This window comes from Perognathus longimembris, chromosome 4, assembly GCF_023159225.1.
Source record: "Perognathus longimembris pacificus isolate PPM17 chromosome 4, ASM2315922v1, whole genome shotgun sequence".
Classification (NCBI taxonomy): Eukaryota; Metazoa; Chordata; class Mammalia; order Rodentia; family Heteromyidae; genus Perognathus; species Perognathus longimembris.
The window spans coordinates 56644204-56932561 of NC_063164.1; the positions used below are offsets into that span (position 1 = coordinate 56644204).

At 38.1% G+C, this 288358-nt stretch overlaps 1 protein-coding gene and 1 pseudogene across 1 annotated transcript; one reads left to right on the forward strand and one right to left on the reverse strand.

The window, feature by feature from the left end:
* Nucleotides 1-33811: 33811 nt before the first annotated feature.
* Nucleotides 33812-191450, reverse strand: Csrnp3 (cysteine and serine rich nuclear protein 3). Its single transcript, XM_048345306.1, has 5 exons — nt 191355-191450; nt 111224-111394; nt 60162-60421; nt 40658-40954; nt 33812-38066 (listed from the first exon to the last, which is right to left on the reverse strand). Exons 2-5 carry the CDS (start codon nt 111369-111371, stop codon nt 37005-37007), a joined length of 1767 nt encoding a protein of 588 aa, XP_048201263.1. The 5' UTR covers nt 111372-111394; nt 191355-191450; the 3' UTR covers nt 33812-37004.
* Nucleotides 191451-259170: 67720 nt separating this feature from the next.
* LOC125350974 lies at nt 259171-259303 on the forward strand (annotated as a pseudogene).
* The last annotated feature ends 29055 nt before the right edge of the window (nt 259304-288358 follow it).

Sequence of the window (288358 nt, forward strand, 5' to 3'; positions counted from 1 at the left end):
AAGCTACATCTACTTAAAGAGATCTATAACAAGTAATGAGATTAAAACAGAAAGAGTCTCTCAATGAAGAAAAGCCCGGGAACAGATGGATTCACTACTAAATTCTGTCAGAACTTTATAAAACATAAATACAAAGAATGACACAAGAGTAACACAGGAGACGGAGGACAGGAGTCATTGGAAGAGCAGTGAAAGAAAAGTGGGGTGAGGGATGTATATGATCAAAGTGTTTCTTCCATATGTATAACATTGAATAACAAAACCTACTAAAGGGCCTGGGGTGTAAATATGAGTTTTAGAGATGATGAAAGAGCCTGAGGTGTAAGTATGAGTATTAGAGATGATGACTTTGATCAGCATACATTGTATGCATGTATGGAAATAACATAATAAAACCCCTTTGTTCAAATAATCACACTAATTTAAAAGAACAATTTAGCCTTTCCTAACAAATTTAGATGATTCAAAAGACATATTTTATTTTGTGATTTTTGAATCTTTAATTTCATATTACTGAGCCTTGTGTATATATAGGAATTTCAAAGGTATTTAATGACTTATTAAAATGAGTTAGATATATTACCAGGCTCTGATGGCTCACACCTGTAATCCTAGCTATTCAGAAGGCTGAGATCTGAGGATCAAGGCTCAAAGCCAGGCTGTGCAGGAAAGTCTTGTCCAGGATTCTTAATCTCTAATTAACTACCAAAAATGCAGAAGTAGAGCTGTGGCTCAGGTGATAGAATGCTAGCCTTAAACGAGAATGCTCAGGGACAGTTCCTAAGCCCTGAGCTCAAGCCCCAGGATCAGCACACACAGACATATACAAAAAGATGTCATCTATTTCATCAGGGCCACATAGCTCAATAAAAGAAAGAGACAGCTGAAGGTATGATTTAGTAGATGAAAAGCTGTGAAAGAAGTGAGCACAAGGCACAAAGGAAGGCAAGAGTTAACTGTGGTCATAATATTGGATATGTGGGTATCAGAGAAGACAATCCTGAGGGGGGCACTATCACTCTGAGGCACAATAACACTGCAGGCTTTGTGTTTGTTTGTTTGTTTTCCCTGGTGGTTAATTGGAGATAAGCATCTCACAAACTTTTCTACCTAGGCTGACTTCCAATTGCAATCCTCAACTCTCAGCCTCCAGAGTAGCAAGGATTACAGGTATGAGTGACCAGCACCTGGCCCCTGTTTATTTTTTTAATTTATTGTCAAAGTGATGTACAGAGAGGTTATAATTTCATATGTTAGGCATTGGATACATTTCTTGTATTGTTTGTTACCTACTCCCTCTTTCCCCTTTCCCCCCTCCTGTCCAGAGCTGAGCTAGCAGCTAAGCTCATCCTGACCTCTGGCTGTGCCTATGTCGCCAGAATGTTGGGAGCCAAACTTGCAGCTAAATTCATTCTCACCTCTGGCTGGGCTGTTACCTCCAGGATATGCTACATGCAAGGACATTTGTTCACAGCCACTATCCGGAATTGCTTTGCTATGTCCACACCTTGCTATGTCCACTGGAGTAGATTCCTATGTTAATCAACCTTGTCCTGTGTTTACTGTAATCAAATGTTGTAAACTTCAAAGCCTCTTTGTGTTCTTAAATTTTAACAACCCTATGCTATTCCCTGGTTCCAAAACTGCATATAAGCTGGGAGTTAAGAATAAACTTGGCTGCAGTCTTGAGTTTCAATCTCGAGATGCAGACCTCCCATACCCCATCTTTGCCTCTTGTCCTTTTTCTCTTGTCTTGTATTTTTCCTTTTCCTTAATCCTCACTGCCCTCAGTCAGGATTCCCATTCACTGCCGGCTGGCTCGGAAGGCCCCCCCCCTTTCCCTCTCCCCCCATGAGTTGTTCAGTTGGATTACAACAGTTTTGCAAGTATTGCTTTTGGAGTCGTTTGTCTTTTTATCCTGTGTCTCTCGATTTTGGTATTCCCTTTCACTTTCCTAGTTCTAATACCAGTATATACAGTTTCCAATGTACTCAGATAAGATACAGTGATAGTGCAGGTACAACCACAGGAAGGGGATTCAAGAAGATCATCAACAATAGAAGCTACGGTTACACATGGCATGTTGAAAGTAATTACAACAGTGATATAACACTCATTTCCATAACATGGAGTTCATTTCACTTAGCATTATCTTATGCATTCATAAGGGCAGAGCGATTAGGCTCTTGTGATCCTCTGCTGTGACTGGCCTAAACCTGTGATAATTATTCCCTATGAGGGACACCACAGAGTCCATGTTTCTTTGGGTCTGGCTCACTTCACTCAGTATAATTTTTTCCAAGTCCTTCCACTTTCTTATGAATGAGGCAATGTCATTCTTTCTAATAGAGGCATAAAATTCCATTGTGTATATGTACCACATTTTCTTGATCCATTAATCTACTGAGGGGCATCTGGGTTGGTTCCAGATTCTAGCTATGACAAATTGTGCTGCGATGAACATTGTTGTGCCAGTGGCTTTGGTGTGTTGTTGTTTGGGGTCTTTTGGGTAGATGCCCAAAAGTGGGGCTGCTGAGTCGTAGGGGAGCTCTATGTTTAGCCTTCTGAGAACTCTCCATACCGCTTTCCAGAGTGGCTGAACCAGTTTACATTCCCACCAACAATGAAGTAGGGTTCCCTTTTGTCCACAGCCCCTCCAACATTTATTATTGTTAGTTTTCTTGATATAGGACATTCTTACTGGGCTGAGATGGAATCTCAATGTTGTTTTGATTTGCATTTCTTTTATGGCCAGTGATGTAGAGCACTTTTTCATATGTTTCCTGGCCATTCTCATTTCCTGATCAGAGAAGTCTCTTTTTAAGTCTAGAGCCCACTTGTTGAGGGGGCTGTTGGTTCTTTGTGGTTTTGTTTTGGAGGAATTTAATTTTTTTATTTCTGCATATATTTTACATATGAGGCCTTTGTCTGATGTATGGCCGGTAAAGATCTTTTCCCAATCTGTGGACTTTCTGTTTATCTTGCGAACTATGTCCTTTGCCTTGTAGAAGCTCTGCGGTTTGATGCAGTCCCATTTGTCCATCCTTTCTTTGGTTTGTAGCATTTCTGGGTCTTTGTTAAGAAAGTTCCATCCTGTGCCAAGGAGCCCAAGTGTTTCTCCTACTCCTTCTTTTAGTGCTTTCAGGGTATCTGTTTTAATTTCGAGGTCTTAGATCATTTGGAATTGATTTTGGTGTAGGGTGATATATAAGGATCTAATTTTAGTTTGTTGCATGTGTTGAACCAGTTTTCCAGCACCATTTGTTAAAGAGGCTATCTTTCTTCCATCCTATTTTTTTTAGCTCCTTTATCAAAGATTAAGAGGGCATAGTTCCGTGGATTCATTTCTGGGTCTTCAATTCTGTTCCATTGGTCTTCAGGCCTATTCCGGTACCAATACCAAGCTGTTTTTATTACTATAGCTTTATAATACAGTTTGAAGTTGGGTATTGTAATTCCTCCAGCACTGTTGTTTCTGCTTAGGATTGTTTTTGCAATTCAGGGTATTTTATTTTTCCATATGAATTTCTGGATTGCTTCCTCTATTTCATTAAAAAATGGTGATGGGATATTAATGGGTATTGTATTGAATTTGTAGATAGCCTTTGACAATATTGCCATTTTGATTATATTAATCCTCCCAATCCAGGAGCATGGGAGGTTTTTCCATTTCCTTAGTTCTGCCTTAATTTCATTTTTCATGTTTTTAAAGTTCTCATCATAGAGGTCTTTCACTTCTTTGGTTAAGGTTATTCCTAGGTATTTTATTGTTTTTTTTAAATTTAATTCATTTATTAATTGAACACAATTTTTTTGACAAGGTGTTATGCAAAAAGGGTACAGTTACATAGTAGGGCAGTGTGTACATTTCTTGTGATATCTTACGCCCTGTTTTTCTTTCCCTTCTCTAGGTCAGGTAGACATATACAATATACAATGTATCAAGAACATATACAATAGCCACGTGGCCAGACCCAAGAAAATTCGCCTAGGGCTTTAAATGTAATGTCGATATTGGACAATATGTGGACAGTAGTCTTATATGAACGTACATACATAGCTTTTGAGCTATTGTATTCCACGGAGAGGTCAATTTTTGACCTTTATATGTTGAGTAGCTGTTTGGTTTTAGTTACATACTGTTGGGTCGCTGCCCCAATCCTGTGGGAAATACTATTGGACAAGCAGCTTTTGGTTTTGCAGACCTGGTCTCTACTGTCTCTCCATCTCCCTTTCTTAACAGTCATGTATCAGGGAGATCATGCCCCTTTGTTTTCTGTGTTCTAGGCTTGTCTCGCTCAACATTATTTGTTCAAGTTGTGACCATTTCCCTGTGAATAACAATATTTCACCATTCCTAATTGCTATGTAGTATTCCATTGTGTATAGGTACCACATTTTTTGGATCCATTCATCTGTGGAGGGGCATCTGGGTTGTTTCCATATTTTGGCTATTGTGAATTGTGACGCGATAAACATGGAAATACACATGTCTTTCTGATATCTTGGGACTTGCTGTTTAGGATAGATGCCTAGGAGTGGTAAGGCTGGGTCATAGGGTAGGTCTATATTGAGCTTTTTGAGAAACCTCCATACTGTTCTCCAAAGTGGTTGTACTAATTTGCACTCCCACCAACAATGGAGAAGGGTTCCTCTTTCCCCGCACCCCCTCCAGCATTTGTTGTTGCCTGAGTTCAGAGTATAGGCCATTCTAACTAGGGTGAGGTGGTATCTCAGGGTTGTTTTTATTTGCATTTCCCTTACTACCAGGGATGTTGAACATTTCCTCATATGTTTCTTTGCCATTTTTATTTCTTCTCTTGTGAAGTCTCTCTTTAGCTCCTTTGCCCATTTCCTAATTGGTTTATTGGACTTGGAGGGGCTTAGTTTTTTGAGTTCTCTCTAGATGACAGATATTAGGCCTTTGTCTGCTGCTGTACTGGTAAAGATCCTTTCCCATATGTTTGGCTGTCTTACTGTTTTGGTGGCTATGTCCTTAGCTGTGCAGAAGCTTTTTAATTTGTAGTAGTCCCATTTGTTCAGTCTTTCCCCTATTTGTTGTGCCCCTGGGACTATATTCAGGAAGTTCTTCCTGTGCCTATAAGTTCTAGCGTCTTTCCTACTCTGTCCTTCAGTAGTTTCAAGGATTCAGGTCTGATATTGAGGTCCTTGATCCATTTTGAGTTGAGCTTGGTGCATGGTGATAGGCTTGGGTCTACTTTGAGTTTTCTGCTTATGGCTGCCCAGTTCTCCCAGCACCAGTAGTTGAAGAGGCTATGTTTATTCCATTGCATGTCTTTAGCTCCTTTGTCAAATATCAGCTGACTGCAAGAGTGCAGTTTTATTTCTGGATCTTCAATTCTAATCCATTGGTCTTCCAATCTGTTTCTATACCAATAGCAGGCTGTTTTTGTTATGATGGCCCTGTAGTAGAGCTTGAAATCTGGTATTGTAATACCTCCTGCACTGCTTTTTCTGCCTAGAATTGCTTTGGCTATTCTAGGTCTTTTGCTGTTCCATATGAATTTATGGATTGCTTTCTCTGTTTCAGTGAAGAATGTCACTGGGATTTTGATAGGGATTGCATTGAATTTGTATAACAATTTGGGCAATATGGCCATTTTCACTATATTGATTCTGCCTACCCATGAGCATGGGATGTCTTTCCATCTCCTTATGTCTTCTTTTATTTCCCTTATTAGATTTTTATAGTTCTCATTAAATAGGTCCGTCACGTCCTGGGTTAGGTTGATCCCTAGGTACTTTATTTATTTTTTTTCGCTACTGTAAATGGAATTGTTTCCATAATTTCCTTTTCTGCTTGTACATTGCTGGTGTACAGAAAAGCTGCTGACTTTTGTGGATTCATTTTGTATCCTGCTATTTTGCCAAAATGGTTTATTAGGTGTAGGAGTTTGGAGACTGAGTCTTTTGGGTCCTTCAGATATAAGATCATGTCATCTGCCAATAAGGATAGCTTGATTTCTTCCTTGCCGATGTGGATCCCTTTGATGTCCTCCTCTTGCCTTATTGCTATGGCTAGGGATTCCAGCACTATGTTGAAAAGAAGTGGGGAGAATGGGCATCCTTGTCTTGTTCTTGAGTTTAGGGGGAATGATTTAAGTTTCTCTCCATTTAATATGATGTTAGCAGTTGGTCTGTTGTATATGGCTTTTATTGTTTTGAGGAATGTTCCATCTATTCCTGTTCTCTCCAAAGCTTTTAATATGTATGGATGTTGCATTTCATCAAAGGCTTTATGGGCATCGACTGAGATAACAATGTGATTCTTGATTTTAGTTCTGTTTATGTGGTGAATTACGTTGATTGATTTACGGATGTTGAACCATCCTTGTGACTGTGGAATGAAGCCTACTTGGTCATGATGCATAATTTTCTTGATCAGTTTCTGGATCCTGTTAGCTAATATTTTATTGAGGAGCTTTGTGTCTGTGTTCATTAGTGATATTGGTCTGTAGTTCTCTTTTTTTGTTGGGGCTTTGCCTGGTTTGGGAATGAGTATGATATTAGCTTCATAGAATAAGTTTGGGATTTCTCCCTCTGTTTCTATTTCGTGGAAGAGTTTGAGGAGTATTGGTATTAGCTCCTCACTAAAGGTTTTGTAGAATTCGTTGGTGAATCCATCTGGGCCTGGGCTTTTCTTTGTTGGGAGGTTCTTGATTACCTCCTGTATCTCACTGTAAGTTATTGGTTTATTTAGTTGATTTATTTCTTCTTGGTTCAGTTTGGGCAGTTTATACTTCTCTAAGAATTGATCCATTTCTGTAAAATTATTGTTTTTTACTGAATAGAGGTTCTGGAAATAGCTCCTTATGATTGTTTGAATATCGTGTGTACTTGTTGTAATTTTTCCGGTAGAGTCCCTGATTTTACGTATATGAGTCTCTTCTCTTCTTTTTTTTTTTTTTTGTAAGTCTTGTGAGTGGTCTGTCAATTTTATTGATTTTCTTGAAGAACCAGCTTTTAGTCTTATTTATTTGTTGAATGGTCTTTCTATTTTCAATCAGATTTATCTCTTCTTTAATCTTTGTGATCTCTCTCCTCTTAGTCATTTTAGATTCCGTCATTTCTTGTTTCTCCAGTTGTTTTAGTTTCATCGTGAAGTTATTCACCTGCTCTGCTTCCATTCTTTTAATGTGAGTGCTGAGAGCAATGATCTTGCCCCTCAGTACTGCCTTAGCTGTGTCCCATAGGTTTCTTTGTGATGTATTTTCATTGTCATTGTGGCTTATGAATTCGCTGATTTCATCTTTAATTTGGTCTGTGGCCCAAGTGTTGGATATCATTGTGGGGTTTATCCTCCAAGAATGTGTATAGCCTCTGTGGTAACCGTTGTTATTGAGGGTTACCTTTAATCCACTGTGATCAGATATAATACATGGGATGACGTCAATACTTTTGTATTTGCTGAGGTTCTTTGTGTGGGCTATGACATGGTCTATTTTGGAGTATGATCCATGGGCTGCTGAGTAGGTGTATTGGGTCTCTGTAGGGTGGAAAATTCTGTATAGATCTGTCAGATCCATTTGGGATATGGTGTTACTTAGGTCCTCAGCTCCCTTGCTGATCCTCTGGGTGTTGGATCTGTCTCTTGGAGAGAGTGGGGTATTAAAGTCACCCACTATGATTGTGTCTGGATCTATCTTGTTCTGTAATACTGTGAGAATTTGCTTGACATATGTAGGGCCTCTTTTCTTCGGTGAGTATACATTTTTCACCGTGATGTCTTGATTTTGGATTTTTTCTTGTATTAAAATGTAGTGTCCTTCTTTGCCTTTTTGAGTTGATTTTAATGAAAAGTCCAGGTTGTCTGAGATCAGGCTGGCTATACTTGCTGTTTTGGTAGGTGGGTTTGCTTGGAAGATCTTGCTCCATCCTTTCATTCGGAGCCTGTTTTTGTCCCTTGCTGTAAGGTGGGTCTCTTGTAGACAACAGATGGCAACTTTTTGTTTGCAGATCCATTCTGCCAGTCTGCTCCTCTTTATCGGAGCAGATTCAAAGAGATCAAGGATAAGAGTGTTTTTTCTCCTTCTATTTTCTTGTTGGGCTGTTTTTTCCTCTGTTTTTTTTCCTGTCTTTATTGAGTTTCTCTTTCTGTTGGGCTCTGGCTATTGTAGTTTCCATCTGTTTCTGCCTGTATGTCTTGTAAGATCTCTGTTGGGTGGGATTATCCTCTTAGAATTCGCTGTAGGGCTGGCTTTTTATTCACATACTCCTTTAGATCCTCTTTGCTATGGAAAGATCTGGTTTTCCCTTCGAATGTGAACTCCAGTTTTGCTGGATATTTAATCCTGGGTTGGATATTGTTTGCCTGTAGTACTTGGATGGTGTTCTTCCACTCACTTTGTGCTTGGTAGGTTTGTGTGGAGAGGTCTGCTGTTATTCGGATCCTCTTCCCATTGTAGAAAATTTCTTTCTTCGCTTTGGCTGCATTTAGAATTTGCTCTTTATTCGTGAGATCTGAAGTCTTGAATATTATGTGCCTTGGGGTGGGTTTTCTGGGGTCTGGCCTGCCAGGTGTCCTATAGACTTTGCTTACCTGGATGGGGTCCCTTGTGAGATTGGGGAAGATTTCTGCAATAACTTTATTGAAAATATGATGAAGCCCTCTGCTCTGGTATTCGCCTCCTTCTTCTATTCCAATTATGCGCAGATTATATCTCTTGTCTTTGTCCATTAGTTCCTGGATTAGTCTGCCCTGAAGCTTCACCGTTTCTTGGAGTGTGGTAATTTTCTGGTTGTTGTCGGCTGCTTCATCGTCCAAGAGAGAGATTCTGGATTCCATATGGTCAATTCTTTGTGCTGTGGATTCAATTGCGGAGTTTATGGGTGACAGAGAGCTATTTATGGTTATCAGATCAGCTCTGATCGTGGATATTTCTTGCTTTAAAGAGTTGTATTTTCGGGGCTGGGGATATGGCCTAGTGGCAAGAGTGCTTGCCTCGTATACATGAGGCCCTGGGTTCGATTCCCCAGCACCACATATACAGAAAATGGCCAGAAGTGGCTCTGTGGCTCAAGTGGCAAAGTGCTAGCCTTGAGCAAAAAAGAAGCCAGGGACAGTGCTCAGGCCCTGAGTCCAAGGCCCAGGACTGGCAAAAAAAAAAAAAAAAAAGAGTTGTATTTTAAATCTATTTTTTCATGCATTTCACTTCTCAGGATGTTAAGGTCTTCTTTAACAGAGGTTTGCATTATATCCATTTTGCTTCCATTTCTTTCTTGGCTTCCTGGATGTCCCTCAAGACTTCCACTCTAAACTCCTGGAATTGTTTTCTGATTTCGTTTCTGACGCATTCCATCATTTCTGTTAACATGGCTTCATTTGTTTTTTTGTTCTCCATCTCCTCTTCAGTTGTGCTGCTTTTTGGAGCTGGCGAGTTGGCTTGCCCTCTGATGAACTGTATTATATTTCTTTGTGATTTTTGCATCTGGAGATCTGTGGGTGGCTTCCCTGGTTTGGTTTTTGTGCTGGTCCGTCAGTGCACTGTGCGCCCACTACAACAGGTGCTGCTGCTGTGGCCCCGTCCACCTGAGCGGGGTACCCCTACGAGAGTGAGCCCCGGGTTGTTGGGTTGTGCTTGTGCCCTCCCGCGAGTCCACTATGGGGGGCAGTATGTGTGGGGCCCAGTGGGATCAACTGTCCCGGCATGGGTTAGCGCCCTCATACTGCTCCTCTGCTGCAAGGGGGGCGCGTGATCAGGCCCAGATGTCCCTGCTGTGCTGGTCTTGCCCACCAGCGCCTTTGATTTTAGTTGTAAAAGTCCGCAAGGTCCAGGCGCCTTGGGTGGGGCTTGCACTGCCGGCCGTCCCCCAGCCCCTGTTGGGAAGGGTGCAGGGCTCATTCGGCCAGTTCAGGCTCCTGGGTGGCCTTGGGGCTGCTCCGCTCTTCCCCTGCTAAAGTCCTGTGACTTCCCAGCGCCTGATGGGAGCTTCCCGCCTGATTTGGGGGTTCTTTGTTCCCTCGGGGTGGGGAGGGGGTGGGAGGGAGATTTAGCTTCTTTGTAGGGTTTGGGTCTCTGATAGCTGGTCTCCCGTTGGGGCAGGGGGTAATGGGGGACTCACTGGTCCTGGAGTGTGTGTGTGTCCCGTGCCACCGTTGGTCCTTCGGATGTGGCGAAAGGTTGTGGTGGCATCTCCAGCTCTCCCCTTCTGCACCGCTGGGTTCCCCAGCCGCTTAAGTCCGTTTCCGGTGTGTTCCCGAACTTCCCGTCACTGCCGTGTGTCTTGGTCCACACTCTCCCTAGTGTCTGTGGAGTCCCATTGTCTGGACTCTGTGCTCCCGGCAGTCGGTCTGCCGATCTCCGGGTTCCCTTTCCCTGCCTGGCCCTGTTCGGGCCAGGGTCAGCTGGTGGGGGGAGGGAGCCCCATAGATCCTCAGGCTCCGTGTAGGTTTTCGGCTCTTCTTTTTGTTCCTTTTTGTTTTCCTGCGTTTCTCCACTGCTTCTGGCTGCGGTTTTGCTGGGTTCTTGATGGGATGTTGGGTGCTGGAGTTCCCAGCTTGCTATTCAGTTGGAGCGAGTTGGGGTGCCTCCCTACTGTGGAGGCACCATCTTCCTCCTCCTATTTTATAGTTTTTGAGGCTATTGCAAAAGGAGTTGCTTTCCTGATTTCAGCCTTTGGGTCATTAGCATATAGAAAGGCCGTTGATTTTTGAGGGTTTATTTTATATCCTGCAACTTTGCCAAAGTTTTGGGTCAGTTCTAGTAGCCTGGGAGTAGAGTCTATGGGATTCTTTAGGTATAGGATCATGTCATCTGCGAAGAGAGAAAGTTTAACTTCATCTTTTCCTATTTGGATCCCCTTCATGTTTTCTTCTTGCCTAATTGCTCTGGCTAGGAATTCTAGTACTATGTTGAACAGGAGGGGAGAGAGTGGACAACCCTGTCTTGCTCCTGATTTTAAAGGGAATGGCTTTAGCTTTTCAACGTTTAGAATTATGCTTGCTGTTGGTTTGTCATAAACTCCTTTATTATATTCATGAGTGTTCCCTGGAATCCCAGTTTTTCCAGGGCTTTTAGCATAAATGGGTGCTGGATTTTATCAAACGCCTTTCCCGCATCCAGAGCTATAACCATGTGGTTCTTTACCTTGCTCAGTTGATGTGGTGGATTACATTAATTGACTTGCATATTTTGAACTAACTGTGCATCTCTGGGATGAATCCAGTTTGATTATGGTGTATGATTTTTTTTTTTATGACCTGTTGAAGTCGATTGGCCAGAATTTTGTTGAGAATTTTTACACCAATGTTCATCAGGTTAATCGGTCGATAGTCCTCTTTCCGTGATGAGTCCAAGCCTGATTTTGGGATGAGGGTTATACTGGCTTCATAGAATGTGTCTGGTAGTGAACTTTCTCTTTCAATTTCATTGAAGTGTTTGAGAAATATTGGTGTGAGTTCTGTTTTGAAGGCCTTGTAGAATTCTTCTGTGAATCCATCTGGACCTGGGCTTTTCTTGGATGGGAGATCACTTATTGCCGTTTCTATTTCAGTGCTGGATATGGGTCTATTTAGAAGGTTTAAATCTTCATGGTTGAGTTTGGGGATATCAATTTTTTCTAGGAAATCGTCCATTTCTTCCAGGTTCTCGAATTTGTTGGCATAAAGGTTTGCAAAATATCCCTACTGTGTTTTGAATTTTGGTTGTTTCTGTGGTGATGTTACCTGTTTCGTCTCTGATCTTGTTTATTTGGGTGTTCTGGCTTCATTTTTTGGTCAGGTTTGCTAGAGGTCTGTCTATCTTGTTAATTTTTTCAAAGAACCAACTCTTTGTTTTGTTGATTCTTTCCATTTTTTTTTGTCTCTTATTCATTTAATTCTGATTTGATTTTAACTATTTGCTTCCATCTATTGACTTGGGGTTTGGCTTGTTGTTCTCTTTCGAGGAGATTAAGGTGCTTCCTTAAGTGTTGAGTTGCTGTTTCTCTAGTTTGTTGGTGTAAGCACTCAGAGATATAAACTTCCCTCTGTGTACTGCCTTTGCTATGTCCCAAAGGAGCTGGTACTTTGTGAACTCATCTTGACTGAATTCTATAAACATTTGAATTTCTGTTCTAATTTCTTCAATGACCCACTGATGGTTCAGCAGTGTGTTGTTTAGTCTCCATGAATTGTAGGATTTTCTGTGGTGGCTGTTTGATTTGAGCTCTAATTTTATTCCATTGTGGTCTGAGAGAATGAAGGGAATGAATTCAATACTTCTGAATTTGTACAGATTTTCTTTGTCCCCTAAAATGTGATCTATTTCAGACAATGTTCCATGTGCTGCTGAAAAGAATATGTATTCTGGTGTTGCTGGATTAAATATTCTGTAGATGTAGGTTAAGTTTAGTTGTTCTATGCACTTGTTTAGTTCTATGTTTTTTTTGTTCAGTTTTTGGCGAGTTGATCTGTCCAGAGGTGACAGTGGAGTGTTACAGTCTCCAACTATCAATGTGTTTAGGTCTATGAGTGTTTTCAGAGTCAGTAGTGTTTGTTTGATGAAGTTGGGTGCTACTGCCTTTGGTGTGTAGACTGGCCACTGTTTATTAAAGTGTGGGAACAAGTATGTATTTTATTCTCAAGGTGAAGCTACATTTTATGTAGTATATTGTATATACTTTGTACTCTGAAGGAAAATTTTAGCTAAATAAGATAGGAAGAACAATAAAAGAGGACTAAGTCTTCTCAGAAAGCTTGGGCAGACTGATGTGTGACTGTAGTAGAGTGCCAAGGAGAAGGAGAAGGTAAAGGTCAAGTGCACGCAGGTAAATACACCACAAGGATGGCTATTTTATTTGCCACTGGTTTATTCTTGTTTTCTGTAAAATTGCCTTATTGAATTTTTAACCTAAAGCATTAATGATAAATGTTTGTTCATTAGTGTAAGAGGTTTTGCTGACTATCAATATGCTTTGTGAATTAGATGTGGAGTTTATAATAATTTAGAAGTGCCAGTGGATCATAAAGTCAACCACCAAAGAAACAGCATTGAACAAATGGAACATAAGAGGATTTGCATAGTGTTCCTACCAGAGGGAAAGTGCACTTAATGGCATGATACAGAAACCCTCAGCATTGTGCATGATTCCTAGAATCATCTACTAGAAGGAGAAGAATTTGAACTAATGGAAAGAAAACATTTCAGGCTTTGAACTATTCGTGGTCACGTTGCTATTTTGGCTATCAGGGAGTGGGAGTCATCCACATGGTGATCTCCAGCCTGCAATGGATTGTCTAGAAATGCTCCACTGTGGCTTCCACCTCCACTGTAACCCCAAACCACCAAACCCAAATGAATGTGTTTTTCTTCTAAATGGGCACAGCCTTAAATAGGAACCCAAAAATTTTGGTTTGTGAACAATCAACATTATGATGTCATCTCTATTTTTCCATCTTTGTATTTTAAGTGCACCAACAAAGAGAAACTAACTTCCTCCAACTGACATGCATCTTTCCGTAGTTAGCCTAAAATTGGACAGCACAGGCCTCATCCTTTTTCATTTCTTCCTCTCTGCTGCTTTCTTATTTTTAGTTCTGTTTCTCTGCCTATCTTTTGGCACTCCAACATATTTTTCAAGAAGGTAAAAAGAGAAAAAAATAATCAAAGGCCTTCTGAGTCACTGGTCAGTAAGGATGGTTTCATTAGATCTCAATTAATTCTGTTTTCAATTTCCTTTTTATTTTTATTTCTCAATGTTCTCATCCATTTCATTGCCTTTCATCTTTCCTTATATCCTCTTGTGCTCTAGCAAAGGTTCCAGATTTGAAAAGACTTTTGACAAGTTTCTCCAGAAGCCTTGACATAGTCTATCATTCTGTTCTGCAGTTCATTGCAGGAAATTGCTGCCTATACTGTCAATTCTTTGAAATTTGCCCTAGTAAAAGAATCAGCTTTTTATTACTCATCCAAATTTCAGTGGATTATGCAAGCAGGGTGAAGTTATCATTCTATGCTCTACATAGAAAATGATTGTCATATGAAGCAAGCATTCAACTAAAATATGTAGGAAGAAATATTATAGAGGTATGTCAGTGAATTGATGAAAACTTACATTATTTTTATGATATGGTATCTTTAGTATTTCAAGATTTCTTTTAGTAGATTTAATGATCGTATTGTTTATAAATGTACTTTATTTTTGTTCATAATTTTATAGTTTTATTTTCTTACTGAAAAGAAAAAAAACTCCTAAATTATATAAACTGTAGCTTTTTACAGCAGTTGATATGCCTTTGATTGTCAAATAAAGGAAAGCAATTGTAATTGTAACCATACAAGGTGAATGACAATTGCAAAAATCTTATAGCCATACACACATAGTTGGATAAAATGAAGCTCTTCTAATCCTGTTTATCATGTTTCTGATTCTTCTTTTAAACTCATCTTGTTATACTTCCAGCTGTTGTGTAGAACATTTTTCTAAATAGTCAGATTCATACTGTACTCATTCCTGTTAGAGGATCTGCCACTTTCTTAATTCATAGCTGTGCTTTCAGATGAACTGGAAACTTGCCCAGTGGGCATTGCCCTTGTGTACCCAATTGATATAGTGCTTCCATGAACTAATGTCAATAAATATTTCATAGGTTGTACTCAGCTAAATTAGGTCAGCAGTTAAGATGGGAGGAGAACTGTATTTTATACTAGAGAAGGTTTGAATATTGAAGAGCATTATGAAGAAAAAGATCTGAAATCATCACTGCTTTTTTTTTTTTAATTTCAGGGAAGTCAGAAATTGCTCTAAATTCCAGAGAACACATTCATTCTAGCCCATAGAAACTTGAATCTGGTGCTGAATTGGAAGCTCAAGGGAAGATGCTGCAAGCCTTCATAGTTCAGAGTTTGGAGACTCAGCTAGCAGAGTAGATCCCATTCATTATGAACTATTGATGGACTAAGTGGTGGAAGGACATTATTCCTGCAATCTGTGCACAAATAATTCAGGAAAAACATGTTTGAGAGGAAAGGCAAAAATGATAAAATCTGATGGATCTGGATGAATGGACTTTGTTGGTTTTCTGTAATCATCAGGGTCATTATAGTACCTATAGCACCTAGACTGGAAATATATGAATTCTAGACATTTATTTCTCATAGATCTAAAAGCTGGACTTTCTTAGATCTGTGTTCTAGCATGAATGTTTGGGATGGCTTCCCTCTTTGTTGCAGATTGAGACTACTGTCTTCTTCTTGTATCTTCCTATGATAGAATGGGGTCTTGAGAGCTCCTGGAGATCTTCCTTAAAAAAGGGTACTAATGCCATTCAAGGGGACACCTGTCTCATGACCTAACATTCAAAGCCCCTTCTCTTAATACCATCACACCAGGCATTAGAATTTCAAGATAAGAATTTGGGGGTGACACAAATATTCAGTTCATACAATCACTTTTATAAGTTTTACATAAATCTGAGATGATATAATAATGAAACATTAGTTGAAAACATCCATGACTGGAAACTAAGCAAAACAAGAAGCTGTAGATCCCAATTTAAAAAAATTTCTTATGTCCATAAGCAGTTAGTCACCATTCAACATATCAGTTCATGACCACAATGCATCTTCATTGATGTCACCCCTTGAATCTTCATTTGTGTTTGAATTGTTTTTGTTTCATTATTTTGAGACAGTCTCAAGCTGATAGCTGAGACTGATAGCTCAAGCTGACTGATCTTAAATCAAATTTCTTCAGATGTATACCACCACCCCAGGCTGAAATCCCTATTACTTTTGTTTGTATTTTCTTGTTTATACTCTATACATTTATTCCTAAGTATTTTAGGCTCTAAGAGGCAACTTTACATTTCAAAAAGCCATACCCAGTATAAGTCAGAGTACCACGTCAAGTTTTTGTTTTTGTTGTTGTTGTTTTTAATATATGAAAGTTCATCTGTATTAGGGGCTACCGAGTATTTGCTATAATTATCCTGTGTTTTAAAACAACAAGTATAAGATTCTGTATAGACTTTGTATCCAAAAAAGAAAAACAGGTGGGAGTTGTTTGAGGTGGGAGATTCAGGCAACTCTGCCCTTCTAGTCAATGAACCACCATAGTTGTTTAAATAGTGTGTTCCTTGAGGGAATTCATGCTTCAGAAAGCCTGCTTTCCTATGCCAGCCCTGTTTGCAATGAAGCTTTATAAACCCTGCTCCAAGCTGAACACAGTTTTTTCTAAAGATCCCACATAAAAGGAAAAGGGTTTGGCAAGTGTAGCAGGTCCACTCCCCTCCCATCAGACTCTGATCTTCTTTACACTAATTTCCTTCCTCCCTTCTTCCCCCATATCAGAGGCTTTTGTACCCTGAGAGGGAATGAAGCATTACTCTTGCATCATGGGTAGTCAGTTTTCATGAGAAAACATTGTTTGTCTGAAATGACTTCTTCATTTCCACTTGGTAGCTCTTCCTCGGCATGAATCTACAAGATCAAGAAAGGTCAAGGGATATTTCATAGAGGCAGATTCCTGGTGGCTTGACAGAGCAAGTTTCCACAACTTCTAGTAGGGCAGTCATTCTCAGAATAACCTTCACATGGAGATCATGTGACAAAACACACTGTCTGTAGCCCCACTTAGCTTCTTTACCTGTGTATGCTCATATGAAACCGAGGTTGAAAGTGGCAGCTTTGAGGCATCTTAGGTAGGTCAAGATTAGAAAGTATCTAAGAGTGATAGTTACACATTTAAAAAGAAATAAAGTTAAGAACTACTCATTTGGTTGTACTTAAAGTGTGTTAAGTATGTCCAAATACATGATACTTACTAAAGTGAACATTAAAAAGTGAAAGGGATGCTAGCAACATTCAGATGGGATTTGGGCTATGGAACACTTGGTTTGAATGAATTCAGGTTCTTCCAATTATTAGCTGGGATACCTTAGTCACTCAACCCTCCTAAGCTTTAGCTTCATCACACACACACACACACACACACACACACACACACACGCGCGCGCGCGCACACACACACACTGTGCATAGTAATTCCTAATTTTGTATATGACAAAGGGCATACATGAATATATGCCACTAGCTCCAGCCTGTCAGCCCAGCTACATGGAAGACTGAAATGAAGATGATTGCAGTTTTAGACCATCCCAGGCAAAAACACAAGCTCACGAGACCCCCTACTCAACAGAAAAAGTTGAGTGTGCTCAGTGAACCTGTCATCTCAGCTATGGCAGGAAGTGTAAATAGGAGTACTGAAGACCAGGCTGTCTAGGGAATTGAGGGAGAAAAAAGAAAAGCTCTGTCTCAAATCCTTAACAGAACCATAGTAATATCTCTAATACAGTGTTTAGAGAGCAATAGCCTTTCTATTTAGGGCTTGCCTCTAAAAGATTATTACCTGTAACTGCCAGATCACCACATCTCTTTTTTCCTCCATTAAAAATTGTTTTATTATTATTATAAATGTGATGTACAGAGATGTTACAGTTACATAAGTCAGATAATGAGTGCATTTTTAAGAACAATGTTACCCCTTCCCTCTGTCTCTTATGGTTTTTCTCTTTCATCCCCATCCACAAATTGTATAGTTTATTTTCAACATAGTGTCTAGTGAGCACCACTGCTGCATCTGTTCACCCCTTGTCCCCCCATTTCTGTAACCCCTTTATCTTCTGAAAGACAAATAAATAAACAAACAAGACAAAAAGGAAAAAAAAACAACCCAAAAGCTTCTTGTTTTCATTTTAGCGACACAATTACATTTGCAAGAGTCAGCTAGCATGGATGAAGGCATACCTCATGAAGCAATAATAGTAATACGTTCCAGAACAGATAATAAAAATGCTACTTTAAACCCCTCTGTGTATGGCTCTTCCTGGTCGGCTGCGCTGGTACAACTTCATGCACTTACATAAAATTCTGAAACTATGCTGTTCACTACAATATTTCTAGCTACATGTGTTTATTTAAATACTAAATAAGCTATAAATAAATCAGTTAAAACTACAGTGGCTTGGTACTACTGTACACACTTCAAATGATGAGTAATGAATGAGTCGCCCACTGGTAACAACACTGTGTAGCCATCAGTATGGAATATTTAATTTGTCATCACAGAAAGCCCTATTGGGTGTCCCCCTGTGCTAGCTAATTCTTTGGTTGTTGGATTTTCCATTATATCTAAATTGATGAGTTGAGGTTGTTCTGCTAATAGCTTTAATTGGATATCCATAAAATTGGGAAAAGACAGAGTTTAATATGAAAATAATCTGAATAGAAACACACAAGAGAGTTGTATTTGTCTGAATTTATAGCAGTCAATTGACAGTTCAAGCAACAATAAATCATCCCTTTAGTCAGCAGAAACACCCTGGCTGTAGAGTTAGGTCTGGGTATTTCTGAAAGTCTTGGAAAAGCACTCTCTCTGATGCAAAGCTCTGGCAGCCAGCTTTCCTACTGGGCTCCCAGTTGGTTCCTGCTGGCAGCTGTCACCATGACAACGCTCAAGATGAGGCCAGAACCCTGAAAGCATCTGCTCTCAGCCTTTGCCCTACACCTCACATCCAAGTTGCTCTAATCAATCAGTCACTGTGATATCTCCTGGGAGCTTAGTGTAACCACAATTTATTTCACTTAAAAAAAAGTGAGACTTAGAAGGAAGTTTCAACATTAAACCTAACAAGCAAGTAAATTATTAGACCCCTGTCCTTTAAAAAAAAAAGAAATGAAACTCAAAATATAAATTTCTGTATTTTCTGTCATCATGTTTGATTCATAGCTAATAAGCACTGTCCCTATTTCCAGCTTGAAGATTAAGTTCCTCATTCAGTGGGATTGTAAAATTCTCACTGATTGTTGTTGCTCTCTTTCCAGGGACAAGGTAAGAAAACATTATCCACTTCCTTTTTTTTTTTTTCTAGGAAAGATTAAAGCAACTATAACAATAGGAAATAAAACTCCCTTCTGTTTGTGTCCATGTGACTTATTTTAGGCAATGCAATGGTTGAACAAAAATGATATTTGTTTCTTCTGATTTCCAGCTCCTTTGCTCAATGTCTGTGTGGTGAAGATACCATTAGGCACAGTGAGGCTGATAGGAGCCAAATCCCTCAGTCATGTAAAACAGACCTGGAGGAGATTGTGTGAGCCAATAAAATGTGAAGAGCTATTTTTTCTGCCTACAGCATAATCTAGAATCTCTTTACTGTACTAATACAAAGATAAAAAGGGGAAACATAAAAACAAAAATGAAAAATCTGAACACAATGAACAATTTCAGTGTAAACTGCACAAGAGGACCTATCTAAATGAGGAATCACCTTAAATACGAAGTCAGTTTAATGATATAATGTGTTCTTATGCTAATATAATTTTTCTTGCAAATAAAATGTGTTGGTCTTGGTTTACATTAAAGAAAAATATTATTCTGGCATTAGAAACATATTTTATCTCCAAAGTTTTGATAATGCTTATAAGTAGATAGTTAAAAAAAAAACTAAGGGAACATATGAAAAAGTGCTCTACATCACTGGCCATAAAAGAAATGCAAATCAAAACAACATTGAGATTCCATCTCACCCCAGTAAGAATGTCCTATATCAAGAAAACTAACAGTAACAACTGTTGGAGGGGATGTGGCCAAAGGGGAACCCTACTCCATTGTTGTTGGGAATGTAAACTGGTTCAGCCACTCTGGCAAGTGGTATGGAGATTCCTCAGAAGGCTAAACATAGAACTCCCCTATGACCCAGCAGCCCCACTTTTGGGTATCTATCCAAAAGACCACAAACAACAACACACCAAAGCCACCGACACAACAATGTTCATCGCAGCACAATTTGTCATAGCTAGAATCGGGAACCAACCCAGATGTCTCTCAGTAGAAGAATGGATCAGGAAAATGTGGTACATATACACAATGGAATTTTATGCCTCTATCAGAAATAATGACATTGCCCCATTTGTAAGGAAATGGAAGGACCTGGAAAAAGTTATACTAAGTGAAGTGAGCCAGACCCAAAGAAACATGGACTCTATGGTCTCCCGTATAGGGAATAAATAGCACAGGTTTAGGCAAGTCACAGCAGAGGATCACAGGAGCCCAATAGCTATACCCTTACGAACACATAAGATAATACTAAGTGAAATGAACTCCATGTTATGGAAACGATTGTTGTAACTACTTTCAACATGCCATATGTAATTGTAGCCTCTATTATTGATGATCTTCTTGTATCACCTTCCTGTGGTTGTACCTATACTTTCTCTGTATCTTATCTGATACCAGGTATACTGGTATTAGAACTAGGAAATTGGAAGGGAATACCAAAATCGAGAGACATAGGGTAAAAAAAGACAAACAACTACAAAAGCAATACTTGCAAAACTGTTTGGTGTAAATGAACTGAACAACTCATGGGGAGGGAGGGAAAGGGGGAGGAGGGAGTGAGGAATGAGGGACGAGGTAACAAACAGTACAAGAAATGTATCCAATGTCTAATGTATGAAACTGTAACCTCTCTGTAATTCAGTTTGATAATTATATATAAAACTAAGGGAAAAATTCCCCTTCTTATATTTAAGTACTGGTAGTATTGATAGCCTCTTACAAAAGTGGGTGATGTATACTTAAGTAAATTTTGTTTTAATTTTGTTTGAAGTATAAATATTTACCACAACGAAGTCAATATTTCAAACAGTAATAACAAGAAGAAACTCAGGACTTGTTTAAATAACACAAACTATCCTTAAAAGAATAGTTTCCTAAAAAATATAGTTAAGTTGAGATGTATTAATTCTGCTATGTGCCTCCTCCACGTCCTCAAGGAGTTTTAAATTTTTATGTGATATGAACATTTAAATAATAGCCAGTCAACAGTGGCTCACAACTGTAATCATAACTACTCAGGGGGCTGAGATATGCAGATAGCTGTACAAAGCCACTCTGGGTAGGAACGTCCATGAGACTCTGATCTCCAATTAACACCCAAAGAACAAGCGCCAAAAGTAGAGCTGTGGTTCAAGTGGTAGAGTGCTAGCCTTGAGCAAAAAAAGCTTAGGGACAGTGTTTAGACCTTGAGTTCAGGCCCTAGGACCAGCACCCAAATAAATGAATGGATGAATGAATAAATAGATAGATAGATAGATAGATAGCCTAAATAAATATAAAGATAAATAGCCTTGAACATGTTAAGCAGTCCCATTATTTTATTTTCACAAATCCTTACATTCAGTCTTTGGATTTCCACTCGAAAACACAAATTTAAAAATGATGCCAGTGAATTTTGTAAATGAAAAGGCTGACAATTTTCTTCTTTTACTTTGCTACTCAAAATGTGAAATCTGTTTCAGGCATAGGAAACTTAAGATTTACATACACAGACTCAGTGATGTCTTCTAGTCTTACTTCAGGATCTTGAACTAAGTTGTTCTGCCTATCCACCAGCAAGGGGAGCCATCACAAAGTAATTCTAGCCACACTAAACAGGACCACCCTGCCTTACAGATTTGTAGTTTGTGAGTGGTTTCTAGGGGGCATCTTGCTCTTCAGTGAATTTTCTAGGTCATCACTGACCATGTTTGTCTGTATGCCCAAGGCTCTAAACAGCAGGTCACCAGATAGCAAAACTGTAGTAAAGCTCAAATGCTGTGCTGTTTCTTTAGATTGCTTCTTTTCTGGAATCCCATGCTGTTAGAAAAACCTCCTTTTACATAGGATGCAGGCCAAAGCCTCTGATCTGAACCCTGCTGCTGCTTTAATTGTTTGCTCCTACTCAGATCTCTTTATTAACTCCTCTCACTCCTGAGATAATAAATGTAAATTGCATGTTTCTTTCAAGTCCACCTACCCAATTCTTTCAGGAAAAGCCATTTGTTCCCATGCACCTGGAGCTAATTCTCACTTCTTGCATTTTATCCACTGAACCAACTTCCTGCCTTGCCGCCTCCTCTCATTCCCCAAGATGCCATTTTGGCTCTTCTGCAGGCCTGAGTTTTCAGGATGGACAAATAAGCATCCAGCTTCTCCCAAATAGTATTTTTCACCATTGTTCCTGATATCTTAAAATAATGAAGATAGAGTGATGGCAAACAGCCAAGGAAGGCTCTTTGGAGAAAAGTCAATAATGCACATTGCAAGCATGTTTTGGTGACCAAACACAGTCTCATATCTATAGGTCTCCTCTAGACAAGTGAGGCAATTATCCCAATCAGTCAAGTGAAAAGGTCCATTTATGCTTCAATTCTCTAGCTAATTCAGGCAAAAGTAAAATTTTCATCTGAATGATCTCAGTAATTGGCTTACTGCTTTGCTTTATCAGAAAGAACAAAGGCACAGAGGCTGTTCAACACTGTCAGGGTGATGATCATAATGATCTATGTGTGCACAGAAACATCTATGAGAAATCACAGTAGGAGAGTTTGCCGAGGAGTTTCAACCACAGACAGCACCGAATCATAGGTTATTAGTGGGACTTAACACATCAGTCATTCTTCTCTTCCCTTCCTCTGACCACGAGTGACTCTTCCTTAAGGATTTCTAGTCCACAGTAAGTGTGCCTCTAGGACCTGAAGAAATCAATTTTGCTTACCACCTTTTAGTTATCATTTGAAATCCTTGGTGTCTTCAAATTCCCACAGTATTTTAGTTACGATAACTATTGGTGCTGTGCTGGAGCATCCATCTACCCACCCATCCACCCATGCATCCATCCATCCATCCATCCATTTGATGTTTATTGAGGGTCTCCCATGTGCAGGTACAATGTCAAGTACTGCAACCCAGTGATGAGCCAGAAAGACATGATTCAATTGGTCGTGGGCACTCATAAATGGTTTCACTGCTTCCAGTCTTGTAACTATCTTCTAATCTATTCTCTACTGTGCTGCCAGATAACTTTTTAAAATGACATCCAATACACCATTTAGCTTCATAATAGCTAAATTATGAAGTATGACTTAAGATCTGGCCTTGACTTCAAATTCATTCCCCTTGCTTCATACTTTCTTGTGGTCTTGTGTCCACGCAATAGGAAATTTCCACAGTTGCCTGTGATAGCTGTTATGATCAGAAAGACCTCTTCCCTCTTCAAATGGCTAGGTTACAGCTGCATCCTCTTCATTTTGTTTAAATTATGAACATTTTCCTCCTTATAGTATGTAATGTTTATCTCTTGATTCCACCACAGGGCATAAATTTGCCTCCATTAGGGATCTAAACTTTTTTTTTTTTTTTTTTTTGGCCAGTCCTGGGCCTTGGACTCAGGGCCTGAGCACTGTCCCTGGCTTCTTCCTGCTCAAGGCTAGCACTCTGCCACTTGAGCCACAGCGCCGCTTCTGGCCGTTTTTTTTCTGTATATGTGGTGCTGGGGAATCGAACCTAGGGCCTCGTGTATCCGAGGCAGGCACTCTTGCCACTAGGCTATATCCCCAGCCCAGGGATCTAAACTTTTAATATAACTAGTTCTAAGGTTGTGGATTTTAGCCCCTTTAGCATTCTGATCACTGTCTTGGGAACACATCTCCAGCAAGTACAAAACTGAACTCAGTAATCCATGTGAAGTCTGAATATCAGGAGGGATAAATTTACTGTTAAATTTATTTATTTAATTTTAAACCTGAGTTCAAGACTTTCAATTTTTTTCTTAACTTTTATATCAGATTAAAAAGAAACCCTCACACATTGTTACTTCTTTCCTAAATCTAGCTATGATGAACTGACTCATAATTATTCTTAGAGATGACCTCAGTGGAAGAGAAGTACCTTGGCTACCCACGTTTGATGACTGATGTTGACAGGGCTATAACGACCTCACATATTTGGCTCATTTAAGGACAATACCAATGAGTCATTTGGTTCTGGAGTTCCTTGAGGATTGGGAAGAGGTTCTGTAGTTCTGTATTATAGTTCAATTCACCTCTCTGTCCAAGTGCCACCTCCACATTCCATTTGATATGTAGGATAGATATTAGGTTTCAATATCTGCCAAAGCACAAAAACGGAGGTAGGTATTGAAACTCAACCATTATCCTGAAAGTCAAACAGAATTTGCTTCTAGAAACTCTGGCATTTGATACAAAATGCATCCAAAAAAGCAATTGATAAGATGACAGTTTGAAGCTCCATCACTGATACTTAGGTAGTAATGTAAATCCCTTTATCAGTGGTATGTGGAGCACTCAGTCCAGTGAAACTTAAAATCATAGAGGATTGGTGCTGGTACCCATGTGATAAATTTCAGATGAATGTCATTGTCCCAGTAACTAGCCAATTCAGAGGGGCAGCAAAAGGAATCCGATTCCATGATGATAGGTAATAGAACTTGGCAACCTCAGAGGTAAAAAAAAAGCCCATTTATCCATTTATATCAGCACAAGAAGTAAGGGTGAACAACCAGGAGCCTGAAGGGAATTGCCAAATGCAATGTTATTAACTTTTTCCCACTTTATATGAGTTAGTTTTCAGATAAAAAAGAGACCAGTTCCTTAGGCAACAGGACTGCTATTCCTCTAGTCCTTCCTAAAAGGGGTCTTCAGTCATTTATTAAGTTGACTAAGTGCAAGGGTTGAGAATACTCAGATTTTAATTATTTGACCCAGAGGCATACTTGACATTGATAAGAGAGGAACTTGAAATTTCACCTATTCTCCTCCCCATTAAAGTGAGGACATATGAGAACCAGGTTCTAAACAGAATTCTGATAAAGATCTGGCTTTTGGTAAGTCCACTGAGTCTTTAATCCCACATACACTGTGGTCATTTTCCCTGGCCTTACGGATGCATGTTTGAGGTTGGCATACATGGCATGCATGAAGTCCCCACATTGAACTTTTTGCTTGTGGAATAAAATTTTTAATTGAGGGAAACTACACTGAAACCATTTTGGAAATTCTTCCTATTTTCTACTGAATAAAGACACTAAAAATGAACAAATGTGCATCCCAGAGGGATAGAATTCTTAAGGTTCCAAAGTTGTACAAGTGGGGAGGATGTGTGTTATGGGAAAGATATGTACCTTCATGTATGTCATCTTCATGCAATAACTTGCTCTTGCAGAGCACAGATGGATCCTGGAGAATAGGAGATTTTGTAGTTTCCATATTGGATGCAGTATCTTCTTTTTTAAGTTTAGTCAATTGTAATTGTGTAGTTATGATCATTGGCTAGGCAAATAGAGTCCCTTCTGGGACTCTATGGGATCAAACATATCTGCATAGGAGATAACAATGAAAGGGTGACATCGGTGAAGATGAATTTTATTTACAAACTGATATGTTGAATAAAAACCCCTTTGTACAACTAGTTAAGGATTCAAGCTGGGTTCCAGTGGCTTGCACCTGTAATACTAGATACAAAAGAGGCTGCGATCTGAGGATCACAGTTCAATGCAGCTTGGACAGGAAAGTCCTTGAGATTCTTATTTCCAATTAACCACCTGAAAACTGGAGGTGGAGCACTGGATCCAAATGATACTATAGTGCTGGCCTTGAGTGAAAGAACTCAGGGACAACACCCAGGCCCTGCGTTCAAGCCCCAGGATTGAAAAAAAGTAAAACATAAGAAGATTTAAAAGAAGAGTGAAATTGTTTTCAGGCGGATGGAATTTCCAGTACATATCTAGCTTTGTACTCTGTCACGAGATGGTACAAAGAGATTTATACTCTCTCAATCATCCTCATCATTTCATTCCTTTATGTTATTATACCAATCAGGTCAGATGCCAGCATGCAAGTGGCTTTGGCAAATACAGGAAGTACACTCCTTTAGTCTCAGAGTGTGACATACCAGCGTGCTTTGGGAGTTCCAACACATCTCTTCCACAGTGAAGACTAGTAATTTCCTTTTGCAACTTTCCACCACATATGGGGAAGTGAGCCTCTTTAGGTTCTAGATGCAGCATGTTGTACATCTAGATACTTTTATGACCCATGTACCAGGCAAAGGAAGGGCTCCCAGCTTTGTATGGGACATAGATCAGAAGAGGACTATGGTGGTGGCATTGATTGCAATAACTTGACTAGCTGACAGTAACCAGACTCAGTCATTGGCTACCTAATGCTTCCATGACAGATGCATGGGTTGTTAACATGAACCACCTCCCCTACTTTTGTGGTACTGTGGAGCTCAAGTCCTCCAGCTTGCTAGCCAAGTGTTCTACTACTTGAGCCACACCTCTAAACCTTTTACTTTTAGCTTGGTTTTCAGACAGTATCTCATGCTAGCCTCAGTTCTTCTCCTTTCACTTCTGGAATCTCTGGGGTTACAGTCATGTGCTGTTAGTACCTCTTTTAAGATGAATCATGACTATAATATCTACAATGAATATCACCCTACCATTTCTACTCTCTCAAATTGTCAGTGTACTGCATTCATACTGATTTGCCATGCTGCCACTCTGTTTGGGTTGATCTATATCTTTTGATATACTTAGGATGTCTTGAAGTATACATGTCAAATTCTTTGAACTGTTTTTTGAAGGTTTATAATATCTGCATCTATTGACCTGATCTGATCTGCCATTTGTTTCTCAAATAGAAATTACTTATTCTTAACAAAGTCTTCTGCCTGCCTTGCACAGAAGAAAATGGTTTACACAGGAAAGAGGTCTGCCTTGCATTGTCACATAATGTGAGTTATGGAATTACCTTCCAGCTGAATTCCTTCCTTCTTCTGAACCTGGCATGTTTTCAGCCCCTGCAAGCAGGCTGCTTTCCCCACATCTGAACTACGAGTATACTTAGCAGCACTGCTTTTTGTGCATCACACATATCTGCAAACATTTTGAGCATCTTCTATGTTGGATCCTGAGAACTTAGATAGTAATGAGACTAACTAGTATTCTCATATCATACAGTACATATACAAATGAGTGCAACAAAACTGGAAGGGTTTCCAATCAATGTCTACTTTGGGCGTAACAGAATAGGTAATCGATTTTAAGGAGAATCAGAAAAGCAACATAAAAAATAACCTTTGAGCTTTCCCATGAAAAATAAGTAGAACATCATTATGCTGAGTGGATGGGTCTACATGGGAGTGTTATTCTGGGCTGAATGGGCAATATGGAGGCAGGGAAAAGTGACATGCAAGTGAAACCTGAGCAATCTGTCTCATAAGCAAGGGGGTGGGTGGCAAAGAGGCAGTTTGGTGAACAGCAGGTTACAAAAGTCAGTTGTATTCAGATATAAGGCAACCATGATAGACTTTCCAAAGGTTTTGGATGTTATTTTGTTGGCAGTGAGGAAGAAACACTGCAGATTTTAAAGTATTCCATTCAAATTTAAGGTTTTAGATTACTACATTTTCTCTTACTTTTATTATTAGAAATAATTCAGCTTTTAAAACATAGATCTAGTCTCTAGATTTAAGAAAACAGACTGTTTAAGGGAAATGATTAAGAAGATAATTCCTCTTTATCTTATTGCTAACCAATTTGGGTAATCGTAAATTAACCTCTTTAAGCAGGTGGGTCTAGATTAAGAATTTATTTGTACAAATACATTACCAGCACCACCTCACACAAATTCTATTAAAGCAAAGCAAAGTATACGACTAGTAAGAGTTAAAGGATGCAACTTTAAATGAGTACATTTGTCTTTGTGAAAATATCCTCTTAAATTTACTTAGTGAGTTCCCTTTCGGCTTTTCTGCTTGTTTATATATCATTACTTGATGAATGGGTGGAAAAGCTGAGGGAGGGAGATGTTGTAAGTAGCTACACTTAGGGAATCAATCATAATAAATTTAATACATCTTTGAAATGATAATGCAATGAGCCATTTTGCAGAAACTGTCTTCTCTCCAAATTTCTCAAGGACATATATTATCTGTTCCATGGGAGGAAGGGAAGAAGAGTGGAAGGGATACTGTGTGTACTCTGAGAGAAAGAATAATAGTCTGCAACTCAGGATAAAGGATATAAAATACAACAAAAATGCAACAGTAGATACAACTTAGAAACCAGTTTACTTTGCTGCAAACAAAGGGACAAGATATTGTACAATATATAATAAAAAGTACAGCATAATACAAGTGCCACTAATAAAAGAAACTTAAGAAGACTTAAAAATGCTTATTTGTAATATATAGATAGATAGATATATACACACACTGCAACAAAAAGCCACAATAAATACAGGATTTCCCATGTCATTCATAATAAATATTGAAAATATAAATACAGAAGATAACAGCTAATATGAATAAATTATTACAACATAAGATCCAGGTTAAGTTCTGTTGAGTATAATTATAATTGTAGCTTATTTTCTATACCCTTTGGCATCTTTGATGTCCTAACTCATAGAAATCAATCTGGAAACTGACATACAAATGACATCATAGTGTAAAATGACTGTATGGATTACAATTTGACTTTCTTCCCATTCAACCTGTACAAGTCATTGGATTGAACATAACAGTAATTAGATGTTCGTTGAAGTACATGAAGTATTGAGTAAAATCATAAAAATCAACTAAAGATAAAAAACCAATCATAAATGTCAAAAATACTTTTTACAGTGCAGTGGCTTTTCTGGTTTTTAAAGTTCCTATTATTTTCTTTTTCTTTTTGCCAATATCATACAAATAGACCAAAACCACAAAAAAATTAAAAAATAAACACCAAATGCTTTCAAAAGACTTTGTTTGTATGAGGACCATGTCTAAAATCTGAATGATTCCACAGAGACAGAAAGATAACACCTAAGTCCTTTGGATCATTTGATCAACCAATACATTCAGCTCCTACAGATCACAGAATTTCCAAATGTGCCACATTTCCAAAGCAGCTGGAAAATGAGGACACAGTCACTTTCTAAGACTATGATCAGGATAAAGACACAGCAAATGGTGACATCTGTCTATGGAACCCATTACACACATTTATTTTAAATGGGGAAAATGTAGCTTTGACCATGTAAATGACCTTTCCTATCAAATTGAGATACCCTGTGACACTAAGGAAAACACACTGAAATAACAAAGTGCCATTTTCTGCATTAACCAGTACATATGCATTAATAGTTCTATCTTAAGAGGCTATTACACCAGAAATGCGACAATCTTATTTTATTTTTTTTAAAAGCAGATCAACTTTACTAAGACACAATAAAGGCTGAGGTTCTTAGGAACAGAGTTGTAATCTACAGGTTTAATTTTTATACTATTTCTGTACTGCAAATGTCTAGCTTTTATTATACATCAAACACTTTTGAAACATGTTTCACAAACTATGCCTCAGACTCACTTCCATAGAGGTGTCTAGAGTCAATTAAAACATTAGCCAAATTTTATTCACCATTGAAAATGATGACCATTCTACAGCATTTTTTGAAAGAAACATAAAGGGTTACTTCTCCCTAATGTTATTTGAGGGAAGCAACCGTCTGAATGTGGCTGTTATTTCACTACAGCAGCTGAGTGGGGAGTTAAGCAGCTGTACCTACACTGGAAAAGAACCCATGGAAAGAGGAAATCCTGGATTCAGGTATGCTCTTCAACTCCCCATCAGTTCTGCCTCTGAGTGGGAGTAAAGTGTAAGCAAATAGCAAAGGCTCCAAAAGCACTAGGGGAGTGCCAGAGTCAAGTGACTGAATCAGAAAAACATCACCATCCTCCAGGATTCCTTCCTTCATTTTCAGGTCTTGTCAAAATGACACATTTTCCTGATCCCTGAGAAAGCAAGCAGGACACGAGGACAAAGGCTAGGATCAAAGGTCTGGCTGAGTGGTTCTCCAGAGGCATTTATTCCAGATCAGATGCTTCATGTTGGTCACATCTTCTCCAGGAGTGGAAAAATGTTTAGATTCTTATTTGTCATTTTAGGCTCAAGAAAATTAGTGAGAAGGAATTCATTTAAAAGTAAGAATGTAGAAAGTACCTACATTTTTGTTATGGTAACATCTCCGGAAATTGGATGTCTTAAAAGATCTGGTCAGGGGCTGGGAATATGGCCTAGTGGCAAGAGTGCTTGCCTCATATACATGAAGTCCTGGGTTCAGTTTCCCAGCACCACACATATAGAAAATGGCCAGAAGTGGTGCTGTGGCTCAAGTGGCAGAGTGCTAGCCTTGAGCAAAAAGAAGCCAGGGACAGTGCTCAGGCCCTGAGTCCAAGGCCCAGGACTGGCCAAAAAATAAAAATAAAAATAAAAATAAAATAAAAATAATAATAATAAAATTAAAAAGGTCTAGTCAGTTAAGGATCATGATGTGAAACTTGGGATGGGAAGGAATAGTTACTTTTCCTGACACTACTTGCAGACAGACCCACATTTTGTAAAAATCAGTAAAGACTAAAACTGCTGTAGCCATAGTGGTCAAAATAGGGAGCCTTCTCTGAGTACCTACATCGTTTTTCAAAAATCTGGTTTCTTAGGAGGCTTAGGGAATCAGCACACGCAGTAATCATGAACTGTAGGGGGAAACCCAGCTTCCATGGACTCACCCAATACAATGGCCCAAATTGCCACAACTGTTGCCAGGTGCCTAGTTCACAAAGCTTGGCCAAGTTATTTCTTTATCGTGAGAAAACCTAAGAGAGCTGGATTGGTTGTCAAGGAAACCACTTTCCTTAGAGATGTGAAAAAATAGATGACTATCTGTGGCATTGGGCATGCCTGAGTGACAGCCCTCCCTGGAGGTAGATGGATGAGCCCTAAGACCTCTGGAGATCTTTGAAACTTAGGGCTGTAAAATGTAAAGAACACAGAACAATCTCAAACTTTCCATTATTCACAGAGTTGGTCATTGTGAGTATCCAGAAAGATTAAATTATCTGGAGATACTTGTTGGGCAGGATTAGTGCCTAATAAATTAGGACTCAGTCTTTGCAGTGGATGTGGTACAGAGTTACACAATTATTAAAATCTAAGCTCAATGAAGTTCAGATATGATTTGGACACCACACATCACTAAAAGAAAAACAATGAATTTGAAAAAAAACGAACAAATAATTTATTCCTCATTATAGGTATTTTGGGGTCCCCCCCTTAAAGAGAATTCAGATTTAGATTTTATGAATTTATTTTCTTTCATTTTAAATTAACTATCAAAATTCATATAGATCCTCAGATTTTTTTTTTTAGAGTGCTGGCCTTTTGAAGGGGGAAAAGCTTTATTATCAGTAAAACTGACATTTCTAGTCTTACAAATATAACAAGGCAAATAAAAAACATTCACTCTGTACAGTGATGTATTTATCACAAGTAAAATAACTGCCCACCAGCATGACTGAAATTTTCAAAATCATTTCATTTCCAGTTTTTATGGATGCAAAACCATCTTTATTAAAATCCCAGGTTCTATGTTGAGGTGACTTTTAAATCCCACACTTTAGCTTTCCCATCATTGTCTTAATTTATCACCCCAAGAAGTCAAAATAAAACTCAGAAGTGATTGTTCTTAAAGAGTCACATTGAGTTTGTCACTTTGACAGGTAAAATATTAAAGAAAAGGTCTTTGTCTCAAAAATTCTTTAATTTGACAATAATGCAAGTCATTAGTCCTTTTTAATATGAAGTGAGTTTATATTTTCTAAGACATAATTTTTCTTTTTCTTTTAGAATGCTGGTGGCCTATTTTTGTTTTCTAATGCATGAAATGACCTATAGATGGTAAAATGCAGTAGATGTGGATGTTTGTCAACAGGGGAGCACGATGGGGCTGTGAGGATAGTCATGTTGGCACGGCCTAAGTTTGGGGCATAATATCATTTGTGAACTTTCTAGTGAAATATAACCTAGCCTCACTCTGCTGAAACTTAAGTTCCTAGCAGATACTCCATTCAAATCCCTATCCTGACATTTTGTAATCCTAGTGAACTTTTTTTAATGTGTGTGTGGAAGGTTGCCAGTCCTAGGTCTTGAACTCAGAGTCTGGGCACTGTCCCTAAGCTTTTTTTACTTACAGCCAGTGCTCTACCACTTGACCCACAGCTCTACATCCAGTTTTTTGGAGACAAGAATCACAGGGACTTTCTTGCAGGGATGGCTTTGATTTGAGGCCCTCAGATCTCACCTTCCTGAGTATCTAGGATTACAGATGTGAGCCACTGGCTCCCAGCTTCTAGTGACTTTTTAAATTGCTACTCTTCAGTTAATAAAATCAATTAAATTTTTTAATGCTATACCAAACACCAGGTGGGCTCTGCTGTTTGCAAAGCTGTGACATGTGTTACTATAGGACAAGTTGGCTGATCTCACAAAAAATATGCAATCAGAAATTGCAAAAGTGTACTAGAACTAGGAGTGAAGAATGATCAATATTGAAACGCTGTATGTTGGTTGTGACAAGCACACAGTCATTGATTTTTCCTCTGAGAAGAAGGCGTCCCATTCAAGCTTGGCATTTTACACACTGACTATAGTGGCTCGACGAACTGTTTCCAGAGAGAACAGGAGCAGAGGCCATAGTAAGGAAACACATTAAGTTACATTTCCCGAAATAGAGAGCATCTTATTGAAAAGGAAAGAAAAGAAAAGAAAGGAAAGGAAAAGAGAAAAGGAAAGTAAAATCTGCTGCTGATTTCTAAGGAAGTCAATTTTCCACTTGCTACTTTGATTTTTTGTAACTCCAGTGAAAAGTGAGGGGCGACTAATAACCTGTTTCTGTGCCTGCTTCATGGCAGTGTCTCTGCAACATGGAATGGGATCATTCAATTGAATTACCTGTTTACAAATACAAGTAAGAGTGCTCGTGTCACATATAGTTCCTTCTAAAGTCTCCTGAAAAGTTTCCTGCTGAGCTGCTCCTGAGTGAAGGCCTCTGTAATGGAGGAAAGAAGCAGCACCAAGCTGAAAACTTCTTTTTCCCTCAATTCAGTCCTAGCAGCATCCAAATTTAATTAATAAAGTACAGACATTAGGAGAAGGAAGATCAGGTGAGTTCCATTCATTTAGGAAAAATGAAACAACCTTTGCATTCCAGTTTGACATAATTAAGACAAAAATCAATGACCACTTTTCTAATACCTTTGTAAAATCATATATAAAAGGGCTGGGATTCACTTATTTCATGCCCCTCCTTCTGATCATCATCTCTTTGACAGTAAAATTTCCCCTTCGGTTTGTTTTTTTCTACCCAGACTAATTGTGCAATAAGTATTTGTTAAGAAGCATGCATAATAAATTTTGAATATCAACACTAAATGAAAGTTGATATTGGGCAACCATATTAAAAATTAAAAATCACTGATATGACACAACAATTTACAGGAAATAAACTGAGATATTTTCTTCTTTGAGGAAAGTAAAACAGAATGTTTCCTAGAAGTCATTTGTTAGGAGTAGGTAATTTCAAGGAACATAATCACTTCATATAATCTTTCATTTTGATTCATGTATGAGTCAAGTTTCTATAACTTGAGACTTTTGTGTGGAGAGTAAGTATTGCTGTGCCATTATAACTAAATATTTTATGACTAGAAGGTTAGTTTCCTATTTTATATGTGGCTGGCACAGTGGCCTTTAAAGAGAAACTGCATTATTCCATTCGTCAAAAGGAATGAGGCAAATGAATTTTAACTATTTCTTAATAATTGATAATCCAAACATGGGGAGACAAACTTAAGTAAAACTCTCTTTGGCATCTTTCTCTAAGAAAAGGAAATCAGCCAGGCGTCAGTAGCTAATGCCTGTTATCCTAGCTACTCAGGAGGCTAGGATCTGAGGATCGAGATTCAAAGCCAGCCTGGGCAGGAAAGTCTGTGAGACTGTTATCTCCCCTTAACCACCAGAAAATTGGAAGCGTTCCTGTAGCTCAAATGGTAGAGCAATAGCCTTGAGCTGAAGTGCTCAGGAACAGCACCCAGGCCCAGAGTTCAAGCCTCATAAATGACCCCCCCCCCAAGAAAAAAAGAAAAGAAAATCAAGAATGATAAACAACATGCAGGCTGTTCTTGACATTTGGCTAGCAAATCGATTTGGCCAGGATTATAAGAGGAAATTAATTTCTATTTAAAGATATATGGCTGGTGCTAAAAACAACAGGGTTTAGAGCAATCAACAGTGAATGAATAAAAAGTGTGTATACAAAGACTCTTATTTGGTTAGCTATATTATAGGGTAACACAACAGCTGTAGGTCACATCACTGTGTACTGGAACAAGGATCTTAAATATCCAACTAGCTTGTCTCTAACTTAATCTCCCCCTTTAAAGCTAAGAATAAGTGTAGCACTCTGTTGGGTAGGGGCAGTTTTAGTTGAATATAAAAGCTTTTTATTGATGGGAAAAAGTTCTTGTGTTCTTCCAGTTTTCCTGGGAAAGGAAGTACCAAGGAAATGATTCCATCAATGTTATTTGCAACCTTACCCTATATATTCAAACTATTACTTTAAAAATTACACTTTTTAAAACCACATTTTTAGATCATAAAACTCATCCAGATTCTAGAGTAGGAAAGCTCAAGTATTTGTTACCAGTCACAGCCTAAACTCTGTCTCTATGTGGGTTATACTTGTAGTCCATGTATATATGTGATTTAGGCACAGTGCATGTGGGTATTTTTTATAGGAATCTGTGTATGCGATTTACATATCCATTAGTTAGTTAGTCATATAAAAATTTGGGGGTTATCATATTTAAAAAGCAAATTCTTTTTAGTAGGGTGGTGACTTTCTACCCTAAATGGAAAGATGGAAGGAAATAGCTCTCTCATCGCCCCCACCTCCAAGGCTACAAAATAGCAACCTAGCCAAACATAAAAATAGATGGAGCCTTCAAATAATCTTGTGAAGATCAAGCTTGATAAAAATGAAAATATCTGTCCATTCAGAAACTGGACTGTCATTCTACCCTTCAACTGTGACACAACCAGAGTTGGCTCCTCCCCACTTCCCATGCACTGTGTTCCAAGAACAGCCCAAGAGTGCCTTACATGGAAATCCTTTCAGAGGATATAATGGCCCAGAAGCTAAAGAACATAATTCTTCCATATGCTTGAATGAACAGTAGACTCTTAACCATTTTCTCTTTGGAACTGTGTTTTTGTAGGTTATACCGTCAGAGGGAAAACTGGAGATGAAGCCTTAATGTCTGTAATTTTGCAGATATACAAGAATATAGTACTGAGAAGTGAGCAAGCTCCCATTTAGATTAGAGCTGGACAGGTCATTCAGAAGGAACATTTCTGCCCTCATTACAGCTACCTCCATCATGATAAACCCAAAGCTCTTTTAATGTTGCTATTCATGGCTATACATTTGGCCCAGAGTTGGGTCCAGAGAGTCAGGAACCAACCACACAGAACAAGAGCTGCCAAGCAAACCGGTTTCTCCCACATCAAATTTTAGTAGGAACTTTTCCACTGGAGGACTTTTTTCTAGATCAAACATTCTTAAGTTCAACAAAATAAAATAGTATTTTTAAGGAATTGAGACCTACACTATATTTGTATTCACATTTCAAAATACCCAAATCTAAAAGACATGTTTAAAAATGTAATAATGTCATTAAATAGCAAGGCATGTTTGTATTTTGAAGGAGTCTTAAAATGTGAAATGATAGAATAACACAGGTCAAAAATGGGAAACATATTTAGCATAAATATACTGCATTGAGGGGAAAAAGATAGAACAAGCTATTTAGTTTCCTAAATTAATTTACAGAAAAGAGGTTTCTAAAAGTCCTCCGATGAAGCAAGTGCAGGTAATCTATAGGCAGGAAGTGCATGTGAGGTAATTAGAAAGGCTGCAATGCACTCTGGACTGCTTTGCTAATTGTCCCAGGCAATATGAATCAAACTGTGTCAGAAAAGTAAGGCCTAGTTGAGTATTTGGGTAAAGGCCTCCCTTCGATCAGCTAGTCACTAAGTGGCCATCTCACGGTATGTTTTTTGTAAGGATGATTGATTGCACTGTAGAACGGGCTGGGCTGGCTGCTGAGATCCTGGTCTTCCGTGTCTCCTCAGCCTCCTATGTGTTTACTGAGTTAGGTCCTCAGGATGGTGAGAGAGAACAGCAATTTTCTTTTCTTCAGAAGCATCATAGAATGATTCCTTGATTTTTTTTTTTAAAAAAAGTATGAATCTTATAATAATAGTTACAGAACTTTTTTTTTTTTTACTTCAAAGAATTCTCAGTCCCCACTCCACAGAAGGTACTGTGAAGGGGCACTAAAGTGCATTTTGATATCGGGGGTAGAGTTTAAAGGTGCTGTCCAAGCTAAGAACCAAGATGACACTGGTTTTTTTTTTTCCCCAAAAACCCAAAAATAATAATTAAGAAAAAAAAAACAAGAAAAGAAAAAGAAAGGCAATTCCTTCTACCTCCATCTAGGGAGACAGCTGAGGGAGGGCAGCGAACTGCACCCTCCCTAGAGGATTGTCCTAAGTCTTAACTTTAGAGAAAACTGTGTAAAGACCTGCACACATAGACTCATTTATGTGTCCCAAATAGCAAAAATAGGCCTTTTTCATCCTTAAGAAAGTATTTGCAATCTGTTCAGTCATGTTCATAAAAACAGGAGTGGATTCCCGATGCAGTCCTTGTGGGCATGCTCTGTGGTGCTAGCCATGTTTGTATCTTCAGCTCGTGTGAACGTGCTGCTGCTTGTTTGCAACAAAACATGACTCCTAAACTACCACAAATAAAATACACATGAAACAAGTAAATCATTTTTTGACAATAATTACTTTTACATGAAAAAGTCACCATCATCTTCAGATATATCGAAAATTAAGCCTCTAAAATCTTACTATTTTTTCTAGTTTTAGTGAACAATCTTGCACAGGCCCGATATTCCAAAACTTGGAGCTCTGATCTGCACTGCTTGGCAGGTTTCACACAGTTTGACAGGTAGGCAACTGTGAGATATGCATTTCTAAAATGTAGCATATTCTATCAAAACAGTCTGAAATCTTTTAAAATCCCCATAACGACTGTATTTGTGCAATGCCATACTCAGGAAGCTAGAAAGGAGAACACAAAATAAGGTCTGGAAGTTTAATCACAGGCCAAGTTTTCTTAGTCTTCGGTTTAAATAACCAAGGAGATTCAATTAAATACAGTGCCTTAAATAGGAGAAGAGCTGATCCTATAATAGAATAAATTAAGCAACTAGACAGGAACAGTCTCCACCACAGGTGATTTGATGCACTCTTCATGCAATCTGCTCTTTTCTGCAAGGCTCAAAGGATTTTCAGCAGGATGCTCTGAAATATGACTGTCACCATTCAATGTGGAGACAAACGCTTCCTGGGAAGGGCCTTTCAAGTATGAGTGAAATTCCACTTGTGGATGATTAGACCTGTGCTCAGGATACAAGCTATTGCAGGGCACCCCATTTTCATTTTCAGAAGAGGAGCAGCAAACGATTACAGAGGGGTTGGCAGCTGGGTAGTGGGAGGCATTATAGGCCTCTTCTGCTTGTCGGGCATAGTCAACAAATTGCTCTGGGGTCATGGTATAAGGCACCAACGAAAGGGTACCATTTTTGACAGTATCTCTTTCAGAATAGTTCTCAGAGATCTGGCTAGGAGTTCCTGGAATGTGGTTATCTATTTGGTAATACAGAGGTGAAGAGTTGGCATAAAAAGACGCATTTTTTGTGTGGCTTTCATGAACAGCAGTGCCATCAGAGTAACAAAGGACTGAAGGGAGAGGGACAACTTCAGCATGGGTGCCCAAACCTTCCACATAGCTGTCTCTTTTGTCCTCCTCCTCTTCCTCCTCTTCCTCCTCCTCCTCTTCCTCCTCCTCTTCCTCCTCCTCCTCTGATTCGCTAGGGGCCAGGCTCTGTGTGCTGGAATCCGTGACTCCACTGCAAAAACTGCTTCCATCCTCCTCCTCCTCCTCTTCTTCATCTCCTTGGCAATCTAACTCCTCCGCAGACTGCAGGTGCAGCACTGCAGCCTGGGGTTCTGTCTCAATCTCAAAATTGTCTGCAATGGCATAGTCTACAGAGTGAGCCACAGGGCCCATGGCACTGCTGTGAGCACTTAATTCGCCATGGCAGCCGTTCAGGGTTGAGATTTGCTGCTCTCGGTTTTTCTCCAGTTCAAGTTTCATTATGGTGTGCAAAAAGTGAGTCCGGACACGGATAGGATTAAATTCGATTCTACCTGCGGTGTTACTACATCCTTCTTTCGTGCAGCCACATGGAAAAGACATACGATCCACCTTGGAAGGAAGAATATGGATTAGTATTAGGGGACTACTCTACTACAAACCACATACAAATCTAAAACCTCTCAACAGGGCTGGGAATGTGGCTTAGTGGTAAAGTGCTTGCCTTGTATACATGAAGCCCTGGGTTCAATTCCTCAGCATCACATAGGTAGAAAAAAAACTGGAAGTGGTGCTGTGGCTCAAGTGGTAGAGTACTAGCCTTGAGCAAAAAGAAGCCAGGGACAGTACTCAGGCCCTGGGGCTAGAGCCCCAGGACTGACAACAAAAAAAAACAACCAACAAAAAAGAAAACTAAAACCTCTCAACAACCCTTTTGAATTAAGTAATCCAACTCAAGTCCACTCATGTCAGAGCAAATGACAGTCCAACTGCAAGCAGAAAGGAAAGGGAAAATAGACTTGAGTCAGGAGGATTAACTCAGTTTTAAGCCTAGATTTTTTAAAAGGGATTTTAAATGTTAGTGTCTATTTTTTATTTAATTGACCTTCTCCAATGCTTGCTTCAATTAGATTCACCGTTGTAACGTCATGCTCATGTTTAAGCCGTGGCTCTCCCTCTTCCCTCTTCCCTCCACGAAAGGGCAAGCTTCTTGACAGAATTGGATATATTTTTTATTGAAACTCCAGAACTGTGAGTGATTGGGATTTCGACCTGAAGGGTGTTCAACAAGTGTCATTGGACTGACCACTTCACTTAGCCAGTTAAGTATAATTCTGAGCTACCTGTAAGTACTCAGGATATTTGTCAAAGGTTCAGACTGCAAACCAACCTGTAGGCAGACCAGAATGCAAGCAATAGAGAAAAAAGTTCCTGCCTCCCAACTTTTCCAGGGACAGAGAAGTTCCTGGGCTTTGGAGAAGGGCAACTCCTATGAAGTTCCTGTTACCTTAACAGAAAGTAGCAAGGTGATTGTGGCAGAGAATCATAAACTCAGAGTCAAACTTCACTGGGCTAAAACTTAGCAATACTGTTTTACTCAATCAGAGGCCACATGCCTAGTGTTTGAGGCTGTGGGCTCTGTCTACTGTTACACACACACACACACACACACACACACACACACACACACAGAGCAGATGTCAGAGCCAATATCTGTAACAGTTAATATTACTCATATATCTGTTTTCTATGAACCCCAAAGCAACTTTCTATGCCTAAGCAACTGTTCAGCTGATGAGATCTGAACTTTTTTAAAAAACCTTATTTAGTGGCTCTCTTCATTGAAAAACCTGTGTCTGCATACAATAAGAGCAGCTGTAGATAGTAACCAGAGACTCATTTAGTCCAGGGATTGATAAACTTCTTTCTTTTAATCAGTTTTAACCTTTAAGGTGTATTTGGTTGTTTCTGTTGTTGTTATTTGTTTGTTTTGGTGGGGGAGAAATGGTCCTTGAACTCAGGGTTGGTGCACTGGCCTTGAGCTTTTTTGCTTTTTGGTAATTAACTGAAGATAAGAGTCTCATGGATTTTTCTGTCTGAGCTGATGTCAAACCATAATCCTTAGATCTCATCCTCTTGATACAGGCATGAGCTACCAGTGTCTAGCTAACCTTTAAGTTTTAAAAGATGTAATCAGCCAGATGAGAATGGTAGGGAATCATTTCCAACATTCATCATGTAAGCTCAAAATTTAGGTTCTTCCCTGGGTGGTGGGGGGGGGGATTAAACAGTTTATTTTCTGTTTGCAAGATCATTCTCAAGTTGTGAGAATTTTCTTTCCATGATTTTCATTTCTTATATTCCTCTGTTCAATCTTGGATGCTACAATCAGACCGACAGAAAGAGGGCACTCTACTTGCTAAGGAACTATTAGCAGCAGGAGTAACTGCAAAAGTAAACTGTGGATCTGTACATCACTACCACCCCCCTCAATGGGCAAAAAAAATGTTTGAGGGCCGTATGGTCCTTTTGATATTAAGCTGTGATGCAGAAATATGAAAGCAGTTGCAAACAAGAGGTAAAGCAGTAGCAAGCAGAGAAACAAGCAGACAAACTGGCATTGCCCCAATAATATTTTGTGTATAAAAAGATTTAGTCTGTGAGTACATAGGTTGTCAACCCCTGGCCTTATCTAACCTACGTATTTTAGAGCTAAACTGAGCTCAGAGGGTTTACCTGCTTGCCCATTTCAATCAACTGGTAAGTACCAATCACAAGAGCACAACTCGGATTTTCTTAGGTCTAGATCTAGTAACTTCCCCCCTAGTCTGTTCTGCCTCTGGTGATCCATTCAACTTCATGGGTTCAGGTCTACTCATTTTCCACTGAGTCCATTTTGACACCTTGTTGATGGATCAGAAAGTACAAATATAAATGTTAGGGATGTCGTGCTCTCCCTCCTGGAGTATTTTGAGAAAAGCCACAGCACACTGGCTTACCAAATTATTTCCAAGAGCAAATAATTTCAATTCACTTAACTGTAATTGGGGTTGCCTTTCACAGTTTGTCTCCTGCATGTAAGAATTTTCTGAATGTTCTTGAATTCATATTTCTTTCCCCCTGATGACAACATTTTCTTCCCCACCTATTACATGCATCATGAACACTCAGGGCACGATAGATACTGCAATGCGCATCCTTACCTGACACTTAATGCCTGCAAGGCTACAGGTGCAGGTTTCAGGATCACAGAACACTCTGCAGTCACAGCCACAGTCCTCCCGTGATAGACGGATAGCTCTCAGCTCATGCTTTTCTTCGACATCGATCTTTTTCACTCCAGAAGCTCTCAACAGGGCTCTTCGCTTTTTTGTCGGCAGAGGTTGTAGGAAGAAGTACTCATCTACTTCTGTGTTGTCTAAATCAATATCATCATCAGAAATGTCATCCACTGTAAGAGTGCTAGCCTCTTCAGATTCTACTGTGCCATTCTTAGTCATCTAGAAACACAAGGCAGTAAATCAGAGATATTGCATGAGCTGGGTCCACTTCAGCCCTTAGTGAGAGTAGGCCATTACACATCATCATGTCCCCATAACCAATATGTGCTGTGAGCTCAATCATTTCTTCTTTATTTTCTTTTTATGAGAAGTCACAAATAAAGAAAACAAGACATTGAAATGATAGGCTTTTAAATTTTCACTTGTTCAGAAAAACAATGGAAGGGTGATCTTCAGCAAATTACATCATATTCAGAAATTGCCATGTTGAATTGAAATTCCTTTGTACAACTACTTAGAGAACATAAAACTTTTTTAATGCACTGTTTACAGAAGACTGTTAATTAAAACTCCTAAGCTCCTAATGTCAGTACTTACAGTTTGAGAATGGGACAGTTAAATGAGTATTTACTCATTTACCAAAGATGCTGGCTACCCATCACTGAAAGCTCGGTTTAACTTCACTTCATAATGGGCATCTCTGATGTTAGAGTAAATGTGTTCTGGTTAGAATGGCATCTGAGTGGCAGCTGCTAACACCTCATTTGGCAAACACAATGTCCTTGAAATAATGAGTCTGTCTTTTAGGTTCCAGAAAAAAATAAGAACATGCACACAGGAAATAAAGTTATGTTGCCCTGTGCTATTGGGATTACAAACATGATTATCCTACAGAACAGTCCAAGAATGAGGTCTTGATATGAAGCAATCAGTCAGGATGATGTGCTCCCAGGAACACCAGGACAGAAGGTAGTGCTGGCTCATGGTCTCCAACCTACAACTAAATAATAAACTTGGTCCTCAAAGGGGTTCATACTTACCTTAGCCCAAAGCTATACCTTCTCTGGTATAATAGCTCATGAAGACAACTGTTTCTCACATACTTGTGACTATCTGGCTTCTATTTATTTTCTTCTCTAAATTAATCTCATCTATCACTAAGCCCTGAATCAGTATCTCTTTCTTACTGTTACTACCACATCTTGTTTCCTTCATACAAAACCATTTAGGAGAGCTGGGATGTAGCTCAGTGGCAAAGCACTCCCCAGTACCAAAAAAGAAAAGACACACACACACACACACACACACACACACATTTAGGAAGAGATAATTCTCTATATGAGCAACTTACTCTTTTACCTGAGGAGAAGCACAGAAATATATGCAGCAACTCCATAAGAAATAAATCATAAAATTTTATACTACAAAAGCTATTTTATTGAGGATTTCAATGTATTAATTCCTAATCTTCATTGATTACACTGATTACTATGTTTGGTAATCTTAATAACTAGTACACTATTTATCTTCAATAAGTGATCTTCAGTAAACCATTAAAATACTTTCTTGATTTCTGACATCATTAACTTATCATAGGGGAAAAAATCCAACATTCCAATAAGAATATCATAATTGAATATGTTAAAGAACAAATCGAAGATTCGTAGAGGAAACAACATAGGAGCAAGTACATGTTAAAAACACATTACAGGGCTGGGGATATGGCCTAGTGGCAAGAGTGCTTGCCTTGTATACATGAGGCCCTGGGTTCGATTCCCCAGCACCACATATACAGAAAACGGCCAGAAGTGGCGCTGTGGCTCAAGTGGAAGAGTGCTAGCCTTGAGCAAAAAAGAAGCCAGGGACAGTGCTCAGGCCCTGAGTTCACCGCCTAGGACTGGCAAAAAACAAAACAAAACAAAACAAAACAAAACAAAAACACATTACAAAGAGTCCTGATATTTACTGTCAAAAACCACTTAAATAAGTTTGTTAATATTTTAGAGTTTTACAGCTCAAACCTACGACCTTACAAAGACAGACATTCCTCTCTTTGTTTCTTTGTTTGCTCCTTTTTATGTAGTCCTTTGTCATTTCTTTTATTTTTGTTACTGCTGGTATTGGGGTTTGCACTCAGGACCTGCTAAGCTGGTACAGTCTCAATGAGCTGTAACTTTATTCCTGTACTTCACTGGTTTGTAGATTAAGTCACACTTTGCCTGCCAGATGTGCTACTGCTCTGTGATCCACCTACTTTAGGCTTCACAGTCCATGGGATCAGAGTCATACCCCACCCAGTCCAAATTCTCTCCATGGAGATGAAATCTCTCTGACTTCTCAACCAGAACTGGCTTGCTACCACACTCCTTCCAAACACAGTCTCCTGTGTAGCTTAGGAAGATGGGAATATGCCATGGTGCCCAGGAATGAATTGAGAAGGACTTTCAAAAACTTACTGCTCAGGGTGGCTTTGAACTCAAGTAGCTAAAACTTTAGGTATGAGCAGTATTTCTTTTGGTACATTTCTTTACTTATGCATTCCCATTTAAATTGTAATGTCCACTATTAAGATCTTGATTTTAATGTGATATGATATGATAATTCTGCTTTCCTAATAAGCAGCGTATTTCTATCTGTAACGATTTGATTTTCTAAGGGATGTAAGTGTATAATTACCTAACACACCCAATCTGTAACAAAGCTGTGTGAATAAGCAAGAAGTGTTCTCTTTCCCATCTTTATACTCTTAGGCACTCAGATTTATTTAAATTAATTCTTGGCTTGCCTATGTAAACTTCAGCAAGCATCTGACTCTGCGGCACATGAGGACAGAAAGAATTAGGTTAATAAGATTCATTTCAATGCTTTCTTCCTACTTAAGCTCCATATTCTAGGAATGTTTATGTTTTGTAATGTAAGTAAACAGTATAACAACAAAATCTCCAATTTCTATCAACAGGGCTGGAACTTTTTAAATATTGCAATTGGATAATACATGCAATCTAAAAATGAATACAAAGAGATTTCAGCAAATATGTGAAATAAGCATATCAAAAATTTTAGGGCAGAGTCAGGCAACAAGGAGACTGAGATCTGAGGATTACAGTTAAATGCTATCCCAGGCAGGAAAGTCTTTGAGACTCTTATTTCCAATTAACCAACAAAAATCCAGAAGTGGGGCTGGGAATATGGCTTAGTGGCAAGAGTGCTTGTCTCTTATACATGAAGCCCTGGGTTCGATTCCCCAGTACCACATATACAGAAAACGGTCAGAAATGGTGCTGTAGCTCAAGTGGCAGAGTGCTAGCCTTGAGCAAAATGAAGCCAGGGACAGTGCTCAGGCCCTGAGTTCAAGGCCCAGGACTGGCAAAAAAAGAAACAAAAAAAAACCCAGAAGTGGAAGCTTGGCTCAAGTGGTAGAGCACCAGCCTTTAGCAAAAAAGGCCAAACAAGAGTGCAAGAGTCTGAGTTCAAACCCCTGGATCAGCACACCTGCCAAACGAAACAAAACAAAATAACCCCCACCCCAAACTGAGTAACATGAAAACTGTCACTTAACAATTTAAGAAACAAGTCATTGCATATTAAGTACTATTTTGGTTTACTACAAATGAAAATGCTCTTAGAAATAAAATCTGCATCATTTATTTTCATGTATTTAAATTACAATAGACTTCAATTAAGAATCTAAATTCCTCACACATAGCTTTGTACTGTTTTCACTCTTGTTTTGAAACCTACAGAAATCCTAACATAGATTGTCAAAAGCTGACATGAATGTAGAATTCACCTAGCAGGGTTCTGTCCTCAACTCTTCAAGATCATTTCCACTGCAAATGGAATATTCTACCTCAGAATGGCTGACTGGCTCGTCTTTCCCTCCTCAGAGCTGTGGTTGGTATGCTGCTTTTGCAACATGTTCTTGGCTGTGCCCTAAGAAGCTTTGTCCAGCCCTTTCCCCAGGATGCGTTCATGTTCTCCCTTACATCTCAGACCCAAACTCCTGAGTTTAAATGTTTTCAAATGCAGTTTCTAAGATGAATGCAGTATGAAAGAAGTCACTGATGCTCTAGTAGTGTGTGTGTGTGTGTGTGTGTGTGCGCACGTGTGCGCGCACACTGGTATCAAGGCTTGAACTGTCCCTTCACTTTTTGCTAAAAGCTGGTGTCTTACTATTTAAGCCACATTTGTACTTCTGGATCTTTGCAGAAATAAGATATTTCTGTCCAGGCTGGCTTCAAACCATGATCCTCAGAAGTCTGGAGTAATTTAAAAAACAGGCATGAGCCACTGGTGTCTTGCAGAGTGTTCTATTCTTGTTCACCAAGTGATATCTACTATCCAGTGCAATAAAATCAAGAGATGTCTTTGATGAGCCTGGGTTGCCCCAAGTACTGCTGAATTCTTCACTCCATGACAATTTTTATTCCAAAGGATATCCATTTTGTACAATATGCTATTCCCTCTTGACACAAATCTTTCCTTTAAATGTCTTTTCTATCTGAAAACATAACCATTGATGAAATTTTTAGATTTTAGTTCAAATGGACCCTCCCCACTTGATACATCAATCAGCTTCTGATTCACCATGATCTCTCTAAGACATACTTAGAGAATCTAATTCCCTAACTCCTGTTTCAACATACATTCTCCACTTCTCCTAACTAGATTATAAGGTTCCTATGATACTTGATAAAACGCATAGAATTAAACATAAAGTGTTTAAACATCTGTTTAGAAAATAACATATTCAAAAACCTTTCAAATGCTTGGTCTATTTTTTTTTTTGGTACACATGCTTATCTAGGAATTGGACCCTATCTCATTGAGTGTCCACACTGAGGTGTATATGTAAATGTATATGTACATACACATTTATATACACACTTATATATTTATAGAAATACATATGTATTGGTATATAATGCATATTTATATACAAATGTATACATTATACACACATATACACATACATGAATATATGTGTATATGGTTATACATTTATGTGGATTACATATGTAAATGTGTATGTATATACATACATACATGTATGTGTACATATGTATAGGCATGTACATCTGTTGCTGGCAGGGGTATGAAAAAGAAGACTTTCATACAGAAGCTTACTTAAATCTGAAGACAGCCAGCAGGTAGGTACACAATGGATGTACAAGGGGTCACTCATTTGCAATAATATTTTCAATTGCTTGACATAGGACAAACAATGCATTGATTAACCTACAAATCATCCAAAAGACAGAACTTAAATGAAATGATTTTCTTGGTCTGTAAGCACAACACCCAAAACAAAATAAACAGCATTTTTTTCGGTGAGCAGATTCTCTTTCACTTAGGCTCTATAGATGATTAGCAATAACTTGACTCACAATTTTATCTATTGATCCTTACCTTGTATTTTCCCTACTATATTTGTTGGCATTTTTCAATATCATATTGTAAGGATCTTAAGTCATATGTGCATGCATGAGGATGTGTTGCTTTGAACCAACCATGACCCTAAACCTGAGATTTATATCCTAAGCCACTGTATAAACTTATCTGAGCAATACTCTTAAAATAAAAAGCACAATAACTTGTTTTATGTAGATCCAATTAAAACATGTTGATTTTGCAATTTTGTTCCATGCATAAACATGAGTAAAATACTCCCAAAGCCTGGTAGAAAACTCCATTTTACCTATTTATACATAGTTGAAGAATAGGAAGGAAAGAAAATAGACCAAAAGGCAAACTAGGTTCAAAGACAAAGCAGAAATATCTAGTTTCTGTTCTGATTGCATCATCTCTTTCAAGGAAAAAATTGAGCAGAGTGATTCCCAGACTGCTCTGAATAAAATACAGAACACCCAAAAGAAATTTTGCATTCAAAAATTTCTTTCCATATCATATTATAGATATATTCCATTGTCATATCAATAAAATACATTTTTGGTGCAATTAAGTGCCCCAAATAATTACTCAGATTCAAAATAATTATGAGGGCACATACAACAAAATTGTAGGTTGTCTAAAATATTAAAACAAACCAAAAATGAAACAATTCCTTTCAGCAGTCAGATGGCTTACTAGTAACAATATGAATAAAATCTAGCCCTTGGGCTGAGAATATGGCCTAGTGGTAAGAGTGTTTGCCTCATATACATGAAGCCCTGGGTTAGATTCCCCAGCACCACATATATAGAAAACAGCCAGAAGTGGCACTGTGGCTCAAGAGGTAGAGTGCTAGCAAAAAGAAGCCAGGGACAGTGCTCAGGCCCTGAGTTCAAGGCCCAGGACTGGCAAAAGAAAAAAAAATCTAGCCCTTACAAAATTATTAACATGTGAAAGTGAGAAATAAGACTAAAACTCAAATTTGCTTATTTTCTTTGTTATTATCTTTATATATGCTATCTTTTTTTCTCATTTTTCCCTTTTATTGTCAAAGTGAAGTCAGAGGGGTTACAGTTTCATATGTAAGACAGTGAGTACATTTCTTGTTCAACTTGTTACCTCCTCCCTCATCCCCCACTTTCCTCTTCCCCCATGAGTTGTACAGTGGGTTTACACCCAATGGATTTGTAAGTATTGCTTTTGGTATCATTTGTCTTTTTATCCTTTGTCTCTCTATTTTGATATTCCCTTTCCATTTCCTAGTTCTAATATACATATATACAGTATCCAGGGTACTCAGATGAAATACAGTGATAGTGGAAGGTACAACTACACTAAGGGAATATGAGAGAAACAACAACAACAACAACAACAAAAAGGGTACCGTTTCATGTGGCATGTTGAAAATAATGACAACAATGATATAACACTTGTTTCCATAATGTGGAGTTCATTTCACTTAGCATCATCTTATGTGTTCATAATAGCTCAATAGCTATTGGGCTATTGTGATCTGCTATCACTAGCCTAAACCTGAGCTAAATATTCCCTATGAGGGAGACCACAGAGTGTATGTTTCTTTGGGTCTGGCTCACTTCACTTAGTATAATTTTTTCCAAGTCCTTCCATTTCCTTACGAAAGGAGCAATGTCATTCTTTCTGATAGAGGCATAAAATTCTATTGTGTATGTGTACCACATTTTCCTGATCCATTCCTCTACTGAGAGGCATCTGGGTTGGTTCCATATTTTAGCTATGACAAATTGTGCTGCGATGAACTCAAATTCTTTTCCACAAACAGTAGCTGCTGCCTATTGTTATAAAGATGATGCAGTTGATAATATCCCAAGCCAATATATATTTAATACCGGACCTTCAACTTCCTCGTTTGTATCAGTTAACTCACTTAATTTTCACTAAATCTTATGAAGTATTTTTTAATAGTTGGGAAAAAATAGAAACCTGCCAAAATCTTACTGAACAGGTAATTTGTAATGGTTTTTAAAATCAAAGTCAGGCTTATTTCATTTCAAACCTTGAAACAAGGTGAGTAAGAATTCTTAAAACTAATGGTAGAAAACAGTTGAGTGAAAGGAATAAAACAGGCATTGGATTAATGATGTTGATTGGATTGAAGTGCGGATCTCATTGCTGAGGGGCAGCCGGCAAAGAAGCACAACATGGTCCCTTTGAATTAGCTCATTCAGAGGGAAAGGACATGATTCATACAGAGAGAACAAGAGCTCAGAAAGGGTGAAAATAGATACCTCATCAGTTAGTATTTCCCTTTGGGAATCTATTTTGTGTGCATGTGGAAGCAGACTTTGTAATGAAGTTTCCATTAGAAGAAACTTGTCGAAGCTGGCTGAACTAATGTGTGAATCTTGTTCTTCTCAGCCTACTCATTTATGCTAGATTACATTAGTATAGCTCACTAGTGTCTTCACAATATATTAGTCTGTTGATTGGCTTATGTATTTTCTTTACTCTGTTATACTGTGAAAACATTAAGAGCAAAGACTTCTTTGTTCTCCATTTTAAACCTGCAACCTTGAAAATTGCCAGTCTCATAGTAATTGTCAACTAAATGTTTTTCAATCAACAATGAATGAGTTACTATAGAGACTACAAACTATGTAGAGAATAGTTAAGTACAACAAACTATAATGAATTTATAAAAAAAATAGCAGGGAGGAAGAAAAGATAAACATAAAGGCAAGCTATGTGCAAAGACAAAGGAGAATTATCTAGTTTCTGTTTGCATTGTCTTTTTCAAGAAGAAAAAATCTTCAAGCTAGATGTAGGAGAACAGAGATATAAGAAAGAACGAGGTGGGGAAAGAGTATTCAGCTGTTTCATGCAAGCATTCCTAGGCCCAGATGATTTATGCTTAAAGCAATGAAAGAGCTTCAAGTTATAATTGCTCAGTATAACATCTGTGTGGAGTCATGACAAAAGGAATTAAACAATGATCCAAATGGAAATGAATTGTTTTCAGCAATGTTAATTCTGGATAACAATATTCTAGAAACAATTATTTAAACAGATAGCCTTAGTGTGTGTGATAAAGGGGAGCAGTAAATACCAAACTACTGTTAAGGTTCACTAAAGAGAAAATGTCAATTAAAAAATAATCTCTATATATAACCTCAACATGAAAAGTAAGAATAGGGTGCATAAAGCCTTTGGCCTTTACTCCTGGTGATCCCTAATCCCAGACCATCTGGATTAAAATTGGAAATCCAGTCTTTAGAATTTCTTTTCCTTCTATCTCGGACAGAATCTAACTAGGAGAACTACTCATTTCTTGGCTCTAAAAACATTTCTTATGCTCCTACCATAGAAAGATGGAATGTAATCTAATTATTGAAAGCATGGTTGGGTGCACGGCGTTTGGGATATTTGAACAGGGAAAATGTCCCTACAGCCAGAGATGCTCAAATTCCTTTGCACCGTATATGTTGCTAGGAGTGAAGAATGTGCTATATTTATACTTTATCTGTAGCAGTGGCTCATTCAGACTCCATCTTTGATGTATGCCAAGGTAGAGTGATACAAGGATGTTCCTTTTGAGAAACACTACTGTGAACTGACTTCTCACTCATTGCCCTGACCTCTCAAAAGTAATTCTGAGGGCTGGGGATATAGCCTAGTGGCAAGAGTGCCTGCCTCAGATACACAAGGCCCTAGGTTCGATTCCCCAGCACCACATATACAGAAAACTGCCAGAAGCGGCGCTGTGGCTCAAGTGGCAGAGTGCTAGCCTTGAGCGGGAAGAAGCCAGGGACAGTGCTCAGGCCCTGAGTCCAAGGCCCAGGACTGGCCAAAAAAAGTAATTCTGAATCCATCACATTGATGAGAATCTATGGGGTAAGTTTGACACATATTTAGATGATGATGTTTATTAAAATTAAATATAACAGCCAAGCACTGGTGTCTCACGACTATAATAGTAGCTACTGAGGAGGCTGAGATTAAAGGATCTTGGTTTGAAGCCAACCTGGGCAGGAAAGTTATGAGACTTCTATGTCCAATTAATCTCCAAAGCCAGAAGTGGAGGAGTGGTTCAAGTGGTAGAAAACCAGCCTTGAGCAAAAATGCTCAGGGACAATGCCCAAACCCTGAGCTCAAGGTCTAGGACGAGCATGCATGCACGCATACGTGTGCACACACACACACAAGCACACTATATATATATATATGTATATATATATATACATATATATACATATATATAAAACAAAACTTCATTGAGCACATTATAGTATACAGATAGCAGTAAGGAAGATTCTTACCAGGTAGTAGTATAAAATTTTGATTTTACTTGGATTTAAAAATGAAATGAGTTTTAACTTTGTTTGATTAGTTATTTTTCATCTTTAATATTTATTTACTTACTACCAAGTTAATATAGACAAGCAAAATGATCAACATATTGAAAACAACATATATCATGATCAGATTATGTTCTTTCCAAAGATGCAATGATGGCTCAATATATGCTAATCAATAAATATAAAACAATACATAAATAGAATCAAGGAAAAGAACAATATGGCCAACTCAACAAATGCAGGAAAAGACTTTGACAAATACAACATCCTTTAATAATAAAAGCTTTTCAGAAAGTATAAGTAAAAGAACCATAACTCAACATAATAAAAGTTTTATATATAGACCTAAAGCCAGTGTCATATTAAGTGGAGAAAATGTAAAATCATTTCTAAAGTCAGAAATGAGATAAAGATGTTGACTCTGAAAACTTTCACTCAATATAGTACTGGAATTTCTAGTCAGAATAATAAGGAATGTGGAAGAAAGGAAATTCAAATGATCCATTTTTGCTGATATGATTCTATGTGTAAAAACTCCCAGAGATCTCACCAACAAATTCCTAGGTCAGATAAACACTTTTGACAATGTAATGTAATTTAAAATGTAGAACCCAGCAGCTTTTCTATATACCAATAAATGAAGAGGTTATAAAGGAAACCAGGAAAACAATTTCATTTACAATAGAAAAAAATTTTGCTGGAAGTATCACAATACTAGCCACCACCCCCCGCCCCCCCAAAAAATCAGCCTGGCACTAGCACAAAAAGTATACCTGAAGATTAATGGAACACAATAAGAAATCCAAAAATAAACCCACAAAGACACCATCTCGTTTTTGACAAAGAAGTAAAAAAATATACATTAAAGAAATGTATGCTTAAGAAACAGTCCTTGAATGAACCGGCCTGAGAACCAAAGGAATAGAATTGAAGGTCCAGAAATGAACCCACAGACCTATGGCCACCTAATCTTTGATAAGGGAGCCAAAAGAACAAGATAGAAGAAAGCCTCTTTAACAAATGGTGCTGTAGAATTGGCTACACACATGCAGGAAAAAAATCAAATCCAAATGGATCAAAGATCTCAATGTAAAATCAGATACCCTGAAAAGACTACAGGAAGGAATAGGGCTCCTTGACATATGTCAAAACTTCCTTAATAAAGACCCAGAAACACAACAAATTAAAGAAAAGTTGGATAAATGAGATTGTATTAAACAGCAGAGTTTTGGACAGTAAAAAACATAGCTAGCAAGACAAATAGAAAGCCCACAGACTGGGAGAAGATCTTCACTAACTAAACAATAAACAATGACATCATATCTAAAATAGATAGAGCTCAAAAAAATTAACCACCCTCCCAAAATAAATCATCAAAAAACCCTGCCTCATAAGTAAGTGGGCTAAAGATGTAAAGGACTTCTCTAAAGAGGAAATAAGAATGGCCTATAGACACATGAAGAAGTGCTCAACACCTCTGGCCAAAATAGAAATGAAAATCAAAACAACATTGAGGTTCCACCTCACCTCAATTATAAATGGCCATTATCAAGAAAACATTGCCCCATTTGTAAGGAAATGGAAGGACTTGGAAAAAATTATACTAAGTGAAGTGAGCCAGACCCAAAGAAACATGGACTCTATGGTCTCCCTTATTGGGAATAATTAGTACAGGTTTAGGCAAGTCATAGCAGAGGATCACAAGAGCCTAATAGCTATACCCTTATGAACACATAAGATGATGCTAAGTGAAATGTACTCCACGTTATGGAAACAACTGTTATATAACTGTTGTAATTACTTTCAACATGCGATGTGAAACTATAGCTTCTATTATTGATGATCCTCTTGTTACCTGCACTGTCTCTGTATCTTATCTGAGTACATTGGAAACCATGTATACTGGTATTAGAACTAGGAAACTGAAAGGGAATACCAAAATTGAGAGAAAAGGGAATACCAAAATCGAGAGACACAGGGTAAAAAGACAAATGACTACAAAAGCAATACTTGCAAAACTGTTTAGTATAAATCAACTGAACAACTCATGGGGGAAAGGGAAAGAGGGAGGGGGGAAGGGAGAATGAGGGAGGAGGTAACAAACAGTACAAGAAATGTATCCAATACCTAACGTATGAAACTGTAACCTCTCTACATCAGTTTGACAATAAAAATTTTTTTTAAAAAAGAAAACTAATAATACCAGATGCTGGCAGGGACGCTGCCAAAAGGGAAGGCTACTACACTGTTGGTGGTAATGTAAAATTGCTCAACCACACTGGAAAGCAGTATGGAGTTTTCTCAAAAGGATAAAACATAGAGCTCCCCTATGACCCAGAAATCCCACTCCTGGGCATTTACCCAAATGACTACAAACAAGGCCACACTAAAGGTACCAGCACAACTATGTACATTGCAGCAATATTTATCATAGCCATGATATGAATCAACTCAAGTGCCCCTCAGTGGATGAATGGATCAAGACAATGTGCTATATGCATAATGGAATTCTATGCTTCCATCAGAAAGAATGACATCGCCCCATTTACAGGAAATGGAAAGACTTGGAAAAAAATTATATTAAGTGAAGTAAGCCAGACCCAAGAAACATAGACTGCTTGGTTCCCTCATTTGTAATTTGAAACTACTGCAGGAAAACATACATAAAACACCAAAATATATAGGTACAGGCAATTGTGTTCTGAACGGGACTTTAATTGCTTAGGAAATGAGTAACAATTGACAAATGAGATTTTATTAAATGTAGAAGTTTCTGAAAAAAAAAGTCAAGGGAAACAATTACCAAAATAAAAAGACAATGCACAGAAAAAAATATCTTGGCCAGCTCTTTGTAAGATAAAAGATTAATATTCAGAAAATAGAAAAAAACTTGAAAAATTAAACATGGTAAGAACAAATAATCTAATTAATAAATTGGAAAATGAATTGAATGTAGTACTTAGGTGAAGTGCAAATGGCCAATAAATGCAGGAAAAAATGTTCAGTACCCTTATCCATGAAGGAAATATAAAACAAAATATCACTAAATAACCTTCAGATCCTATCTCACCCTAGTCAGAATGGCTGTCATCAAAAAAACAAAACAACCCCCCCCCCGCAAAAAAAATCCCAAATGCTTGTGAGAATTTGATAGGAAAGGGACTCTTAAACAATACTGGTAGGAAAATAAAGTAGTGCAACTACTATGAAAATCAGTATGGATATTCCATAAAATCAAAAGATAGAATTGTCATGCGGCCCTGCTATACTGCTATTAAATATATACTATAAGTAAGACTAGCTGATGTGAAGTTGAGATATTGCACATCCATGTTTCTAGCAGCTTTAGCAAGTTGACTCTACCACACTATTAGATCTACCCCACATTTAAATCAGGAGAATCAAGAAAATTCATTTCTTATATTGAAAGAGCAATATTTATTGCATAGGGGAAATGTAAAGATTTCAATACATATGTTTAATTGTTCCATTTCAACTAAAACACCAGCAATATTTTGAAATAACAGATTCTTAAATAGGCTACATATGCGCAAAGCTGAAGGCTGCCCTGTCAGTCTCCATCACTTTGGTTGTATTTTCCCTGTACTTGTCAAAATAGGTTGTACATATTTTAGGGCAGGTATTTGGCACATCAAAGTTTTCCATTTGTTGAAGCAGATCTCCATTTAGGAATGCACTTTTGAAGGTTCGATACTACCTCATCTATGACAGCAACTTTTATAGAATTGTGCAGTAATTTTTACAGACTTAAAAACTGAAGTTTTGTAGGGAGAAGAGAAGTTCAAAACTACAAGCTAAGTCTCAACTCATAAAGAACCACAGCATGGTGAGGTTACTGAAAACTCATGAAAAAACATGGGTTGGAGATAGAATTTACAAATCTCTCACAAGTTCCTAATTCTTTCTTTCTCTGGACATTTAAGATCTTTGCCAGAGGATCAGTCACAAGAAATTTGAAAAGAAAAAAGGTTCAGTGATACAAGTGAAATGAATTTTATTTTATTATTATTATTATTGTCAAACTGATGTACAGAGAGGTTACAGTTTCATACATTAGGCATTGGATACATTTCTTGTACTGTTTGTTACCTCCTCCCTCATTCCCCCTTCCCCCTCCCCCTTTCCCTCTCCCCCCATGAGTTGTTCAGTTGGTTTACACCAAACAGTTTTGCAAGTATTGCTTTTGTAGTCATTTGTCTCTTTATCCTGTGTCTCTCAATTTTGGTATTCCCCTTTCAGTTTCCTAATTCTAATACCAGTATACACAGTTTCCAATGTACTCAGATAAGATACAGTGATAATGCAGGTACAACCACAGGAAGGGGATACAAGAGGATCATCAACAATAGAAGCTACAGTGTGAAATGATGCATGAGTGCATCACTAAACAAATGAAGAAGTCTTAAATACAAGATTTGGAGTGAAGAAGTTCACAAAGAGATGCTTTTAAAAGAGTTGATAATTAACGGATGAGTTAAAATTCAGGTCATGTGTCATTATTTTGCATGAGGAAAGAAGAGCCCACAAGAAACACATGACTGAGAAATTCACAAAAGCACACAACCCTGCAAGCAATTGGAAATGGTAACAAGACTGTGGACAAGCCCATGATTGCAGAAACCAAAGTTATGGAAGTTAAATGAAGTTACCTAGAACAAGGTAGTAGAGCCAGTATTATAGAACAAAGAGGCAAAAGAACATTAGGCCCTCTAGGCCCTACAAAAGGCTGCCTAATGTATTGTGCAAATATGGGAAAAATGGGGGGAAAAGCTAATTTAATTGTTCAGCAGTGTGATACAGATGAAAAGAAAGATGAAATCTAAGCACTTAATTTGGAAAAGAGTATAGTATTAAGTTGACTACATTGATTACTGTGAACTGTATGACATATTTGAATGGATTTGACAGAGAATAAAGGCTCCTCTATAATTTAGAAACCTCAAGCTAGTTATTTCTTCTAGGAACATGCATTTTATTCAATCAGTTTTCTCCATCAGTTGTTTATAGATACTGTTTAAAACACCGACAACAAAAGATGTACTTGAACCCCCAAATAGAATTGGATTTGTTCTACCAGTCAAACTGTTTATATAATTTTTCACTATCTATAATTGATAATTTGGGAGATGAGCTACTAGGTAAAAAAAACTATTTTATAATCAAAATCTAATTGTATTTTCCTATTTTGTTTTCAAAATATTTGCTCTAAGGAAATATCTAGGAACATGTATGTATAACTTTCTTTTAGTCTCATTTCACTATTAAAGCTCCATGAGAAGAAAAGCAATTATATAAGTATCTCTGTTTGGAACTCAGGAGAGATACCCTAGAAAATTAGAAACTCAGTGGAAAAGAAATTTCTTTCCTTTTGTAGAATGTAGTTTCTATATATTTTCAATAGAAGGAAAATTACCTTTGTTGGTTCCAAGTTCAGTGAATTTTCCTGGCCTACCCAATGAGATCTTTAGGAATGTCTGACTGGTCAGGTGTGGCCTTCCCTCTGTCCTCATTTGACTCAACTCACTACCACACCCACAGGATAGTCTCAGGCAAAGTCCAAGTGGGCAAAGGTAGTGTTTAACAAGCCTTCCTTTCGTCTTTACAACTCCCCTCTATCCTAGTGATTCTTCTGTAGCTTCAGTCAAACTCATGGAATCACTTTATTCATATTTGTTTTGGTATTTGTCCGAGAGGAATTCAGACTTCAAAAAATATGTCATATTAAAAGAGAAACCTCAATGGGGGGGCTGGTGTCTCTTGCCTGTAATCCTAGCTACTCAGGAAGCTGAGAGCTGAGGGCAGCTGTTGGAAGCTGTCCCTGGCAGGAATGTCTGGGAAACTCTCATCTTCAATTAATCACCAAAAAGCCAAAAGTGGAGCTATGGCTCAAGTGGTATAGTACTTCTTATGAACAGAAAAGCTCAGGGACAGTGACCAGGAACTGAATTCAAGCCCCAAGACTAACACACACACACACACACACAACCAATAGACTGGTGCCAGGGGTTCACACCTATAGTACTAGCTACTCAGGACGCTGAGATCCGAGGATCTTGGTTCAAAGTCCATGAAACTCTTAAATCTGATTAACCACCAAAAGCAGGAAGCAGAGCTGTGGCTCAAGTGGTAGAGCACAATCATTGAGCAAATTAATTTAGGCACAGTGCCCAGGCCTTGAATTCAAGAAGTAGGATCACTTATCCAGCCTTTCTTTGATTTGTTGTATTTCTGGATTTTTACTTAGGAAGTTTTGAACCGTGCCAAGAAGCTCTACTGTTTTCCCTATCCCTTCCTGTAGTATTTTCAAGGTATCTGATCAGACATTGAGGTCTTTGATCCATTTGGAATTGATTGGTTCCAGGTGATATATAAGAATCTAATTTTAGTTTCCTGAATGTCCAATTCTTCCAGTTGAGGAGGCTGTCTTTCTTCTATCCTGTGATTTGGGCTCCCTTATCAAATATTAGGGGGCCATAGGTCTGTGGGTTCATTTCTTGGTCTTCAATTGTAAGTCAGACCCAAAGAAACAAGGGCTGCATGGTTTTCCTCATTTGTAATAACTAGAATATGTCTAGAAGATGTCTAGCAGAGGATCACAATAACTCAATAGCTACCTCCATGTTATGGAAATAAGTGGTATATCATTGCTGTACTTAATTTCAATACCATGTGAAACCATACCTTTTGTTCTCTCGTATTCCCTTCCTGTGATTTTACTCCTGCTATTACTGTAACTGATCTTAGTACCCCGAATACTGTATAGACATGTATTGGAACTAGGGGAGGGAAAGGGAATAGCAAAAATGAGAGACAAAGGATAAAATGACAAACTATTGCAACAAGGGAGAGGGTAACATTGCTGAAAAAGAAATGTACTCATTACCTTATTTATGAAACTGTAATTGTAAAGGTTTACATGACCTTTACAATAATTCTTAAAAATGAAACAACCCTAGGAATCAAGTTTGTATTTTTTATGTATGCTTTCTTTTCTTGTTCAGCTTCTCAAAGCATCAAAGCAGCTGAATATAAATTGTGGTATCACAGTACATACTACCTCCTGCTGAGAAAGTGTTGTGTACATCTATAGCTTCTTCTGTCATTCATCACATAAATGATGTGTCTCAAAGTTCACCACAATGTCATCTTGTTCTCAGGCAGCATCAGTCTCCCAGCTGTTAAAAATTGCTACATATAGTACCAAACCCCACAAGTATATGTAACTGTATTTACAAAGATATCCTTTCCCAATTTCTATAATCAAGGAAATAATTTATAGCTCACCAACCTGAGAATTTACCTATCCTGTTGCTTCTTTGTGAGGATTAAATAATGATTATAAAATGCCTGACAAATATATGTCACTTAATGATTGGCAGTCATTCTTACTGTCCTACCAATATTTGCATTTAGAAATGAACTTCACTCTTTGTATAAGGAATAGAGTTAGTTTGCAGTGGGTTACAAAAACAAGAATGGAGTCTAGAAGCAAAGTTAATAATTATTACTAAATTAAGCTAATTAAACAGCAACAAAACCATAGTAAAAGTGGATAGTTAGTGATGTAATTCTCAATGAAAAATGCCAAAATATTAGACAAAGGTAATATGAGAGATATGGTCCAGGCCAGATGGTATCCAGGTTAATTTAAGTGATAGTCTTATAAATCCAGTGGATATAAGCCACATACTATGTAAGGTAAAAAGTTAATGTTTATTCAAACATGTTGCAGCTTTTCTGGCTGACTTTATAAATCAAAATATGAAGGTAACAACAATGAACTTAAGATACTTTGAGTATTTAATGAACGATCCTTCAGGTTAAATACACAAGATTATCTTAAAATTATTTTTCTCTGTCATCAGATAATACTGTCATTGGAGAATATTTCCAAAATACTAATAGGGTAATGGACCAAAATATAAAGAATGCCTCAAGTCAACAGAAGCTATTTTCTGCATTTCATTTCTCTTCACTTAAAGTAGTTTAATAATAGTTACCTCCTCTTAGGTAATGTCCTGATCCTTGATAAGTCAAAAGACCCTCAAACTCAGTAAATAAAAAAAACAAAACAACTCCCTATCTACACTTTATATCATTATATCTATTTCTGTATCCTTTGTCATTTCCTGTCATAGCAAATAGCACTGTTACCTATACTTACTCAGTTTTATTTTGTTTTGTTTTGTTGTTTTTTTGCCAGTCCTGGGGCTTGAACTCAGGGACTGAGCACTGTCCTTTGAGCTTATTCTGCTCAAGATGAGTGTTCTACCATTTGAGCCATAGTGCCACTTCTGGCTTTTGCTATATATGTGGTGCTGAGGAATCAAACCCCGGGCTTCATGGATATGAGGTGAGCACGCTACCACTAGGCCATATTTCCAGCCCCACTTACTCAGTTTTGAAAGCTGGAAATTTAATTATCTCCTGACAACCCCTTTCTCTTCTTCCTAAATGCAACTTATCATTGAACAGTGTACATTTTACTTCCTAATTCCTCTCTCTGTCTAGCTGCCATTGTCCCCTACCATAAATCTAAACCAACCTCTTGCCTCCTCTCTCCTAGCCCACTGTAATAGCCTCCTCACTAGTCTAATGGCAGATCCCCTCTTTTCCCAACATGGCCCTCCCCATCCATAGACTGCATTTGCAATATGGCATGAACTAGCTCCTGTTATCTTACGACCCTAGCCTTGAGCTTAAAACTCTGAATGACCTTTGATTACCTTTTCTTGACAAGAAGGAAAGCAGACTAGAAGGAGCTGGTGGCTCACCCTTGTAGTCTTGGCTTATCGTGAAGCTGAGATCTGACATGTGAGGATCACAGTTCAAAGCCAATTTGGGCAGGAAAGTACACAAGACTCTTATCTCCAATGAAACAACAACAACAACAACAAAAAAAAGGAAGCTACGGTGCAAGTGGTGTAATACCAGCTATGAGCATAAAAGCCAAGTGTGTGATGCCCCAAGTTCAGACTCCTATACTGGCAGAAAAAGAAAGAAACCACCAAAAACCAAAAGAAAAGGATCTTGGCAAAAGATTTAAAATGTTATTTGGAAAGCTTCCTTCCTGCTTTCTTTATCTTACATTACTCTTCTTTTCTCTGAACCAAACTAACTTTTGTGTGTTCTTCACTCCCTCCTGTCATGGGGCAGCTCTGGCTTTTCCTCCGGCCTCTGCATAGACATCTCCTTAGGTTTCCACCTCCCTCCCCAGACACACTCCCTAACCGCTTGTCCACATCAACTTTCTGCTTTACATTTTTCTGATGCTAAACAACTCTCCTTTGGAGCCCCAAACGAACTTCATTTTGATTTTGACATTTTGGTGAATATGTTCCTTTCCTAGGAATCTCTAAGTTCCTGTAGAAAGGGAACCACATCTACTTTGGGTCACTCACTAGCTTCCATCTAAACACGGATATTGGGTCTCATAATATTCAACATTAAATATTTGAGAGGTGAATAAATGATGTGAGGAAGTTTTCTTGAGAACATTACACTGTTTTGCTTTGCTGAAAAGGAAGAGGAGGAGGGGGGGGAGAGGGGAGACGAGGGGGCAGTGTAATCTCACCATATAAAATGCAGTTTGATTTGTTACTATCTGGTAGAAATAAATCGTTAGCTCAAAGTGTTGTGAGGATGTGGGATTTCGCAAGAACTAAATACAAGGCTTTTACCTTTAATTTTAAAGAGTTCAGCTTCTCCTCCCTGAGGTGTTCCCTCAGCATGTCCCGGTGCAGCCGCTCCTGCTCCCTGGCGAACTCGCCCAGCGTGTACTGGCGAACGCTGTTGTGGCGGCTGGACATGCCCAGGGTGCTGCCCCCCTGGCTGGGCACGCTGGTGAAGCCTTGCCTCCTGGTGAAGTAGTACACCGTGACACAGCTGAAGTGCACATTCTTTGTCCTCAGCCGCTTCTCCCTTTTGAGAATGGAGGAAGCTGAAAGAGAAAGAACCGAATTCAGTGGAGGCCCAAGGCCGCAGTTCCCAGAGGAGGCCAACGAAATACACGTGGGCTTGCATCCCACGGTGAGCAACCCTTTCCAGCCCCGTGGAGTCTAAAACTATCATATAACACAGTTGGTAGAAAGACGTTTTGATTTCCTCTCTTACATATTTTGTTCTAGTTGTTGCAGAGGACATTTTTTTTTTTTTTTTTTTTTTTTTGCCAGTCCTGGGGCTTGGACTCAGGGCCTGAGCACTGTCCCTGGCTTCTTTTTGCTCAAGGCTAGCACTCTGCCACTTGAGCCACAGCGCCACTTCTGGCCATTTTCTGTATATATGGTGCTGGGGAATCAAACCCAGGGCCTCATGTATATGAGGCAGGCACTCTTGCCACTAGGCCATATCCCCAGCCCAAGGCAGAGGACATTTTTAAGTGCCTCTTTAGTGGTTGTCCAAGCCAATGATTAGGAAAGCTACCAATTGTTTTTGAACCAGAATTTAGTTTCTCATTTCTCCTAATCCCCTAAATTTTGGCTTTATGATTGTTTTCACCCAGGTGTATCATAGTATAATCAGAAAAAGACATAATAAAAAGCCTCAGACCTTGGCACTTATTCATGAAAACAGGATGCTTACTAACAAACATTGACTAGTGTCAAAATAAGAGTTTCATAGGAAGACTAAGTTCTAATGCCCAACTGCACAGTGCAAGGAACAGTGCACATTAATTTATTATATATTTTACAGAGAAATACTAGAAAAGAGATGTTGGAAGGGTCCCAAGGCAAAGAAATCATAAGTGATTAAGATATTGGAAATGCTAGTTGCCATGATCTTATAATTACAATATTTTATATGTGTACTGAATGATCACACTGTCCCTATAAATATGTACAATTATTATATATCAATAGAAGTATATTTCCTATAATACGGAAAAAAAAGATTTCCCAAAGCAACAAGATACATGGACATATCTTGTTGAAACTAATTAGATGTTTAGCAACCTAAGTCTGACAGAGTTCTCAAAAAATAGTTTTCCATTAACTAGATTAGAGAGTAGGAATTTAATCCACTTGTTAAGACAATTAAAATGCCAACCAGCATTTCAGCACTTTTCATTTTATCACTTATTTAAAAATTAATAGCACTTGTATATATTTATGCATAATGATGCATTTATACACAAATACACATTCAGAATTATAATATAAATTTAATTAACATGTCTATGACCTTATCTTTTTTGTGGTGATGGTCAGAACCTTTAATATTAGATATAGGGATAGCAAAAAAAACCCCAAAAAAACAGAGAGCATCAAGGAGAGTCAGAGTACAGAGTAGGGGAGAGAGAAAAGAGCCAAAAGTGATCAGCATGAACTTTGAAGCTGGAGGATATGGTAGACATCACCTAGTCTGATCCCTTGATTCCATAGTGAAGCGTTCTAGCATTAGGGTCTTTGAGTGATTTCTTTTTATATAATTTGTGGCAGAGTGAAAGCCAAAGCTCAAAATTGGGTGTCCTACAGCAGGACACCTTGCCAGTGTGATAGGAAGGACACAAAAAGGAAAATAGAATCATGCTACTGTGGGTTGAATTTTTATTGCCATCATCCCCTGAGATTTGTTTCAGCCCAAGACTCTGAGATGCAATCTCCTTAAGATGTAGGGTCTTTACAAATTTAGTCCTGTTAAAAGGAGGTCATGGAGCTGGGAATATGGCCTCGGGGTAGAGTGCTTGCCTTGTATACATGAAGCCCTGGGTTTGATTCCTCAATACCACATATATAGATAAAAAGCCAGAAATGGTGCTGTGGCTCAAATGGTAGAGTGCTAGCTTTGAGCAAAAGGTAGCCAGGAATAGTGCTCAGGCCCTGAGTTTAAGCCCCAGGACTGGCCAAAAAATAAAAATAAAAAGAGAAGGAGGTCAGTAAGGTGAACACCAATCCAATATGACTGGTAGTCTTAAGGAAAAGAGAAAAGTTGGATACAGACATGGAAAGATGGAAGATAATAGAAAGAGATACTGAAGATGATACCATGTGAAGATAGACACAGAGATTAAGATTCTTTCTAGGATTACCTACCCAAAACTAAAATATGCAAGAACAAGCCCATTGTGTGTGTGTGTGTGTGTGTGTGTGTGTGTGTGTGTGTGTGTGTGTGTGTGTGTGATGTTGTTGTTTTGTTAGTCCTGGGACTTGAACCCAGGACTTGGATACTGTCCCTGTGCATCTTTGTGCTCAAGGCTAGCATTCTGCCACTTGAGATATAGTGTCACTTCTGGCTTTTTCTGAGTAGTTCATTGGAAATAAGAGTCTCACAAACTTTCCTGCCTGTGCTGGCTTTGAACTGCAAGAACCACCATGGTCAGATCTCAGCCTCTTTAGTAGCTAGGATTACAGGTGTGCACAACTGGCACCAGGCTTTCTTCCAGTTTTAAAAAGGAGTACAGCTAACATTCTCATTTGGAGGTAGGTGGAGGTAGCATGGGAAATTTCTTATCTCAGAGCTTAAGCCTTTGATTGCCATGTTGTAGTGGAGAGCTGAAGCCACAATACAGTGGAGACATGATATATTATACTTCTGATAGGCCACAACTTGCTGCTGGCTGGGCTTCAAGAGAATTCTGTTTGGAGAGCTGGGTGAACAATACACTTACAGGGACTTACAATATCACTTAGGATGTACGTATGAATACTCTTCCAAGGGGGTGCACATATCTTTGTCTCACTTTTCCACCATAGATAGTTAAATATGGAAAAATTGCTGCTATCATTATTTTGTGGATTTATTTAGCCAGTAAATGTACTAGAGATTACTAGAAATCAAATATGTTTAAAGGTGTGCATAACTTATCCACACATTCACTGAAGCATCACTTCTCTACTGGCAGCACAGTTTTCAACATTGACTTAAAAGCTCTGACCTGCTTCATAACTGTATGCTTAAATCATCTCAAAACAAAGTATTTGTCAAAATGTAAAAGATCACTGTAGAAAGCAAAATTGCACAGTCTTTCTACTAAGCTGCCTCCACATCGGACAACCTCCTCTGTCACCATCGCATAGCAGTGGAAGTAGAGAATCCGGTGTTGATATGCTAACCTCTTTTCTTTCTTTGCTCCTTATATAATAAAAGTGATGCCCTTAAAACATTATCTTTCAAAGCCATAAACCTGCAGATGGGGTTAAAAGTTTTAATGTTTAAAGTTTCATTTAAAATAAGTATTTAAATGTATAATAATTTTGTTACTTTTTATGTAGAACATTAATGGCACTCTAGACAAGTTAATTTTTCAATAATGTATTAAGTATTTAGCTTTATTCTTTTACATTGTAAGTTTTGTGGGATTTTTTTGTTTTTACCCATTAGCATGTATCTACTACATTAATTTTTCTTGAAAAGCTGAATTATCCTCTTTCTTTAGAAGTCAGAATGTAGAGATGATTTTCTGAGATGATTTTTTGACAATGGTGGTGGGGAGCTGAAATCCTTCAGCTGTGTCCTTTGCAGACTAAAAGTGTACTAGGAAATGATGTTCTAAACTCTGTCAATTAGAGTTTATACATATGTGCTTATGGGTTATTTAATTTGCATATTATAAATCACATTGTAAAGACAATTATCCAAAGACTGTGAATGAAAGCCTTTCAAGTACTCTAAGATCAGCCTAATGAAGTTTATTTTATATGTGGCTTTCTAGAATTTAGGAGTACCTACAGCTGCCTTCTGATGATTGAATCAGAGCAAGCCCCAAATGAGCTATCTCCTGCCTCTAGGCTCCACTTTGACTAGATCACAAATGAAGTCATTCTTTCTTCAAGCCTGGGATAAAGTGAATAAATTCACTCGCCACATTTGCCTTAGGGAATCTGAAGCCTCCCTAGTTTACCTATGTAGTAATATGTGCCTTTTGCAGAATGAATAAACAGTACTTTCTGAGTCTAGAGAATTCAATGTCAGCTTTACAACTGTGAGGCCAAAAGCAAGAAAAAGGAAGAGAATGTGGCTTACTGCTTAAAAAAATAGTCAATTTTCATATTCCATAATAATTTTAAGTATCTTCAGCTACTTTTCTTTCATCCAAGTAACAATGACTACCTTGAAGCAAAGTTTCTAAATACAACAGTATTATATTATATTCTTCTTCTTAAGACACAGCTCTGGGGACACCATGTGACAGAACATCAGACCATAGTAATGTCTGTATCATATAGGCAAAATTGTTTTTGCAAATTAAATGAATAACAGCACTGAATTTCATTAGCTATATTTAAGGGTCCTCTGTCCTAAAAAACAGTAATTTAATAGTGAATGAAAATGAGCTGGACACTTGGTGGTTCATGCCTGTAATACTAACTACTCAGGAGACTGAGATCTGAGGACAGTGGTTCAATGCCACCCTATGCAGGAAAGTCTGTGAGACTCTTGTCTCTATTTAACTAGCAAAAAGCCGGACTAGAGCTGTGGATTATGTGGTAGAGCTTTATCCTTAAGTGGAAAGCACTCAAGAAGGGCACCCAGGCACTGAGTTCAAGCCTCACATATCGACAGCCCTCCCCCACAAAAAATGGAGAAGAGAATTGACAAATTCACTAATTCACAAGGTAAAAATGCTGGTAGATAAAACAATCTCTATCATAAATTATAATTTATCCAAATGAGATGATATATAAGAAAGAATTTCTTTTTTGCCAGTCCTGCTGCCTGAACTCAGGGCCTGGCTACTGTCACTGGGTTTCTTTTGCTCAACATATGCTATTGTTTAATCCATGCTTAAGATTTTCAGACTGACATGTCAATTTAATTTTTCCCTGAAAATAACCATTTTCCTTCAATCAGCCATTTGTAAACATGATTAGTGTATGCCATTCCACCAAGCTTGGGATCTGCATGCACTGAGCTAATTGCACATCTGTCTCTAAGGTTGAAGACTGTGTTCTGCTCTATCTGCTCCACCTGTTGCACCTAAGAGAAAGTACTCTGGGCCAAATTCTTGAATACAGAGCTGATTGTCACGCTCTTTGGACACACTTCTTGTCAGAACAGTCTGCCATCTCTGTAAAGACAGACAGCAGAAGACAGAGCTATGTATTTTAGCACTAAATTTATCATATTGAGGTGGAAAGCTGATGGTCCAGGTTTAGGTTAAATAATGAGAACTGCAGAAAAATTTAAGTCTATTTGGTTTCAGAGTCAATAATCATCATAAGCAGAAGAAAGAGACCATCACAAATACACAAACACCATGATACAGGTATTTATGCAATGTTTTGGAATTGAAAAGCTATCTTTCTGAAAACATGATCAGCACTGAAACACAGGAAGTAAGAAAGTATAAGTCAATAAAATGGAACATACACTATGGCCTTTTTCCCTACTACCCTTACAATCATTCAAACATAAAAGTTAGGAAAAGATTGTTCCCACTTCAGTCGTGATAATCATTTTAAGTCCAAGGCAATATGTTTTTGACATATTGGGTTCCTTTTATTATGGTGGCTTTCTATGCTTTTAAAATATTTACTGCATCTCTTCCTTCAGCCTCTAAATGGAATTCTCCACTGTTCAAAAGCAATCTACTCACATATGTACTAGTACATCAGCAAGCAGTGTTAGACTGTATAAATGAACACCCCCCTTCCAAAAAAAATGTCATTCCTGAAGGAACAGGTTTATAATCTATAGACAGAATGAACTAGGTTAGCTATTTAGTCATTAGGTTTTCCTTTCCATTTTAATACTGAGTTGAAAATATTCACATTGGTTACCCTTGAGGTTAATAATGTTTTTTGTATGTGTATTTTCACTTCTATATGAAATAGTTCAAGATGTAGTCCTTTTGTTTAAAATTATATAGGGAAAAAAATCCTCCATGTAGAACTTTACAAAAGAATAAGTATGCTATCAAGGAATGTATAGATGTTACATATTCATGTAAACAACAACAAAATAGCAAAAGCAGAAATAATATAAGAAGCAAACTCCTGTGACTGGGTGACCACATTTCGTTGTTTTGGATTATGAAGATGCATGTTCTCATCAGTGTAGGCTGTCAGCTCTAACCATCTACACAAGATAGCAAAAGGTACATGTGGAGGGAACCAGTCTCTGCTCTCTCTCCTGACAGGCACAGGGCGAGCTGTTCAGGACTGCAGGTTCAATTTACCTTTATAGGTCTAGGTCAACTAAGCAACCATTTACTTCGTATTCTCAGTTGAAAAAAAATAAGGCTTACTTCTCCAGATTTAAACGTAAATTCTGAAAGCTTCATATAAAAATTAAATGAAGACTGACTTCTAGCTTTGATGCCATAAGTAATTTAAATGACTAACTTAGGAGATGTGATCATACTTTCATAACTAGTAATTTTTAATCCATACATTTCCATTTATGAATAAACCATTTCCTTTCCTCCTAATCCTTCTGAGTAGTATTAAAAGTGGGTAGGAATGCATTTTCCTCATTCTTGTTGGAACAAAAGCAACAAATATTAAAGTTATAAGCTTGAACCCAAGACAGCAAAGATTTAAAAATAAGAAATGTTGGGCTGGGGATATGGCCTAGTGGCAAGAGTGCTTGCCTCATATACATGAGGCCCTGGGTTCAATTCCCCAGCACCACATATACAGAAAATGGCCAGAAGTGGCGCTGTGGCTCAAGTGGCAGAGTGCTAGCCTTGAGCAAAAAGAAGCCAGGGACAGTGATCAGGCCCTGAGTCCAAGCCCCAGGACTGGCCAAAAAAAAAAAAGAAAAAAGAAATGTTATTCTTCTTTATATCTAGTTAACCTAGCACTGACCCTTTCCTTGCATAGATTTGACATCATCCTCAGATATGACCCAACTGCAGAGTGCCTCAGTGTTAAATTTGTAAACTAAAAACAAGCTTAGATTATGCTGGAGATTAAAATTGTACCACTTAGGGGCTGGGGATATAGCCTAGCGGCAAGAGTGCCTGCCTCGGATACACGAGGCCCTAGGTTCGATTCCCCAGCACCACATATACAGAAAACGGCCAGAAGCGGCGCTGTGGCTCAAGTGGCAGAGTGCTAGCCTTGAGCGGGAAGAAGCCAGGGACAGTGCTCAGGCCCTGAGTCCAAGGCCCAGGACTGGCAAAAAAAAAAAAAAAAAAAAAAAAAAAAAAGGAAAATTGTACCACTTAGCCATCTACTGATTTTTACTCTAATGTAGACGATTCTCCTTCTTCATCAATCCACCCGTGAGATTTACACTCCTAGCCACCACAAACTGTTCCATTGCAATTCCCCATTTGACTAGGCTTCTTTCCAGTTCAGTTTTGTCCTTATATAATAAATCACTTGAATACAGTTTAGATATTAACATCATCAAGCAAAATATTTGAAGCACAATATGAAATTTATGTTTTTGTCCCATCTAGGTATAGCATTCTGCGCATCAATGCCTGGAACTGGACATAAGTTGGGAAAAATTTTCCTTTGTTCCATATACTTAACCAGCCATCTATTTCAATGGTTAAATAATCATTGCTATAGTGAGAGCCATCCTACAGACTTTTGATCAAAGCTACCATTTTTTTTCTCATTTCACATTATCTGTGTTTCATTAGATGGCATTAAAACTTTTCAAAAATATCTTTAAGATTGCCTAGAACTGTTAACATGTGAAACATACATATATTACTTCTCAAAGGAGAAGAAAAATACCTTTACTTTACTGCCTTTTTTATGAATATATCCTGAGAAAATATTTTTCTGTCCAGATATTTGGAAAATAACACAATGTCAAATAATATAATCAATGAAATCTGAGTTCTAATATTTGTGATGACCTATTCTACATGGTATACAAACAAGAGTCTATATTTCCCAGTTGGCATTTTCAGAATTAGTCCAATCTACCTCACAGGAATATTATATGAAATATTCACCATTGTAACCAGTCTTATGAATAACAGATGGAAAGCATTACGCATTCAGATTACTGTCTTGGTGATGTCCCTGTATTATCCACGAAGAAATAAGTCCCATGTACGTTCCAGCTTGTTCTTTACATCTGTGCAATTAAGCACTAACACTTCATGCTTAAGGAACAAATTTCACTGCCCACTAAAGTAACAGCTATTTCCAAAATATATAAACCTATAACTCTGGCTTTATTAAAATTCCAACGTGCATAACATCTTAAGACATATCGTTTCTACTAGGTTTCTTCACATAAATAATCGCAGTTCTGGCTATAGTCCAAGACGTAAGTGCTTTCCTGTGCTGTCTCAGCAATTCTCCTGATGTCAAAGACACATTAAAATAAATGGGAACCATATGGCTCCCCAGCAGAATACCCGCGTTCTCACAACCAAGAGGGCAATGCAATTCATTACCACCACTGGAGAAATATTTGGGGGACATGGAATATCTCAGGGTAAAATAAAGCTGCATGAGTCTTGCTCACAAAATGACAGAAGGAGACATTTGCTGTTCTTCAGCTCCACTAACCTGTTTTACTGCTTTTTACATTTGCTCAAAACCACCATAAGCCTCTCCTGTTAGAAGGATTAAACAGCATTTTCCACCTGCTCAATGACTTTCCAAACACTATTTCATCTGGTCCAACAATATAGCCCTGTCAAGCCTAATATATCATCGTAATCCAGGTCAGAACATCACTAAAACCAAACAAAACAAACCAGCAATTGCCACAAAAGCAAGAAAAGCCTGGTGAGATCTTTTGGGGATTATTCTGGAGAGAAAGACTGAGTCAAAGACCATGTCCGAGCCTTTTAGCTTTACCAGGAAGAGTGAAATGTGGAAGCACGATTTAAAAGAAAAATTATATATCTATATATATAATGCATATATATTATATGTGTATAAATATACATGTATATATGTATATATATAATTAGGTCTAAAAACATTTTACTACATTTATTTCAAATAAGAAATTTGAAATTATTAAGAATATTTTTTAAAACGAACCAATCAATGTGTAGTTCCATGTGCCAGAAATACTAAAATTATGAGGGAGATGCAAAGCTGTGGAGTTAAAGTAGAGCAAGAAGGGGCAGCTGGGAGGCCAGCTGGGGTTATTGGGGTACCTTCTGCTTCCTGGCTGTCAGTGAGGAATCTGGGAGGGGAAGGCCACAAAGATTTAAAAACACAGACAAATCTTTAGCCATAATTTGTCTATAAATGCATATATTATTTTGGCATATGCTTCAATTTTTCATAATCCCCCCATATCTGTTATTTTCTGGATATCTATATCTGTGTAAAATTTATGTGTTGAAACCCTAACCTCTAAAGTGATGAGTATTAGGTGATAGGAGGAAGGGGTGTCCCTCTTATCAGCAAGTATCTTTAAAAAAAGAGACCCCAGAGAGACTCTGAGTCTACCATGTGTGAGGACAAAATGAGAAGGTGAAGTTGGTTAGGACCCGACCTCACCAGACCTACATCTGCTGATGCCTGAGTGTGCACTTGCTGCCTCAACTATGTGAAATGAATTTTAGCCATGTGACAAGCCATCATTTATAGCATTTTGTCATAAAAAAATATGAGCCCTGGCATACTTCAAATGATGACAAAAAGGGTTTGCTTAAATGCAATGTTGAACACAGACCTACTACTTCCTATCTTCTCTAAAGGCCAGACTCATCTCTAATGTCACGGCAAGGAGGCCTTCTGCAGATCCACTGGAAGAGGGAAGTATTCTTTTCACACATTTCAGAAGCATCTCTGCCCTGGCCATGACAGGACAAATGTGTGCAAGCTGCTCTGTGCTATTCAGTAAGGGCAGGGGAGAACAGCATCTTGCTCACAAAGAAATCCTCTGAGTGCTTCATGTTTGCTGGGGATCCAGGGAACTTTTGGTAGCATCTTTGAAAATGAAGTAAATGAATGGATTACTAAACAGTGGGCTAAATAAAAAGCCTTTATAGATAGGGGTAAAAAAAAAAATGGTAGAGCACTTCCTGAGGTTGCTGGGTTCAGTTCCTACCACTACCAAAAACATCCCCCCATAAACAAACGTCAGCAACAAGCTGCAAACAAACAAAACAAAAATCAGCAATCATGTCTTCTTGTATCACCCTCCTGTGGTTGTACCTACACTATCTCTGTATCTTATCTGAGTATGTTGGAAACCATGTATACTGGTATTAGAACTAGGATATTGAAAGGGAATACCAAAATTGAGAGACACAGGGTAAAAAAAGATAAACAACAACTACAAAAGCAACACTTGCAAAACTGTTTGGTGTAAATGAACTGAACAACTCATGGGGGGAAAAGGGAAAGGGGGAGGGGGAGGGGGGAATGAGGGACGAGGTAACATAACGTATGAAACTGTAACCTCTCTGTACATCAGTTTGATAATAAAAATTTTTTTAAAAATCAGCAATCATCTAAATCTCCTGAAGACATTTCCCTTAATTTTAGGGAAGAGGATATTCAATGATTTCATCTGAAACCCGCATTATCAACATGTCTTTCTTCATTAATTTCTAGCCTCTTTATTTTGCCATAGGACTTTTCAAAGACAAAAAACATGTATTGAAGAGAGGACACACTGCTCTCATGGCTGGAGGGCATAGAGCGCTTTTGTATGAGAAACCATTTGAAAGTTACATTTTACACCTCAGAAGATCTAACATAACAAAAATAACTGTAGCACCACAATAAACCTCTAAACAGTCCATCAATAATGAGCTGTAAGTCATGTTGGAAAAGCAAATAGTGGTAGGGGAAGAGTTATCTGAATAGTATCAAGTGATTTTGAAAAAGCAATCCTGCTGATAATGTATCACTAATTGGTATTGACCTCTAGCAAAAACATGACTGAAGTTCCTGCCTTTAGCAGTCCATTAGTGATGGATTTACAAAATGATTTTGCCTCTAGTACTTAAATTGTCATCTGTACCTTAGAACAGTAGCTGTCACATAAAAAAGAATACTGCTTAAGATTTACTAATTTCCTATAAAATTTATCATATGCAGGCAACTCTTAAGAGAGAGATTTCTGGGGCTGGGGATATGGCCTAGTGGCAAGAGTGCTTGCCTCCTATACTTGAAGCCCTGGGTTTGATTCCCCAGCACCACATATACAGAAAATGGCCAGAAGTGGCGCTGTGACTCAAGTGGCAGAGTGCTAGCCTTGAGCAAAAAGAAGCCAGGGACAGTGCTCAGGCCCTGAGTCCAAGGCCCAGGACTGGAAAAAAAAAAGAGAGAGAGAGAGAGAGAGAGAGAATTCTTGTCTTGTTTGTTTGTTTTACTGGTAGGGAAGATGAGACATAAGTATAAGCCCTCATAAATGAGATATTGAGACAAGGAATAGAAACAAGCAAAGAGAATTTCATAGTTTGAAAACATGATAGAATGGAAACCGTGTTGTCAGGAATATTAGTTGGATAGGCACAGTGATTTTTCATGTATAGAACTGATCTAACTTTATACAAAAATTACTTTTAGGTAGGTGTCAGTAGCTCACAGATGTAATCCTAGCTACTCAGGAGACTGAGTTCTGAAGATGATGACTCAAAGACCACACTAGCAGGAAATTCCATGAGTCTCTTAGCTCCAATTAGCCACCAAAAAAGCTAGAAGTAGAGCTGTGTCTCAAGTATAGTGGGCTAGTCTTGAGATAAGAAAGCTCAGGGACAGTGCCCAGGCCCTGTGTTCCTACTTGAAGCCCCAGGACACACAAACACACACACACACACACACACACACACACACACACACACACACACAGATTTTCTTACTATTTCATAGAAAAGGTCAAAGCTATGAGAGACTTGAATGAAAATCAAAGTACGTCACTACTCCCAGAACAGCAAACAGCAAAAATACCATCTTTCTGCTGCTAGTTCTTGCCCATATTCATCAAGTACTACCGGGAAGATGTCAAGAGGCCAAAATACATGGAGCTTGCTAACCTATGGAAATAAGCAAGCCTGTTTTTTCCTCAGAGAGAGACAGGGCATCATTTATAAAAACATTACTGAGAAATGGCTGAAAAAATCAGGACAATGCATTCTTGGTAATTTTAGGGAAGAAATACAGAAGTGTAAACAACTCATAGAGGAGTGTGTCCCAACGGTATTTTTATTTATGTCACGCCAAGAAGTCAATCCATAGTTTCCAACATACAGTAGATATTTAGTGCCAGTTTTCGAAATAAGTGGGGCTTATGAGTTGTTTCTATTATAAATTTATACTGTTATCAATACTGTGTTAGCAATACCCTTAATAAAATACTCTAAAATCCCATTGAAAAATAGAACCATTCTCTGTAACCCTCTGTTTTTGCTCTACATGGAGCTCCAAATAAGAAAGTTTATCAGTTTATGGATGACATCACAGAGAACATTTGAACAAGGTTCCTTAAATATCTATTTAAACTATAGACAAAATGTATAACCAGTTTTAGATTTCAAATAAACAAAGAGGTGTGTATTTTACTTTCTAAATCAGTGTTTTAAAGCCAATGTCTCTGTCAAAGATAGATGCCCCCATTACTAGCTACAATTTTTATTAATGCCACTCTTTCTCTTATTAAATGCCATAATTCTTAGAAAAGGAAAATTGCAGCAAGATATTCCATAACTATCCATTATGTAGTATGGGAACACAATATTCCAAACACCTAAAGATCTTTCCCTGCAAAGAATCAACAAACTAGAGAGTTTCACACAGAATGCTTAATGAAGTGTTTTTATGTCTGTAAAATATAGTCATTTTTACTCTACATCTTATAGCTCACAAATATTTCTCTTTACAAGGAGAGAATTGGGCCAAAAATCTTAGGGATGTTTTTGGCAAGCTAAAGTCTGGTATTGGCTGCAATTCTATCACATCCATGAGGCGCACAGGGGAGTAATCCTACCCCCTCAGGTACTACTGATACAGTCATATTTTGGAAACATGATAGAATGGAAAGTACTTCCAAGAGGACATAATGACTGGTATTAGTCAATGCTACTATCATGACATAAATGGTATTTGTCATAAGAAATATTTTTTTTTCCAAAGCCAAACGAAACTTCATGTTTCAACTGTACTGAAGAAAGGGAAAGACAAAAGATGTTTCTTTGCTTTCTACAAGGTAAGAACTTAAGCTGGGAATAAAGAGGGGGGATGGGCAAAATAGTGATGATTTGCTGTTTTTATAAATTATGATCCATCCATTTCTAGGTTTCCTGCATCATTTGACATAAGCTGAAATTCCAAACTTTTTTTAAACTATACTTTATCAGTTCTTTGATTTTTCTCAATAACAGTCTTCAATGTCTCTCAATGTCTCTCAATGTCTGTTTTTAAGTGACTTTTATGAGCAACATTGTCATCTCTGACTTCTGCCACAGATCTGCCACTTATCAGACAATCTCTTGGACTTTAGAATCAGGGAAAAGAAAAACATGAAAAGATATTGACTTGTCTCTAGATTCTTGACATCTAATTAAAGATTCAGGATGGTGAAATCTTTAGTTGTTAGTTTTCTCTCTTTTTTTATTCTTATTTTTGATATTCTACATGGATGCTAATGATGTCTAGGATTTTCCTTGTTATAGAAATATAGAAGATGAGGTAGAAGGGATTTGATCATCTAGAAACAAGATGATCCTGAGTCAGACAGCAGACATATATTGAAATGGAAGGACTAATATTTGAAATAGAAATGGGTACAGTGTACAGTCTTAGTCATCTTTACCCATAGAATGCAAACTGAGTTAGAGACATAGTCCTACCCATTGAGGAAATAGGAAGGTTAGCTAATATATTTGGTGCCAGGGACTGATTGACACAGGGACCAGCTGTGCTCAGTGTTCCCTGTATTTGAGTAATGACAAAGGTAGATCCTTTTGTTATGTTATCAAGAGTCTCATTATGGAGTTCAGGCTGGCCTCAAACTTGCAGTCTTCTTGTCTCTGCCTCCCAATTGCTGGTATTATAGGTGTGGGCCACCTTACCCAGCTTTGTATTTTACTTCCAAATGTGTGCTGGAGGTGTCTTCTAAACATCTTGGTAAACATTTTGGTATTAAAATTTTTAAGTTGCCAACTTAAAAATACATTTTAGACTGTACAACAAGCATAGAAATATTTTTGTTGGTACAAATAAAAATAAAAAGTTGTCCACAATCAGTAACTGGTGGCTCATGCTTGTAATCCTGACTACTCAGGTACCTTAGCTCTGAGGATTGAGATTTGAATCCAGCCTGGCCAGGAAAGTCAGTGAGACTCTTCAATAAAGTACTCAGAAAAAGCTGGAAATGATGCTGTGTTTTAAATGCTAGTGTGCTAGCCATGAGTAAAATGAAGCTCAGGGACAACACCAGGCCCTGAATTCAACCTGGAGGGCCTGCACTAAAAAAAAAGTCCACAGTAGTTTTTTTCTGGTTCTGGCGTTTAAACCAAGGGCCTCATATATCCCAGCCCTTTTAGTTTGTATGTTTTTTGAGGTAAGGCTTTACTCACCCGCTGCTTGAGTTGGCCTGAAACATGTAATCCTTTTGCCTCTGCCACCAAGTAGCTGGGATTACAGATGTATACCACTGAGCCTAGTTTAAAATAAATCTTTAGCAACCAAAGGCAGAGAGAGAAGTCACACCTAAGGATGTTATTCCTAAACTAAGAAAGCCCTTTAGGGTAACTGAATTGTTTCATAAAGTTATTACATGACCTACTGACTGTCATCTAAAAACCTTTAATACTAAAGTTATTCAGTACTTGCTACTGAGAGCTGGTTTTCATCTCTCAAATGAAGAGCCAGCAAATGATAGGATTTTCTTCCAGCCAACTTTGCTTCTCCTGCAGGGAGAAAGCAGTACCTCATTAACCTAGATTTTGTGGTACAGCAGATAATCTTGGATAATGTTTACCTTTTCACTGTAAGAAAGAAAAAAGTAAGCAAAAACTGAAGTTTTTTTTATCTTTGAAAACTTTTTTAGCAGTACCTATTTACGTATTAAAGAAACAAATGGTTATTTGCTAAATTTTATATGATCTCATATAGGGAAACTTTACCCATTTTAGTACATACACAAAATTAGTTTAGCTATGTATAGTAAACTAGTTTAGGTAAAACCTAAGTGTTTAGGTAAAACCTAAACAATCCCCCATTCATCCAAAAGTAGAGATTTTATTATGTTATAATACTCATTTAATCCAAAGAGCTTTTCAGTTGTGCTGGATATTTAACCTCAGTAAAAGGCTATTGTGTAGGCATTTAGGCAGCACAGCCTGTAATACATAGTTCTAATTTCCTCTGCATAAAAGAAACATACTTGACCATCACCTCTTTTAACACTAAATTCTATATATCAACAGATTTAGTTTCTAACAGTACATTTAATTTTGTGCTTTGTAATAGTTCTAATCTTTTAAAACATACTTAGGTTGTTTGTGGTCAGAGAGTACTAAGTGCCTTAAATCCTCCGTTGACCCAGGATTGGGGAAACTAGGTAACAGCCTCATCATCTCTGGCCTTTGACTTGAGGGAAAAAAAAAAACTGATCTTGAGAGATTTGTCAGCCTAAAACAGGAGCCATTGTGTCAGTGTAGAACTTGTGGGGAGGCACCCTCAATACACTGCTACCGGAGAACCCTGTCATAAGGAACAGTACCCTGAAATAAAATCAGTAAAGGATGTTTCCTAGAATTTTATTTCAAAAATGTATGTGGTACCATGAAAGGATAACAGCAGTTTCTTTCTATTGCTCCTTTTTATATAGCACATATATAACAACTCTACATATATAGTGCATACATAGCGTCTGGTGGAGTATTAGCACTGTGAGGCCTAGCATGCTTTGTCACTGATTTTTTTTATTATAGTATAGATTGAAAGAGGGTGTATTTTCAGATTTTCAGTATTTTTACCTGTAAATACTAACATTTTACAAATCCTTTTCTTGGTTTGAAGTTATTAAGAATTGAAGTAAAGATTTACTAACAAACTCTGCACATTGTTGAATCCATACTTTCCAGGCAATTCTGATTTGGAGTCTACGGTCACTTACCTAGCTCGTTAGTTTCTATGGGAAATAGTGTGAGACATATTAAAATCTATTAGTTCTAGGAAGCTTATTTATATACTTTCAGACCAGAAAGCCATGGTGAAAGAACCATGCACATTCACCAGACACTGCTTTGGCTTTGCTCCTTTGGTCATGGATAAATTAGATAAAACTGCTTTTTCTTTTCAGATATCACCTGGTATTGAAAACATTAAGACATTCTTTAATTTGTCTATAACTGATATTAACCTTGATGTGTTACTGAGAATGAGTATTATCCTCAACAGTCACTTTACAGTAGTTTGAGACTTATGTTGAAGTTTGGTGCATTCTGATCCCATTTTGTGTTCGCGATAAACAAAAATGTAATAGGAAAAACCCTTAGAATAACCAGTATTTTAACTTTATTCATAAAGCTTGGGGCTGCAAAGTATCAATAGAGGATGCTGAAAATGCATTTTACTTTCACTTTTGTCAGATGACTGTGATCTGATTTCTTAATTTCTATATTCAAAACCTTTTTAATTAGGTATATAATTAAAGCCTAACATTTAAAAATAGTGTAATTCAGCAATATAATTCAAGAATGAAGTTTTATTTTCTAGATAAAATATAGTTTATTGTATCAAATTTGAATGTTACTTTATAATGGTAAATTCCTTTAAAAGAATATTTAAACTATGTTGCATACTTCCTACCCCCTCCAAGACATCAAAACATTGTAATCATTTATTAACTATGTAAATTTTGCCTTATTAAACATTGTGCCTTACTTTATTAAGTTTTGTTGAAATCCAGCTCTATATTTCAGGAAAATAACAGTATTTTATTCTTAATGAATAAGAATTTACTCTTAAAAAATATAAAATCCTCATAATGTTTGTATTTGCCTATTATATCATTGCTTATCTGTTTATTAAACTTATTCAATACATGAATCCATTAAAAAATAAATAAAAATAAAGATTCAGGAGAGGTGACACAGACACTTTTTGAGTGTGTGAACAAGCTTAGGAGAATGAAGAGACTTTACTATCCCAAGAAGGTAGTGAATTTTATTACTCCCATCAAAAAAATGTTACCTCTTTGTCTTTCCTAAGTCAGTGGAATGGAGAAAGACAGCAGGAAGTGATAGATAGCTCCAAGTAAAGGACATTTCTGAGATGAAAGTTCTTTGTGATGTTAATCTAGTGGAGCCCTGGGGTAGCTCAGTAGTGCTGGGAAAAGGTAACTTTAGGAGTCTGAATTGCTGTTGTGGTCTGGTTTAAAATAGCATGCATTTATTACCCCAGGAATACATTTTATTATTTAGACACCAAATTAAGATATTGATATACAAGTTCAAATACTTTAGTGATAGAAGCTTGTAGTCACAAGAGTGGCTATAACTATTAACAACAGCCAAGATATGGAAACAACCCAAATGCCCCACAATAGATGAGTGGATCCAAAAACTGTGGTACCTATACACAGTGGAATTTTTGTTTGGTTTTTGCTTTTTTGCCAGTCCGGGGGCTTGAACTCAGGGCCTGAGCACTGACCCTGGCTTCTTTTTGCTAAAGGCTAGTACTCTACCACTTGAGCCACAGCACCACTTCTGGCTTTTTCTATATATGTGGTGCTGAGGAATTGAACCCCGGGCTTCATGTATACAAAACGAGCACTTTACCCCTAGGCCATATTCCCACCCCACACACACAATGGAATTTTACTCAGCCATTAAAAAGAATAAGATAATGTCATTTGCAGGGAAATGGATGGAACTATAACAAATCATGTTACATGAAATAAGCCAAGATTAGAGAGACAAACGGTTCATGTTCTCTCTGATATGCAGAAATAAGATCTTAAATGCACTGGGATATGACAAATTACACAGGATTCTAGATACTCACATACAATGAGAGCAAAAGAGGACAGATAGCCATAGGAGAGAATCACAAAGTTGCACCCAAGCACCTCTTCATATGCATATAAAATAGCATACATACTGAAAGGAATTCCAAAGATATGGAAACAAATGACTTTTATCTTAATTTATTTTTTTTTCTTTTACTGACCATTCTTATATAAGGTGTACTCACATGCGTAGCTGTGGGAGGGTGGGGGGAGGGCACAGAATCTGAGGGAAAAGGGTGAAAAAGTGCAGCAGTGGAGTGCAATGGACACAGGTAAAAGTGAACTATGCAACTCATAGGTGGAGATGTGAAGGAGCGGATGGGAGGGAATGAGGGAACAGATGACACTATATGAAAGGAAATGTATTACCTGACACATGTAAATAACCCCACTGTATATCACGTCTAAAATAATAATAAAATAAAAAGTTTTAAAAAGATAACTTACAGAATGGGAGGAGATTTTTGCCAGCTACATATTGAACAATGACCTAAAACCCAGAATATACAGAGAATAAAAAGCCAAAAATTCAATGAATAAATGAGCCAATGAGCTAAAGAGAGGCTTCTCAGAAGAAGTGAAAATGTCCCATAAATACATGAAGAAATGCTCAACATTTCTGGCATAAAGGAAATGGAAATCAAAACAACACTGATACTATACCTCACCCTAAATGGCCATTATCAAGAAAATAAATAATAACAGATACTGATGAGAATGTGGCCAAAGGGGGACCCCAATATACTTTTGGTGGGAATATAAAATTGTATAACTACTCTGGAAAGCAGAGTGGAGGTTTCTCAAAAAAACTAAACATAAAACTACCCTATGACCCAGCCTTTTCACTTCTGGGCATTCATTCAAAAGATTACAAACCAGGATACAGTAAAATCATGAGGAAAATCATGTTCATTGCTTCACTACTCACAATAGGCAAAGCATGGAATCAATCCACATGTTCCTCGGTGGATGAATGGATCAAGAAAATGTGGTATATATACACAAAGGAATTTTACTTATCCATTAGAAAGAATGACACTGTATCTTTGTAAAGAAATGGAAAGATCTATAGAAAATTGTGTTAAGTGAAGTAAGTCATCCCCAAAAGAAAAAGGATGCATGTTTTCCCCTATATATGAAAGCTAGCTTTAGCTTATAAACATAACTTGGGTGGCATACAAATGAATTAACTGAAATATGGAACATTCAAGGGAGTACACAAAAAGTGTAATTCCTTAGCAAGGCAAAGTCAAAAGCTCAGCAAAATAAACACCAGGAAGCAGGTACTTGAAAAGGGTGGAGTGGGGTCAGGAGAAAGGGGTAGACAAAGATGAGGAAGAGAGAGAATGCTGTCAACAATTCAATGTATATCATACACAATTAAGAAGAGTGAAGCAAGGGATGGGTAGGGGAAGGATGGGTGAGAAGTTGAAAGGGGTGACATTGATCAAGATACATTGTGTTCATAAACTCTATCTACAGCTACCTAAAAATAATACTTTTAATTCTCAAAAGTAAAAAAGTAAAAGAAAAATAGATAGTTTTCTTTATTTTTACTTAACAAACATTTTGAAAGTATTTACTATGTGCAAATATTATTCAGTGATTTACAAATATTAATTTAGTTAGTCCTCCTAATAGTATATATGATGCATTGTTTAAAAAAAAATTGCACATAAGGCCCTGAAAATTGTACATGAGGCACTGAAGGACTAATGGGTCAGGTTACATGGCAAATAACAGAAGACTCTGAATTTGAACTAGTGCTCTGGCATTCCTATTTGTAACAATTACTCCAGGAAAGCCTGAGGAGATTCCATAAGCAGCAGGATGATATGGCTGATATAGAGTCACCATGACCTTTTTGTGTACTCCCTTGAATCTTCCATATTTCAGTTACTGGTGGCTCATGCTTGCAATCCTAGCTACTGAGGAGGCTGAGATCTGAGGATCACAGTTCAAAGGCAGCCTGGGCAGGAAAGTCCATGAAACTCTTATCTCCAATTAACCACTAGAAAACTGAAAGTGGTGCTCTGGCTGAACATGGCAGAGCAATAGCCTTGAGCAAAAGAAGTTCAAGGGCAGCACCCAGACCCCAGAGTTCAGGCCCCACAGCTAATAAAGAAAAGCTTGAGTCTGTAGTTTAAATGTGCAGTATCCTGGAATTTAAAGATATTTCTTTTAGTTCTCCTATTTGCCTTTGGGTCAAAAGTAGCAAAGATTGAGTAACTGACATGTATATCTGACAAGCACAATAGTCATTCTTATACACAGTGGATACATTCCAAGATGCTTAGCAGATCACTAAAATCATGGATAGTGCCTTACCTTATTACTGTTGTTTTTTTTTAATTTATTGTCAAATTGATATACAGAGTGGTTACAGTTTCATATGTTAGGCATTGGATACATTTCTTGTACTGTTTGTTACCTCCTCCCTCATTCCCCCTCCCCCTTCCCCCCATGAGTTTTTCAGTAGATTTACACTAAACAGTTTTGCAAGTATTGCTTTTGTAATCATTTGTCTTTTTTACCCTGTGTCTCTCGATTTTGGTATTCCCTTTAGTTTCCTAGTTCTAATACCTGTATACACAGTTTCCAATGTACTCTGATAAGATACAGATATAGTGCAGGTACAACCACAGAAAAGGGATACAAGAGGATCATCAACAATAGAAGCTACGGTTTCACATCACATCTTGAAAGTTAATTACAACAGTGATATAACAGTTGTTTCCATAACATGGAGTTCGTTTCACTTAGCATCATCTTTTGTGTTCATAAGGGTATAGCTATTGGGCTCTTGTGATCCTCTGCTGTGACTAGCCTAAACCTGTGCTAATCATTCCCTATGAGGGAGACCACAGAGTCCATGTTTTTTTTGGGTATGGCTCATTTCTCTTAGTATAATTTTTTCCAAGTCCTTCCATTTCCTTCCAAATGGGGCAGTGTCATTCTTTCTGATAGAGGCATCAAATTCCATTGTGTATATGTGCCACATTTTCCTGATCCATTTGTCTACTGAGGGGCATCTGGGTTGGTTCCAAATTCTAGCTATGACAAATTGTGCTGCGATGAACATTGTTGTGCTGTTAGCTTTAGTGTGTTCTTGTTTGTGGTCTTTTGGGTAGATGCCCAAAAGTGGGGCTGCAGGGTCATAGGGTAGCTCTGTGTTTAGCCTTCTGAGGAATCTCCATACTGCTTTCCAGAGTAGTTGAACCAGTTTACATTCCCACCAACAATGAAGTAGGGTTCCCTTTTGGCCACATCCCCTCCAACATTTGTCATTGTTAGTTTTCTTAATATAGGACATTCTTACTGCAGTGCAATGGAATCTCAATGTTGTTTTGATTTGCATTTCTTTTTTTTTTTTCAAATTTTTATTATCAAACTGATGTACAGAGAGGTTACAGTTTCATACGTTAGGCATTGGATACATTTCTTGTACTGTTTGTTACCTTGTCCCTCATACCTACCTCCCTCCTCCTCCTTTCCCTTCCCCCCATGAGGTGTTCAGTTCACTTACACCAAACAGTTTTGCAAATATTGCTTTTGTAGTTGTTTGTCTTTTTTTACCCTGTGTCTCTCAATTTTGGTATTCCCTTTCAATTTCCTAGTTCTAATACCAGTATACACGATTTCCAATATACTCAGATAAAATTACAGAGATAGTGTAGGTACAACCACAGGAAGGTGATACAAGAACATCATCAATAATAGAAGCTACAGATATACATGGGACGTTGAAAGTGGTTACAACTGTGATATAACTATCGCTTTCATAACATGGAGCTCATGACACTTAGCATCATCTTATGTGTTCATAAGGGTATAGCTATTGGGCTCTTGTGATCCTCTGCTGTGACTTGCCTAACAGTCCATGTTTCTTTGAGTCTGGCTCACTTCACTTAGTATGATTTTTTCCAAGTCCTTCCATTTCCTTACAAATGGGGCAATGTCATTCTTTCTGATAGAGGCATAAAATTTCATTGTGTATATGTACCACATTTTCCTGATCCATTCGTCTACTGAGGGGCATCTGGATTGGTTCCAGATTCTAGCTATGACAAATTGTGCTGCGATGAACATTGTTGTGCTGGTGGCTTTACTGTGATTTTGTTTGTGGTCTTTTGGATAGATACCCAAAAGTGGGGCTGCTGGGTCATAGGGGAGTTCTATATTTAGCTTTCTGAGGAATCTCCATACTGCTTGCCAGAGTGGCTGAACCAGTTTACATTCCCACCAACAATGGAGTAGGGTTCCCTTTTGGCCACATCCCCTCCAACAGTTGTTATTGTTAGTTTTCTTGATATATGACATTCTTACTGGGGTGAGATGGAATCTCAATGTTGTTTTGATTTGCATTTCTTTTATGGCCAGTGACGTAGAGCACTTTTTCATATGTCTCTTGGCCATTCTCATTTCCTCATCAGAGAAGTCTCTTTTTAAGTCTTTAGTCCACTTTTTGATGGGGCTATTGGTTCTTTGTGGTTTTGTTTTGGAAGAATGTAATTGTTTAAGTTCTGCATGTATTTTAGATATGAGGCCTTTGTCCGTTGTATGGCCAGTAAAGATCTTTTCCCAATCTGTGGGCTTTCTGCTTATTACTGTGTTTTTTTTTTTTTCTTCCTTGTATACTCTCCTGCATCAGGTCATATTGCCAAAGTTAATTAGTCCTCCAATGTTTTGGTCATGATGGTTGTTAGTAAGCATCACTGTTTGTGGTTTGGGGTCATTTTTAAGCAAAATATGGTTTACTGGAACACAAGTGCTGTGGCACTTTGCCAGAGGACCTGAGAACCAAGGTGTCTTGAAGGGGTAACAAGCAGAGAGAGCATGGGAACACTGGACAGAAGAGTGATTCCTGCTTCCCGTGGAACAAGGGGGGATGCTGCATGATTTTATTACACCACTCAGGTGATACACCATTTAAAAGTCAGGAATTTTCTATGAAATGTTTTGGACCTTGGTTGTGCTCAAGTAACTGGAAATTCATAAATTGAAATCATGCAGGAGAAAGAACTATAACAAATGACACATAAATATCAGGAATTATATGAAAGGGAGACAAAATATACCTGCTCAAGACATTTTGTCTAATAAGGGTATTTTAATCTTGATTTTTTTTTTTTTTTTTTTGCCAGTCCTGGGGCTTGGACTCAGGGCCTGAGCACTGTCCCTGGCTTCTTTTTGCTCAAGGCTAGCACTCTGCCACTTGAGCCACAGCGCCACTTCTGGCCTTTTCTGTTTATGTGGAACTGAGGAATTGAACCCAGGGCTTCATGCATTCTAGGCAAGCACTCTACCCCTAAGCCACATTCCCGACACCTGATCTTGATTTTTACAGATGGAAATATGGAGGCTGAAGTAGTTCTCTTTCAATGTCACAGGCAGGTAAATGAATTCACAGAGAATTGCACCTGGCTTCCCAGTGGTGCCCATTCCAATTCCTGTTTGCTGTTTCTCCTCGTGTCAGAACATTCACTCCATTCTCACGTTTGTCTTTGTTTGCTGTGGGGCTGGACCGCACTTGCCTATAATGTAACATTATATGATTTAAAGGACACTATTCCTTTGTCGTTTTCCCTTTAAAGTGCATAGATAAGATATTTTACACTTCAATCATGTCTTTACTTACCCCATTGTCATCTACTCTGTGGCCATCACTAAGTTATAAAGGCATAGTCAATAATGATTACTCATAACCTCTGAATTGATTCATAATCATAAGTGAATGCTCATTTACAATCATCATAGAATGACTGAAAAATCTGAACTGCCTACATACATGTTCCCAGGTGAGGCTAATAGGCTAATAGGCTTTTACCTACACACACACACACACACACACACACACACACACACACGCACGCATGCACGCTAACATTATTAGAGAATACCTTATATAATGGTCAGTGAAAACAAAGAGCACATAAAAATGTTTAATAATGCATGCAACTATATAACAATACAGTTTAAAATACTGGAACAATACACCACAAGGCTAATTTTGCTTATCTTAGACTGATTAACTTATAGTTTTAAAACAAATTGCTTCTTTATACTCTGTTGAACTTTTCAACTCTTAAATAATGAATATCAGAAGCAGCGCATTTACAAAGACTGAATTTTCTATATGTTAAGAAACATTTCCATAGTTTTCTGAATTTAAGACAATAAAACTGTTTCATGCACTCATGAAATGGCATTAGTCTAAGTGAGTCATCTTATACCCTAGCACTTATGACCATATGTTTTACATTTTCAAAATTCCATTAGACATGAACACTAGCATTTACTCATGGAAATCCATAAAGTATGCTAAAGAACAGAAATGACTCAATAACAGTTATGAATGTGTTGTTCTTTTCCTGTCACAATTACAGCCAGCTGTTAGAATTAATCCTATCTAGTTCCAAGTCAATGAGAATGAGGGTGGGATAGCTCCAAATCCATGGTGGTATTAGGCATACAATTCATCTGTTCCTTCATTTCAGGAGGAGTATACTTATATCTACTAGGAAGTATTGTTGCCACCAAATCTCTACATAAAGACCCAAACACTCCAGTGTTTCATTTTGGGCTCTGGATCCACATTTTATTTCCTTCTTAGAACTGAAGCTTTCACATTCAGGACTTAGGTCTGCTCCTTGCATTCTAATCTGAAATGTGAGTTCCTACTATGGTCTTGTGAAATCAACTTAGAATCATAGCTCTCTGATATGCCTCTTATCCCAATCCTGCTGGCATTTTTTTTTGCCATATTTTGTGCACACTATCAGATATTTAGCTTAAAATAAGAAAAGAAAACAAAACACAATTTGAAAAAACATACCTGTCTTAGATAAAAACCTAACATGTTGTAACATCTGTCTACTAGTTATGTTCTATAATAGTCAACACTACCCTCTAGGGACTGGTCTTGATGCCACCACACACTATGAACCATATATATAGGTTCAGATCTAACACTGATAAGAAACCCAAAGAACTATTAGATGGCTAAATTAATACTTAATAATCTAACAATTTAAAGATTAATAGAATTAAACGGCATAACCATCATAAAAATTTTCAGTGAATAGAAAACAACCATATTTGTGTTAAGCATTATTAGAGTAGAACTGAAATTTGCATACCCTATATGTAAAAACATTCAGCCAGTATTTACAGTTATGTATTTGTGCATGGTAAATGAATGAGGTTGGTTGCCAATTTGAGTCTAGTGAAGTATGATCACACATGGAAATATAACCATATATCCTACCCTGCACATTGATGCTTTTGGTTATGAGAACTAAATGCACGAGGATGGAATAACCTGAGAGCATAAATATTATCAGAGAAACAGCTCAAGGCACATGTTTTTATCAGTGGAGGTAGGGGAGTTGTTCTCACCTGCAAATCTCTAAAAACACACAGACTATCCTCCTGTACTATTTACAAAGATCATCTTTCCATATTATTTACTCTTTCTAAGTGTTTCTCACCTATACACTGCTAACTTACATATTCACATGTGCATCCAATTAGGCAAGCATGTATTCATTCACTGAATTAACATATAAGTACCTTTAAACCAGGTAGTTCTTAGATTGCTTACTCAGTAGGTTTGTCAGTAGATATAGCTAACATAAACAAGGAGTTTCATTTGAGGTGGTTGAAGGCACTGTTTCTCTTAGTGTTCAAAGGAATACTATTGGATCAACATTGTGTGTTTACAGAAGTTTGGGGAAATGGATTAATCAATAAACAGTGAGGAAGTTTGATCCAGGGATCTGAAAGGCGGTTGTATATTTCATCATGCAGGGATCACTTTGGGCTCCAAAATAGATTTTCAAAGCTATGGAATCATGTAGACCTCACCTGCATCCCTGGTTAGTTGTACTGTGGGTGATTAAAGCATCCTCATACTTAATATCTTTCAACACAAAGACTAACTAGTCTGAGCTACTCTTTCCATCGGGAGAGATAAGAGATACTGCCTCTAGACGAGACAGTATTGCCTCATAATTGCATTAATAAAATTGGTTTTCTTCCTCTGTGTGTGGATATGCTATGTTGTCATGTTCCTACTTGCACACAACTACCTTGTTGGCTAATTTTCTTCCCTTTGCTATCCCCAGCCTCCTTATTTAAGGACCTGATTATCCCAGAATGCATAGTCTCAGATGTGCTTTTGAGAATGAGAGAAAGGTTTTCCATTTAAATTTTGAATTCTCATTTAAAATCTCTTCTTTTCCTGAGAAAATAGAACCATGCTTTAAGGACGGAGATGACTCAAGTTATCTGTCCTGGGTGTTGCTGGATACAAGACATAAAGGACAAAGACGGTGCCCATGAAGGTTCTGCTGGCACCTCCACCATGATCCCAGCGAGCTTTGCAAACAGATAGGAAGAGGATGACCTACCAGACACCCATAAGCCCAGCCTGGCTGCGAGGCTCTGGCAGCTCTCCCACTCATCAGATATGTGGCTGCAGGGCTTCTCAGTGTGTACAGCAATTCACAGGAGGAGAGCAATCAGCTAGCTCAGCTAGCTCAGTTGAGAGCACTAAAACAGGCATCCCAGGCTGGGCTGGCCCTGCCCTCGGCTAGAGTTAGGGTCCAGGAGGATGCTCCTCAGGACTGCACTGGTCTGTTCAATAGCCTGCTATGTCTTCAATGCATCAGGGACTTTGAAGCACACTGGGTATGTCCATGTGAACTCCATATAAGATTAAGATACAGAAAAGAAACACCGAACCACATAAAATAGAAAAGCAATGAGAACAGCATTAGAAGGCCTTCCCTTCACAGATTGTACTATAGTGCTTTCTAGGTACCAGAGGGTAAGTATCATTGCCCACAGGTAAGCTTCTCCACTAAATTATGAGCACTGGTCTTTTCCAGCCCCTAACACAGCACCTGTGGCACAGCTCATGTATTCCAGATTTGTATGTCAGTCCTTACCATGAGAGGCCTTCTCCATCTTTCCTGCCTAAAACAGTCATGCATCCACCATTTTTTACTTCTTTTCCTTCATTTTGTTTTTCCTTAAAGTCTCTGTTATACCTGGTGTTATGCATTTTTCTGATAAGTAGGTGTTTTGACCATCAGAGGATAAGCTATGAAAAAGCAGAGCCCTTGTTGGTCTCTGTATCCTGAATTTCCAGGCCATTACCAAGTAGATAGAACAATGGCCAATTTGTGTTTTTCAAATTTTTCATAACAATGTGCTACAAATAAACACCTATAGAGTGAATTAGGTGACTCACTAATAAAACATATTGGGAATACTCTGAAAAACCTAATAAAATTAACCTTGGCTAGTGAAGGAGAAGCTTTGTGAATCAGAGTTTGGGAAGTGTAAGATTTCAATGATTCAGTTGTAATCAACTGATAAGGAGCCGTAGAGGAAAATCTTTTTATACTGAAGTTACTTGTTATATGCAGTAGGCATTTACTGAGAATCTACTTTGTGCACAGAAGGAAGAGAAGAACAAGATCTAGCTACCATGTTCACATGTAATAGGTAAGCTTGATTTCAAGCTTATGCTGGAATCAAGAGAATAGTTTTATTTTCTGTGCTTAGTGAAAAGTCTTAGGAAATTATGAAGTGATTAAGTAGAAAACAAGGCATTCAAGTATTAAACATCGGAGTAAAGAAGCTGCAATTCTTGAAGGAAACATTCTTTCTTTAATTAAAACTATTAGTATTACTGAGCATCAGTGGCTCATGCCTACAATAATAGCTACTCAGGATACTGTGATCTGAGGATCACAGTTCAAAGTCAACCAAGCAGGAAAGTCTGTGAGACTCTTATCTCCAAATAAATTCCAAAAGAGCTGGAAGTGGAGCTGTAGTTTAAGTAATAGAGTGCTAGCTTTGAGAAAACACACTGAAACTAGCATAAATTTTAATTTTGTTTATTAAATTTATTTATTTGTTAATTTCATTTATTAAGTTTTGATTTGTTATATAATATTTTCCAATCAGTTTATAAGAAATCCTAGGGGAAAAATACATTACTGATGTCACAATTTTAGGCTTGATGATAAACCTTTAGATTCTTTCTTTAATATAAGACTGCAAATATGCAGCATTTGGGAAGTTAATGACCCATATCTCAGCATAGTTCCAATGGAATGCTTTGGCTGTCTTTTTTTTTTAAAAACAAAAAAAAAAACTATGTTATTGCATTATCAAGTCATTTTTAAGGTGAACATTCCTAGGTTTACATGAATACATTAAAAGAGCAAAGCACACTGCATAATCAGTGCAGTTCTCTCAGGTTGTCTTTTCCATGGTTTCAGGTGACAGCTTTGGTTTTTAGCTTTTTTTTTTTTTCTGTTTTTTTTTTTTCTTTCTGCTTTTGTGCATGTACTGGAGCTTGAACTCAAGGCTTTATGCACTTTCTTGGCTTTTTTACTCAAGATCAGTGTTCTACCATTTGAACCATGTTGTAGAACTTCAGAGAAAAATGAATAAATCTAGCAATTTATGTTAAGTATGTTCTTCATCAGAATACCTTACTTTTATTGATTGGAAGATTGGAATAAGCCAGGCACAAGTGGCTTGCATCTGTAATTCTAGCTATTTAGTCAGCTGAGATCTGGAGATCCTGGCTCAAAGCTAGCCCAAGAAGGGAAGTCTATGTTACTAACCAACAAAATGCTGGAAATAGACTGTGGTTCAAGGCTAGTGTTGAGAAGAAAGAATATTTAGTCTGTTGTTTTACTTTGTTCCTTAATAAGATGATAGAATATGACAATGATTAAAAAATGAAATAAAATGAAAACTTTTTTCTAAATTTAATATTAACAGCTGGGTGAGCAGAGGATTGAATTTAGTGCCTCAGGCATGCTAAGTATATGCTCTAACTCTGAACTGGACCTCAGCCCCTCTTGTCTTTTCTTAATGTGTCTCTAAGACATTAAGTAAGGGTAGGAGAGCCAGGTAGTTGCCAAAGGGCTACTTCCTCTAAGGGAATCCATGATGGATTACAAAGTATTAATGAAACAATAAAATATGTATCAATAAAAGTAGATCTCCACAGAAGATAGTCAGTTTACAAACGATAATTAACTATAGAAAACAGCTCCCTTGAATGAGAATATAAGAAGGCCTTCTCAAGTGAAATAAGCCAGATCCAGAGGAACAAAGGTTGCATGGTTTCCCTCATTTGTGGTAGAGAGACTGTATCTATAAATCTATCAGTAAACACTGTTGAGTGGTGTGCAAGTGGTTATGCATAAATTAACTGAAGTATAATAGACTCCATGGAAAGCTCAAATAAGACTAGGTCAAAGCTCAGGAAAAACAGCACCAGGAAACCTGCAAGAGAGGAATGGGGACCACAGGGAGATGGGCAGACGCATGAGTGGAGCAGGTGAGGAGAATGCAGTCAAAATTCATTGTATCTACCACAAAATTAAGAAGAATAAGGGAAGGGGCTGGTGGGGAGGGATGGCTGAGAATGTTGAAGAGTGGCATTCATCAAGACATCTTTCACTCATAAACTACCTTGTTGAATGGTAATTCTTTTGCAGAACTACATAAAGATAATTAAAACATTTAAAAATAGATAATCCTGTGTTAAATATGCAAGGTCCTGTCTACATAGGTTTGATCACAGAAACTAATGTCTTGATAATCTCTATGCTTACAGTTTGCACATCAAGCTATCCTTTTCAACTTACAGGCAGAGCCAGTTGTCTGCACACACTCCCTCACTCCACCTCACCCCCAGTGAAGTCCCCAAAGTCACAGCCACTGGAAACTGATATTCTGACAGTGCACACATAAAACATGATATAAATACTACTAGCCAGGAACAACTGATGTTTTATACCAGTTAAATTTAAAACCTTATAATAAAATTCTTCAGAAGTTACCTGGTTCCAAAAACTGTCACAGTAAGGGAATTATGATTAGATTTAGTATTATATAATCTCTTATTCTGAACATAATGAAAAAGGTATGCATAAATTTGAAAACTCAGAATTAAAGAAGAAAATGTTGAGCAAAATACAAATTAACCCTACTGGAGTATTCACATTGTTCTGTGTATCTCTTGGTAAACTTTTAATAAATGTTTGTGGAGCCAGACACTGGTAGCTCACACCTGTAATCTAGCTACCCAGGAGGCTGAAATAAGGGTTGGAGTTCAAAGCCAGCCATGGCAAGAAAGTCTAATAGACTCATCTCTAATTAACTACCAGAAAACCAGGAGTGAGTCTGTGGCTCAAGTAGTACAGTGCCAACTTCAAGTGACAAAGCTAAGGGGCAGTGCTCAGGCTCCGAGTCCTTGAGTTCAAACCTCAGTACCAGAATATAGTGAATAAAATGCTGATAGAATTAATAATAATGGCTATGGGCATTTGCTCTGTATCTCTGAAGAATCTATGAGCTGATTTTGAAATTATTGAATACCATCCATTTAATGGTATCAGTAAAAATAAAATTCCTGATAGAGTTCCCACTAGATGATAGCTACTTGAGGTTAATGTTTACTAAAATGGAACTTACAGTGGATGTATGTAAAATGTACACGTAAAGTTTGCATTAGGGAGGGAAAGGAAGAGAATGAGAGGGGTGTTGGGGAGGATCCTAGGACCCTCACTGAAGAAGTTGTTGTGGTCCACCGTGACAAAGACCTATTGCAGGCTTTCACCGGCACTCGCATGTCCACTCATTGTGTTTAATGCTACAGGGAGATGATATTCAAAGTGATCAAGAAAAGGCACTACAGGGCTGGGAATATGGCCTAGTGGCAAGAGTGCTTGCCTCCTACACATGAAGCTCTTGGTTCGATTCCCCAGCACCACATATACAGAAAACGGCCAGAAGGGGCGCTGTGGCTCAAGTGGCAGAGTGCTAGCCTTGAGCGGGAAGAAGCCAGGAACAGTGCTCAGGCCCTGAGTCCAAGGCCCAGGACTGGCCAAAAAAAAAAAAAAAAAAAGAAAAGGCACTACAAATGAATAACACCACAGGTAAAGAGCAAAAGGCAAGTAAATCAGGAAATAACAAAAGTGGAAGAAAGGATCACATTTTGACACAAGAAGCAACAAAACCTGTAACTAAAAATCTATCTTAGTAGAAGGTGATTAAGACCAATTCCAAATGTTCATATACATTTTTGGATTAACACATTGTTAACTTAAGGATAGTGGAACTTAATTTTTTCAGGGCAGAAAAGGAGACAAAAAAAGACCTTTTTATTTTTTTTAATTCCAAAGAACAGGCACCATTGGGCAGTGCTTCCTAGGTCTTATTTTAGTCTCTCTACAGATATAATATTATGTTTTTGTATTGTCTGTTGAGAGTCTTTGAAAGAAAGCATGCTTTAAACAATCAAATTCATTGGAATACAAAAGAAAAAGCTGCAGCCTTTCTTTGAAGTGGTTAGAACTGAACCAAAGGAAGTCAGCTTGTGGTCTTCTAGATCGGAGAGAAGGAAAGCCTTGCAGAACATACCTGACCAGGCAGTGGGAAATAGAAGAGAAAAATCGATGGAAAGTAGAGTACAGAGTGAAAATAAAAATAGAAACTCTTAAAGGAAAAGAAGACAGGATGAGGGAAGAGGATCTGAATGTAGGGACCATGTCAAGCTTGACAAACACAGTGAATTGATAGTTTGAGGAGTTCAATATTTATTAATTCAATTTCTGGACACATCTGGGCATCTTTGTTTCTCATTTGGTAGAATATTTCATATATGACCCTGAAGAGTGACATGAGTTTATTCTCTGTTCTGACCTGACAAGTCACTAAAGGACTGCAAATAAATCATATACCTTCAGTGCTTTAAGCATTTCACAGAAAAAGGAGGATCATAATGCACTCAGGAGTTCATAGCATTTTGGAGGAAATCATGGGAGCTTTTCCTTTGTGAGTGAGATGCATGAACCAGAGCAAGAGAACACATGATCACTACAAGTGAAGTGGCTGCAGGAGAGGAGCCCCACTGAGGAACCTTGCCCTCACCATTTAAACAGGAAGGGACAGGCAGTGAGCCAGGCCTCCCCTCTCTGTCACCACAACCTGAAGCATAAAGCATTGAGGAATGTCAAGACAGCTTAGCAGGAGGAAGTGGAGGCAGGTTATTCTCTCTGAGAAGGTATATCACAGAAGCTACTCTCAAAGTTTGTATCAGAGACATCTGGCAGCAGTCGTGGTGCTTGGAAATGTTTCACAGATGACTTAGAATAAAAAGTCCTAATTTTGTAGTGTCTGCCAATTTCAGTGGTGTAAATAGTCCAACTCTGAAAAAATTTAAGCTACCAACATAGAATCAGGGAGCACAGATTTGAAGAGAATATAAAGAGCCTGTACAAGCTGATTCCAATTTTTAAAAATGGAGGGTTTGTTAAAATGGCAGATTTTGGGGTTCCATTACTAAGATCTCTGATTGGTAGTTCCCACATATCTGGTATTTTTTTTTTTTTGAGAGATGACACATTGAGAATCAATTGTATATGGGGGAGTAACTGTGGAGCTAATAAGAATAGAATGAAATTGAAAAGCTGTGGTATTGTGGTCATAACAGAAGACAAGAAAAGGAGAAAAAGAGAGGGGAAAAAAGCCCAAAACAGTGTTTTGAGAACAGTATAGGCTGGAAAGAAGAGTTTGTGGATGCATGCAAGAAATCGCTGGTGCTTTCCTCCCAGGGCTCAATTTGTTCTTACGAGAATTCTTGAAACTTGATTTTGATCAGGTATAAAATGACCCAAGAAGGGTTGTAGGATCTGCTCATTTTCTTCAATAATTCAACAGTGGCTTTTGGAGAACTCCTGGTTGGCTTCAGTAAATGTTTCGAAACATTCACAGCTGGAGTAGGACTCGGGTGCAAAAGGCTGCCAAGGGTGTGGAGTGTGGGAGGGAATGTCAGGTCGGTAGAGTTATTCACTCATAAATGAGAGAAAGGCATGCCCTGGCCATGCCTCTGTGTGGTGGAGAGCAGACAGGACATCTGTTCAAGCACATTTAGTAGTGGGTGGGAAGGCACTTGTGAAAAGTGAGGTCATGTGGCAGAGGCAGAAACTGCTGTACACAAAATGTTTCTCAAGAAGGAAGTGGTTTGTAGAACGCTCCAGAAATCAGTGTGATGAGACAGGAGAGAAGCAAAGGGAACATCCGTGCTTTCTTTAAAAGAGACAGAAAAGACTATTTCTAGCAGGCTGTGACAAATCATTTCTCAGTAAAGGTAGGTTAGGCCTACTTTGAAGGCCCAGCATGAGGGTGCAGGTGGGGCAGGGGGGGAGGATGTGGACTCTCAGGAAAGCTACCCATGGCTATCATAGAAATAGCAGCCAGTGTGAAAGAGCTTCCAGGAGGAAGTGGTAAAAGATTTCAGGTAATGAGAAAGAAGATGAAGGAAAAAAGGAAGGAAGGAAGGAAAGAAGGAAGGAAGGAAGGAAGGAAGGAAGGAAGGAAGGAAGGAAGGAAGGAAGGGAGGGAGGAAGGAAGGGAGGAAGGGAGGGAGGAAGGAAGGGAGGAAGGAAGGGAGGAAGGAAGGGAGGAAGGAAGGAAGGAAGGAAGGAAGGAAGGAAGGGAGGGAGGAAGGAAGGGAGGGAGGAAGGGAGGGAGGGAGGAAGGGAAGGAGGGAGGAAGGGAGGGAGGGAGGGAGGGAGGGAGGGAAGGGGGAGGGAGGGAGGGAAGGGGGGAGGGAAGAATGAGAGAGAAAAATAAACCACCCAGCACAGAAAGAAAAGAAATCAAGTACATGGCAAGAAAACTGATGTACCTGCTAAATAAAAGAGATAGGTAAACGTGATTGAAAGGTCAAGGTCTTTGGCCACAAGGAGAAAGAAGAGGAGAACACAGAGATAAGGAGAGACAATAGTGTCCTTATACAGAATCCCTGGCTCACTGCAGTAGGCAAATACTGGGCAGGAAGAAGATGATTCATTAATATTAAACTAGGCACCAGGGACTGAAAAAAGAATAGCCAAATGCAAAGTGGAGGGCTCTAAAGGAAGTCAGAGAAATACCCCTATAGCAAATTAAAGCCAGAATTGGCAATATATCCTGTGAGAATGAAAAGGGCAGCAACACCGACCACAGAATGATGCAGTGTGTGTATAGAGAGGAAAAACCAACCTGATGGTTGTGTTTATAAGAAAATGAGGTGTAGTTAGGGTGGGCATGTGGGTTTTGCTTAGCTTATAAATGAAGACTATAAATAATTCTATCTTTATGCAAAACAGGGAAGATCCAGAGCTTTCACCTGCAAGAGAAGCTGCTCCCCACTGAGGGGAAGGCACTAGGCCACCGGGTGCCCAGAACAAAGCAGCAGCAGGCACCCTGCAGAAGAGGAAGTGGACAGCAAGAGGTGGGCTGAGCTGACCTGCTGTGAGGATGGTAAGGGAAATTGCTCTTCATAGCAATAGGGTAACACACTAAGATTTAGATGTGCCCAGTCCTTAAATATTTATCCTGTGTTTTAGGACAAAGAACTGGTGATTAAAGGAGAAAGACGATATTTGTTTACCTGTAACACCCTAATTTAACATGCTGTAAGGATTAATATAATCTCTACTTGCTTTTGACTTAGTTACAACTAAATCTTACCTTTGGACCTTGGTACTTTTTCTTTAGCCAAAAATAAGTTAATCCCCGATTAGTTACCTGGCCACTTACCTTACTGAATCTGGGTGTCTGCTTAAATTTCACCTTGTCAGGAAAGCACTTTCATACACTGCTTTCTTGTATTCTCCTCACTATTTCACATTACTTCATTTACAAGTATATGATATATACATCTTTGTATATATATGATACATACAGCATATATGAAATGCACATGACTTATACACATATGTATCATGTGTATGTACACCAGTTCCTTGTCGCCAGTCTTCCCACTAAAATGTGATTCCTTGTTCTGTGCCATCCACCATAGGTCACAGGTGCTCAGGACTATGTATTGATGCGATGAATTGCTGGCACCAGGTTATGGATGAGGGAATGAATTCAGCATGTGAGTGACTTGTCTAGGCTTACAACCCAAACAATGGAGTCAGGATTTCAAATTAGATCTTGTCCACTGTAGTGGGGGGTGGGAGGGGGGGTTGCTGGGGAGGGGGGTGAGGATAATGGTGGGAACTTCTGTGTGCTTCATTTACATTTGGGCAACCAGAAGGAAAGTGGTTTTCCTAGGAAGACAAAAAAAAAAAAAAAAAAAAAAGCCAAGTGACTTTTGTGTAGGAGGACATTTATGACATGGTAGTTTGACATCCAAAGAGGTCAGCTGACCAGGACGAGACTGCCCAGACCCTGTGGCACTTCAACATGGATAAATGCTCAGGACATTTGTAGCCATCTAAATCGCTGAAAATGAGGAAATGGTGAGCTTACAATAAGCAGGATGTAGGAGTAGGGAACTGGGGTGGGGAGGTGAAACTGAGTTTGGAGAGTGTTCGGGAAGATGAGAGGATTGGCCTTACCCCAAGCCTTTGTCCAGTTTCTTCAGGGACTCACATAGTGGGGTGCATCTATTCAGAATCCTCACCCTAAGCCTGTGTCACAATAAACCTTATTTTATTTTTAACAGGAACACCTCAAACACAACAAAAACATTTAATAATATTTTTTCAAGAATCAAAATTACATAAAAGAAGGTTTCTTCACGTCTCTTTCTTCCTATATTCTAGGATGCTTTTCCTGAACCTTTTTTAAGGACCAGGATGAAGGAGGAATCAAGGTGATTGAACTGGAATAACAGTTAAGGTGGCTGGGACTCTGGTGACTGCCAGGAAAAGAGACAATAGAAAAGGCTCCACAGGATGGAAAAGCGAAGCTGATAGATTCCATGTGCTGCTAGGAAAAGAAAAGCCAGAGGGGAGATAATAGCTTTTGCAGAGTGAAAGCAGCTTAGAGCCAGCTCACTTGTATGTGCTTTAAAAGCAAAGAGAAAAATGCTAGAAACCAAAAAACCTAGACAATAACTACAAATACACAGAATTCAAGTCTCAGAAATGGGGATCTTAAAAGGTAGAGAGTAGATAGTAACTGTGTGCCATCAAAATACTTTATGGCTGCTAGTGTCAATATTTTAAGCCTATAATAATCTTAGCTACTCAGGAGGCTGAGATCAGAAGATCACAGTTCAAAAGTCCATGGGATTCTTATCTCCAATTAACCACCAAAACGCCAGAACTTGAGTGGTGGCTCATGTGCATCATATCTTGAGTACCAATCTTGAGCACAAAAGCTGAGGGAGGGGTTTGGAACATGGGTTCAGGTGCTGTAGTACCATCCAATGGGTAAAAGCCCCAGATACTGATTTTGAGTCCTGGTCTAGGGAAAGAATACCAGAACCCTGAATTTTAACCTTAGGACTGAAATAAAAGGCAAAACAAGACAAAAAAAAAACAAACAAAAAAACTTTATGGCTATAGATTTTACTGTCAAGAGACTTAAAAATTGTGCATGTATTTATAATATACATGCTGATTATATCACAAGGCCTGTTATTCAGTCTCCAAAAAGTAGAATGAAAATTTGCCAAACCATGAAATTGGAGAAGTTGGCATGTAAATGTCTAGTGTAATAGTTCTTTCTTTCCCTTCATCTTCACTTACTCTGTGGTAGTACAGCTTTAAGCCTCTCTTGACATTAAGGAAGGTCATGTGATCAGCTCCTGTGACTTGAAACATTTCAGTCTGTCTGTCTTCGCATAGGGTCTAAGCAGCCCAGGTTAGCCTCAAACTATCTTTATCTTCCTGCATGCTGAAATTACAGATTGCATCACCATGCCAGTCTTGGGTCACACACACACACACACACACACAGACACACACACACACACACACACACAGACACACACACACGAATTACCTCTCCTCTTAATTTCTTTCATATCCCCTATAGCACATGTTCACTCTCATATGCAGAAATGACATACAAAATACACTGGGACAAGATAAATTATACAGGACTCTAGGCATTCACATACGTTGAGACCAAAGAAGCACAGTCTTAGGGAAGAAATATGATGCCTATGTGCCTCTGGTCATATAAAATAATACTTATCAAAAGGAACTCCAGGAAATGGAAATGCACTTCTTCCTTTGTTGTTACTTTTGTTTTCTTTCCTTTTTGTCTTGTTTGTTCATTTATCTGTCTTTAGCAGTATGAGGTTGGGGGGGGACACAAATGATGAGGAAAAAGGTGAAGAAATCCAGCAGTGGTACTCATTAGGCACTATGTTGAAAATGAATTAGACAACTTGCTGGTAAGGTAGGAGAGGAAAACTGGGAGACACCTGGGAAGGGTTAATATTGTGCAAAAAAAAATGTACTCTTTACCTGACATATAACTGTAATCCCTCATATGTCACCTTTAAAATAACAAAATAAACTTCAATAAATTTAAAAATGAATTACCTCTTCCTTAATTTCTTTTATATCCTCTATTTGCTGAAGGTATGTAAATGTGGAGGTCAGAGGTCAACTAGTCATAATCATGCATAAGGTAGAAGCTATGCTAAGTACAGTAGAACAGCATGATGAGAAAGCCATCAGCTACCATTCAGAAGCTTAACACAGGCCTTTTGTGTTCATAGAAACAAGCTTGTATTTTTAAAGATGTGTGTACTTATACATATGTCTACAATGTATTTAGTGCTATTGATTCTTTATACTAGCTAAATCAATACATAGATATCTAAGGAAAATAATCATTAACGTATATGCTTATTTTTGTAATATTTTGGCTCTTACAAAAATGCACAGACCTAGAACCATCCTACTCAGAGCCAAAAGAGAATTCTGGAGTGCTATAGTTTGAATCTTGAATATACCTCAAAAGCTCAGGTGCTCAAGCTATGGTTCGCAGCTAGTGGACCTACTGAAGTGGTGGCAATGTCTAGAGCAGGATCAAGTCAGCGGAACCAGGTCCCTGGAGTGTGTCCTTGAGGAGGTCTATCCTAACCTCAGCCCTCCTTTCCTCCTTTCTGTCTTTCTGCATCCTGACTGCTATAAGGAGAGCAGCCTTGTTCAGCCATGTGCTCCCTGCCCTGATATTCTGCCTCGCCACAGCCCTAGAAACAACAAAGCCAAGTGACTATTAACTGAATCATGGGCAAAAATCAACCTTTCTTCCTTTTAAGTTGTTTACATCATTTTGAAAGCAGACTAACTTAGCCTGGAGACTTAGATGCATTCTAACATGGTGAAGAATACACTTGTAAAAGAAGAGACATAGCTGATAGAACTGAAAGCATGTGCAAGAACAAGAACAACATTTTAAATTCAAATTGAGGGAACCTCTCCTTTTTGAGTGCCTTAGCAATGTCAGGAATTATTATGTTTTAATGTAGAAAATGTGCAGAACCATTTTACTAGAAAGAGATGTCTCAAAACAGAGAAGAGATGACATTTTGGGAAATTCCTGCCAGGCACCAGCGGCTCATGCCTGTAATCCTAGCTACTCAAGAGGCTGAGATCTAAGGATCTCTGTTTGAAGCCAGCCTTGGCAGAAAAGGCTGTGAGACTCTTATCTCCAAAAAACTGCTCAGAAAAAGCTAGAAGTGGCCCCATGACTTAAGTGGTAGAGCGTTAGCCTTGAGCACAAAGAGGCTCAGGGACAGATCCCAGGCCCTGAGTTCAAGTCCCAAGACTGGCAAAAAATAAGGAGAAAGAAAAGAAGGAAAGAAAGAAAGAGAGAGAGAGAGAGAGAGAGAAAGGGAAGGAGGGAAGGAGGGAGGGAGGGAAAGAATGAGAGAGAAAGAAGGAAAGAAAGAAAGAAAGAAAGAAAGAAAGAAAGAAAGAAAGAAAGAAAGAAAGAAAGAAGGAAGGAAGGAAGGAAGGAAAGGAGGGAGGGAGGGAAAGAGAGAAAGAATGAGAGAAAGAAAGAAAAAAGAAGGAAAGAAAGAAAGAAAGAGAAGAGGAAAAAAGAAATCTCTGCCTGCCTTTCAAGAGTTTTAAGAGGAGAGAACTTGTTAAGTGGTCTGAAGAAACTACTCTAAGCAACAAAGCTGAAGGCTATCAAGAGCAAAATAAATATCCTGATCTGTAAAAACATTTAATAGCACACATAGGCAGAAACATGAAGTAGAAATCAAAATAGTAAGAGGCAAGAGAAGTAAATAAGGCAAGATAAACAAGAAAGACATGACTGAAAAGGTCTGTGTGTGTGTGTGTGTGTGTGTGTGTGTGTGTAACCATGTGCATAAAAGTTGTACAATAGAATGTGGTAAGGCTTTTAAAAATAGACTACATTGTTTTTTCCTCAACAGGATGGACTTTATCAAGAACAAGAAAGAACCAGGCACTGGTAGCTCACTCCTGTAATCCTAGCTACTCAGAGGCTGATTTAAGGATTATATTCTTAAACATGTAAGCCAGTCTGGGTAAGGAAAGTCTGTGAGACTTTTTTTTCTTAATTTAATTTTATTGTCAAGGTGATATACAGAGGGGTTACAGTTACATACATAAGGCAGTAAGTACAATTCTTGTTATACTTGTTACCCCTCCCTCATTTTTTCTCCCACCTTCTTTTCCCCCACCCCAAGTTGTAAAGTTAATTTCTAACATACTGTCTTTTGAGTATCGCTTCTCTGCAACAAACTTTTCAGAAAAATCTGGAAGTGGTACTATGAGTGAAGTAGCCTTGAACAAAAGAAGCTCAGGGACAAGGCCTAGGCCCTGAGTTCAAACCCCAGGACCATTGCAAAAGAAAGAAAGAAACAAAGAAGGAAGGAAGGAAGGAAGGAAGGAAGGAAGGAAGGAAGGAAGGAAGGAAGGAAGGAAGGAAGGAAGGAAGGAAGGAAGGGGAAGGAAAGAAAATTTCTTCTCATTATTGTCTTTGTGAGATAATGAGAAGTTTAAATAAAATTTTTAAATAAAGATTCAATAGAAATAAAGACCTCCACTATCTCTTCCACTGAAAAAACTTCCTGGTTCAAACCTCCTTTAAAAAGTCACATTCTATTGGGTGTTAGTGGCTCACGCCTGTAAAATATTAGCTACTCAAGGAGTTGAGATCTGAGGATCACCCAGGCAGGGATATCTATGAAATGCTTATATGCAATAAACTATGCAGAAAAGTCCAGAAGTGGTGCTGTGGCTCAAGTGGTAGAGCACTAGTCTTGAGCAAAAGGAAGCTCAGCAACAGTCCCCAGGCCACGTTCAAGCCCTAGGACTGGGGGGAAAAAAGTCACATAGTGCCCAAGTGCTGATTCTTCATTTTCATTATTTCTATGGACTTGTCTTTACATTATATTAGAAAATGGTTTATCTCCATCTCTTCAGGAGTTCCTTAATGGGCAGACTGTTTTATTTCTTTGTCTCTTCCATTCTTAATACATCATCAGATGGATGAATACTATAGAAAAATTCTGCCTGCCTGTGGAGAACAAAGAGATATGAAAAGCCAGAAAAGAAAGCCAAAGATGGCATCAGTGGTATTTCATAGAAATGACTGAAGGAGACTAGGAGAACACAAGTAATAATATTTTTGTAGGATGCCTGCTGTAAAGCTGCCAAGAAAATCTGTGACCAGATAAGACCCAACACAAAACATGGTATTATAATGACCCAGGATTTTTAACCAAGAGTGTTATTTATTTGTCTAGTTTGGACTCTTATTTCCAGCTTAAGATATATCACAATGCCATAATTCCTTACACTGTTTTTATTTGTTATTGTTGTTGTTTTATTTTCCTGGTACTGGGGCTTGACCTTGGGGAACCTGGGCACCGTCACTGAGCTTCTTTTTGCTCAAGGTAAGTGCTCAATTACTTGAGCCACAGAGTCACTTCAGGCTTCTTTGAGTAGTGTTTTTGTTTGTTTGTTTGTTTTTTTGGCCAGTCCTGGGGCTTGGACTCAGGGCCTGAGCACTGTCCCTGGCTTCTTCCCGCTCAAGGCTAGCACTCTGCCACTTGAGTCACAGAGCCACTTCTGGCCATTTTCTATATATGTGGTGCTGGGGAATCGAACCCAGGGCCTCATGTATAGGAGGCAAGCACTCTTGCTACTAGGCCATATCCCCAGCCTTTGAGTAGTTTTTTTGGAGATAAGAGTCTCATGGAGGGCTGGGGATATGGCCTAGTGGCAAGAGTGCTTGCCTCGTATACATGAGGCCCTGGGTTCGGTTCCCCAGCACCACATATACAGAAAATGGCCAGAAGTGGCGCTATGGCTCAAGCGGCAGAGTGCTAGCCTTGAGCAAGAAGAAGCCAGGGACAGTGCTCAGGCCCTGAGTACAAGCCCAAGGACTGGCAAAAAAAAAAAAAAAAAAAAAAAAAAAAAAGGAGTCTCATGGAGTTTCTTGCCCAAGCTGGCTTCAAATCAGATCCTCAGATCTCAGCCTCCAAAATAACTGGGATTACAGACATGAGCTGCTAGGACCAGCATCTTATGCCTTTTTACAGTGGGGAAATAAATTCACATCCGGTAAGAAAATCAGGGTTATTCATGAGGTAAACATTCCCTAATTTTGAAGAAAAAAAGACTAATCTGTTACATAAGTGGTCATATAAAAAAGGTAAAACATTCAGGCTAGTGGTTCACATCTGTAATAATAGCTACTCAAGATGCTGAAGATCACCATCCAAAGCCAGCCCAGGTAGAAAAAGCTATAAGACTGTTACCTTTAATTAACCAGCAAAAAGCCAGAAATGGAGGTGTGGCTCAAATGGTAGAACACGAAACTTGAACAAGAAAGCTAAGTGAGAACATAAGGCCATGAGTTCAAGCCCCAGCACAAGAAGAAAAAGCATAATTACAATATATAAGAACTAAAAATTTAATTTGATAATAGTAAACAAAGCTTGAGGCCATTTAATCCACAGGAATAACAAATTCTGGTTGCAGATAAAGGATTAAAATATACTAATTTTAAGATAAACTTTGTTGAAAATACATGAGAACTCAAGCTTGTGCAATGATATTAGCCAGTGTATTTATGGGCTATCAGTAGTAAGTGCTCACCACTAGCTTGAAAATGCAGTCATACTTTGTCAAAATGGTGTTTGGAGTATGTCATAAACTCTATGAAAATATTTAAATGGAATCTTTTCTGTTTTATTAAATTTCTGAACAATTCTTAAGCCAAATATTAAAGAAAAATATACAGAAAATACACAGGCCATAACTTATTTGTCTGTCCTGGTGTTTACAAAGAGTCACACTTCACTGATGCTTGCTTGGATAGTGCTGAGCTCTCAGATGAAAGCATCTAAAAGACATCAAGCAAAAGCTTGCTGTGATTATTTCTCATAAATCTTATTTTGGAGTGAACTCATAAAAGCTCTCATGTGTTTCCATTAAGATGGTCTACAAAAGAGTGCTGCAAGTGCCTGCTGCTAATGAGTCCACAGGTATTTTTATAGGCTGATGTGGTCAATCAAGTGGGAGGCAGCTGCCAGAACACCTCCATTTCCTCAGCACTAAAGCACTTCCTTGGAGGAAGCAGCCTGCTTCTGGCTGGGGCTGCCAAATTGCCCAGCCCCACCCCTCAGCCATAACATGCTCAGAAACTTTTCTTTTGCACTTCCTTCCACTCTGAGGGAAGAAAAAAAAAAAGCAAAGCAACAGTGAACTAACATACAAAAACAACCAAACCCAACACCTACAAACCCAGATGGCTAGGTTCAGAAAAATCCAAACTTCACAGTGTGTATCAGCCAGAGCTTTTGAATTCAAACATTCACGGTCCAATGTGAACTGTTCTAGGTATACAAGAATGACTTTGAAACAAATTCATGTAATGTTTGTTGAATTCCTTCCATTTAAAATGTGCTATTTTCTTAACAGTAGGCAATAATATGTGGTTTTTAAAAAATTGAATGTTAAAGATTTGGCGATGTTATTTGAAGTTTGGAAAATGATGTTACAATAAGAATGATTAATACTGCTTTCTTTGTAATCACATCATGGAAAAAATCAATACAATAATATTAAAATATAGAATCCAGAGTTAGATGAGTATAGATCAAAAGCTATCCCAGAGCTATTGGCTTTCTAATTCCAGCAGGATCTTAAACTCTCCAAGCACAGGATGCCAAATAGCTGATGCTGTTAAGGGAGAGCCAGTCTCTCGTACTGAATGTTTAATGAAATTTAAATAAATGCCAGTTATCACTGCTGGAACTATTATTTTGAATTCCTGGTGTGTTTTTTAAAGACTAATACCAGCAAGAATGGAAAGAGCAAGTAAAATTTCTTTCTTCACAGTTGCTGTGACTCATCTCCTCCTGTCATACACCTGCTAATTTCCCACATTTACATGTCTGCATCTGAAGACATTTAATTTTTTCATCACTAACTAGATCTTTCCCAGGATTTTCTCCCACTCTACCAAAGTCCCCACCCATCATGGCTCTTTTGTCTGAAGCTTTACTCTATGTTTAAGTTACTTTTAAAAAATAGCTATTAATAAATCTTGTCTTGTTCTTTATTGAAATCACTGTCATCAACAGGAGCATAGTGAACAATTCTTAGGCACTCATTAAATATCAAGTACAATAGCAGACATTTTTCCTATATGTACTCATTCTAGTTTACAATGTAGGCTACAGATCTATCTGGGTGGGGAGGGGGTGACTGGGGTTTTAACTCCAAGCCTCCTCTTAGGCAGGGGCCCTATCATTTCAGTCATGTCCAAAGCCTTAACCATGTTTTTGCTTCTGGTTTGTTTTAAAATCATTCTTTCTAGTTCTCATTTCTTAAAATATTTTAGCTAGACTCTTCCTTTTTTAAATAGGAGGCATTCAATGAAACAATTTGAATCCTCAGCAAAAACTACCTCTTTCCAAAGTTTCATTGAATGTGGACAAAAGTATACATAAAACATCTTATTAAAACAATTGTACCTCAATTTTACTTGGCCCTAGATTATTAAACTCTTTTCCACAGTCCTTATTACAAAAACTTGAGGCTGTTATCTATATAGCTGAGATAGCCCAAACAAAACCTGTTAAAATAACTTATATAAATGTTATTTCTGTTATTTCTCTTGATTCTACAAACTTAGAGCATAAGACACAGTGTTCTGTTGTTCTTCTACATGGGTACAAGCAAAACACTAAAAACACACAAATACCTTCAGAAAAGATGACATAAATAACTCAGAAAACAAACTATCATAAGCTAGCATAGAGGGCAAGGGATTATCTGACTCTCATGCAATCAGAACTTCAAAGTCTATCGAATCCTATATTTTACAAATGAACAAATAGATTAGACAATTCTGTCAAAGCCATGACTCTTTGTAACACAACTAAACCAAGACAAGATCTTCTGGCTTTTAGTTTTTTCAATTATATAAAATTAAATGAATTTGCACTAGAATCCTGTCTTCAAACATCCAACTGGTATACTGGGTAAAGAAAAATTATAGCAAACCTAAATATTTTTCTTTCACAATGGCTCCCAAATGAAAGACATTTTTCATGTTAATCCTTAATGAAACAGTATTATGTTTTAACACTTCACAAGAAAAAAAAACAGATTTTACATAGAGACTTTACATAGATATGGTGCATTTGTGTATTTTTATAAGCACAAAAGTGATTCCCATGGGTGATTTTCTTTTATGTCTCTATAGACTGAGCCTAATACTTTGGAAAGATAAGTTTGCTAATATTTTAGGACTCAGGAAAAGAATGTGGATGAAAAGATTTCAAGAAAGCCTTTGATAATCTTATTTGGTTATCATTGTAGACAGGATAAAGGTTTTGACTAAATGAATTAAGTTTAGCTCTTTTAACCTTCTTCACCCTTTCAAAAGAATTTTAGAGTAAACTATACCTACATATGTATTTTTCTTTGTATGACAATTTTTAAATATATAAGAATACAGAGAAAAGTATATAGTAAGTGCATAGCTTTGATTTCTTTTCAACTTTGTTTAACCTAGTTCTCTTTTTTGCTTGGTTATTTGAAAGCAATTGCAAGATGTCTATAACTTTCACACATATGTCTAAAAGAAGAAGAGTTTGGACATGAATACTTTAGATGGATGGTACAATACAGAGCTAATATTTGAGCTGAAATATGAGATATAAGGATCCACTCATGAGAAGACAATCCCAGAGTGGACCAGAGAGTAAGAAAGTTTGTCAGGTTCACAGAAATCAGTGTGCCTGGAGTTTGGAGATGGTGAAAAGGCAGGAGATTATAGGTTCAGTCACTGAAGTTTTGGAAGCTCTAATACAGTCCAATTGAAAGTGATTGAAGGGTTGGAAGTGGTTGAAGAATTGCTACCTAGGGAAAAGGATGAGAAAGGACAGACCCACAGAGGCAGAAAGCAACTGGATAGCTTGTGCCAGCAAAGAAGACATGGCAATCATGTGGACTTGGCTCCACATAGAAGAGAAACATAGACACATGAATGGATTTGAGATCTGTCTACAAAATATGATGATGGGAGAAAGATTAAACACATAGATAAAAAACAGTTTTTGAAATAAAAATAGGAGTATGAAATAAAGAGCTAACTCTAATGTCACCACTTAATTAAGGCTAAATGTGAGGTTCTTGCCTTGAATTTAAAACAAATCAAACAAGAACTAAATGAACTATATTTACATGATATTAGTGATCAGACTTGGTAATGACATTTCTCCCCCTAGCTGATTGAAAGGATAGTGAAGGTGAAAGCAACTTGAATTCCCTCAGGTATGGTGTATAGCTATGCATACATAGCTGCACAGCCTCCAATTAACACTGATGCTTTTGCCTGGGAAAGCTATATATAAGCAAATGAAACCAGAATGATATGTGCTAGGAATTCATAACTGCAGTCCTCGTTAAAACAAAGTTCACTGTTACAAACATTTGATAAATCAGAATCCTGATAAATCACATTGACATAAAAAGAAATCATACATGACAGAGTTCACTTGGATCTTGATATCTATTTTCACCAATGACCACACAATTATGCAGTTCTAAAAGCAATGCAAGTATTTAATGTTTTTATGTTAGAAGATTTAGTTGTACAAAACAGACAACTCTTTGCAAGAGTAAAGATATCATACCAAATATTCAACGGTAATTAAACCAGCAGTAGTCTTACTAGTGAGAAGAATTCAGTTATGCTCTTTAAATCTCCAAAAAAGGTAAAGTATTTGCATAAATATTTTATGTAAACAACAATAGTGTTAGAAAAAAAGTAGAGTGTTATTAGACTGTGAGTTTGTACAGATAATAAACTATGCATTATTTACTTTCATACTAGTTAGTAGCAATACTACAGTGAATGTAACAAATTCCTACTCTGTGCACGACTTCAATGCCAGACTTACATGCCTTTAATAAATGCACACGCATTTGGAATGACCTACCTACTATGGTAAGGGCATGAAGGAAAGGACAACTAAGAAGACAGAATCCACAAGGATGGGGAGATATGTGCCACCTAAGAAGTAAAAAGTGGAGGGTAAAGTGACTTGAGGGCAATTGAAAATACTGTATGATCGGACCTGCCTAAACACTTCTCTATTTTTGAAAAATCATTGATTAAAGGGTAGACTCCTACAACAGATTTGGCAAAAGTACATTCTCAAAATAATATTGTAATATAGTAGATATGATCTATCACTTTCTCTCTAATTTATATTTACCATTTGGAGTTTAACCCTTTGATGTATGCAAAAGCTCTTAGCACACTAAATCCATAGCTTCAAAGTCTTTCAACAGCTTGGTAAAAAGAACATGACAGACATGTTCCTGTCATGCTTCCTGCTTCACATCAAAATCTGTTTTCTAGAGATTCCTAATGTCAACACAATTATGAAATGGGGATCAGTGGGAGGAAAGAACACTGGAGGAAGACTGACTGGGGTGCACATGGTGCCATGATTATACCTTGCATATTCGGAGAGAAAGGGTCAGTCCTAGAAGAAAGGGGAGGAGAAAAGCTTGGATTCTAAATCTTTGCTTCGTGACAGGTGCTACTAGCTCATCCCCAGACTAGATTTTGGTTTGAAGCTAGCTCTAGCATAAAAGGCTGAGAGGTTCCATCTTCTAAAGAGCCAGAATAAAAAGCCAGACTAGAGGTGTGGCTCAAGCAGCAGAGCATTAGCCATGAGCTGATCATGGCTATCATCAGACACACAAAAAAAGGAAAAAATAATGTCTCAACTCTTAGGTAAATTTTAATTTTTGTAACTTCTACTTCTGCAAAATGTATATTATAATATTTTCCTGTTACATAATAAACTTTATATATCAAGTCAACAGTGGAAATGTATTCTATAAATTTAAAATGCTTAACCCTGTGTAAGAAAACTACTAGTTGTTTCCACATGCAATTTAGCATGTCTATGCTTTTATCTCCTGATATTTCCACTTCCTATGCACTATACATTTTATCTGTCAAAATGCTCTTACAGGAAAAATAATGCATTCCTTCTGGGTCCATGTTTCATCACAAGCTTCTTGTTAGTCATATGAAGTGCCAAGAACCTAGAAAGGACAGGAGGGGAGAAGCACACCTCTCCAGTTTCTTTGTAGCTCTCCTTTGACAAAGCCTAAGCACAAACTGATTAGCTTTAGAACCATAGGGATTTGGTGTAACAAAACATTCCACAGTCACAAGGAACCGGTGCTTCCATCTCAAGGGAAGTACAAGATGTGACCTTGGTTGATCATTGGTGAAAAAGCTAGTTGTGTAGCAAGTTCAGAAGTTCAAAGAAAAAGCCCTTGTGCTCTGTATTGATTTATATTTTGAAGCTGTTAATATTAGAATGTTGTTTTAGCTTAGAATAACAAAGAATTTTCTACTACACAGCTGCTGACAGCTATGAAACAATCATAAATTTTCATGTGTATCAGCAACAAAATACTATGTTATAAAATCTGTTATTACTTGTACAGCACTGGTATCCAGCATATTTAAAATTAGAAAGAGCAACTTATGATGAATGAGATTTAAATAAGGACAAGCACATTTTCAAAAATCCCCACATATATCAACATTACTTCACAATGCTACACAAATGATAGTCTTCAAAAGAAACTTTCCTCAATTTTAATAAATAATTGTTTCTATTTTGATAGTAGAAAAGTAGGTTAAAGAAATAGAATTCATCAATAATAAATCTCTGAATGCTTCTAACTAGAATCACACTAATACGATACAACAGATAAACATGTATCATTGTCTCATTGAAATAATAAATGTTTTCTAAAAAGTTCTATATTGATTTATGGAGTGGCAAATAACTTGAAATAAGATTTTTAGAAAAGAGAATCATTTTACCTTTTCTTATGCTAGTTTAAGTACTCAGATCTTTTATACAGAAAATTTTTGCTTATGATTCATTTTCTTTTCTCCTACTTTATCTTTCTTATCATAGGGTAAATAGGTGAAGAAACAAGAGAATTAAACACAATGGCACTTTTATATTAAATTGATATATTTCTTTTTCTAATACAAGTTGGTATTCTCTTTCTTTGGGCTAGGAACTGTAATCAGGTAAGCTTACTGTTTTTACATACATATTTATTAAACACATTTTAAACAGATTTTTTATTAACAGATTTTTAATTGGAATTGTTATTTTATCCAATATGTTTTTTCCTATTATTTTAAAGCTCATATATTGATCCTACTATTATCCCACAAATACCCATCTTGGCTCATCAATTATTTTTTATTTATCTGCTTAATCTCACTAAAACATGTTTTGTCAAATGTTATGAGATAGAAATCTAAATTCCTTCCTTTTCAATTTTGCAAATAACTGATTTAATTAAACATCTCTTTCTTTCTTGTTCAGTTCACATTTTCTTATATGTGACATATTGGTATTTTCTATGCTAGACAAATAATAGTAGGAACAAACCTCAATTATGATTTTTGTTGTTTCATTTTTCTTTTTACTGTAACTTGACACCTGGAGTGGTTTTTCAAAAAGTTTATGGCTCTTTCTGAAATTATCCTTTTATTTTCATTAGTACCTCCAAAAATTTGGGAGGGGGGGTTGTCAGTTGTGGGTCTGGAACTCGGGGCATGGAAGCCATCCCTAAGCTCTTTTGCACAAGGCTAGTACTCTACCACTTTAAGCCACAGCACCATTTCTGACTTCTGGTTTTCTGGTGGTTAATTGGAGATAAGAGTCTCATGAAGTTTCCTGCCCAGACTGGTTTTGAACTAAGATCCTCAGATCTTACCCTCCTGAGTAGAAAGGATTACAGGCCTGGGCTACCAGTACCCAGCTTCAAGTATATATTAATGTTCTTTTACATTTAAAGAAAATCTAGTTAAGAGTTTTATTGAGACTATACTGTCATACTTACACATTCATCTTAAAAAATTTAGTAGACTTATATCTTTATATGCAGAAATATAATTGGAATCTCAATAAGTTGTTGTTCATAACTCATGATAAATAATATTTTAAAGATTTGTCTAATAATCCGTAATTTAGGAGAAGAATGACATAATAGGAAAAGAAATGACCATGGTAGGATGCAGGTGTATGTATTTAGGCTCAGGTCCTTTGTTTCTTAGGCTCTCTGAACTCAGCTACCAATCAGATTGAGTATATATCTCCTAAGCATACGTATCTGATAAACATTAAGTCTGATCATAACCTTTAATCTAATGTATGTCCCAGTTCTTTCATGTCTATCATTTGCTCCAGTTGAAATTGATAAAACTCTATGAGATGATAATTAGTGTTGTTATGACTACTGGCATTAAAACCAAAATATTAAAGATCTTTCTTTTTTTAATAAAAATACAAGCTCTTGTCATATCATCAGGTATGAATAACTACATTTGGTGATTATCGACTTCACACAAGAACTTTGTCCACCAATGCTGTAAATTTTCTGCTATTATACTTGTGATTGCTTTTCCTCCCGGGTTCTAGGGCTGAACTCCCATGCCTAGGTGCAGTCCCTGAGCTTCCCTGTTTATGGCAGCATTGGACCATTTGAGCCACAGCTCCACTTTTGGATTTTTGGTGATTAATTGCAGATAAGAGTCTGATGAACTCTCCTTCCCTGGGATGGCTTAGAACAGAGCTCCTCAGATCTTAGCCTTCTAACTAGTTAAAATTACAAGCATAAGCCACCAATGTCCAGGTATAGTTGTTCTTTCCCAATTAGCAGTGATTGTGCAAATGAAAGGAACTGATTTTAGGCTGTTGGCTGTTAATCTCACAACAGTTACTGTATTCCTTGTTACCTCTTTGAAAATATTTTAATCATTTGTTTTGGGGAGTTGTCACATTTCTAAAACTAAATTTGGTGTCCTAGACTAAAATGTGAATAAAATCAGTTAACTGGGGATGAAAGATTTTCATGATATCGTGACATGTTAAAATCTTTTTGTTTTGGAAACATAAATTGAAGAAGACAGTTATTTCAAGTCAGCTTCCTCTGGCCTACAGACTGCATACCTTAAACATTTTCCCATCAGTTCTTTAAACCTCTCTGCAGTCACCTTGTCTAACAGGAAGGGCTAATGCTACAGTGCGACAGAAAAAGGGATTCAGAGCAAAGCAGAGTTTTATGCCCTTGGTGATTTTTAAATATTATCTACAGGAAGAGAGAATGAAGACCTTTAGGAGAGTTTTGATACTTCTTTGTCTACATCTCTTGAATGCCTGGCTGTCTACATTCCTAGATATTTCCCCCTCCCAGACATAATTTCAATTAAAGGAGATTAGATAGATCCATTGATAGATAGATAAATCGGTTAGATTAGATTAGATTAGGCAGATGAGTAGATAGATAGATAGATGATAAATCCAAAGTTATCTAAGAAAAAGATGTCTCAAAAATAGTTCACTGTCCTATTTGGTCAATTAGAAAAATGTGAAAGCAAACACAACACAAAGTAAAACTAACAACCAGACATATGTTATAATAAATGTGAAAGCAAAATTTCCCAGGATGGGAAGCCGCTTCCCATCCCCCGAGGACCAGTGGGTCGCAAGTGCTGCTGTACTCACGGGTGAAATGGTTGGAAGTGGATGGATTGACACTGTCTCCGCTGTCAGCACTTTCACTGCTGGAAACTTCATCGTCCGATTCCCGCACAGAGGAGCAGGGTGAAGAGCCATCAACTTCTTCAAACTTCCTCTTTAAAATTCCACTCATAGCTGCGGCACTGTCTCATGTACCTGCAACAGAGACGGGAGCAACGGAGCATTGAAATATTTGACCGCCGAATGTGTTACCCAGACTCCAGAGTCATTTTTATGTGGCTTTTTATACATGAGCTGAGCTGTAGCTTTCCTTCGAAAGGAGCCCTAATCTGATTTTTATTTTTTTTATATTTTTAAATTAACAAAAATGGAATAAATATTTCAGCATGTGCTTACTGAAAATATTTCTATCTTTTTTAAGACGTAGACTTTTCAGTCCCTGAAATTCTATCAAGAAAATAAATACCTATGTCCTTGGATGTCTAAAATGATTACTTCATTATTCAAATTCCAGAGGAATTTCTAAAGGAAATTGGTAAAAACATTGATATTCAAGTTTCAAAATTCAAGAAACCCAATTAGCTGGATACAAAAAGGCATTTGAAATATATTTGGAATTTTAGGGAGTTTCCATTTTAATAAGGTGAAATTTGTCCAAGTTGCTAAAGCTGTTGTTACTTTTCTAGACATTTTCTTAGGGTACTTTTTGTGGGAGAAGCAATTCGGGGAGTGGGAAGGGTAGGGAGTGGAGAGTGGCATTGTTCTGTCTTTTGTTTTGTTTTGTTTTGTTTTCCCCTGAGGGTAAACCAGCTTTTTTCTCTCCAGGGGTTTCTTCACATTTCTCTCCTTTACCTGGCACATACAGATAAAAGAAGTCCCCCCCCCCAAATGTGAGGGGATTTTAGGAAATGAGCTATATATAAATTAGCTTGGATTTATGTAGATGACCTTCCATTGTAAAATTAGGTTGATTTAGCTGAGTACTACTAAGTTGATTTCATGTATTTCATCTTCTGCCTCATGTATGTCAGCTGATCTTAACTCTTATCTGAGTTTCTGAAGTCACCCTCTCCTCTCACTGTACAATACAGCTGTCAGTCCTGCAGATCAAGAGGAAGCAAATCCCTTAAAACTATTCCCAGGTCTGCAGTTACATTATCTCTGTATTGCTCTCAGAAAACTGTAAAAACCAGCCTTTCTCTGTGCAGATCACAGAGCAAGCAGTCTGCTCAGATCCCCTGATCTGGACCAACTCTCCAAGGTCTGATTCAGTAGTTTTCAAAGTGTGCAACTTGGATCAGTAGCAGCAATATCACCTGGGAGACAGATGGTTAGAAATGAAAATTCTCAGTTCCTACCTCAGATCCTCCAAATAAGGAGTAAGTAGGGCTTAGTACTTCAGGCTTTATGAAGAATCAAATCATCTGATTTAAATGTACATTCAAATCTGAGGGCTATGTGTCTACTCCAGAATGCCCCTGATTTTCCTTCCTAGGATCATGTACCATTTCTCGTAGGCACTTACCCTGTACTCAATTCCTTACCAAAATGTCTTCTTTGGCTATCCCTGATGTGATGTCTAATAAGAGTAAATACAGTAGTAGAGGTACCACTGGTATTTCTTCTTCATTTCAATTTACTCATTCATGTAAGCATGTGCTAAGTAACTGGTATGTGTATTCTTGTAGGGGACACAATGAGGTAGAACAAGCTAACTGCTCTCAAAGAGCAAATATAAATAGGCTACTAGGCTCTGTGAAATAGAGAAGACTCATGTTCTGCACCCTTTGCTTTTATTCATCCATGGCTTTGGTCTGATTGTTATGCTAACATTTTAAAATTTATTTATTTATTTATTTAATAATACTAGATATTGAGCTCAGGTTTGCTAGGCAAGGAACTGCCACTTAAGCCATGTTCCCAAGGCTATTTTCTTTAGTTACTATTGGATAAAGCCTCAGATTTGTGCACAGGCCAGCCGGTATCATTATCCATGCATTCAACCTCCTGCCGTAGCTGGATGGCAGGTGCATGAAACCATTCCAAGCTTTTATTGGTTGAGTGGAGCTTCTTGGACTTTGTGCCCCAGCTAGTCCTGAACAACAGTCATCTCTCCCTCTGCCTTCCAAGAAGTGTGAGCCACTGCACCAGGCTCATTGTGAACTTTTCTGAGAGAGAAAAAAAAATCTCTTTCAAATCTGATTTCACCACTATTCAGATTAGTATATTATTTTCTTCACCTAAAAGAGTGTGAAATGCATAAAATGTTCATGCATATCTGTGCAGAGTGATGAGAAAAAACATATTTTAAAGAAAGTCTTGAAATAAAAGTAGGACAGGATATAAATTTTAAAATTATTCACTTCAAACAAGATGCAAAGTAATTCAAGAGGGAGTGGCGCAGAGTAGTAAGATGAAAACCTATGTTGAAAACTATATTATTATAATTAGATATTGCAATGGGAGCAGCTAAAAACTGATAGCCTTCATAAGGTCACCTCCCTTCTCTCCAAGGTGCTTGGGAACAGCAGATTACTCAAGAAGCAATTAGGCTACAAAGAGCCATGCCACAGCACCAGTAAAGCATATTTGCTATTCTTTCCCCCGTTTCTCATTCTCAAGGATGAGAGAGAAAATTTTTGGAGAGATGATACAACAATAAACATCTCTCCTTTTGTTTTGGGAGTACACATGGGGCAGGCAAGCATTAAAACAAAGGCATTGCAAGTTGGATGCAGTTCCTGCCTCTATTTGTAGAACTGAGGATGCTGAGATAGTCCCAGGAGAAAGGAAGTGCAAGGAATACTATCAAAGCTAGAAATTAAACATTCAAATAACTACAGAGAAAGATAGCCTTTTCAAATATCCATGAAACTGGTTAAGAACCCATTTGCTTGTGTAGCAATGAAGCAGAATACTTGTCTATCCTTGCTGTCTTTTCAAACCACTGGATGATTGCACCATAATGTCACAACAAAATAAGAAGACGGAAGGACCCAGTGATGACTGTATATAACCTACAACCTACCTAAGAGTGAAGCAGTAAAGGAACCTGTGGTTTTTACCTCCATCATCAAACCCAACTGACTAAGGGAAAAAGGAACACAGGATTTAGGGACAGGACTCTATTAAAAAAAAGTGGTATCTGCCTGGTTTGTTTATATCCTGTGCTGAGTCTCTCAGAATAGAAGTACAACTGCATGTGGCTGGATGAGGTCCAGGTGAAAAGGAGGAATTTCTATTCTATATCTCTCATAGCTCCTTAAACACCACATGTCTTGTTAATTAAATTTACTCATATAGAATCAAGCAAAAAGGCATGTACATGCTTAGCAGGACTTATATCACATTAAGGAACTTCCAAAGGTTGGCAAGTCATTGATTTACTGTTAATAAAAGATACTGGAAAGGTCAACCTAGACAGTGGTCATTCCACCCCTGCTAATGTCTTGTCAAAGGCACCAATGCCTCATTTGGACTAGAACAAGAGCCCCATAATTATTCTCTGCCATCTAACTAATGTTTTTGCTTGCTGTGTTTTCCTGGTTGAAGGCAGAATAATAAATTAAAAATACAAATCTAACATATAGCTTAAAACTCTGTAGTGGCTTTGAATTTTCATCTTATACAATTCCAATCCTTAAAATGACTTTTAAAGTTTTTAACAATCTAGACTAGTTAATTTATCTTTGTTTTAGGACACTGGCCTTGTTGGCATTTCATTTCTAATAATCCTTCAGTTTCTCCAACCTGCCATTTTATTTTATTTATTTATTTATTTATTTATTTATTTATTTATTTATTTATTTATTTTGCCAGTCCTGGGCCTTGGACTCAGGGCCTGAGCACTGTCCCTGGCTTCTTCTCGCTCAAGGCTAGCACTCTGCCGCTTGAGCCACAGCACCGCTTCTGGCGGTTTTCTGTATATGTGGTGCTGGGGAATCGAACCTAGGGCATTGTGTATCCGAGGCAGGCACTCTTGCCACTAGGCCATATCCCCAGCCCCCAACCTGCCATTTTATGACCTCTGAGATGTTTTCTATACTTTTTCCTCTGATCTTTCCATGTTTTCCCACCTCATTTACACTTTCTGCATTCTGATTATTTACTTATACATTTCTAAGTTTCTTAGGTATTATTTTCATCTTACACTAAAAGTTCAATTATTGTTTTCACCTTATGGTAAGAGATATAAAGAGATGGATTTTTGTTTTCTTAATTAACATTCAAGGGCATTGCAGGTAATAAATATTATGGGACTGGGTGAAATCCTTTCAATTCTACACTTTAATTACTAAAGAATGTCTGCTTTCTTTGCCAGACTAAGAGCTCCAGAAAGACAGAAATCAACGTTCACCCCACTCACCACTTCCCCTTTCTAACATATTATATGATATATATCATTTAATTAGAATCAAAATAAGAGATAAAATGGATCTCAACATATCATGGAATGTTTTTCATTATAAGCAATAGAAAAGCCAATTACAGACTAACAAAAATGAAAAGCACATTCGAAAAACACTAAACAAGTTTTCACTAAAACCAAACAGAAAACCAAAATTTACAAAATGCAGAGACCAGGAAGGGTTTTGGGATTACAGGTGTAGAAATTCTTTTATCTTCTCCGTGAGTCCTGCTGTTACTAGCTCTAAGCTTCAGTAAATTGTATGTCTCATATTTTAATTTCAATGCTCCAAGAACTGAGCCACTGTTTTAAACCTACCTTGGATCAGGTATTTGTCAAATGATCATTCAACTACTTAGCCAATGGATAGAGAGGAAGACATAATAAGCAAGGAGCCACCCAAATAGGTTTTACTCAAGAGAAGTTCACTCAGAAGCTTAATAAGAATAATTTAATAATAATTTCAAAGCCAACATCCTCTCCTTGTGTAACACAGGTTTATCTTACATTTTCATTGAGTCTTTCAATTCATTTCTTGGGAATTATCTGTATCTATCCCTACAGCCCCTTGTCTTGGTGTTAAATTTAATTAAGAACATTATAAAATGTTAACGAATTAGTTATTTACATGTTAGGTTGGCTGAGCCTATGCTATTTCACATTTGCATGTGACATAACCACTATTGGGAAGCTTATGAACACCCTTATGAAAATAAGTGCTCAAAAATATTGATGAAGAAAGGGCATTGGTTTTCTATGACTACAAGAACAAATAATTTATTACATATTTATGGATTCCTGGGAAGATAAATAAAATTGTGAGGCTAAAGAGGAAGTATTACAACCCAATATGAAAGAAGGTAGGGGTGGGAGGAGTCCTACTAAATATGTCAAATGGCTGAAGTTAAATTTTGAATATGTGGTAAAAATTTTGTTCATTTTGCTCTTTTGGTGGCCTAAAGAATTCCACAGCTTTCACGGGTAACACATGACTTCTTTCCAGCACATTCACATGTCTAATGTTTACACTTTCTTCTGTTCCTATTTCTTCATGTTTTGTTATTTACTTAAAAGAAATTAAGATTCAGAATATCTTCCTTACTCTCAAATCCTGAAGATCAGGTTGTCTAATTTTTTTTTTTCATGTCATCGTGGCATGGCCAGATTTTGCAAGTTAAAAATATAGTATATCCTGATGAATGTGAGTTTCATCTAAGAAGAAACAAATAACATTTGGGAGACACACCAAAATTACTATTTTTGTATTTTATGAAATTCAAACATAAATGAATGCTTTTTTTCTGACAACCCTCATTGGTTTTGGTTGTGGAAGTAAATGACTGTTTAAACAACAGACATAATAAAGCCAGATATGGACTGGAACCATGTACAGGGATGTTTTATTCCTGTCTTTTATCAATCAGATGAAACCCAGTATATAAAACATGTCATTGTAGGGCATCATGAATTTACCAAATGATCATAAAAGTTAAATGGAGGTTAAGGGCTAGCCTGCTTATCTCTAAAGGAAGCACTTTTGGCCTGCCAAGATTTTGCCTGTATGGTAATGAAGGGGAAAATTATTTTTTTTAATTTGGTAATGGGGCAGTCTGTGCTGTGATCTGCAATCTCTTTCCTAGGCCTGATGAGCAAAGGCACAGTTCACTGAGTTCCCAATAGTAGGTTCTTATTCCATATAGCTCTTTCAGTAACTTAGTAAATAGTCTCCCATGAACAATAGAAGATAGAATCTTATCTCTGCATTGCTAATTTAGTACATAAGCAAAATGAGGGTAATCTTTAACTGCAAAAATTGGTAACAAAATGATGTTTTCTCTTTGGTGATTCAGAATGTAGGAAGGAAGTAATTAGACAACTTGTATTACGATGATGCATAGAAAGGGTTATTTTTTTCATTCATGATTCCTTAAAGAAAATAAAATATATTTTGCATTTTTCAAACAGAAAATGCTAAGATGTTTTTCCCATTCACTGTTAAATTCATTGAAAATTGTCAATAGTCTACAGTTGTCATCACACAAATAAATATTTAAGCAGCTACTTTTTTAAAAGAAATCATTTTGGGGAGATTTCATACTATCTGAAAAAAATATTTTTTTCTAAGATGTTTGATTTAGTTTGGTAAGCTTTTCCTTGTTCCATCCTGAAGTACTCTCCTTTATTTTCTTTCTTGTTCTAATCCATTGAATATCCATATTGCTGCCTATTGACCTACAGTGCTAAGCAGACCAGGTAAGAACATTGCTTCTGTGCTAAGTATTAACTGATATTATATTTCTCTGACATCACCCATAGTCAAAACTAATGCCAAGTGTTATTTTGAAGACCCTCTCTTTGGTTCAATCATGATGTTCCTACTTTTCATTGCTACTTCTAAGAATGATCTTGTGTAAACTAAGATATCCTTAAATCCAGCAAAGAATTGTAGTTTTATCTGATTTTTTGTTCCAATATTTATGTCACTTATATCATATTTATGTGTTTATGTTTCACTTACGTGTTTCTAAGCTTACAAATGCAGAGAAAAACGAGACAAAAGACAAATGAATTATATCTAGGAATTGGAGAAAATGAACTAGACTTAAATTTTATAAAATCTATTATGACAAACCACATTAATTACTTCATCAAAGATTCTTTGCAGGTCAGGATTAGAACTCAGTATGTCTACACTAAGCTTCAACCATTAGGATCTTCTCCAATAAACCACAGATGGCAGCTGTAATGCCCAATGTTTTTATTAAAAGCAAAAAGCACACGTGATGTGGAGGGAATCCTTCAAAAACTATATTTAATATGGTTATTTATTAGAAGATAATCCCTATTTCATGCTATTTAGGCAATTATAACTCAGCAAGCAAAAGGGGTTTTGAGTATTTATCACTTCATAAGCTTGTCATTTCTCTGAAATATTTAGAATATATTCTTCCATCATACTAGGGCCATTTCTGCCTAAATCCATTTGGCAAAAAAGTTGCTTTTCTACTGCCAGAAGGAGAGATATTTGGCATTGATTTCACAAGGTAAAATCCCATAAGGTGTTTCCATGGGGCACTACCAATGTGAAAAATGCTGCTGGTGGATTGCCAGTGTGAAAAGAAAGAGTCAGCCAGAGGCACCGCTCTTGTCCAGGTGGCAGTGTAAGCCAAGAACCCTGGGAGCACTCCTGCTTAATAAATATTCCTGTTGGAGAAATGACTGTGGGATTCCCTACTTATGTATAAATTCCTCATACAGGAGTTGCCTGTGATTTTTGAATTGCTTCTTGTACAGTGAATCTTACCTCTTTGGAGTTTGATGATTTACAGTTTTGAGAATTTGATGAAAGAAATTAATACTCCCCCCCCCCAAAAAAAGGAGTGCACATAAGCACAAATGCATGCCATCTATTTATGGATTTGGAAGAAAAAAAACCTCTGCTCTGGTGATTGGAACATTCCCTCTACTTTGGTCAATATCCAGAACTGAGAGAAATGATTCATTGTAAACACTTTAGTACAGAGTATCAAAGAAATCTGAGAACCTGTCATCTCATTTCATACTCCCCTTATAACCAGAGTAATCCTCTTTCTAGTACAGAGCTCATTCCACCTTTCTCATGTTCTATTCTTTTTCCCATTCCCTTCCCTCCCACACAACCCCAATGGATCTGGGATTGAACACATTGTCTTTTCTAGATAACTTCTCTCCCATTTAAATACATCCTCAGATCTCCTTTATTTCTGACATGTGAACCAGAGCATGTCCCAGAACATCCCCTACCAATTTTCTTATTTTTTTCAGTTGCCATGTAGGATTTTTTAAAAAAAATTACCAATTACTAGCCTTGTCTTTAAATATGTGGCATGATAAAAAGGAATTGTATGAGATACATTTTCTAGAAGAATGTCTGCCTTTCCAAAAATTTAAGCATAGAACTACCCTATAACCAAGTTATTCGATTCCTGAGCATTTATCCAATAGAGCACAAACAAGGCTACAGTGAAACCACCAACACAACCATATTCATTGCAGCACTACTAATCATAGGCAACGTATGGAATCAGCCCAGATGTTCCTCAAAAATGAATGGCTCAAGAACATGTGGTACATGCATACAAGCATTTTTAACAAAGGAAATTGAGCTTTCAGAATTCTACATCATTAGCTCAAAGCTGTAGGGCTGACCCAGCCCTTTGTAGAGAAATATTCCAGCAAAGTAACACATTGGGAGCAAGCCATCTCTGCCTTGGCAACATCTGGCCCATACATTTACCATACTTATGACTTTCTATTAAAGTTGCTGACTTGTCTGACAGTTTTCTCAATTGAGTCTGTAGTTCCTTATGCACTCAACTGTATTCTAAAGCATGTTCAGTAAACCATGGTCATATTTGAACCAGTTATATCCAGCATACCATTTGAAATTATGCCTTTTTCTTTTGTCTTTCTTCCCCATGGTTTTACCCTTGAAGTCACTGTAACTGATTTGGGTACCCTAGGTATTGTATATACCTTTATTGGAATTAGGGAAGGGAAGGGGAACATCAAAAGGGAGAGATAAAGGATAAAAAATGAACCAATGCAACAGCAATACAAAACTATATGCTCTAAATCAACTGTACAACTCGGGGGGGGGAGGGAAATAGCGAGGGTGGAGGTGAGAGAAAAATGAGGGAAGAGGTATTAAGTTGGATAAGAAATGTGCTCACTGCCTTATGTATGAAACGGTAACCCCTCTGTATATCACTTTGACAATAAATTTCTTAAAAGTGACATAATTTTAAGTAAAAGATTTACTTCTCAGTTTCAATTTCCACTCCATGAACACAAGGGTCAAGGTATGACTAGCAACCAGAGTCTCTAAGGAAAGGTGATCCTTGTCATCTACACTAAAGGATAAAATCCCTGATCTCTCCACAATTGTTAATTTAGCCTAATTATTCACACACTTTTCCTTCCCTTTGTAGACTTTGAAAACTCCACTGATGGACATGACATGTCTTCCAAGAAAAGGAGTGGATGGCTCCTCCACATACTAATGATAAAGCAGTTATTTTTTACCCTGTTTGTGGGATCCCAAAGAAGCTCCTCATGTTACTTGCACTATGTGTCACTAAACAATATTCACACAAGGAAGCCAGAATTTGGTTTTGATTCCTCTGTCCCTAAGCTTTGATTCTCATCTGATGTTTGACAGAATGGTATAATTGAATACGTACTGGCTTGGGTTTCAAAAACCCTTCCCTAAAGTTAATCAGGATGCTGTTTAGGTAGAAAAAGAAGAGACATTCAGGCAAGAACACAGTAAGCTTGCAAAACTTGGAAAATCCATCCCAGGCCACTTGTAAGTTTGAGCCACAAAAGTACTAAGTGAAGTCATTTAAAAATTTATTTTGTATGCTTGCTTTTAAAGCTAAATAGCAGTACTTAGGCTAATTCCTTCAACAATTGGCAAGACTTACCACATGGAGGGGGGAAAAGTCCACACAGAGTTCCAAAGTAAAAGAATTCACAATACTTACGACTGCATGGTTGGAATAGGACATTGTTTTTCCTCTCCAGTACTTAAAAGTTTTTCTTTGCTCTTTAAGAAGGCTTTTGATAGTGAAATAGACCAAGTAGTATAGATCAAGGGGTATTTAGGAGAGATGTCTTCCTTCAGAGGTAACATCAGTCCAGTGCAAAGACAAAGGGGCTTAAAAAACACATTTCCTCCATAAAATATCTTAAAGAAAATATGTCAGAATAAAATAAGCTCAAGCTTTAGAATTGCATTCCTTTAAGCACTGGGAACCTGTGAAACACATCATATAGAAAATAAAGAAAAAAATTTAAAACTAGAACAAATAGAAAAAACTACTTTAGACATTTGTTAAGATGTATCACCACAGATACAGTCTGTTTTTACTGTCCAAGATAAAAAAAAAACAACACAATAGTTATTCAACCTACAGCTGGCATTATATTCAGCAGCAATTGGTAGAAATAATATGTTGTCGGAGATTAAATAACTGGATTTTCAACTCTCAGTAAATTTTCTGCAAGCACGAATTAAAACTTGTTCACAACATGAGTAAGTCATACCAAAGCCATACAATCCTTTAGAAGCTGGGAACTCCTGTTTAGGAGTTTTACACTTCAAACAAGTTCCAGAAGAGCAGAGTCAAAATATTCTTCCAGCTTATCTAAAATGTACTAACAAAATAAACTTGCCAAAAATGCACACTGAGTGTGCTACTATACAGATAATTTGTAAGCAAAACTCCAGGTGCATTTCTAAATTTCTTTTGAACCACCTGTGACTAAATCAACTGATGCAATATTGTTCAACATTATGACTCACAGGAATTTTTAAATTGCAATTTGTCTGTGCCATAAAGGTCATTTCATGATCAAGTAACCCAGAATGTTATATCATTAGTTAGAACCTAATGGGTGCCAGTTTCCCCCTGTAATTAAATAGCTCAGCCATGGATGAGGCAGAAACTCTAAATGGAGTAGAGATGAACAACTATTTGATTAATGTATGAAGACAACGTGGGAAATTGGTAGAGTAAAAGGGAAAAGTTGGGAATTTGAAAAACAGAAAAAGCTATAAAATAAGAGAGCTCTGAAAGGTACATGTTGCCACATCATTCAGAAGGAATTTTTTGGAAAGTGGGCTTCTATGTGCACAATTGATATCTATAAAGTCACAGGTTGTTTAGACCATTGCGATCATGGCAACTGCACTCTGTACTTGTTTCCCTGAATTCTAAGCATCAGTTCTCAGTAAGACCTTGATACAACATCCAAAAAGAGACTGGTTGTTATCTACTTCTGGAAAATAAAATTCTGATTCATTTATAGAAATCGAAAATGTTCTCTCAAAATTCTCAACAACCGATTTTAAATGACCGTGCTTATCAGCATCAGTGAATCTACTCATGAAGGTTGAAATAAATACTAGCTATCATTATAAAAGCTCTTATTATGTACCAGACATGTAGCATGCTATTGCATTTTCGCTTTGATTTTTTTTTTTTTTAATCAGTCCTGGGCCTTGGACTCAGGCTGAGCACTGTCCCTGGCTTCTTTTTGCTCAAGGCTATAGCACTCTGCCACTTGAGCAACAGCGCCACTTCTGGATTTTTCTATATATGGGGTGCTGAGGAATCGAACCCAGGGCTTTATGTATACAAGGCAAGCACTTTTGCCACTAGGCCATATTCCCAGCCCCTGCATTTTCATTTTGAAACATAAAGTCTCCAACATAGTCTATTGTCATTACTATTGTCATTATGGGGTTCACAAATGTTAAATACTGTGTCCAAGACCATATGACTTACAAATCATAGAACAAATCTTGGAAATAACAGCAGGGTTGAGACTTCAATGTAAGCTCTAACTACTCTGTTACTTAACACAATCAGCTATATAGTAACGACCTACGGAGAAAACAATATACAATGCAAAGTATTTTTCTAAGTTTTTGTTGGTTGTTCCTAAGGTGTACTAAATTTATAAGGTTTGAAACAAAATTACTCAGGTTGATGAGGCAGGAATTCTATGGCCTTTAACATGCTAATCTTCAAGAGAGCCAGAATCTAAAGCAACTTGGAACCAGTTCTCATTCTTTCAGAGTATCCTTTGATACAAAGCTCGTGGGACTAATATTCCTTTATATCTACAAAATTCCTGGCTATCAATTCTAACAGCACTAGCTATTTCAAATTTCATAATGCAGAATGGCATTACCTGTAATTATTTTTCAGATGTGACATTTGATGGCTTATTGGCTTACATTTCTGGCTTAGATAATATGAGGCATGAAAATATGCATGAACAACTAAATGTACTTGTGAATGGATATGGGGATCTATTCGTTGTCATGGAGTTAGTGGTGAACCAACAATTCCTCCTATCAAATATAAGAGAATGTGTTCAATTGGCCACCAGACATTGAAACTGAGATGGCATACATTCAGCTACTGAAAGTGGCAAACACAGGTGTAACTGGTACTACTGTGTAGGCAAATGAGACTACTATGTTGGTCTCTGTGTTTCTTGTTTTATATTTTTAGAGATTATTTCTGTATTCGATGTAATAGATACATTTCTCTATTAGATGTAAGTTAATTTTATATTGTTAGTGGCATTATATGACAGGTTCCTATTATAGCAACAACAATAAGTTCCTATTTATTTGGAACTTAAACAACTTTTAGCACCCTGAGCATAAGAAAAGCTAAACATTTTTTTTTTTATGTTTGGTTCTGTTATTGTATTCACTCTTGGTGGGGTGTGCACACATGTGGGGTATATGTGTATATCAGAATTTCAGAATACAGAAGTTTAGATGGTTATATATCTTTCTCTCATTGTTCAGTAAAATGGTAATTTAGAGCATGGGTCTAGTAAGCATGAGGCTCTATGTTCAATCTGTAGTACCTCTCGCTCTTCTCCCCCCCCACTCCTGCTTCCAAAGTCTAGTGATTTAGAATTTAATATCATATCATTAAAATATTCACAAAGATCACAGAATTGATCATTAAATTGTTCTCAGATAAGGAATAATTGCTGTGTTAAAATAATAATATTAAATGAGGAATAAAGGTATATAAAATTAATATAAAATGCATCTAATAGAAAGAAGCCATTTGGTGTGAGAGGGAAGTTCAAGAACAGTTTCATATTACACAAGAGGTGAGTGAAAGAGTAAGAATAAAGATTCTGATGCCACATACTGCTTTCCACTGTTCTCAAAAAGGCAGAGTAATTGACACTATTGCTCCTATGAAAGTTATTAGCATTCTAAAATACTGACCTTTAAAGTTATAAACTGCAGCTCTTTGGAGAGTTAGTTTACAGTGTGCAGATCATTTTCCAACTACAATAGATACAATATCTGTATGTTGCTGCTATAGCTCTAGACAGATTCTTACAACTCACTTCTAATTTTATTATACTTGTATTTTTCAAAAAATTGAAACACTTTCATGTAGACTCTATGTTAAGCAATAAAAATGACAATTCCTGTTTCATTTCATAAGAAACATCATGTTAAAATAATGATCGCCCTGAACACTCGATAATTATTTTGAACATTTTCCTCATTTATGGTGAAAGTCATTGAATTCTTTATATTTCATAGGCTCTAAAAGTTAAATAGGACAAACATGGTGACACTAAGACTTAAAACCTGCACATGAGATTTTGAGATAACACTAGTTATTTGTAGACTTGAGACGATGTTTCATGCTGCTAGACTGAGTACAACATGCTTCTCTAAAATTGTCTCCAAGCCTACAATATGGTCTCTAAATTCATATGAAGGCAAAGACAGACTGCTTATCAAACACACACACACACACACACACACACACACACACACACACACACACACACACACACACACGGAATTCAGTGTTTTAAAATCCATAAAGATTCCTTGGAAGTCTGACCTAACAATATTTCTTTAATTATCCTAACTACATATCTCCAAGGATTTGTTTCAGATTGCATCATTTACTCTTTTACTTCTCAAATTTGATTTGAATTGTGTTAACATAAATACCCACAGTTTAGATGCACAGATCAGGACCCTAATGTACAAGTGGAGATTTGTATGGAAGTGCTACGACCCAAGTAAATATAAAAAGACTTCAAAGTTTTGAATGCATTTGCATAGAAAAATAAATTATACAGGATATTCAAACCCATAAATTAGCTGTAAGACATATATAGCTCTCTTGTGGCTCACAGAAGCACAACAATTTCTTTTATTTCACACTGATCTATTATCACATTTCCTCCAAGAGTCTTCATGACTCCCCTCCTTTGCCAACACTGTATTTTTATTTCTATATTCAAAATATTCTCAATGGTACCAGATGTACCTACAGAGTTAAAAGTGTTGAACTACATAAATGAGTTTTAAACCTGGTTCCTTCTTCCTTCTCCATCTAGAACTCACAAGGGATAGTTGATACAAACTATTTTCATGATCTTAACCAGAGATAAAATAATTTTTAGTAAAAGTTTTCTGATAAAATCTGAGTCATCAGTAAAAATATTTTATTTAGCTTGAACTATGTACAATATAAGTTTGATATCATGTATAATATATAGCACATATTTTAGTGGATACAGTTTGTATATTTGTATTAAAACATGGATGTTTGAACCAGACCTTAGGATATTCTGGTCATCTGCAAAGAAAACAATGTATTTAAAATATATCCTTTTAGCTGATGTTATTGAAAGTTCCACAAGAAAAAGTGCTTAGAACAAAATAACAATTTTGCATTAAAAAATCAGTTCTGTTTCATAAATTAATCTCAAAGTCCTGGATAAATGTCGTACTGCCTCCACAAAGTGATCTGGCAATAAATGACTACTACATGGTGAATTTCATAAATACTTTTAATAATTGTCTTTCACTACTTTAAATGGCCATTCTCTGCTTTGTTCCCTCCTCAAGTCCCTAGCCGCTTAAAATAAACGATATTGTTGCCAAACTGGCACATCTTAATTATTACAATAAAACTAACTCCCCTTTCAATGCAGAGAATAATTATTTCTAGTTAAATCTGTTCTGGTTCTTTGCCTGTAAACCTCATAAGATTCACTTTTTACAAACATAAAAGGATAAGGTAGTAATTTCATGATGAAATGCTGCTTTGCCTGTTCATTTTTGCCAATATTTTTTCATACACATACATCCTGTAATATAGACTGTATATTCTATGTATGAATGTATATTCATACATTCTTTCTCATCAACAGTGTAACTGGTAACATGATACATTGAAGTTTTAAAATGATAAACACAGATTATGCTGCTTTAAGTTTACTTAAAATTGGTTGTGGAAATTCAAAGCAGTGTGGACAATAAAAGTCATTACACATTTGTTTGGTGCAGGACATATCTGACCATGATGCAATCACACATTTACCAAAGTGTGATATCTAGTATATGCGGGGGGAAAAGAATTTTGTCCTGGAACATTTATGAGGATCATTTTACAATCCTGATTGAAAATAAAAGTCACAGGAAGTTGAATATGTTGACTGCAAAACCACTGACTTAAAAGAAATTTAATAACAGTTACAAAAACCAAAGCAAAATCTAACTCAAAATTTTAAAAAAAGAAATCACTTCTTAGTGAAATTATGTAATAAAAGAATGCTCTCAAACTCAAAACCTTCTCTTAAAATAAAATGAAAATACCATTTATTAAAGCTGTTCTTATGTTGTATAGAATATGAACAAAAGAACTCATTATTGAATTCCAGATATCCCACAAAAAACTCTCAGGCTGAGAACTCAGTGTGTATTGAAAGCACCCATTCTATAAAAGTTGTAAGTCTTCACATTTATCCTAGACGTTTCAACTTAGAAAGCTTCCCACAATCAAAAGCTTACCCAAAAGATAAAATTATTTCGAAGCCCAAATTCAATTTTTTCTCACATTCAATTACTTAATCAACAACAACAAAAAATTCAAATAGGGCAAACATGAAGAAAGACAAATCAATAAAAAATAAGCAGATAGATACAGAGATAAACAAGTGAGTGAAGGAAAGGCTAAAGGCAAGAAATACCCTGCCAAATGCTACAATTTATGTAGCCAATCCTTATCAATGTCTTTAACAGAAATAAAATCAGGCTCATCGCAAAATGTCACTATACCTGCGTATGTTTAAAATGACCAGGGTTCTTATCCTGTAAACCTCACTCTTAGAAATAAAGCACAGCTCATTTAACTTCTGCAAAACACTGTTGCTGAGAAATATATATATATATGTGTGTATATGTATATACACACATATATATATTTATTTCTTTTTCAGGCAACTGATTCAAATTTCCACCAGCTCGGTGACCTTTGAACTCCCTTCTGACCCCCTCCTCTCCCTACTGCAGTCAAAGCCTGGGAAACATCTCATTTGCATAAGGCTCCAGCAGTCCTCCAGCAGAGGAGACAGAATGCTGGGTAAGGAATTGTGCAAATGTGGCTCTGCCTGGTACCTGAATCCCATTAGGACAGGGATATCCGATGGGGAGTGGGCATGATCTTTACTGGTCTGTGGACATCACCTTCCCCATCTACTGATGAACAAACATTTTTTCCTGTTTGTTTTAAAGTTTATTATCTTTACTTACAATCACCCCACCATCAGAAGCTGTCTGCAGCAACTATGGTAACCAAGGAAACACAAATAGTCAAATATTTCATTGATATATGTGTGCAAAGTCAATTTTAAATTGTCATTAATCTCTTGTTTTGGAGACATGTTTTATATATATATAAATACATATACAAAATATATATGTGTGTGCATAATCTATATATAATTATGTATTTCATGTATAATTTAAAATATGAGGTACTTCTTTTTGTAGTGGTAAATAGCAACTTACAGGCATAAAATTTATTAGACACTAAAGAAATATATGAATTTACTACAGTAATCCTGTAAATTGTTAAACGTGCCCAAGTGCCTTAAGAGACCATCATCCTAAACAATGGCCAAAAATTGTAAAGAATTTAGGTCCCAGGGTGCCTTTCATAGCAATAAAAATATAGAGCAAAGTTAAACTGTGTGTTTACATGGAAAGATCGGTATAACAGTAGTGCTTGTCTGTTTGGCAAAGATGCTCAATGCTGTGCTATTATTTCCTAAGGTTATTTCTTTCCTTGATTCGTCTATTTGGAACACAAACTTCTCCATTGCTCATAAACCTAAGAAGTGGTTATTTTCTAGTAAAGGTCATGTGTATGCCTACCTTATAAATATCCACAAAAGCACATATTCTCTTTTTTTGAAATGGTGAGTCAACAGAAATATCCATCAGCTCACAATCCATTCATAATTATAAAATTGAGGTAATTTGTTGTTGTTTTCCATTTGTGGATCAATACTACCTACAATATAGATGGTTTTATGCAGTAATTTTTGCCATTGTGAAAACAAATATAACAGAAAACAAAAGCATATATAAATTTATTTATATACATATACACAAATGCATATATGTTTACCAAAGTGCAAATGTTTTTTAATAAATACAAGTATTAAAATTTTTTGTTTAAAATTTTTAAGTAATTTAAACCTGTAAATCTTTCAGCATACTTTACGACATAAAAAAAAATTCTGAATGAATTATCTTCTAATTTATACGACACATAAACTAATGCAATACAGAGTTGTTAAGACTGAAAAAAATTGAAGCCTTTTTTATTTGAGAAATCTATTAGTGGTATTCCGGTTCATGTTATTTTTATATACACAGATTAGAAATTAATGGATAAATTTTTTCTCAACCAAATATTTTTGATAGAATAAATAACTTTTCAGTTTATAATGGTATCAACATTTCTCTGTTATAACTGGCAATATCAAAATTTTAACAATGTTCGGTCAATTCAAGTGCATCCTTCATATTACATACGACAAATACCCTGCAAAGTTTTTGTTCCAAGGTAAAGCACATATCACCCATCCTAATTTAGATTCAGTCAAATACAAGGAAATGCTGGAGGAATTTATAAAATCACCGACCTGTTCAAATAGCTGTAGTCTTAGTCCTTGGACGCTTTATTCATTTGAATCCCAAGGAAATTGATTATCATTTTATAATATGTGTCAGCATAACGGAAGCCCCCGATCTTCCTGGTTCAGCGGAATCTTCTTAAATTTCCCAGCCCTGTGTTTTATTGCTGGTACCATATGCTTTATTGTTCAGCGACAAGAGCTTCACTCGGCACAAAGACTCATTACCTACTGCCTGCTGCACGGCGTCAGCCTCAGAGAGGCTGCCTATATGTGATCACATGGAGTTTTGTCTGAGAAAGCCAGGCGTGCCACTGACTTCACTGTGTCTATGGATATTTTTATCAGCTGAGGTCTACTAGGAGGGAGAAATAACAGGCTAGGAAGGTGCTCTAAGTCATTAATGTAGCACAACCTAAGGAAATCCTTCCACAACATTAAAAAAAATTACCATAGAAAATGCTTCAGCAAGCATTCAAGAAACTGGTTAGCTAGATTTTATATTAATCAGAGGCTGCACAATTATTTATGGAAAGGAAACTCACAAAAAGCAATCTCCTACCTTACATTTTTACAAGTACTCTTGTACAAATGGTATCACGGAGACTAGCCCTAATGAATGAGCTGGTAATTAATATGCTTTAACCTTTTGATTGCCGGTATGCCTTTTTTGCTTGTTTCCCTAAAATGATCCATTCTACTTGCTCCAAATCTCCTCAATTAAAATCCCAGTCAACTTAAAGATGCTCAATATGAATAAAAATAGATATACTCAATCCTTTTAATAAGGTCAATGAGAGGGTTGAGTCTTTTACTGAAGTATATAAATGAAGTGGATGAGTGAGGTGGATGATTAATTTATCTTCTCAAAAGATGACACATTCCTAGAACAGCTGATTTAAAAGAACAATGAAGATTTTAAGTTCAAGATCTAAAGGACATATGGCTCATATTAATTCTTAAAATTGCAGTAACTTATTTTAGACAGCTTACCTCAATAAAGCATATGGTTTACCTTATCTGATTCAGAATTGATTATTCAACATTTACAGGGATTTTGTGCTGTAAAGATATTGCAGTCATATTTACAATGAGTATGTAAACTAATGTTACTGTCCTAAAAATGTTTTAAGTAATCTCAAATTATTTCTAGAAAATTAAATAGATTTTAAACTAAAACCTACTCAGTTATTGGAATTTGATGCTTCTTATCTCTTGTAAATTGATTGCAAAGCTTGTTGCTTATATGTCTCAGTAAATATCTTATGACCAACACATGCAAAGTGCAACAAAGAGCACAAGGGAAAAGTCAAACAAAATACCATAAAGCAACAAACATAATTTCTATTTAATTACACAAGTAGTACAATTGTAGATAATTCAATAATTAACCTTCAAAGGCATGGAAATAGATATATACCTACATATGCACATATATTTATAAATAGATATACATATATCTATTTTAGCCTTCCACCAATAAGAAATTGCTTTCTGGAAAAAAATAACATGCATTTTTTTCCTTTGTCTACTGAAATTTTTTAAGAATAATTTCAATTCAGAATGTTCAAATATGGTTAAATAATTCAGTTCTTAAATAAAGTGATTTAACAATGCTTATGTATATATTTTTTTCTCTGCACTTAAGAGCTACAAAACCTTTGAGCATTGTAAGAAAAATGAGGGGGAAAATGTGCCTAGCTAATGGTATACCGCTGGGCTCTTAAATATGTAGTTTAGTAAATATCTATGATGTCATCATGTTAACGTGCAAAGAAATAAACAAAAGGCAGCCATTTTTCTGCCTGCATCACTTTAAAACAGTGAAACAAAATGGTTGCCAATGGAAGGAAGGAATCAACAGAATATCAAAGTGTTTTCAAGTTCTTGTGATAGAGGTGAGAGGTGGGTAAAGGATGCGACCTAGGAAACAAATCCATGTATTTGTGAAATATATATAGATACATATATCTATATAGATAGATGGATAGATTAGTTTGTATGTGCATAAAAAGCAATAATGGAATAATGAAATAAACTATAAATAAGTACAATATAAAAACAGATAATAACTGCAAATTGTCAGATAAATGATGAGCCTCCCAAAGAAAGACTATATAAATTTAATGTAAGTTCTTGCTAAATTCATTAAATGGAAAGAATATGCAAAGATATACAAACACTACAGGAAGAAAGATCTAGAAAGAGGCAAAATGAATGATGAAATAGTAATGATCTCTCAAGGTTACTGTTTCCTTAAATGACCTTGGTGAGTTATTACAGCCTCTTGAGACTTAGTATTCAAGTAAGAAACAAAACTTTGGAAAGCATACCAAGGAATGCATGCAATATTCTTGTAGTTCAGTTCCCTACCTTGGCTCATCAATTAGTATTAATAAAAAGAAAAAAAGATGGTATAAAACTTTAATTACTGTTTGAAATATTTTTGGTATGCATTACCTTAATAGCAAAGACAGAGATTATACAGTACATAGATATGACTTTTGGGAAAAGAAATTATTTTCTTTGAATAAATGCATAAAAATTAGAAATGCACTTAGCAAGTAATTTAAAATCTCCTAAAATTGCCTCAGGATAAGACAAATTACAAAAATATGCTCATCCTTCTGAAGAAAACTCAGGACTTCTCTCTGTCAGTAATGGTAAGAGTCTCACATTATACACAAAACAACTATGGCACTGCTCATGTAACAGTTTCATTAGCCAAGAGTTTCTAAGTTTGAAATGAACACTAACACAAGTTCACAGCTTAAAGAAACAAATTCCATCCAAGATTAAAAGGAGAGTTTATTTTAACACACAAAAGTTGTGAATTGGAAATGATATTTCACCTCTATTGTCTCTTATAAATGTGGCTATTCTCCAAAGGCAAAAGGGCATCATAGAATTATTTGGTTTGCTACCAAAATAGACACAGTGTCTCAGAACCATCTAACATGCTTACTATTCAGCTCCTGCTGTAAGAGTGGTGTAGATTTATGCCAAGTGGATGATCCCTTAAACATGCCACGGCATAAAGCAATATGTAGCTACACACTACTATGCTTCCAGAAGCCATATTAATGGGTATTTATAGCACCACCTCCTGCTGTATTCACCCTTGATCAGGTGACATTTCATCAACCCTCACAGCACATTCAGGGAAGTCAATAAGGTGGCCATGTAAGTGTCAAAAATCCAGGACTAATTCAATTCTGCTCAACAAACATTTATCAAGAAGTTACGATGGACCAAGGTCTGAGACAGTTGCCAGGGATACGAAAATGAAATATAAACTATTCCCAAGAAGATCATTGTCTCCCTAGCTTAAAAGAGGAAGATCAAAAGGCATACGTTGAGCATGTTATGGTAAGGTGCTCAGGTTCAGAGTTTGGTCAAATTTGAATATTTTACAAGTTAAATATGAATTTCACATAAAAACAATAGTGAAGTCATTGCTATTATTTAAAATCATTTATCAAATATGCTACTGTAAATTTTCCCAGGTTCCTTATAAACTTTTAATCTAGATGATTCATAATAAAACACTATATGCATACATATATAATGAAATTCTTTGCTATTCTTCCAAAATTATATATATGTATTGTTTATATTGTATATTTTCAACATTATATACACGAAATGTGTACACATATACATATGCATATATGTGTATGAAGTATATACACATATATGCATGAAATATATACATATATGCATAATTATTTGCTAGCCTTTTTTCTGTATTTGTAGCTGGCCGTGCTGACTTGTTTATCTAATGAAAGGTGCAGAAGTGGAAGTAATATTCTGAGCAGTCCAAAGCTATGTCGTAAGACACCTTGTAAACCTGTGGCTTCACTTGTGCCTTTTTTTTTTTTTTTTGCCAATTCTGGGGCTTGAACTCAGGTCCTGAGCACTGTCCCTTCTACTTGTGCCCTTGAAACACTGTCTGTCCAGGAACCCCGAACTTATGTAAAAGCATTGGCCATCCCATGACTGCCAGGCTGGAGAAGGCATGTGCACTCTGGAGTAAAAGAAATTCCTGGTTGTTGAATTGAACTTCGATGAGTTCACAATGACGGAGGCAATAATTTTACAAACTATGAGACTTGCATGACAGGAGATTAAGGCACTTGTTACAATGAAATGGGAAAAAAATAGTCCAAAGTCCAATATTGCTTCTTTGAGTACTCTGAGGTTTGAAATAAACATCATTTTGTTATATGGAAGATGTTTTGAGTTCAGCAAGAGATAAGAGATATGCAAAAGTCATGAATAAAGATAATTTAGGTCCGTTGAGGAATGGTTAGCCAAGTAGGGCCCTAGTCCAGCAGTAGGGGAGAGGAGACAGCAATAGTGAGAGCTCAATTAAAGGGAATGACTGAGGAAAGAATAGAGCCACATAAACAAATATGGAATATTTAAGATAAACAGGTATGCCTCAAAAACTAAACATGGATCGTCCCTACATCCCAGCCATACCACCCCTGGACATCTACCCTGAATATCTCAAGTCAAGATACCACAAAGACACTTGCACATCTGTGTTCATTGCTGCATTATTTACAACAGCTAAGTTGTGGAAACATCCCAGATGCCCTACAATAGATGAATGGATCCAAATTTTACACAACTATTAGAAAGAACAAATCATATTAAGTGAAGTAAGCCAAGCTTAGAGAGACAAACAGTGCAAGTTTTCTCTCATATGCAGAAGTTAGATCTAAAATACACTGGGACATAATAAATTATACAGATGTCTAGATATTCATACACAGTGAGACCAAAGGAGGACACGCTTAGGTGAGGAACAGAAAGGCACAATGCCTATGTGCATCACATCATATAAAATAATATTTATCCAAGAAATGGGAGCAAGAGGTTTTTTTTTCTTTTTTGCTGTTCTTGTTTTCTTTTCTTTTTCTTCCATTTGTTTGCTTATCTAGCTGTGGGAGTGTATGGGGAGGCAAGAAATAGTGGGACAAAGGGTAAACAAATACAGCAATGGTACTCACTAGACACTATGTTGAAAATGAACTATACGGGCTGGGGATATAGCCTAGTGGCAAGAGTGCCTGCCTCGGATACACGAGGCCCTAGGTTCGATTCCCCAGCACCACATATATAGAAAACGGCCAGAAGCGGCACTGTGGCTCAAGTGGCAGAGTGCTAACCTTGAGCGGGAAGAAGCCAGGGACAGTGCTCAGGCCCTGAGTCCAAGGCCCAGGACTGGCCAAAAAGAAAATGAACTATACAACTTGTGGGATGGGAGAGAAAAACTGGGAAAGAGCAAGGGGAGGAGTGACATTGTCTAAAAGGAAATGTACTCTTCACTTGATTATGTAACAGTAACCCCACTCTATACCAAACATGAGCTGAACAGTTTTTAATGAAGACTAATTTAATAAGACTGCTGATTTTTTTTCTATTTCAATATAGTAATAATACCATAACTAAAAAGGCCACAAAACTGCTCTTTGGGGCTGGGAATATGGCCTAGTGGTAAAGTGCTCAACTCATATACATGAAGCACTGAGTTCAATTCCTCAGCACCACATATATAGAAAAAAGCTGGACGTGGTACTGTGGCTCAAGTGGTAGAGTGCTAGCCTTGAGCAAAAAGAAGCCAGGGATAGTGCTCAGGCCCTGAGTTCAAGCCCCAGGACTGGCAAGAAACAAAACAAACAAACAAACAAAACTGCTCTTTGGATCAAGACATCAGAAAAAGAGTTTTTTTATTTTCTTTTGACTAATACAGTAAGTATAATTTGGCCTGCATTATTTATCTGACTCAATACAATACACCTACACATATGTTATGGCGGCACTTATTCATGCATTTTACATTCACTGAGAAGTACTGCTTGGAAATTGGTTTGGTGTTCTAGCATGTTAGAGAGATGAATGTTGTGGTCTACAAGCTAAACAAGGCAGTGATAGAGCTAAAGCATTAGTAACGGAATATTGAAGGAAATCCTGCAATCGAAGACATAAAGTGACTCTCCATGTGACCAAAAGTCAGTATTCAAACACAATTATTGTGGTTTTTAACCCAGAGTGTCTCCAAAGAAATAACAGTGAGCACTGCAGAAGAGCTGACATAGAAAATAAGTCTTAACGTAAGAGTAGGAGTTCTGTGGAAAAAGCAAGAAGCATATAGATTCTGAAGTGGGACTAACACACAAGTTAAAGAAGTAGAAAAGGTAGGCAGGCGTGTCTTGAGGGGATTGTGAACATGTAATGTTGTGTTGTTTGGAACTCAGATTAGGACCCGTCTAAAGTCTTACTGGGTTCATGTCTTTATGACAGATAACTTTCAAAGTACATAGAATTTCTCTTTGTGATCTAATTTAAACTGGAGAAAGAACACAGTGACTGCCTTTTTACGAAAACACTTCAAATCTAGAATGCCATCAATTAAACATAACTATGATGTTTATGTAAGAAAACTGCATGGAAGTATTCTGTGCTGATTAAAATCATTTCCTGATCAAGAAATTCGCCTCCATGCTTTATATTAATCATACAACATGAATAAATACAAGAAATAAATTAGATTCCTGCTTTAGGCAAATGTACTAATGAGCTTGATTCCATGGCTTGGTATTAATGCTAGTGGCAGGCTGCTTTTATATGAAGCACACATTTTCCTTCTTGTCCATATAGTCAAGTTCCTACTTAGTATTCATTATTCATTTCTATTTTTTATCAAACAGCACCATTATAAGAAACCATGACTCAACCATATTTGACTCTGGATATTACTTATGGAAGGAGATTACACAGCCTATTGTCCTGTAGTATGACTGTCATGTGTGTACATTACTGTGTGTACAGAGACCATACCTGTTTTTATTGCTATTTAATTCAAGAGGTCTGCCTAAAGGACAGATGTTCTAATAATACCTATATTAATTTAGAACACCAAAGAGACATTGAAGAAAAAACATCAGCCTGGTAAATGTGCTCAAAAAAGCAAGTCGTTTTCAGTCTTAACAAATGATCTAGATATTCTAACACTTCTCATGTAAATAGCCAACCATGTGGGATTAAGAATAGAGAGACATGTACACACACTTTATTATAATAGTAGGACCTCTGGTAAATGTGGCTGGCCACGATGGATGAACTCTATAGTGATTACGAGTGTTTAGAAGCCATAGCATGTTCCAATTTTTGCCTCTTTAATTACTGATGCTTTTCTATGAGACAAGCAATTAACAAAATTTTGCATTGTGACTGCTACTGTTTCTCAGCACTGACAATGAGGTGACTTTCATGCTATTTACTGTGTCTGATATGATATGCTGGTACTTTATTTCTATGGTAACCTACAGGGACATATATCACACCCATCACTATGTTCTATAGGCTGCCATCTGAAGTAATGTCTGAAAGAAGAATTAAAGAAAACACAAGAGTTACTTTAAGATTTCACACTTACAATAATTAAAATTTTGGATCTAATATACTTAAAATATATTTGTCAATGCATTGGAATACTCACTTGCCATTGAAATCAGAACCACAATTATAAAAAATAGAAACTGTCCAAAACAATTGCAAACAAATATGCTTATAATTAATATAGAAAGGAAAAAAGAGAGAGGGAAATGTCAAAAGATTGGGGTCATGGATAAATATAAAACAATGAGCACACTGTGGTCTTAGTACAATTGGTTGTCTGTACCATGAATTCCACATCCAAAAATCCAACTAAACACAGAAAAGAAATACATTTGCACTAAACTTGTACAGAGTTTGTATCCTTGTAATTATTCTCTACTATATCCATTGCACTGATATTGCGTTCGATACTATATGCTAGTGTTATTATAATATAATAGATGACTTAAAATAACACAGAGGATGTAAAGAGACTGCGTAAAACAAAATGCCACTTTATACAAGGTTTAAAACATCACAGATTTCAGTATACAAAGGGGAGACTTGGAAATAATTCCCCATAAACTCTTAGGCCTCATTATATTTTAATTATATGTAAACATAGAATAATTGAAAAAAATAACCAAGTGGGGGAAAATAAAGATTTAAAAAATCTAATCAAAATCATAAAGACAATGATCTCAGAATTAAGCAATAGATGATTTTGATTTTCTACCTGGATGTTTTCTGTATTTGTCACATTTTTCTGTTGCTAGCACAATGGAAAACCTAACAATATTAGAATTGTTTCAATATTAGTAAGAATAGTATTTATATTCCAATTGTTAATTGGAATTTATCATGCTACAATTAATTTTTAATAAGAAAAGTATTTAAAATAAGAATATTTAAGGAATTTCATCCCAGATAAGTCTAAGCTTTATATGTCAAAGAAATTGATCTCTGCCTCCAACATTCCACCCTTAGGCTGGACTTTAAGCTTGATGCTGGTCTTGCCTGTATACAACAGGCTTTCTAAAGATATGATTGCTTTTGATTGATGAACATGTGTCTAACATGAAAGGAAAATTGTCTCAGAAGAACCACAGACCATAGACAAAGTCACGTAGAGAAAAAGAGTTTATTGCCAGGAGGACCGGCAAGGCCAAGTTCCCACAGAGGAGAGGAAAATGGCACCTGAACTCTCTTTTAGGGGGGTCTTTATACCCTCATGCAACTAAGGTGGGAGGTGCTCCGACTGCCCCTCAGGTAGCCAGGGGCCGAGTCGCATTGCCAACGGCAGAGCTTAGGGGTCGGGGGAACATTCTATAAGCTTACATAACACTTCCTTCAAGTAACCGTATGCTATGCTAGGCTGTGATTCTGGGGGTTTTGTTGTTGTTTGTTTGTTTTCTTGTTAGTTTTTTGTTGTATTGGTTTGGGGCAGTGTATATATATGTTTTTGTTTTGTGTCAGTTCTGGGGCATCAACTCAGGGCCTATATACTGTTCCTTAGCTTTTTCCACTGAAGGCTGTTTCTCTTCCACTTGTCCATACCTCCACTTCTGGCTTTGGGGTGGTTAGTTGGAGATTAGAGTCTCATGAATGTTCCTGCCTGGACTTAGCTTTTAACTACGATCCTCAAGTCTTAGCTCCTTGGGGGCTAAAATTTCAGGTGTGAGCCACATTTGCCTGGCTGAGGCTGTTTCTCTCATCTTGCTATTCAGGTATTGCAAAGAGTTTCACATATTCTACTCCCACTCTTTCTCATGTGGCAAGGGAATAAAGGGGTGATTGGAAGTGGCACATTAAGATGTTCAGTGAGTGACACTACTGACTCTACATGATAATAAATTAATTTACTTGCCTGTGGGGGAGAGATTCTTTTCACAAAGGAAAATAAAGCAAAGACACTAGAGGGATGTGAAGCTAGTTTAAATTGGGAGAATATCTTGAGAATTTAGAAAAATCTACAGCTGGGCATTTTACTATTGTAGCTAAAATTGAACAGATGAAAAAAGTAGAGAAGGCCTGGGGTGAACACTTCTAATTGGAAAAAAAAAAATCTTCCTTATACTTAAGAGATGGGCTGGGAGGCAAAAGTCTTGCAGTTGAACTCTTGCTTTTGCGCTACCCCAGTGAGACCTGATGTTGAACATTGCTGATCCTGAAAACTTAACATCAGTGAGCTCTGTTATGGCTATTAATTGATACTGAAAAAGAACCAATCAGTATACAGCTGGAGAATGTTTCCTCGGTAACCATTTGAGGAGCAGTTTTTAATCTGTGTTGCTCAATAAATCATTGGCTATAAATAGGAGAGTGTGGTACAGAAGCCAGTTGTTAGTGGTAAGTACTGCCCTCTGGTTTCTCACAACCTTTCTCCTCTTCATCAGAGGTGCTCCATTTTTATAAAGTATAATAATGTGCTTGCATTTCAACGAGGGTACCACTAACTTGAATCTCAAAGATAAAGTCCTGCTTGATTCATATTTTCACCTTGTGAGACTATCTTGGGCCTTTCCCACTAGAGATGTGAAGAACTATTGAGTAAGTTCTTGTGAAAGCATTTTTAGAATCAGACATAAAGGATACTCAAACACAGAGACTGGTGTCTACCGAATGATCAGTAGTGTTAGCAAAATTCATGTTGCTAAGAGTAGAGAAGTGTTGTTTAACACTGGCTTCCAGTTTCTTCTTCTTGTACTTGTCTAAATAACACATATTAAAAAACAAAACAAAACTGGAGATACTGCAAACATGTTTCCCCAAACAACAGGGTTATCTGAACTGGATGATACAAGATGTCTTGCAATTTTTCCCTTTTTGAAGCTGTTTCACAGCTCACAACACATTTTCAGCACTGTTAATTTTTTTTAACTGATAAAACTTCTTGGGCCTTTTTCTCAAGTACCAGTCATTATTACCATCCATACTGTCAACAGCTTTTCCATCTTCTTTTGTTTTCGCAAAAAGAAAAATGAGCCTCAACTTGTTCCCATGACCAAAAGAGGTCTCTGAGACTCTGCGTACATTCACCTAACAATGTCTTTGGAGGTACGGGGAGAGTTCCACTGCAGTAGAGACACAAGCAGACTAAGTGTGCTCCAGCTTTTTCAGTTGGCCTTCCTCATTTGCGAGTAATAAACTTGCCAATGTGTCACTTGAAAAATACATTTTCTATCAATCGAAGCTCCTTACAATTCATGCCACAGATTAAATAAAACTATTAAATTAGACCAAAATGTATTTTATAGATGAACTATTTACTCAGAATTAATTTCACTGGTCTTTGATACTATTTAACATACAAAATACTTACTGAAACATTGATACTAATAAGACATACACACCCAGAAAAATCTACAAGAGATAAACTGGGAAAAAGGGGCAGGGTTCATGAAAGAGAAAACTCTTTCCTAGAATTTCTCTATCATTCTGTCTGTTCTTATGTCTGGAAGCAAAGGACATAGTGTCCTGTTATATATTCTAGTTTTGTCAAAAATTTCAAAAGACAAGAGATTCTAATGTGGTCTGAATTGCAAATATATACATTATTGTATATGTATATGTATTGTATTATATATACATATATACATTATTGCCATTACATGTATAGAAAATACAGTAAATGTAATTCAAACATTTATAATTTTATATATTCTCGTATTTTATAATTACTTTATATAAATTATGTATTTCATATTTTTATAACTATTATGAATTTATGATATTTCCTGAGAGAACAAAATCTAAATGAATGCTCTGTTCTAGATACAGTAAATGAATTGAAAACAGTGAAATGACTTTGTGTAGAATATGAAGAACATGGAAGAACTGTTTATTGGAATGGAACCACAAGAAATTAATTAATCTGAGTGAGGGGGTTGGAAATACTTCAACCATTCATTCTCCCTTTAGGAGTTCCATTTCATGTGGCCTTTGAGAAATTTGCTCTTTTACTTCTTAACTTGAATTTACTCAACCTTTTGTTGAGTTTGAGTTTTCTCTTGAAAAATTCAAAACATTCACTATCATTTTAAAGGTACCCCGTAGACCAAACAAGGCCACTTGTAACTTTACTGGGTTTTAGGGACAGCAGAAATTAAGCAAGATTTCAGATGACCACTTTCTTTTCACTCAAGTATTCTAAATTTGTATTATGTGCAGAAAAATATAACTTTTATATATGGGAAGAATTTCACAGGCAGTAGTCCTTACTCACATATGTAAGAAATTGCAGTATTTCCTTTTCCTTGTGAGACAAATGTACTACATTTAAAGGCACGCTTTCCAGCCTTGTACGCACTAGGTGAAACTGGACAGCTATAACTAAATGTTTAAAAACAGTGTGCTATACTTCTCCAAAGTAAAGCTTTGGTAGACAAATCTACATAGTGAACGTGAGCGAAAACAGTTTTAAAATATTAAAGAGCAATCACAGAAGAATGAAATCTGAAATCAAGCACACAAATAGAAAGAGCCTGACCCAGTACTGCAGACCTGCATTTCATACCTGATCAAGCCGCTAACAAAATTTACATAGATATTTTAAGCTTGCTCTTAGGTAGTATTTTTGTCATTGAATAACTATGCTGCTTTCCTTCCCATCAAACCCAGAAAGATCTGAATAACTGAAGTCCAATTTGATGTCAAATGCTGCAAAACAGCAGTGATGCTTCCCACAGTTTCGGTGCTGCCCTCAGAGGAGATGGCAGACTGTGGGGGTGACAAGCACTCAGTGGGAAGCAGAAGGCTTAAAGACATCCGGAAATGATAGTAGACATCTCAGGTTAGCTCAGAATAACACAATAAAGAGGAGGCAGGAAAGGCAGTGCCCACAGAGGTTATGAAAGTAGTGGTAGAGGTGAGCCAGCACCTTGACTCATCTAAACAGCTCAAAATAGAAACTGAGCAATTTCTTCTACCTCTATAGTAGATTTTATCTATAGTATTCTTTTAGGGAAAAAAGTCTTGTCCACCATTTATCTAGAGGGAAATTTCCAGGTAAAATTATATAGACTTGCAAGGTCTTTCTGAAAAGTAATAGGACCTAATTGTAGTTTTTTTTTAATCTTTGGATTAGTATAAAAATGAACTATTTTAAAAATCATTACACAGAGTTATTCCATAACATGGGACAAAAAGAAAGATGACTTAAATATAAATGTAATGTATTAAGTGTTTGTTCTTACAGATCTTTGGACTTGGCTATATTCCTCTAAATGTAAATGTATTCAAGCTAAATGGTGACAAAAAACTCAATATTCCTCACTGGTGCAACTGTTAATTTTTATCACCTATCGCTTTCTTTTATTGTAATGGATTCTGTGACTCCTTTCAAGAATAGTCTGCTAGTAAGTTATGTTTTATTTATTGATTATTTAAAGTTTCTTGATATTTGTATTGTTGCGTGTATTTGAATGTTTTTCAGCAAGAAAGTACACACACATATATACTTATATATATATTATTTTTCCTAGCCTTTGTCTGTAAGAAGTCAAATACCATTTAGAAGAAGATCTTAAAGGCATAACCCCATCAGTAGAGATCAACAGTTGACATGTTATTTATATTTTATTATTGCTTTTCCTACCTTTGCAGTTCTATTTTCTACTAGTACTAGAGTGATTTATTGAAGAAAGTGGCAGACAACAAATATTAAAAAAATGTGTAGATGTTGCAAGGGGCTGGTAGCTCTAACCCATAATCCTAGTTATTCAAGAGGCTGAGATCTGAGGGTTGTGGTTTGAAGTTGCCTCAGGCAGTAAAGACTGTGAGACTATTACCTCCAATTAGCCACCAAAAGTCAGAAAATGTGAGCTGTGGCTCAAGTGGCAGAGCACTAGCCAAACAAAAGAAAAACAAAAAACAAAGCTCAGGGACAGTGTGGAGACCCTGAGTTCAAGCCCAGGACTAGCACAACAACAGCAACAACAATAACAAAATTGTGTATGTTGAAGTAAAACAAAATTGAAAAAAATTTAAACTCCCCGATTTCAACTCTTGTGTGAGTTAATTAGCATGTGAGACATTTTGCCTTTTCCCCTTATGTATTTCTCTCCTCACTTTGACAATTCACTTTACTATAAGTCTAAGCTTTAGTATAAATAGATAGATGAGTGTGCAGATTACAGGTGAGGACCAGGGGTATGGAAATGTGTCTAGTTACTATTATATCATTTGTTGAGTGCATAGATAAATTCTCTGTCATTGAGAACTATACCACTATCATCAGTCACTTTAGAGAACCCCTTTCAGCAACCTATGCCTACTAGAAGATTAATGATGAGGATGATTATGCCAAGATGAATATCATTATAGGTCATCACATATATAACTCCATTGAATATGGAAAGATTTATTGGGGGAATGAAGAACACTAGATAACTGAGTGCTTTTGCAAAATTAATTTTCATGTTTACAAAAGATTGAGTAATAGGTAATCATTGGTACCGTCATTTAAATATGACTATATTTTATTTACTTCTTAAGTAAGGAAGAGAATTCTAGTTATTTGGCCAATTGGAGATCATATACATATTCATGTAAATGTGTCTTTGTATCTTGAAAACTTATATATTATTTTATCTGGAAATTTCCCCCTTGCTAAGCAATGGAATAGTGGACTTCATTCTTTAAAATGTTTTAAAATGTGAATGTTAATTTTAAATGGCATAGACATAATGCTACCTTACAGTAGAGAAATTGATCACTGACTTCTGCAAAATCTTTTTGGAAATATATATGTCATTATAGCAGGTAAACCTCAAGCAGGGCAGGGATGTTTTCAAACTTTCTTTATCAGCAGTTACAAATTTAAATACTTTAAGTTTCAGGTTGGCAAGATATTTGTAAATGCCAGTGAAGATCCTAGCCATGGTGACATGGTGACAGATAATATGGTGACACTTGCAGCTGAATGAATGGCACATTCCCATGGGCATTAAAATATAGATCTTTACAACCTACTGTGCTGGCCATAAAGAAAAGAAAAAACAATTGTCTTTTCTTATCTTCTATGCCTCTTAAATTAAATTTCAGCTCTTCTTGCAGCTCTTATTTTTACATTGTTAGTACCTTAAAATTTTTTCATTAATACTTTCATTTGTATAGAATTTTTTCCCAAAACCCTTTCATGATTTATAGAGCTATTCAGAGCAGGAAAACAAAATGGAAGGAAATGGCCAATTTTAATAAAAATATTAACTCTCTCTGACAATATTGACTTCATTTAGTGAATGGAAAATTAACTGGATAAGAAAACAGCTTCCATTTTCTCCACACCTCTAAACAAAACATCAAACTTTAATAAATGTGAGCCTAGATAGCAAGTGAATTAAATGCAAGGCCCTAAGGGCAGAGGTTTCTAGGAATGTGCTTATAATAGAGTTTCACCTGGGATTCAATTAAATATTTAGTGAGAGCAGCGGAAAGAGGCTCTGTGTGGAAGCTGTGGGGGAGGCAGAGATGAATAGCACACAGTTTTTGTCCTCTAGAATGACAAGATCAATGACAGTTCAACACATTTAACTTACAATGTAACGGGGGATGGCAAAAAGGACTTTCATTCTCCTCCAGTGCAAACCAGTTTCTGTTTCTACAATCTTATCACTCTTTTCCCTGATTTCACTATTTTTTTAATAGTTTGAGCCTAATCCTCCTGCATATTCACTCAATTCCATTTCTCCCCTTTCTAACTCCTTTCCTTTTCTCTCTTACTCTTCTTCCTCTGTCTTTGCAGAATGTTTTTTTGTATCAGGTCAGAGAGTAAATACATTGGGCTTTTGCAAGATACAAAGCCCTTGCCAAAATGTCTCAACTCTGTTGTAATGCAAAAGCAGCTGTATGAGAACTAATATGATTATACCAAGATCTATATGCAAAAGGTGCTAATGTTCTATAAGTGTGTATATGCACTGAAATCAGAATTTCACTAAAATTTTCACTTGTCATAAAATGTCCTTTATGCTTTCCTTTTAAAACATTTAAAATATCAAATTGTTTTGGTTGCTGTTGAAGGCATATGAAGGCACATAGTGTATATTCTCATGGTTATATTCTCATGGTTTTCTTCCATCTCTCTAACTTATTTATTTATTTTTTTTTGGCCAGTCCTGGGCCTTGGACTCAGGGCCTGAGCACTGTCCCTGGCTTCTTCCCGCTCAAGGCTAGCACTCTGCCACTTGAGCCACAGCGCCGCTTCTGGCCGTTTTCTGTATATGTGGTGCTGGGGAATCGAACCCAGGGCCTCGTGTATCCGAGGCAGGCACTCTTGCCACTAGGCCATATCCCCAGCCCTCTAACTTTTGATTTTTGGTTCCTATAGCAAGTTTCTCTTCATTCAACCTTCTCTCTTACAACCTTGTTTCAGATATTGGGACTTCCAGGGGCTTTCATCTCCCTGCCGCAGTGCCCTCTTCTTCCTTTGGCAGCCTGATCCATCCTTGGGGTCCAACTCTTATTTTTATGTAGATATGTGTACGCATCTCTAGCCTTAAATCTTTCTAAACTTGCAGGCTTATTGGTACCAACTTTAACTTCAACTATATACCTCGAAGTCAGTGTGTTAAACAGGGAAGCTGTAGTCATTCTATTGGACATTCCTTTTTTTTTCCCCCCGCATCCCATATATAGTCCATAAACCTTCCCTGAACTGCTAAACCCAAGAAAGTTGGAATCATCCTCAATGTTTTTCTTTTCTTTTCTTTTTTTGCCAGTCCTGGGCCTTGGATTCAGGGCCTGAGCACTGTCCCTGGCTTCTTTTTGCTCAAGGCTAGCACTCTGCTACTTGAGCCATGGCCCTTCTGGCCGTTTTCTATATATGTGGTGCTGGGGAATTGAACCCAGGGCTTCATGTATACGAGGCAAGCACTCTTGCCACTAGGTCATATCCCCAGCCCCATCCTCAATGTTTTTCAACCAGCCCCTAGTTCTACTTAGTTACCAATTTCACTGTGTTTCCTCCCCTCCAATTGTTTCTCAATTATAACTTTCCATATAATTCCTTAATGCTGCTGTCTTCTTTGTTTACCTAAGTGGACCATGTTACTGGTCCATTTGTTATTCTCTCTCTTCACAGGTGGGCAATCAATAACACTAGTCTAAACCAAAAGGCTGCCCTGTTTAATTCCTGAGTGATTCATTAGTAGGATACTTAGCATGGCCCCATGGTCCTCTACCATCTGGACTCTACTTCCTGATTCAGTCTCTATCAAATTTCATGCTGTTTCTTATGCCCAGATAACAGGAAATTGAACACAAAATGTAACTGTATGCCTGCAATACTATTCCTGTAGGCGTTACTTCCCAAAAAACTATTCTTTACTTGATAAGTATTCACCCATTAAGATTCTGCCTGTAATTTATAAAACTGAGCTGAGAGCTTTCCTCATTATTTCTATTTATTTACCAAGTAGTACCAGAAGCCCTTCTCTGTTGCAGCTATCTCTGTATTACCATTAAACAAAGTACAGTGAGTCATTGGATCTCCAGCTCTAGTCCAGTATCTGGCAAAATTTGGCCTCAGTTAAGTAAACCTAACAAACCATGGAGAGGCCTCTTGGAGAGAAAAGGCTGGGGCAAGAAACCGTGGGAGTTGAACTGTACTATTATTCCCAGGAGCAAATCTACTGACTATATGATTTGGAGCTCATACTTTCTAAACTTCTTGTGTCACCTGTAAATAGGAATCTCCACTCATTTATGGAAAAAAATTAATTAGGCACAGGAAAAAAATCTTTTCTCCAAGCTGCTTTCATTCTAATGGGAGTGAGTTGGGGTGAAATAAACAGGTTAAAAAAGACTCTATAACTATATAATTGCACAGGATAGGGAGTGGGGTGTGGACTTGCAGAAGTATTTGGCAAGTTTTCAGTAGATTCGGAAAGGTCTCACTGAGAAGTGATATTTCAGCAAAGCCTTGAAGGAAGTGGGCCATGGGAATATCTGGGGGCATGAGGATTTCAGAAGGAAGAAATAGCAAATGCAAAAGGTCTGATATTTTCAAGAAATAGCCATGGGGGCTGGGGGGTGGGTGGGTAGGGGAGGAAGGTAAATGAAGAAGTGAGGTCAGAGATCTGGGCCATCTCTGATGGAACAACAGAATACAATCATTGTCAGAGTGACTTCTGCTCTAGTAAAATAATCATTGGGTGTCTTGAGTGAAAGAGGAAATGATCTGGAAAATGTTAAAGACTTCTCTGGCTACTGTCTGAGAGGACATTGTAGGACAAAAAATTTGTAGAAGCAGGACTAAGGAGACAATTACAATGATCCAGATAAAACACAACAGTTTCTTGAATCACAGGATGGTTTTTGAAAAGGAGTTTATTTTGAATAGAATGGTATAGAGCCAAAATAATTTGCTGGGTGGAGGAAAAAGATCCTCATGTGAACAATTATAAAGATTACAAAATACTTTTTGCTAGGAAAGCCAACAAAGGCTTTCTGAGGAATGAGTGAGAACAGAAGTTCAAGGCTGTTCACATTAATTCTAAGACTTCTATTGCATAGTCAGGCAGATATGTCAAACAGATAGTTCTATCTATCCCTAGATATATGAGTTTGAGTTCAAGGAAGGATTCCAAGCTAAAGATAAAAGTTTTCTAGTGCATAGATACATTTAAAGACGCCTAACTGTAGGTGGAGAAGAGAGATAGTCTGAGGGCTGTCTTACGCACTCATTACTTAGCAATAGGAGAATTAAGGACGAAATAGCAAAGGAAAGTGGGAAGAGGCACCAAATCTGGAAGGAACAAAACCAGGAGAGTAAAATTTTATGGCAGCAAAGTAAAGGGAAAAAAATTAATGCAGAATCATTGTACAGCTTGCATGAGTAGTGAACAGCTCTCTAACAGTCTACTGAAGGGTCATGTATGTGGAAGACTGAGAATTTACAATTACCTGTAAAACCACAGAGGGCGCTGTGACCTTGACTCTTTTGGTGAACTTGTAGTAGAACTCACGTTTGATTACAGAGTACAAGTAGTTCTTTCCAGGATTTTCACTAAGCGGGTAAATAGAAATTGAGTAGCAGATGGAAGAGGAAGTGGGGGGGTATTCATTTTAGAACATGAAATAGTACAATTACGTGCAGATAGAAATGAGGGAGGAGGGCTGGGGATATAGCCTAGTGGCAAGAGTGCCTGCCTCGGATACACGAGGCCCTAGGTTCGATTCCCCAGCACCACATATACAGAAAACGGCCAGAAGCGGCGCTGTGGCTCAAGTGGCAGAGTGCTAGCCTTGAGCGGGAAGAAGCCAGGGACAGTGCTCAGGCCCTGAGTCCAAGGCCCAGGACTGGCAAAAAAAAAAAAAAAAAAAAAGAAATGAGGGAGGAGGTAACAAACAGTACAAGAAATGTACCCATGACCTAATGTATGTAACTGTAACCCCTCTGTACATAATTTTGACAATAAATAAGTAATTAAAAAAAAGAAATAGGGGCTGGGGATATGGTCTAGTGGCAAGAGTGCTTGCCTCGTATCCATGAGGCCCTGGGGTTCAATTCCCCAGCACCACATATACAGAAAATGGCCAGAAGGGGCGCTGTGGCTCAAGTGGCAGAGTGCTAGCCTTGAGCAAAAAGAAGCCAGGGACAGTGCTCAGGCCCTGAGTCCAGGTCCCAGGACTGGCCAAAGGAAAAAAAAAAATACTAGAGATAATAATGTAGGCACATGTTGAGTAGCTAGCATGCACTTCCATAAAGATAAGTAGAAGGTAAAGATTAAGAGGGAGGGCACACAAAAGCTTATGTCTATTTTGATTTTCCTTAGTGAAATGACAAATAAGCTTGTCTACCAGTATCAGAATTTGGGGGATAAAATGGTGAGAAAAGTCTCTGGGTAAGAAAGGACTGAGCAGACCTCGCAGTAAGCGGACCACTGCCTATTGCTAGGCTTGGCTGGAACTTTGGCTATGAACTTAATGGAAATACATTAGCTATGTTCACATTCATCTCTATGAAAACACAGAGTGCTTGATTAAACCTGCACTGCAGTCATGACTGCAAAGAAAGAAATAGAGCAATGTAGGTAACAGCAAATTTATACTAGTGATTACAATGATGGGCCATAGAATAGAAAAGAAGGAGGTGAGTGGTGAAGATGGATGCATGTTAAGACCAAGGAGGGTGACAGGATGACATGAATCAGATTTAAGTGGAAGCAAGCTAGAAAGATGGGAAGAAGTGGGGATTGGAGAATGGGCAGCTTGAGATAGATCTCAGAAAGACGGCAACTAAGAGTCATATAAATTTGCATGCTTTGTGCATATAGGAAAAGAGTGAAAGATAGAACATCAGAGGAGGTAGCCCCAAATCCAGCAGTAGAAGAATTGTCTACATGAACATTGATATTACTAGTATTATGAAAGCATGATGTTGAGAGTCACAGCCACCGTGAGATGGAGCTAAATCTGTCGAGGGCAAAGAAGCAGCAGGCATATAAGAAGGATCTGTCAAATACTCTATAAAATATTTCAGGCTGGTGAAGATTAAAGTAGATGTGAGTATAAACAAGCGCATGGAATTCAGCCCCCAGTGGTTTCTAGAGAGCTGGCTCTATGGAGACATGTGAAATCTCAGCCTTTGCTTTCATTTCATATCCTCATCTAGTAATCAACTAACTCCTGTCACCATAGTACTGAGCATCAGCTTTGTCCTGGAATATACAAGATGGCTTTCTATCTAGACTGATGAATCAGATGACTGAAGGGGTGGATTTAAGTACACTTCCAAGAGGAATTGTTGTGTCAAGGTTATTTTACTATATGCTAAATTTATATTAATCTGACTTTGAATGAAACCATAGTTTCTGGAGCTTTGGGAAAGTTGTTTTTAACTTCAAATAAATTTTCTACTTAGGAAACCCTATCTAACATAGTTTAAAGGAAATATGCAGGGAAAGGAAGGAATCACAGATTTTGTCAGAGCACTGATCTGCTTAGCAAAGAGAATGGACATTTTATAAAGTCTCAAAACAAGGGTGGTGCTTTCCCATTGGACATCATATCACCTAGAAACAATAGGCTTGATCCTTCACTGAGAATAAATACAAAAGGAGTTTTTCATATGAACCAAAATTATGTATTTCTGTGGCAGCTCTTAAAACATTCTCTGATGATTTTCTTCCATGAATTTCACTCCTTTGATTACAAGTTGACATACTATATCTGTGTGCATGCCTAAGCTACTCTTTTTGGAATAATGTGCTTACTCAATTTTGCTATAAGAAACAGAATAATGACCCAATATTTCATAGCACTTCCATACAGTTTGCAAATCAGCATGTTAGTGAACATAATTTTTACTTTGTGAATGTCACCATTTTGATTTCTCTGGCATTACAATTTTGTTCTGTCCCCAGCTTTCGATTTTAGCTAAACTTATAAAGGAATGGCTATTATCAGGATCTGCAGGGGGGTTGAAACTGCCTTCTGCCACTACTGACTGCACGCAGGACACACATGAAAGTTTTTAATGTGAAATTTCTCCATCTCTGCTTGTTATTTAGCACTGGGAGACAACAGAGAAGAAAAATAAGAAGCAGGCAGACAGTGGGAGAGAGTTCCCAGTTCTCACTTGAAAATCCAAGGAGACTAAAAGCTTGTCAAGGAAATAAATAAGGCACCATAGAAATAAAAAGTGTGAGGAATGCTTCCTTTTCTCCTAGTGGGAACTTGTAAAATACCTGTCCCAAGATTCTTTCATGGAGTTCATACAGGGGTGGGGAGAATACTTCACAGTATGTCTTGCTTATGGCAATGAGTAAGATTGGGTGTATTCAGCACTCGTTGTGCATGAATGACCTTGTAAATTTAATGCTCAGATGTGGAATCAAAGACTAAGAGTATAATTACAGGGGAGGGAAAGTAACAGAAGGTGGATCTGTAAAAGAAACTTCCGAGGGGAAGAAAAATGAGTCATCAGGAGGTAAGATAGAGAAAGTACAGCTATGTGACAAAGCAAATCATCCAGAGAAACTACATTTGAGGACAATCTGACCTCCATTAGTTTATCAAATGGCCAGTCTTGTTAGAGTAGTCTCAGAAAACATTTCTCACCTAAAGAGTGATGCCATCTTAGGAACAGCCAGTAAACATGTGCAAATGACAGAAAGTAGGGCAGCCATAATAGGCAAAGACACTAGATTGCGTGGGCCAGATTGGTCCAGGGAAAATAAATCTACATTACTCTAAATATAGAAACTTAAAAGAATTTGCATCCTGACATTGTTCTAGAAAAGAAGAATGAATGAATCTTTCTCTCAGCTTGTGAAGGGTTTTGAGGTTTGTTCTGTTGTCCATAGGAACAATATAAGCACATTTTACTTCTCATTTATGTGAAATATAAAGCAAATCAGAGTAGCCAGAATTTATTGTCCCAGAAAGATGATTCTTAGCTAATTCTAAAGTGTTGGGCACTTAGTCAAGATGTTAATACCATTTCCACTCTATTCAAAATAAATGTTCCACTCTGTTCTTTTTTATTTTTTTTCTCCCAAAGGACAGCATCATTGTTCATCCATAGGCTCACTGATATTGAATTGTTCTCTAAAATATTCTTATTTATCAAAATATTCTACAATACAAACATCACATGTTGCCTCTTTTCATTTAACATTTCCTTTTTGTTTCTTTCTCTTTTTATTTGTGAACTCCCATTTAAAAATGTGATGGGTTTTCTTTTTAAAAATCAGTGTCTTGTTTTCATGCTGAAACCATTAACAATGATCAACATAGTACTGGGAATGAATATCTACCATTCTACTGCCTGTCTGAGTTTCTGCTGAAACCAGTGTTGTTTAGTAGATCTTGAGATATTCAAGGTCCTAGATGTGCAATGGCAATTTCATTACTAAAGGTTTTAAAAGCTTTACATAATAAAAAAAGCATGCTTCTTTTGTAAAGAATGACAGGCTACAGGAAAACCTTGGACAGAGGCTAATTTTTTTCTTCCCTCAGTTTCAAGGTCATTTGGATGATTATTACCAGACACTAGTACTAATGTGAAAGGACACACAACACCTGTACGATATACACCTCTACACAAGGCTGAAAAGCCTGTAAGATACCATACAATGAATATTTGTTTTACTCTAGAGTCTGCCTGATCATGTAGCGGTTTTATGGATAGAAAAATAAGATTGTCTCTAATTCTCTGTCATGTTAGATTGTGTTATATTTCATATCCCTTTAATTCTTCTCAATTTGAGTGCTGAAAAAGAGATGTCTTTGAATAATTTTGTGAAGATTTAAATGGAATCACACCTAAACATTGTAACAGCTCATTGAGAACAATAAAGTTATATGGAATTGAAAAATACCACATTTAGGCTTAATTAGAGCCTGGGTTATGTATTACTTAAGCCAGTTGAAAAACCTGGCAGAACCATTTTTTTTTTTCTTTTATTGCCAGTCCTGGGGCTTGGGACTCAGTGCCTGAGCACTGTTCCTGGCTTGTTTTTGCTCAAGGCTAGCACTCTACCACTTTGAGCCACAGCACCACTTCCGGCCTTTTCTGTTTTTGTGGTGCTGAGGAATCAAACCCAAGGCTTCATGCATGCTAGGCAAGCACTTTACCGCTAAGCCACATTCCCAGCCTACCATCATAATTTTTATGCTAAGGAATTTAAATTTTCTTTTTTTTTAAAGTTTTATTATAAAACTGATGTACAGAGAGGTTACAGTTTCATACGTTAGGCATTGGATACATTTCTTGTACTGTTTGTTACCTTGTCCGTCATATGGAATTTAAATTTTCTATCAGCCTAGTTTTGTTAAGCAAGTAATTGTTAACTTCAACTAATTATAGATATAAAACTTTACACCTAAAAATTGTCTTCAATTTAAATTTATGTTTATTACCTTGGCTTTCTCTTTGTGAAACAAACAGATTTGAGTTGTGAATCTTGGAAATGCTGTCATCTTTTCATTTTTAAATAAAGTCTCAGGAGAACTTTCCTACCTGTGCTGTTTTCAAACTGTGAACCTCAGATCTCAGCCTCTTAAATAGGATTACAGTGGTGAGCCACCAGTTCCCTGCTAGAAAAATGATGATTTCTGATCTTTACCAGTTTCCTAGAACCCTGAAGCTTAGACTTGCTAACCTGGCAATCCCTATTATTGTAGATTATAAATAAAGTCACCTTCACAATAGGGATCGCTATATCAAATTATCCCTTGAGGATTTTTCAGGGTACTCTCAGCATAGCTAGGAGCAGATTAAGTAGCCAGGTTAAATGCATCCAAGAATTCAAAAGTAGAGTCTCCTAGTTAAGCCATAATCATTTTATTATTTTAAAAAAGAAGGCAACAGTACTTCAGAAAAACAATTGAGAAGTACTAGTTTAAGAGATAAGAAGGCAAGCAGTAGGGAGGTATTTTTAAATTTTAATTCTCTTTCTATTCAAACCAGAATAGATATTCCTAGTAGAGTAGTTCCAAAGATGCCATGAATATAGATTGTTATTAATTTTTGACACAATTCTGGCTAAATCCCCTATTTATAGTCTATCCTGTCCACAGTTGAGTCTTCATAGAAATGCTGAGATATTCAAGATTAAATTGTCATTCTTAAGTCACTTGAGAAAGAAATGAGGGATCTTGGTGAATTTTTTGTGCTGTTCATTCGTGGCAAGGTGTTTTAATTGCTAAGAAATAATTATTTCCAAACAATTTCAAAATTTTTAAAGAAATAATAAATATCATGACTTAATGAAGTTTTATGCCACAGCTTTTAAAGAGGAAACATTCTCTTTCTTGCTTAATAAATCAAAATATTTTTACCATGTTTACTAATGTACTTCAAGAAACAAAACAAACTGAGAACACAGCTAATGCTGATTTTAGCTCTGAGTTACAAGTCCACCTTTGAACAAAAGCACAAATAATTCATTTGTTTTCTAATGCTTTCCATGGTCCCTATATTGGATATATAGTTTTCAACATTTTAAATTCTCCTTTTACATCAGAGAATAACAATAAATACCTATCAAAAGAAAAGAATCTGGACATTAAGAAGAACAGACATAGAATTAGGCTCATAGATGACACCTCTGAGACTCAGTTTCCTCATGTAATATAACACTAATCCTTCCTATTTTAACAAACTCAATTTTCATCAGGAGAATAGTAATACAATTTTGAATAGGAAAAAGAACTAAGTTTGATAACTGAAATGTCATCTATCTTCCTGGCAATTTGGCATTTTTAATCTATTATATATATATATATATATATATATATATATATATATCCTTTTAAAGCTATAACTAAATTGTCACATATCCAGTTTCAAATTCTGATTAAAATGTAATTAAATGTCAATAAACATCTTAGGTAAATAAATTCATCTAATCTTTACTAGTAAATATACTTCAAGCATTCGTGGTTTTTACTATAAGCAGTTTCTTCTTCCTATGAAAAAGTGAGCCAATTCTAGCTACTCAGGAAGCTGAGATCAGAAGATTGCAGTTCAAAGCCTGCCTGGATAGGAGACAATGAGATTCTTATCTCCCATTAACAAGCAAAAAACTCATAAGTGTAGCTGTCACTCAAGTGGTGGAGCTCTAAATCTTAAGCAAAAAGCTCAGAGACATTGCCTAGGCACTGAGATTGGCACCAGTGCGCGCGCGCACACACAGAGTGACCCATTTAGATAAAAAAAAAAAAAAAAAAACACCAAAAAAAACCCACTAATAAAAGAACAACATATCCAAGAAAGAATACAGAAAGCTTTACGACAAGAATTTCTCTGCAGTCCAGGTAGATATCTGGCATAGTTCAGGAAGATGGATGAGACAACCTAGTCTAATAAGCTAAACAACAGCAGCAGCAACAACAACAACAGAATCCCAAAGCCTCAAATTAAATGTGAATCAATTGATGTTTCAGCCATACCTAGAAGCCAGGTAATTGTCACCTCAGCCTATTCAGGAGAGGCGTAGCCACCAGATATATTTCAATTGCTAATAACAGCCAACTGTTTGTTCCATCCATTTCAAAGGAGTTTGAGAATATACTGCTACTCAGTAAACCATAGACTCTTGTTATAAATTCTTGGAGGGGAAAAGCCATTCAGATTTACTAGCTGTTATTCATTCCATAAAGACTTTGCTAGAAATCCTGGAGACTGTGAATATACCAGTCTAATTATGTTTACTACAGCATAAAAATATCTTTTCTAGAGAACTACAAACCCTTGCAATCAGAATATGGAAGATAATGTCCACTGATCTGGCATTTCTTTTCACAAGTCTTAAAATTCATTTCTAAGAATTTATGTGCAGAGAGCAATTGTACATGCAGTTAAGGATTTAATTATAAGAATCACTACTAAGAGTAAAAAAATATAAACACATGCACAGTTTAATAACAGGGGATTGATAATGCAATTGGATGCACCCATACAATGTAATTTCATGCAGCCACTAAAATTATGAGGCCAGGGAATGGAAATGTGGCTCAGCGGTAGAGTGCTTGCCTAGCATGCATGAAGCCCTGGGGTCGATTCCTCAGCACCACAAAAACAGAAAAGGCTGGAAGTGGCGCTGTGACTCAAGAGGTAGAGTGCTAGCAGAGAGAGAGAGAGAGAGAGAGAGAGAGAGAGAGAGAGAGAGAAGCCAGGAACAATGTGCAGGCCCTAGGTCCCAAACCCCAGGACTGGGAAAAAAAATTATGAGACCATTGGCTGTTTTGCTGATATGGGAGAAAATGAACAATACACTGGTTAAAAAAAAATTGTTACATTATGAGTTGTTTTGGCCTTTTTAAAATATTATGTTTTTGTACACAGATACTTATATTCACATATGCACACACCTTCACTAATCAAAACAGAATACACACACACACACACACACACACACACACACACACACACCCCAAAAAGAGAAAAAAAAAGCAGAAAGCTTTATGAATTCATGAGTGGTAGGAAATTATATAGGGGGAAAAAGTCCTTGAGCTTATTTTCTTTCTGTAGAAAAAAAGATCCGTCTTCAATTCTTTTACTATTTCCATGCCATTCACAGAACAAGTAGATCAGTATTAGGCAAATTAATTTTTCAGGAGAGAGCGAGTACTGTGATAAAGTATGAAAAGTTCTAGAAAGGAATGTGCACATAGAAAACCAAGCCTTAAATGTGGTGATCCTGGCTGAAAGCTTGAGACAGCTCTATGGGGAGGTAGATATCTCTATTAAAGGGCAGACATTGTGAGCTGAGCTCTAAATTTCAGACCTGACTAAGATTTCAGCCAAATCATTTGTATATACTGTCTCATTTTCCCCATTTATAAGAAAAAATAATTTCCCTCTACCTATATGCCTTTATTTTTATGACTGTGTAAGCACTTGTTAGTGCATGAAATTTATAAAAGGAATAGGTGACTTGATAGTCTCAACTCTTAGCAGGTATGCACAGTCACCCTGAGTTGGGCCGTTTGGAGACTGCTTTCACTGAGTGTACAGTGTGAGGGTTAGGACAAACTGCTCAGATGACCATACCTTGTACTGAGAGGGCAACATGAGGGTTTGGGAGACATTTCATCCAGGCATTGTGTCCTCAATAGGACACAATAGGTTATTGTGAGATTATCTCATTCATCTTTTTCTCCCCTGGTGTGTGACACATTGGTCTGATGCCCCACAGTGCTCTAATTTGCAAGAAGGTTCCCTGCTATACTTGAGCAGATCAGGCACTATCCATTATGTAACAGAGAGATGTTTAGTTTGGGGTCATACTGAAGACATGGAGGCTACAGGATATTGAATAACCTATAAAACATAGTGGCTAATACTCAAAAGCCACATAGAGCCAGAATTCTAGAGCCTATGTGAAGTCATAGAGTAGAAAACAAGACAAAGGATCTCTGTCTATAATTTTCCTATAATCTCCAATATGTGAGTGACACAATAAGAAAATGAAACCTGGAAGAACTCACTCATTGATTACAAAAAAAAAAAAATCCATTAGGTGTAGAAGATGAAATTACTTAGCACTAATTAGGTAGAGAAAGACCAGAAACTCCACACAGGAGAAACTTGAACTCTGACAGTGACTCCTCCTTCAGGTATTCATGGTGATTACCTGATGACATGTAAAACACTCACATACAGTGTTAATATCACACCATACTCAGCAAATAAAAACACACCTTGAAAAAGATCGCATCAAAAAAAAAAAAAAGTACCAGCTTCAATTTCAAGCACTTAGGCAATGTAGGATATTATAATGTAACATTTTCTTTGGAAAGCCATACTTTCCAGAGAAAACATTTCCATTGCCATATGAAACTATTCGATTTTTATAAATACATGCAAAATGTTCCTATGATATTATTTCTAGATGCATATGTTAGGCAAATTACCCAGAAACTATATTAAAGACAAATATAGAAGGATTACAAAACTACCAACCACAGAAAATGGATGACATCTTGCAGGCAGTGCTGTATGCTTGCATTCTTTCTCTACCTCACTGGCATCCAGAATTCAGGCTTTTGAGATTTAGACTAAGTAGGTAATTCGGAATGTGGGCAGAATCCTATAGGGACAAGCCAGCAGGGATTCTTGAGGAAAACAAAGAACTGGTGCAATAAAACTGGAAAGATCAATGAGGTGTGCTGTGGAATACAGGAGGAAAGTCTGCATGAATCTCCAGGGCTTGCTGTGCAGAGAATGGCAAAGAGAGGCTGACTTCACAGTTAAGCATTCCAAGCAAATAAAGGAGAGACTACCTTGCCTGGCAGTAGAGCAAAGGGCATGATCACAAGTATTAGGGTTTTTTTATTCCACTGAATTAAGACAAAATTGTAAATGCAAAAATAAAGACTAGCCACTTATTGGATAAAAAGCTTCTCCGTAGAGAATGAGATAAACTTGATAAGCTTCGGTCTCAGAAAGAACATCAGTGTATTTGATACTGTTTACACAAGTGGAAATGTTAAACACTGGGCTACAAACTAAAATTAAAACACTACTAGTACACTGAATTTAACAATAAAGACAGGGAGTAATTTGCCAGTGCAAGCTACTGAAGCAAATAATATAAACAAGTTCAACAGCCTATTCAGTGCATTTTGGAGGAGCGAGAACTGGTTGCCTGCCAACACCTTGTTTCAGTGAGACAATGCAGTCTGCTCTCTAGGAATAGTAATAGGTCAGAGGTTTGGGATGGAGAATATTGTAATTTCATGTTGTTTTCCTTAGGATAGACTATAGGTCAGTTGTTTCTGTCATTTCATTCCTTGGGCTTATGAGGATGCTATCAGTAGCTCTAACAGTCTCTCAAATTTTAAGATTAGGCTTCAACTTCTTGATTTCCAGAACTTCTAGGTTTTTATAGTTTGTTTCACTATAGCCACAGACATCTATAGCTAAGAATCCATCTCATATGAAAATAAACAGACACCATGAGTAGAATTTCCTTTATAATTTATATCACTTTGTGTGTGTGTGTGTGTGTGTGTGTGTGTGTGTGTGTGTGTGTGTTGGTAGTACTGGAGCTTGAACTCAGGGCCATGTGCATGCTAAGCATATATTCTACTACTGAGCTACATTCCCAGCCTATAGTACTGTTTTTATACCAGTAGTTATGACTGTTATTCCTACTTCCTGTTTCTTTTCTTAGTATTAATCATCATTACCAAGAAAGTCCTTGGGGGCTGGGGATATAGCCTAGTGGCAAGAGTGCCTGCCTCGGATACACGAGGCCCTAGGTTCGATTCCCCAGCACCACATATGCAGAAAACGGCCAGAAGCGGCGCTGTGGCTCAAGTGGCGGAGTGGTAGCCTTGAGCAGGAAGAAGCCAGGGACAGTGCTCAGGCCCTGAGTCCAAGGCCCAGGACTGGCCAAAAAAGAAAGAAAGTCCTTGGAGTGCAAATATAAACCCACAATAATTCAAATAAAAAGGTCTTAAGGATTGCAGATGTACCTCAGAGCTGACACATTTGCCTATTTGTCAATGAGGCCCTGGGTTGGCCCTAGTATTTAATTCATCGGTCAATTAATATTCTATAAAGAAAGCAGTAAATTAGAACTAGGAAACTGAAAGGGAATACCGAAATCGAGAGACACAGAGTAAAAAAGACAAATGATTACAAAAGCAATACTTGCAAAACTGTTTGGTGTAAATGAACTGAACAACTCATGGGGGGGTGGGGGAAGGAGGAGAGGGAGGGGGAAATGAGGGAGGAGGTAACAAACAGTATAAGAAATGTATTCAATGCCTAACGTATGAAACTGTAACCTCTCTGTACATCAGTTTGACAATAAAAATTTAAAAAAACAAAAGAAGAAAGCAATAAGATGGATGCTAGTGGCTCACACCTGTAATCCTGGCTACTCAGGAGGCTGAGATCTAAGACTCTTACTTCAAAGCTAGCCCAGGCAGGAATGTCTGTGAGACTCTTCTCTCCAACTAACTGCCAGGAAACCAGAAGTGGTGCTGTGGCTCAAGTGGTAAAGCATTAGCCTGGAGCAAAAGAACTCAGAGACAGCACCCAGACCCTGAGTTCAAACCCTAGGACTACCACCATGGCCACCACCAACAACAAAAAGCAGTAGAGCTGAACACGGGTGGCTCACACCTCTCATCCTAGCTAATCAGAAGGTTGAGGTCTGAAGACTGCTGTTCTAAGTCAGCCTGAAAGTGTAAGTGTAACACAAATGGTGGAGTACCAGAGTTCAGGGAAAAGTTCAAAGGATAGCACAAAGGCCATGAATTGAAGCCCCAGTACTGGTACCAAAAGCAGAGAGGGGGAAGTAGAAAATAAATGTTTAAAGTCATCAAAATGCCTTTAATAAGTATTTAGTTAACATTGGCTGTGCAAATGGTACTTTCTAGAACACAACGATGACTGTGTCCTTTTAGAACTTTAATCAAAGATATCTAGAAAAAGTTGTGCCAAAAATATTTAACATATATAAGCATTGGGGGGAAATAATCTAATATTGGACAAAAATGGTGAGACTTATATAAGTCCAAGATGAATGTCAGTTTATTCAGGAATTGGGGGAAGAAGTTGTATTTGTAGGAAACAAAACAAGTAGGCCATGAACATTCAGTGTCTTAGTTGCACAGAGGGAAGAAAAATGAAAATTCTTGGCTCTTCCTGTTGATGAGGAAAGGCATGCTGTGCTCTATGAAGCCACAGAATATAAACCGTACTTGTTTGTTGCTGTCAGTTTTATTGAAATTACTTGGCAAAAATGCTTTCATTAATAAAAATATCATCTCAGGTTACAAAAAACCATGGAGTTGAATGCAGAGTTGTATAAATTTCACAGAAAGAAGTTAAGACTCAAAGACATATTTAAGTCCATCTTGTTTGTTTAAATACCACTACACAGCCTCAATCAAAAATCCTAGGATGATTTTTGCTTCCTGTAGTCCACAGGTGAAAGTATTTTAGGCCAAATGTGTACAAATAACCTATTAACTATATTTGGGGTGAGTATGAGGAAATGAATGATAGAAATGTTAAACTATAATGTTAAACTACATGTTAAACTACAATGTCCTATAGTTTCCAAGAGTTATAGACAAATAGAGCAGAAATGAGACAGTAGGTAAGTAAGTAGTGTAGAATGTATAAATTCTTACTTCATGAAGAATGTGGAAAATTAGACTATAGATACTATCTTCAAAGATGAAGTAAGGTCATGACAAGGGTGGTGGGCTCCCCAGAAGTTAGAATTATACACACCCAGAGTGGTATGTCCTATTTGTCTCCTACTGGTCTACAACATGATTTGACATAGGGTAATGTGTAATGATAATCATAAAAGAACTTAAACTCTCATAGGCATCATAAACAAAAAGAGCTTAAGTAACTAGACTCTCTCTGGTGTGTTAACATGTATAGACATTGCTGTAGTATAGAATGTTTTTCCTTAACATTCTGTAGGAACCGGTGGATCTTTGTTAACAAATTAAAGACAGAGGCCTACTCAGTCTTCTTCCTTTGTCCACAAGCATCCTAGTTTTACATATGTCACCCATCCTGGGGAGCCAAAGAAAAAGATTTCAGGAGCTTCGTCAAGCAGGAGCTGTACACTTGCATCTTTAATCTCCAGTGACTACACAAGGGACAGCTTCCAAGCTGAGCAAATCAAAAAGGAAAATGGCCAGGTACCAGTGCCATTTGTAGATACTTGGGAGGCTGAAACTTGAGGATTCTGATTTGAAGTCAGCCTGAACAAAAGAGTCCATGAAATTTTTATCTCCAATTAATGGGGCAAAAAAGCCAGAAGTGAAGGCGATGCTCAAGTAGTAAGTGTGCCAGCCTTGATTAAAGCAAACAAAGCCCCAAATTCAAGCCCTAGTACAGCACACAAACAAATTAAATTTAAAAAGAGGAATGTGGAGAGAAAGAAAATCAAAATGAAAGAAGTAAGGAAATTTAAGAGGAAAAAGAAAAAAGTTCTCACTGAGAAATCTAATCGTAATTCTTGAAGGTGCCATAAACTCATGAGTGGCCCGAAAGGTGTTACATCCTGAATAATTGCTAATAATTTTTCTCCCATTTATACTTATAAAACTGACATATTAATTGATGATAATAAACCCTTTCTTTCAACTACTCATAATATGACATTGACATTTATCAGAGCAGATAAATATCATTATTATATAGCTTGGTTGCGAGGATATTTTCATTTGGAATATTCAAGGTGATGCTCCTTGAATATTCAGTTTCAGATCCTGGTGTATGGGGACTTTGATCCCCACCCCTCCCTGGCCTCCCTGTGTCTGCATAGCTTTGTCAACAAATCCCTAAAGCCCAGGACTCACTGGGTGAGAAAGGTAAACTACTAATACTCAGGAAGTAGATTATTTCACTCTTAGCTTCACCCTTGTGCCACAAACGAAGAAAGGCAGCATGGAGTTGAATGTGTCATTAATTCAGGCATGTTACCTACCATCCTTCTTGCCTGATATTGAGAGGATCTGATTTATCTTTAATCCTGAAATAAATAAAATTAGAATGATGAAAGAGAAAAGAGATCTGGACTGCTGTGGATAGTTCATTTTGGAAAGTCCACTGAAAATGGAAAAGAGGGAAAGCAGTTTCCTGTCTCCGTTTCATATTATCCTGATTTCAACTCACTTCTGAGGAATATATGTGTGTATGTGTGTGCGTATACATGTATGTATACATACATGTATACACATATATGTATGTATATACACAAACATATCTCAAACATATACATACATATAGGGAAGCAGTGGTTGTCACTAGTATAACATAAAAGATCTTTTTTTAAACTATTTATGATCAAACTGAATTACAGGGAGGTTACAGTTTCATACATTAGGCATTGAATACATTTCTTGTACTGTTTGTTACCTCGTCCCTCATTCCCCCTCCTCCCTCCCCCTTTCCCTTCCCCTCCACAAGTTATTCAGTTCATTTACACCAAACAGTTTTAGTATTGCTTTTGTAGTTGTTTGTCTTTTTTTACCCTATGTCTCTCTATTTTGGTATTCCCTTTCAATTTCCTAGTTCAAATACCAGTATACACGGTTTCCATTATACTCAGATAAGATACAGAGATAGTGTAGGTACAACCACAGGAGGGTGATACAAGAAGATCATCAATAATAGAAGCTACAGTTACACATGGCATGTTGAAAGTAGTTACAACAGTGATATAACAGTCGTTTTCATAACATGGAGTTCATTTCACTTAGCGTCATCTTTTGTGGGCTCTTGTGATCCTCTGCTGTGACTAGCCTAAACCTGTGCTATTTATTCCCTATGAGGGAGACCATAGAGTCCATGTTTCTTTGGGTCTGGTTCACTTCACTTAGTATGATTTTTTCCAAGTCCTTCCATTTCCTTACAAATGGAACAATGTCATTCTTTCTGATAGAGGCATAAAATTCCATTGTGCAAATGTACCACATTTTCCTGATCCATTCATCTATGGAGGGGCATCTGGGTTGGTTCCAGCTTCTCGCTATGACAAATTGTGCTGCGATGAACATTGTTGTGCTGGTGGCATTACTGTGATTTTGTTTGTGGGCTTTTGGATAGATACCCAAAAGTGGGGCTGCTGGGTCATAGGGGAGTTCTATGTTTAGCCTTCTGAGGAATCTCCATACTGCTTGCCAGAGTGGCTGAACCAGTTTACATTCCCACCAGAAATGAAGTAAGGTTCCCTTTTGGCCACATCCCCTCCAACAGTTGTTATTGTTAGTTTTCTTGATATATGACATTCTTACTGGGGTGAGATGGAATCTCAATGTTGTTTTGATTTGCATTTCTTTTATGGCCAGTGATGTAGAGCACTTTTTCATATATCTCTTGGCCATTCTCATTTCCTCATCAGAGAAGTCTCTTTGTAAGTCTTTAGCCCACTTTTTGAGGGGGCTATTGGTCCTTTGCGGTTTTGTTTTGGAGGAAGGTAATTTTTTTAGTTCTGCATATATTTTAGATATGAGGCCTTTGTCCGTTGAATGGCCGGTAAAGATCTTCTCCCAGTCTGTGGGCTTTCTGTTTATCTTGCAAGCCTATGTCCTTTGCCCTAAAGAAGCTCTGCAGTTAGATGCAGTCCTATTTGTCCATCCTTTCTTTGATTTGTAGCCTTTCTTGGTCTGTGTTAAGGAAGTTCCATCCTGCGCCAAGGAGACCAAGTGTTTCTCCTACTCCTTCCTTTAGTGTTTTCAGGTTGTCTGTTTTGATTTTGAGGTCTTTGATCCATTTGGAATTGATTTTGGTGCAGGGTGATATATAAGGATCTAGTTTTAGTTTGTTGCATGTGTTGAACCAGTTTTGCCAGCACCATTTGTTAAAGAGGCTATCTTTCTTCCAAACTATTGTTTTAGCTCCTTTATCAAAGATTAAGTAGGCGCAGTTCTGTGGGTTCATTTCTGGGTCTTCATTTCTGTTCCATTGGTCTTCAGGCCCGTTCTGGTGCCAATACCAACCTGTTTTTATTACTATAGCTTATAATACAACTTGAAGTTGGGTATTGTGATTCGATATAAAAGATCTTAACTAATGCATACTTAATATCAATGCATACTCTTTAATTATCTCTTCAATTGAAATCGCACATCCAGTCAGATACCAGTGGCTCATCCCTCTTAGTCGTGGATACGCGAAAGGTTGAGAGTGGAAGACTCATGGTTTGGATAGAAAAGTTCATGACACCCTTTCTCAAAAATAAGCTGCATGGGGTGGGAAATATGGCCTAGTCATAGAAGGCCTGCTTCATATACATGAAGTCCTGGGTCCAATTCCTCAGCACCATGTATATAGAAAAAGCCAGAAGTGGTGCTGTGGCTCAAGTGGTAGAGTGCTAGCCTTGAGCAAAAAGAAGCCAGGGACAGTGCTCAGGCCCTAAGTTCAAGCTCCAGGACTGGCAAAATAATAATAATAATAATAATAATCTGCAAAAAAAAAAACAAAAAAAAAACAGGACTAACAGTATGGTTCAAACAGTAGACTACCAGCTTAGAAAGCACAAGTCTCTGAATACAAACTCTAGTACTGCCAAAAAATATATTACAAATTTCCCTAATATTGAAATATCATTCTCCTTCAATAAAATTGAATATGTTTAATTGATGTATAACTCACATATAATGAGTTGTGGTTAAATATCACTTTGAAGGATGAGTATATTCTGGCTGAAGTATATCTCTACAACACAGTTACACCTAAAAAATGTACATATTTTTTGATCATTGCATTGAGTTGAAGGACTTGAAATATTTTATACTATGTACTCTAGAACTTCTAAGAGTTATTTCAGAAAAGTAAAATCAATAAACACATAGACTATCATTATTTACTTTTTACCTAGTACTTCACAAATGCAAGGGGTGGCTTGCACATGGTTATTAAATACCTGTAAGTTCATTAAAAGGTAGAGTCATATGCCAGTTATAGTCAGCTGAGATTAACGAAAAATTGACGGATGATTTACACAACTGATTCTTAAGGAAGAAGTAAAAACCATACTTAGTCAGGTGCTGTTGGCTCAGGCCTATGATCCTAACTACTCAGGAAGCTGAGATCTGAGGATTGCAGTTCAAAGCCAGCCTGGGCAGGAAAGTCCCTGAGACTCTTATCTCCAATTAACCACTAGAAAACCGGAAGTTGTGCTGTGGCTAGAGTGGGAGTGGTAGAGTGCGAGCTTTGATTTGAAGAGCTCAGGGAATGCCCAGGCCCAGAGAACAAGCGTTGTGACTGCCCCTCCCCAAAACAAACAAACAAACAAACACTATATGGGTTGTTTTTATATCTAGTGTAAATTAAAAATTCAACAATATTAATAACCACTTTAAAATAGAACTGAAGATTAATGGATTAATGAACCTCTGATTTCACATACAAACTTTAGTGAGCATTTTCTAATGAGAGGAGTCATAGTTTCAAAGGACACAGAAACTTTCAAACCTAACCAATTTCAGTGATGTCTGCAATGATCAGTATATACCACTGAATCAACTGTAAGCATGTATCATGCTGTCAGCATCTCCTGTGGACTTTATACCCTCAGCCTCAGTGTACTTAATTCAATGCCTTTCATCTAGTAGTTTTCCAGTCTACATTCACTATTGATAACAATGACAGTGGGCCAAGCAAGCTATGATCTCATTTTCCACACTGTGAACCCTTCTTCATTTTCAAATCCCTTTCTGGGACAGCAAAGTTTTTATTTTCTCTCATCATGGCAATAAACCTGTCACTGTGAACAGACTAGACATAAAAACCTCCAAGGCTAACACACACACAATCCTTTTCCTGCATGCAGGCTTGCCCCATTCTGCATCCTATCCTGGGTGACAGGAAGGCCAGCTTGTATATCATCTGTCCATTTGAGGACCGAATGGCTTGCAAGGACAGGGCATCTCAATTCTGCCAAGCTGTTTCACAGCCCCCTGCCTACTTTGTGATTAAGGTTAAGATGACAAAGTTTGTCTATTCGATATTAGAAAAAATATGGGTTCTTTTTTTCCTTCCAAGGCAAGTTATTATAGAAGACGTAGTAAAGCATTTAGTGTATATTTGGTCTCTAACATATAATTTCCTGAACTCTATGGTTCTACATCAATATGCAAGTCTCAGGAATAAATGTAGAGACTTAATTACATAGTTTCTTATCTGGCAACTTTTTATAGGAAGGTTTTGTTTTTGAGATATCTGTATTTAAGCCTTTTGTGCTATCTGTAATTGCTTAATAATTTAATGTTTGAGATGAAAGGCTTAAAGTACCAGGAAGCTACCATAATTTCTGTCCTAAGGGAAACCACCATCACTACTTTTGTGTAAACCATAAGCATATTAACATATAATTTTGGTAATATGAGATCATTATTCATTAACATAGGTAAATTTTTTCTACCTTTGTTGTTGGTGATGGTCATAGGGCTAGAACTCACGGTCTGAGTGCTGTTCCTGAGCTTTTCTGTTCAAGGCTACCCTCTATCAATTTGAGCCACAACTTCACTTCTGGTTTTCTGATGGTTAATGAGATAAGATTCTCAGACTTTCCTGCCCAGGTTGAGCAGCTAGGATTACAGGTGTGAGCCACTGACACCTGGTCATTTTTCTACCTTTTAAAGTTCAGTATTTGTGTGTTTTATGCCCATAACTACATATTAGAACTACTTATACATTTATTAGGAAGTGATATAATATTCTATTATATGAGCTGACTATAATTTATTAAATCAATGCTTTATTGACAGATATTTGGAAAATTTTTTGTTTGTTTGTTTTGTCAGTCATGGGTCTTGAACTCTGGGCCTAGGCGTGTAAAGTTTTTTATTTTCCCTTTTATGAACAATATGTCAGGTGAGCATCCTTTATATAGCTGTGTCTCTGCAGAATAACTAGAGATGGCAAATTCAAAGAAGATAATGTTTTCATAAAGCACTGTCAATTACTTCTCCAAAAATACTGTAAAGAATTTGCATCTACACCAGTAGTATATAGAAGAACCTGCTCCATGTGCTTTTCCACATTTTTAAAAATCATACAATAATTTTAAATGTTGAGATGACAGAATGAGATGACTTCGGGGCCAGACAGAGAAACATTTGATGAGTAAGAGAAGAAAATGGAGCAGAGCACACAACAGAGAGGCTAAGAAGGATGGGAATACTGTGTACATGTATGGAGATGTGATGGTGAAATCTGCACCCTTCCCCTAGAACTAATATGCTAATTTTTAAAAAGGAAAAAGAAAATGGGAAGTAGTTGGAATCCAGTAATTTAACTAACCGAGGGCCAAACCAAACCTAGCTTCAGTTCTCAGGCTGCCCTGTGTAAATGCAATATACTTAGTTTTGATGTTTTTCTTTTCTGCAGGACAGGGATCAAAGCCAAGACCTCACACATGCTAGATGAAGGCTTAACACTGAGCTATGTATGCATAGACCCTGAGTTTAATTTTTAAAAGCACTGAACTCTGTTAATAGAAGCAATTCATGTTTTGGTGAGACAATTAATTCTATTTTTTTTACTTTCTTTACATTGATTTTTATATTATTGATATTGATTTTGCCAGAATAAATATTCCATACACATTGGAGACAGTAAAATATATTGCCTTGAAATTGGCCTATATTCACAGTACAATAGTCTAACTTTATGATGCTATTCATATATCTATAATATGTTATAGTATATGTTAATACATATGTATAATATATGTTAATGCATATATTAACTGTGTAAATTAAAAGGATTTACTGTGATATTTCCATGCATGTATACTGTTCACACTGGTCATGTCCAGCTTGTCCCAATTTAGTATAAAGACAAAAAATTTGAGTACTAGATCATTTTTAACTGTCTTATTTACCTGTCAATAAAAGGAACTGGGAATATAACACTCGTGATTATATAAGCAATATCCTGCTAAAATTTCTATGTGGCCTGGTAAAATATCCTTAAGAAAAGAAAAATCCATTATTTTGCTTGACAACAGCAGAAAAGGAAAGTTCTGGTTTGCTTTTGATAACAGTGGTTATCTTGTCGTCTGTGAGAAAGGGTGAAGGCCATGGGGAAAATTGGCTCTGCTCTCATTTTTCTAGTCCCACTGCAACAATAAGCTTCAACACAGAGCACAGAATATGAGCGTGAAGGAGCTTGGCTTCTTTTAGCACTCTGCTGTAACCTTTAACCTTCTGAGACTGTCAAGGAGAGGTGGCTGAGGAAGCATTTCCCAGGGCTGCAGCATGAATGGGAGATTGGATTTCAAAGCAGAACAGAGCTGAGGGGTGGATGGGGGTAGAAGGGGGGTAATGATCAGGGGAATTTGTTTAAATAGGAATCAGTCATGCTAGTCTAATTTTACTTTTGCATTTATAATAGTTATGTAAGCCATTAAGAAAGAGAACCAAAAAAAAAAAAAAAAAAACACCTCCTCCTGATATAAAACATAACATAGAAGGCATTTTTTCTCCACATCCCTGATTTGTTTTTAGTTATTTTCTTAATTATCTTCAAGCGGTTTTATAGAGGGGTTTCAATTCAACATGTTAGGTTATGAGTACAATGATCAAGATGCATTGATTAAATGTTAAGAGTATAGTTAATGCCAATACCAATTCTACACATAAAAGAAATAATTGTATCATGTTAGTAATTGAAAATCAAAATTATTTTGAGTGTTTATGCCTCTCATCCTAGCTCCTCAGATGGCTGAGACCTGGAGGACAGTGGTCTGAAGTCATCTGAGGTAGAAAAGTCCATGAGACTCTATCTCTAACCAGCAAGAAGTAGGACTGAAGGCTGGCACAAATGGTATAACAACAATCTAGCAAGCAGCAATGCAACCAAACAAGTTTGAGTCCCTGAGTTTAAACACTAGTACTGAGAAACAAACAAACAAACAAAAATCATGTCACGGAAAAGTTCTTGAATAATCCCATTCAAAATATGTCATATATTATTTTGTAAAATCATTTTAGAGTAAAAGAATTTTTTTAATTAAGAGATTTTTAAGTGCTCTGAAATAATATTCCATGGTTTATTTTCTCTTAATGTAAACATTTTTTCTTATTAATAAATTTCTCACAATCTGCTTATTTCTTTTGGTTCTTTTTTTTTTGGGGGGGTGGCAATCTCTGGGCTTGGACTCAGGGCCTGAGCACTGTCCCTGGCTTCTTTTTGCTCAAGGCTACTGCTCTGCCACTTGAGCCACAGCGTCACTTCTGGCCATTTTCTATATATGTGGTGCTGGGGAATCGAACCCAGGGCTTCATGTATACAAGGCAAGCGCTCTTGCCACTAGGCCATATTCCTAGCCCCTCTTGTGGTTCTTAACAGTTATTTATGACAGATAAAAATAACATTTTATGAAATGGGTGCCATATAGTAGAACTAGATTTTCCAACAGTAACAGAAATTTCAGATGATTTAGCTTGGTATTAAAAATCTAAATAAACGACAAGATCATAACCAGCTCTACCTAAAATAAAGAGAAGCAGAAGAAGATGATTGTTACAATTTTTAAAAACCCAAGTAAGGCCTCTAAATCTAAATATTTTTAGAAAACAAATTCCTTTCTAATCATCTCCTTTTACATCTGCATATATGCTTTCAAGTCCCCTCAAAACAAAAGAAAATATGTAGCTTGTAAATATTCTTAATTTTGTAATCATTTTTTATAACTCCAGAGATAATTTTTCATATTTTCTTCAATTTCTCATCTAAATCAATGACCTGAAACTATAATTTTATTGAAGTTAGAGTCATTCATTATATAATAATTAATCAATAGAATTCCAATGAATTCTAATTGAAACATTGACCCTTTTTAGATTAGTAAATGCAATTGACTGAAAGATACTACTTAAATTTTTAAACAAGCTTTTGAATACTTCCTATAAATTCCTTTTTCATTCCTTTGTTCTAGTTATTTATGCCAAATTTATTAAGAAAGATCAGCCATTTTCTGATGGCTCAGGCCTATATTCCTAGCTGCTCAAGAGACTGAGATCTGAGGATCACAAACAAAATCTAACCAGCCAGAAAAGTCCATGAGATTCTTAACAAAAGTGGGACTGTGACTCAAGTGGTAGAGCAGTAGCCTTGACCAAAATAAGTTCACAGACAGTGTTCAAGTCTTGAGTTAAAACCCCAGCACTGGGCATGTGTGTGCAGGCAGACAGACAGATAGACAGACAACAATCTATTCACCAAAATTCTATGCAGTCTTTCTTCTACCCTGTCGATTACTGACTTTACTTTTCTTAGTTAACATTAAGCAGAAGCTATAGGAACTAAGAGCATTTTATATGCTAGTATGATTGGTATATAGAAAATATCTTCATAAAATTACATTGGACTTTGTATTTCTTTTATTTTTTTATTTTTGGTGCCAGTACTGGAACTTGATCAGGGACTGGGTGATGTCCCTTAGCTTTTTTTTTTTTTCCTTCCTTAAAGCTGACACTCTACCACTTTTCCCAGGCTGGCTTTGTGCTACAATTCTCAGATCTCCCCTGTGATGATAAGTTTTGTGTATCCTGATTAGGCACTGCCACCCTTAAGGCGGGCTGTGTGTAAGACATAATTCCACGCTGGATATTGCCAGTTTATGCCTGTAATCCCAGCTACATGGAAACTAAGATTAGACAGACCACAGTTTGAGGACAGTCCAGAGGCACAGCTCAAAAAGGAGAGTACCAGCTTAGCAAGTGCCAGGACCAGAGCTCAGGTCCCATTATCATCAGCAGAAAAGAAAAGTACTTCTGTAGCAGGTCTGAAGAAGACTGGAGTCATCTGTGCACTAACAAAGTCATAAGACTAACTTATTTCAACAAACAAATGTGGGCAGAGGAAACAGAAGAGAAACGTGTTGAATAGGATTCTGTCATGTGAGTAGGAATAAGTTATATGGAACTTTAAAAAATATATTCTTTGGGGGCTGGGAATATGGCCTAGTGGTAAGAGCGCTTGCCTCCTATACATGAAGCCCTGGGTTCGATTCCCCAGCACCACATATATAGAAAAATGGCCAGAAGTGGCGCTGTGGCTCAAATGGCAGAGTGCTAGCCTTGAGCGAAAAGAAGCCAGGGATTGTGCTCAGGCCCTGAGTCCAAGGCCCAGGACTGGCAAAAAAAAAAAAAAAAAAATATATATATATATATATATATATATATTCTTTGATCTCTACAATGCTAATTGTTTCACAGTAGCCAGCTTTACTCATTTATATTGCCTATAGCCACCTATTGATATTGAGCTTATCATTCATCAATTTCTAGATGGAAAAACCAAGAAAGAGAGCCTATGAAATGTCTGCAAGATATGAGCAACAGAAAGGAGGTGTGGGATGCCAGCACAGAGAGTGAAAGAAAAATATTAACAGTGGCAAATACCCGAGGGATAGCCTGCAAAGATAAGGGCTGCGGGTCATCTGTGCCTTTAGAGAGAGCATGCTCTGTTAAGTGGGGTTAGAAATCAAATCGTGCTGTGCTGAGCATGGAGTGATTCCTACATAGAAACACAATAATGAATGTAGACTGCCACACAAAGTCAATGTGTTGGGGAGGAAATTGGATGGTAGTGGGCAGTGAGCTCGGGTGAAAGAAAGATCAGTTTGTTTTGTTTGTTGATTTGTTTTTTTCAGGATAGCAATGTGGGCAACATACTTAGGTAGTAGGGAAGGAATCACAATGAAGAAAAGGGACAAAAGGAGATCATTAATGGCAAAAGGTCTCAGGCTCTGTGAAAATGAATAAAAATTAAACATGGGCTTTGACTGAATAGCATGAAAGGCTCTTGATGGTTCCTTGAGATTGGAGGAAAATAAAAATATTTATAGATGTAGCTCAAGCCAGAGGGAATGGCAAGGACTAGCTGTCTCCACAGTGACCTCAGTTTCCTTGTTAACATAGCAATAGTGCTAAGGGTAAAGGGGAGATGACTTCAGCACAGTGATAAGCTTTTGAAACAGTGGCTGACAACAAGCAGTGAAAGGATTTACAAATGCTATTGGGGATCTAACTCAGATTCAAACACTATAAAGTCTGCAGAGTGGTAGCATTTGTGGCTGCAGCACCATGAGCCTATAAGGAAAGTGAAGATTCACTATAGCTTTGATTCAAGGTCACATGTACCACGAAAGAAAATCCAAGCTGTGGAGCAGTGTTGAGTTGTTGTCTATGTAAAACTCTAGGTAGGGCTGGGAGAGAATACAAAAAAAAGAAAGAAAAAAAACGGCTCCCAAAGTTTCATTGAATGAATAGAAAAAAGAAGTGAAGAAAAGCTTTCTCTTTGCTCTTACTTATCTGTTATTTCTTACAAGTGGGAAAATTAGGATAATGATTGAATTTCCAATGTATTTTATATTCAGTCTGAAGTTCTTGAAGGTATGTTTTAAATACAAAGCCAGGTATAAACAAATGAAAGGAAATTAAGAATATCTCAGGGCTGGGAATATGGCTTAGTGGCAAGAGTGCTTGACTCGTACATGAAGCCCTGGGGTCAATTCCCCAGCACCACAAATATAGAAAATGGCCAGAAGTGGCGCTGTGGCTCAAGTGGCAGAGTGCTAGCCTTGAGCAAAAAGAAGCCAGGGACAGTGCTCAGGCCGAGTCCAAGCCCCAGGACTGGCAAAAAAAAAAAAAAAAAAACTCAATGGTTGTCAAATGCTATGACCTACACCTTAATCTTAATCTTTTTTTTTTTTTTTTTTGGCCAGTCCTGGGCCTTGGACTCAGGGCCTGAGCACTGTCCCTGGCTTCTTCCCGCTCAAGGCTAGCACTCTGCCACTTGAGCCACAGCGCCACTTCTGGCCGTTTTCTGTATATGTGGTGCTGGGGAATCGAACCTAGGGCCTCGTGTATCCGAGGCAGGCACTCTTGCCACTAGGCTATATCCCCAGCCCCTTAATCTTAATCTTAATCAGGAGGCTGAGGTCTGGAAGATCATAGGTTGAGGTCAGCCACAGCAGAAAAGTCTGAGACTCTCCTCCACAAAATGCAAGGCTGGGGGCATAGATTAAGAAGGAAAGCACTAGCTTACACATGAGACCCTGAGTTAAAACTTAGTATTGCCAAAAATAAAAATATACAATCAGACAGAAATATTTGAACATTGATAATGAAAGTAGCTCTATTGAGTCACTTTTAGGATAAAATGCAATTAGAAGACTGGAAGGAATTTTGTGTTTTATGTAGAGTTCACTGGGATGGTAGAGGTAAAGGTTTCATTAGCAATATTCATTGTTGGCTCACAAGGACACTGGACTATGTCTGAAGACATTTTGGATTGTCACAGTGAGAGTAGAGGTACTTTTGGCTTATGAGAGCTTACAGTACAGAGAACAGTGATCCTCCATCCCAGCAAAGACTTGCCTGGACCAAAATATCAATAAAGAGGAGGGAAGATGGCACCGCCACAGTAAGGAGGTACCCCAACTCGCTCCAACTGAATAGTGAGCTGGGAACTCCAGCACCCAACACCCCATCAAGAAACCAGCAAATGGGCTGGGGATATAGCCTAGTGGCAAGAGTGCCTGCCTCGGATACACGAGGCCCTAGGTTCGATTCCCCAGCACCACATATACAGAAAACGGCCAGAAGCGGCGCTGTGGCTCAAGTGGCAGAGTGCTAGCCTTGAGCGGGAAGAAGCCAGGGACAGTGCTCAGGCCCTGAGTCCAAGGCCCAGGACTGGCCAAAAAAAAAAAAAGAAACCAGCAAACCCAACAACCAGAAGCAACAGAGAAACACAGGAAACGAAAAAAAAAAAAAAAAAAAAAAGAGCCTGTAGCCTGCACGGAGCCGGAAAATCTCCAGGGTACCCCCCCACCCACCGAACCTGGCCCAAACAGGGCCAGGCTGGGAAAGGGGACCCAGTGCCGGCAAGCGGGGCCACAGACCTTCAGCCACCAGAGAAGCAACAACCCAAAAGTCACGCCAGGAGTCCCACAGACCCCAGACGGAGTGCAGACCAACCGAGACAGACGGCCGCGTGGGACCGAGTGGCTGGGCAGCTGCGCAGAACTGAGCAGCTGGGAACCGGGTGGCGCAGACGAGGAGTGCTGGGACTGCCACCACCAAACGACCGATCCGGCACCCAGCCCCGAAAAGCCCACAGCAACGCGGGACACACACACAATCCAGGACCAGTAAGTTCCCCATTGCCCCCCACCCCAAATGGGAGACCAGCCCTAGCAGAGACCCAAACCCTACAAAGAAGCTAGAGCTCCCTCCCTCCCCCTCCCTACCCAGAGGGAACAAAGGAGCCGCGCCAAGGCATCCCCCCCAAACCCCCAGCAGAGGAGCCAGAACCTAGCCGCACTGGCCCCGCCCCCTCCCCAGCAGGGGCCCGGGGTCTGGTAGTCATTGAAAGCCCCACCTGAGGCTCCTGGTCCTCAAGGTCTTTTTGAACAACAACCACAGACTCGCGGGTGTACAATACCAGCCCAGCAGGGATATCTGGGTCCGATCACACGCCCCCCTCACAGCAGAGGGGCAGTCTGTGGGCACCAACCTGTGCCCGGACACTTGACCCAACCGGGGCCCACCCATACCGCCCCCCACAGCAAACTCGCAAGAGGGCACAAGCACTCTCCAACAACTCTGGTCAACACACCCCCAAAGGAAGCACTACAGTGCACACGCACGTGCCCCCCGGGAGGGCCAGCGTGGGCCAGTGTGCTAGTCCTCCAGCAGGAGGATCATCTGCCCAACTCCCTGTGGGAGCACACAAGCAGGCAAGCTGCAACACCCGCCACACAGGTGGGCAGGACCCCTCAACGGCAAAGCCTGCTCTGATAGGCGCGCGCCACTCAGGCGGGCAGGGACCCCCAGAGGCAGCGCCCGCGGTAGGCGCACTCCGCACAGGGGGGCAAGCTGCCTCTCAGCGGCAATTCTCAATCTGAGAGGTGAGCTCCTCTGACCAAGGTACCCAGTGGAAAAAAGAACCGAAGAAGAGAAAAACCTCCACGCCACGCTGAATCAGTGACCAGCAAACCCCCACCAGGGGCACGCTAGGGTCAACACAACACAGTGGCAGGAAACTATACCGCAGAGAAAGACACAGAACCTACCCACCTCCAAGTGCAGTGAGGGTGACCACCTAGGCAACAACCAAGACAGGCACGCTCACCCACAGTAAGATTCAACGGCCAAACTCAAACCCAGAACCAGGACACAAACAAGCCTCCCACTGACGGACCAGCAGGAACCAGCACAAAGCCAAAGCAGGGAAGCCACCCTCAGATCTCCAGATGCGCAAATCACAAAGAAATATAACAAATTTCATCAAAGGGCAAGCCAACTCGCCAGCTCCAAAAAGCAGCACGACTGAAGAGGAGATGGAGAATAAAAAAACAACTGAGGCTATGTTAGCAAAAATGACGGAAGGCCTCAGAAACTAAATCAGAAAACAATTCCAGGAGATCAGAGTGGAAGTCTCGAAGGACATCCAGGAAGCCAAGAAAGAAATGGAAGCAAAAATGGATACAGTGCAAACCTCCGTCAAAGAAGACCTTAACATCCTCAGAAGTGAAATGCATGAAAAAATAGATTTAAAATACAACTCTTTAAAGGAAGAAATTTCCACGATCAGAGCTGATCTGGCAACCATAAATAGCTCTCTAACATCCATAAACTCCATACTTGAATCCACAGAACAAAGAATTGACCATATGGAAGCCAGAATCTCTCTCTTGGACGATGATGCAGCCGATATGAACCAGAAAATTACCACACACCAAGAAACGGTAAAGCTCCAGGGCAGACTAATCCAGGAGCTAGTGGACAAAGACAAGAGATATAATCTGTGCATAATTGGAATAGCAGAAGGAGCCAAATACCAGAGCAGAAGGCTTCAAAATATTCTCAATAAAGTGACTGCAGAAAACTTCCCCAATCTCACAAGGGACCCCATCCAGGTAACCTGGACACCTGGCAGAACAGATCCTAGAAAAGCCACGCCAAGGCACATAATAGTCAAGACTTCAGATCTCAAGAATAAATAACAAATTTTGAATTCAGCCAAAGGGAAGAAAGAAATTTATTACAATGGGAAGAGGATCCGAATAACAGCAGACCTCTCTACACAAACCTACGCGCAAAGAGAATGGAAGAACACCATCCAAGTCCTACAAGCCAACAATTGCCAAACAAAAATAAAATATCCAGCGAAGCTGGAGTTCATATTCGAGGGGAAAACCAGATTGTTCCATAGAAAAGAGGATCTAAAGGAGTATGTGAATAAAAAAAACCAGCCCTACAGCAAATTCTAAGAGGGGACTCCCACCCAACAGAAACCATACAGGACACACAGACAGAAACAGAAAGAAACTACAATAGCCAGAGACCAACAGAAAGAGCAGCTCACCAAAGACAAGAAAAAAAAAGAGGAAAAACAGCCCAACAAGAAAATGGAAGGAGAAAAAACACCCTTATCCTTGATCTCTTTGAATATAAACAGTATAAACTCTCCGATAAAGAGGAGCAGACTGGCAGAATGGATCCGCAAACAAAAAGTTGCCATCTGTTGTCTACAAGAGACCCACCTTACAGCAAGGGATAAAAACAGGCTCCGAATGAAAGGATGGAGCAAGATCTTCCAAGCAAACGCACCTACCAAAATGGCAGGAGTAGCCATCCTGATCTCAGACAAACTGGACTTCTCATTAAAATCAACTCAAAAAGACAAAGAAGGTCACTACATTTCAATACAAGGAAAAATCCAAAATCAAGACATCACGGTGATAAATGTATACTCACCGAACAAAAGAGGCCCTACATATGTCAAGAAAATTCTCACAGAACTACAGAACAAGATAGACCCAAAGAGAAGAAAGATGGCGCCGATGGAATAGGGAGGCACCCCGACTCGCTCCAACGGCATAGTGAGCTGGGAACCCCAACACCCAACACCCCATCAAGAACCCAGCAAAACCAGCAGCCAGAAGCAGTGGAGAAACGCAGGAAAACAAAAAGGAGCAAAAAAGAAGAACCGAAAACCTACACGGAGCCGGAGATTCACCGGGGCACCCTCCCCCCTCCAGCCGACCCTGGCACAAACAGGGTCAGGCTGGGAAAGGGGAACCCGGTGATCGGCAGACAGGCTGCCAGGAGCGCAGAATTCATATAGGGGGAGACCCCACGGACACAAGGCAGGGTGCGGACCAAGACACACCGGCAGCGACGAGAAGTTCGGGTCCACACCGGGTTTGGACAAGGGAACCCAGCGCGGCAGAAATCGGGAACCAGGGAAGCCACCACGACACTTAGCCAACCCCTGGACGGCCAACGGCGGCGCGGGACACACACACAAAGCAGCAAAAGTGAGTGCCCTCCCTCCCCCCTCCCCCACCTCTGAGGGAACAAAGAACCCACAAATCAGGCGGGGAAACCCCCATCAGGCGCTGGGAAGTCAGTTTAGCAGGGGAAGCTGCTCAGCAGCACCAACACCCCACAGGTTCCTGAACTGGCAGAACCGGCCCCGCCCCCTTCCCAACAGGGGCCGGGAGACAGCCGGTTGTGCAAACCCCACCTGAGGCGCCTGGACCGCGCAGACTCTTACAACTAAAACCACAGGCGCTGGTGGGCAATACCAGCCCAGCAGGGTCACTTGAGCCTGATCACGACCCCCCTCCTAACAGCGGAGGTGAGGTCTGAAGGTGCCAAGCCACACCCGGACAGTCGATCCCACTGGGCCCCACACGTACCCCCCCCCACAACGGACTCGTGAGAGGGCGCAAGCACAACCCAACAACCCAGGACTTGCTCTGGGAGGCATATCCCGCCGAAGTGCCTGTTGCACTGAACGCACAGCGCACAGGAGGGCGGGGCCCCTGGCGACAGCCCCCGCTCTGGTAGGCGTACCCTGCACTGGTGGGCGGGGACACAGCGACAGCACCTGCTGCCCGTAGACACGTCTACACAGGAGGGAGGGAGGAGCTACAAACCAAACCTGAGAAGCCATCCAGATCTCCAGATGCGCAAATCACAAAGAAACATAACTCAGTTCATCAAAGGGCAAGCCAACTCGCCAGCTCCAAAAAGCAGCACGACTGAAGAGGAGATGGAGACTAAAAAAGCAAATGAGGCCATGTTAACAGGAATGATCGAAAGCGTCAGAAATGAAATCAGAAAACAATTCCAGGAATTTAGAGCGGAAATCTGGAAGGACACCCAGGAAGCCAAGAAAGAAATGGAAGCAAAACTGGATACAATGCAAACCTGCTTTAAAGAAATGGAAGCAAAAATGGATACAATGCAAGCTGCCTTTAAAGAAAATCTCCACATCCTAAGAATTGAAATGCATGAAAAAATAGATTTAAAATACAACTCTTTAAAGGAAGAAATCTCCACGATCAGAGCTGATATGACAACCATAAATAGCTCTCTGACATCCATAAACTCCGCAATTGAAACCATGACACAAAGAGTAGACCATATAGAATCCAGAATCTCTCGCCTGGACGATGAAGCAGCTGACAACAACCAGAAAATGACCACACTCCAAGAAAAGGTGAAGCTTCAGGGAAGACTAATCCAGGAACTAATGGACAAAGACAAGAGATATAATCTGCGCATAATTGGAATAGAAGAAGGAGCCGAATACCAGAGCAGAGGGCTTAATCATGTTCTCAATAAAGTTATTGCAGAAAACTTCCCCAATCTCACAGGGGACCCCATCCAGGTAACCGAAGCCTATAGGACACCTGGCAGGCCAGACCCCAGGAAAGCCACCCCAAGGCACATAATATTCAAGACTTCAGACCTCAAGATTAAAGAGCAAATTCTGAATTCAGCCAAAGCGAAGAAGGAAACTTTTTTCAATGGGAAGAGGATTCGAATAACATCCGACTTATCCACACAAACTTACCAAGCTCGAAGCGAGTGGAAGAACACCATCCAAGTACTCCAGAATAACAATTTACAACCTCGGATCAAATATCCAGCGAAATTGGAGTTCACATTCGAAGGGAGAACCAGATCTTTCCACACCAAAGAGGAGCTAAAGGAGTATGTGAATAAAAAACCAGCCCTACAGCGAATATTAAGAGGGGAACCCCACCCAACAAAGATCGTAAAAGACACACAGACAGATTCAGAAAGAAACTTCAATAGCCAAAGCCCAGCAGAAACACAAGCTCACTAAAGACAAGAAGAAAAAAAAAAAAAAGAAGAAAAAACAGCCCACCAAGAAAATGGAAGGAGAAAAAACACCCTTATCCTTGATCTCTTTAAATATAAATGGTTTAAACTCCCCGATAAAGAGGAGCAGACTGGCAGAATGGATTCGCAAACAAAAAGTTGACATCTGCTGTCTACAAGAGACCCACCTTACAGCAAGGGACAAAAACAGGCTTCGAGTGAAAGGATGGAGCAAGATCTACCAAGCAAATGCATCCACCAAAACGGCAGGTGTAGCCATCCTGATCTCAGACAAGCTTGACTTCTCTTTAAAGTCCACTCAAAAAGACAAAGAAGGACACTACATATTAATACAAGGAAAAATCCAGAATCAAGAAATCACGGTGATAAATGTATACTCACCAAACAAAAGAGGCCCGACATATGTCAAGCAAATTCTCAAAGAATTACAGAGCAAGATAGATGCAAACACAATCATAGTGGGTGACTTTAATACTCCTCTCTCTCCAAGAGACAGATCCAACACTCAGAGGATTAGTAAGGGAGCTGAGGACCTAAATAACACCATTTCCCAAATGGATCTAACAGACCTATATAGAACCTTTCACCCCACAGAGACCCAATACACCTTCTTTTCAGCAGCCCATGGATCATATTCCAAAATAGACCACGTCATAGCCCACACAAAGAACCTCAGCAAATACAAAAGTATTGACGTCATCCCATGTATTATATCTGACCACAGTGGATTAAAGGTAACCCTCAACATCAAAGGATACCACAGAGCCTATACACACTCTTGGAGGCTAAACCCCACGCTGCTATCCAACACTTGGGCCACAGATCAAATTAAAGATGAAATCAACGAATTCATAAGCCACAATGACAAAGAAAACACATCACAAAGAAACCTATGGGACACAGCTAAGGCAGTTCTGAGGGGCAAGATCATTGCACTCAGCACCCACATTAAAAGAATGGAAGCAGAGCAGGTGAATACCCTCACGATGAAACTAAAACAACTGGAGAAACAAGAAATGACAGAATCTAAAACGACTAGGAGAGGAGAGATCACAAAGATTAAAGAAGAGATAAATCTGATTGAAAATAGAAAGACCATTCAACAAATAAATAAGACTAAAAGCTGGTTCTTTGAGAAAATAAACAAAATTGACAGACCCCTTGCAAGACTTACAAAAAAAAGAAGAGAAGAGACTCATATTCGTAAAATCAGGGACTCCACAGGAAAAATTACAACAAGTACACACGATATTCAAACAATCATAAGGAGCTATTTCCAAAACCTCTACTCAGCAAAAAACAATAATTCTACAGAAATGGATCAATTCTTAGAGAAGTACAAACTGCCCAAACTGAACCAAGAAGAAATAAATCAGCTAAATAAACCAATAACTTACGGTGAGATACAGGAGGTAATCAAGAACCTCCCTACTAAGAAAAGCCCAGGCCCAGATGGATTCACCAACGAATTCTACAAAACCTTTAGTGAGGAGCTAATTCCAATACTCCTCAAACTCTTCCGCGAAATAGAAATGGAGGGAGAAATTCCAAACTCATTCTACGAAGCTAATATCATACTAATTCCCAAACCAGGCAAAGACCCAACAAAAAAAGAGAACTACAGACCAATATCACTAATGAACACAGATGCAAAGCTCCTCAATAAAATATTAGCTAATAGGATCCAGAAAGTGATCAAGAATATCATACATCATGACCAAGTAGGCTTCATCCCTCAGTCACAAGGATGGTTCAACATCCGTAAATCAATCAACGTAATTCACCACATAAACAGAGCTAAAATCAAGAATCACATTGTTATCTCAGTCGATGCCCAAAAAGCCTTTGACAAAATACAACATCCATACCTATTAAAAGCTTTGGAGAGAACAGGAATAGATGGAACATTCCTCAAAACAATAAAAGCCATATACAACAGACCAACTGCTAATATCATATTAAATGGAGAGAAACTTAAGTCATTCCCCCTAAAATCAGGAACAAGACAAGGATGCCCACTCTCCCCACTTCTGTTCAACATAGTGCTGGAATCCCTAGCCATAGCAATAAGGCAAGAGGAGGACATCAAAGGGATCCACATCGGCAAGGAAGAAATCAAGTTATCCCTATTCGCAGACGACATGATCTTGTATCTGAAGGACCCAAAAACCTCAGTACCCAAACTCCTACACCTAATAAACCAATTTGGCAAAGTAGCAGGATATAAAATCAACCCACAAAAGTCAGCAGCTTTTCTGTACACCAGCAATAGACAAACAGAAAAGGAAATTATGGAAACAATTCCATTTACAGTAGCCAAAAAAAGAATAAAGTACCTAGGGATCAACTTAACCAAGGACGTGACGGACCTATTCAATGAAAACTACAAAAATCTAATAAGGGAAATCAAAGAAGACACAAGGAGATGGAAAGACCTCCCATGCTCATGGGTAGGCAGAATCAATATAGTGAAAATGGCCATATTGCCCAAATTGTTATACAAATTCAATGCTATACCTATCAAAATCCCAGCCACATTCTTCACTGAAATAGAGAAACCAATCCATAAATTCATATGGAACAGCAAAAAACCTAGAATAGCCAAAGCAATTCTAGGCAAAAAAAGCAATGCAGGAGGTATCACAATACCTGACTTCAAGATCTACTACAAGGCCATCATAACAAAAACAGCATGGTATTGGTATAAAAACAGATCGGAAGACCAATGGATTAGAACTGAAGACCCAGAAATAAAACCGCACTCTTACAGCCAACTGATATTCGACAAAGGAGCTAAAGATATACAATGGAATAAACATAGCCTCTTCAACTACTGGTGCTGGGAGAACTGGGCAGCCATATGCAGAAAACTCAAAGTAGACCCAAGCCTATCGCCATGCACCAAGATCAACTCAAAATGGATCAAGGACCTCAACATCAGACCTGAATCCTTGAAACTACTGAAGGACAGAGTAGGAAAGACACTAGAACTTATAGGCACAGGAAGGAACTTCCTGAATAGAGTCCCAGGGGCACAACAAATAGGAGAAAGACTCGACAAATGGGACTACTACAAATTAAAAAGTTTCTGCACAGCTAAGGACATAGCCACCAAAATAGAAAGACAGCCAACGATATGGGAAAGGATATTTACCAGCACAGCAACAGACAAAGGCCTGATATCGGTCATCTACAGAGAACTCAAAAAACTAAGCCCCTCCAAGCCCAATAAACCTATTAGGAAATGGGCAAAAGAGCTAAAGAGAGACTTCACAAGAGAAGATATAAAAATGGCAAAGAAACATATGAGGAAATGCTCAACATCCCTGCTAGTAAAGGAAATGCAAATAAAAACAACCCTGAGATACCACCTCACCCCAGTTAGAATGGCCTATACTCTGAACTCAGGAAACAACAAATGCTGGAGGGGCTGTGGGGAAAGAGGAACCCTTCTCCATTGTTGGTGGGAGTGCAAATTAGTACAACCACTTTGGAGAACAGTATGGAGGTTTCTCAAAAAGCTCAATATAGACCTACCCTATGACCCAGCCATACCACTCCTAGGCATCTATCCTAAACAGCAAAATCCAAGATATCAAAAAGGCATTTGTACTACCATGTTTATCGCGGCACAATTCACAATAGCTAAAATATGGAAACAACCCAGATGCCCCTCCACAGACGAATGGATCCAAAAAATATGGTACTTATACACAATGGAATACTACATAGCGATTAGGAATGGTGAAATATTGTTATTTGCAGGGAAATGGTCGGAACTCGAACAAATAATGTTGAGTGAGACAAGCCTAGAACACAGAAAACAAAGGGGCATGATCTCCCTGATATATGACTGTTAACAAAGGGAGACGGAGAGACAGTAGAGACCAAGTCTGTGAATACTGTATATGTTCTTGATACATTGTATATTGCATATATGTCAACCTGACCTAGACAAGGGATAGAAAAACAGGTTGTAAGATATCATAAGAAATGTAAACACTGCCCTACTATGTAACTACACCCTCTTTGCACAACACCTTGTAAAAAAATTTATGTCCAATTAATAAAAAAAAAAAAATTAAAAAAAAAAAAGATAGACCCAAACACAATCATAGTGGGTGACTTTAATATCCCACTCTCTCCAAGAGACAGATCCAACACCCAGAGGATTAGCAGGGGAGCTGAGGACCTAAGTAACACCATAACCCAAATGGATCTGACAGATCTATACAGAATCTTCCACCCTACAGAGACCCAATACACCTTCTTCTCAGCAGCCCATGGATCATACTCCAAAATAGACCATGTCATAGCCCACACAAAGAACCTCAGCAAAAGTATTGACGTCATCCCATGTATTATATCCGACCACACTGGATTAAAGGTAACCCTCAATAACAATGGTTACCACAGAAGCTATACACATTCTTGGAGGCTAAACCCCACACTGTTATCCAACACTTGGGCCACAGACCAAATTAAAGATGAAATTAACCAATTCATTAGCCACAATGACAATGAAAATACATCACAAAGAAACCTATGGGACACAGCTAAGGCAGTACTGAGGGGCAAAATCATCGCCCTCAGCACTCACATTAAAAGAATGGAAACAGAGCAGGTGAATAACCTCACGATGAAACTAAAACAACTGGAGAAACAAGAAATGATTGAATCTAAAATGAATAGGAGGAGAGAGAACACAAAGATTAAAGAAGAGATAAATCTGATTGAAAATAGAAAAACGATTCAACAAATAAATAAAACTAAAAGGTGGTTCTTTGAGAAAATAAATAAAATTGACAGACCCCTCGTAAGACTTACAAAAAAGAGAAGAGACTCATATACATAAAATCAGGGACTCCACCAGAAAAATTACAACAAGCACACATGATATTGAAGCAATCATAAGGAACTATTTCCAGAACGTCTACTCACTAAAAAACAATAATTTTACAGAAATGGATCAATTCTTAGAGAAGTATAAACTGCCCAAACTGAACCAAGAAGAAATAAATCAACGAAATAAACCAATAACCTACAACAAGATACAGGGGGTAATGAAGAACTTCCCAACAAAGAAAAGCCCAGGCCCAGATGGATTCACCAACGAATTCTATAAAACCTTTAGTGAGGAGCTAATACCAATACTCCTCAAACTCTTCCGCAAAATAGAAACAGAAGGAGAAATCCCAAACTCATTCTATTAAGCTAATATCATACTCATTCCCAAACCAGGCAAAGACCCAACAAAAAAAGAGAACTACAGACCAATATCACTAATGAACACAGACACAAAGCTCCTCAATAAAATATTAGCTAACAGGATCCAGAAACTGATCAAGAAAATTATACATCATGACCAAGTAGGCTTCATCCCACAGTCACAAGGATGGTTCAACATCCGTAAACCAATCAATGTAATTCACCACATCAACAGAAATAAAATCAAGAATCACATTGTTATCTCAGTCGATGCTCAAAAAGCCTTTGACAAAATACAACATCCATACTTATTAAAAGCTCTGGAGAGAACAGGAATAGATGGAACATTCCTCAAAACAATAAAAGCCATATACAACAGACCAACTGCTAATATCATATTAAATTGAGAGAAACTTACATCATTCCCCCTAAACTCAGGAACAAGACAAGGATGCCCACTCTCCCCACTTCTTTTCAGCATAGTGCTGGAATCCCTAGCCATAGTAATAAGGCAAGAGGAGGACATCAAAGGGATCCACATTGGCAAGGAAGAAATAAAGCTATCCCTATTCGTAGACGACATGATCTTATATCTGAAGGAACCAAAAAACTCAGTCCCCAAACTCCTACACCTAATAAACCATTTTGGCAAAGTAGCAGGATACAAAATTAATCCACAAAAGTCAGCAGCTTTTCTGTACACCAGCAATGCATAAGCAGAAAAGGAAATTATGGAAACAATTCCATTTACGGTAGCCAAAAATAAATAAATAAAGTACCTAGGGATCAACCTAACCAAGGACGTGACGGACTTATTTAATGAGAACTATAAAAATCTAATAAGGGAAATCAAAGAAGACACAAGGAGATGGAAAGACCTCCCATGCTCATGGGTAGGCAGAATCAATATAGTGAAAATGGCCATATTGCCCAAATTGTTATACAAGTTCAATGCAATCCCTATCAAAATCCCAGTCACATTCTTCACTGAAATAGAGAAACCAATCCATAAATTCATATGGAACAGCAAAAGACCTAGAATAGCCAAAGCAATTCTAGGCAAAAAAAGCAGTGCAGGAGGTATCACAATACCAGACTTCAAGCTCTACTATAGAGCCATCATAACAAAAACAGCTTGGTATTGGTATAAAAACAGACCGGAAGACCAATGGATTAGAATTGAAGATCCAGAAATAAAACTGCACTCTTACAGTCAGCTGATATTCGACAAAGGAGCTAAAGACATACAATGGAATAAACAGAGCCTCTTCAACTATTGGTGCTGGGAGAACTGGGCAGCCATATGCAGAAAACTCAAAGTAGACCCAAGCCTATCACCATGCACCAAGATCAACTCAAAATGGATCAAGGACCTCAATATCAGATCTGAATCCTTGAAACTACTGAAGGACAGAGTAGGAAAGATGCTAGAACTTATAGGCACAGGAAGAAACTTCCTGAATAGAGTCCCAGGGGCACAACAAATAGGGGAGAGACTGGACAAATGGGACTACTACAAAATAAAAAGTTTCTGCACAGGTAAGGACATAGCCACCAAAATAGAAAGACAGCCAAACATATGGGAAAGGATCTTTACCAGCACAGCAACAGACAAAGGCCTAATATCTGTCATCTACAGAAAATTCAAAAAACTAAGCCCCTCTAAGCCAAGTAAACCAATTAGGAAATGGGCAAAGGAGCTAAAGAGAGACTTCACAAGAGAAGAGATAAAAAAGGCAAAGAAACATATAAGGAAATGTTCAACATTCCTGGTGGTAAAGGAAATGCAAATAAAAACAACCCTGAGATACCGCCTCACTCCAGTTAGAATGGCCTATACTCTGAACTCAGGCAACAACAAATGCTGGAGGGAGTGCGGGAAAAGAGGAACCCTTCTCCATTGTTGGTGGGAGTGCAAATTAGTACAACCACTTTGGAGAACAGTATGGAGGTTTCTCAAAAAGCTCAATATAGACCTACCCTATGACCCAGCCATTTCACTTCTAGGCATCTATCTGAACGGCAGGTCCCAAAATATCAAAAAGACATTTGTACTTCCATGTTTATTGCTGCACAATTCACAATAGCCATAATATGGAATCAACCCAGATGCCCCTCCACAGATGAATGGATCCAAAAAATATGGTACCTATACACAATGGAATACTACATAGCGATTAGAAATGTTGAAATATTGTTATTTGCAGGGAAATGGTCAGAACTTGAACAAATAATGTGGAACGAGACAAGCCTAGAACACAGAAAACAACGGGGCATTGATCTCCCTGATATATGACTGTTAAGATGGGGTGATGGGGAGACAGTAGAGACTAGGTCTGTGAAACCAAAAACCTTTTGTCAAATGGTATTTCCCACAGGTTTGGGTCAGCGGCCCAACATTATGTAACTAAAACCAAACAACTACTCTACATATAAAGGTCAAAAATTGACCTCTCAGTGGATCATAATAGCTCAAAAGCTATGTATGTACGTTCATATAAGACTATTGTCGACATACTGTCTATTGTAGACATTACATTTAAAGACCTAGGTGAATTTTCTTTGCCGTAGGCCACGTGGCTACTGTATATGTTCTTGGTACATTGTGTATTTTATATATGTCTACCTGACCTAGGGAAGGGAAAGAAAAGCACGGTGTAAGATAGCACAAAAAATGTATGTACTGCCCTACTATGTAACTGTACCCCTTTTGCACAACACCTTGTCAAAAAAATTTTGTTTAATAAAAAAATAAATTAAAAAAAAAAAGCCCCAAAGTCAGGCCACAGAACTTCCTGATGAAGCTGTGTTCACCAGAAGTCTGCTTGGACCAGGCCTCGGCCCTCTTGGGTACAGGATCCTGGCAGGAAGGGGTGGAAATAGCCACGGGAACTGGCCGAATGGAGGCTGGACCTCAATCCTTTCCCACACGTTTTCCCGATGCTAGGCAGTCATAGCTGTGGTGACTGCAAGCTGCCCTTTCTCCTAAGACCAACAATGCTTTTGCTTTAACTTCCCCAAACTGATCTAAAATGAACAAGAACCGAATCTTTAGAAGCTCAAAGGTCAAAGTTTCCTTCCTGCTGGGTACTGGTGGCTGACACCTTTGATATCAGCTTCTCAGAAGGCGGAGATCTAAGGATGCAGGTTCAAAGCCAGCATGGGCTGGAAAGTCCACGAGACTCCTATCCCCAGTTATCCACCCAAAAGCCAGAAGTGGAAGTGTGGCTTATGTGGTAGGGTGCTTGCCTTGTGCAGAAGAAAGCTAAGGGGCAGCACCCAGGCCCTGAGTTCAAGCCTCAACACCAGCCCTCCCCTCACCCTACCCCGAAAAAGGAAGGAAGGAACAAAAATAAAGATTTCTCTACCCCTTGGGAAAAAAATATCAATAAAGCTGAGGTTAAAAGTCACAGACTAGGCCAGGTGTTCACAAAAATGATGGAAGAATAAAACTGTAGTGAAATCATTTGAGGAACCAGTAAAGTGAGATGTGGATAAAGAATAGCAATGCAGAACAGTGGCATTCTGGGTGATGACAGACTCTAACATGCATGTATGGGGACTGGTTTGTGAAAGAACCATCATCATTTAAAGTCAGGGGCTGGGTGGTGTCCCTTAGCTATTCTTTATTAGATCAAAGCTGGTGCTTTGAGATGGTAGAGGTAAAGGTTTCATTGGCCATGGCACCTGGACTTGGGGTACAACTTTGAAAATGATTTGTGGGTTAGCAAGTTGTAAAGCAAATTTAGGGAGGATGTAAACAAAGAAATCTAACAGAAAAAAATTGCTTTTGAAAAGTCACATTTGTTTCCCTTAAATGAAAGCATTTCTAGTTTTTTATGTATGTTTCCAGATGAAGACAGTGACTGCATGAGAAATCTTTGTTTTCCCTCTGTGCTCTTGCTCTCTAGTTCTCTCTCCCCTCTCTCTTTTCCTTTTAATTTTCTCAAGGCAGACTTCAGGTTGCTTGTTTATGGTCAATTTACAGAGGTGTTCACTAAACCTATCTATAGCCCATATAAAACACTATCTAATAAACACAATCTGCTTTGACTTTTTCAAAAACAGATGTTTTTCCTTTGTGTTCCTAACAATGCTCTATAATTGACCTTTACTTACTTCAGATGATGTGTTGCGAATGGTACATGTCTTTTGGAAGACAGAAGTAAATTGCAATGCTAAGTAAGTCTGAGGCTTCTTAATTGACATTTGTTTTGTTTATTTGAATGGCCAAGTACTTTCTTCACTTTCACTTACTCCATTTAAATATATTGGCAGAACTACTTTTTTCTTTTTTTTTTTTTTTCTTTTTTTTGGCCAGTCCTGGGCCTTGGACTCAGGGCCTGAGTATTGTCCCTGGCTTCTTCCCGCTCAAGGCTAGCACTCTGCCACTTGAGCCACAGCACCGCTTCTGGCCGTTTTCTGTATATGTGGTGCTGGGGAATCGAACCTAGGGCCTCATGTATCCGAGGCAGGCACTCTTGCCACTAGGCCATATCCCCAGCCCAGAACTACTTTTTTCTGCATAGAAAACCACTCAGTTTTTTTGCTCAAGGCTGATACTGTACCACTTGAGACATACCTCCACTTTCAGCTTTTTGCTGGTTAATTAGAGATAAAAAAAATCTCTGAAATTTGTCTTCCTAGGCTGGCTTCAGGTCTTAGCCTCCAAAGTAGCTAGTATTACAGGTGAGAGACACCTGCATCTGGCTAAACTTTTCAAGAGTTTATCTAGTAAACTCATACCTTCAGTCTTAGCTACTCAGAAGGCTAGGATCTGAGGACCGTAGTTCAAAGCCAGTGCAGGCAAGAAAAGTCTATGAGATTCGTATCTCCAATTAGCCACCAAAAAACCAGAGGTGGAGCTGTAGCTCAATTTTGATAGAGCACTAGCCTTGAGCACAAAAGCTCAGAAGCAGCACCTGGACCAGAACAGGTGCATGCACATGTGTGCACGCGTGCACACACAGAGTGAAGGCTGAAAGATTTAAGATAATATCAAATTATATGACATATTTATCTATAGCATATGTGGGGGAGAAAAGGAACATCTGAGCCTTAATCACGCCATTCTCCTGTACTCAGTACTGAGCCTAGCTCAGGGAAATTCCAACAGACCAGCCAGCATCACAGAGAACCTGTGACTCCCTTGTTGATAACCACAGAGTCCAAGTCATTATTATTCAAATCTCCAAATACCTTCTGCTAAAAAAAACACATACAGACCTACATCCTTTCAAATATTAGTACATGCATCACACAGGTAATAGTGTCAAAATCCTGAACCATTCATGTTTATATTTCCTTCAGTTAAATGGAATATCCAATTGCACACACACACACACACACACACACACACACACACACACACACACACCCTTTTTTTTTTTGTCAGTCATGGGGCTTGAACGCTGGGCCTGAGAGCTGTTCCTGAGAGATCAGCTCAAGGCTTGTGCTCTACCATTTGAGCCATAGTGCCACTTCCAGTTTTCTGATTTTCAATTGGAGAGGAGTCTCATGGACTTTCCTGCCCTGGCTGGTTTTGACCTCGATCCTCAGATCTCAGCCTCCGGAGAAACTAAGATTATAGGCATGAGCCACTGGTGTGAGGCTTCCAATTCCCTTTTTTCTCCCCTCATTTCTTTATTGTTAAAGTGATGTACAGGGGGGTTACTGTTTCATATGTGAGGCAGTGAGTACATTTTTTATCTAACTTGTTCCTTCCTCCCTCATTTTCCTCCATCCCTTTTATACAAAGAAAGTCTCTACCTTTTTGGGAAGTGAAGGAATCTGTTTCTTTCTTTTTTAAAAAAAATACAGGATTTTAAGTGTGCACCCTAAATACATGATCATTTCTAGAAAAATCAAGGAACTGACATTCTGAGAGTTTTGTAATTCACCTACACATCGCCTTAACTAGAGACACTTAAGAAAACTTACCATCAGGTGCTGTATTTCATTACACTGGCTTTTCTTGAGACTATGTGAACAAAAGTGTGACCTTTCTCTTGTCTAAAATATGAGGGACAGTCATCAAGCTTCTATAAAAATGTCATCTGAGGACTGGGAATATGGCCTAGTGGCAAGAGAGCTTGCCTCCTTATATGAAGCCCTGGGTCTGATTCCTCAGCACCACATATGTAGAAAAGGCCAGAAGTGGTGCTGTGGCTCAAGTGGTAGAGTGCTAGCGTCAAGCAAAAAGAAGCCAGGGACAGTGCTCAGGCCCTGAGTCCAAGCCCTATCTAGTTTCTTTCCTTCCAGCTTTTTCTCCACGGAATTTAAACACAGAACTCTGTTCTCATTACCAACCAGCAGCATGTAATTTCCTCCATGAGAGGACTCAGGCTCCTCAATCTACTGCTTCACCCCACCCAGGCCCATGACACTTGACATATATTTGCTGAATGTGATAGTTGTCATATAAATGAATTGGCTTCTTTTCTAATCGGTGAAGACAGAGTCTTCACTGGTTTTTAATAAAAGAATTTACTCTCATTTGTTATGTGACTTGCTTTACCTTCTTGAAATATCACCTTTAAAAAAAAAAAGAAAGAAAGAAAAGAAACCTCTTAAGGAGCACAGTGCTATGTGGTTGCAGTTCAAGCAGGGCTTGACTCGCCTCCATTTCAAGTCTCTGCACAGCTAGCTATTATTTGCACAGGATCCCTTTGGAGTTATAGAGTTCAATCCCGTTCAAACCTACAAGCCTTTCTAGGTCTCTGGGGAAATGATTTAATTCTCTGGTGAGCTTAATAAAAAAATTGAATGCACTGGGATAATAAAAAAGAAGCAAGTGAGCAACGCTGCCATTTTCACAGCTGTTTGCACAATTAATTGCAACAACATGATATTTACAGTGTAGCCAAAGACACTTCTCTTCCTTAGAATCTCATATTACTTACCAGTACTGTGCTTAAAGAGCTACTTTAATCAAAGAAAAATTCCCATTAATGTAAACTCTCATGGTTTCTAGGCTAATAAAAGCTATAATGTGAAAATACGAATAATCCCCAAATAATTCCTATGTGGCTTTAGAATTCACTCCTTCTAAAATCTAGCTTTTCTTTTAGTTATGTGCTGTTTGGCTTCATAATAAAATTAATGTTTGGGTAACACATTCACTCAACATATATTCATATTCATATTCACTTGACAATGGGGATCTTATTGTTTTCATTTTGGAATAATCAAAGCATTTTACCCATTCCTCAATAAACAAATTAACTATTGGATGAATAAAAATGGAGAGACTGCAAACAAGATTGACCAAGTGAAAACAAACTCCTTCACTAAAAATCATAAGCTATGACATTGTTGTGACATAAAAGAGACAGAAATCATTCACTTTTACAAGATATTTAAGTAGAATGAACTCTTTTAATCTGCAGTGTAACAGTAACTTCCAAATGAACTTTCTATTAGTTATTAGAAAAAGATCTACATCAGATGGCTAAAATGCAAGACATTGATAATGTTCAAACTTCTAACCTTGATAATGTAAGAATTCCAGTTTACCTGAAGACTCTATGCCTTGGAGAGCATACTTTCAGTTTCTTGATATCTCTTTGATTTTTTCCTTGAAAAAGAAAATGTTTTATTGTTACAAAGGGCTATGTTTTCAGAGAAAAGCCAATAGGAGGTGCAAACCTAATTATTACATGGGGGAAATAAAGAAGACTGATGGAAAGTAAGGCCTTGACCATAGAAACAGACACTCACATTGTCTTTAGTGAAGAAAGAACCTCCATTCTGGAAGATCCTAGTGAATGACTTATATGCTTTAGTTATTTAACTTTTTAAAATTAACATCTACTATTAACTTACATAATAGTAAAGTTAGTGAAACAGTACCCTTTTTTTTCCTCTTGTATTCCCTTCCCATGGTTTTACCTCTGCTATCACTATATCTGATCTTAATACCCTGGATATTGTATATACCTGTATTGGAACTAGGAAAAAGAAAGGGTATACTAAAATCGAGAGGCAGTGGATAAAAAGAAAAACCATTGTGAAAGCAATACTTAAAACATCATTTGGTGTAGGGCTGGGAATATGGCCTAGTGGCAAGAGTGCTTTGGGTTCGATTCCCCAGCACCACATATATAGAAAATGGCCAGAGGTGGCGCTGTGGCTCAAGTGGCAGAGTGCCAGCCTTGAGCAAAAAGAAGCCAGGGACAGTGCTCAGGCCCTGAGTTCAAGGCCCAGGACTGGCAAAAAAAAAAAAATCATTTAGTGTAAACCAACTCTACAACCCATGTGTGGGGGAGAGGGGGCTGGGGAGAGGGTAGTCAGGGGGAAAGTGAGGGAGGAGGTAACAAGTTGGATAAGAAATGTACTCACTGCCTTACATATGAAACTGTAAGCCCTCCGTACTTCACTATGACAATAAAGAAGAAAAAATAATAGTAAAATTAGTCAACTCCTTGTCTCCAGAAGATTCATAGCTTCAAGACAAACAAATACCATGAGATATCAACCAGAAATATCCTAGCTTTTGATAACTGATTTTAAAAATTATAATAAATATTTGTTACTTTTTCATAACTTACATAGGGGACAGTATTTAATTCTGAAATAAACTTGAACATTTACAAATTCAAGTTTAAGACAATATTATAGTTTTAAAATAACTTAGACCTCAAGAAAATAACGGTATAGCTCAGTAATAGAGTATATTTCTATCACTTGGGAGGTATACACACACACACACACACACACACACACACACACACACATCCTTTAAGCTAGACATACATTAAACTTAACAGTGCTATAGTTTAGAAAGAAAATATGAGTTCTTGGCAAGAATTATACATATGTTATTTATTAAAACTGCAATGTGTACCATTCTTTCCTATATCATTTATGAATTTTTCCTTCTTATATGTTAGGTGTACTCAGTAGACACTATGTTGAAAATGAACTATACAGCTTGTGGGTGGGAACAAAAAGGAAAAATGGGAAAGAATGAGGGAAAAGGGGACATTGTTCAAAAAGAAATGTACTCATTACCTGGTTTATGTAACTATAATTCTATTAAAGCCTAAAAATTATCCAGGTACAGTGGCACACATCTATAGATGCAGCTAATGGTATCTGGGAGTGGGAGAATTGCTTGAGCCCAGAAATGTAGGAATAACAAGAGTAAAACTCAAAATGAAAATTGCTTTGTATTGGTTTGCCTCCTTTTGATTTCTGAGACAGATTACCATAGTCTACACATATACCCAGAATTCATGATGCAGCCTAGAGTGGTCTCAAGTTTACAGTCTTCTTGCCTCTACCACTGAGTGCTACGATTACAGGCCGGGCACCACATGCTCAGTTTGTATAGTTTTTATTTATTGTGTTTTGGTATAAGGCAGAATTGAACTATCACTAACAATAGCCAGAGACAAGAGCCCATGTACAAACACGACCAATGTATTAACTGTGTGAAATGTCCTAAATGAGTGATTTACAATGATTCAACAACATTCAAAGGTCAAAAATTTTAAGTAAAATAGTCTAGGAATGTTGTGTCTCTGGATTCCTAATCCATCCATCCTTCCTTCCTTCCTTCCTTCCTTCCTTCCTTCCTTCCTTCCTTCCTTCCTTCCTTCCTTCCTTCCTTCCTTCCTTTTTGGTACCAATCCTGGGGCTCGAACTCAAGGCAAAGGTACTGTCCCTGAACTTTCTGCTCAAAGCTGGAGGCTCTACCAACTGAGCCATAGTGCCATTTCCAACTTTTTGGCAGTTAATTAGAGAGATGAATCTCATAAATTTTCCTCACTGGGCTGGCTTCAGGTTTGTTTTTTGGGGGGTTGGGGGTGGAGTTTTTTTGGCCAGTCCTAGGCTTGAACTGAGCACTGTACCTAGCTTCCTTTTGTTCAAGGCTAGCACTCTACCACTTGAGCCACAGTACCACTTTTGGCTTTTACTGTTTATGTGGTGCTGAGGACTTGAACCCAGGGCTTCATGCATGCTAGCTAGGCAAGGACTCTACATCTAAGCCACATTCCCAGCCCCTGGCTTCAAATTTTGATTCTCAGTTCTCAACCTCCTGAATAGTGAGGATTACAGTCATGAGCCACTGGTGCCACCATCTTAATGCTTTCTTTAGACTTTGTGAATATCAAAATGGATATGCTGAAATGAACTGAAATATGTGTGATTCAACAGCACAGAAAAAGCATATTAAAGTCAGAACTACAGAGAAATTAGAAGTTTTTGATCCTAGTTTTGTTTGACCATCCCCAGACTGAGCAGAGTGAACAGCATTTGATAAAGACCAATTCAATATTCAATTTGATGTATGACTTTTAAATACTTAAAATTCCATTGAGAACATTACATGCTCAAATGATAGCACACTGGAGACCATTGAAGAAATAATTTAAATCATCCTTTCACTAACTTTGAGAAATGTTTCAGAATATAACTTATTGTGTTCAGTCAACTAAAGCCAAATATCCAAAGATTACATTCCATGTAACAAAAAAACCAACAAACATGCAACACACTAACAGATTTCTGTTCAAACATGTCAGTTAAATAGGCTTCAAAATTATTTCCAACTAAATAATCATAGTGAAATAAATTGAATCTTAAGTTGAACATGTCCATAAATGTCATTCATAATTTAACCTCAAATTTCTTTAGGATTAAAAATTAATTTTGTGGCTCATACCTGTAACCCTAGGTACTCAGAATGCTTAAATCAGAGTATCACAATTTGAAAGTCCACAAGACTCTTATCTCCATTTAGTCACACAAAAAACAACAACAACAAACAAACAAACAAAAGTAGAGCTGTTGCTCAAATGGTAGAGTCTTGAGCACAAAGCTCAGAGACAGTGCCTAGTCCCTGAGTTCAAGCCCCAAAACTGGCACATGCGCACACACACACACACACACACACACACACACACACACACAATTGTATTAAATGCCATTTTACCTATTGAAGTATCATTTGTAATTTCATTCTAAAAATAAAATGCAGTTCAAGCTTCTTATTTTATAAGCAAGAAAGTTGGCTGATTTATGTATGTGACATGATGCTAAACTAAAAGGAAGAGATTAGGTACTTTGGCTACTGATGATTAAGATTTCAATATAAAACAAAATTATACTCTATAATAAAAAAATGTAAGACCTTCTTTTGGCTTGTAAGGTCTCACTGTAAGCAAAGCCAAGTATTAAGAAATCTGATTTAAATGTGCATGCCTCTAGTTAAGATAGTATTTTGATAGAGGCAAAGTACCCTTGCTATTGAACAGGTACTCAAATTCTGACCTGTTTGAAAGTTGAAGATGTAAAAATAAGTGTTGTGGCCAGTGGAACCACAAAGAGAGAGTCCACCACAATGGAAGAAGTAAGTCATCTGGAAAAACAAGCCAAGTGCAGCACAAAAGTTAAGCTCTGAGGATCTGAAGTCAATGCCATATACCATGCACGGAGTTGACATGGGCCATTTCAATTTAGTACCTAGTCCATGGATGGTACTTGGGGATATTGTTTTATGAGGCTGTATAAAGAAGGGTGTTCATACACATTAAGAAAAAACAATAATTCTTGGAGGAAATTTGAGGCATCTTTTTTTTCCTTTGTAAACATAATGAGTATTTACATAAAAGTCTTAGAATAAACGTCTGCAATGAATGAAACTATCTAGTTTGAGAAGTGGAAAGAAGTTAAATAGCTGTGTTTCAGGCCTAGGCAATGTGTTCATGCTTGTAATCCCACCTATGTGGGAGATGTAGGTAGGAGGACCATCGTCCTAGAAGAGCCAGAGACAAAAACAAAGAAAATGTGTGACTCTATCTAAAAAATAACAAGAGCAGTGAGAGTTGGGGCTACAGCTCAAGTAGTAGACTGCCTGGATAGAAAACTCAAGGCCTTTATTTCAAACACCAGTACCACCAATAGATAAATAAATTGAAACTGTGGTGCTAAAACTTTTAACACTTACTCTCAGACAGACTTTCAAAGGAATGATTAGAGGCTTCTGTTCTTGGCAAGCCCTCTAGGCACACATGATGAGATCGGCAGGACTCCTGAGGTAATCAGGACTGAGATGGACTATTACACTACAACATAAGTGGTATCCTCATCCTTATGTTTGGGCTTGGTAGTGACAGATGACATATGAAATTGACTTTTAAATGAACGTAACCATCCCAGGTACTGTGCTTTCAGAAGGCTTTGTTAAGCTCATTTCTTTAAAGGCCTTTGAGAATCTCAGTTAAAAATCCTAGTTATTCAAGAGGTGGAGATCTGAGGATCCTGGTTCAAAGACAGTCTAGTCAGACAAAGCGGAGACACTATTGTTTGCAATTAACATTCAGAAATCCACAAGTGGAGGTGTGCCTCAAATAGTAGAGCACCAGCTTTGAGTAAAAAAGCCAAGAGATATGTTGAAAATTAAAAATACAATTTGTCAGTGGGGATGGGAAGGGAAAACTGGGAGAGAGCAAAATGTACTCTTTATGTGACTTATGAAACTGTAACTCTATTATACACCTTTATAATAACAACTTTTAAATACTTTCAAAAAGGAAAGCTAAGTGAGAGTTCAGAAACCCTGAGTTTAGGTCTCAGAACTGGCATGTTCACATGCACACATGTGCATGCGTGCACGTGCGTGCACACACACACACAGACAGACTCCAAGATAACCAAGGTATATTATGAATAAAAGTATGAATATATCATGCATAAAAATGACAAAACATCTTTGTATGGTATATGCCAAAATAAATACAATATGCTACGTTGGAAAAATAAATCAAATCATGTCAGATCTCTGACATCCTATAAATGGATGTAAAACTATGTAATTTAGAAATGAGCCTAATGCTTATGGTTCTCATCTTGTCTTTTTGATACTTGAGGTTCAACTAAGAACCTCTGACAACTAGATTTTAGTTGTATATAAATTCTTTCCCAAGTAAAAGTGAAGACACCTGTACTTGTTCCAGCCTCTTTGGTTTCATGGTTGTCTATAAACATGACTGAAAATCATTCTTCAAATCCCAGCCATCATTTGGAGTGGCAAGGGTCAAGACTGTCTCCCATGTTTGTCAGGGTTTTCTCCAAAGGCTTCTGCTAGTGGGTCAGTGAGGCTCATGGCTTTTGTTGGCATGTTTCAATCAATAAGCAAGCTAGCTTGCACCAATCCCACTCCAAGGCCACTGGAGGTGATATCACAGAGATCTGGGCCTGAGCCTGTGTTAGTTCAATCAATGATTGAGCAAATACAAGTTAATAGAACTTGTTGGAAACACTCTTAGGGTGTTCCTGACCTTAAAAAAAATGTGCTTGCAAATTCAGGAGCTTTGAACCTATATGTTTCTTTGAGAGCCAAAGAATTTAAGACCTCTAAACTGACAACTTCTGTAGGCTTGCTTCCTATCATGGTTTACATAGTTAAAAGAGAGCACTGGTCTATAAACGAGCGTAGAAATGGCTTGGTGTTTCTAAAGTGCAAATAAAATAAGTTTAACCTAATAGTTTAATTGTATTTGCAACTGCACCTGAAACATAATACTTCATAATAAATAAGCCTGCCACCAGTAAAGCACCAGTTCATCTGAATGACAAGTAGTTTCTGGTCAAAACAAAAATGACCAAGGATAGAGAACCTTAGCATGAGGTTGACTTGTCACAGTAAGTTTGACCTTATCTTCCTAAGAAAAGACAACACCAGTTACTGTATTTGATTTTGGTACCCTGGGTATTGTATATATGTTTGTATGAATTAGGGAAGGGAAATGAACATCAAAATAGTGAGACAAAGGATAAAGGGCAAACCAATGCCACAGCAATAATCACAAGAAACACAACTCATGGGTAGGAAGATTACGAAAGAGGATGGTAGGAGAAAAATAAGGGAGAGGGTAACAAGTGTGACAAGAAATGTACTCACTGCCTTATATATGTAACTGTAACCCCTCTGCACATCACCTTGACAAAAAATTAAATTTTAAAAAAGGAAAGACAATGCCACAACCTAAATTTGGAAATATTTTCAAATATCAGCCACTTTTAACTTCACACAATGCTTCACACAACTATTAAAAATACATGTAGCCTTTACTCTAATTATGAAACCACAATAATTAATTTTCATCTTGTCCAAGACAGCATTGAAATGTAAAAAGTAATATTATATGACAAGCAGGTTTCTAAAATAATAAGTCATTCAGGAAAGTATCCAGGAGTTACAACAAAATTAATTTTACACATTTTATAGATCAGGCTATGACTACAGGACTTTGCCATTCAATCACTTGTACTCAAAAGTGTGAAGATAATTCCCTAAAATTTGCTCAGGGAGTCTCTATGTAAAGGCAAAAACAAAATATCACAATTACTTGGGATTTTCAAGAATTATCTATGTGATGATTTAGGTAAATATTTAAAAGTCTAAGAAAGATGATTCTCAAAGAAAGTTATAAATTAAACAGACTGACCCTGAAAGAAATACAAACGTGTCTTAAATAGCCTACCATACAAGAGATTGAGAACATGTTTTAAAGTCTACCTTGTAATGGACAGAATGTCAGCAGGATATAGAAATGTTTTATAGAACTGTTACAACAAAGATCTCCTCATGGATGACAACATGCACTCAACAATCAATAATTTTCTTGATGTCTACACATTCCACTAATGATGTCTATATCATCCCACTAATGGCTACTCTTCTCCCTTTATCCAGTATAGAGTCCTTCATGACCACCCATCATGGTATTCTCTCCCTTACGCTTTCCTCCAAGGCCTCTCCTATACTGGTCTTCAAACTAATGTGACCAGGAACAAACAAATAAACAAATACACTTATACCAATGCCAGTGGCTCATGCCCATTATCCTAGCTACTCAGGAGGCTGTAAGGATCACAGTTTGAAGCCAGCCTGGGCAGAAAAGTCTGTGAGACTCCTATCTCCAATTAACCACTCAAAAACTGCAAGTGGAGGGGTTGAATATTTAGCTCAGTGGAAGAGCACTGGCCTGGCAAGTACAAGGCCCTGAGTTCAATACTCAGGAAAAAAGGAAAAAAATAAAAAATAAAAATAAAAACTGAAAGTGGAGCTATGGGTCCAAGTGGAAGAGTGTTAGCTTTGAGCAAAAAAGAGTTCAGGGACAGTGCCCAGGCCTTGTGTTCAATCTCCACATACCCTCCCCCCCCACACACACGTATACACACATACACACACATCCATACATCCATATACACTGGATACAGTTATATTGTTCTAGCCACATAACTTTTAATATATGACCACAACATTCAAATAAAACCCTCCCCCCCAAAAACCTAGCAATTTTTCCTGTTTTCTTTGTTAATATATGCTGTGATATCACTCAGTCTCTTTAGCTGGGTGCTGGTGGCTTACATGTATAATCCTATCCAAGAAGCTGAAATCTGATGCTACAGGTTTCAAGTCAGCCCAGACAGAAAAGTCTGTGTAAGTTTGTGACCTCACAATATTACTTGCTGGTTCATTTTCTTTCTTACTACTGACTTGACTTGACTACTATATTCTTGGATAAGTAAACACACTTTTGCTTAGGACTTACAGGAAATATGGGGTTTGGGAAGGGGGGGAGTTGTTGTTTTTTGTTTTGTGCTAGTACTGAGACTTGAACCCGGGGCCTGGGCATTATTCTGTAGCGATTTCACTTAAGGCTGGTACTCTACCACTTGAGACACACCTCCATTTCCAGCTTTTTGATGGTTAATTGGAGTTAAAATTCTTTTGATCTTTCCTGCTTGAACTGGTTTTAAACTCTGACTCTCATGTCTGAGCCTCCCAAATAGCTAGGATTGCAGAAACGAGTCACTGGTGTCCAGCTGAAAAATGTACTCTTATCCAAAGAAGTTTCTGTTTGTTTGGTTTGCTTTTTTTTTTTTTTTTTTTTTTTGGTACTGTGTGAAGTTATTGTTTTTTCTTTCTTTTCCTCTCCTTTGGCTTATCCCCAGCTGTCACTGTTTTTGATTTGGTACCCTGTGTCTGGTACATATGTTTTGGGGAAGGAAAGGGGAAAAACAAAATGATGACACAAAGGACAAAGGGTGAACCAATGTAACAGTGATACTCACAAGACAGGATGTTGGAAATTAACTTTACAACTTAACAGGGAGGGCTGGGAATATGCCCTAGTGGCAAGAGTGCTTGCCTTATATACATGAGGCCCTGGGTTTGATTCCCCAGCCCCACATATATAGAAAACGACCAGAGATGGCACTGTGGCTCAAGTGAGCAAAAAGAAGCCAGGGACAGTGCTCAGGCCCTGAGTCCAAGCCCCAGGACTGGCAAAAGAAAATGAAAAGGCTGTTTACAGCTTAAGGGGAAGAGGAGTTGGGGGAAGGGAAAGTGGGAGAAAAGGAGGGAGGGGATAACAATGTTTGACAAGAAATGTATTCATTACCTTAAAACCCCTCTGTATATCACTTTTACAATAAAATCAAATAAAGTGGTGTTTTTTTTTTAAAGATGTATGTGCTTTGTTCTTGATGAAAAGAAAAATTCAAGCATTGAGAAAGACAGGAACAAAGACAGGAGGGAGGGAGGAAGTAAAGGGAAGGGGAAGAATACACATATTGTGAGAAAGTATTTATGACTTGACATAAAATATGTTCATGTCGGCATAAAAAAGACTTCCCTACAATTTCTTTAAAGTACAGAACCATTTTTGGACATTGGGTCCATATTTTTTTTCTCAAATAAAGATCAACTTTTGCATATATGGTTGATTTTAGGATTCCTTTATCTCACAAGGGAAAGTGAGGATTTCTGTTAGAACTCTTCAGCTTCCTGGGAAATGCATAAATTCTTACAGATGGTCTTAGGAACACAGCTAAGCTGAAGACTATGTTAGTCAGTGTACTTTCATGCTGAGTGGCAGAAAATGGAAATGAACCCTAAAAAAAGAAAAAAGTGATATCCACTGACAGGAATAAAACAGGAAGATCTTCATAGCATTTGTTAGCCTAAGTTTTAGTTAATTAAGCACCCTGCAGTGCCACCTTTAATTGTTATGATGGACAATTTTCCTTATGAAAACCTGTTATTGGTCTGTGAGGTGTGAGTGCCCCAAAAAGGTCTTGGCTAGTCACTGGGCCTTTCCTGACAACTTTCTTTCTCTTTTCAAATGCAGAGGAAAGTGTCTGGACTCTGGTGTATCATGCTTGTAATCCTAGCTACTCTGAAAGCTGAGATCTGAGGAAGCTACATTGACATTCCCAGAGATAGAAACATCCATGAGACTCTTCCCTTCCATCAAAAAACAAAAAGCTGCGAGTGAAGCTATGACTTAAGTGGTGGAGCACCAGATTTTAGTAAAAAGGCCAAAGAAGAGTTAGTGGGCCTGAGGTCAAGCCCCATTACTGGCATAAGCGGACAGACAGACAGACAGACAGACACACACACACACACACACACACACACACACAGAAAGAAAGTAAAATGCAAAGGAAATCTCAGATTTTCTGACAAGAATAGGTCTTCTTCTTCTTCTCCACAATGAGATTTATTTATTTGCCAGTTCTGGGGCTTGAACTCTGGGGCCTGGGCTCTGTCCTTGAGCCTCTTTGTCCTTGAGCCACAGTTCCACTTCCAGATTTTTTCTCAGTAGTTTATTGGAGGTAAGAGTCTCACAACCTTTTCTGCCCAGGCTGTTTTCAAACTGTACTCCTCATAGCTCAACCTCTAGCATAGGTAGGATTACTGGTGTAAGCCATCAGTGCTCACCGTGAGATTTTTTTTTAAAAGCACAACAAATAGACTCTTCTAGAAAATGCTCAGTACCCAATAAGCATCTAATAAATGTCCACATATTTTCTTCACAGTTTAGGAATATTGCATGGTGTGGCTGACTTCATCCCTTGGCCAAATTGGATCAATGAAGAACATATACCCCAATCTTGGACAACTGTCAGTCAATCAGGGCCCAATATATAAAACAGAGTCTATGTTTAGTAGCAGATAGACAGACATACAAAAAGAAAGAGGGTAATGAGTCTGACCTCAGACTGATATGGGTATAACAATAAGGAGCACCTAATACCAATGTCAAATATAATGTGTGTAAAGTAAAGAAGGATATGTGTATGAATTTCATTACAGAAGTATCTTATAAATGTGTGGCCTAATTCATGACTTCACAATAAATTAATTATAGTATAAATATTGAATTATTATAGAAATGTACATTTAAGGCAGGTGAAGAAAGAATTATTTGTATCTTAATGTAACAGAAGGTTCTTTTACTCTAGTGTAGCAAAATAAAACACAGTTTGATATTCTCTTCACTTTGGAAAAATTACTGAATACTAATATCTTCCTGTTTCTAATGAGCATATAAACTCTTATTTTATCATTTTGTAGCAAAGTGTTTTTTAAGGCATCAAAAACATTGACTCACTGAAAATATTAGGCCTTATGAAGAAAGATGGACAGAGTCTAATAGAGAATTTAAAAGTATTAAAGCAATTGAAATAGTTTCTCTATTTGTTCACTTACAAATAATTTTATTTCAAAGTGCTATTTAAAGCATATTTACTTTAAAGAGGCTCACATTTTTAGTCCTATCTACTCAGGAGGCTGTGATCTGAGGACTGCAGTTCAGTGTCAGCTGGGCGGGAAAGTCAATGTGACTCTTATTAACCACCAAAAAAAAAAAAAAAAAAACCCCACAAAAGCTGAAAGTACAGCTGTGGCTCAAGTGGTAGAACTCTAGCCTTGAACATAAAAGCCCAGAGCACTCTACCACTTGAGCTACAGAGCCACTTCCAGCCTTTTCTGTTTGTGTGGTACTGAGGAATCAAACACAGTGCTTCATGCATGCTAGGCAAGCACTCTACCACCAAGTCACATTCCCACCCACCCCCATTTTATTTTTGTAACTTACTCCATATCTCCTTTCATTATCACCCCATAACTGAGAAGTACACTGATCATACCAAATGGAAGGACTTCATCCCTTGGCCAAAATGAATGTTTTAGTAAAGAGCATATAACGCAAGCCTGGATGACTGTGAGACAGGGCTTGGTTCATAAAACAGACTATGTTTAGTGGCCTAACAGAAAGAGTACCTACAGAGAACTATCACAACTCTTGGTAGAGTTGAGATGCTGAACAAACAGGGAAAACAGTGAAACCCAAGAGCTAGCCACTGCAGGAGGAAGCTGTCACTCCCTAGGCTGGAGACACAAAGGAGGAGGCCGTGTAAACTACCAGCGTTCTAGATGGCTCAGCCTGGTTGGAAGACAGATCCAGGAAGAAGTTGGTGTAGAGAAATGAGTGGGTGGTGAAGAGCCAGACTTTGAAGTCAGGCCCCACTTTACCACACGAACCCCACTTTATCACGCAAACCTGAGATAAGCAGGCCCTGTAAGCAAACCCAGGACAGGCTTATTAGGGCCCAGCGGGTCAAGAACTCTAAGGGCTGGGAATGCTTAACTCTAACTGCCCCCAGAATGCCTCGAGCCCTGTGCCTCAAGTCCTGAGCCAATCAGATTTGTACCTGTGTCCTAATCTTGCTTGCTTGAACACCTGATAGCTGTAACTTTGTTTTTTGCCTTTATAAGCCCTGTGCAATCGCAGCTCAGGGCTTCCTCCTAACCTTCACTGTGTCGGTGGGTAGGACGAGGCCCGAGTTGCAGCTCGCCTGAATAAAGTCTTGCCTTGCTTTTGCATTTCGGAACGTCTGAGTCTCGGTAGCCTTCTTGGTGGTCGTTTTGCGACTTGGCATAACAGTGGAAATACTCTTTCCTGTCTTTTCATCCTGGACTTTGCTGTCCCACCCATGCCTATTTATGATTTGCTGAAGTCAGTAGGCTTCTAGGCATCGAAGTTGGGAAACATGATTTTCAGAGGAAGAGTAGAGACTAGATATGAGCATAGAATGAACAGGAGAGTGTTACCCAGAATAACCCTTAAGATCTAAACTGACGGAGCCAAGGGTGAAAAAGATACCAGGCTGGGTACTGGTGGCTCACACCCATAATCCTAGGCACTCAAGAGGCTGAGATCTAAGAATTGCAGTGTGAAGTCAGCTCAAAGCAGTTGAAACCAAGAGACTTTTAACTCTTAATTAAACAGCAAAAATCTGGAAGAGGAAGCATGCCTCAAGTGGTAAGAGGATAAGCTGGGAACAAAACAGCTGAGCATAGATCATGAGTTCAAATCCCTGTGCCAGCACAAAGAAAATTAAAACAAAACAAACAAACAAAAATCACACAGTGTTAGAAGAATGTTTATGTCTTCACGAAGACAGCCATTTTCTGTGGATTTTCTGGAAAATCTATAATCAATTCCATATGCAGCAAAAGAATATCAGTCCCACCTACAGTGAAAAGAGCCAGATGCAATGCATACAGACAGGACCTAAATTGTTTGTGTATAAGCTCCAAAATCCACTTTTGCATGATTTGACTCTCTATTGATCTCAATTCCATAAGCAAGAATGTCTCTTATTGCTTCTGTTTGATTATCTACTTTTTGTCATTTGCAGTAAAAAATATATATATATATAATGTAAATATGACTATTAACTGTGAATACTTTAAAGAAATACTAGGCTAAATGCCAAGTCTTATCTGTTACAAAATGGAAAGAAACAGAGAATGGACTGAGTTATGCATTACTAGTAAGAGATATTAAATGAATGGAATCAAGTTGACAGGCCCTGATTGGCCATAATACTCTCCTCTTCTCTTAAGGTAGTATTTTAAATATCACCAAAAAGAAAACTGTAGAAAGGTAATTTCTCCCAGTCTGTTAAGACAGAAGAACCATTTGTACTCCTCTATTTATGTCTGGTAATAACACTACAAAAAGAAAGCAGATCAGTGCCAAATAGAGACTATAAAAACAAAATTCACCACAGAGACAGAAATGGATCTCAAGTTATTCTGAGTGATGGAATGTGAGATGGTGAACTGAGCAGCATTACCCTCTTTACCCTACTTCAACAAATGAAGAGATATTTATCAAAGTAATCTGAGTCGTCGATTTGCTGTTTAAATCCTTTTATTTATTAGGAAAGGTAAAGGGGGCCCATCCATCTACTATATCTATTTACTTATATGGTCTGACATTCCTGTATTTCCCTTCTTTCCTATTTTCACTTTTTTGTTTGATGGTTGGTTTTTATTGTTACTGTAGAGTTGATATACACAGGGTTTACAATTACATGAATTGGGTAATAAATAATGAGCACAATTCTTCTTGAACCATGTCTCCCCTTCTATCATTTTCCCCTGGTTTTCTCCTCAGAAATCCATCCACAATATATCCAGTTCATTTTCCACATGATGTCCAGTGAGCCCCACCACTGTTTTTGTTCCCCTTTGTTCCACCTTTTATATACCCTCCCAAATACAAATAAGACAAAAGAAAAACAAAACAAAAACAGCAACAGGGCTGGGAATATGGCTTAGTAGTAGAGTGCTTGCCTTGCATGCATGAAGCCCTGGTTCGATTCCTCAGTACCACATAAACAGAAAAAGCCAGAAGGAAAAAGCCAGAAGTGGCGTTGTGGATCAAGTGGTAGGTTGCTAGCCTTGAGCAAAAAGAAGCCAGGGACAGTAGTACTCAGGCCCTGAGTCCAAGCCCCAGGACTGGCAAAAAACAAACAAACACTAAAACAAGCAAAAAACAAACAAACAAAACAGCAACAATGGTAACTAAAAAATGACTTATTTCTTAGAGTTCATTTCATATAATAATATTTTATATGATCATTTGTACATAGCCATTGAGCCTTTGTCCACCACTCCTATGCATGTCCTCCTTTGGCTTCAGTATGTAAATGATCAGAGTCCTATATAATTTATCATGTCCCAGTGTGTGTGTATATATGTGTGTGAGTGTGTGTGTGTATGTGTGTGTGTATGATAGAGCTCCCTAGTTAAATAGAAATTAGAGAACATTTTTATTTTGTTATTTTGTAATTGTTACTATAATGGTGATGTACAGATGGGTTACAGTTATATAAGTAATGAATGTATCTATTTTTGGAAATTAGAGAATATTTGTGAGTATTGCTTCATAGGCTAGAAATTCTTGGAAACAGAAAGCTGGTTAGAAGATTTTTGTTAGTGCATTTTGCCTAAAACTGAAAAGCAGATCTTGCTTCTTAGTAAACATTTTTGTTTGAAAAATGAATGTATAACTCTCAATCCTTTCAAAGCCGGATTCCATTTTGTAATGCTATTTCTACTTATTTTACTATAATGTATACAATGTGTCAATTTAAAAAATCTATTTTTTTTTCAGCATGATTTGATGTCTTTTGGTCTGAAATCCTCATGAGAATGTCAGGTCCTTAGGACATAAGCAAGCTTTGCATTCTGCTTTGCCATTAATGCATCTTATGTATAGTCTATAACCGTCATAAACCCCAATAATTATCTTAAGCAGAATCTTATCAGACTGGGAATACATGTAAAGAATTTCTCTCCTCAGTCATGAGAGGTATTGATGGCAAGAACATGAATGTCTCAGCATTTAATAAAACTAATTGCAATGTTAACCAGCACAGATGGGTAGAACTGATATGAATGTCAATTGTCAATCTCTATCACTTCCATTGGTATTTTCACGGTATTATAATGAATATTAACATACACAAGGATGAAAGAAACACTTGCATTTAGTGGAGAAAGCTTGCTTTTTCTTTAGTGAAGGATTCAGCAACACTTATCAACTATATAGCAAAAAACTCAAATGATTATTTTTATCTCCCTATGGTTTTTATAGCATCTGCCACAGTATCGTGGTCCACAGGGTAGGCTCTGCAGGTGAAGCTGTTTTAATGTCCAGATCAAGTACTTTCATGCTGTGTGGTTTGGCAAGTAGTTTATCCTGTTTGCTTCTCAGTTTCCTCAGCTTTAATTGCAGAAGATCGCCACTATGAACAGCGCTTCTACTCACCAGCTTGTTCTGTCAGAACTCATTGTAATGACACTTTCAAAGCATTTAAAAATAAAATGAAAAGCCAGACCGACAAGCATTATGCGTAACTTATTTTTGCCACTTTCATTTTATCATTTCTATGTGAATGTGAAAATGAAATATATTTTATTTCTTTTGCCAGTACTGGGGCTTGAACTCAGGGCCTTGTACTGTCACTCAGCTTTTTCACTCAAGCCTGGTACCTTACCACTTAAGCCACACTTTTACTTCTGGATTTTTGCTGGTGAATTTGAAATAAGAGTTTCTTGAATTTGTATGCTGGAGGTAGATTTGAACTATGATCCTCAGATCTCAGCCTTCTGAATAGCTAGCATTACAGGCATAAGGCCACAGGGCTAGTAAAATATATTTTATAACATATTTTAATGGATTTCAAAATAACATTGAATATTTTAAAAGGTCTTCTCTAATGCATTGCCATATCAAATTAGATCCTCATGAGATTAATGAGTTTCCTTTCTGATGAAATACAGTAAAAGGCAAAGATAGTTTTTCATTGGAAAAAATAGTTTTCAGAGGTTGCATGTGTATTACTACACTTGGGGTGTAGAGATAGGAAGATCCCAAATTTGAAGCCAGCATGGGGTACATATAGTAAGATTTTGTCTCAATTTTTTTCTACTCACTATATTGATAAGTTAAAAAATAAGACTATCATGATATGTATTCATAAGGAATTTGATAGAACTTTATAGTTATTATTAATTAAAACCATTATAAAAAGATCCTTGTAAATATAAAGTATATCTAATGCATAAATTAAGTGTGAACTGCTAGAAACATTATTTTCAAAACAAAAAACTGAAAACCCAAAATGTATTTTTTAGGATATAAAATTAGAAAATATCACTCACTAGTGGTAGGCACAAAACCCCTCTCGAGGGGCTGGGGATATAGCCTAGTGGCAAGAGTGCCTGCCTCGGATACACGAGGCCCTAGGTTCGATTCCCCAGCACCACATATACAGAAAACGGCCAGAAGCGGCGCTGTGGCTCAAGTGGCAGAGTGCTAGCCTTGAGCGGGAAGAAGCCAGGGACAGTGCTCAGGCCCTGAGTCCAAGGCCCAGGACTGGCCAAAAAAAAAAAAAAAAAAAAACCCTCTTGAAACTTAAAGGGGTACCAGTGGCTCACTCCTGTAATCCTAGCTACTCAAGAGGCTGAGATCTGAGGATCACAGTTCAAAGCCAGGTGGACAGGAAAGTCCTTGAGAATTTTATCTCCAATTAACCAGAAGTGGTGCTGTGGCTCAAGTGATGCTCAAGTGATAGAGCACTGGCCTCCAGCTGAAGAGCTCAGGGACAGTGCCCAGGCCCAGAGTTCAAGCCCCATGACCAAACAAAGCAACAAACAACAATAACCAAAAAAAATTATATGGGAAAAAAGCACAAAAGTTTACTCTGTATAAAATGAAAATGTAATATACAATACTATCTGATATTCTGGGACCAAAAAAGCAATATTATGAAAATGTCAATGCTGTGTTACCAAAATAAATTCTTAAATTTAATGGAATGCCAATGGTATAGCAATGGTTGTTTTTGTGACTTAACAAAACTCAAAAATTTAAGTGACAATCATGGGAGACAATCTTATCATCTTTAAAAAGTATGATAGTGTGTTTCTGTTCATAGTGATGATTTAGGGAAAATCAGAATTCTCATGTGAGACATTGGAATGTACTAGAAAGCTATAATACAACACTACTTAAGGTTCAGGAATCACTACCCAGATGATAAAATATAAAGAAAATCAGACACTCTTCATACTACATGTAATAATTTTACATAAGAACAGAATAAACAGAATTTTGTATTCAAAAATATAAATTTTACGGGACTGAGAAAGTGGTTTAGTGATAGAGTGCTTGCTTCGCATACATGAAGCCCTAGGTTCGATTCCTCAGCACCACATAAACAGAAAAGATCATTTTTAATCTAAGAACAGATAAATAGGAAAAACCATGTCCCTCAATGTATGATTTTTAGAAAAACTGGAAAATATCTCTCCATTTCTACTATGGATTAAATATTTAAATACATTTTATAAACTTATAAGAAGTCTAGAAGCAATTATTTGTGTATATTTGGGCTTGTGAGCAGAGTTCTGTTGTAAGAATTTTAAGGGTTAAATTTATGGTATAAGCAATTTATACACACAAACACACAAAGACAAATATATGAATAATTTACTTCCTAAAATTCAGCGAAATTTACATTAAAGTATCAATGGTATGTTAGGTTCACTTACGAGATTGGTCAATATATGTAGGTATGTGGGTCTGCCTACATGTGTAAGTATATATACATATATGCAAATGTACACACACAAAGAGGAAAAGAAGCAGGGAAAGAGAGAGAAAAACACCAAGTCAAGGCTTTTTTTGTGTGTGACAAACCTTTTGGAAAATGGGAAATCAAATGGTAGGAGTGGACATGTAAATTGATGAAGTTTTATGAGAGTCAATTAACACAATGTCATTTGAAATATCAGTATTTACAGATATTTGTTGTTTACTAAAACATGTCTACATGTGGATCAAAACAAGATTTGCATACTGGAGAAAAGTTCCATAAAATTATTATAATAAATGAACATAGTAAGTCTTTTTAGGCTAAACTATAAATGATAACTGATAGAGAAAATATATATAGCTAACAGAAATTACACATAATTCCACCAACTAGAGAAAACCACTTTTAAGATTTCATTTCTGCCAGAAAACATATGTTTCTCTTGCTTCTTTTGGATCTAATTATGTTCCTACTATATACTTAAGATCTTACAAAACTAGATGAAAGAAATATAATTTGGCTAACTTATTTAGTAATGCAATATATTTTATAACAGCTTTTACTGGCCACAAGGGAATCTATTTCATGGGCCTTCCTAAGATTTCACAACTAATTATACAATATATTGGATCGAAATATGTTTTCTCCTTAAGAAAAAAATATTGTGAAACTCATCCTTAAAACTAAAATTGTTGCCAGGCACTGGTGGTTCACGCCTGTTCCTGTCTGATGATTATTGTTCAGAGCCACTCCAGGCACAGAAGTCCATGAGACTTTTATCTCCATTTAATCACACACCCCCATTCCCCCCCACACCCACACAAAAGAAGTAGAGCTGTTACTCAAGTGGTATAGGTAGAGTGCTAGCTAGCCTTGACCAAAAACCTCAGGGACAGCACCCAGGCCTTAAATTCAAGCTCAGAAGTGGCATGAGCGTGCATGTATGCGTGGGCACACACACACACACACAAACACACACACACAAAAAATAAATAAATAAACAAATTGTTTTATATATCCCAGGATTTTTTTTCAAATTTTTATTATCAAACTGATGTACAGAGAGGTTACAGTTTCATATGTTAGGCATTGAATACATTTCATGTACTGTTTGTTACCTCGTCCCTCATTCCCCCCTCCCTCCTCCCCCTTTCCCTTTCCCCCCATGAGGTGTTCAGTTCACTTACACCAAACAGTTTTGCAAGTATTGCTTTTGTAGTTGTTTGTCTTTTTTTACCCTATGTCTCTCGATTTTGGTATTCCCTTTCAATTTCCTAGTTCTAATACCAGTATACACAGTTTCCAATATTACTCAGATAAGATTACAGAGATAGTGTAGATACAACCATAGGAAGGTGATACAAGAACATCATCAATAGTAGAAGCTACAGATACACATGGGACATTGAAAGTAGTTACAACTGTGTTATAACAATCATTTCCATAACATGGAGTTCGTTTCACTTAGCATCATCTTATGTGATCATAAGGGTATAGCTATTGGGCTCTTATGATCCTCTGCTGTGACTACCCTAAACCTGTGCTAATTATTCCCCAAAAGGGAGACCATAGAGTCCATGCTTCTTTGGGTCTGGTTCACTTCACTTAGTATAATTTTTTTTTCTTTTCTCAAATTTTTATTATCAAACTGACGTACAGAGAGGTTACAGTATCATACGTTGGGCATTGGATACATTTCTTGTACTGTTTGTTGCCTTGTCCCTCATGCCCTCCTCCCTCCCCCCTTTCCCTCCCCCCCCCAGGTGTTCAGATCACTTACACCAAACAGTTTTGCAAGTATTGCTTTTGTAGTTATTTCTCTTTTTTTACCCTGTGTCTCTCGAATTTGGTATTCCCTTTGAATTTCCTACTTCCAATACCAGTAAACACGGTTTCCAATATACTCAGATAAGATTACAGAGATAGTGTAGGTACAAACATAGGAAGGTGATACAAAACATCATCAATAATAGAAACTACACATACACATAGGACGTTGAAAGTAGTTACAACTGTGATATATCACTTGTTTCCATAACATGGAGTTCATTTCACTTAGCATCATCTTATGTGTTTCTAAGGGTATAGCTATTGGGCCTTGTGATGCTCTGCTATGGCTTGCCTAAACCTGTACTAATTATTCCCAATAAGGGAGGCCATAGAGTCCATGTTTCTTTGGGTCTGGCTCACTTCACTTAGTATAACTTTTTCCAAGTCCTTCCATTTCCTTACAAATGGAACAATGTCATTCTTTCTGATAGAGGCATAAAATTCCATTGTGTAAATGTACCACATTTTCCTGATCCATTCATCTATGGAGGGGCATCTGGGTTGGTTCCAGCTTCTCGCTATGACAAATTGTGCTGCGATGAACATTGTTGTGCTGGTGGCATTACTGTGATTTTGTTTGTGGGCTTTTGGATAGATACCCAACAGTGGGGCTGCTGGGTCATAGGGGAGTTCTATATTGAGCCTTCTGAGGAATCTCCATACTGCTTGCCAGAGTGGCTGAACCAGTTTACATTCCCACCAACAATGAAGTAGGGTTCCCTTTTGGCCACATCCCCTCCAACAATTGTTATTATTAGTTTTCTTGATATATGACATTCTTGCTGGAGTGAGATGGAATCTCAATGTTGTTTTGATTTGCATTTCCTTTATGGCCAGTGATGTAGAGCATTTTTTCATATGTCTATTGGCCATTCTCATTTCCTCATCAGAGAAGTTTCTTTGTAAGTCTTTAGCCCACTTGATGAGGGGGCTATTGGTTCTTTGCAGTTTTGTTTTGGAAGAAGGTAATTTTTTTTAGTTCTGCATATATTTTAGAGATGAGGCCTTTGTCTGTTGAATGTCCGGTAAAGATCTTCTCCCAGTCTGTGGGCTTTCTGTTTATCTTGAGAGCTATGTCCTTTGCCGTGCAGATTCAATGCAATACCCATTAATATCCCAACACCATTCTTTAATGAAATAGAGGAAGCAATCCAGAAATTCATATGGAACAATAAAAGACCTAGAATAGCAAAAACACTCCTAAGCAGAAAGAACAGTGCTGGAGGAATTACAATACCCAACTTCAAGCTGTATTATAAAGCTATAGTAATAAAAACAGCTTGGTATTGGCACCGGAACAGGCTAGAAGACCAATGGAACTGAACTGAAGACCCAGAATTAAACCCACAGAACTATGCCTACTTAATCTTTGATAAAGGAGCTAAAACAATAGTATGGAAGAAAGATAGCCTCTTTAACAAGTGGTGCTGGCAAAACTGGCTCAACACATGCAACAAACTAAAACTAGATCCTTATATATCACCCTGCACCAAAATCAATTCCAAATGGATTAAAGACCTTGAAATCAAAACAGGCACCCTGAAGACACTAAAGGAAGGAGTAGGAGAAACACTTGGGCTCCTTGGCACAGGACAGAACTTCCTTAACAAAGACCCTGAAAGGCTACAAATCAAAGAAAGGTTGGACAAATGGGACTGCATCAAACTCCAGAGCTTCTGCACGGCAAAGGACATAGCTCTCAAGATTAGTATAATTTTTTCCAAGTCCTTCCATTTCCTTGCAAATGGGGCAGTGTCATTCGTTCTGATGGAGGCATAAAATTCCATTGTGTATATGTACCACATTTTCCTGATCCATTCGTCTACTGAGGGGCATCTGGGTTGGTTCCAGATTCTAGCTATGATAAATTGTACTGCGGTGAACATTGTTGTGCTGGTGGCTTTACTGTGATTTTGTTTGTGGTCTTTTGGATAGATACCCAAAAGTGGTGTTGCTGGGTCATAGGGGAGTTCTATATTTAGCCTTCCAAGGAATCTCCATACTGCTTGCCAGAGTGGCTGAACCAGTTTACATTCCCACCAACAATGAAGTAGGGTTCCCTTTTGGCCACATCCCCTCCAACAATTGTTATTGTTAGTTTTCTTGATATATGACATTCTTACTGGGGTGAGATGGAATCTCAATGTTGTTTTGATTTGCATTTCTTTTATGGCCAGTGATGTAGAGCACTTTTTCATATGTCTCTTGGCCATTCTCATTTCCTCATCAGAGAAGTCTCTTTGTAAGTCTTTAGCCCACTTGATGAGGAGGCTATTGGTTCTTTGCGGTTTTGTTTTGGAGGAAGGTAGTTTTTTTAGTTCTGCATATATTTTAGATATGAGGCCTTTGTCTGTTGAATGTATGCCAGGTTTTTAAGTAAATAAATAGCTTGGTAAGTAAAGGAGTTCTTGAAATACACATCTGAAAATATGAACAATCTGGAAATCTGTATTGTTGTCCCCAAGGCATAATGAAGGTTGCTATGGCAGAAAGTCAGGTCTGATGTAACCAAAAAAACAAACAGCATATTTGGAGCAATCCTGAACCACAACTAACTGTATCAGATAAATTGACCATATTCAAATACTACTTTCGTCTCTTCAGAAGAAGATCCTCGAAGACTCATTTGACTCCAAAATTCTGGCATTCATTTTTGAATATTTTTTAATGTAGGAGTTTAATGTATTTTAATAAATTTCAAGATGAAATATAAGTATTACTTTACTTAAAACTAACTTTGTTGGAATTATTTATGTTACAATTAACAGAACCTAGAACAGAAAGAGTCTCTCCAATGAAAGAGTGAGTTTCACCCCAGCTATCAGGACCCATGGCAGAAACCATTAGTCCTTCTAGCACTATTTTAGATATTTAAAAGACCTTGTAGATATTTTACTACTACAGTAATCATCATCAGCTTTCCCAGTACTTTGGGAATTATTTTGAGTTTGGATTTTTGGTGGTATTTGTTTGGGGAAAGGGGGGGTTGGTGGTTAAGTATGGCATTCATAATCATGTTTAATGGTTCTAACCATAGTTTCATAAAATTTTATTTAAATTCCTATAATTGTAAGTTATACAAATAATTTTTGCTTTGGGGCTGGTATTGGCTTCATCTCTGGACTGTATACTCCTGCTGGGCTTTTTCTTTCAAGGCTGGACTCAACCACTTGAGCCACACCTCTACTTCTGGCATTTTGCTAGTTAATTAAAGATAATCTTATGGATATGTGCATTTGAATTGGCTTCAAATCTTAATCCGTAGCTCTCAATCTCCTGAATAGCTAGCATTACAGGCATCAGCCACCAGCAATCCACACACAAATCAATGTTGATTCATGTTCCATTATTATGTAAGATAAGACAAAAGCAAATGCAGCAAACTGAAAGTTAACTTCAGTTTTAACCCACTAAAATAATTTTTCAACCTGACAATTACACATGGTTAAAAGAAAATGCCTTTCCAAGTTTCCATGTGCTGGTCTTTGGCTAAAAAAAAAAAACAAACAACTATATATATGTATATATATCTTTTGTTATATTTTGTGATACTTTTTTATTACATTTAAAAACTACAGGATTTTTTTTTTTTAACTTTGGTCCAACTCCCAATGGACTTCCATAAATCTGAAGCGTATCTCAGTATTCAGGTTCATGACAGATCACTGTCACTGAGCATATAAACTTGGAGAGCTAAAGCCACAGCAATTGTTTCCAGTAATCACATCACAGACATATAATAACATTTTATTTGAAATTCGGTCTAATTGTTCTTTCAACCTGTGCCTGAAATATCCCCAGTTTACCCTCAAACTCCTCAGATAAAAAATGCATTTTCAAGACACAAACATATTTCAAAGAGTTCAATACTGCAGCCTATTCAGAAATTGCACCAACTGGCTCTTCCCCCCTCTCTTGCTTTGTCTCTTTGTCTCTCTCTCTGTCTCTCTGTCTCTCTCTCTCTCTCAACCAGGTTTGATTCTCTTTTGCATTCACACATACATGAGTCACTTCTGCAATGCTGTCAGAAAGCATCCGAATATTGGATATCTACAATGAATGCTAAAATATTTTGAGAAACACAATGACATTTGCTTCAGGTGTTTAATTCATTATTATTGTCATCACCATTATCATCATCATCACAAACAAGGAGTTCAAAGCTATCAAGTTTCTGGCCAGAAGATCATAATCATCTGAAGGTGGCTGGCAAAATTTTAATCATGTAAATTCATGGATCCATTTGTCATGCCTGAATATTTTGCAGCTGGACCATCATTTATTGCTTTTGACCACTCTTAGATGACCCCAAAGTGAAGATGTGTTTCTTCATGAGGAAATCTATAAACTATAAATACTATAAAATTTGTTTGCAAAAGAATTACACTGTCAGGTGAAAATATTTTGATCACCCATGTAAAGGTAGTATCTTTAATATTTAATAGCAACTTTAATTCTTGTGTTCTTTATGAAATACAGCACATCAATAATAGATGTGGAAAGTCAGGAGATTTTCATCTTATCTATAATGATGTGTGAGATAGAACCATTAACACCACAGGACTATATTTATGTTTACTTTTCCATGATAGCCAACTGAGAGTTAAAATGACAGCAATTGTTGTCTTCCTAGATTCTTTGCCACAGACACATATAATTTTATTTGAAATTCAGTCCAATTTTGCTTTTATGCTTAAAGCCAAACTTAAATGCATTTTCAGGACTTCAAACAAACAAGTATCAATGCCAACTGTGTACCTAGACAGCAAACAGAATGTAACAGCTCAATTCTTTTACAGCAGTGGGGATTGAGCTGAGGACATCACACTTGCTGGAAGAGTGCTCCACCACTTGAGCTGCATCCATAGTTTATAATTCCTCTCTCCATCTGAAGTTACGTCTAAGTCTCAATTAAAATATCAGGTAAGTGAGTTTCTGAAGAATTATTGAACAAGTAATGAAGATTCTGGAATTCCGGGAATGCAAAAATATATTTACCTTTTCAGGGAATTCAATATGCCTATTCTCCCCCTAGCAAAAGTGGAATGTACAAACTGGACGCTGGTGGTTCACACTTATAATCCTAACTATGTATGCCTAGCTATTCAGGAGGCTAGATCCGAGGAAAGTAGTTCAAATCCAGCCTGGATGGTTTGTGAAACTCTTACCTTCAGTTAATCATACATACACACACATACACACACACACTCACAGAGAGAGAGAGAGAGAGAGAGAGAGAGAGAGAGAGAGAGAGGATCTGAAGTGAATCCGTGTCATGTCTCAAGTGGTACAGAGTCAGCCACCTTGACGAAAAAAGTTCAGGGACAGTGCCCAGGCCTGAGTTCAAGTCCCAAGACTGGCACACAAAAAAGTGGAAAATACAAAGGTTTCTACTTCTAAAGTAAATGAAATAATTCTCCATTTGCCAGCTGCCATTTAAGATTAACACTGTGTACTTCATCTCACCTACTTTTCATTGTAACATTTCCATGTTACCATAAGTAGCACTATGTCACCAGGCCATCCAGTTTCTTTTGTGTATATGTAGAACCGATTTCCTGAAAGATATTCCCATCAATGTCAGTGACATAAAAGGGAAGTCTTCAGTCTGCCATGTTGCTTATTTACAGAAAGGGGAGTAAAATGTGATTTCACGCTTAAATTGAACTTTCCACTTTTCCACTTAGCTCACTGAATTCATTCATAAACTCGTCATTGGCCATATCCTATACCCAGGACTTGCTAACACTTTCGCCACAAACCAATTGAAAAGATAGTAACAACAAAAGGCAACAAGAGCTGAAATATCACATACTTTCATCCAAAGATAGACACATTCCATTTCTAAGACGAGTTTGCATAAGAAATGCAGGCAACCATGGCTTCCCCTTGTTGAAGCAGCTTCTTTTCCTTAGTAGGCAGGCATACAACTGAACCATCAGAGAGCTGTACAGTCGAGTAGAAAGGTAGACTCTAGACTAGAGATCCACATGAAAGTCCCTAGCCACCGCTCACATTCTGATTCTTGTCAAGGTATTCTCCCTGGGCCTAACTCTCCACATTTGTCAAGTAAAAGAGCAGGCCTAGATAATCTCAAAAGCCCTGCTCATTCTAGCATTCCTTGAATTAAAAATGAGGTTGACTCTTCACTATTGTTTTTGTCTTACTACATTCATGCAGAATGCAGAGCCTTAGATCCTCTTTTTTTTTTTTTGGCCAGTCCTGGGCCTTGGACTCAGGGCCTGAGCACTGTCCCTGGCTTCTTCCCGCTCAAGGCTAGCACTCTGCCACTTGAGCCACAGCGCCGCTTCTGGCCGTTTTCTGTATATGTGGTGCTGGGGAATCAAACCTAGGGCCTCGTGTATCCGAGGCAGGCACTCTTGCCACTAGGCTATATCCCCAGCCCCCTTAGATCCTCTTAAAGGAACTAACATGCACAGATTTACAAGAGAAATGCTAATGTTTTATATCTGAGATTGGTCATCCTCATTTTTTCTCTCTTCATCTTCCCTCCCGACTGCTTTTCTCCATTTTCTCCTGGTTACACCCTCAACTGCAAGTAGCGGATTATGCATTACACCCTCCTTTACAAGGAATGCTTCCCTTAAACATGGGGCAATTAATGAAAAAAACTTTACATGTGAAAACCACATTGATAGAACCACTTTTAAAAAGGTATCAAAATAGGGGCTGGGGATATAGCCTAGTGGCAAGAGTGCCTGCCTCAAATACACGAGGCCCTAGGTTCGATTCCCCAGCACCACATATACAGAAAACGGCCAGAAGCGGCGCTGTGGCTCAAGTGGCAGAGTGCTAGCCTTGAGCGGGAAGAAGCCAGGGACAGTGCTCAGGCCCTGAGTCCAAGGCCCAGGACTGGCCAAAAAAAAAAAAAAAAAAAAGGTATCAAAATGCCGGCATTGGTGTCTCATACCTGCAATCTCAGCTACTCAGAAGGCTGAGAGGAGGAGATCATGGTTCAAAGTCAGCCTAGGCAGAAACACATTAATCTGGACAATATTATCTCCAATTAAGCCCCCAAAAGCTGGACGTAGAGTGGCTACTCAAGTCTTAGAGCACTAAATTTGAGTGAAAAAAATTCAGGGACAGGGCCTAAGCCCTGAGTTCAAGCTCCAGCACTAGCACAAACAGACAAAAAAAAAAGTCATAGAAGTCTAAGTTTCATATGAATTCTCCTCTGACTACAGTTGATATGAGTCTTCAGTCTAGACTATAGCTATGTGTAGTGAGACAAGATAGTTTAGGACCATATATCAAGATAATTATTATTAAGAAGTAACCCCCCCCCCATAATTACTATTAAAAAGTAAACCTCCCTTCTTCCAGGGAACTGTTCACATGCTCACACTGGCCAACCTATAATTTTTCTAAACATGTCCCCACCAAAGCACCAGAAAACAGCTATCATCTGGAAAGCCATAATTGTGAGACCTGATGGTGTTTAAATGGACATTATAGATACTTTGTGAACTCACAAGCTATTGTAATCAATAGATGTCTTACATAGAGAAGTCCTGCAATTGATTTTTCCAGGCAAGAATCAATTTGTAACTTTAGGAGAGGCACAGACACCAAGGAGGTTAGAAGCATGATGGAGATTTTTAAAATAAATAACAGGGATGTGGGAAATGCTGTACTGCTAGATAAGCCAGTACCTAAAGAAACAGGGGTCATAGATTGGTGATGTTTTTCAGAAGTGGCTAAAGGGAGAAAGCGCTCCTGTAGTACTCGGGGCTCAGAAAAGAAGGCCATCCAAAGAACAGAGAGGGTACTGTTAGAGTGCTCCTGACTGTCTTCAGCTTAAATGTGTCCTATTCCTTTTCTAAGGATGTAAGCATTCCGTATTTTCATTCTTCTCAGCTCTTGTCTGAGAGGAATCCTTTTAATCAAAAGAAAAAGCTAACCTCATTTTTGGTACCATGGGTAAAAGCCAATGCTACTGCCTTCTACCAGGTTAGAGAAAGTTGACAGGCTATTAAGCAATCCTCAAATAAAACTACTCATCCTGGCCTACCCCCCAAGTGATTTCACGTAACTAAACAATCTTGGCTTCAAAACAACCACTACCTTTCCCATCTCCTAAGTGTTTCTTATCTCCCCATTCACTTTTTTTCACTTTCTATAAGTCCATTTAAAAAATTCTAGTATGGGAGAAGTGTGTTCTTCTACTTGTCAGGGATGCAAGCATTTCCCAGCAGCCTTGTCTAAAGAAGAAAGCACCCCCTCCATTTGTGGAAGTGTTTGGAGAAAAAGGAAAATAATAGTTTGAAAGGTAAAGACTTATGTCCTTGACGTGACTGGCTGGCTTCAAACAACACAGCAGACAGTCACAGTTTGAAATCAAGAAGCAATAATTCTAGGAAATATAAGTATGAGATGGTGACTGGTTAAAAGAGATACTTTGGTTTGACAGAAAAGACTGCTCTATCTAACAATATCAAGAGGAAAACACAGATTACAAATGTTCTCTAGCTCAAGGAATTTGTAATCTCATTTGACAAAGCTTAAGAGTGTCTATTCCTATGGGCTGGGAATGTGATAGAGTGCTTGCCTTGTATACATGAAGCCCTGGATTTGATTCCTCAGCACCGCACATATATAGAAAAAGCCAGAAGGGGTGCTGTAGCTCCTCAAGTGGTAAAGTGCTAGCCTTGAACAAAGAGAAGCCAGGGACAGTACTCAGGCCCTGAGTCCCAAGCCCCAGCATTGGCAAAAAATAAATAAATAAACAAATAATAAAAAATATTATCTATTCCTATCAACCAAACACTCATTAAACACAGAAAGAAGAGTAGGATTGAGTGAGATATTATTGTATGCAAAGTAATTGTAGATTGTTTACATGTACTTCAGGATCACCTACTTGTGCTTAACTGTCCTTTTATTAGGAGCAAAGAAAACTAATGGAATGTCTAGGCCTGCCCAATACAATAGTCACTAGTGAGTCATATATATTTATTCACCCTTTAGTATGTGGTCACTACACAGATCTAGTGGGAGAAAACCTTTAAGAAAGATGAGACAATAGGGTGCAGTTGGGTTGGGATGGGAGAGAAGAGTATAAACATACTGGATATCAAGGCCCCTGGCAGTTTTTCAGTTCTGATTGAGTCTTGAAGTGGAATCCCAAGAGAAAGGCAAGTTGGATCCAGTGCCCTCTGTTATGGGAACCGAATATGCTAGGGGTGGCAGAGGAGCAGTAGCTAGGAAGTAGATCTAGAACTGAACCCAAGTAAGAGGATAACTGATAAACGGGATCAGGAAATTTCCACTAAGGAGCAGTGGAGTTGCAAAACTAAGGAAGTCTACAGGACTAGATGTAACTACATTGGAAGTGAATTCTAAGACTTGGAAATATGGAGGCACATTGTGAAATGAGTTAAGGGACTGTGAAGTGATGCATTGTTCCTATTGGCTGTCACTCACTCATCACCTGAATTCTGGAGTATGATCAGGATGGGTGGGGGAGGGTCTGTAGAAGCAGCTCTAACAACTCCACCCCTTCTGTCTGGATCACAAGGATGGTCACACCCCTTTCTTCCATGTTTTTCCCTCACCAGTGGGAATACCAAAATTGAGCCCATACCTACAGTTCATGTTCCCTAGTAGCACTGGTATTCCCTCTATTGGCTCAAACCACTACCAGCAGATGAGAAAGAAAGAGGTGTTGAGTAGTGAGTAAGAGAATCGAGGTGACTTTGGAGATGCGGTTGGAGGCAGACTTAGTTTTAAGTTATTGCAAGAATAGAGGTGATTTTAGAGAGCCTAGGAATGTGGCCCCACTACCTTTGGGGTCCCAGTGCTGGGATGTCTGAGCAAACTAGACAAAAAAAATTAGCTGCAAGAGAGAAACTATTGCAAAAATACCAACAGAGGAATTGTCCTGAAGGACCTGCAGAATCCAAGAAGAAAAAGAAAATGAAAAAGGGAGGTAGCCTCAAGACCAACTCCAATGGGGACTGTAATTCAACTGAGGATTTGGCTAAAGAGCAGACATACTGAGCCTCCCCAGCCGTTGGGCACAGTCAGAGCTGCCAGGGTCAAGAGGGTCACAGGTCCCAATAACACCAAGGACCTGGAAAGGCACTGCCAAAACCTGACACTTGCACCAGACTCTAGCACAACATGAACCCAGCAGCTCTGTAGTGAGATCGAACAACTGCAGCAGGAAAATAAAGACCTGCAGGATCAACAGGGGAAAGAGAATGAGAAGATGGCCTCTGTGCAAGAATCACTGAAAACAGAGCTGAAGCACCACAAGCTATCAATACAGATGCTGCTTTCAGAAAAATACAATCTGCCCTGGCAAACATGCAGCAAGTGGCCAATGAAAGAGCACTGGAGAAGAAGGGTCTAGCCAGCTACCTGCAGGCTTCACAGCAGCATGTTATAAAGCTAGAAATGACATTGTCTTTACCATGCAGAATGAGACTGACAAGAACAACCTAGAGCTCATCAAAGGAGAGGGCAGAATTGGAAAGACAACTAGACAACATGATAGATTTGGTGGAAATATTGAAGTTGGAGACAGACAACTTTGCAGAGGATTTCAGGGTAGAGAGCTCCACGTGGAAGAAGGTCCAGCAGCTTTTATAGCACATATGCTAACTGAGAGAGGAGAAAGAGCAAGGGGTGAGGCAGGTGTCGGACCTAGAGAGCAACTTAGTGAAACCCAGAAAGCAGCTAGCAGGGCTGCAGTCCCCACAAGCCCCTGCAAGACCATCTCAGGCTGAGAAGCAGCTGCAGGCCCAGGCCTTCCAGTTGCAGAATGAGCTCAAGAACTTGGAGGAACAACTTCACATCCAGAAAGAGGAAAGCCACAGCCTCGTTCTCTAGAACCTGCAACAGCAGCAGTGGCTGTGGATACTAGAGAAGAAGGTCGAGGAATGGGATCAGCATGCCACAGATCAGCACAAGATCCTTGACACAATGGAGAGGAACACAAGGCCATGAGATGCACACTGGTGCACAATCAAGAGCTGAAAGATCAGTTCACCCAACTGCAGGATGCTTCCCACAGGCTGACTGGTGGGAAGGAGGAGCTCACCAGCATCCCGCACTCAGAGCAGCAGGTAAAGAAACATCTGCAGGAGAAGCTGGACAAGTTAGAAGAGAAATTAAGAGAATGGAAAGAGATGGCTGAGTTAAACAGCCAAGCAGCTCAGGATCTGCAGGAGCAGCATGACCAGTACCTGGCCCAGCTGCAGGAGCTCAGTGCCACCTGTGAACAGCCCATGGCCTCTAATCAGCAGCTGACCTCATAGAAGGAGGCCCTGCAGCAGCACCTGCTGAGGCAGACCCAGCTGCTGGAGCAAGTGAAGCAGAAGCAGATGCAGAGCAAGTTGCTGGCCCAGCTGGAAAATGAAAAGTTACAGGACACTCTGAAGTGCCTGGAAGCAACAAGACATCAGAATGAGCAGCCATGGACCCAGCTGAGCTCCCTGGATTTCCCTAAGTAAGGTGAAGGCATGAGCATAGAAGAAAAGGGTGAGGAGGCGACTCCATCTGATGTGACTGTCCCAGAGGACGTAGACAACCCACAAATCATGTGGGGTTTTTATCTAGAAGCTCTATCCAATGAAGAATCAAAGAAGGTGAAGCAGCCTGCAGCTGCAGGAGCAGCAGGCCCGCTGTGGGTCCCTGACGAACCTGGCAGCCCAGTAACAGAGAAAACTGGAGTGCCAGGCCCTCTTCTTCCCCAAGAGCTGGAACCATGGCCTGTTTGGAAAGAGGAAGCTAGACACACAGGCACCCAAGAAGAAGCTGAAAATCTGCTTCACTGACAACCTGCCTGACAAGGGGGACTACCAAGGTCAAGTGAATGACCTCCCCCATCAATGCAGCCAGCCATCAGAACACATGACAGCCACTGAAGAGTACACTGTTTTCTATAAAGAATAGATGGAAGTCCTGAACAAGCTATATCAATAAAAAGACAAGTGTGTCAGCTGACTGCCCCAGGAGAAGGAGGAGCTGAAGAAGCTGCTGCTGTGCCTTGCAGGAGAGGGCACAGAATGCCAGGATCAGATGAATGTAGCCACCCAAGCCCCTGCTACCCAGGATTCCTCCCACCTTTCTGGCCTCATGAAGATGAAAGTTATAGTAGAACAGCAAGGTTCTGAAGATGTGCAACTTAAAGAAAACTTGAAAGTTATTCATGGAGAGGCTAGGGTGCCTGAGCCCTGAAGAACCCCACTATAGAGCCCATTTTACTGCTGCTGCCTGATACCCAGGTCCATGAAGGGTTTGCTGGCTCAGGCAAAGAGCCCTGTCTCCCTTTCTTCTACAAGATTGAAGAAAATGACAAGTTTGGGATAATTAATGTATGAAGACTGGGGCTACTATGCTCTGAAATGTACATTGAGACATGAGAACCTAACTATATTGGGGTGGTGAGAGAGAGAAAAGAAGTAGCTGCAGGTCAGACAGAGCAGAGGCAGCTGGGAAATGGCCCAAGCTCTAGGGACATCTAACAGCCCATTGGCTCTGAAGGGAGAGACTTTGGCAAGGGCTACTAGGAAGAATCAATTCATTGCAAAAAAAAAAAAGGTACAGGGGCTGGGGATATGGCCTAGTGACAAGAGAGCTTGCCTCGTATACATGAGGCCCTGGGTTCGATTCCCCAGCACCACATATACAGAAAACGGCCAGAAGTGGCGCTGTGGCTCAAGCAGCAGAGTGCTAGCCTTGAGCAAAAAGAAGCCAGGGACAGTGCTCAGGCCCTGAGTCCAAGGACCAGGACTGGCCAAAAAAAAAAGGTACAGAGTGATGCCATAGTTGTATATTATTATTTTATAGTAATTATTTCATGGCATAGTTTACTAACACTGTATTATCTCAATTTCATTGTATAGTTTAATAATACTCTATTATCTTAATTTCATAACATCTGAACTTTTTATATAATATTTTCATATTACTCTATTGCATACATTATGTGATTCATTTCAAGTTATATATTGGTACAGTCAGCACAATCATATACATTTTTAAAAATACATTGAATTCAGTACCAGCAACAGTGAAATTTCTTGTTTATATGTTAAAATTCCACAAGGAAGATACTGAGATGGTAAAATAATAAAAACTGGGAAACAAGGAAGCATTATTGATGCTGAAAGTTTGGAAAAAAGAATGTGGGTAGATGTATTTCAATTGAGGATGAAATTGAGATGAGTTGAAATTGAAAAACATGCACCAAATGCAGTACATAAATGTAATAAAAAAGTATAAAATTATCAACTATCGACAGAATATCACATGTCTGTAATTTTTCATTGAAATATATTGCAATGGTATATGTCAAATATGTGTTAAATAAAATATTAAAATTAAAAAATAATGTCTAGTTTAAACAAGAGATAAATAACACAAAGGCCAGAATTTCTTATTAAATCTGGTCTGTAGTCAGGTGCATTTGGCTCACCTCTGTAATTCTAGCCACTCAGGAGGCTGAGATCTGAGGACAATCATTCAAAGCCAGCCTGGGCAGGAAAGTCCATTAGATTCTCATCTCCAATTACACACACACACACACACACACACACACACACACACACACATACACACACACACAAAGCCAAAAGTGACAGTGTGGTTCAAGTGGTAGAATGCTAGCCATGAGCAAAAGGAGCTCAGGGACAGCATCCAGGCCCAGAGCGGTCAAGCTCTAGGACTGGAAAAAAATAAAAAATATAAAAGAACCTTAGTCTGTTTTCAAGTCTAAATTGTTCTCACAAAGATGAAGGAGGTCATGAATACTAAATAAAATTCTCCATTCTTGGAAGAGAGGGAGGAGGAATAAAAATGGAATTTCAAAGTGAGGTCTTAGTGGTTCATACCTGTATTCCTAGATACTCAGCAGCCTGAGATCTGAGGATTGTGGTTCAAAGCCAGCCTAGATAGGAAAGTCTATGAGACTCTCATCTCCAATTAACCACCAGAAAGCTGGAAGTGGCACTGTGGCTCAAAGTAGTAGAGCTCTTGCCTTGAGCAAAAAAGCTCAGGATCTATCAATGGCTTTAAACTTACCCCTAAAAATTCCACTTACAGCAATGGCTCTAGAGGTAGCACGGGCCTGTATCAGAAAGGGGAGCAACAGAGCACTGAAACATTCGACCACTGATGGCAGAGTCAAGATCCTTGAGTCTTTTCAGAAGCTATAATTTTTTGAACCACACAACACACACATACATTTTTTAAAATCACAGATCGTACCTCAGAAACTATTCCTGTAAGACTAGAAAGCACTGAAAACTACTCAGATCCACTCATATTTGCATTTTCACTCTGGCAAATTAAGACTCTGGAATAAGGGTGCCGCATAAGGAAATCTGGTTGAGTGTTGTACAATGTCAAAACAGAAGTCATTGATTTGATTTGTTCTAGTAAATCAGGTATGGTCATTGACAGAGCCAGAGTTCAAAAGAAAATAAAACACTCACTTCCGTGCTGACATATGCAGACATACTGATTAGAGTATGTCTATCTTGCTAGGGATTTCTTTTCTTTTCTTTTTTTCTCTCCCTCAGGTACAAAAATATCTACTTTCCTGGGCTCTTTGTCCATCAAAAATCAAATTGGCTGCTAGGAATGGCTAAAGCTGCATAATTTCAATGCCTTATTGTGTTTCCAGTCAAATCAGCAGAGCTACAGAAAGACTCCAGTCCTGTGCCAAGGATATTGGCTGAATAGACTTAATACGTGGTAAACCATGGTCCCTAAACCTTCCTCTAGACAAAAACTTATTTTTTAAGCCTCTTTAGATTGCATCAATACCGTCAGTGAAAGTCCGTCAGATGCCACCAGGTATATGTTTTCTTAATTTGTGAATTTCATGTTAATGGAATCATTACATCTTTGAGAATAACAATTTCTTCCTGGTTACAAGGAGACAGTGCAGGCAATCAGAAGTTGCAAACAAATTTCTACAGTGTCGGAAAATGCCAGGAAGTAAACAGAGTCAGATTTCCCTTCTACTGCTATCTGTAACAAAGGTAATAAGGAATACACCTTTTCCTCAAAGGAAACTGGTAGTGTGAATAAATTTTAAAAATTTTCAAGACAGTAGATAGTAAGTGATGTGAAGTGTGAGAGGTGAGGGACTGTATGCCAGGACCAAGAGCAAGGCCAGTCTTCAGGCCTGGCTCATTCTGGCTCCATGCTTTCCCAATTAGACCTTCTACAATCTGGTCAACACACCATTTGTAATCAGTAGTGACACGGTGCACTATTTGCTTTTATATTACTCAGGAGGTTGAGGTCTGAGGATCATAGTTCAAAGCCTGCCCAAACAGGAAAGTCCATAGATCTTTATGTTCAATCAAGCACATGTGCTCACAATGAAAGTGGAGCTGTGGTCCACGTGGTAGCCTTGAGCAAAAAAGCTCAAGGAAAGAGCCTAGGCCCTGAGTTCAAGCTCCAGGACCAGCAAAAACCAACTATAAAAACAACAAAAACAATGGAAGTTTTCTCCATATTTTTTGTCATCAAGCTTAACTAGAATGACCTTTTTAAAAGAAGTAGTAATTTTGTTCTAGTCTCCTCCTGGAGCCCTTCACTGCTGTCAGGTGGGGCATTTTTTGCTCTGGGGCTATGTTGGCTGGTGGTCTTGTGTTTCTGTACTTTGCGTCTTCTTCTCTCAGGCTGGTACACAGCCTTCAGCACTGCCTTTACCTCATAGCATGGTATGAGGTAACATACCAAAAGCTTGAACACAATAACTTGTTCTTGAATTCTCATTTGTTTGTTTTCCCAAAATGAGGAGGTAATAACCTCTTTGGCTCATTTATGCAATTTTTTAGAATAAAGGTTTTCATCTTTTGTTACAGAATACTCCTTTGTAGTTAGCTCTTGTGTTCCAGTGACTATTTTTGAGGCTGGAGAAGAATGCATCAAAGAAGCAATATATCAAAACGTTCCTTAGTCTAATGGTGCTTACTTAATGAGAGTTATTGAAGGAGGGGTACAAAAACAATAAGTAGATAAAAATATAATGTCACATCTACTACAGGTCAAAGTAAATACTTAAGAGAGTTAATGGGCCACAGGGTTGAGCATATGGATTATTTGAATAGTAAGCTACTGTCACATTGGGTGGTTTACAGACTTGAAAGTGAGAGTGCTGGTGCTTAGAGGGGAATGGTGGAAGTATGATGAGATTCATCTCGGCAGTATATAGAGCCATTTCTCTATTGAGACAGAAGCCACTGCAGGGCTCAAGTGGTATAATGATAAGATCTGGCTTCTATTTTAAAAGGATTGCTCAATGTCTCATTACATAAGGAAATGGGATTCATGATAAAGAAAGGGTCTATTTGATTGGAGGTCACAGTGTAGAATAAAGAAAAATACCGGGGAAGGACTTAATAGTACCTCAAGGGTAGCTAAAGTCAGAAAACCTGACTAGTAAAAAGGTACAGGTATCTACTGGTATCTCACACCTACAATCCTAGCTATTCAGGAGGCTGAGATTGGAGGATCATGGTTCAAAGCCCAAGCAAGAAATCCATGGGACTCATAGCCCCAATAAAACTACTTGAGCTGAGATTCAAGTGGTAGAGCACTAGCTTTGAGCAAAAAAGCTCTGGGACAGTGCCAAGGCCCTGAGTTCAAGCTCTAGAACTGACACAAAGAATAGGAGGAGGAGAGGAAGAAGAAGGAGAAGGAGAAGGAGGAGAAAGAGGAAAGAAAAAGAAGAGGAGGAGGAGGAGGAAACAGTTAACAGCTTTCTTCCGGGAGCAAAGAGATAGAAAATAGACTCATAGAGAACAAAGTTAAAAAATCAAAGTGCTTCCTAAAGCATTGCTATTATCTCATTTTATCGGGACCATCTTTGACCTCTATATTTACTAATTATTAGGTGATGGTGGCTACCCCTTACTTGCTAGATGTGTGTGTGTGTGTGTGTGTGTGTGTGTGTGTGTGTGTGTGTGTGTGTGTATGCATGCATCAGTCCTGGAGTTTGAACACAGAGTCTAGGCACTGTTCCTGAGCTGTCTTTGCTCACAGCTAACACTTGAGCCACAGTGCCACTTCTGGATATTTTTGGTAGTTTTGTTAATATAAAAGTCCACAGCGAGGAGCTAGTGGCTCTCACCTGTAATCCTACTACTCAGGAGGCAGGGATCTAAGGATCATGATTCAAAGCCGGCCTAGGCATAAAAGTCTCTATGAGAATCATTTCCAATTAACCACTCAAAAACCCAAAGTGGAGCTATGGCTCAAAGTGGTAGAAAACTAGCCTTGAGCAAACAGAACTCAGGGCCAGTACTCAGGCCCTGAGTTCAAACCCCATGACTCAAAAAGAGAAAAGAAAAAAGGAGTCCCACAGACTTCACTGCCCAGGCTGGCATGGAACCACCATCCTCAGATCTCAACCTCCTGAGTAGCTAAGATTATAGGTGTGAGCCATCAATGCCCAGCAAAAGTATTTGTCTTATCTGATATGAGATAAATATAAAGAATTTGTTGAAACCATTAGAGAAAGACTGAACTGTATATTAAATCTCAGTGTAAATACAAAAATAATTTTCAAAAAAGCTGAAAAAGAAGTCTTATGGGAAAGAGAAGAAGAGAGAGAGGAGTGAAGAGCAAAGATGAGAGAGGTTTGCATTCTAATTTGTTTTCTGATTCCAGTGTGTTCTGGATTGTTACCCAAATTATCACACAAGAATTACTTCCATGGTAACAAAACTAAAATCACACAGGAGAAACAAATCGTGAGGTGAAGATACAACTTCCATTCAGGTATCTGGGTAATAGAAAGGAGGCTGCTCAGAGAGAAAACAGCATGAACATTTTGTGCTTTTTGTCCGATCCACACAGTCATGTGATAGCAATTTCGCATAAAACTAAAGTCACATTACAATGCTGAAATCTTGTTGTGAAAGCATGGGAATAGAAGAAATTATTATTAAACATAATACAGATAATTTATATTCTCTGTCACCAAAATTATGCTTGTATAATTGTCAAAGTCTCATGTTCTTTCAGTCTATTGCTTCCTTAAATCTACCTATTGGGAGATCTATTACTACCAATCTTATAGGCAATAATTCCTTTTGAGAAGGATATAAAATGTCATTTGGTAACTAGTACTTCTAATATGAAAGTAGTTTCATTGTATGTTTACCTGATAAACTGTCACGATCTGAATACTTGTTTCACTAAAATCCTGTCATGATATTCTAACTTCCAAGTGTGAAGTTTGAAAGGAGACCTCAACAAGATTCAGGCAGAAAAGGGATTATTGGGAGAGAGGGCAAACTGCCAGCCTGCATGAGATGGAGGATGTGCAGAGAGCAGAGAGGGACTTTATGATTAAGAGGGATTCTATAGGGAAAGGTGGGGAGGTGTGACCACAGTGGATGCGGAAGTGATCTCAGAGCCTGGGAACCTCTCACTGTCTAAAGGAGGCATAACCAGGGCAGTTCAGGAAGTGATATTAACGAATAAGGAAGTGGCCTCAGAGTCTGGGGTCCTTTGCTGACTCACTGACAGGTGATTTCTGGTAAAGCTAGGAAGGGACGACCTGTTCTCCTGGGAAGACCTAACACCAAGGTAATGGCATTTGGACATAGGGCTCTGGAGAGATGAGTAAGTCACAAACAATGTCGGTCCCCAGTAAGAATCCCCAGAAGATACCCCTTAAGTTCTGCTGTTCACTTACAGTGAAGATATGCTTCACAGGAAATAGGCCCTCACCAGACAATGAGTCTGCAGGCATCCTGACTGTCCTTATGTCCTCCAGAGCATTGAGAAATAAATGTCTCTTTTTTATAAGATACCTAGCCTATGGTGTTTGTTGGCAGTAGCTAAAATGGAAGAAAACACAGAATAATAATAAGATTTTAAATTAAATAATTTTAAATGACAGTTGAACAATATTATATGAGCTCAGAGCCTGAAGAGAAAAAAAATCTGCTAGCATTCAAGAGGAGAAAATTCTAAATTGTGGGGTGCAGGGGGGGTTCAAGGATTTGAACCTGTGTGTGCTAGGAGGGGCTTTACCACTAAGTCAGGCTATCAGCCTCTTTTTTACATTGATTCTTTTGAGCTGGGGTCTAGCTTTTTGTCCAGGTCTGTGCTTGGACATCCATCTACCTAGTTCACATGACCTATCCATGCCAAGCTTTTTCCTAGGAGGAAAATTCAAGCAACCTTCACTGTTCCTACAAAGTTGACTTCATGTATGAGGAAATAATAATGGATGCTGCAGTAGAACTAATCCTAGGTTAATTATTTAAAATTTTCTATTCTCTTTTGTTTCCTTTTGTTTTGTTGATTATGGAGCTTCACCTATCAATTGTTAACCATAGGAGCCCACAACTCACCAGGAACATGGTGTATGAAAAGCTGATTGCTCCAAAAACCTGGTTTTACCACTTTCTAATTAGGATTTCTTGAACAAGTTACTTAATTTCCCTCTGATCTTCTTGCCTGTAAAATGGGGCTAATTAAGTAGTGATTTTACAGTGTTAGAAAATGCACTGCAGGTGTTCTCCTAACAATTGCTAGTTTCTACATTTTCCTGCCCTTGGAACATATTATGTATTCCCGGAAGCTTCCCACTACAGCTGAAAAAGAAAAATTATACTCTAAAACCCTGTCTGAGAGCGAGATTTAGTCAGGTTAATAGGAAGGAGGAGGGAGGGACCAGACCACAGCCCTGGGAAGCAACTGCATGAATGGTAGTAGCGTCACAGAAAACTAAGGGAGACTTCTTTTATAGTGCTCTTCTTTTATAGTGGTTGGGCATGATCCATCTATGAATGACCTTTTTTTTGTCAAATGAATGATCTCAACCTTCCAAAACCTCACTTTGTACTCTGAGATGGATTCTGAATCTCCCAAAGAAGTTTGTAGAAACCTGGTTTAACCTACAACAATTTGAGGGGAGGGGGGCTTTTGATGAGATGCCTTTCTTCATCATGAGATTTTATTTATTTATTTTTTCACCAATCCTGGGCTTGAACTCAGGGCCTGGGCACTGACCTTGACCTCTTTTTGCTCAAGGCTAGCACTCTACCACTTGAGCCACAGCACCACTTCTGGCTTTTCTGTGTATGTGGTACCGAAGATTTGAACCCAGGTTTCATGCATGATAGGCAAGCACTCTACCACTATGCCAAACTACTGACCCAATGTGATTTGATCTTAATAGCCAAAATCTATGTCACACTCCAGGAAAGACTGTGTTCAACATGAAGCAGGTAATTTAGTAATCTATAATTTTTCAGTTTATAACATGGAAATGACTCAGCTGGGTGCTATGGCTCACATCTGTGATGCTATCTACTTGTGAAGCTAAGATCAGAAGGAGCAACCTGTTTAGCCAGCCAAGAGAAGTATTTAATGTCTAATATTCTAATCAGGCTCCGTGACATATGCCTATACCCTAGTTTCTCAAAAAATAGACATCAGAAAGTTCAAAATTCAAAGCCAGATTGTAAAAAGTCTACAGGGCTCCATCTCAAACAATAAAAATGCTGGGTGCAATGGCATTTATCTGTCATTACAGATAGATGAAACATAAATAGGCAATTGAGATCCAGGACAGCTCCAGCATAAAGTGAGACCCCATGAAAAACATATATGGCATGGGGGCTAATGTGATTTAGTGGTAGAGTCCTCGCCTACCTTGTATGAAGACCTGGGTTTGATTGCTCAGCACCACATAAACAGAAAAGTGGAAGTGGCACTGTGGCTGAAGTAGTAGAGTGCTACCCTTTAGCACAAAGAAGCCAGGGATAGTGTTCCGGCCCTGAGTTCAAGACCCAGGACTGGCAAAAAAAAAAAAATACAGTGTGGGTGCTGGCGTTTTAAGACAGCCTTGAGCAAAAAGAGGCTTAGGGACAGCACCCAGTCCCTGAGATCAAGCCCCAGAACCAGCAAAAAAAAAATAAAAGTTAAGGCAGGGGTTGGAAACATAGCTCAGTTGGTAAAATGCTAGCCAATGAGCCAAAGCATCGGGTACTTAGTTCATGTTTCATTTTCAGATCAAAAAGGAAAACCTTATGGCAACAAAGAGCTACAAACATGGTTTAAATGGTAGAAGACCTAAGTTCAAATCCACTACTCCTAAAGGAATAGAAAACATCATTCCACATTTTTCAGTACTTATTATTTTTTAGGATGTATTTTTTATTCAAAGTTACAAGGTACTTCATTGGATAGCTTGGTCATATTTAGCCATATTTAGGGATACACGTGGTTTCTTTTCAAGAAATACTTGAAACACTTGTAAATCATATTAGAACTAAGATTTCCTAATATTTTAATATCTCTATATCTTTAGGATAAATTCACAGAAGTAGGAGTACTTGGTTTTCCATAAACATTGCTACCTTGACTTTCAGAGTATTTCTGCCAATTTCTACTTCTCGGATGATGCACTGGGGTATGATTTCATACAAACTGGACAATACTGTAGCATTTCTGTGTCTTAAGGTTTTTGTAAAATAACAATTACAATTAACACAGGAATAGTGCTTATTTCAGCTGAGAGCTTTTCTAGAATTTCATTGATGGTATAGACAGGATTCTGAGATGGTCCTTGACCTTGATTCTTGGTACAGAGGCTTTGTGCCCTGTATAAACTCCAGCACTGTGAGGATGACAAGATACCACTTCTGTGATTAAGTTCATGTTAAGACAAAAAGAGATTCTGTTGATGAATTAAGGTTCCACACAGTGACCCAATTAGTAGACCTATCCAGGTTAGCCTGACCTGATCATATGACCCATTTAAATCAGGATGTATACTAAGGATAGCATAAATCCCATGAGTGAGATAATCAATGAGAAGTTGGAAGAGGTGGTCACATGGTAAGGAAAGTGTGTAGCCTCTCGCCAGAGAACAGACTGTCACTGATAGCACAGAGGAAACAGAGTTCAGTCATCTTGAGGAGCTGAATTGTGTCAATGTCAAGAATGATTTTGGAAGGTGTTTTTCCCCAGAGCAACCCCACAATAGCTCAGCTGAACTAATGCCTAGATTCTAGACTTTTGAGCCACTGAGCAAAAACCTTAGTCTCACTGTGCAAGGATGTCAGGCCTAGAGCACTGGAAGTTCACCAATGTACGTGATTATACAACATATGTGTTTTCATTTGTTCTTCCTCACATCCATATCAGGTAGGCATCATTAATATTTATATTTAATGTTAATTTTTATCTCATTTAGAAATCAAATCTCATAGAGGTTAAGTGATAAGGCCAAAGATATAGAGGTCAGAATTCTGACCAAGGAATTTGCACACTTGAAAATATACTTCAATCATAGTGTTTTTCCTTGACTCAGTGCTACCTCACTGCTTGGAACTGCTTAGCAAACTTTGCTTCTTTCTCTTTCGTTTTGTTTTCTTCCATATTGGGATTTGAGCTTAAGGATATCCCCAGGCAAGCATTCCAACCACTGCTAAACTCTTATTCTAGAGGTAGAACGTTGCTTTTGTCAGAGACAAACAACATACTTTGATCCTTGAATCTGCTACTCCTCCCAAGTAGCTGGGATTATAGACCTTTGCCACCATATCCAATCTTGCTCTTTTGAGACAGAGTTTTGGTAGGTATCCTTACCATAAACTCCCTCTTACCCTAGCCTCTCCAGTGTTTGGAAAGTTATCCATATCCACAATTGGCAGAAGTTCTTTTGCTTTGAATGCTTTGAATTCGAACTTTAAAAAGAAAATTTAGGGCTGGAGTTCAAGTGGCCTAAATATAAGGTTAAGAGTTCATTCTCAGGACTGGGAATGTGGCCTCGTGGTAGAGTGCTTATCTCCCATACATGCAGCCCTGGGTTTGATTCCTCAGCACCACATATATAGAAAAAGCCAGAAGTGGCACTGTGGCTCAAATGGTAGAGTACTAGCCTTGAGCAAAAAGAAGCCAGGGACAGTGCTCAAGTCCCAGGACTGGCAAAAAAAAAAAAAAGAGTTCAATCTCTTGCACCACATTAAAAAAAGAAAGAATTTTAATAGGCTTCTATGTCTTCTGAGTTATCATATTCTTTCTTCCCTGCTCCCCAAAGTGTTTGTGCCAGCATTGGGGCTTGAACTCGACCTTGAGCTCTTGCTTTTTGCTTTTCTGCTCATTTACCCACTTGAGCCACACCTCTACTCTGGCTTCATGCTGTTTTGTTCGAGGTAACAATTTCATGAATTTATCTGCCTGGGTTGGCTTCTTAGCTTCTCAAGAGACTGAAATTGGTAAACTGTGTTTCAAGGCCAGCCCAGCAAAAAACTTTACAAGATTGCATCTCAACCAATATCTAGGCACAGTGGCATGCACCTGTTTCCCCAGCTATGCCAAAGGCAGCAATTAAGAGGATCAAGTTCCAAGCTATCTTGTACAGAAAGAAATGCATGAGATTCCCATCTCAGCAACAACAAAAAGCACTGGGCATGGCGGTAGGTACCTGTCATCCCACTTATGTCAGGAAGCATAAATAGGAAGATGTCTTTCCTGGCCACGTGAGGCGAAAGAAAGAAAAAGTGAGGCTCTGTCTCAAAAATAATCAGACTGAGGGTGGGGCACTAAGTGGTAAAGTGTATGCCTAGCCTCCATGAAGCACTGAGTTCAAACTCCAATACTGAAAATAAAATTTATAACAACATAGGCCATGTTTGATCCTTTAAGAGTTCTTCAATACCAAAGTAGATATAAATGTCTGAAAATGCTTACTTTAGCTGGAAAGTCCTATTTTATACACACACATACACACACACACACACACACACACACACACACACTCTCTCTCTCTCAAGAGCTAAGATCTGGGAATCATGCTTCAAATCCAGTTCATGCAGGGAAGACCGGAAGGCTCTTAACTCCAGCTAACCATCAGAAAGCTGGAAGTAAATCTGTGTCTCAAGTGGTAGAGTACTACTAGCCTTGAGCAAAAGAGCTAAAGGACAATGCCCAGGACGCCAGTGAAAGCCCCAGTATCAGCCAAAAGAAAAGAAAGAGAGAGAAAGAAAGAAAGAAAGAAAGAAAGAAAGAAAGAAAGAAAGAAAGAAAGAAAGAAAGAAAGAAGGAAGGAAGGAAGGAAGGAAGGAAGGAAGGAAGGAAGGAAGGAAGGAAGGAAAAAAGACTCTAAGAGAGCCTAAATATGTATTAGCATAGTAAGAGCTTAATGAAAATTAAAAATTGATCTAATTTCAATATCATCTATTTTCTCCCAAACTTTTTAAACCACAGAACCATTTTCCATGAAATATCCAATTACATTTCTCAGAAGTGCACCAACTTGAAAAACACTTTTTCATTTTCCCATTCTGAAGATCATATCCTTACTAGTCTTCAATGATTCTAAGACCAATTTTCACAATTCTACTACTATCACATACAATACTAACTTCTCCAGACAATGCTCAATAATTTAATGGAAGTTCATATGTATAGACAAAAAATATCTAATCAAGAAAATTTTTGTTTCTACCATCCATTACAGAAAAAGAGGAAGTTACTGAAAACCTTGAGGAAGCTGTAAACCCCAGCACTCTGGAGCTTGAGAAAAGGAGGTTGAGAGCTGGAGACCAGCATAGACTACATAATAAGACCCTGTCTCAGAATAAGAAAAAACAACAACAAACAAATAACAATAGCAATAATAGAAAAAAAAAAAGGGAGTGGGGACAGATACCTTCATTAAAAACCTTGTGGATTATTTTCTTTCCTTTCTTGGCATATAAAGGGAAAAATATGAAAAGCAAGAAAAGCTATTTTCTTCAGTGAAGAATGCTTTCTGTACATCTACTAATCTCTAAAATATTACATAGGTAAGTACTTGGATTTTTAAATTTTAATTGTATTGTCAAAGTGATGTATAGATGGGTTACCTCCCCTGAACACCTGGATTTTATAGGTAAGAAAGTGACCGAGGGAGGGACAAGGAACGTAGGAGGGAAGGGAAGGCACTGTACCAAAGGAAATGTACTCATTACCTGACTCATGTAATTGCAATCCCTCTGTACATCATCTTTATAATAACAACAATAATAACAACAATGATTCAAAAAAAGAAAGAGAAAAGGCAAGATGGTGGTAGCTTCAGCAACTACTACAAAGGCAGAAAAATGGTATCTGTCTCCTTCCTAAGTCCATTAAGCTCATCACTGATTACCCAGCATAAAGATTCAGAAATAAAAATCAGTCATATTATTCTGGAAGCTTAGAGAATGCATTTCTAGAAGCAGGTGTGCCACCTGGCTGGTTATGTCCTCTATGTAAGGAGAATGTGTAGTCAATATTACATCAATGCTGTAAACAAACCTTCATGGCTCATTGACATTGGCCATTGCTTCTTCTCTTCAACTCTCAATCAACAAGGTATTGAGTGCTTTCTTGTTCTTACATTATTTTTGTATTTTGTGTTGTTCTGCTGGTCAGTTCTATCTGGTGTGGTGACCTTCATATCAAAAGGCTTCCACTAGTGCCATATTCTTTGTTTTCCTTCACCTAGAAGCATAAAATCTCAGTAAAATGGGCATATTGGTCCTCAGCATGAAAACACCCACCCTTCAATTCTTTACAGCTAATGCAATGTTAGCCATTTCCCAGGTGTTTTGGTTAAGGGATCTTCACTGGAACAAAACATTGGCAGGAAGCAGGAAGAAAAGAAAGGTCACAGGACATTCTTTTTTACAATGTTTCCCTTGTTCAAGCTAAGTAAGTGCTCCGCCACTAAGCCATAGCCCCAGTTCCAATAAAGCTAACTTCAATCATACATTGCTCAACATTTTTAGCTAAAGTAAGTGACTAAGAGTATATGTATAATACATTGCATAAATATGTGTGCATATATAAATTCATATATGTGTATATACAGGTTTATGTCTATATACACATGCATGTGTATATATAATTAATTACAATTTCTTACATCAGCATTAACACATATATTAATGTAACAAAGAATCCATAATCTATCAATTTATATGATGATCATATGCATGTGCATCAAAAATAAAAGTCATCCCTTGATATTTCAAGGAATTGGTTTCAAAATATACCCTACATAATAGTTCACACTCACTCAAGTCCCATGGATAAAATGGCACATTACCATGTTATATGCGTCTGACCTTCTCATACCCTCTTATTCACCATAGAGTATCACTAGAATACACATAATGTATAACACAATACAATTGCCATATCAGAAGTTGTATTATTTAGGCATTAAAGAAAAGGAAAAAAGGGTTGTACACAATTTTTCCTGGCATAGTTTATACCTTTAGTCAGCTGCCTCTCTGGATCCAGCCCTTGCTGGGAGATATGCTGAACACAGCACAAAGAAATAGAAGGGGAAATGTATGCCAGTGAAGTCTTGTGTGAACACAGGAAAGCCCAAGTGGCATTTGTACAATAACATGGCAATATAAGAGTATACCCAGCTTCCTGTCATCTACATTGAAGGGCAACAATAGGTAAGTGAGGGAATAGATAGGACTGTCCTTGTTGGAGTATCTGTCCTTAGGTAGCTGGAAAAGGCTAGATGACAACCTGACAAGGGTACCCACTTAATTAGCAAAACAACTGAGGCTACACTGCATGTCTGACATCGTGTTAGTCATGGTTATAGAAATAAAGAAGCTCCATCAACAATGATGATTTAAATGAGTGGACATAGAGAGTGGCTGGGGGTAAAATGGTTGTAATGACGACATCTAGAAGAATTCGGTAGCACAAGACAGAACAGGGGCTTCTTGGTTTTGTTTTTTGGGGGTTTTGCACTCAGAAGCCCTGAGCTTTTTTTTTGCTCAAGGCTAGTCTTCTATCACTTGAACCATAGCTTTACTTTCAGCTTTGGGGTTATTTAATTGGAGAGAAGATGCTAAGTGACTTTCCTGCCTGGGCTGGCTTTGAATGGCATCCTCAAATAGCCTCCTGAATAGCTAGGTTACAAGCATGAGCCACTGGTGCCTGGCTCCTTTTTGTATATTTTTTTGAAAAATATTTTTTTAATTTTATTAATTAAATTTTGTTGACAAGGTGTTGTGCAAAAGGGGTACAGTTACATAAGGCAGTGAGTACATTTGTGATATCTTGCACCCTCATTTTTCTTTCCCTTCCCTAGCTAGATCAGGTGGGCATATATACAATACTCAGTGTACCAAAATCATATACAGTAACCATGTAGCATACATTTTATATATTTTTAAACATTCTCTGAGAGAGAATCTGGGTGCAATGGCTCCGTCCTGCAATCGCATCTACTCAGTAAGTGGATATCAAAAGGATTATAGTTGAAGGCCATCAAGGGCAAAAGGTTAATGGAACACCTCATCTCAACAAATAAGTCAGAAGTGGTGGCCCCAGATAAAGTGAGATATAGATAGGAAGATTGTGTTCTGAAGCCAGCCCTGTACAAAAATGAAACGCTTCCTGAAAAATACTGAAGCAAAAGGGGATGAGCACGTGACTCAGGTGCTATGACATTTGTGAAGCCAGCTCAAGGCCCTATTATTATTATTAATATTATTATTGATATTATTCAGATGGATTACAATGGAGTCTCCAGGTGCAGATTTCCATTTGCCACCATGGTAGGTGATTTCAGTGAGGGCTTTGGGAGGGACCATTTGGGGCCCCTTCTTGACTTGGATATCACAATGGATATGCAAAAGCATAAGGTTTATTATAAACTATAACAAGGGATTTTGCTTAAACAAAACAATTTTTTAATTTAACTTTAGAATACCTTTTGCAGAATCTGCCTTAATAAGAAGACAACCATCAAAGTCAGGATTAACCTGAGTACAGAATGAGAATAGATACTGAAATTTTTCATGGCTAGCATAACCTAAGTATTCAAAGAAATGAGATGAAAATCTTTGTAAATACATTCAAGAATCCTATTTAGAAAATCGTTTGTTTCATTGAGTAAGTACGTTGTGATATACCCACAACATAACAGAAACTGTTTTGACACTTCCCAGGAAAATAAACCAAAATATACTTTGGCCCTGGCAACAAACTTGTCGACAGCCTAGGAGACAGTGACAGCAAGTCCGGCCAGTCACACCCACTGGGTCCCAGAAGCAGAGCTGACTAGGAGAAATCCATGCAGCTCTACATTCACCTGTGGTCATGCATCAGACACCATCTGGCCATGCCACTGTTTTCTCTTCCTCCTAAGTCCTCTCTAAATCTTGCTTTCATCCAGTCCTTAATGCTATATATGCAACAGGCAATACAATAACCTAGCACTAGCTATTGCCATTTTGCTTTCATTTCCTTCCCCCAAATTATAATCCGTGCCACTCTCAGTGGCTCACAGTAGTAATCCTAGCTACTCAGGAGGTTCAGAACAAAGAACTGTGGTTGAAAGCTAGTCCAGGCAGCAAAGTCCATGAGACTCTCCAATTTACAGCAAAAAGCCTGAAGTGCAACTATGGCTCAAGTGATAGAGCAAAACACCCAAGGGCATTTAAGTCCTGAGTTCAAGCTCCAGGATCGGTGTATACACACACACACACACACACACACACACACACACACACACACACAGAGAGAGAGAGAGAACAAAAGGAGAACTCCAGGGAAAGGCATACATGTAAGCTAAGCCATGCACTTACCGTTGTCTGATATATAATAAGGGAGCCAAAAATGTATGGTTAAAAAAAAGACTATTCAATAATTAGTATGGGCAAAACTGGATATCCAAGCTCATGTCTTCCATCCTAGTAACTCAAGTGGCTGAAATGTAAGGATCATGGTACGAATCCAACCCAGGCAGGAAAATTTGTGAGATTATTATCTCCAATTAAACAAAAAAAGCCAGAAGTAGAGCTGTGTGACTCAAGTAGTAGAGTGTTAGCCTTGAGCATAAAAGACAGGAACAACCCAGGGCCAGAGTCCAAGCCCTAAGACCACCAAATAACAACAACAGCAACAACAACAGCAACAGAAACTTGACATCAATATGTAGAAAACTAAAATTGGATCCATTTGTCACCACACATCAATATCAATCCAGAGTGGATCAAAGACCTCAATGTCAGATGTAAAACCCTGAAACTACTTCAACATGGAATAAGCTAAATCTTAGAACTTATATGCATAGGTAGGAACTTTTTGAAAAAAGTCTCAGGAGTAGAGCAAATAGGAAAATATTTGACAAATAGGATTGTCTCAACATAAATAGTAGTTTTCGCACAGGAAATGATACATATGACTAAACTAGAAAGACAGCCAACAGACTGGGAGAAAACCTTTACCAGAAATACATCCAACAAAGTCCTAATATCCAAAATATACAAGGAGCTCAAAAAATTAATACCCCATAAAATTAATAAATCAATCATTAAGTGGGCAAAGAATTTTAAGAAAACTTCTCAAGAGAAGAAATAAGACTAGCAAGTAGACGCATGAATAAATGCTCAACATCTCTGGCCATAAAGGAAATACAAATCAAAACAACTTTTGAGATTCCAACTCACTCCAGTTAGCTTAGCCAACATCAAAAATTCAAACAAATACTTGCCTGGATGTGGGGAAAAAGGAACTCTATTGCACTGTCAGTGGAACTGTAAATGAGTACAGCCACTCTAGAAGGTGATTTAAAGGTTCCTCAAAAAAAAACCTAAACATAGATCTTCTCTAGGACCCAGCCATACCACTCCTTGGCATCTACCCTGAACATTACCAGTCAGGATATAGTAAAGATATCTATGTTCATTGCTGCATGATTCACAACACCCAAGTTTTGGAAACAGCCCAGATGCCCTACAACAAATGCGTGAATCTAGGTATGAGGGAATCACAATAGAATTCTACTCATCAATTAGAAAGAATGATTATGTCACTTTCAGGGAAATATAGGGACCTAGAGGGGCTGGGCATGTGGCTTGGAGCTGGGAATGTGGCTCAGAGTTACAGTGCGTGCCTAGATGCACGAAGCCCTGGGTTCTGCCCAAGGTGACTTTGAATAGAGATCCTCTAGATCTCAGCCTCCTGAGTAGTTAGATTTACAGGTATGAGCTACCAAAGCCCAACTAAAATAGTATCATTTTTAAGAAATGGACATGTGAATCAGAGGAAGATATGTGTTGTGTGCACCACACTTCACTGCTGGAAAATTTTTGTTTGGCATATTGTATGGTTGTTTATATTTTGCAGGAGTAGGAAATAAATTTAGGGCCTCATATGTTACACAAATACACTACCACTGAAGCCAAACTTCCTGCCCTTTTTCACATCATTTTTCAGGCAAGATTTCATGTTTTTACCTGAATCTAGCCTGCACTCAGATCTTCCTATTTGCCTACAAGCTCCTGAGCAGTTAGAATCACAGGTTTGTGCCACCACCACACACCACACTGATTAAGATGGGATCTCACTATTTTGTTCAGACTGTCCTCAAAGTAGAGTAAATGAGATTGTAGGCATGAGCCACTATGCCTGGCTGAAATAGTATAGGTTAAACTCTTGATCTTTCTAAAGTATGAAGACTCCTGAGAAAAGCACCACAGGATCTTTAGTTGATCATAACGTTAAAATCCATTATTCAGTTTGGTCTCACATGGAAGTTTTTTTTGTTTTTGTTTTTGTTTTTTTTGGCCAATGTGTGATGCCAGGATTAGCATAAGAACTTATTCAGATGATCACAATCGCTAATTGTTTTTTGTGAGAAGTTGCTTTGAGATCGTTTTCTCAGATCATTTACATTCAGCAACTTTTTTTTTTTTTTTTTTTTTTTTTTGGTCAGTCCTGGGGCTTGGACTCAGGGCCTGAGCACTGTCCCTGGCTTCTTTTTGCTCAAGGCTAGCACTCTGCCACTTGAGCCACAGCGCCACTTCTGGCCGTTTTCTGTATATGTGGTGCTGAGGAATCGAACCCAAGGCCTCACGTATATGAGGCAGGCACTCTTGCCACTAGGCCATATCCCCAGCCCACATTCAGCAACTTTTATATGAACCTAAGTTAGTCTTCATAATAACTGAAGCCCAATCAATGGACTAAAAAATCAAACACCTTTCCAAATGATTGAAATAAATAACATATGCATATGTGAATGTTAACTTGCTAATAAATCCATTGCTTGCCCCCTCGATTATTAAAATAGTATTAATATGCTAATGATAATTGCTAAGGACTAACCCTCTATGGATTCCTGTATAAGCTCAAAAATAGACATTCAAGTATTAAATGTGTATTAAGTAAAAAATAACATTTGACCAATAATATTTTTGAGTGATGAGGTCCAGAAATAGAGATGTGAATGTGATTTTTCATTTCCCTGGATGAATTTAAGTACCTAACACATGTGGTGAAATCTGACACAAGCTTTCTTAATCTGATGCCATTTCCAAGTCTTAAAAAATCCCACCCTGAGCAAGGGAAGGGTGATACAGTCAAAAAAAGAAATGTACCCTTTACCTGGCTTATGTAACTGCAATCTCTCTGTACATCACCTTTATGCTAACAATTGAAAACATTTAAAGAGAAAAGAAATTTAAAAAGAAAAATCCATTCCTTCATTTCTAGCAATGTGGAGTTTTTGCTCAGCAAGCATATTTCCATTACGAATGCAAAGTTGCCTACCTATATATTAGAGCAAGCTATTAAATCGTCCATTTTCATTAGTACATTTGGAAGATATAACAGGCCCATGCAGACCCTCCTACTATTCTGTTAGCAAATAAAGGAGCATGAATCAGTAAATATATATTACTAACCAACTGTCCTTTCACATTATCCAGCTTTACTTTTTTTTGTTTTGTTCTGTTTTGTTTTTTGGCCAGTCCTGATGCTTGAACTCAGGGTCTGAGAACTGTCCCTGGCTCTTTTTGCTCAAGGCTAGCACTCTACCACTTGAGCCACAGCACCACTTCCAGCCTTTTCTGTTTATGTGGTACTGAGGAATCGAACCTATGGCTTCATGCATGCAAGATGAGCACTCTACCACTAAGCCACATTCCCAGTCCCTCCTTTCACATTATCTAGAGTTTGCACTTGATCTCTTTCACTATGCCTGACATAGGGGTTATTTGCATAAATCAGTTTGTTACTATTGTACTTTTTGATACCTATGTGCCTTTCCTGGGGCTTGAACTCAGGGTTCATACTTTTTCCAGATGGGCTAGGAACCATGATCCTCAGATCGCAGCTTCCTGAGTAGCTAGGATTACAGCTTAAACCACCAATCCTCAGTGTTATTGTATTTTTAATGTCATCTGTCTTTATCCTGAAAGTGCACTTTGCTCAAGTTAACTGATAAAAGTTAAATACTTCCCATGATTCTAAGTCCTTTTGGAAAATAAATTAGTGACATACCAAATTAATTTAACGGTACCTAATGTACTAGCTAGACACTAAATATTTTAGCGTGTGGTTTAAGTGTGTGTTACTTAATTTGCTACATTGCTAACAGCAAATCTAATAGACTAAAGTTAATGTTATAAAAATAAAGGATATTGAAAATATTTAAGAGTGGTAAGGAAAGTTAGGAATATCACTTATATTATGATAATAGGAAAGTTGTAACAGCTTGATGATTTGTCCCCTCAACAAATACTGAGAAAAACAACAAGGTGTGGGATGATGGCTCTCCTATACAAGCCTACACAATGAAAATGTTTTAATAAAGAATTGCCTAGGGCAAAATCGGATAATTGTGAATTCTCTCTCATAGAGAAAAGCCATATGAAATGTTTTACTTTCAAATGAAACAAAACAGCACAAATAAAGTATATAAGTATTTATGAGCATTTATGAGCATACATAACAGTTCTTTTTTTTTTTTTTTTTTTTTGTCTTTTGATTTTTGGTACTGGAGATCGAACCCAGGATGTTGCACTTGCTAGGCAAGCGCTTTGCCACTGAGCTACATCTGAGCCCCATAACAGCTCTCAAGTCTAAATTATCTTTATATTAAAACAAATATTTTTAGTTTATTGGAATGTACAATGTTTTATTTATTTGACAGATTATAAGAATAAAGGAATGATGATAAGTGAATGTGGCCTGGATATTAAATTTTAAAAATCTTATTTAAATAGGTTTGTGTCCTGTTTATTCACAGGTTAGATATATGTATCAAGCTTTTCTTTTTGCTGTTAGAGATCCATTTTAAAACATTTTTAATTAATTGTCTTATTCTATGTATTATTAATCACTTAGTGATCTCCATTACAAGCTTGCCTTGAAATCTTAAAAGGCTTATACCAAAAGCAAACAAATGGTCTAGGATTTCCTCCTCTTCCTGAGCAGTGTTAAATGGTTTTCATTTGCCTTGTTTTATCTTTCACCTGGACAGCAACCTACTGTTTTCCTTCATGATTTTTCCTCTCTTTTGCTTCCAGTCTTGCACACACATGTGTACATTCATGCATTCATATACACAAATGCACACATGTGCACGCACACACACACACACACACTCCTTTCCTGCAGTCTGCAGCAAAAGCTACTACAGTTGTCTCATCTTTAGAAGACTTGCAGAGGTCTGTCAGTGACTAATAGGAAATGCTGATTGAGGAAGGGTTTATCTACTTTCCATCCAAAATATGTGAGCCATTAAGGAAATTATAAAAAGCAGCAACAATACACTCTGCTTTTATTCAGAACCTTTCCCTTAGCGATTATTAAAAGGATGATATTTTTAGCCAAAGAAAGCAAAATGCATCTGCAGCAGCTGGTTTCCAAGGAAACAGAATAATTTAAAACCATGTGGAACTCTGCTCTCTAATTTTCATCAATCCCCCTTCATTCCTAGAGGTAGCTTTGCTCAGAATTTATAATTTCTTAAAAAAAATGTAGTTGCATTGAATTCATTTCCCCAACACATTCCAGGTTAATATTTATGTCTCACCTTCTGTCCCAGTCTGTGGAGTGGGGTGGATGGTGTTAATTTCAACTCTGACTTTGTTTGAAAAACCAACATCAGAAAACATCAGCAATCAGAAATACAGCAAAATACTAGCATTATGTCATGATTTGGTGGAAACCAGAAATGGCTTCAAACATGCAAGTATTTGCTTTGGTTAATAGTGCATGTTGACATGTAAACGCATTGTTAACCATGTTTAGTACATCGTACATCGGGAAGTTTGGAGTAGTTTTTCATTAATTGAAACCTTTACTCAATACTCAGTTGTTTTTCTTCCCCTGTTTATTTTAATTTCACAAGAACTGTAATGGTAATGTCTCTCTTTATTCCAACACTAGTCTATAAACCAAGCAAAAACAAGAACCAAATACTCTTTAAAAATTATATGGTCAGATGTATTAGTTTGATTCATTCAGAAATACTAAAATACATAGGCAAATTATATCATTAAGAGATTTTTATTATAATCAACAGGCATTGATCAGCTCCCAGTTTGTAGCAGTTCTTAAAAATTGCATTTTTAATGAAGTCCCTTCACCTTAAATAATCTATACTTTTGCATCAAAATAAGTAAGGGATTGAGTGACTTGAACTAAAATCATATTTCCTGTCTGTTATGTCACTTAATCTACATCAATCTTCCCTACTTCCCTAAGGGAAATAAAAGATAATGTTGAGAGAGATAAGCAACGAGAGGATAAAAAGCCTTAACTTTAGAGATATTAGAAAGTATCCCCTGGGGTCATATTACTATATAAAAGTGTGATGGAATTCTTATCTAGAAGTAGCTGACAGATACAAGTAACTACCAATAAAACTTGCCAGTAAAGAAGCTATTTTTTACAGCAGTTTAATCCTTCACAATTAGTTTTCTGTGCTTTGAAAATAAAAACAGACCTATGCATTTCAATAAATATAGACAGCTGACTGCTTAATTATCACATAAGCTTAAAATCTATGAATTTGTGATGCAGCTACTTAAAAGCACAATATTTAAGAAAAGTAAGCTCAATAAAACACTTAAATGCACACAAATCAATCATTCATACTAAAACAGTCTACAGTCTGCAAAGATCATTTCCATAAGCTGTTTGCTAAATTGTAAATATGAAAATAGAACACACTGAATTTAGTAGTCCTATATCCAGAGAAGGCTCCATTTTCTCAGGACCTGTGGAATTTACTAAGATTTTTTTCCCCACTCTTCTTTGATTGTCAACAACACAAGCTTGAATTTAAAAAACAAAAGACAGGAGATGACTCATGGTATCTATTAGTTTTGCTTCAGTAACACTCGCTTAGAAAGTTTTTCAGGATAAAGCATGCCTCTGGCGGGATTTTTTGTTTGTTTTATTTAATCAGCTAAGGGTTTTTGCAGAGACAGCCCAGTTCATTGCAAGGCTTTGCTCCAGTAATCAAAGAGGTACACTATCGGGAAATGCAGTCAGAATAATTCCCACAACAAAAGCTGTTTCCAAGAGAATTAGAAGACATTTTCTTTTAAAGACTAATTATGAATTTCCTTTTATTTTAAATATCTTTTTATGCTCTTACCTGTAAATATGGTCTCTGCACTTCGGCTCGGTCAGAACACACTGAAGAGAATTCACTCCGCCTTCATCTATCCATCAGGCAACAGCGAACCAATAAGAAAAGCCAAATCCTGGCATTCTGCAGCTAAGGCTCCCTGCTCGCTCTATTCCGGGTTCCCTCCCACTCCATTCTTTCAGAGGACAAATCCCTGCTGCTGAAGGCCGAGAGGAAGGCCGGGGCTAAAAGAATATGGAGAGAAAAGCAAGCCTGAAAGATATTTCAAAGAATAGCTGCAAGCTATGGAAAATATCTGCAGGTAAACCGCAGCTGAAGCTCAAAGGGCTTGTACTGAATTAAGAAAATTCACTCACCAGAAATCAAAGCACAAACAGAGGAAAGTCTAAGTAGATTGCTTCGTTGTTGTTTTTTTAATTCCCATTGATTTATTTTTTCTCAGTGAAAAAAATTTACTTCCTCATTTGCACATTTGGATGTGTAACTAGAAAAGAAAAACTGCACATGCAAAGAGATGAAGCTCAGATGAATCAAAAGACTGGTATAAAGCTGTTTCCACTATAACCTCTAGCCATGTTTCCATCCGTGACCGGTTTTAGAGCCTCAGAAGCATCAAAATAAATTTTATCTTATGAGAATATTCATTTCAGTTATGTGATGTGCATTACTTCAGTTTCTTTATTGCCAGCATCCATTTGTGAATAATGGAGCTTATTAAAAAGGAATCAGCCTCTCAGTTGCCAAGTCTCAAAGTGACTAATTGAACTCTAATTTTCCTATAATAACCCTGGACAAAATCATTTACTTCTGAACTAAGAGGCATAGTATGAATAAAAGGGCAATCGAGGAAAACATCCAATTAGACTAAAAACAAAACAAATTCTGCAACTTTAGGGAAACGAATTTTAAAAAAAACTAATTCAAACCAGTGCCAGTAATAATAATAATAATAAACACTATTAATTGGAAACAGTCTTAAAAATGGTTTCCTTGGGGAGATATACATTAATGAATTTACATCTCTACCAGTGGATGTTATCTCCCCCATAAAGGCATGCTCTGTCTACAGGAGTTATTTATGGACTTTGCTATTCAATTTCTTAAATCACTAATGGGTCCTCCTGGGATTAAGATTAACGGGAGAAAAAAAGGAAAGAGCTGTAACAAGTACATAGACATTTGTTATTTCTAAGAGCAATTGGCATGAGGGCAAATCTTTGGGAGTGCCAGGACTATGCAGGGACATCCCTTTGTTAGGAGGGGAGAGGCTGCCCACTTCCAGGGAATTGACTTCAGATAGGAATGCATTGGAGGGAGGGAGGAGTCCTGAATGTTCAAACCCCTGAACTGAAAAAGTACGAAACAAACCACAACAATTTTTTAAACACACAGCAGCTGATTTCACTTAGTTTGTATGGTTATATGTAAAGGTTTCATTTGTTTTGTTATCATATACTTCTATACCCTGTGTCCTGTGGGGAAAATGTTTTCCAAGACCCTCTTGTTAGAAACATCTAGGGGAATTTCTACAATAGGCAGCATTTGTTGAAGTGGGGGCCTAAGCCATCTACTTCAGAGTCACTGGGAGATGGCTTATTAAAAATGCAGACCTGTGGTCCCACTCCAGACTTAATGAGTCAGCATTTGTGAGGCTTGTGATTCAGAACTTTTAACAAGTTTCCCAGGTGGCTTTTAAGCCAAAACCAGAGCTTTGTACTCCTAAAACATACCTCATTGACAAGTGTCCCCTGGACACAAACTAGCCAGATTTCTTCTGGTTTGGAGGTGTTGATTCCATTAATTCACTGGCTGACCTTGTAGACAGGTCTAGAGTGCAGGTCTAAAGTGGAAATGATCAGCCTGAGGACATGGTGAAAACAATGAAAGCAGTGAGAGGTAGCAGTTACCAAGAAAGAGGAGAAATGCAAAGGGAACCTAAAATGGAGGATAAGATCACGAAGCCTCTGAGAGAAAATATTGCAAATATATCTTTGAACTTACCAGCCTATGTGGCCAGTAAAATCATAAAATGTCACAAGATGAGTTTTTGAGTACTAAAGTCTCAAAAAGTCTGCCTGCGGAATGATATATCTCATTCTAGCCTAAGGTGAGTCAACACCGTTAACTTTCCCAGTCAGTAAAACCATGCCCTGGAGGTCAAATATAATTCAGTAAACTTCCCCACCCTTGAGAATGTCTTTGCCCTTTGCCTAAGAGAGACATTTACTACTCCCCGCCCTTGCTTTCCAGAAGTTACTATGTTATACCAAGTGGCGAAACGACCACCAAGAAGACCACTGAGACTCAGACGTTCCGAAATGCAAAAGCAAGGCAAGGCTTTATTCCAGCGGGCCGCAGCCCGGGCCTTGTCCTACCTACCGACACAGCGGAGTTTAGGAGGAAGCTCTGAGCTGCGATTACACAGAGCTTATAAAGGCAAAAAACAAAGTTACAGCAATCAGGTGTTCAAGCAAGCAAGATTAGGACACGGGTACAAATCTGATTGGCTCAGGGCTCGAGGCATCCTGGGGGCGGTTAGAGTTGAGCATTCCCAGGTGGTTAAAGTTCTTGACCAGCTGGGCCCTAATAAGCTTGCCCTGGGTTTGCTCATAGTTTAAACAGACAACAAAATGGGGGCTGCCTGAAAATGGGGTTTACTTTAACTCTTCATTCCCCCCTTCAACTATACCCTTGGAACCAAAGAAAGTCTGATCACCTGCCTGGTATCTAATGAATCTTTTTTTGACAATCCCACGGACTACCTCACCCTTCTAAATCTGCCTATGACTTAGACTATTTTAACTATCCAATACCTTTGAAGTAGGGATGCTGAATCTAACCTGCACCATCTTGGCCACATGGTAGATGATAGGTTATTGAGTTTAACTGGCGCCATCTTGTCTTCATGGAGAAGGCAGGAAAGCCCCTCCTCCCAGGTGATAGGCGTGCCTGAATTCCTAGAGGTCCAGGACTTGGACAATAGGTTACTAGACCTGCGAGTCTTGGGTTGCAAACTCTCGAGTGAGATCTCCCTGTGACCCTGTCCCCTGACCTGTTTAGACCCAGACCATCTCAGGTGCTGTTACCCCTTACCCCTTGTCCTATGTCCTGTGTCCTGTCTCTTCTCTGATCACCATGGTGTCCCACTTTAGCTCTCCTTTGGAGCTGATCTGGTTTGTTGGTATTGTTTTTCTGCCTTTTCTTTCCTTTCTAGCTCTCATGGCTCAGTATTCTGACAGTGTTATGTGTATTTGCAAGGCTGTTGGTCTTTGAGACAACAGTTGTAGCCTTTTAATAAAGACTCCTGATTTGATCTTTTAAAATGTGGCTTCTCTGTTTTCTTGCTGGACAATACCTCATTTCCTCCCCTCAGTTAAGTGAAGGCCAATGTCTTTACCCCTGAAGATGACAGAATATGGCTAAGAAAGTAAGATGTATATTCCTATAACACTTTTATACTACATAGTTTCTTTCCTTCTCCTCTTCTTCTTCCTTCCCCTTTCTTCTTCCTCTTCCTCTCCTCCTCCTACTCCTCTTTCTTCTCCTTCTCCTTCTGCTTCTGCTTGAACTCATGGCCTAGACATTATCCCTGAGATTCTTTTTCTCAAAGTTAATGCTCTATCATGAGTGCCACAGTGCCACTTACATCTTTGTCTAAGTAGATTATTGGAGATAAGCGTATTATGGACTTTACTGCCCAGTTTGGCTTCAAACCAAGATCCTCAGATCTCAGTCTGCTGAATAGCAGACTATAGGATTACAGGTGTAACCCACTGGCACCCAGATTACATAATTTCTTCCTCAGCAATATTTGTTTCCTAACAAATGTTCCCATTACTTTCATTATATTTGAGTTGTACTTGAATTCTTCTCATGCTGTACCACAAGGACAGAGGCTAATAAGCTGTTCTGAATTTCCCATAACTGAATAAATTACCTAAGGCGTTAATGTGAAATACATAGAAAGAACTTGAACAACTTCTTAGTGGGGAAAACAATGTGATTACAAAGGGGCAGACACCTACTGGGTACAATGGCTCATACCTGGAAGAAGGCAGTTACAGGCCAATCTAGGAGAAAAGGTTTGTAAGACCCCATTGTAACCAATAAAAACCAAACATGAGGTGACCCATTTCTTATCTCAGCCATGTGTGAAGCACAGGATCTCTTAGGGGGGTGTAATTAATGATCAGTTTGGGATTGGGAATTCTCTCTAGGGGTCAAAATACTTCTAGCCAGTTCTAACCTGAGGCACTGGGCAGCAAAACTCTTCATCCTTAGCCTCACTTTTGCCCAGAGTACTTCTACTTAAAACTTCATGTGTGTGCATTACATCTCACATACATACTTAAAATTGTGGGATGCCAGCTTTGCGCATGCACAGACCTGCAAATATCTGCCAAGTCATGGTCTCTTGTTTCCCTAAGACCAGCCCACCATTATTATCATGAACTCCTCCCACACTTTCTGAAGCACCACTTGCTCTTGAGACACCAAGCTCAGGTCTGCCTTTACTTTAAAGATATTCTGTCCCTCCCCAACTCCCAATTCCTTATTTTGCTTCTCTGTGTGTGTCTTCACTCAATTCTTTTTTGTAGATGCAAGACGCTTGCAAGGATGCAAAACAGAAATCAAGAAAGAGATAAAGGTCTCAAAATTCCCTTCAAAGATATGCCTTGAATAACCTATCTTCTTCCCTGTAGACTCCACAAATAAAAGTTTTTAGCAACCAAGCCAAACTTTGGGACCAGTGGTCAAAATATCTAAACTGTAACACATAACTATTATCAAAAGACTTAAATGTTGGTGAAGAACACAGAACTCCAACTCAGTGCATATTTAGGTGGATGTATATGGTTATTGTCATTTTGGAAATCAGTATGGGAATTTCAAAAGAAATTAAAAATAAAACTACCACGTTATCTACAAATCCTTCTTTTAGACATTTATTAAAAGAAAATGAAAATGCCATCTGGCAAATACATCAGCATTCCTGTGCTTATTTTAGCATTACACACAATCGTCAAGATATGGAAACAACTTAGGTGTCTGTCAATATACAAATGAATGAAGTGGAACAACCATAAATGTTAATAAAGAAATATGGTTGTGATTTTTTCTGAGCCAGCTGGGCACTGGTGGCTCACACCTATAATCCTAGCTACTTAGGAGGCTGCGATCTGAGGATTTCCATTCAAAGCTAGCACTGGCAAAAAAGTGCATCTGAGGTTCTTATCTCCAATTAATCACCAGAAAACCAGAAGAAGAGATGTGGCTCAAAATGGTAGAACACTAGCTTTGAGCAAAAGAGCTAAGGGATAGGGAAAGCACCCAAGCCCTGAGTTCAAGCCCCACAACCAACACACACACAGAGAAATACAAAAGGATAAAAATTTGCACATAGGGGCTGAGAAGGTGGCTTAGTGGTAGTGTGCTTGCCTAGCATTCATGAGGCCATGGGTTTGTTTCCTCAGAACCACATAAACAGAAAAAGCCAGAAATGGCGCTGTGACTCAAGTGGAAGAGTGTTATCCTTGAGCAGAAGCAGCTCAGGGACAGTGTCTAGGCCCAGAGTTCAAGCCCCAGGACTGGCAAAAAAAATTGGCACATAAATATGTGATCAAATTGTACTATTGTCACAGTATCAAAGACATTATGTTATGGGAAATAAACCAGACATAAAAAAATTACACTGTATGATTTCACTTACTTGTAAAATCATTGCAAATCCTACAGTACAATATGCAGAGACTAAAAATAAAAAATTTAAAAAAAATCAGTGGTTACTAGCAGCAGCTTTGGAGGAGGTAGAGGCATAAATGGAGAGATGAAGATCATAATATACAAAGAGCTGTAATGTAGTCAAAGCACCAGAAGACCAATGTACAATATGAAGACTAGAGATAACAAAATTGCTTTGTATGTGAAACTCTAATGTTTTTAAATTGAGTTTGTTACTACATATTTTTCACACTACACAGTTTAATCTTTGCAATGATGAAAATTATAATTCTACTCTACATATCTTACAAAGTCTATGAACTTTAATAATAAACCCATTTCTTTCATTTCATGTGATATTTATATTATTTGTATTTATATTTATATTATTTTCCTTTTGTTTAGTAACATCTGTTCCTTCTTTCACTCTTATTCCCTCTTTCCCATCTCCACCCATGAGTTGCTTAATTCACTTTCATCAGTGTCCAATGTAGCTGAAGGAACCCTCTGCTATATTATTATTGTGAAATTCTAATGTTAAATGACTAGGTTTTACTTGCTTTTCCCAAAAAGCAAAAAAAAAGTGGACAACTAAGAAATGATAGAAATGTCCATTTGCTGCAATATAGTAGTCGTCTTACTATCTGTATGTGTATGTAAAATCAGGTTATATACCTTAACTATACAATAAAAGAAGTTACCAGAGACAAAAATTCAGACAAATTGACACTTCTCAATAAGTATGAAATCAAATCTCCAGAGCACTGATTAGGCACCTCCATTTTACATAAAATGTCCTAGCTAAAATTCTTGAAAGTCGCCACTCTATGAAGTAAAGAAGTAAATGGAAAGTAAAAATCTACTCACCTTTAATGTTGATGGATCAAGATTGTGTTCTAGCTACCCAGGAAGCAACAATCTGGCCAACCTGGAAAAAAGTTCTCAAGAATCATCTCAATCAGCATCTGGGTATGACAGTGCCCTCCCGTCACTCCAGTTACAGAGGAAGTACAAATTGGAGACCACCAGTCCTATCTCACCTAAGAGGAAAAAGGCAAAACCAAAGAGCAAATCTCTGACTTCATAGAGCTCTGATTGTAATGAAAGAAAATTAAGTTTTAAATGATTAAATTTTATGTTATATGTATATACAATGTATAGATAAATGCTACTCAAAAGTGTAGAAGTAGTCAATGTATAGAGATCCACCCTAAAGAACAGGCACATTTTTTGCCCTAGAGATGCATCCTGGAGGACACTACAGTAAAGAGGGCTCCTACTTTGTAGCAATAGTTGGGATCTAGAAATAGTACTAAGGGAGCTGTTAGTTCTATAAAACTAAGCCATGCGATTAAAGCCTTTGAGGATCAGTAAAACTTCTTTGTTCTGCTCCACTTAAATTCTTTGTAAAGGTCTTAAGAAACACAAATAAATGGAAGGTTTCTTTACAAGCTGGAATGAATGAACAAGATAGTAGGTGATGTTCCTTAGGGATAGATATAAGTTTAAAAAATAATTTAAACTTAAAAAGGTCATAGTATTTAAATATAAATCATAACTCAGAAAAATGTTAGTATCACTTGATATTGATCCCCGAATACATTATTCAAGACGACAAAAAAATTCCCCAAAACTTGCTTGCCTTCAGGTAACTAACTATGGATATTAACTTGACAGTTGTAAATGAGAATTGTAACAAGTAAGCTGGAACTATTTTTATATAAAACTTAGGTAAATTTATACTTGGTGTGTCAGTAATTATTGGTTATTGCATGTCAAGAACAGCATAAGTAAGGTTGAGATACAGATCCTAGAAATAAGCAATACTGACTTCATGAGCCAGACCTGAGATGGATAATTTCCATTCCTATTCATCTAGCTAATGACTCTGTCCCTAATTCTGGGATAAATAAAAGTAGAAGCAAGCAAAACAATCTCAACTTCTATAGAAACAAGCAACTAGGCAGGTGACAGTGTGTGTGCATGTGTGTGTGCGAGAGAGAGAGAGAGAGAGAGAGAGAGAGAGAGAGAGAGAGAGAGAGAGAGAAACAGCTAACATGGAAACATGCAAAGTGCCTCTAAGATCCCTGCTGATTTTCTGGTTAAATATCAGAGCCAAGAAGTTGAAAGGATGCTTGCGTTTATGGCTGGTGAAGACTACAGAGACAGCCTTTACTAAAGTGTGAGTTGGCTTTCCCCCAAACATTGCATTACCCTTGAATGGAAAATTGATCGGATGACATATGGTGAAAACATCTGCCACCCATGGATAAAGCCGAGTGCCATGTGGGTGGTAATGGAAGCTGTAATAGCGAGGGTGGAGAATTTAATGACAGTATGTAACACTGAGGAAAGTAACAGCAATCTGAAAGAAAGGAACAATTTGTGTAAATCTTTACAATGGTAGTACAGGACTATACATCCTGTTCTTCTGTAGCCATCCCAGAGTGAGTGCTATAGAAGTGAGAGATGTGCTGTCATTTTATTACCTCTGCACTGAGCACAGCCCTAGTCCCAGTGGAGGCATTCTTCCTAGACAGTATTGAAGCTAAGCCATCTTTCTTTATCTCTGTATTGTAATTCTTACAAATGTAGGTGGATCATAGCAAGAAATTATAGCTGTTTCAGCTTATGGATCTCTCTCTATAGCTAATCTATATCTATATGCATAAATATCTATATCTCTGTCATCTATCTACATTTATGCATCTGTATTTATTTACACATATATATCTTTATCCACATATCTATATCTAACATTGCTTTTAAGAACTTGATAATAAAAGCTACTATTTAAATATGAATTTTCTGGTCACAAAAAGGAAATAGTAGCAACATCATTAAAACATGATATTTCCAAAATAAAAAACTAAAGTTTATATAGACTGTCCTGTGATAAGAGAAAACAAAATAGATGGAAGTTATGTGCTGATTGGTTGCTCATGCCTAAAATCCTAGCTACTTAGGAGGCTGAGATCTGAGTGTTGTGGTTCAAAGGCAGCCTGGGCAGGAAGTTTGTAAAACTCTTATCTACAGTTAGTCACCAAAAAGGCGAATGAAAGTGGATATGTGGCTCAACTGGTAGAGAGCCATCCTATTGTGGGGAAAAGATAAGGGACACATGCCTGGGGCCTGATTTCAGGTCTCAGTACTGGCACAAAACAAAAATGAAAATAAATGTTATCTTCAACTGCATCTTGCAAGGAGAGTTTATTTGCAAAACAACAAAGAAGAGCAAGAAAGGTTTTGCCATGGCCAGTACCTTAATGAATGTCCTAACAAAAGTTTCCTAGGCAATTCAAATATTTGAGTCAAGTATTTTGACAGAAGAGTAAGTAAAATATTGAGTCAAGTATCCTAATTATCAACATAGCCTTACAAACTAGGCATCCTAATATCAGTTTTTAAAATGTAATTGGTTATAGTTTTATGTTTCATAAAATTCCACAGAATACCTTTGGTTTCCCTCTTTCATAAGATGAAAGAAAGCACCAGCTGGCTGACAGAGTGGTGTGTATACTCAGAACATCCAGCTCCACCCCTTAAAGCCATTCAGCAGTGGGACGGATGCTGGGGAATTAATTCTTGGTTGCCATGAAACACACACACTCACTCACACACACACACACACACACACACACACACACACAGAGGTAGACAGAGGTAGAGAGAGAGAGTGTGTGTGTCTTGAAGTCTTTCATGCTAGTAGGGTTTCTCTCTGTCTGCATTTGAGAAAAGAAAATGAGCAACAGTATTTTTAGGTTCTGGTCTTGCCAAAGTACATGAAATCAGACACTTGTTTTTGTCATTATTAACACTTTTCAGATCAAGATCATTTGTTGCAAATATTTTTTAAAGCAAAAGCTAGAGGATAAGCCCAGTGGTGTAAATGGATAAAAGCAACTGTGGGGTGTCTTTTTTGACACTTTTTCTCATCTATGTGAAATGCAATAGCAGTGAACTTTAACTAATTATATGATTAGCTTTAAAGTGCTTCAGCATCCTACCTTGCTTTTCTGAATTTCAAGAAAAATTCTTCTGAGCTAAGCATATAACTCTGGTAATGAGGAATCAACTAAATTTATCTGTTTGAAAGTTTTCCACGACAAAAGAATGATACCATGGACATAATAAGAAAAACAGAAATACAGTCTAATTGTTTGATGTTGTTCCTTTTGGTGTTAATGGGGGGTTGAACTCAGGATCTTACAATTGTTAAGCAAATGAATTACTATTTGAACCATACCTTTAGTCCATTTTACTTTATTTTTTGCTCTATTTTTTAAATGAATTTTTGCAATGTATGCCGAGGCTGGCCTTCGCCACAATTCTCTTTATACTTTTATATAGCTTAGATAGCAGGTACATGCACAGTACTCAACTATTTTTTTTTTTTTTTGGCCAGTCCTGGGCCTTGGACTCAGGGCATGAACACTGTCCCTGGCTTCTTCCCGCTCAAGGCTAGCACTCTGCCACTTGAGCCACAGCGCCGCTTCTGGCCGTTTTCTGTATATGTGGTGCTGGGGAATCAAACCTAGGGCCTCGAGTATCCGAGGCAGGCACTCTTGCCACTAGGCTATATCCCCAGCCCAGTACTCAACTATTAATTGCGATCCAGTTCTACTAACTTTTTGACCCAGGTTGGCCTCAAAAAATGATAATCTTCCCAACCACTGACTCCAGAATAACTGGGATTACAAATGGGAGCCACACCTGACATCGGTCATCTACAGAGAACTCAAAAAACTAAGCCCCTCCAAGCCCAATAAACCTATTAGGAAATGGGCAAAGGAGCTAAAGAGAGACTTCACAAGAGAAGATATAAAAATGGCAAAAAAAAACACATGAGGAAATGCTCAACATCCCTGGTGGTAAAGGAAATGCAAATAAAAACAACCCTGAGATACTACCTCACCCCAGTTAGAATGGCCTATACTCTGAACTCAGGCAACAACAAATGCTGGAGGGGGTGTGGGGAAAGAGGAACCCTTCTCCATTGTTGGTGGGAGTGCAAATTAGTACAACCACTTTGGAGAACAGTATGGAGGTTTCTCAAAAAGCTCAATATAGACCTACCCTATGACCCAGCCATACTACTCCTAGGCATCTATCCTAAACAGCAAACCCCAAGATATCAAAAAGACATTTGTACTTCCATGTTTATCGTGGCACAATTCACAATAGCCAAAATATGGAAACAACCCAGACGCCCCTCCACAGACGAATGGATCCAAAAAATATGGTACTTATACACAATGGAATACTACATAGCGATTAGGAATGGTGAAATATTGTTATTCGCAGGGAAATGGTCAGAACTCGAACAAATAATGTTGAGCGAGACAAGCCTAGAACACAGAAAACAAAGGGGCATGATCTCCCTGATATATGACTGTTAACAAAGGGAGACAAAGAGACAGTAGAGACCAAGTCTGTGAATACTGTATATGTTCTTGATACATTGTATATTGTATATATGTCTACCTGACCTAGAGAAGGGATAGAAAAACAGGATGTAAGATATCACAAGAAATGTACACACTGCCCTACTATGTAACTGTACCCTTTTTGCACAACACCTTGTCAAAAAAATTGTGTTCAATTAATAAACAAATAAATAAAAAATAAAAAAATAAAAAAATAAAAACAAATGGGAGCCACAGTGCCCAGACTGTTGTTCAGGGGTTTTTGGGTTTTGTTTTGGTTTTTCATTTTGCTCATCCTAGTGCTTCAATTCTGGGCTTAGACTCTGTCCCTGAGCTTTTGTGCTCAATGCTGGTGCTTTGCCACTTGAGATAGAGCTTCATTTCTGATTTTTTGTGGTTAATTGGAGATAAGTATCTCACAGACTTTTCTGTCTGCCTGGCTTCCTCAGATTTCACCCTCCTGAGTACCTAGGATTACAGGAGTGAGCCACCAGCACCCAGCTGAATATAGCTTTGTTTATTTACTCATGATGATTTCAAACAGATACAAGTTTTCAAAGATCAGATAAAATGACTCACAGGTATCCTTCATGTAGCTTCAACAATACAAACTTCAAACAGTACAAACTTCAACAATACAAGCCTTATATTGCTACATTCAAGATTCTGACCAGTTTTTAGGAAGCACACAAAAGTACCAAGTGACTTTATCCATGTATATTTCTTAACCAAAGGACAAGATGCCTTTTAATAATACCATTTTCCACTTAAAAATTAATATACAGTAAGGGTTTCTAGTTCCAAAATGCATGTTAAATTGTATCTGGGGATGGCTTGGAACCAATATCCAAAGAAGACCCTCCTGTGCCTGATGCACTACAGGTGGGCTGTTTCCATGTGTAAATTACCTTGAGTTCTATCAGCTTTGGCTCTCTTCATCTATTCTTCATCTATTGGTAGTGCTGACTCTCCAATATGTTACTTAATATGTTCCCCTGGGTTTTAAATATAGAGATTTGACCATCTCCTTTCAAATATAGAGAGTCTTTTTCTCCACAGATTCTATAGGTATACTCCCATTTGGGTTGATATTCTTTTGGTCATACAATTACTGATCACCAGATTTTGTAATTTTGTATATTAATAACTGAAATTGAGAATATTACCATTTTGATATTTATTTATACTGACTTAGTTCCTAAAGGAAAGGAAGAAGAAATCTTACTTTTTCCTTTCTATACAACTAACAAAAATAATGAACTGTTACACACTATTACATGAGCAGTTTTGTCAGAAAATGCTAAAGGTATTGAGGAGGTTATAACATTTTGTCTGGGTGTCTTGCCAATGGAGTATGCTGTCAAACATTTCTATTGTCAGTGGTGTAGGTGAGATGTGAAATGTTGAAATTCTGAAGGTAGACTTCACTACGCAGGTTGAGACTATTAACTTGTGGATAATTTTCCACTAGCACCTTAGGTAGGTGCTAGGATCTTGAGTAGAAAGGGATGGAGGAGAGCCCTGATTTCTATGGTGGCATTTTAGATACGTATTTAAAGGTAGAAAACAGGAGAAGCTAATTGTAAAACCGTAAAAATGGAAAAGCTTAACAAAAGCTAAAATTCCAAATCAATGTACTTTGTTTGTTTTAATTTTCTTTAGGATCGCCTCTCGGCCTTTTGGCTAAGATCAAGTGTAGTATCTGTTCTTATCGGTTTTAACTTTCTTTAGGCCCTTCAGCAGATAAGGAGAGGTGTTAAAATTCAGTTTGGGTTGGGAGATGGAAAGGAATTTTTCCTAGGATAGGAGAATGAAAGGTTATAAATAAGTGGAGCCAAAATGGCTTCTAGCTACTGGCAATGTGCATACTCAGCCATATAGGTGGTTTTCCAAATGGGTCTTGGAAAAAAAGCTCTATATTCAAATAAAAATTTTTACTAATGAGTCTAGACCCTTGTATGTAAAGTCCAGGATACTGAAAAGATAGGGTTGTCTCATATGTGGCTATGGAATATTTAAACCACTTACATTTAATGTAGTTATAAGCATGTATGAGTTTATTTTTCCATGTTGGTTTCAGTTTGCTAATTTTTTAATGCTAATTTTCCTTTTGGTTCTTGTATTCTCGAGCATTTCGATCATTCCTTTTATATTATTTGTTTGCTGTTTATACATTCTCTTGCCACTTAGTGTTTATCCTATAAATTATATTTAGTAGACTCCAAAATAATTATTTCCTGAACTCTCTAATAATTGAGCTCTAGTTTTTCAACTAGTCTCTTAAGAATGAGAGATATACTTACCTGTCTCTAGGCTTTTGTGCTATTACCTTTATGTGTGTCTAACTCTAGATACATTTAAATCTCTTTGGACATTATTTTGAACAGTACCTGTCCAGTTAGAATTATCTATATTTTATTGGTTTTATAGGTCTTTATTCTTATTTTTTATATTATTGTATGACATCATTTGTTCATCACCTAAAGTTCTTCTTTTGGTATTTCTATAGAAACAAATCATCTTGTAATGAATTCTGAGTTCACAAAGGAATTCTCAGTTTCTCAGTATCATTCCAGTGTTTCTTCTGAATAAATATTGGTCTTATTGTTGCCAGTGGATTTAAAAAATGTTTTTTGTTTTGTTATTTATGTATGTGTGACTGTGGTGTTACTGAAATCTCAGGAAACTTATTGAGTATGTCTTTCAATAATCTTTTTCATTCTTTCTTTGTTTCTGAGACTTTAATTGCATATGTGAATTTTCCCTTATGTTATGTCCCATGTACCTGTGTTACTTTTTTAATTTATTTTAATTAACTTATTTATTTATTTATTTATTTATTTATTTATTTATTTATTTATTTATTGCCATTCCTGCGGCCTTGACTTAAGCCCTGGGCACTGTCCCTGGCTTCAGTGCTACTTCTGGCCTTTTCTGTTTATGTGAGGCTGAGGAATCAAACCCAGGGCTCTGTGCACGCTAGGCAGGCACTCTACTACTAAGCCACATTCGTAACCCCCCTGTGTTTCTTTATACTCTCCTGGTTTTTTGTTTTGTTTTGTTTTTGCTCTTTTTCTGCAGTGGAAGCATTTTCTTCTATCACCTTCCATCTACTCATTTCTCTGTATACCTGTATCCAGTCTGATACTAAATTCGTGTTGAGTTTCCAAACTGTGTTTTTCAATTTTAGATTTTGTATTTGTTTCTAAAAGCAGATTTTAATTTTATAATGACACCCTCTTTTAATCTATTTTATGGCACACATAAATTATGATTATCTTAAAATCTCTGCCTGTTAACTCTAATACGTGGGTCAATGAGTTTTTCCTTCCACTCTTTCCAGATGCTGGTTCTGAGCCAACATTGAGCAGCTGTGGGAGAAGAGAGGCAGTGTGAGTGAATAGGAGGTTGTGTTCATACCAGCCACAGAGCCACTGACTCTGTTCTTCTGTTCACGATCTGGATTCTCAAGTTCTTCAGCTTCTCCATTTTCTTCAGACCATAAAAAAAAGTTTTATCCCTCTTGTCATTCTAGGAGATATTTTATCTGCTATAAGACACTTTCATATCTGGAACTAGAAATTTGGCTTATGATTTTTATCTTCAGACTTGAGTAGATAGGGCACAGAATTTTGCATATAAAATGAATGAAAACTATAATAATGATGAATAATAAAAACTATGACTATGGCTGGCAATGTGGCTTGACTGGGAAGGTGGCTTAGTGGTAGAGTGCTTGCCTAGCTGCATGAAGCCCTGGGTTCGATTCCTCAGTACCACAAAAACAGAAAAAGCTGGAAGTGTCACTATGGATCAAGTGGTAGAGTGCCAGCCTTGAGCAAAAGGAAACCAGGGACAGTGCTCAGGCCCTGAGTCAATCCCCAGGACTGGCAAAAAAAAAAAAAAATATATATATATATATATATATGTAATTTTCACAAATAGCTAATGAAGATCAGCCTCAAAATTTGTACTATTATACAACAGTGTATAAATCTTTTTATTAAACCTTTCAGATAAGCTGTTTAGCATGCTGAAAATGTTTTAGTTCCTATTTCATAGTTAATGATATTTAATTTTTTGTCTTTTCCATTCCATTTAATGCAAATATTATTTTTGTATTACTATAATTTCCCTTACTTTTTCTCCTTGGCATTTCAATTTTGATGTTCAAGGAGCCTCTACTGCCAGATCTTCAGAATTATAGATTTTATTTACAAGCCTAAGCTCACAAATATATGGATGGGTATTTCCACTTTAGTAAATAAAAGTGTTAACTCAAGATTTGTAATCATCTTCTGTGTGATTTACCTTTTTTTTGTGTTGTTTTGTTTTTGGCCAGTCCTGGGCCTTGGACTCAGGGCCTGAGCACTGTCCCTGGCTTCCTTTTTTGCTCAAGGCTAGCACTCTGCCACTTGAGCCACAGCGCCACTTCTGGCTGTTTTCTGTATATGTGGTGCTGGGGAATCGAACCCGGGGCCTCATGTATACGAGGCAAGCTCTCTCACCACTAGGCCATATCCCCAGCCCCTGTGATTTACCTTTATCTAAACTCTTTTACTAATAATACCTCCCTCCCCACATACGCCACTAAGCATAGTTTTTCTTTACCTGCCTTGCAAAAGTCTCGGTTCTTTTATTTCCACCTAGATTACAACTTTGTTTACAAACTACTGATGTATGAATCATGTGTAATATTCCCACAACAACCTAGCTTAACCCCAAAACCCCATAATGAGAGAACACGTTATAAAGGGAGAAAATAGGAGTCATGACAGGAATCTCTCTCACCTGCTAGCTGAGGGGAGAAGTAAGCTACATCCTAAGTGGTTATCAACCTTCTGAACCTTTTCTTCATCTGAGCTGCAGTCTAGCCAGTTGCTCCTTTTCACTATTGATGTATTCTTCTGGCCAAAATAGCTGCTATGGAAAATTGGAATCTGTTTCTTAACTTTTAGGCCTTTCCTTAAGGTCACCTAAATAACTGCTTGGTAGGATATTTTAGGACTTCCCATTTCAGACCCTTCCTTTCTCCACTCCCTCCACTTCCAGGAAGAGAAAACTGATGAAGCAAATCCACTGTCTCTCCTATAATTTTTATTGATTAGTACATCTTTATTTTTGTGTACTCTCCTGTAACCACAGAAGAAGGTTGGATTGAAGATTCTGACAGTTCCTCTTGAAAAACATAATTAAAAAAAATCTTTTCCTCTTCAGCCTGCCAACATACACATTTCATGAGCTCTCTAGATAATTGGGCTCTAGAAATATTTTTTTTTGGCATAAACAAATTGGTCTCAAGCCAGTACTGGGTCTCTAGGAAAGACTAGTCTGAGATAATCAGATGTGAAAGTAGTAAACAACTAAATAGACACATTCCCACCACTCTGTGTGTGTGTGTGTGTGTGTGTGTGTGTGTGTGTGTGTGTGTGTGTGTGTGTTTACTGGGACTTGAACTCAGGTTCAGGAAGCCTTAGCTCTTTGATCATTTGCTCAAGGCTGGTACTCTACCACTTGAACTAGACAGCTACACTTCTGGCTTTTTGTTGATTAATTGGACTTTTCTGCCTGGGTTTGCTTTGAACCATGATCTGTCTCCTAAGTAACTAGGATTACAGAAATGAGCCACTGACACCTTACTACACATTCCCTTGCACAATGTCATAAATAGTACCAAATATGTATTGTTTTAAAGGTGAAAACAATTATATCAAGCCTGCTTAAAGGCTTCAAGTTCAGGTTATAGAGGGCAGAGGAAAAGTCTACCTCATTTCCAAGAGGGTATGATACACCGTGTTCTCTCTCCACTTCAAATTCTCATGTGAGAAGCCCACGCTCACAGTCAGGTAGCTCCCTGGCTATGATGCAGGTGCAGCTGCTAAACAGAGCACTGTTGTATCTCATTTTGATGCCAGTAATTTGTGTTGAAGAAATGTCTAAAATTATTTTTGCTTCCCTTATATGGTTTCAGACACATGTAGCAAGTAGCTTTTCTTTTATATTATAAGATTCATGTTGGGTCAGATTATACTCACTTTGGTCGGGGCGGGGGGGAACCCACCAACATGAATGTTAATAATATGCAGATTTGGTCTTTCCTTAAGATGGTATTGCCATCAGCCAAACTTCATTTCCTGGGAGGTTGCTAAGACAAATCATAAATCTTGCCAAATTTCACTAATGTGCTGAGTAGAACTGATGCTATCATATGAGAGTTTATCAGGAGCCAACTCTCTGTACATACATATTAATCATATCCTTTTTATGTGCTTTTCCTGACTACCAATTTCCACAAAAGTAGAAATTTTGAGCATAAGATCTTTTTTTTTGGCCAGTCCTGGGCCTTGGACTCAGGGCCTGAGCACTGTCCCTGGCTTCTTCCCGCTCAAGGCTAGCACTCTGCCACCTGAGCCACAGCGCCGCTTCTGGCCGTGTTCTGTATATGTGGTGCTGGGGAATCGAACCTAGGGCCTCGTGTATCCGAGGCAGGCACTCTTGCCACTAGGCCATATCCCCAGCCCTGAGCATAAGATCTTGAGAATGTGCACTTCCTCTTAACAATAGCAATCACCCTATTTTTCTGTAATTTCTCACTTGAACATGAAGTAACTTACCATGCTTAAGAAATAGTTGTGGGGCTGGGGATATAGCCTAGTGGCAAGAGTGCCTGCCTCGGATACACGAGGCCCTAGGTTCGATTCCCCAGCACCACATATACAGAAAACGGCCAGAAGCGGCGTTGTGGCTCAGGTGGCAGAGTGCTAGCCTTGAGCGGGAAGAAGCCAGGGACAGTGCTCAGGCCCTGAGTCCAAGGCCCAGGACTGGCCAAAAAAAAAAAAAAAAAGAAATAGTTGTGTGGTTTACCCAAGACTCCATTTCCTCTGTTGGTTGTTATGGGTTATCTAGTCTACTCTAAAAGACTATAACTAAGAAGACTCCACCTGCATGCCTCAAAAGCTGAAAGTCACTCTTCATGTATACAACTTGGCTTGTTTTCTGAAGTTCTAGACTTATTCTAAGTCTGTAATTCTCTTCCACTTCTATGCATTCATACATGTTCTTTTCCCTACTTCTTCCTGTCAAAAAGCTTGTCAAATTCTTAGACAGGGATCCTCAGATTGCCTTGTGCAAAGCCTTTGCCAATGGCTTTTAGAAGCAATATACATGCTTTGCTTAAAGCCAAAATTTAGTTTTATAACTTGAATCATTTTCTACATCCAGATATGTACCAATTTATTCTTGGAGGGAAATGAGAGTTCTGTAGCAGTAAACCGAACACTCCTTTCCCACTACTGTGTTCTGTCAGAAAAGCATTAATCCTGATTATAGTGATGAACTGATTGTTTGTTTGCAATACTAAACTTCAACTCATTAGCCTTGTCCTTCTCTTGATTGCTAGGTTGGTATTCTACCAGTAAAGCCACACATCTAGCTCAGCTTTTTGTTGGTATTTTTGGAGATAGATTCTCATGGACTTCTTTGCCTGAGCTGGCTTCAAATCACACCTTCTGGATCTCAGCTTCCTGAGTAGCTAAGATTACAGACATCAGCCACCAGTATCTGGCTCTAGTGAAATATTTCTGCAATCTTACCAATTTCTATATCTGTATCTGTGTGGGTGCACGTGCCTGTGCATGTGGTGTGTGTGTGTGTGTGTGTGTGTGTGTGTGTGTGTGTGTGTGTGTGTGTTCCAGTCCTAGGACTTGAACTCAGGGCCTTGGCACTATTCCTGAGCTCCTTTTGTTCAAGACTACTCTGCCATTTGAGCCACAGCTCCACTTCCAGGTTTGCTTGTTTGTTCATTTGTTTGTTTTTGGCTGTTAACTGGAGATAAAAGTCTCATAGGCTTTTCTGCCCGGGCTGGCTTTTAACTCTGATCCTTAGATCTCAGCTTCCTAAATAGCTAGGATTACAGGCATGAGCCACCAGTGCCAAAATTTGCTAGTTTCTTGTTAATGATTCTTTCTTCTAATTAAAAAAAAAAATCAGTGCACAGTCCTAAATACATAACTTCTTTTATAAAACATGTGTGTTTTCTCTGGAAAGCAGTATTTGAGTAACTTTTTCTTTTTTTGCTTGTTCTGTTTTTCTGCCAGTCCTGGAGCTTGAACTCAGGGCCTGAGCACTGTCCCTGGCTTATTTTGCTCAAGGTTAGCACTCTACCATTTGAGCCACAACTCCACTTCCGACCTTTTCTATATATATGGTGCTAAGGAATTGAACCCAGGGCTTCATGTATACAAGGCAAGCACTCTACCACCAGGCCATATTCCTAGCCCTGAGTCACTCTTTTGACTGTAACTGAGTCCTTATTTGGGGCATCTTGACAAAAGAAAGCTCTTTCTTGTACTATGGAAAAAATACACAGGCTTACCAGGCAATGGTGGCACTGAGATCTGAAGGCTGAGCTTCAAAGCTAGCATGAACAGACACATCTGCGAGATTCTTATATTCAGTTAACCATCAAAAAGCTGAAAACTGAGGTGCCGCTTAAGTGGTAGAGCACCAGATTTAAGGACTAAGCTAGCAAGAGCATGATACTTGAGTACTAGCTCTGATATTGGCACTAAATAAATAAATAAGTAAATAAATAAACAACTCACTTCTCTGGAAAACAATGGCATAACTTCCAGCTTTGGAGTATGATTATCTAGCTTTTCATCTTATTAGTATTTGATAAACTGATTGCATAATTGCTAAGGGAGTAGGATGGTTATGTAGGCACAATCCTTGTGTTCCAAAGAGATAAATCAGTTCTCAGTTCTAAAGCACAGACTAGCAAGATCAGGACATTTGTGCTAAACTAAAGATCACTGAGGTCTAACCTGTTGTCTAGTTAGGATTGCTCCTGAAGAACAGAGTAAGGTAGTAGTAAAATGGCCTTGGAAATAGGGAAAATTACAATAGACAGTGATATTCCTTTAGAATAATCTTATATAGTTTAGTCTAATTGACTCCTTCACATATTAAGTTAAAAATAAGCAGGATTTCACTTTGAGGCTTTGCTTATAAATATAAATCACTGGCTGGGAATGTGGTTTAGCAGTAGAGTGCTTGCCTAGCATGCATGCAGCCCTGGGTTCAATTCTTCAGTACCACATAAACAGAAAATGCCAGAAGTGGCACTGTGGCTCAAGTGGTAGAGTGCTAGCTTTGAGAAGAAGAAGCCAGGGACAGTGCTCAGGCTCTGAGTCCCAAGCCCCAGGAATGGCAAAAAAATAAATAAATAAATAAATAAATAAATAAATAAAATAAAATAAGTATAAGTCACTTATACAAGCTTAGGATCATGGCTCACTGGTTTGTAAGAAACACATTGGCACCACAAAGAGTGGTGACCAATTTGCGTATTATGTATTTTGAGGTATTTTTCTTGTATTAGATCCTCTAAACTCTATCAACTTCAGAGAAGGAAAAGGGTGTGTATCAAATGATATAGCTTCCTAATCACAAAAAGAAGGTTTGTGTACCAAAATACCTTAAAATATAAAGTTGGCTGAGATTTGATGATCCAGAAATTCAGAATCTATGACAGTATGTCAAAGGAATAAAAGTAAACAGATTACTCATACAAAAGAAAGAAAATAAATGAGCATATTGAAAAATGCACAATGTTTCAAAGTTTAAATAAAACTACTTTAAAGCAGAATGAACAACTCAGCATATTTCCATTAAGGTAGCAATAGCAATAAAAATCCGATGGCAGTACGTTAGGGTAAATAGTGAGAATTTTGGGTTGGGAATGTAGCTTAGCAGTAGAGCACTTGCCTAGTATGCATGAAATCCTTAGCACCATATAAACAGAAAAAGCTGGAAGTGGTGCTGTGGCTCAGGTGATAGAGTGCTAGCCTTGAGCAAAAAGAAGCTAGGGACAGTGCTCAAGCCCTGGGTTCAAGCCCAGGACTAGCACAAAAAAGTGAGAATTTTGTATTGTTTAATTGTTTATTTGCTTACTTATTGTGCCAGTTGTGATGCTTGAACTCAGGGCCTCATGCTCTTGTTTACCTTATTATTTATTTAGCAAAGCCATGGCTCCACTTCCAGCTTTGTGCTAGTTAAATTGTCCCCATTGACTTCAAACTGAGATCCTCAGATCTTAGCCTGCTTAGAAGCTAGGATTACAGACACTGGCCACTGGTGCCTAGGCCACTGGGATTATGCATGTTAAATGACATTATAAATTGGCTCAAATTTTTTGCAGTGCTTGTTGTAACAAAAGCTACATATTGTTGTTCCCTTTGACCTAGTACTTTCACTTTGGGAAATAGACTCTTTGAAAATAATCTAAAAGCAAATAAGTAATTTGTTCCAAGCTGTTCATACAAAGCTGTTTATGAAGTCTATCTGAAAATAACAAAAATGCCCAACAATAAGCTATTGTCCAGTGGAGCTACTGTTTCATATCAAGTAATACTAGCTGACTATTAAGTTTTATGGAATTGTCAATGAAGACTCACATTTAGAGTAAATAATTAAGTAGAGTACAAACAAGACCCACATGGAAACCTGATTAGAATTATATAAATACATATTTTTGTGTATGTATTGGAAGACACTGGCAGTGTGAGAAAGGAATTCAGACTTGTTGATATACTGAGGAACTTTGTGTTTCAAGGTCTTTACATAATTTATCTTTTTTAATCTTAGAGCAACCTTGCAAGTCAGATATTATTTATCCAGTTTCTATCCAAGAAATCAAGAAGCTTGACCATGATCACAAGGCTGGGAAAGAGCAAGCTGGAATTTGAAATCATCTGTGATTTGAAGTTCATGGATTCCCAGTACTTATATTGAATATATTTTCTAAAGGTTGTTGCTACTGTTGTTTTTCTTTCTTTCTGTTTTGTTCTACCCTCTTCTCCCTGTAGTACCTGGCACTGAATACTTGCTAGACATGTGCTTTATGACTTTGGCTACACTCTCAATGCTTTTGCTTTATTTTTCTGATAAGGTCTTGTTCTAGCCTCAAATTATGATCCTCCTATGTCTACATAGGAGTTGGAAATACTAAGTGATTACTACCATACTCATGTTGCTTTTCTGAGATAGAAAGTATCTTGGGAACTTTTCCCTGGCTATATTTGAACTACAGTCCTCCTATCTGCACTTCACAAATAGCTGGCTTCCATATATATGGCTATTCCTAAATGGATTGCTTATTAAAAATGTCTTCCTAATAGACACAACCTTTTACAATTTTAGAATATTTAACCTTATTTCTACTTCTTGCAGACATACTTCTTACAGCAGTAAATCTTCTGCATGTGGATATATTTTGTATTTCTAGAAACTTAACAATCTATAGAAACTAACTTTTGTAGGAAACATTTTGTAAAATATTAAAATTTTAGCTGGGTGCTGGTCACTTACCCCTATAATCCTAGCTACTCAGGAGGCTAAGATCTGAGGATTGTGGTTTGAAGCCAGCCTGGGCAGAAAAATTCCCATGTACTTTTGTCTCCAATTAACCACTCAAAAACTAAAAGTGGTGCTATGACACACTAGACAAAATCTGTTGTTGTTAAGTACTCATACCTAGATATTTTGACTATTTAAACTTCTATGAAGGTGCTCAGAGAATTCCATTTGGAATTGTTCACAGCTTAAATGTAAATAAATCTATATATTTTTATTTTCTATCTTCTTTAGAGTGACAAATGACAACTCCTTAAATATTAGAACAGAAAATTTCCAGGGAATCGTGAGGCTAATCTTCCTTAGGGGAACAAGAACCTAGCAAGCCTTGCTATAGAAAAGCTTAGAAAGAATTATGCTATTTTGAGATGTTAAAGATTAGTTATTGGACCTGGCACCAGTGACTCCCTCCTGTGATCATAGATACTCAAGAGCCTGAGGGCTCAGATCCTCAGTTCAAAGCCAACCTGAGCAGAAAAATCCCCAAGATTCTCCAATTAACTAGCAAAAAAGCTGTAAGTGGAGGGAAAGCTCAAATGACAAAGGACCAGCTGTGAGTAAGAAGGCACACAGAAGCATAAGGCCCTGAGTTCAAGTCCCAGTATCAGCACAATAACTATTATAATGATAATAATTATTATTCTCAGAATGAGCAATAAGAAGAAAGTGTTAGGTTTTTTAAAGTAGGGAGCCAGTAAAGGAGAACGCCACGTGGTATTCAGGCAGGAGAGAAAGTTTATTACCGAACTGCTGGCCTGTGGCCAAGATGATCCATGGCTGGAGAGAAGGGAGAGAGAGAGAGAGCAACCCCCACCCAGCCCTGCCTTATATCTAGGGCAGGGGCAAGGGGTGCGGCCAGGTGGATTAGGATGTGACCTCAGGGAAAGGGGAGGTAACTGCCTCCAGATCTGCAGGTTACCCAGGTAACTGGGTGGAGACTTAATGAGGTGGGGGCATCTGCAAGTAGCCCTCAGGGAGAGGACCTTACAGAAAGTAGAAAACAAGGATTCTGAATCCATGAGATGGTGCTTTCTAGAGCCAGTACTGACTGCACCAAGAAGGTAGGAAACTGCTGGAAAACTCAAAGAAATGAACACTGAGAATAATCACGCTGTGAAATCAAACCTAGTTAAGGAGGAAATAACTGCAAGGCACACATAGAGCTGTTACTTTTCCTACAGGAAGGTCTGTAGCAGCAGATGTAGTGGAAGATTCTCCCTTCTTCTCTTGGCCTGTCTAGGTTTCAAGCATGCCCTTTGACAGCCAGCCAGTTCACAAGACAATCACATACACACATGGAGAGTTTGTGGTTAAACCCTGTAATCTCTGTCAGCTTCTCACAGCACCATAATTTGTTATATTGAAAATAAGCACCTCATCTTGAGAAACTAGTGTTTTGTTATGAAAATATAGCCTTAAGGCAGATTTCAAAGGACTATTCAAAAAAAGGTACATATTCCTGCTGTGTAGACTTCACGTGGGTATCATTGAAATGTTCTTATATCTTCTGGGTTCTACAGTGACCAGTTCACTAAGCATGAAAGATCAAATAGTAAACACAAATTAAACATTATGGTTGTGCCTGTCTCTCAAGTGCAGACCACATCACCAACTTATAAAATCCTCCCACATAAATGCCATCCTTATTCATGATGAAGCGGCTACCAGAAACTCCATCTTCAACAATTCACAAAAATTGGTGGATGAAGAGCATCTGACTCTTAATCTCAGTTCTAGGAAGACCTTAGGCAAACTTTTATATCAGTCTGGATGTTAGTTCCTATGTGAAACAAGAATTTGGTTACCTGTTTTTTAGAAAGCTGGTAGCTCATGGACTAACTTCAGCCTGAAATGTTTTGACAGACAATTCTCTTTTTTGTGTATCTAACACAAATGTTACACAATGTTACACAAATTTGGCACAATGTTGTGTCACTAACATTTAAAATTGTTGTTTACTAAAACCAATTTCTGGATTCTCTTGAAAAAACAAATAGGCAGAGCTGTCCTGTATTCTCTTTTGGCAATAATCAGTTGGAATTGAGTCTTTACTGCCCCCTCTTGGCAGGGATTGTATTCTCTAGGAAACCAAACGCCAGCAAACCAGCCTCACTCTGTGCTGTTTGATGCTAAGAGCACTTGGAATTGTATTTTATGGTCTACAAACTTATTAGGATTATTTCAGTTCTGAAATTCTACGAGTCTCCTTTGCTTAGAAGACCAACATAGAGAGGTAGAGAGTGAAGGAGGTAGATGAAGTGAGATAAAACAAGATGAAGACTTCTCTGACTATGAGAATAACATTTTTCTTTGAAAAGACATCTTTTTTTGTTTTGTTTTGTTTTTTTGGCCAGTCCTGGGGACTGGACTCAGGGCCTGAGCACTGTCCCTGGCTTCTTCTTGCTCAAGGCTAGCACTCTGCCACTTGAGCCACAGCGCCCCTTCTGGCCATTTTCTGTATATGTGGTGCTGGGGAATCAAACCCAGGGCCTCATGTATATGAGGCAGGCACTCTTGCCACTAGGCCATATCCACAACCCTCGACAAGACATCTTAATCCTTTCAAAAATTTGATTCATAATTTCAGGCAGAGTACAGGGTGAGCAAAGCACAAATACCACTCATATTTACCAGGTGATAATCAATGAAGGCAAATATTGAGGCATAATATTAGCTATTGCATGCATTTTTGTTATTTTTATAACTTAGTATGTTTTCACATTATAAAATCATCTCTGCTACTTTTATAATATTTCAAAAATCTAGGACTGGGTAAAGTGGCTCTGGATTAACATCATTTCATTCATTTTCTAAGACTATTATTGTGTGTGTGCGCACTCATGTGCGTGCGCGCACACACACGTGTGCTTGTTTTTCATTCATAGCTGACACTCTGCCACTTCAGCCACATCTCCACTCCCATTTTCTGTTTAATTAGAGATAAAATCTTCTCATATTGTTTGCCCAGGCTGTCCATGAACCATGATCCTCAGATCTCAGCCCCCTGATTAGATAGGATTATAGAACTGAGGCTTTGGCACCCACTTATATTACCCTAAACAGTATTAGGTTAACACAGTATAACATTGAAGTTTGAATTTTTAGGGAATAAGAATACTAAATTTCAATTGATTATTGCAAGCATATTTTGAACACTTATGTTCTATTAGAAACAACAAGTGATACAAAGATAGATCCAATAAATAATAACCTGTGATATGGAAATAATATAAACATATATATGACCAACAAAAGGCAAAATACTGCTGTGGTAACAGAAAAGTACAAAATATAATAATGTCAATGTCTATAATTCAGAAAAGCTGGCAAGTTGAAGGAAGTACAGAATTTTATATTTTTCAACATGATGAAAAAGAAAATATTTTACAGGGTACTGGTGGCTCATGCCTGTAATCTCAGCTTCTGAAGAGGCTGAGATCTGAGGATCACAGTTCCAAGCCAGCCTGGTCAAGGAAGTCTTGAAGAATAAGGCTGACTCAAAGTGATAGAGCACTAGCCTTGAGCATAAAAGGTACAGGAATAGTGTTCAGGCCCTGAGTTCAAGCCATACAACAAAAAGGGAAGGTAAGGAGAGAGGGACAGAAGGTGGGGGGGGGAATTTTGAATTTTCAGTTATAATCATTAATAATGCCATTTAAAACAGCAAGAATTGACTACATAGAAAATGGGTGGGGTTAGGTAAGATAGAGAACAATGGAAGGGATGACCTCACTCAAGATACCTTGTACTCAGAAACTGATATGCTAAATTCAATAAAATCATGAAATGACAACTGAGGCTAAATTGCTTATCAGAGAAGTATGTGTACCAGATTGAGTATACTTAATTAAAATTGTTCAAAGACAAAAATCACTATTATAAATTCAAGTAGAAATCAGATTTCCCTCTCTAATCATTATTATAGTAAAATAGATAGCATTAGTTTATCATAGCTTACCAGATAAACATTATACTGTGATCCAGAATTCAGGTTACCTAGAATTCCAATCAATTACCATAGATAAAAATGCTTGTTTGAAAGATTCTTATTCTCACATGGTTACAAACCAGCCAGAACATGATTTCAGTAGAATATGTATAGTACTTGAAATCAAAATGATCATGTCCAAATATATACTGGTAACAAAAATACCTTTTTCTTTTATTTAATTTAAAAATGATCATTGGTTCAGTTCTGAAAATATTTTGCCATCATAATTTTTGTTTGTAAACTCTTATGATGCCCTAGATAACGTGTTCCCAAATGAAATGACAATTAGATGCTATATATACAGTTTACAAGAGTACATGTTATTAAGTTACCATTGTCTTGCAAATTAATACTTGCTTTCACTTTTGAGGTAAGTGACCAAAGGGAAAATAGAATCAGATGTAAATATAAAAGCAAATATAAAACAAAAAGCAAACAATTTTGTGTCTATCTTTCTCTAGAACATTTTCCTTCTGTATTTAAGAAATAGCTTTTGATCATTAAAAAAAAACTGGTTACATTTACCACAGGATCTTTATTTATCTAAAAGATTTAGTAGAAATGGGGATACTAACCAATGGCTAAAACGTATCCAATAAATTTGATCTTTAAAATTTACTGTCAATTTATCCAAGGCAGTTGTCAGCCTAATCAATTCCTTTGGTGGATCAACATTTCCATTACTAAGGAAAAGCATGCACCTCTGAGCTGTATACTATTCTCTGCAGACCAAAAAAAATTGGTTGCCATGGTAACTGCAAACCGTGCAGATTCTGTCATGACCGACCCAGTAGCAGTATAATGGAAAACATCTGCCTGGAAATCACGAACTGGCACAAGGTCTTGGAGAGGAAGTATTTGAGAGAATTTAACCTTCAAAGATTTCCTCAATTCTGATCCCAGACTCTCCCACTGCTTACTTTTATAATGTTGCTACTCTTACCAATATTGACAACACACAACAAAAAGGAAAACACAGAAAGGAAATGCAATGTTTTATTCATTGTCAACAGTACATCTTATAAGGCACTCAGTTTTTAAACACAACCCTTTTAATATAAAAATCTTTGCCAGATCAAAGAAAAAAATCAAAGAATAAAACAATCATTATTTGACCGAAAACAATGGTCTCAAACTAAAAGTTACATTAGAATTATATACAAAGCTTGTTAAAACACGTTACTAGTTCCCAGCCCCCGGTTTCTGATAGGATCTGTGTTTCTTAAGTTCCTAAGTGATTTTGTTACTGCTGACAGAGGACTCACATTTTGAGAAACACAAAACTAACTTGTGAGTTCAAAGACTTCTAAAACCATGATAACAATAGAATCTTGAGAGGAACAAGAAAAAAAAATAGAAAAACAACCTTAATTCTTATTGCAAAGCTCACTTAAATAATAAACACCCTTCTGATTTCTACATCTGATCTTGCATGGGAAATCACTTTGAAAATACAAAACCTCAGGTATCAAAACCAGAAATTGGATTTTTGTTGTTCTTAGATGGAAACCAGTATCTGGATATTTTTGACTAGCAGCTCAAATAAACACCAAAGCTAACCTGTTTCTCTTTGGGAGTTACTGATTGGGATGTGTGGTCACACTGCCCTGTACAGTGATCACCCATGGAACTCGCTTTGAGAATCTAATCATTGCCCTAACACCACAGATCTAGTGGATCTAGATGAGACCAAGAAATCCTAAATTTTATTTCAGTTCTTGTTTTTATTTGGCAAAAGTACATACATACATCGCTCTTCAAAGTGAGATATTTGAGACATCCTTTGAAGATGGATGAGAAAAATACTAAGGCTCTTTCATCTCTTTTATGCTGTTTCTGAAAACTTGAAAAGGCATTGAACTTTTCACACAGTATGCTTGTTAAAATATGACCACAATTGGAAGCAGTAATGTGGCATTTGCTCTGGGAGGGAATGCAGTCTTCAGCTTAGAGATATTGGTATCAACTTTATCCAGCCAGGATCATTACAACAGAGGGCAGGCACAGCACATTGTACTGACTGGTTGACTTAAGGAATCAGCCTCCTGAATAACTAGGATAATAGGTGTGTGTGTGGGGGGGGGGGTTTAGCCTCCCCTGTCCTGCAGGAGAGACGGGAAAGCACACCCCATGCAGATGAGTCCAGGAAGAGGAAATAGGGGGCTGACAGACTGCCACCCAACCCTCCTCTCTACAGAGAACAAACAGGCAGCCTGGAAGCAACTCGTTTATTTATGAAAAGATCTGTTCTTTTACACAGGTTGGAGGGTGGCGGAAGGGGAGGTGTACGTGCACCTACATAGGGGCTGTGATTTGATGCCTGAGCTGTCCATCAGGGGTGACATCACAGGACTTCCCCCAGGGGCGGTTGTCACGCCCCCCCCCAGGACCACCTCTGTGTGCCTCTGTGTTCATCACCCGGAGCCATCTTGGCACCACGTGGTCTGAGGCGGGAAGCAAGGCTAGCAGCCACGTGGTCCCAGGGCTGGGAAAAGGGGTGGTGCCAGCTAGAACCGCCTCCTGATGATGCAAGGCGTCCGGGTGTGCCCCACAATAGGTGTGAGCCACCAATGCCCAGTGAACTTATGAATATTTTTCCTTTGTTGTTGTCAGTGACTTAAACCTACAGAAAATGGACTAGAGGCTTAAAAGTAAGTGCTATTGGTTGAAGATAATAGAAATCATGTGACCAAAAGTGTGTCTCCAGAATATATCATTGCTAACACATTAACTACTCCTGGTGGAAGTTATTTCCAATGTTAATGAAGAAAAATAATCTGCCCAGAAGTTGTTGAGAAAAACAAAAAACCAAATACTAATAATTAGTAACTCTTTTCTGAAAGAAATTTAGGAAGTTAAAAATGAGTATTTTAAAAAAGGATAGTCCCATCATTATATAAATTTGTGGTTGAATGTGTATACATTAAAATAATAGGGAATCAATTTTTCTTACCTTAATTAAAAATCATAGAAAGGGTTCTAGTGAGCTATGAACTTTTTTCTGTTTATGAGGAGAGCTGAGGAATTGAACCCAGAGCTTGGGACATGTTAGGGAAGCTCTCTACCGCTAAGCTACATTCCCAGTTCTTGAGCTTTTATATAAACATAACACCTAACTTAAAAAAAATTGATAGGTGTCAATGAAGACCAAAACTTGTTTGAAGCTGGGTGCCAGTGGCTCACACCGGTAATCTTAGTGATTAAGGAGGCTCAAATCTGAGAATCACAGTTCTAGACCAGCCCTTCCAGGAAAGTCCATGAAACTCTTATTTCCAATTAAGCACCATGAAGCCAGAAATGGAGCTGTTGCTCAAGTGTAGAGTGCTTGCCTTGAGGTGGGGGTAGGGGGTGGGGAAGAATCTGTTTGAATTTGAATTTCAGTAAAAATAGACATCAGGTCTGTTAATGCTTCTCATTTGGACTCACTAGGCCCTCCGAACGGAGAGAAATAAAGTCTATATAAACCATTCCAGCTATTTTCTTCTGTTAACAGCAGTCAGATTACAGGCAGTGTTCCAGACCCCAGTAAATGTTTCATATTATATTACTGATTAGCAGATGATTTCATTTTACAGTTTCCTAAATTGTATGTATTTTCTCAGTATGATACAGGTAAAACATTCAGATTCTCATCTGGGAACATCACTCCTCTGAATACCAATATGAATTGCCTCAAATTTGCTGAGATTACCTATAAAGCACAAGTGATGCTCATTGATGCCTCAAAAAAGAACAATATTTTCTTCAACTATGAAAAACATCGAAGCCTTCTTAAATCACCTGTAGATGTCTTTTACTGAGGTCCCTAATTTTCTTTATTGGGTGAGAACCTCAAATAAACATTCTACCAAACAGAAAAATATACCCTCTTTAAGGGGCTCTTTTACCTTGGTACCCTAGTTCATGCTTTTAATCCTAACAACTCAGAAGACTAAGATCCTGGATCAAAGTTAGCCAGTCAGGAAAGTCAGTAATAATATTATCTCCAAATAATCAAGAAAAAAAAAAGCAAGAAGTAGAGCTGTGGCTCAAGTGGTAGAACACTAGCTTCAAGCTGAAAAAGCTCAGTTACAGTGATTAGGCCCTCAGTTCAACCCCAGGAATAGCAAGAGAAAAAAGAAAAGAAAAAGAAGCTCTTTTGAGTTGTTGACTCACAACATATACAGTTGAGGTGAAAGAAATTGTAGTAAATGAATAGTCTATTTACCTACTCTTTAAAGATCACGGAATTTCTGCATGTTCTTTTTTTTTTTTTTTTTTTTTTTGGCCAGTCCTGGGCCTTGGACTCATGGCCTGGGCACTCTCCCTGGCTTCCTTTTGCTCAAGGCTAGCACTTTGCCGCTTGAGCCACAGCGCCACTTCTGGCCGTTTTCTGTATATGTGGTGCTGGGGAATTGAACCCAGTGCCTCATGTATACGAAGCAAGCTCTCTTGCCACTAGGCCATATCCCCAGCCCTCTGCATGTTCTTTTGAACCCATATGAATATACCACAGTGATTCAGAGTTTAATAATATTACTTAGAAAACCTTGAATGTGAGTAACCTGGATTCTAGAAAATTCTAAGGCTGTTTTGAAGAGTGTAGAGTGTACAGCTAAAAGAAAGATTAAAAACACAATCAGTTCTATTTTGAATAATCCTATAACAAACCATTGAATAATCCTATAACAAACCATCAGTGAACCATTGTCACCTTCTACAAGCTCCTTTGCTTTCATTCTTTTGCCTTCTTCCTTATCCTCATCTTGTCATTCCTTTCTTTTTAGGAAGCTGTGATGAGGTTAGAATTTGTTTTCCTTTCCAGAAACATCTTATTATCCATTAACAGAAATTTAGTCCCATGAAGCACTAAAGTATGAGTTATAAGAGCAATGGGTCCTGAAGCAGTTTGTTGTCTGTTTGTTTCCCCCCCTTGGTGCCCGTATGGGGACTTGAAATCAGGGACTGGGTGCTGTCCCTTAGCTTTTGTGTTCAAGGCTGGTACTTAAGCCATAGCTCCATATAGAGCTTTTTTTAGCAGGGGAGAGGGTAATTAGACATAAGAGACACATGGACTTTCTTATCTGGGATGGCTTTAAACTGAAATCCTCAGTAACTAGAATTATACTAATTAGGATTACAGTGCCAGGCTTCTTAAAGCAATTTTTAGAAAAAAGGGATAAAAACGTTTTTAAGAAGAAGTCAGAACAGTGATTTTCAATAATCATCATAAACAGGGATTTTGTTAAAGAGGTGGATTTGGGAAGTGGGATACGACATTTTTATATTTGTGTGTCTATGTGCTCACGCACACATAAGTCCTAGGGTTTGAAAGGACAGTCTGAGCTTTTTTGCTCAGAACCAGCGCTCTATCACTTGGGCCACACAAATAGAGCAACAGCTCTACTTAGACACTTTTAGTAGTTAATTGGAAATAAGAGTCTCACACACTTTCTTGACTAAGCTCGCTTTGAACCTGGATGGCTCAGATCTCAGCCTCCTTGAGATATGAGGCACAAGCCATGGATTTCCATTGATATTTTGCATTTCTAACATCCTCAGAATAATGTATGTGGGACTGATTCAAGGAAAACACTTACAGAGACAAGAGATAGACCATTCTATTTTCAAATGCATTCTTTCCTTAACTAAAGAACATTAATGAGCCATTTACTACATTCCTTCCTACTTTATTTTGACTGTGATTTTATTCTACAGATGATTTGTACAGCATTGGAGAAAGCACACCTATCCTTCGATGTCAGTGTTGTTACAGGCCAGTGTAGTGTGATGTATCATGGGTAAGGCAGAAACAAAACATTGCTGTGACTCTCTAAATGAGATAATCATGTCACATTTGCTGAAACCAATAAACCAAAGGACTATTTTCTAAAGCATCTCCTTAATTCCAGAAAATCTATGAGATCTTGTGTTCCCAAGTTACATGACATAAAACCTCCCAATAAAGCCTCAAGTGAGATTCATTGTGATAAGTGCTACAGTGAATACAAATGATCACAGAAACAGAGGGGGAAACTATCCTGCATGCTGAGAAGAGTAAAAGACCATAGGAAAAAGGTTTGAGTTAGACCTTGAATGCCCAAGGGCGGTGCTTGTTGGAAATATCCTGGGATATTGAGGTGCTGCATAGGAAGGACACTAACTCAAAAACCCTTGTCAAGGCAGTACAACTCTGCATAAGACCATGCTATTCACAGGAAGCTAATTGAGCAAACAAATGGGGTGGGCAGTACACCCTGGTTTTATTCCTAACACATTATAGTCCTGCGTTCTGATAATTAAGAACTTAGGTTCATATCCTATATGATTGAAAGGGGATAAAAGGGGGATAAAAGTTTATACACACAAACAAAACTAAGACATTTGGCCAAAGTAGAGATTTGCCCCCAAATCAGTTCTCAGCTGATGCTTTCTCACTTGAGCACTGTCTTCAGTCCCTAGAACAATTATCCTTAAAAGTGGAAATGATCATGTCCACCTTTATTTTTGACAGAAAATATTCTAGTTGTCATACTGCTCTTGGGAGATGGTAAAATTTTCACAACGTGTGGCCTAGTAGAATGCTTTTAATGTTGCTAAGGGCGTGTGCACTGAAGGGCATGTGTGAGCCCAGCAGCCTCTACTTTCTCCTCTCTACCTCATGGCTATTGTGGTGAATGGTTCTGCCACAGTAATAAGCTGTCTTGCCACAGGCCCAAAGCAAAAGTGGTCAAGGTTGCCTGTGGCCTACATTTGGACCCAAACAATCATGTCCTAGAACCTCCCAAACTGAGAGCCTAATAAATATTTTCTGTTTGTGAGATGATTTTCCTCTGGTATTTGTCATAGTGACAGGAAGCTGATGATTACAGGGTTTGAATGGTAAGTTTTAGATGTGAACAGAGCAGGTGAGAGCAGGCCATGTAAAGAACTCAACAGAAACAAGGGTATGTGAGAAATGATGTGATCCTATCTAAAGTGACCCGTAACTGGAATGGGAATCAAGTGGATTCGAACACAAAAACACAGGTATATGTTATGTAGACATAAAATATCCTACTCTATGCACTCACCCTTTTTTGTTGTTGCTAGATCTGGAGCTTGAACTCATGGCCTTGGGATTTTCTCAGCCACAGTTCAACTTCCAGGTATTTCTTTTTGTTTGTTTTACTTTTGTAATGGAGATAAGTGCCTCATACACTTTCCTGCCAGGGATGGCTTCAAACTGTGATTTTCTAAATTAAGCCTTCTGAGAAGCTAAGATTACAAATAGGAGCCACCAGAGCCTGGCTCACACTAACTTCTTAAAAGGTCATTTTTGTAAAATAAGGGAAGTAGGAATGAGTTTTGCAGTATTGTTAGCCCTAGGAAAGATGCACACTGCTGCAGGATTTTGTGAGGGTGAAATCAAGCAGGTACCCCAGAAGCATCTTAAACATCTTCTATTGCCTAAAGACACAATGTTTTCACTATGAAATTCGAGACAATCTTTTGGGATTTTTTTTGGTAGTATCTACACATGCAAGGGATGCATGTCCCATGCATGCACACCATCTCAGGGACAAATTTTACACACTGCTGTATCATACCCTTGTTACAAAAAAATTCATTTGGTACAATTTATGAGCATTTTTCTTGACTTTGGAAATAAGTAGGTATGACCTTTGAAACCCCCAACATACCCCAGAAACTTACATTCAAGAGTAAGCTCCACGAGAAAATAGGGATCAGTGCTTCTGAGGTCCTGAGGTAGATGCTTTCTATGAATACTCTATTTATATATTTGCATGTTCTTTGTCTTGACATTGGCATAGATGTAAAGAAGCCATTCAGGTCAACATGTTTTAGCACGGACCCTACTACTGGCAACCATGTTGTACTTTTTGCTGCTGCAAATAAACAAAACTTTTCACTTTGTCTCACGAAGCAGTAAATATTGTTCTAATTAAACTTTGACCTTTAAGTTATATCTTTTCATATATTCTATGTGGTTAAATGGTAAGTATAAATAAACTACTGAGCATCATCCTAAAGTGTGGAGAGTTTCTTCAGGGAAAGCATGTGTGTGATTGTTTTTAGTTAGGAGCAAAACAAACATCTTTTTATTTTTATTTTTCATGGCAAACCATTTTTACTTAAGAGAATGACTGGCAGACAAACTGTGGTTTTTCAGATCTGGGTATTTGGCAGGCAGTTCCTTGAATAGGAAGAAAATGAATCCATCATTTCAAAGAAAACTGTCAGTGTTTGTTGCCAGTGGTAAAATTTGAGCTTTCAAGCACAAAAAAATATAATTTTGGAATTTGCTTCTACCTCCATTCACTTGAGAGCTTTCCACCATCTGAAGGGTATTCTCAGACATGCTGACATTAACAAATGTGATTTTTAAAAAAATTGGTGAGATGGAATTATGTAGATCTTGACTTGCATGATCTACATAACTCAGTGAATGAACTTTTTTTTTTAATTCCTCCAAAACAAAACTGCAAAGAACCAACAGCCCCCTCAACAAGTGGGCTAAAGACTTAAAAAAAGAGACTTCTCTGATGAGGAAATGAGAATGATCAAGAGACATATGAAAAAGTGCTCCATGTCACTAGCCATAAAAGAAATGCAAATCAAAACAACATTGAGATTCCACCTCACCCCAGTAAGAATTTCCTTTATCAAGAAAACTAACAATAACAAATGTTGGAGGGGATGTGGCCAAAAGGGAACCCTACTTCATTGTTGGTGGGAATGTAAACTGGTTCAGCCACTCTGGCAAGCAGTATGGAGATTCCTCAGAAGGCTAAACACAGAGCTACCCTATGACCCAGCAGCCCCACTTTTGGGCATCTACCCAAAAGACCACAAACAAGAACACACTAAAGCCACCAGCACAACAATGTTCATTGCAGCACAATTTGTCATAGCTAAAATATGGAACCAACCCAGATGCCCTTCAGTAGACAAATGGATCAGGAAAATGTGGTACATATACACAATGGAATTTTATGCCTCTATCAGAAAGAATGACATTGCGCCATTTGCAAGGAAATGGAAGGACTTGGAAAAAATTATATAAGTGAGCCAGACCTAAAGAAACATGGACTTTATGGTCTCCCTTATAGGGAATAATTAGCACAGGTTTAGGCAAGTCACAGCAGAGGATCCCAAGAGCCTAATAGCTATGCCCCTATGAACTCCATTTTATGAATAAACGTTTTTTATATGAACAATACATGATGTTTCCAAACAATGCATTGGAAAACCATGCATTGAAGGCAAAAGAGAAAAACATTTTCAAGGATCAGAGGCAAGACTTCATTAGTGTCTTTCCAATTTGCATATTAATCTTAAAAATTACCTGTAGCAATATTTGCAAGGGTAAAACTATAGACGATAATCTGCAATAAACAGTAAAGACTATTAACATATGGCCTTTAGCAACTCTGTCTGAATGAGGCCAACTTTTCTTCCTCTACTTCAACCAAAACAATATATTTCAGTACATTTAACAGAAAAAGAATTGAGAATTCAGCTACCACCTATTAAAAGTAAACATAAGAGATTTAGGAAAAGCTAATTATTAACCAAAAATAATTTATAACATATTTTAGATTCTTTAATAAATGTAAGAAATACTTTAAAATAAAAATGTTACAACTATCAGTTCTAATTTCTCGTGCAACTAATACATTCTATGTAAATAAACAATGCAGATCCTTACTTGTACTTAAAAAAATTTATTGTGAAAATGAGATACAGAGGGGTTTCAGTTACATAAATTGGATAATGAGTAAGCTTCTTTTTGAAGTGTTAGCCCTTCAGCTCATTTTCTCAGTTTTTCCCCTCCCCCTCCCCAAGTAGTACAGTTAATTTGCAACATAGTGTCCAGTGGGTATAATTGCTTAATTACCTGAATTTTCTGAAACAGGACTTTGTGTTTGTATGAAGGGAAGGTCTAACTGGAGACAGACTAATGATTTCTGGCACCCAGAAGCCAAAGGTGAGCCAAATTTCAGATTGACAGGACAGGCCCTTGACAAAAATTACCTCAATTTATATACCAGCTTTGAGTTTCAGGGTTCCCAAGCTCCTTGAAATTCTGAACAGCTGGCTAAGGTTTGTGTGGATTCTCATGACTTCCATAGGATTCCTCACTTGCAGGAATAACTCCCTCCCTGCATGGCCTGAACAGGTGACACCCAAGCCTTTAACATATGACCAACCTTGAGAGTACATTTTACTCTCACATCATGACAGGTTTATATAACAGATTTTTCCTAATTCAAAATTTCAATTAATAATGATCTCAGCACTATAGGCTAATCTATTGTATGAGATTATGAACAAAATGAAATCAGCATCTTAAAATTACTGCTGAATCTGAATAAGATTTTTTAGTGCTGTTCCTAGGGCTTAAACTCAGGGCCTAGACAATGTGTCTGGGCTTTCTGCTCAGGCTAGCAGTATACCACTTGAGCCGAAGCTCCACAACAACTTTTGGGCAGTTAATTGGAAATCAGACACTTGTGGTCATTCCTACCATTGCTGGCTTAGAACTACAGTCCTCAAATATCACCATCCAGAGTAACTAGGGTTACAGGTATGAGCCACCAGCACCTGGCCTACATCAGATTTTTAAACAGAATGATACCAATGTTGTGATGCTGAAAAAACAAGGAAAGACTTATCTTAAAAAAGCATAAACACATACACAATTATTTTTTTTAAAAGACTGTATTGTTTCAAATATCAAATCAAATTCAAAAGATGAATTAACATGGGGGAACAGAGGAAAGGGACAACATTCTAGGGGAAGTAAGGACAGAACAGGGGTGGAAACTTCTTCAGTGCTGGTGGTTGACAGATGCCATCTGTGCTGCTTCTGGAAATGCTTCAATCCTGGTCATCTGTAACCTGGCCAAATATCAAAATAAAGGAAAAAAATCGCTTTGGAGCTTGAAATAAAGAACCCATTTTGCACGTTTCTTATTCAACTTGTTACCTCCTCCCTCATTTTCCCCCCTCTCCTCCACTCCCCATTTCCCTCTTCCTCCATGAGTTGTACAGTTGGTTAACACCAAAGAAATGTATTCACTGTATTATGGATGAAACTGTAACCCCTCTACTTCACTTTGACAACAACAACAATAAGAACCCATTTTGTGTGCTTAGACACGGATATACCTGTAATTCCAGCTAAGATTGGAGGCTGAGATTGTGAAGGATCAAGGTATCCGGGGCGGGGAGGGGGGGGCGGGGGGCAGTAAATTAACAAGGATCCATCTCAATGGAAAAGATGGACACGGTAGTTCAGACCTATCATTCTATTGTCTTTGGAAAGTATAAGTAGGAAAATTATGGTCTAAGCAAACTTAGAAAAAAAATATGAGACCCTCAGAAAAAGGAAAAGCAAAACAGTATGGAGGTGCTGGGAATATGGCCTAGTGGTAGAGTGCTTGCATAGCATACATGAAGCCCTAGATTCAATTTTTCAGTACCACATATATAGAAAAAGCTGGAAGTGGCACCGTGGATCAAGTGGTAGAGCACTTGCCTTGAGAAAAAAGAAGCCAGGGACAGCGCTCAGGCCCTGAGTCCAAGCCCCAGGATGGGCAAATAAAAAGAGAGAGTGGAGAAAATTTTCAAGTAGAACAGCACCTGTCTAGATGCCCCTGAAATACATTTCTAAAATACAAATACTAAAATACATTTCTCAAGTGGTACAGCATCTACCTAGAAAGCCCCAAGTTCAAACTAGCATATAACTAAAAACTCACAAACAAAAAATACCTTCCATAATCATGATTGTACTCCTAGCTTCATTATGAGGCTGAGATCTGTGGATGTGCTTCTAAACCCACACAGAAAGTGCTAGAGAGTGTTATCTTCAATTAGTTACCGAAACTCTAGAAATGGAGCTGTGGCTTAAGTGCTAGAACATTAGCCTTACCAAAAAAAGCTCAAGGACGAAGCCCAGGTGGTGAGTTAAAGCACACAAGTCATCTAATGAACACATATACACACATTCCCTCTCTCTTTCTCTCTCTCTCTCACTCACAAACAAATGTTTTACAATGTTCTTTCACTAAAGAAGCTTAGTATTACAAATAAGAGTAAAGACAGCAATTAAGTATTTCTTAAATTTCCCAAATATTTGTGGTTATTCCAAAGGAGAATGTTGCTCCTGTCTCTAGGGGAGTTAAATCTCCCTTCACCACAGATCTTGTGTAGTGTTAAAAGCAACATCCTTTGAAATAATTTATTTGAACCAGCAATGAACATTCAAAACAATCATCAATAGAAAATAGTCCTAACAAGGACTTTCAAACACCAGGACTTTAAATTGGCTAACTGTACTGTAAATTGTAGAAAAAAAAATTAAAAGTTCACATTGACACAAAATTATGCTTTTTCCTTTCCTTTTTATTTTCTGATATTCCCTTCCCATGTTTTTACCCCTGCTATCACTGTATCTGATCTTAGTACTCAGGATACTGTGTATATGTGTATTACAACCAGGGAAGGGAAAGGGAATGCCAAAATTGAGAGACAAAGGATAAAAAGACAAACCATTCCAAAAGTAATACTTACAAAACCATTTGGTGTAAACAACTGCACAACTCATGGGGAGTAGAAGAAATGGGGAAAGGGGAGGTAGGGGAAAAATGAGGGAGGAGGTAACAAGTTGGATAAGAAATATAGTTACTGCCTTACATATAATACTGTAACCCCTCTGTACTTCACTTTGACAATAAAGAAAAAAAAAGAATGAGTCCAAACAACTGGAATTTCAAAACGCTATCATTCAGGGGGTAAAGACACGATAGAAATACAGACAAGAATAAATAAGAATGTGTACCTTGCAGACAATGATGCGTGACAGGCATTGAGGACTCATTCCAAGTCAGCACTGGAGGGCATCAAATTCATCTGTCCACATGGAACTTGATGGAGACATGGACTCAGGATGAAGAAAAACTCAAGTTTTGAAAAAAAATATAAATATACATATATATTGTATAAGAGATCTCATTATCACTGTATTTTTGCAGAAAAACAGAATTATAAAGTATGAGAAATTAAAAATTGGGCAAAAGCATGTTGAATAACCTCTTGGTGAATACTTAATGTTTCATAATGAAAAATGTGAATGAAAAAAACCTGGCAGTAGTAGTGTTTGTGTGTGTTTGGGGGAGGGCACTGTGCCCTTTGAGGGTAAGCAAAATACATCCATGAATGCACTACTGGTACACACAAGAGAACTCAACCCTCCATTTCAATCCACTGCTTCTATCTCCATGGCAGTTCCACTAGAAGGATCTCTCTACACTTCTCCTATTCTAAAAACTTCCTTAAAGGAGAACTTAAGGTCAAGATGAAATCATTTGTAGGTGGAAGAACTGCATCAGATGCTCCAAAACTGTCCAGTTCTAATGGCAATACACCAGTGAACTGCAGCCCTCAGTAACTTCTCCCACTTCACAGGTAGGCATTCTAAAGTGGTCACCAGCCACTGTGGGGTAAAAGCGGCTCTAGACATGGGAATCACCACCAATCCCTTTCACCAGGCAGCTGCTATCTCTTCCCATTCAAGTCACCAGCAACAACTCCAGGATGTCTCCATGGTTTTTTTTTTTTTTTTTTAGATGTGATTGTACATTTATTGGAAGGGCCAAAATCAAATACAAATACAATACTCTGTTATCACCAAATACTATTGAAATATGGAGCACTGGGAACTTCTTTCATGGTTGGTGGGAATACAAAGCTGTGCAGAATTTTACAAATTAAAATACTGTTGTTGTAAGATGCAATAATCATTCCCTTGGAATTTTACTCACAAAAATAAAAATCTTACATCTACACAAAAACTTGCACACAGATATTTATAGCAGCTAATCCTTAATTTCTAAATTGGCAGAAACTGAGATGCCCATCAGTAGGGGAGCAAAGGAATAAATGATAGCACAGTTGAACAAAAAAAAAATGATAAAACCATGAAAAAAAACATGGAGGAGACGGAAGGGCATATTTCTAAGTGACAGAAGCCAGTATGAAAATGTTCTGTATGATATAATCCCAATTATATGACATTTTGAAAGAAGCATGTCTAGTCACAATGGAAAAAAACAACAACATTGGTTTCAGATGGTAGGGAGGAAAAGAGAATAGGAGAAGTGAAGAGAGATTTTTAGGGCAATTTAAAGTATTGTGTATAAAAAACTAATAGTGGATACTTACTATTACACATTACATATAACCCTATGTATCTGGTTTAATATAGGTCAATGTAAATTTAACCCTGGTAACAAATGGTCTATTGTGTTGCAGAATATTGATGGGGGATAAATAGGTGGAACATCAGAAGTCATCTGGGGAATTTCTTGCCCCCCTCTTAAAGTTTGTTGTGGTTGTAAGCTGCTTCCTAAATTCAAGTTTATTAAGAAATTGTAAGAAAAGAAAATTCCTTCCAGAAACATGTAAGTAAAAGTGACAAAGATTTTGAGGAAAACTATAGATGTGGACTAAGTGAATCACTATCTATCTATCTATCTATCTATCTATCTATCTATCTATCTGTCTGTCTGTCTGTCTGTCTGTCTGTCTATCTGCCTATCTATCTGACCATCCATCCATCCAGTCATGGCCTTCAACTCAGGGTCTGGGTGCTATCCTCTCTCTGTGCTCAAGGCTAGCACTTTTCCACTTGAGCCATAGCATCAATTCTCAATTTTTCTGAGTAGTTTATTGGGGATGAGTCTCAGGAACTTTTCTGTCCAGGCTGGCTTCAAATGGCGACCTTCAGATCTCAGCCTCCTTAGTAGCTAAGATTGCAGGATTGAGCTGCCAGCACCTGGCTATTATTATTAGTTATCATCATTATTATTATTATTAGATTCTTAAGAGAACTGTTTGGTGTGATTTTTTTTTCAAATTTTTATTATCAAACTGATGTACAGAGAGGTTACAGTTTCATACGTTAGGCATTGGATACATTTCTTGTACTGTTTGTTACCTTGTCCCTCATGCCCCCCTCCCTCCCCCCCTTTCCCTCCCCCCACCCCAAGGTGTTCAGTTCTCTTACACCAAACAGTTTTGCAAGTATTGCTTTTGTAGTTATTTCTCCTTTTTTACCCTGTGTCTCTCAAATTTGGTATTCCCTTTGAATTTCCTACTTCCAATACCAGTAAACACGGTTTCCAATATACTCAGATAAGATTACAGAGATAGTGTAGGTACAACCATAGGAAGGTGATACAAGAACATCATCAATAATAGAAACTACACATACACATAGGACGTTGCTATCTCTTCCCATTCAAGTCACCAGCAACAACTCCAGGATGTCTCCATGGTTTTTAAAAACCATCATTGCCAAGAGAGTCCAGATTGCACTACCCCCATGTGACATGAGTCACACGTCAAGTCTCTAATTTTACTAGGTAACTGGATATGGAGACTCATGAACATTTCT

Coding starts and splice junctions, on each gene's coding strand:
- Csrnp3 (XM_048345306.1), bottom strand. CDS start 111,371: ATGAGTGGAATTTTAAAGAGGAAGTTTGAAGAAGTTGATGGCTCTTCA. Junction 40,955..60,161: donor TGAACTCTTTAAAATTAAAG/GTAAAAGCCTTG, acceptor TTGTGTTTCTAG/ATGACTAAGAATGGCACAGT. Junction 38,067..40,657: donor TTGCAGGCATTAAGTGTCAG/GTAAGGATGCGC, acceptor CTTCCTTCCAAG/GTGGATCGTATGTCTTTTCC.